The sequence below is a fragment of the Syngnathus typhle genome, linkage group LG21 (genome assembly GCF_033458585.1).
Source record: "Syngnathus typhle isolate RoL2023-S1 ecotype Sweden linkage group LG21, RoL_Styp_1.0, whole genome shotgun sequence".
Lineage (NCBI taxonomy): Eukaryota > Metazoa > Chordata > Actinopteri > Syngnathiformes > Syngnathidae > Syngnathus > Syngnathus typhle.
Window position 1 is genome coordinate 4664838 of NC_083758.1, and position 257353 is coordinate 4922190.

Below are 257353 nucleotides of genomic sequence, written 5' to 3' on the forward strand. Positions count from 1 at the left end.
TTTTAATTACATTAAGTGAGATGCTCGAGCTGAAGCACTCAAACGTACAAAAAACGTTCGGCGGGAGGTAGATAATGGGGATTTCGTGTCAATAAACACTTGAGAGTTTTTATTCACTACAAGTGCCGTCATTCAGGGGTAAATTCAAGAGTTCTATTCACTTATTTATTTTAATGTGACTTTTTTTCTCTTTCTTTTAGAAGCAACTCATTTGATTGCTTTCACTCTGGCAACCTTTTTTCATATAACATCTTCTAATGCTAAGGTAGCCTCCCCCCCCCCCCCCTTAACTTGAATAATTCATGACCCAGAATCCAATAGTATTGGATTGGCTGAGGGTCGGTGTGGGGGGGGGGCTCAAAAAGTTGAATTACAAAACATCTTATTCTTTCATCTCCTGAAGTTTTTATGTGTGTGTGTTGTTTCGCAAAGTGCAGAGGTCAATTATCATCCCTCTGGCATGAATAAAACACCGAAGGGCTCCAAAACCTTAGGAGATTTCTTCCACTTGTGTAGATTATTGACACTTACTCCATCCGTGTAAGAAAAAGGACCCTTTGTCTGTGGTCTCCTGCGCTGTTAGTGTCTCAATCGCCTTAGGGTAAAAAAAGAAAAAAAAAAAGAGAGGCCTAATTTGCACTGGTCTGTTTTGGGGCCAATTATTATAATACCGCATGTGCTGGAAAGCACAATAAAATTGAAAACAATAAAGAAAAAGAGTGCTATCATGCATTATGATTTTCCGCTTGTTAAAGATCCATTTTATGTCTGTTTTTAAGTTGTAGTTTTGCTTTTTCCTCTTTAGATATTTGCCATAAGGAGAAATTACAAATATAAAAAGTCTACACACCCCTGTACAAATGCCAGATCTTTGTATATTTAAAAACGCTTTCTTCATGAATGTGACTCATAACCCTGACACCTCAATTTAAAAAAGAAAATCTATTCAAAAGGGAGTGGGAGGTGGTTGCATATGTGTGCACACCCTCTTGTAGTGGTTGTAGTGTGTTCAGAATGAATAAATAACATTCAAACTCGTCAGCACACGGCTGCTATTTATTTCTAATATAGCTTGAGAAATTAATAAAAAAAAAGTACAGAGACACACACTGGTGATAGTTTATTAAATCTTATGGATATTTGCCATCATAACTGTTTGATTGACATTCATTACAATGGATACTGATGTGTTGACCTGGTTAAATATGATCAACACAAGTCACACTAGCACGTTCCGGCCTTGGTTTCTACCAACACTAGATGTCAGTGTTTTCGCTGCACTGTGAACCTGCAGGTGATGTGAAGAACAAGCAGCCTGGGAAAGGCGCCTGCAATTGCATCCATTTTTTTTTCTCCACTCCACACTTGAAAGTACTCCGTCTTGCACGGATTTCACACTTTAGCCTTCTGCGTCACGACCCGATTACCGAGGGCATCACTTTTATCTCGTAATGAGCCGCAAACTGCTGAGCACTGTTTTCTTTCTCGAGCGGCAGTGCTGTGGACTGTATATCTTGTAACTTGTTGCCGGATAATTGGCATATTACAAAAAATATACTGTACATTGCAGAGGATGTCTGCAAAGCATTCAAAGACCAATTCAATCCTTGCATAATGTTCATTTTCCAGAATTAATTTTTAAAATGTGTTTATTGTTGTGTATTTATGTATGAATGCTGTGCTCAAGTGAATCAGTGAGTCACTCGCAAGCTTTTCAAAAACATTTTTTTTCATTCATATTTTATTGGCTGAACTTGTTTTTATATTCCCACCCAGCCCAACGGTGTTTAAACTTCAGGACAAATTTATTGTGTCTGAGTAACACGATCTGTGTTCATCGGGTTGCTGGGATTGTGGGAAAAAGGTGAATCATACAATAATCAGTATTGTATGTCACGGAACATTTGAGCAACAAGTTTTTTAAGCTCTTATGGACATTATTTTGTTATATTTTGGCCTATATTCAGATGGACATTCATAAGCAATTTTTTTTTTTAATTATACATGAATGGTTTAATTTTATTTTTAAAACAGCTTTTTTTTAAACACAAAAGTTTTAATTTTAATTTAATCACTTTGCTCTATAGTCGCTGCACTCGAGTTACGACATTCAGCAGGACGCTGTTACTATGGCAACAAAGAATGTGTACATAAGTATAAACGTGCTTATGTTATTAACCTATGCTAAAGTAGTAAAAGTCATAACTATAGTCAATATTAAAATGAATAACACGATCAAGGTACGTATTTTTATTGTGACGCGTGAAGACGCCGTTCGTAACTTGGAAACGTCTCGTAAAACGAGGACCAGCTGTAACGAGGCGGGGCTACAGATTTTGAAAGGGAGGGGGAAAGACTCGAATCTTCGCTGAACCAATCAGATTGCGCAACGTCATCAAAACCGGAACAGGGAATCTCAAACCGAAAAAGAGCGCCTGGATTTAAAGTAGAGACGTTAACCCGAGGTAAAATAACTTATAATACCAATTAATAATGATTTTATGCATATGTTTTAACATTCGGGAGGCACGATTAAATCTCTTAATCCTGAACTATACCCACAATGTACAAAAAAAACCGCTTTCTATTTTGTGCTGTCATGCTTTCTTTGTTTTGATCTACTCATACGAAATGCAAACTGTAATATTGGAGAAATCGGGCCCAAATTAATACCTTTTACACAAAAATGATTATTCAAGCATCTTAAAAAAGTGTGTCTAGTAGAAGTAGCTCTGTTTACATGTTTGAAAACTATTGGTCAACTGTCATGAAAGAGATAAAAGTGGTATTGATACTAGTGTGGAAAATGAGCATTGAAGAAACAATGTCAATATTCACTATTGATTGTTTTTTTTCCCCCTGACAACAGAGATGCTGTGATTATACATTGTGTTTCTGTGCAGATAAGCATATCATTAAATCAGCACATTACATGGCCATTTAGAAAATGTCTATTGTTTATTCGGATTCATATATTTACCATTTGAAAATGTGTGCAAGCATATGCAGCAGGATATAAATCTCCTCTTGTACGTGCCCAGGATAATCCTTGACGCCACGACCATGAGTTTCTGTCCAAGTCCACCTGATGCCCTCATTGGCAACATCATCCAGCAGCAGAGGGACCGCTGGGAGAGGAAACGGAGCCGGGTCGCCAGAGAATTGGTGCTGTCGGAGCAGCGGTACTGCCAACAGCTGGAACTAGTCACCACTGTATGTTAAATATTTTAAAAAAGAAGAAAAAAAAATACAGCACTGCCTCAACTCACACTTTTTTTTCAAGCTCTTTATTTTCAATCCAGTTTGAGTTGTAAATATAACTTTCGAAAGCCCTGCTAGCATAATGCTAACACACAAAGCAAAACTAGCATCAATGTTGCTTTGGTTTGAACAGTGTAGCGACACACGGACAAAAAAATACATATATAACCACAGCAATTTTAGTCCATTACTTGTGAAACTCTTCATTGTGCATTTTACGTGACTGTACCACACTGCCCCCTGTTGGCCAAGATGCACACCAGTGAAGAAACTTAACTTAATATCAATGGGCATTGAAGCATGAAATCATTTTATTATTCACTTTATTTTTTATCCTCGAGTCAGTTCTTAAGATGTGTCTTCACCTTAGCAAATTCAAGATTTTATTTATTTTCCACAAACAATGTAAAACCTTGGTAGTCATTTTCATTCAGCGTCATAAAGGTTACTGCATAGTGAAAAGCAGCCTGCTGAAGGTAGCAGTCATTGTACCCTTCACTTCCTGCGGGGACAACAGACTTTACCACCCACCAGTGTTGCCTAATTTCTACTCAATTACTCTCCCTCCGCCCGTATACTCCAATTAGGAGTCATTTTAAGCCTTGTGCTCGTTCAATTTGCTAATCCCATTTCCACCGCAAATGACTTGAGACCAACGCAGCTGCCACTTTAGTCGGACGGCATTTTTCTACCCTCGGAACAACCTTCATTCATATCCGCCTACTGACTATAATGCCTCTTACTTTTTTTTTTTGTCGTTTCACTAACGTAAACAAAACAACTCGTGAAAAGTTTCACCAATCACTGCTTAGCTGTTTTCCTTATTTTTTTCCAGTACTTTGTGGAGATTTTGAAGGCCAAAGGAACCCTGAGGCAGGACATTAGAGAAAGCATCTTCAGTTCAATTAAAGCCATTCACTCAGTAAACCAGTAAGTATCCCTTTGCATAATTTACGAATATCAGCGCTTTAAGGGCAAGGAGAGACTGTGTAAAGTGATTGGGAAAGCAGTTGCTCCCCTGTGTAGAAATGCACTCATGATAAACTCCAGGTTTATTAAAGTATCGGCCTTATCTTCACCATTAGTCCTAGTCGATACTCTGTAAGGGTAGAAATGTTCAAGCCGACACCCCCCTTGAGGACATTGTTATAATTTGAGAAGATAAAGCGTAAAATGGAAATGATCGATATAATGGGAAAATATGAGTTGTAATTGAAGCTTTGAACAAATTCTAAAAAAACTATTCATATATTTCAAAGCGCAGTAAAAATATGGCGTAATTTTCTTTAATTAGGAAAAAATAAATACATTTAAATTTATATTACATTCAATTTTATATATTTTTTCTAAAATTGATTCATTTATTTCTCTTCATTTTTAAATCACATTATCCTCCTGCACAATGCAATCTAGTTGAAAATGAATCAACAGTGCCTCTGCTGTCTTCAGCCAAATAATGCACGCCACATTCCCTCAATTCCTTTAAGACGCCATTCACCAACAATCAATTCAACACAATCAAACCAATTTTCCATTAATTAATTCTAGTGCTCATCTATTTGTCTGCCAGGTCGAAATGGGGAGGGGGAAAAAAAGTAGGGTAGCGTAAGGCATGTGCTCCAATGAAGACTGAAGTATGAATTACACACTGTGACGTACGGGATAAATGGTTCTGCACTTCCCATACATCTTCATTATGGACCGCGCTTATTGAATTAGTGGTTTAAAAGCAACGGCAAGTAGTAAGTACTCCATTTAAAAACATTCCATTGAGAGACAGTGCATTAGACAGATTTATCAGCGCTAAGTGATAGATTAGATTTTCCCATATTCTCTTCCCCCACTCTGACTTTCTGCGACGTAATAATTGTCCGGTGAAGTCATTTGGATTCATACGTGATGAATATTCCAAGTGCGTGATATGCAATATGTTTATTTGGTGAAACGGTGAGTAACAAGTGTCTGGATTATTAAAGGCTATCGGACGATGTCAAACGTTTCATACCCGCACAATAGAATTAACTTTCCATGCGTCATTAAAAAAAAAAGCATTGAAACCCATTAAAAAAAATTGTGAAATTAAATTTCACAATAAAAGCATTAAATACAATACCTGGAGGTATTAATTAAATTAAAACATTATTAGTACGCTACCTGTTTGCAATTAGCATAACGCTAGCTTGCGTCAGATCTCAAAGCGGCATCAGTGTAAAATTTAAGTAAATAAAAGTCACTATAATATCATTTACAAGAATAATATGATAAATATTTGTGGGGAGTTATTGTAAATTACAATAAATAAAAAAAATTGCTCCTTCACTCATGTTCCTGTCACCAACATTCAACACAAATCTGACCCAAAGTTTTACACTCCCTTTAACTGCATAGCAGATCTTTAGAACTAATCCAGTCGACCCCAGTCCGGCACAGTTCAAGTGTCCAAGCGTGCAAACGCCCTGAGGCTTGTTGCTAAACATGATTATGCCCCCCCAACACACACACACACACTTCCACGGAGTAGTCATTGTTAGATTTGAATTCCACCCAAGTGTAAAGTGTATATGTATATTCATCTGATGTCCCTGTGTTTGTTTACTTGCCCGCAGAGTGCAGTGGATAAAGTTAATAAATTCCACCATTTTTTTTTTTAAAAGCTATATTAAAAAAAAAAAAGGGAGACATGTGAATATATATTGATATGCCGTGCCATTCATTTCTGCCGCAGACTGTTTATTGAGAAGCGGCAGCAAAGGCAGCCATCCAATTATCCCTAGCTTCGAACATGCCAAAACAGGAATAAGACTTGAAAGGCCTGTCAGCGGATCAGGTATGAAGAATAGCCACAGTGGATTTAAAAATGGGAAGCTGGTGGGTGGGGGGTGTCATGATGATAATAATAGGTAGAACACGAAAGGTAGATAAGACAAGACCCGTGCTGTGATCAACAAAATTCCACGCTATTGTTTGTGCTATAACAGCGAATTGACTTAATGTTTATTTATTAGTCATGTCAATGGTGCCCTAACAATTGATATTCATGCCACCCCTAGATGAAGGCGACTCGCTGGGAATTGCAGTTGAGGTCATATCCGGCCCAGATGTCGCAACTGCTTGGAATTAATGCAGATTAACTCGACATGCGCCGAATACTAATCCCGCCCTGCCGCTAATGGCAGCTAATTTAATTGCTGTAAAAAAAAAAAAAAAAGTAAAAGAAAAGGTACCCTTTAATTTCATATTTATCATAATAGCCTATGGCAGTAAGCAGGATGATGGGGGGAATCGGAAACACTCCATTTCCCGCCCTTTGCCCTCGTTAGAACTCTCTCGGCTTCTCCCGCATCTCCTGATTATGAACAGAGGCTACCTAGGCGTGCAACTTCATTAAAATCTATTTAAATCAACTTCAACTGCCTCCTTCCAGCGTGTGCGAACAGAAGTCTCTGGGAACATCATTAGAGAGTGGGAATGTGTGTATGGATGTGTGTGTGTGTGCGGTACTTCCTCTAAGTTTGGATAACAAGCTCCTTCACCAGTGTCAACACCCCCAACCAATTGCGTCCGTGTTGCTATAATGTGCCTGACAGCCTGACGACTGTTTTGCCTTGATTCACTTGTTTTGCTCCAGAGTTCAGTCGGCATGTTCTCACTACAAAGTGGCCCAGGGTGCCCTGAAGGTAAGACCTACCTGGTCCTGGTAAATACACCGAGGCCTTCAAAACGACACTACAGAGCGTGAGGAACAGTCCTAAACTTTGCTCAACCTCCGCAGTTTCTCTAAACGTTTTTGCTATGAAACGATACTTCAGATGCCATCGCGCCTCATTTGAGATCACACCGATACGGAACGGCGGTGTATTCCCAGGCGCTAACTCAAAGTCCAAAGCGTTCTGACTGCAGGCTAAATGCGCGCTGGAGGAAGCGCTTGGAAATTAATGTGTCAGAGGTGTTTGACACACTAAATACATGCGGCGTAAATTTTGGTAGGGTTGCAAAGATATTCCGATTGATTGTTCATTTAAATCTCGAAAAGTCAGATGGGTGAGGCTCCAGCCCACCCAAGGCCCGCCGAATACCGAGCGACGCGACTGGACAATTGTGAACGGTCTATGCCACAGGTGTCAAACTCAAGGCCCAGGGGCCAGATAGGGCCCACCACATCATTTTATGTGGCCCGCAAAGACAAATTGTTCATCAGATTCGTGTCAAATTGCAAATTGTCTTCACTTTTATTATTATTCTTATTTTCTTTAATATTTGACCAGTTTTTACTTGATTTGAAAACAAGTTATTTGTCAGTTTGTTTTGTAGCTTTTACTGTATATAATATGAAGTGCTCATATATTTCTTTGGGTTGACAGTCATAATAGCCCTCCGAAATAAGCTATGCGGCCCGTGAAAAAAACGAGTTTGACACCCCTCGTCCATGCTAATTCCTTGTTAGCGCGTCGATTGGATTTTACATTGACTTTAGCATTAGCGTCGGAGATGTTTTTGAAGCAAGATTTAAAAATACACTGTGTTTGGCAATTTGTTTGCGCCAAAACGGGACGATTAAATTTCTTGTATATTTAGGAGCTAACGCTAACCCTTCGATATTTGTGTTTTGCAGATCTTTGCTAGTACACCTGGAAAACGGCTACTTTGCAAGAGGCCTTGAAGAGTTTTGCACTCAACTGCATCACTACAACATCTTCGTGGACAACATTTACAATGCCCAAAAAGTGCTTTGGGTAAGTTAGGCTGCTTATTCTGAAGCTATTGCTAGCATACGCCAACTTCCCATCACAGCTTTAGCTACACTCACCAAGGCAGGTTTATTGTCATGACTGACATGAATGACAAGTTTAGGGCATCATGTCACCCAAATGTTGACACATACTCATGCTGACATGATGTGCAGATGCATATTTAATGACATCACCGGCACCCCACAAGCCAACACCTTGTCCAAGCCCCGCAGCCCAGACATAATGAGTAACAAGAATGGGGGGATTCTCCAGTTTGTTAGCGGGACTATGACATGGGTTTTCAGGGGTCGTCATTGTTATGTCCATCATCGGGTGCGCAAGCTGAATGTAAATACGACTTTGTGGGAAGAAAATGGGATATGTACTCGCTCGATCGGTTTCTTTGCGTCTTGTCATAAGCGATATGTGGTGCATGTTTCTTTCAGTCATTTTGTCAAAGGATGGTTTGTACGACAAATTTGACGTGTCATGTATTGTTTGGAGGATTTTTTTTTTTTTTTTTTTTTATGAAAAGATGATGTGCTACCGTGTCCCTAGTTTGGTTCAAGGAAAGCCGAATAAAAACTTGCTCAATATCAAATAGTGAGCAGCCTTGGAAGCAATGGTTCCACTTTGTTCCAGCTGTGTCTGATTTTTTTTTATGATAAATTGTGTCTCTTTGTCGATCCAGATGCAGCTGAAGCAAAATAAGGCCTTCAGACGGTTTAAGAAACTTCAGGAAGGTCGGCCAGAGTTCAACAACCGCAAGCTGGAGGACTTGCTTCAACTTCCTATCGAGCGGATTGATCAGTGAGTTGAGTAAATGCTTGGTGTTTTTAGTCATTCATTCAGTCACAGTACTGAATTTCTTTCTTTCTTTCTTTCTTTCTTTCTTTCTTTCTTTCTTTCTTTCTTTCTTTCTTTCTTTCTTTCTTTCTTTCTTTCTTTCTTTCTTTCTTTCTTTATTTATTTATTTATTTATTTATTTATTTATATTTTTATTCATTTATGTATTCATTTATTTATGTATTCATTTATTTATTTATTTATTTATTTATTTATTTAATAATCAAATTACTATAATAATTATTTTGTATTTTTATACTTTATATAACGTATTTATTTATATTATCCGTATTTATTTATATTATCCGTTTTTGGTCATTCAGTCACAGTACCATATTTTTTACTTTATTTATTTATCTATTTTATAATTAAATCACTATATTAATTATTTTCTATTTTTTATACTTTATATAATGCATTTATTTATATGTATTTATCATTTAGTTATTTATTCTTACTTTTATTTTTACCGAACTATAAGGCATTCTTAAAATCCTTTTAATTTCTGCAAAAACTTTTAACTAAATCCCTTTAACAAAAAGTTTCATTCTATTAATCTTTTCGAATGATGCCGTTCTGTTAACCCCCAACAATAAGCAAGATCCACAAAGGAAAAAAAGCCGATGGTGTCAAAAAAATATCCTGAAATGATACTTGCATAATAAGCAGTAATTGTAACTATTATTATAAATCGGAACAACAGGCCCTCCCTATTTCCCCTCTCTGCTTACACTCGGAAAAAAAATAAAAAATTCTCCATTATTTAAAATACATCAGTGCTTTCTCAAGGGTATTCATTCCCCAATACACCGGGAATAAACACTACATCCCTAACATATTATTTTTACAGCAAACATTGCAAAATGCTTCCAAACATCTCAGTCTTTGTTTATTTTTTTATAAATCTGTTCCCTACCAACTAATGAAATGTGCTCAGGTCGCATTCCACCGCTTCCTTAACATGTCACCGATTTCACGCACGAGTTGCCGTTTGATTGTTTTCCTTTCACGAGTCTTTTGCCGCGTTCATTACACAATCTATCGTCTGGCTGACAGATATAATTATTATCATTTGATGTAGTGCCCACGTCTCACGCGCTATCCGTCCGGAAACTGTCAAAATCTGGTTTGTTAAGTACCGCTTTTGTGTTGGCTGTAATTTCACGCGGTCCTGATCTCACTTGTTAATTAGCGGAACAAGAAAAGAAATCATCTGAAACGTGCTTTCCAACGCGTCGCGTTTCGTGACACTGGTTGATCAAGCCGCTTGTTTGCATCCTAATTACGTATCTTCCACGCTCGTCGACGTACAATCAAACCTTTGACATGTTGCATCCAACTAACTTGCCGGTGAGTTTGACATGAGAGTTTGTTTTACTGGGTTAGGTTGGTTATTTGAATCTCCTTACGGTGTTTGTGTTTTATGAAATACTGGGGGGGGGGGGGGGAATCTGGATGTCATGGTCCTTATGATATACAATTATCCATGACTCTGACATCTAATCAGTCTTGCCCGGGGTTTCCTTGTCCACTTCCCGTCATTACCATCGATTCATCTGTCACTCTCCGCAAAACCCAGGAGACTTGAGGGATGTGTCTAATTTTGTGATGATTTTAAGCGGCGTCGAGATAATCATCACCACCCCCCCCCCTCTCTCGACTAGCAACTTACCTCGGTTGGGAACGGCAAGAAAATTGTTGTCCCGTATCGCCGTTTAAGAATGATGGATGGCGAGCGAAGCCCCGGGGTGCGGCTACTTATGTTGCTGCTAGGGGGACGCCTAAAATAATTGCCTTTATTAAGTGGCGCTTCACAAGAGCCCGACTTGGTGTAGTCATCTGTCTCTTCTACCGCTGAGTTCACCATTATGACAGTGGTGGGGTCTCGAATTGATTGCGACAACCCCTCTCCGCCCGTACTATGTCAATAATGGAGTTTTAGCTCTTATAAAGATGGCAGCAGGCCTTGGATTATGTGTGCTCTAAACCAAGCGTAATTTAGCGTAACAAGGCTTTGACCTAGCTTGCTTCAGAGGATCTTCTGTGTAAAAAGACATACAAAACCCAAAGGTCTTTCGGGTCATTGTCATTCCTGCTCACCATTGTGAAGCACCGAGTTGGGCGTTGTACATGGCTGCCGTACTTGAATTCATCTTTCATTCGACAAGGTGGGCTTTCAAATTAGCTGCTTTTGTGTGCTCGGGCATTTATTCTGTCATCCGCTACAGCCTGGCACTGTAAGGCTACTCCAGACAAGGACGAACTTTTGATTAATTTCTTTTGAAATGTTTTCTGAAAGACGTGGTCTGCAGGTACATCGCTGTTATTTTTTTCACCCACCGCCCCCCCCCCCCCCCACTCTTAGTAATTTGTTATATATTGTCCGTCTGACCCTGTGCTTCATTGTCAGTATTGAAGCAAGGCTGGCAATGAAACCAATTGCTTTATTGAGGTAGATCCGTTTATAACCAATAAAAAAAAGATGCCAGGAAAAGTTCAAGATGATTGAGGCTTGGTACGATCAAGATCCGTTTATAACCAATAAAAAAAATATGCCAGGAAAAGTTCTAGATGATTGAGGCTTGGTACGATCAGATAATTAGGCAGACATTTGCTATCAACACAAAGCGTCATGGATGGGGATTGTCTCAAGTTGAATTTTATCGTCCGGCTCCTTTCAGCTGCCATTGACGCCCGGGAACTGAAAATTACCATATTTTATGTTACCGTATTTTTCAGACGATAAGGCGCACCGGATTATAATGTGCAGTCTCAGAAAATAGGCTTATTTTTGGAAATGATCGTATAAGGGGATCAAATCTATTTTTTGAAATATATATACATACAATATAGGCGAGCCGGGTTAAAAGATGTATTACTGCACATTAAGGTAAACAAATCAGTTCAGCAAATGAGTCAAACGATTCAATTTAAATCCGACATCCATATTTAAGCCTTAGAACATCATTAGAGAGTGGGAATGTGTGTATGGATGTGTGTGTGTGTGCGGTACTTCCTCTAAGTTTGGATAACAAGCTCCTTCACCAGTGTCAACACCCCCAACCAATTGCGTCCGTGTTGCTATAATGTGCCTGACAGCCTGACGACTGTTTTGCCTTGATTCACTTGTTTTGCTCCAGAGTTCAGTCGGCATGTTCTCACTACAAAGTGGCCCAGGGTGCCCTGAAGGTAAGACCTACCTGGTCCTGGTAAATACACCGAGGCCTTCAAAACGACACTACAGAGCGTGAGGAACAGTCCTAAACTTTGCTCAACCTCCGCAGTTTCTCTAAACGTTTTTGCTATGAAACGATACTTCAGATGCCATCGCGCCTCATTTGAGATCACACCGATACGGAACGGCGGTGTATTCCCAGGCGCTAACTCAAAGTCCAAAGCGTTCTGACTGCAGGCTAAATGCGCGCTGGAGGAAGCGCTTGGAAATTAATGTGTCAGAGGTGTTTGACACACTAAATACATGCGGCGTAAATTTTGGTAGGGTTGCAAAGATATTCCGATTGATTGTTCATTTAAATCTCGAAAAGTCAGATGGGTGAGGCTCCAGCCCACCCAAGGCCCGCCGAATACCGAGCGACGCGACTGGACAATTGTGAACGGTCTATGCCACAGGTGTCAAACTCAAGGCCCAGGGGCCAGATAGGGCCCACCACATCATTTTATGTGGCCCGCAAAGACAAATTGTTCATCAGATTCGTGTCAAATTGCAAATTGTCTTCACTTTTATTATTATTCTTATTTTCTTTAATATTTGACCAGTTTTTACTTGATTTGAAAACAAGTTATTTGTCAGTTTGTTTTGTAGCTTTTACTGTATATAATATGAAGTGCTCATATATTTCTTTGGGTTGACAGTCATAATAGCCCTCCGAAATAAGCTATGCGGCCCGTGAAAAAAACGAGTTTGACACCCCTCGTCCATGCTAATTCCTTGTTAGCGCGTCGATTGGATTTTACATTGACTTTAGCATTAGCGTCGGAGATGTTTTTGAAGCAAGATTTAAAAATACACTGTGTTTGGCAATTTGTTTGCGCCAAAACGGGACGATTAAATTTCTTGTATATTTAGGAGCTAACGCTAACCCTTCGATATTTGTGTTTTGCAGATCTTTGCTAGTACACCTGGAAAACGGCTACTTTGCAAGAGGCCTTGAAGAGTTTTGCACTCAACTGCATCACTACAACATCTTCGTGGACAACATTTACAATGCCCAAAAAGTGCTTTGGGTAAGTTAGGCTGCTTATTCTGAAGCTATTGCTAGCATACGCCAACTTCCCCATCACAGCTTTAGCTACACTCACCAAGGCAGGTTTATTGTCATGACTGTCATGAATGACAAGTTTAGGGCATCATGTCACCCAAATGTTGACACATACTCATGCTGACATGATGTGCAGATGCATATTTAATGACATCACCGGCACCCCACAACCCAACACCTTGTCCAAGCCCCGCAGCCCAGACATAATGAGTAACAAGAATGGGGGGATTCTCCAGTTTGTTAGCGGGACTATGACATGGGTTTTCAGGGGTCGTCATTGTTATGTCCGTCATCGGGTGTGCAAGCTGAATGTAAATACGACTTTGTGGGAAGAAAGTGGGATATGTACTCGCTCGATCTGTTTCTTTGCGTCTTGTCATAAGCGATATGTGGTGCATGTTTCTTTCAGTCATTTTGTCAAAGGATGGTTTGTACGACAAATTTGACGTGTCATGTATTGTTTGGAGGATTTTTTTTTTTTTTTTATGAAAAGATGATGTGCTACCGTGTCCCTAGTTTGATTCAAGGAAAGCCGAATAAAAACTTGCTCAATATCAAATAGTGAGCAGCCTTGGAAGCAATGGTTCCACTTTGTTGCAGCTGTGTCTGATTTTTTTTATGATAAATTGTGTCTCTTTGTCGATCCAGATGCAGCTGAAGCAAAATAAGGCCTTCAGACGGTTTAAGAAACTTCAGGAAGGTCGGCCAGAGTTCAACAACCGCAAGCTGGAGGACTTGCTTCAACTTCCTATCGAGCGGATTGATCAGTGAGTTGAGTAAATGCTCGGTGTTTTTAGTCATTCATTCAGTCACAGTACTGAATTTCTTTCTTTTTCTTTCTTTCTTTCTTTCTTTCTTTCTTTCTTTCTTTCTTTCTTTCTTTCTTTCTTTCTTTCTTTCTTTCTTTCTTTCTTTCTTTCTTTCTTTCTTTCTTTCTTTCTTTCTTTCTTTCTTTCTTTCTTTCTTTCTTTCTTTCTTTCTTTCTTTCTTTCTTTCTTTCTATATTCATTCATTTATGCATTCATTTATGTATGTATTCAGTTATTCATTTATTTAATAATCAAATTACTATATTCATTATTTTGTATTTTTATACTTTATATAACGTATTTATTTATACTATCCGTATTTATTTATATTATCCGTTTTTGGTCATTCAGTCACGGTACCATATTTTCTACTTTATTTATTTATCTATTTTATAATTAAATCACTATAGTAATCATTTTATATTTTTTATACTTTATATAATGCATTTATTTATATGTATTTATCATTTATTTATTTATTTTTACTTTTATTTTTACCGAACTATAAGGCATTCTTAAAATCCTTTTAATTTCTGCAAAAACTTTTAACTAAATCCCTTTAACAAAAAGTTTTATTCTATTAATCTTTTCGAATGATGCCGTTCTGTTAACCCCCAACAATAAGCAAGATCCACAAAGGAAAAAAAGCCGATGGTGTCAAAAAAATATCCTGAAATGATACTTGCATAATAAGCAGTAATTGTAACTATTATTATAAATCGGAACAACAGGCCCTCCCTATTTCCCCTCTCTGCTTACACTCGGAAAAAAAAAAAAATTTTCTCCATTATTTAAAATACATCAGTGCTTTCTCAAGGGTATTCATTCCCCAATACACCGGGAATAAACACTACATCCCTAACATATTATTTTTACAGCAAACATTGCAAAATGCTTCCAAACATCTCAGTCTTTGTTTATTTATTTATTTATTTTTTATAAATCTGTTCCCTACCAACTAATGAAATGTGCTCAGGTCGCATTCCACCGCTTCCTTAACATGTCACCGATTTCACGCACGAGTTGCCGTTTGATTGTTTTCCTTTCACGAGTCTTTTGCCGCGTTCATTACACAATCTATCGTCTGGCTGACAGATATAATTATTATCATTTGATGTAGTGCCCACGTCTCACGCGCTATCCGTCCGGAAACTGTCAAAATCTGGTTTGTTAAGTACCGCTTTTGTGTTGGCTGTAATTTCACGCGGTCCTGATCTCACTTGTTAATTAGCGGAACAAGAAAAGAAATCATCTGAAACGTGCTTTCCAACGCGTCGCGTTTTGTGACACTGGTTGATCAAGCCGCTTGTTTGCATCCTAATTACGTATCTTCCACGCTCGTCGACGTACAATCAAACCTTTGACATGTTGCATCCAACTAACTTGCCGGTGAGTTTGACATGAGAGTTTGTTTTACTGGGTTAGGTTGGTTATTTGAATCTCCTTACGGTGTTTGTGTTTTATGAAATACTGGGGGGGGGGGGGGGGGGAAATCTGGATGTCATGGTCCTTATGATATACAATTATCCATGACTCTGACATCTAATCAGTCTTGCTCGGGGTTTCCTTGTCCACTTCCCGTCATTACCATCGATTCATCTGTCACTCTCCGCAAAACCCTTGAGACTTGAGGGATGTGTCTAATTTTGTGATGATTTTAAGCGGCGTCGAGATAATCATCACCACCCCCCCCCCCTCTCTCGACTAGCAACTTACCTCGGTTGGGAACGGCAAGAAAATGGTTGTCCCGTATCGCCGTTTAAGAATGATGGATGGCGAGCGAAGCCCCGGGGTGCGGCTACTTATGTTGCTGCTAGGGGGACGCCAAAAATAATTGCCTTTATTAAGTGGCGCTTCACAAGAGCCCGACTTGGTGTAGTCATCTGTCTCTTCTATCGCTGAGTTCACCATTATGACAGTGGTGGGGTCTCGAATTGATTGCGACAACCCCTCTCCGCCCGTACTATGTCAATAATGGAGTTTTAGCTCTTATAAAGATGGCAGCAGGCCTTGGATTATGTGTGCTCTAAACCAAGCGTAATTTAGCGTAACAAGGCTTTGACCTAGCTTGCTTCAGAGGATCTTCTGTGTAAAAAGGCATACAAAACCCAAAGGTCTTTCGGGTCATTGTCATTCCTGCTCAGCATTGTGAAGCACCGAGTTGGGCGTTGTACATGGCTGCCGTACTTGAATTCATCTTTCATTCGACAAGGTGGGCTTTCAAATGAGCTGCTTTTGTGTGCTCGGGCATTTATTCTGTCATCCGCTACAGCCTGGCACTGTAAGGCTACTCCAGACAAGGACGAACTTTTGATTAATTTCTTTTGAAATGTTTTCTGAAAGACGTGGTCTGCAGGTACATCGCTGTTATTTTTTTCACCCCCCCCCCCTCTTAGTAATTTGTTATATATTGTCCGTCTGACCCTGTGCTTCATTGTCAGTATTGAAGCAAGGCTGGCAATGAAACCAATTGCTTTATTGAGGTAGATCCGTTTATAACCAATAAAAAAAATATGCCAGGAAAAGTTCAAGATGATTGAGGCTTGGTACGATCAAGATCCGTTTATAACCAATAAAAAAAATATGCCAGGAAAAGTTCTAGATGATTGAGGCTTGGTACGATCAGATAATTAGGCAGACATTTGCTATCACCACAAAGCGTCATGGATGGGGATTGTCTCAAGTTGAATTTTAGCGTCCGGTTCCTTTCAGCTGCCATTGACGCCCGGGAACTGAAAATTACCATATTTTATGTTACCGTATTTTTCAGACGATAAGGCGCACCGGATTATAATGTGCAGTCTCAGAAAAAAGGCCTATTTTTGGAAATGATCGTATATAGGGATCAAATCTATTTTTTGAAATATATATACATATAATATAGGCGAGCCGGGTTAAAAGATGTATTACTGCACATTAAGGTAAACAAATCAGTTCAGCAAATGAGTCAAACGATTCAATTTAAATCCGACATCCATATTTAAGCCTCTCTGTCTATTTTTTGAGAAAATTCAAATATTTCAAGTGCGCCTTATACTGTAAAAAATACGGTACACGATCCAGATGCGTTGTTCGGATACTCTTGTTTACAAATTGGAACATCTCGGAAATTAATTGTAACGTGTTTTCCTGGCGGTAGGTGCGTCAAACCACCAACTCTTACGTTCCATAGAAAATATACAAGCTGTTGGGAATATCTTATTGTCTCATTATCTTTCTTTGCTGTGGTGCTAATGAGTGGGACAGGGCAGCTTAATAAGTGAGTGTCATTTACATTATTTGAAATCAGCTATAATAATGCTCATTAGAGTGGTTCTTTTGTTACGCTGCCGCTGTAATTAGAATTTCATCTCAACTCCTTGGAAGAGAGAAAAAAAAACGAGGGCACCCATTGCTAATAATGTCTGTAATGCATTTGTTACTACAAGACGATACAAGGGGAGAAGGAACTGGGTATTTTTTTTTTTCCTTCTTTTTAAGTGTCCCTTAATTGATGTCGGCTTAATTAGAGCTTGTTAGGCATTCATTTCATTTTTAATCAGTAAACTGAGTACATGCACAATGCGCTCCTCCACCCACAGCGTGATAGCTCGCCGCTAAGACCCAAGAAAATGTTTTTTTTAATTTTTTTTGCTCACGAGCGACTTATTGCAACAAATTGACGGTGTGTTAAGCAGGTGGCTTTTTTAGACCTCACCCAGTGGCACCAATATGTCTCGGCAGCCAGACTACACAAAGACGGCACAACAAAAAAAATCAATCAGTGTCTTCCAAGGTTAAATCGTTTCAACGGGGAAATAAAAGAATATAAATAATTGTTCAATTTTATGCGGATCCTTTTTTGAAATGTTTTTTTTTTCATTACCACATAACAGATGATCTCTATATTTATTTAAAGAATATCTGTTTTCTTAGGTATAAACGTTTACTGCAAGAGATGACTGCAAATACCATTCCAGATAACCCCGAGTTCCAACAGCTTTCACGTAAGTGCCTTTCGCAATTGTGCTCCCGTCTCAGTAATCCTTTTTTTCCCCCCCTACTGCGAGTCAAGGTCAATATATATATATTTTTATATTGTTAAGCAATGAATACCACACTCTCCATCTTGTCCCTCAAGTGGTTGATGCGCCCACATGTTTTCATGTCATTTCAGGATTCAGTCGATGTTTGTGTTGATCCAGGTCGTCAAAACCGATGGACAGAATGAGTCAGTCAGTCAGTTTGCCTGGTAGTTTTTTCATTTTAGTAAAAAAAGACCTTTCAAATATTTTTGGTTGAGTTTTAAATGATCCAACCTCTACTTTGGTTCCAGCGTCAGTCAAGCCGAGAAAAACTCAGTGGAAACTTTTCATTGTAAAAAGCCCGTCACCAGACAGTCATTCCAAAAGAAAGCCCTCATTAGTTTAATTTGGCGAACAAAGACCGCGTTAGCATTCCCTTTCATTCCCCATTTGCCGTTATTGTCGCAGCGGCGCTTCGGCCAGCGGAGAAATGAAAGCCAAGTAAAAGCTCAACGCGAGTGCAAGTTCTGGTTTGATGTGGATTTTGACATAATTAATTGGGAGTGGATCAGAGGCTATTAAGCTAGCGCGATATTAATAAATAAAGTCCTCCGACATCAACACAAATCTCGATAATGACTCATTTCGGTCGTCAAATAAACAGCGAAGTCGACTGAAGTGCGAATATACACAAGGAATTATTTATGGCTATCAATTAAAATCTCATTGCTGATGTGCTGCCTTTGCTTACAAATTAAAACAGCCCGTGACTCTAAGATGAAGGTACATATCTGAAAGTGCTCCACCATCGTCTCTTCCTCTTCTCATTAGCGATCTGTTTTTAAACTCCGTTTTTTTTTTTGTTTTTTTTTAATGGGGGTTGGGTGTTTTTTTTTCCCGTCGTCAGCCCCAATTGTATTGCAAAGGGAATTATTTTTAAAAGATATTTCTGACAAATCACGTATCTGATTAAGGAAACGAGCTCATGCGGGTACGGTGGGAAATAAAACTTTGTTGTTGTTGTTGTTTTCTCTCGTGTTGCTCCGTGTCGTTTTCCCCCTGAAGCTTCTGTTTTCTGCCTTGCTTTGCATTCTCGCTCGATTTAATTGTTATAATTGCGGCACTTTGGGAATTTTTTTTTTTTTGCCCGCTTACAGTACGACACAACTCGAGCACGAAAACAATGTAGGACCCGATAAATGATGCTGAGACTTTGTTGTAAAAGTTCTTCCCGCTTTTGTTTCATTGTCAAACAGTCTAAATAGTAAATAAGTGGAATAAAGTGTCCAAGAATTGGAAGAGTTCTTCAGCATGTCTAATAGGCGAGATGTATTATTAATGCCTCGGCCAGATCTCATGTCAAGAAGGCGGTAATTAGAAGTTGTTGTTTTTCCGAGGCAGTAAAAATATTCCGAGCACGCATAACAAAGGGGGAAAAGTCTACACGGATGCCTTGTTTGGTTTACATTGTAATTGTTGTGGAATTAAGCGAGCTAATTAGGCGGCGATTATTTTAGTAGAGACACGTCGCCGAGAGGCTCGTGTTCGTCTCGATTTTCATTCCTCGGAAACCAAAGTTGAAAAGTTGCGCTTGAAATTCAGCCACGCGTCGTGACATCGAATGTGTTAATGATGTAGCTGGAAATGTTTACAGCTATTATCGGGGATGCGTTGCAGTAATGTATTTTTTTTTTCCGGTGGTAAGGTTTTGTTGCAAAGAGTTTCTTGCAATAATTGATACATGGCGCCAAACGGGACGATTAAATTTCTTGTATATTTAGGAGCTAACGCTAACCCTTCGATATTTGTGTTTTGCAGATCTTTGCTAGTACACCTGGAAAACGGCTACTTTGCAAGAGGCCTTGAAGAGTTTTGCACTCAACTGCATCACTACAACATCTTCGTGGACAACATTTACAATGCCCAAAAAGTGCTTTGGGTAAGTTAGGCTGCTTATTCTGAAGCTATTGCTAGCATACGCCAACTTCCCATCACAGCTTTAGCTACACTCACCAAGGCAGGTTTATTGTCATGACTGACATGAATGACAAGTTTAGGGCATCATGTCACCCAAATGTTGACACATACTCATGCTGACATGATGTGCAGATGCATATTTAATGACATCACCGGCACCCCACAAGCCAACACCTTGTCCAAGCCCCGCAGCCCAGACATAATGAGTAACAAGAATGGGGGGATTCTCCAGTTTGTTAGCGGGACTATGACATGGGTTTTCAGGGGTCGTCATTGTTATGTCCATCATCGGGTGCGCAAGCTGAATGTAAATACGACTTTGTGGGAAGAAAATGGGATATGTACTCGCTCGATCGGTTTCTTTGCGTCTTGTCATAAGCGATATGTGGTGCATGTTTCTTTCAGTCATTTTGTCAAAGGATGGTTTGTACGACAAATTTGACGTGTCATGTATTGTTTGGAGGATTTTTTTTTTTTTTTTTTTTTATGAAAAGATGATGTGCTACCGTGTCCCTAGTTTGGTTCAAGGAAAGCCGAATAAAAACTTGCTCAATATCAAATAGTGAGCAGCCTTGGAAGCAATGGTTCCACTTTGTTCCAGCTGTGTCTGATTTTTTTTTATGATAAATTGTGTCTCTTTGTCGATCCAGATGCAGCTGAAGCAAAATAAGGCCTTCAGACGGTTTAAGAAACTTCAGGAAGGTCGGCCAGAGTTCAACAACCGCAAGCTGGAGGACTTGCTTCAACTTCCTATCGAGCGGATTGATCAGTGAGTTGAGTAAATGCTTGGTGTTTTTAGTCATTCATTCAGTCACAGTACTGAATTTCTTTCTTTCTTTCTTTCTTTCTTTCTTTCTTTCTTTCTTTCTTTCTTTCTTTCTTTATTTCTTTATTTATTTATTTATTTATTTATTTATATTTTTATTCATTTATGTATTCATTTATTTATGTATTCATTTATTTATTTATTTATTTATTTATTTATTTAATAATCAAATTACTATAATAATTATTTTGTATTTTTATACTTTATATAACGTATTTATTTATATTATCCGTATTTATTTATATTATCCGTTTTTGGTCATTCAGTCACAGTACCATATTTTTTACTTTATTTATTTATCTATTTTATAATTAAATCACTATATTAATTATTTTCTATTTTTTATACTTTATATAATGCATTTATTTATATGTATTTATCATTTAGTTATTTATTCTTACTTTTATTTTTACCGAACTATAAGGCATTCTTAAAATCCTTTTAATTTCTGCAAAAACTTTTAACTAAATCCCTTTAACAAAAAGTTTCATTCTATTAATCTTTTCGAATGATGCCGTTCTGTTAACCCCCAACAATAAGCAAGATCCACAAAGGAAAAAAAGCCGATGGTGTCAAAAAAATATCCTGAAATGATACTTGCATAATAAGCAGTAATTGTAACTATTATTATAAATCGGAACAACAGGCCCTCCCTATTTCCCCTCTCTGCTTACACTCGGAAAAAAAATAAAAAATTCTCCATTATTTAAAATACATCAGTGCTTTCTCAAGGGTATTCATTCCCCAATACACCGGGAATAAACACTACATCCCTAACATATTATTTTTACAGCAAACATTGCAAAATGCTTCCAAACATCTCAGTCTTTGTTTATTTTTTTATAAATCTGTTCCCTACCAACTAATGAAATGTGCTCAGGTCGCATTCCACCGCTTCCTTAACATGTCACCGATTTCACGCACGAGTTGCCGTTTGATTGTTTTCCTTTCACGAGTCTTTTGCCGCGTTCATTACACAATCTATCGTCTGGCTGACAGATATAATTATTATCATTTGATGTAGTGCCCACGTCTCACGCGCTATCCGTCCGGAAACTGTCAAAATCTGGTTTGTTAAGTACCGCTTTTGTGTTGGCTGTAATTTCACGCGGTCCTGATCTCACTTGTTAATTAGCGGAACAAGAAAAGAAATCATCTGAAACGTGCTTTCCAACGCGTCGCGTTTTGTGACACTGGTTGATCAAGCCGCTTGTTTGCATCCTAATTACGTATCTTCCACGCTCGTCGACGTACAATCAAACCTTTGACATGTTGCATCCAACTAACTTGCCGGTGAGTTTGACATGAGAGTTTGTTTTACTGGGTTAGGTTGGTTATCCTGCAATAAACCCACCCAGTCCCACCAGGCCGACTTCAGAGCAGACGCGGCCTCACCCCGACCCATTTGGCTTCCCGTCGCACCAGCATCGCCATCTCAGGCCCCTCAAACATATTAAGTAGGGATGTGATTTGCCGTAGGGGCGGGGCTAGCCACTGTGAGATACAAAACCCCGAATCAATGGGACATCGATACAGCAGAAAAACGGCCCGTTTCCCGTGGTGACTCCCGATTTATGTCTGCCTCCAGGTCCCTTCAATTTAAGATATTTCACTTTTTTTTATCTCTGGTGACCTTTGACCTGGTCTTGCAATTTACACTGGATTTGGTTGTATTAAAATTCACTGTCAAAATTCAGTTTGAAATCGTATTCTGATCATTTGATCAAAGTCACCGCATGGAAAAATAAGCATAGTGTCATTTTCTTCAAAAGCAGTCGGGAACTTTTATTTTTTTAAGAACTTGTTAACCTTACTTAGGTAAAATATATGCCCTGTTAAGGCCAAATCTTACCTGTCCTCATTCTGTCACATCTCTACAGTACAGAGGAACAGGACCCCTTTGTAGATCCAACCTTTTATTTCCTGACCCACCTTCTCTCAGCCCCCCTACCACGGCCTTGCCCAAAAGACTTTGTAGTGGGAGCCGAGGTGCTCTTTGACAAGGAACATTGAAAAAAAAAAAACTTTACGTGGAGAGGAGTGCTCGGCACCTCCTGCTTTTTGAACCTGCCGCCTCAAAGCCCCCGCGGATGGTCAGATGCTGGCAGGGAGTCTGAGAAGTACCTGGATTTTTCTTCTTGGCACTGTTGCTAACTTCTCAGAACCTTGTCAACATTTTCTGTCAAGGTAAAGCTGATTTAGAAAAAAAAAAAAAAGTTTGTTCCGGCGTTGATTTGAATACACGGAATTTAACTTGACGTCTTTGAAGTGCATCCGTTTCAGTACGCTGGACAGCGGCGGCTTTCCGACGCTCGAGCAAACATACTTTGCCGCTCGAGCGTGAATTAGAAGCGAAGGCATGTTCCGCTATTACATTACGACGCCTCCACTTGATTTATTACAAAAACTTTACGGAAGAAACGGCACCTGCCGACAGTCCTTTACAAATCACTGATGTGGAACTTTGCAATTATACCATTATGGTCATAAATGAAGTTTAATACTTTGTTTCAATTCATTCAAGCTTTTTTTTTTTCTTCAATCATTTGTAACATTTAGTTGGATAGTTTGAAACAGTTCAGGCAACGGACAATCCGCTATCTCCAGACTATTTTTCCATGTGACACCCATGGCATTTTAAAAGCAATTTGACCCCTTGCACTTCATCTCAACAAACTCATCCCAAGCGGAAAATGTCTACGGTGAGCCCGAAAGGCATGTCTCGGACCTAGTCGTAATCACAGGCGTGGTAATTACAAAAAAAAAAAAATACCCCGGACCTATGTTTGAATGTTCATCTTTATCTATCCAAATGTCAGGCTGTTGCTTATTAGCGGCGGTCACGGCGCTGCCAATCAAAGAGCCGAGCAGGAGCTATACATTTATCGGCTTGTACCTCCCAGTCTTTACATTTCATGTCAGCCTCTTTTGTTTTTTTCATGTCAGCTTGACCTACACGACTAATTAATTTAGTTGTCGTTTCATCCAGAACACCCCAATTACAGCATCTCTCCATCACGTAAAGAAAAACAATTTGTTTCTTCTTCTACAGGAAGGTGGTACATCCGTGAAGGCTGGCTGAAGGTGGTCCCGTCCAAAGGATCAGGGGTCAAACCCAGGATGTTTTTCCTGTTTTCCGACATTCTTCTGCAGGCTAAGCGCTGTAGCTACCTGCATCCCACTGACAGCGAGAAATTTGCCGGGCAGCAAGCGTATCCGCTGGAAGAGTGCGTCGTGAAAAAGATTTTCGGCGACACCACGGGCGAAGGAGGCCTGCTAAGCGTGAGTTTCGATGTCAAAATGATTCCGACGCATGAGGCAATTGACCCTAACCACCCAATTAATTCATTTACTGAACTTTACAGAGACTCTCCACACTTCGCTTTTTATTCACCAGTCTGTATGGAATCGTACATACCGTAATTTTCGGACTATAAGTCGCACCGGAGTATAAGTCGCACCAGCCATAAAATGCCCAAAAAAGTGAAGAAAAACATATATATGTATATAAGTCGCTCCTGAGTATAAGTCGCCCCCCCACCCAAACTATGAAGAAAAACGCGACTTATTGTCCGGAAATTACGGTATATGGTTTCTAATGAATGCAATAGTAAGGATGTTACAGCAGGTGTCGAGACATCTGCTTATTGACGTGAGGCGTTATTCCCTTTTCGACGCACGTCGCATGTTTGATTCTTACCTCAAGTCCTTGACAGTCGCGGCGTGACGTGAAGTTCGCCAGACGTTTTGAGTGTCACTTCCTCCTCATTTAGCCCCCCCCCCAAAAAAAGTTCAACTTTTAATGTTCCTCCCGCTTTGGTCTGATCCGTCTCGCAGGTCTCAGTGCAGCTGCCGGCTGACAAATTACGTCTAAATGATGTAGTCGCTGTCATGAAACATTCAACGGAACGAGTCGCGCGTCATTGAGCAAGCAACCAAAGCGTTTATGCGGCAAGTGTTTACTGCCAATGCTGCCGCCGTATCAATATTCATTTCGGCTGATACGCTGTCTCGGGAAGCACTTTATGTTCTGCTGCTAATGTGCGGCGCTCTGATACATAAGCAGCCTGGCCGTGCTTTGATTGCGCAACTTGCGGTATTCAATTCTTTTTCATGTGGATTCGCAGAGGAGCTAAGCATGCAGTAGTCCAAAAGTTAAGTGGAGAGTAATTTAAGCAAAAATAAAAACAAAAATTAAAGTTGAGTTCTTTATTCTGGGGAGAAAAAATATTTTTGAAGTGGAAAAAGATTTCAATTGAATATTTTCAGGAAAATAATTTTTAAAAAAAGATATTTAAATGGAATATTTTCAAGAAATTATTTTAAGATTCTTTATTTTGGGGAGAAAAAATATTTTTGAAGTGGAAAAAGATTTAAATTAAATATTTTCAAGGAAATAATTAAAAAAAAGATTTAAATAGAATATTTTCAAGAAAATAATTTAAAATTCTTTATTTTGGGAAGAAAATATATTTTTGAAATAGAAAAAGATTTAAATTGACTATTTTCAAGAAAATATTTCCCCCTAAAAAAATGTCAATAATATTTAAAAAAAATTCATGTTAAAGTTTTTTGTTTTGAGAATTAATCATATTTTAGTGGAGACAAACATTTTCAAAATTAAATCAGAATGAGGAAAAGCATTTGTGGGTCTGATTTCAAACATCTTTCTTATTGATCAGGACTTATCCAGTCAGGTGAAACATTTTAATTTGAAAAAAAACACAAATTCATTTCGCCTTCCAAATTGTTAAATAAAAAAAAATTAGCACGGGCATTCGTCGGCGTGCGTCAACAGCCAAGCAATGCAGTGATGCCAGTCGCCTTGCGAGATAATCTCTCAATTGTTGGATCAGATTAGGGGCCAGATCCATCTCTTCCGGGCCCTCCAGTAAATACATCTTCCTCAAGCCTTGTCGCCGCCTTCCGCCAGCCGGCCCGCGCGTTATCTAATGGCAGAAATGGCATTTCATTAGCCTCTTATCCCGCCGAGGCCCGAATGCATACTCAATAGCATTACCCGTAATTTCTCATAAGGACACATTATTGATCCCGGCTACTACCTGAGCTCAAGAAAAAAAGGTCTGTCAGCACTCCGGGGCCTTCCTCATCCTGTGCCATGAAGAATTAAAGCTAAATTAAATTTGACAGCTGTAAATGCCATGGCAATCTATATGCAAAGTTTGTGAGCCCCCCTAAAAAAAAAACAAAAAAAAAAACACTTTTATTAAAATTTATTGTTTGTTTTGTCTCACCCTTACCTCCCCCCCCTCTCTCATTCAACTTCCTTTTTTCTCTCCGCGCCGCTGGAATATTTTCCCACATCCCCGACAGATTCTCTTTGATGTATAAATAATCAAGCGAAATTATGTGCGCCCGCGCTCTGTCGTCCTTATTATACAAAGTAATTTCTACCTAAGAGGGTCAGATTTCCTGACAAATCCCTAATTACGCCACAGCGAAAAGAAACGCAAGCTACTTATGCGTGAATCGAGTGCCTCATCTCACGTACCACTCAATTCAGCCTCTTTAATTAGATAATACGTTTGACGAATAATTTTTTCGGATCTATTTAATGTATAATAAGAGAGGGGGACAAAAAATTTCGTCTGAGCTTCTAAGTTCCTTCCCGATCAATATCTCACTACCAAACAAACTAGTTCCTACGTCTGAAAATTCCGCAGCTTAAATGTAAAAGGTCATTTAATATAGCAAAGGGCTAATTTTGAAGCCTTTCGAAAAAGGTTTGCGCTTAAAGTCTTGAAGGTCTGTTTGGCTCTCGTGCCTGTTTTTAGCAATGCATTGATCAACTCAATATTAAATAATGATAAATAATTGATGGAGTTTGACTATATGGTCAGCATACAAGGGGAGATATTTACTGTGATGGCCTGCCTTCTACTGTTTGAATACGGGTATTACAGTTCTAAAGAGATTTCAGGAAAAGTGCGTGAAGCTATGAAAAAATCATGACCGTTGACTATACATCAGTTTTTGTTATTTATGGTATTCGATGGAGTCAGATTTAACATTTGTTGTTCCGTTTTCTCCTCCAGCTGACTTTTCCTAAAGCCAAACTCCTGCTCATGTCAAACAACGTGGAGGATTTTAATGATTGGTACCAAAGGTTGTCCTCAGCAGTTAGGTGAGTAGACTTGTGTTTATGTTTGAGTTTCATTCAGAAGTCCAAAAAAAAAGACTAAAAAATATTTGAAATTTTGATTATTGCACTTGCAAAGCCTATTTTTAGCTTGGATAAATTGAAATAGTTTTTTTTTTATTGCATTATGACATATTTTCAAATGGAAAATAAATTAATTTAATTATTTTTATGTTCAAACAATTTTTAAAAAAAATTGTTAAAGATGTTTCAAGCATGTAGGAGGTGTATCACCCAGAACTTGTCAAATCTCAGACTAGGACTGACCTGGCCCGTCGTCACCGGTGGAAGGTCCTCGAAACAAGCAAAGGCCAGATATAGTGTAGGAAGGGGGTCCCCCCCCCCCAACCCAACCGGCTAATTAGTTTATCCCGTTGTCAGGGATGCTGTCAAGGGGAGGCTGTCAAAGCAATCGGACCACCCGGTGGACGAGCCGGTCTACAGGTTCTAAACTCCGGGGAGCTTAATTAGCCGTAGCGTAGGACCATGTAAAAGGACAGGCCGAGAGGAGCAGAGGTCAGCGGCGCTCACACCAGGTCCGTCGGGTGTGCGTGCGTGTCCACACACGGCTAAATTATTGATTTCCGGAAGACTTCACAATGCTTGACTGACATTTTTTTTCCCGTACTCTATTCTTTTTAATGACAAAATTACCCATTCACAGTCCTCTTTATTAACCAACCACTATTTTTTTTTCTTAATAAATACACACTTTTCACACCGCAACTAGTAGACAGGGGACTTAATTAGTGACTAGATCAATGCCCGGTGGCACTAAATGAAGAATGAGCTATGTTAAGGCCCGACCGCCGGGGATGTGCTGGATGCTAAACACCATTGAACCCTTACTTACCTTTTCATTTGCAGCTATAAGCCCTTTCCCGCTTATCGGGTCGCTCTCCTGTGTGTGTTCCATATTTTGTTTGCATTAAAAAAAAAAAAAATCAACAAACTGCGTTTGCAGGAAACTGCAGTCCAAGTCGACGGTTGTCCTTCAGCGAGAGGATTTGAACCAGGAACCTCTCGGCTCGGCCGCTGAGAGACGCAATTTACAAAGCAGCAATGCCAATAGGAAGAGGAACGTGGTAAATAAACAGTTAGAAAAAATAAAATAGTAACACCCTCCAGTTTTGTGTTAACGCAGTTTTGTGCAACTAGCTTGTACACAACAATGAATCTATGCAATATAAATTATTGTATTGTGAAATGATTTAGTACAAAGGAACCGGTTCTGAGATTTCTACCCGTTTATGCAGGTGAGCAACGAGCCTGGTGAGCTTGCTCAAAAAGCGGCCGTTGAGTGGGAGAGCAGCGCCCCCAAACGGATGAAACAGTCCACTACAGAGCAAAGGTCCTTTCATTCGTTCATAGTTTCAACCAAGCAAGCCATCAAGCCTTTTTTTGTTGCTCCATTTAAGTTTTGTTTTTTTGCATCCAACAGCTCAGTGTCCACGTCAAGCTGCGTTCTCCTCTGAGAGATTTCTTTCCTAAATGCAGAAAAAAATCGACGTGACAACACCGGTGACGGTCTGAGAGTTTCACTTCAGACTTCTACACTCACTCCAAGGCCTCTTCATTATTTGACTCATTACGACATTTCCTTTTCTTGTGCAATACAGACTATTTTATTACTGCCTATATACCAAAAATGTGATATTAACGTTGCTGCTTTTGTCACTCGCTTACACTTGATTTTAAAAGGAAGCAATTGGGTCAATTGCATTCCATTGTGTGCGTGTGATATTGGTACATTTACACCCAAAGCCAGTTTTGTTTATCTATATTATAATTTTATGATTTTATATATAAGTGTGCATTCTATTCTATCCTTTTATTAGCAAATATGCACTTCTGTTTGATTCAGAAAATGATAATTTGGGAGATTTTAAGATGAATCGATTCATATCGTAGCGATCCTAATACTATTACGATTGTAATGACGATCACAAATCACATCTAGCAATGGAAATCATTTGCCAATAAAACTCCAATAACAGACGTTGTTGCCCTTTTGACACTGCAGTAATCAAATAAGTCCGCCAGAGGGAGACAAATCCACGGATATGGATCTAGTTTAATATGTGAGGATAAATAGAAGGTGCCTGCAAAAATAAAATAAATTCATTTATTAGGTGGGTACACTGAAAGTTAATTTGTTAATAGTAAAGCCACATTTCCTGACTACATTTGTTCTATTATAAAAAAAATAGCATGTGATTTAAAAATTTTAATTCTGCCTAGCAACAGGTGATAGGGGTAGGAAAATAAATAACAGTGTAGGAAGCAGGGATGAAATTGAACCCTGGTCTGCACTGTAGGTTTCAAATTATTTATATCGGCATTGATTTCTGTTGTTTTTAAAAAATGAACGACCACAAATGACCCCGCCCCTCCATTAGCAACTCAGCTGAATCCCCCCTTTGCCCCGCCTCTCTTTCTCCTCCACCCATCCGACGTCTCCCCCGGTGCTCCCCTTGTCCAGTCCACTCATCTCTCGAGCGGGCTTCAACTCCTCTTGTTCTTCACCCCTCATTTCCTCATGCATGCTTTTCATTCCTGGAGCTTTATTTGAGGAGAACATGAGCGACATCAAGATTGCAGTGCTTGGGAGTGAAGGAGTTGGAAAATCAGGTAAGAGCATTTCAATTCAAGCATGTCATAATTCATATGAAAAAAAACTCTTAGGATCCTAATGTGAGGAAAATAGTTGACATTTATGAGCATAAAAATGGACTGACAACCCCTAAAAATTATGTAACCTTTGTTTTTCAGCCCTCATCGTCCGCTTCTTCACTAAACGATTCATTGGAGAATATGCATCATCTTCAGGTAATTAAAAAAAAAAAAATCTGATTTCTGGACCACATCTTTCTAAATTAATTTGGATTGAAATGTCCGAAATGTTAAAGTTAAATATAACTGAACTGTAATCGACCTGTGATTCTTTTGTATACCACTAGAGGGAGTCGGAATACAACCACAGTGTGACAATTGCTAATTTTCTTTGGACAGAATACAGATACCAAAAGCGTCTGACTCTGGATGGAAGGCAGATGAATCTGGAGCTGTACGAGCCATCCTCCCAGGTCAGAACATTGTTATAAAAAAAAAAAAAGTTCTGCAAAGACTAAATTGTGTGTATTTCTCAGTCCTTTCAGGGTAAATTAAGTCTTAGCGACCAGATTCACTGGGCCGACGGTTTCATCGTGGTCTACGACATTAGCGACCGCTCGTCCTTTCTTGCCGCCAGAAGCGTAGTGAAGTTCATCAGAGAGCATCGCTCCAAATCCAACAAAAGGTATATCTCATAAAAATATTCTGGAAAACTAATTAACGGACATATCTATCGTATCCTATCAGGGATGGCGAATCGCTCGTATTTTTGGTGGGCAACAAACACGACCTCTGCCACATGCGAGAAGTACGCTACGAAGAAGGCCAACGCCTGGCGACCGAATTCCGCTGTCAGTTCCACGAGCTATCGGCGGCCGAGCACTACCAGGAAGTGGCGCTCATATTCTCCAAGGCGGTGCAGGGCGCCGGCGGCAAAGCCAAGGAGCGCAGAAGACGCCCGAGCGGTTCCAAATCCGTCGCCAGGCTCATCAACAACGTTTTCGGCAAGAGGAGGAAATCGGTGTGAGCCGGAAAATAATTTGATGTATAAACTATGAACACCTATAAAATCTACTTAACAATTTTTTTTCTACTTTCTTACTTCCCTCCTGATATTTGACATCTGTGTTACTGTAAACAACAAGTGGACCCTCTGCCATCCATTCAGAACATATCTCCATTCGAATCTACATTCCTCTCATGCCTTCCCTGCACAGGTGTCTCCACGCCGCTATACAAAGTAATAAGACGGGAAAGAGAAAGAAACACTGTTCGGGGGCCTCTCGGGACACCTAGCCTATGAAAGGCGCTGTTATCTCAATGTGATCGGCGGGCCCAGCTGTTTGTGGCAGCCATCGCATGTGGTCCTCAGGTGGGATGAACCCCTCACGTATTATTTTTAGCCATTATTACAGTCTGCCTTGTTTTCGTACAAATGATCGGCCGGAGCATCGTCATATTTGTCGTTTCTAGTCAGGCTCAAGCTGCAGCAAGATCTACTTAGCCTTTATCTTAAAATTTCATTGCTTCACGCCCCAAGGGGATTTTCCGGGAAGCAGCTTGATTTAGTTAACTTGTTTGACCTTGAACATGAACCCATGCAACTGGTGTTTTGCTATCCTGAAGGGAATAATAATGCAAAAAAAAAAAAGTATATTCTTAAATTAAGAATAGAAAAATGTTCTGCACAATGTAAGCAAGATGTTCTGCACAGTGCATTACCATCTAAGGTTTTTGGATCCGAACCTGAACCAACCAGGAAGCAAGTTTATTTATACAGGAGCCTACTCAAACAATCCGATAACATGTCTCCAGTGCCTTGTATTAAATGTTATTTCAATTGAAAAACATGTTAAGATAACAGTTATGTAACCGTCCTAGGCTTCAATCCTTAAAATAGCAGCGGCTTGCAGACCAAGTAATTTCCCTGCATCTTGGTCCATTTGAACAAAAGAGGAGAAACATTGATTTATTGTATAGATTATTTCTAAAAACGCATTCTTCTATATTATCATGGGATAGAAGACAGAATAAGGCCAAGAGCTTTTTTTAGGGATGGATGGAAGCAGAATTTAAAGTCTGGTCCTACACAAAAAAAAATAAAAAATGAAGAGAAAACACAAACATGACTGAGAATAATGTCAGAGCGCCCTCTGCTGCATAATCTGTTATCATGCACCATCGGTCTTCATCATGTAGTAATAATTTTATTACAAACTATTAAAATTATTTGAAAAGTATGAGTGAGTCAAATTAAGAAAATAATTGGAGTCGTGAAACAAACAAACTGACCATGCCATCAATATTATTTTATGGAAAATGTGTCCCACAATAATTAATGCCTAATTGTCAATTTATTAATATCAGAGAAGCGATGAATATTTTTTGTTTATAAATTTAAATGGACCACCACTGTGAGAATATATTTGCCCTTTTACATACCATGTATCAACAGAAAGGTTATCATTATTGAATTCTTAAAACCATCAAACTATTATATTACACGGGAACGTCTCCCTTATTCTACGCCTGTAAATTCCCAGGTTACATGAAGGCATCATGATCAACAGCAAGCCGGTTACATTTTAACACCAAGCCGGAAGTTTTTTTCATTAATCAACAGTAACTTTCGCTTGATAAACGCTTGTTTTGTGAGGCTAACATTTCCTCTAATGGCAAAGTTTAGATATATCCTTAGGTGACGTAGTTACGGTCATATTATTTGGAAAATGAGGCTTTATGGGGGTGTCTTGGCGTTACTGTGCGTGTCGCTGTCGTCCGCGTTGAGGACTTTGAAGTCCGCGCAATTGAACTGCTCTCAGCAGGTAAGTTTTGTACAAAAGTACTTTTTGTTCCCTTCTAGTTTCATGTTCATACGCATTTTATGCATATAAGGCTGAAATTCAGCAGCTAATTGATAATATTGTTAACATTGACGTCAAAATATGACAAAAGTACTGGCAACTAATATCGACACCAGGGGCGTAGCTTGTTATTTTGAGTCCAGTAACGGGGCCCCCCCTCATGTTAATGACTGACAAAAGTTTTCTTTTAAAGTCTTTCAAAATTAGCTGAAAGGTTGCCTATCAGGAATAAAATGTCAAATAAATAGCCACTCTTGCCACAACACATATGTAACAGTTTCTTGTTGTCTTTTTTAACCTAGGGCCTGAAGTGCGCAGTCAGTTTCAGTGAGTAAAAAAAAAATAGTGTGAAAATTACTTTGAATCCCGTTTCAGAATGAAAAGATTAAAAGTTACATGGTTACGCAGGTAACTGCCTCATCGATAGCGGATGGCTGATAGTGAGAAACTACACTCCAAGTGGTCCACAGGGATTGCGGGTGTCCATAACAACAATTCAGGATGAGGCAGGACATCTTCAGCCTGTCCTGCTCGCTAACTGGACCTTAAAGGATGACGGTAAGTCCGGATCAATGCTTTTATTCATTTTCCGAATTCTCTTCACTAAAAAAACTCTGCCGATAAAACGATCCAAATTTAAGGAGATTTAGTGAAAAGGTCGACTGCTGTGTTTTTCGACAGGCAGCATCAGTTATTTGAAAGCCACTGAGCTTCACGTCATGGTGATGAGCACCAATCAGCACCTCTGTGTGAGATATTCATTTGAAGGCAAACTCCCAATGAGGAATCCACATGACGACATGGTGGGCTTTTCAAATAATTAAAGTTTATTTATTTGTTTGTTTATTTGCTGAACACAATGTTTTTGTTAGTGGTCGTTCTCGGCAAATATGCTGGTGTTGGACCCGGGACACACGTATCGAGTTTCTGTCTTCAACATCCCCAAACCAGAATTGGGCCACAGCGACTATGACGTCAGCAAGACTATTGACGTCCCAGGTGAGTTCAAACCGGAGGACATAATGGGAAACATATTTTATAATAACTGTAAGCTGTCTCTAACATTTTTTGGCATAACATGTTCTGTCCCTTTTGAACTGACTCTGATTCTGTTTTGAATCAGATTGTCGAGACTCGGGGATGATCATGACCCAGTTTTGTATCGAGAGAGGTGAGTGACTCGCTGTTATTTTTGTGAAACAGTGGGTGTACCCTTAGCTAATAAGATGTTTATTTTTTTTTACTGTATTATAGGAAGTCTTTGGCAGTCCAACATCAGCCTAGCTCTGACAGCCAAACCAAGACAGGCACTGACGGTCAGCTTCAGTCCTGACCCGCTGTGCCAAGACTACATGATCATTGTGAACTGTGCCTCCGTCCAACATATTGACCGTGTACACAAGGTAAGCTCAGTGCTGTTGTTTTTTTTTTGTGACCGCATTTCTTGCAGCACTCTGTCTCTCAGACACATTTCCTTCTGAGAAAATTGACCTAGAATATTCAGGTGGGTGCTCATTACAGCATCCTGTGCCGTGTGGCCTAGATTTCTAACTCGGATTTTCAAACAGTAAACTCGTATGTCCTATTTTCTAGAATATGATTTTGCCGCTAATGATGACTTAAGCCCATCAGATAAAAGGCAAAAACCATTTTCAAGTCTTTTGGTTTTCGTTCCTCCTTGCTTACTGAATTGCTTTGTGATGCCCAATGTTATGTGCATGACTTTTCTCCAGGTCAACCACACACGTCTGAACGTGACCTTCGGCCTCAGTAAATGGCCAAGATCCTGCTGCCAATTTGACATCTCGGTAAAGATAACATCTCCGTTGTCCTTATTTGACGACATCGTGACCAAGTACACGAGTCAATGACTTCTTATCTTCTTTTCAGATAAAACCAATGTTCCAAAAATGCGGTGGAGACTGCACCCGTCATAAGAAAACACTGGACATTTGTTCAGGTAAGGCAGATTTCTATTCAATTTTTCCGAGAGAATCCATAACACAAACATTGCCGTCAAATGCTGTCGAGAGATATTTAAAAGGATCACAAACCACTGCAGCAATACTTAGAACTTCTTTTGAAAACAAATTGTTTTTGGATTCTTGATCAAGAATGTCTAATTGTGTAGAAAAAAACTCCCAAAATGTCTGAGGGATTATGATGGCTTGTATTATTAGATTTATTTCATACACAAAATCAGCGCTGAAAATCCCACATCACCCATTGTTATCGGTCACAAGGAACGAATGACCCCAAAGTGTTTTTTTGGGTGGCCTTAACATCTTAAGTGTGGTTTCTTTGAAATCTGCAGGTGAGTTTCAAAAATTCTTAACTGCCATGTAAATGCCAAAAGAAGTCCATGTGAACTGTAAAGCCCCCTATCCTGACAGGGGGCGAACATTTGCAACTCTTGCGAATGCGCGTTCACGTTTTTTCCAAAGTCTCAAACGTTCGCCAGACATTCACCAAGATTTTTCATTTCTCAAGGAAATTTGGAGAAATTTGCAGGCAAACGTTGGTACCGTCTAATTTCCGGCGAATTTGTTTGTTGGAGTATGACCAAAATAAAAGGAAAAAAAAAATCAAACGTTGTGCATAGGTGATCCTCACTAAACTCTGTCCTACTTCAATCGTAATATACCAGGATAGGTTCAATTCATTTATTTCATTCCCTAATCAACAGAAGGGCTGCTAATAAATGAATTGTAATTTGACTCTTAACAGCCGAGCCCACTGATCCTCCAGACACTCCTCAGTACACACCTGTCATTGTGAGCGTGGTTCTCCTATGTGTGGGGATTTTTGCCATTTTTATGTTCATCCTGTGCAGGAAGCCAGGTTAGTCCCACAAACCCCATTTACAACCCCCCCCCCCCCCCCTTTGCGTCCGTTCAAAAGTCACGTTCGTTTTTAATAACTTCAGGCAAACCAGGCGAGGACTCGGTTGCAGTCGGGGACGAGAAACCAAAACAGCAGCAGGAAATTCAACAAACCCCCAAAGTTCTGGTGATCTACTCCCAAGACCACCGCCTCTACAGGGACATAGTGTTGAAGCTCTGTGCCTTTCTGCGGATAAAATGTGGCGCCGAGGTGTTGATAGACATGCTCGACACTACGTCAGTGGGGATGGTCGGACGTGTCTGCTGGCTGGAGTGGCAACGGCGACAGCTGACGAGTCCCACCGACAAGGTCTTGGTGCTCTGCTCGCGAGGGGTTCAGGCCAAGTGGCGAGCCATGTGCGGTCACCGCCGCGTAATACTGAAGGAAGACCTCCTGTCGCCGACGGATGACATGCTCACCCCCTTTCTCAACCTCTTCCTGCCCGACATGCAGCAAGCGCGCAAGCACGGCAAGTACATGGTGGCTTACTTCAGCGACGTCAGCAGCGAGCGGGACGTGCCGTCGGTTTTTGACATTGCCGTGAAGTACACGCTGATGAAGCACTTTGAGGAGCTTTACTTCGGCCTGCTGGACATTGAGAAGTACCAACCAGGTCAGGTCAAACATATCGAGGGCATCGGTAAGGATGAATACTTCAACTGTCCCTCAGGTCAAGCTCTGAAGAATGCCATCGAAACCTTTCAGGCGTACCAGATAGAAAATCCGGACTGGTTCGAGAAGGAGTGCGTGGATAGTGAGGAAGATCTTCTGATTGAGTCGGGTCCTTTTGTTTACCCCCAGGTGGGTTCGCCGGTTCTAGAGTGTCTTCCTCTCATCAAAGACGGACTTCCCGTCTATTCGTGTGAAGCGGACATAAGAGAGAACGCAAGCAGCGTTCAAGTCTTAACCCCTGAGCTGAACCCTGAGAGCCAGTGCTCATCAGTGGCAGAACTTGTGCCACTCGTGAACCCCGTCTACAGTCCCCGGCAACAGTCAGTCCCGTTTCAACTCTGCCCTCCAAACAGTCCTGTCCGATCTGTTTTTGTCAGTGATCCAGTTACATCTGGAATGCACGGTCCATCTGCTGAGGGGAGGCACATAAGTCAGATTCCAGAGGAGGATGAGGAAGAATGGCTCAGCGGCACCTCAGTCCTGAACTCCCGGGGATCAAACTCGCAAGGCTTACCTCTTCCAAGCATGAATAACCCGCCTCAGAACCAAATCAGCCAACCTGTGGAAATGCACGAAGCCGAGCCCAGTGGGAAGGGTTCCAACAGTGGATCTGATCAAGGCTATATCTCGAAAATGCCTTCCCCGCTAGGAACTCCCTACATGGAGGATGCACTGGTGGCTCTGGCAAAGCTCCAAGAGGAACTCTTTCTACAAACTCTTGATAGCTCAGAGTTTGGGGTGTAGAGAAATGTGGATGATTCCCACCTGACAAGGGTTTTTCTTTACCTCCTGGTTCTGTTTCAAGAGGGTGTATGAAAATTGGCTTCATTTCCAAAATGTCCTTCCCACTTTGACCTCTCTTTATGGAGCAACCATTTTGCAAGGCTACAGGAGGGACGGTGTCTGCAACCTCCGGATAGCTCAGTTTCATCTGGAGAAAAATTGAAAGCTACCTCCAGCCTATCCATCCTGCTTCTTGTTGGGTTTCTGGAGAGAGTAGAAAAAGTGACTCCACCTGCAAATTCAGGATACTTTGGACCTGAGAGGCTTTGAGAAGTGGTGTCACAGGGTTTTTTTTTTTTAGGTCCAATGAATTTGTAACCTTTTCCTGGAGAAGGTTCAACAGTGGATACCAACGTGTATTTCAGGGCGGATCCACTGGCAACTCTGGCAAGGCTACAAGAGGAAGTGTTTTAGCAAAACCTGAAAAGGCTACAAGAGGAAGTGTCTTAGCAAAATCGGGATAGCTCTGACTTTAGTCCGTCGACAAATTCCACAACTATACATCACTTCCCCAATGACCTGTAGACAAGATTCAACGAGAAATCGTACATTTTGGACAAATTCCACGGATCTTACTTTGATAAAAACCTACTTGGTAATTTGCCAGAGTGCCATTTGGAACCGGGATTTCTCGTCAAACAGTTAAAGCTACATTGTAAAACAATTATTGTCTTTTCCACTGTTCTAATCTGTAATCATGATCTTCAAAGAAGTCAATGTTTTTTTTCCAATAAAAGATGATTTATTTAATCTTGACCACACAACACTCTTGTTTTTAACACCTACGGTACATCCAGTAGATTGGGGATATAGTGGTACAGATATACAGCACATGACTTAACCACGTGTAGGTAGTACTAGTATCTGTAAACAACAGCAAAGATTCCCTGTAAACGTGTTGGAAGAAAGAGGAAAAAAGTCAATAAAATATCAAATGAGTCGGCTTCCGATGTTTGGAATTGTTCAATTTGAGTCCGTGAGCAAGGCTGAAGTCCATTTAAGTGTCCTTTGGTAGTTTGAATGGAAGCCAGCTGGCTCATGCAGGATACATTAAATTACAATGTGCCATTTTTTTTTTTTTTTTTAGCATGACAAAAATCGTGGAAAGCCATCTGAAATATACAGTTAGAAACACTTTGGTGTGATATGATATGCGACTAATGGGAAGCCGTTGTAGAGCGAATATGTTACGCAAGAGTCATAAAGCTTTATTCGCCTTTTCCACAGTTTGAAATGAATCTCATGAGTCAGGTCTTGTGACCTACTTAGGGGGGATACATTAGGTGATAAACAGGAAGCCTGCGGTTCACGACATCAAGCTAGACGACAATTGTCAGTCACACATTTGCCAACGTGATATCAAATAGCTGAAGGGGTCTGGCAGCACTGGTTCCTATGGCAACAGCTATCTGCCTCCATCTGTGAGCTCTCATAGACAACCCCGCCTTCCATGATTTTTTTTTTTTTTAACTCAAACATGTTTCACGGCCAGTCCAGGATCAACCCAAACCAACTCACCGCCGCCCCCTAATGAGTTTAAGCACTATCGGGGGGGAAATGATAGCAGGACCTTGCACATAAACTAAGGCACAAGTCAGTTTAAGCGCTGACCAGCCTACTTGGGGAGCAAATCAATTGTGCAGAATGCAAAAGCTAAGAGGCACTAAATGCGGACTTCTGCGCATATATGTACTGTAGATCACAAACTATAATACCTCAATCCGAAGTCAAGGTACCATTGTGTGAATACTCTCTCTATATTTTGACCTCATGAAGGAAAGGCCGTGCAATGGAGCGAGACTAAAAAAATAGTGTTTGTGCCATTCAATAAAGTGACTCAAGCCTAATAATGCACAAGCAAAAAAAAAAAAGATTGTCTACAACAATGCAACATGAATTTTGCGCATGTTAGCCTAGCTTAGCAAAGTAAAAACAGCGTGAATTGGCTGATTAGTCCCACACTGATTTAACCACTTTGTTACCAATACATTCTGGACTAATCTTCAAACTTCAACCCACCATATTTTTGGAAAAGTGCAGGCACTTGCATGGAGATCAGCCTTAACCATTTTCGGCCTCGACTGTTTTCCGAGCAGGTTGGGGAGGAACAAAAAATCGATTTGAACCCACCTAAAATCCCAACCCACGAAATTGCCACAACCCGAACATTCTGTTTTTCACATTCTAAATCCTTTGTTATTTGTTGCCCAGTTCTGATAACTCGTGTCGTTGAATAGACTCGACTTGTGACATCCAGCTACTGCTAGCTAAACTGTCTTTCGCTACATGTACATCAAACTAGCTAACATCGACGGTTACAATGGTTGACGTGAAATGGCTAAAAGTGGCGGACTGTATAGCGAACTAACTAGAACACATTTTTGATGACTTTTCATTGAGCAAATTCTGTCCGACATCATAGAAGACACCAAATGTGCATGGGACGGGGTGAACGGACTTCAAATTGCACTTTACAACCCACAAAGACATGTTGTAATAATACAATTCTTACACGGAACATTAACAAAAAAAAGAAAGTCCGACCTTATTTAAGATACAGACATACTTGCCATTGAGGATATCCAGTTACATTATAAAGTCATACAATTAAATATTGTGTTATTTTCCATTAATTCTGACCACAAAAGAAAAAGTGATTGAGCTGGTTGTGAACTCATTCTAAACGTTGGTCCGGTACTACGAAAAAAGTAATAAAGCACTGTTGTTAGCTAAAGGCCATGAGGGTCTTGTTTGGTGATAAAGCACATGTGTGTGTGTGTGTGTGTCACTGTAGAAATTACAAAGGCTTGTGTACATCTTGTTTTGAAAGTAACAAAAGTAGCCCAGGATCTATTTTAAATATTGATTGTTGTTATCCTCATGTGCTATGTACCCCCCCTCACTTTTTATTATAGTGGCAGCATTTTTTTTTCTTTTTTTGTGATAGTTTTCTTTTCAGTCAGTTAAATTGATCGTTAAAATGTGGAATAATGTGAAAATATATTTGAAAAGTCCATTTCGTGGTCCATTCATTAACCGAATTGTGACCTATTTAATCCTTTATCGAATAAATACTCTATGATTGATTTCATAAATGAATGGCCAATTTAAATACATGTCCATAAATGTCTGGACTAATTTGGCTTCGTAGTTATTACATTTGGGTAGTTGGTACATCCAGGTGACTAGGACTGTGCGACTGCCAGCGTGTTGACGTACCCGTGCGGACACATGTCATTCTCGGACACGCCGTGCGAGAAGTGGGCCTGGTGGTGGCTCCCCCCGGACAGCCTCCGGCGGATGCCGCGCACGGCCACGCACTGCTCGGCCAGCTCGAGCACCTTGCACGCCAGGAAAAAGACGTTCTTAAACATAAATATCGATACGGGGCCCCCGTAGACGTACACCTGGAAGCAGCGGACCACAAGCAGCGGCGCGTTGACCAGCAGGCCCGCCGAGAAGAAGCGAGCCCACAACCACCGGAACCGGAGCTCCGACGCGGTCAGCTCGCACAACCATAAGACGGGAGCGGACAGCGCCACAAAGTATGCCGAAATGACTGTATACTTGAGGTACGGTGCGGGGATCTCGCTCCGGAGCAGCGCCTCCACCAGGGAGAAGCTGTCGATGAGATCCAAGCAGGTGGAGGTGAAGCAGCTCTGGGAGTGGTGCCGGGTGGCCCCGTTAAGATCCTCGATGATGGCGTTGATGAGGCAGAAGAGCAGCGGTGCTGAGAGCAGGGTGACAATCTTGAATCCCGTGAGCCCGCACGGCACCTTAGTGGCGACTAGATCGAGGATGGAGGTCTCCAGGATCAGCGTCACCTTGGGGGTACATGCAATGACGTGCACGAGCCACGCTAAGTAGGCGTAGGTGAACTCGCCCAGGTTGCAGCCGCCGTGCGCGGAGCCCTTCTGGTGGAAGCCGCAGGCTCGCTCCCGCTTGCCGCGCGCGTTCTTCACAAAGAAAATCGCCCAGCCGGAGACCACCACCAGATCCGTGGCAATCCACGAGCACCAGTACAGATCGGTGAATGCGATGAGGTAGAAGTCCAGCACCCCACCCTGCAGGATGAGGAGCAGGAAGCATAGGATTTTGTAGAGGAGGCTCCGCGTAGAACGGGAGGCCAGCAGAGGAGCGCCGGAGTGAGCGAAGTCCGCCGATGTCATGATGCGGCCGCCGGACACCAGCGGCCGGATGCTGCCACCGCTCTCCTCCGGATGGATGCAGCCGCCGCCGCTGCTGCTGCCGCCGCCGGTCGTGCGCGTGTCCCGCCTCCTGCTCAGCAGCCGGCCGGCTTCCGGGGAGGACGAAGAGGAGACGGGGGAATCTGAGCCCAAAGTCGCGACGGATTGGAGGAATGCCTTGGAATTGTCTTTTGGAATTTCTGCGATCATTGTATTACAGAGGTCGCATCAGCTTCCCCCCGTTTTTTTCCTCCTTGATGTTTTTTTTTTTGTTTTGTTTTTTTTAAGGTGGAAGCAAGAGTTGCTTAGAAAGAAAGGCATGGATTTTGTGGAATGGACTACAGCTAACAATATACAGTTTTTATGGGGTTGCATTATTTAAATCATGATTTGTAATATCTTAAAAGTATATCGAGATGAAAAATTAAATCTGAGAATATCTGAAAAGGAATACCCCAAAAAATTACATTTGTTAATATATGTTAAAAATACCTTTGGAAATAATAGACAACTGTTAATATATATGTCAGCAATGTAAAAATACAAAATTTGAAAATTAAAAATGAATTCAATTAGAAACCATATCAATAGGCACATTTTAAAATAGAAAAAAATATTCCATGTAAAAGATTATGGTTGTGCTGAAAATCCCAAAACTGTTCAATATACAATACTATAACTTGAAATCATTTTTTACAGTATACAACTTACTCAGAGTGACTACCAGCCAATTGCAATGCACATATTAGCAACCATCCACATTCTATCCGAACAAAAACGAGACTCCCACAGCACGTATTGATAAACTTTTAATTTCAAGTTAAGATGGATGGCCGTGGAACATAGAAAACACACATTTCAGTATAAACATCTGCATTCCAACAGAGTTGGACAGGTTGAAACCAGTTTTCGTGGGGGGGGGGGGAGCGGAGAAACATTTCACGAGTACAGTTCAAACGTGTAGAATAAAAATACGGCCAATAAAGCCGACATGTGGCCCCTATTCCCATCCCTCCCCCCCGATGTACTTTGTAGCCTGGATTTTTTCCCCCAAACATTTAAAGTCAGTAGATAGTAGAATATTGCACTTCATGAAATGAAAGGGTCTGGTAGGGTTGGGGGATTTGAAAGTTCATATCGCTTGTGAGCTGCTCAGTGATTTAAGGTGCAAATGAATCGGGAAGGGCTTTTAAGCATTGTGATCGGACACGCCTATTGATCGTTGATGGAACAAAACAAAGTCATGGTGGGCCAGTAAAATACTGAATGCACCAGCAACGTGGCTATGATTAATAGTTAGCACAATATTTAAGCTATTAACAGCTTCAATAAAGGTGAAAGGGGTCAAATCTAACATAGCCGTCGCAATCGGAATACAAGTCCATCTAGTGGCAGACTATGTACAAACACGGGTAGGCGATCATGTGAAACCAGTGGCCACAAATGAAACTTGAGCTTCCGATAATTTTAGTTAGTTCATTTTTGCTTAGATAACGAGGGGGGGCAAGTCTCAGGGACTTGGATTTTCTTTTTTTTTTTTTTTTTTAATAGCACAAATGCACTTTTTTTTCTTTTTAAGTTCATTTATTAATGGCCTGCTTAAAGGCACTGCCACAATACAAGAGGTTTGGGAGAAAGGGGGCGGAGCTACAGTCCATCACTCGCACGAGACAGTTCATTCTAGGGTTAAATATATATATTTGTGTGTGTTTGTGTATATATATATATATTTGGGAGTGGGCGATATGCGAGTATGTAAGGGAAGGCGGGAAATCGGGGTGTGCAGCTATAGGTAAATTTCGTAAAAATCATCCAATTCCTCGTGAAACAAGTCCCACTCGTCCTCCGAGTCGGTCACTTCGTCGTCGGTGCCGGCGGCGAGCAACATGAGGAGCATCTCGCTCAGCTCGAACGTGACCATCTCCTCGTCGTCGTTGTCGAACAAGTCGCTACTTTCTCGCTCGTCCAGGATGTCCCAGAGGCGCGTGTGTCGTGACGTCTGACGAGACAAAGGCGGCTCAGTTATGTAATATACCACATACAATATTTCTTGCGCTTGCCATTTTTAATTGGACTCTTGACAAAACAAAAGATTCATATTTCAATATACCGCGCCTATGGTAATTTGCTTTTATGCCGGTAGCGTCGCAAACCCAGAATCCTTTATATTTTATCACGTCTGGGTCCCAATTAGGGAGTTCTCCACTGGGATTTCTTTTTTTCTTGTAAACCTGACCAGCAGATGGTGCTACAGGCTAGGTGAATTATTACCACCCATGTCCTCTACCGCTTATCCCTTTCCGCAGTACCGTTTTTGACCAATATGATAAGACGTTGTACCCGGTTTCTGCTGTTGGACCCGGTCTGCCGCCGCGGAGGCTGAGCCTCCTCCAGACGCCCGTCAGGAAAAGCGTGTTTGTAGAAGCAGTTGGAGCCGAAAGGACACGTTCCGCGGCCCTCGTCAAAGTATCGACACGGTTTACCCCTGGGGAGCACAATGAAGAGACGGAAGGATTCATATTTAAATCGCTTAAAGGCGGGGGGGGGGATACTATGGGTTATTTTTTTTTTAGTTGGTGGTATACAAATACAGGATTCCCAAAAGGGATCTTCCGCTTTGGCAGTGAGAATTAAATAAAAAATGCGATCCAGCCCTCGGAGTCGCCTTGACGGTGAGGAGCGGACGACGGAGCCCTCGGTCCCACGCCCAGTTCTCGTTCCGATTTGGTTTCATATGCAGCCACGCTTGTCAGAGTTTTTTTGATCTCCTATAAAGAGCGTAGCTATCCACGTACCCCATGCCTTCCTTGTACGTTTGGATGAGTTTCTTCTTTTCCTCCTTATCCTCTACCCAGAATTCGCTTGGGATGACAAAGTTGGATGTGATTCGACATTCTGGGCAAGATCTGTAGAGGAAAGGAAATTAGGGACACTAGAAACACAACATAGAATATTTCAACCATTGAGGTGAAATTATCGTGTCAAACCGATTATCAAATTCGTCGCCTCTCATTTTAACATGTAATGCACTATAATCGATAATCACTTCTAATAGAAACGACAGAAATTGTTTCGAATCCATGGAATCTTTTTTTCCATCTAATTTAAAATGTATTATTCTTTCACATCTCCGTCCACAAAGCTGAAATGCAACAGCTTGTCCTTCGCTGCCTGAGCATGACTCACTTGATGATTCTGCTCTCGAACTGCCGGGCGCTTCGCCACCTACGGATGCACTTTAGACAGTAGCAGTGGCTGCAGTTGGAGAGAATGCCGAAGCGGCGCTCGCTCGGGTTGGTTTTCTCAAACACCACCTCCATGCACACGCCGCACATCATGTCCTTGCTGCGTTGGATGGCGAACGAGATCTCCATGTCTTTCTCGTGGGCCTCGATGCACGCCTTCGAGAAGAGGACAAAATAAATAAAAAAATGACGCACTGTCGGCCAGGCCCTGAATTTCCCGCTTAATTATTTGCTACCTTGATGTGGTCCGAGCGCTGGTTGTTGTCGGTGGGGTGGAGCACCTGCAGGCCGCACATGTCGCAAACGTCGCCGTGGAGGTAGACGCAGTTGAGGCCGTAACGGCACTCGCCGACGGCGGCGTACGGGCACAGCTGCTTCCTCAGCTCTTTGTTGTCGCCCGCCGCGTCGCTGTCGAACTCCTCGATGAGGGGGACAGAGCTCTGCGTGTTGGCCGACTCGGCTGGAAGGGATAACGTCCACGTAAAATTTTCATGTATATATGTATATATATTTTTTTTTACATAGCCGGTAACTACTATTCACCGACACCCACGTCACTCACCGGACTTTTTAACTCATTCACTGCCATTGACAACTATAGATTAATTTGAACAGAGCTGGAACGTGAACATTTTGTTGCTCAATGATGCAAAATCAATTTGTATTCAATTACCTAATTGAATCAATTTTTTTAATAGCTGCCCTTGTTGAAATCGATTCCGTCACTACAATACTTGGGGACAGATTTAAACTCTGGTAAGACAGCACTATCCAGCCGGCTGGTCTCCAACATTTCATTGGTTGGCCCGACATACCATCTGTTGTTTTAAACGAGATAAACGCCGTTCCCCACATGACGAGAATAGCAACGGCATCTTATCAGCCAAGCCGTTCTCCTTGAATCTAAAGTCAAAGGAGGTCAAGGTCACACAATGAATCAATCGCTCACCACGTCCACAATATGGCTGCCCTGGTACAAACTCGGCCGCGTTGACCCAATCTTGTGCCCCTAGGCCGGGTGTCGGCCCACTGAGCTCCAAATCGGGCGGGCTTGCTCGGGAGGTGGAAGGCAACGGCTCAGGCGTCGACAGCTCGTCTTGTGATGGACTGAGATGTTCAAACCTGGTCAAGCAGATTAATATTAGACACTGGAGGGCTTTTTCATACATTGGAATTAAACCATGCAGAGTGATTCTACAGAAACCCCCACCTCCCCGAACGGACAGGCTTTTAACATACTAAGCTTGGTAAACAGATGGACACGGAAAAAAAAAAAAAGTTTGTAATCGCATTCAGCTTCCAAAAATTGTCCAAGCCTGATATTAAATTGTAGCAACTTTCCATCTCTAATTGCAACATTAAAAAGTAGCAAAGAAAAAATAATTTTCCCATCAATATTCATGCACAGGGTTAAGTTTTAGGAAATTAAAAAAAAAAATGTTCCCAGACTCATTTCATGCGTGTCTGGCTCCGCAAATCTGTCCTTGTAGATAAAGCTTGAACAAAACACCTCTTTAGTTTCAGCAGATGTGGATAACCTTGATAGATAAAACGGACATTGCCCATCACTGTTTTCCAAAACAAAGAAGCAATCGTTAACATGATTGTTGCTTTTTTTTTTTTTTTTTTTAAGCCTTGTGGCAGGCAGAGTACTCCACAAAAGCTTCTCTATGGTTTAATGTTGATACAATTGGGGGATGGGTTAGGGATTAGGGGGTGAACATGGCAAAGAATCCCAAACTGCAGATACCCGTTACGCCGCACAAATATAATAACTTGCGGCAAAGCAATACAAATATTTATTTTGAAAAAAATGGACAGCAGTGTTGCCCGACAGGTCGTTTGAGTTTACCGTCAAGCCTCAACGTGAAAGGGCTCCTTTTCCAGAAGCAGGTTTGTGCTGCTAATATTTACAAAACAATGTGCTATTACTCCAGAAAAAAAAAAAAAACCAGACTCGTCCTTGAACAATAATTGACTGTGCGTTCGGGGCAACTTGTAAGAACAGGTAAGCGGACAGCCTGCATTTTTTTACTTCCGTCATTGCATAACACACATTTTCATAAATAGAAACACTTGGCTGTGGACGGCTGCAACGATTTTCTGTTCCGTCGCATTTTTAATACACAAGAAGCTCCGACACTGACACCCCGTGTCAATGTCAACATGACTTAACATGCCATAGCAGCCAACACATTGGGCAATTTGGAAAAAAAAAAAAGGGCCCCTGGTCCACTCAGTGTTAACCAGTCTGTTCCCAGAAAGCCACTCCAGTGTGATATGAGGACGCGACGGTGGGGGCTTGGGAAGGAGGAGGAGGAGGGGGGGGTGTCTGCATAAATAAGGAGGCCGCTGCAGATGAGTGAACCTGGGGAACCCAGCAACAGCAGAAAGAGAGCGTTATGCAATTGCTATGCAGGATGCAGTGCACTCTGTCTGCCCCCCTTCAAAAAATGGGGTTGGGGGGGGGGGGGGTTATTGAGTCTATCACAATGGGGAAACAAGCCATAAGCAACCCCCATGTTGGCCGCCTTTTCTTAACCAATGGAATCCCCCAACATAGCAAGGATGGAGGAATGTGATTTAAATGAATCAGAATCTCGACTAGAAGGGGGGGGGGGGGTTGCCAGAAGCTGCCTCTGTAACTATGGGGATGCTCCCCCTTGGAGCCAGACACTGTCTGGGGCACACTCAAAAGCGAGAGCGTAATCCGCCTCTCAAAAGCAGACAGCCCACATTTCAAGTTCCACGCGTGTTATCGAGCGGCGATACGTACGATCTTTTTCAAACAAAAAAGGGAAAGTGTTGGATTTAACACCAAGCCAAACAGTTTGACACTTGAGGCTACTCTCCAATTTGAACTTCAAAGCATATTATTATATCATATGAAGGAAGACAGCTGCAGTGCCGTGGACTGGACATGCTGAAGGTGTCAAGTGTCCTTGAAACTCCTCGCCAGCACCGTCCGTCACTTTCGGATCGACTGACGGCAGAACCCGACTCACCCCGGGGCTCTGATGTTTTTGCAAGAAGATCCATTATATAACAGCCAAAGCACTCACCTGCACCGGTCCCCAAATGCACAGTTTCCCTTCTGGTAGAACTTGCAAAGCATGGCGCCGGCCGGCTTGCTGTTGGTCAGATCGTGCGAATATCGGCAGTTGTCGCCTTCTTTGCATAAGCCGTGCAAAAAATACCTGCAAATAGAAAGTGCCATTAATAGTTCATCACTAGTTCGTTGCATTAGAAAGCTTGGCCGCTCTGCCACTATGCATTGACTCCAATCCAACCATTATTCAAGGTGGCAAACCACCACTTGCTTTTTATCGGCGTTGATTAATCAAAAATGATCGCACTTACAAATCGGTAGTTCTTTACATATGCATCAGTTCGACTCAAAACAAGGCCGTTATCCGTGACGCCACCGCGTCTCGGGGCTTTGTGTCGTCACAGCCGTGTCTTTAAAACGACGTCGTCGCCAGGAGGACCAAGACAAATCGAACAAAAACAGCCGTTGTCAAGCTCAGTGAACGCGTAAGCAAGGCAACAACAGCAGCGCGCTCGCGTCGTTAAACCGCCTTTGACAACCGGTCGGCACTCGGCGGAATGCTCCGATTTTCAGGCGGAAAGTCCCGCAATGGCTCCCTCGTCGATATTCAAAGAGGAGTACTTCAGATCTTACCTGCAGGTTACGTGTTTGGTCCAACCTCCTGGGATCGCTGGGGCCGCTGTGGACGATGCAGCTGCTTCCGCCATTGCTGTTTATGTTTAAGCTGCCGGATGTTCCGGACAGCGCCGCTTCTCGTTCGGCCTTTTTCGGCAATCTTCGGCTCGCGTCGGAGTTTGCCGAAAGTCGAAAGTCTCGCGTCGCGTGTCGGACAGTTTGAGTCATTGCAGCAAGGAAAGAAATGAAAAGAAATATTCTAAAATTATACTTTGATGTCATCGTAATGCACAACAGAAATTTTCATAAGGAAAACAACACAACAGCGATTTTTTTTTTGTCTTGTTTATAGTTGATTGAGGAATGACAAGTTTGCTCAAATTAAATCATTTCAAACAAATTAAGCATACGTGTTGATATTTGACATTTGACACATTGATTCGGTTTTAAAATGTCTTCTGACTTCCTGCTGATACATGAACAGCTTTGTTGTCAAATAATACAAATTACTTCAACAACAATAGAAACAGTTAGGGAGGACATAGTTGGTCTGCAATGAACAAAAAAAAAAATCCTCTTTTTTATGCTTCAGTGAACTGCCTCATAAACAAATCAAATTTCACTTCTCTTTATAACAGCTAACTGTCTTTCAAAGTTGAGATTTCTGGAAATATAACTATGTGACCTTACTTCCACTTTCATCTTGGTTCCGTTTTAAGTCAACAGTGACCAAATTGAACCGTCGCAAATATGACATTGTGGTCGTATAAGTTTGAGAAAATTTTCAGTATGTCAAATACTGACAATAAAAAAAGTTTTAGTACACAATATCAGAGTGCCCATAACTTTGCTGTTCCTTAGTTACGTTTGTTTTTTTTGTGTGCATGTGGTTTTTGTTTAGCTTCTCTTCCTCAGCGTGACCAAAACATTGCCGAAATGAAACCACATCAAAACTTTGATATTATGACATGACAAAAACATCTTAGCCATGTCAGTTTGTGCAAGCAAAACTGTTAACAGTGCTGTTAGCACCGATGCTAAAGCTAAAGAGGGGTACCCACATATGGATTTTAAACCTCTTTACTAAATGTGACGAGGGCAAATGCTACGCTAACCTACGCTAGGCTGACTGTCCCTACGTTATCCATAATTACAAAACCCTTCATTAGCGCTGTTGCGAGTGAAACAAAAAAGCAGAAATAAAAAAAATGCCATTATACTAAACGAAAGAGGAAGAAAGAATGCAGTGAAGTGCCAGCATGAGCAGAGATTGAATCACATCAACTTGACCCGTTGACCGTTACCGTTCTCCCGAAGCTATGTCGTTCCAAGGGTAAGACGATTTCATTCTTTCAGGCATCTTTCCCTGATATTTTGCGGCTGACACAAAAAAATAAAACCCTCGAAAAATGATTTGTGGTTTTTCAGGACTGCGGTTGTGGTGCTGTTGATTACTTCCCTGGTCTGCGTGGCAGCAGGGACAGATGACGACCCGTTCAAAACGTGCGTTACTTCGAGAAAAAGAGTGGCGGATCTCTCCGATAAAAATCTGACATCCTTCCCTCCATTTCTACCCAACACCACGGAATACTTGGACATTTCTCACAACCCTCTCCAAAGTATCACCACCGAGTCTTTCCCTCAACTGCCTCTGCTGTGTTTCCTGAAGGCAACTTTTTGCGGCCTCCGGGATATTTCTCCCGGTGTGTTTCAACGCATTCCTGCGCTTCAAATTCTCAATATATCCTTCAATGAATTCAAAGTCATTCCCGCCATTTCACTACCCCGCCTGACATTTTTGGATTTGACGGATAATCTCTACGAAAGCTACCAACTGCCGGAGTGTTTCCAGAACTTGACAAATCTGCAAGAGCTGTTATTAGGAAGCAAATCTGCTGTGTCCGTGCATTTAAATGACTTCAAACCTGTGACTAACATCTCCTTGGAACATTTGGTTTTGGGTGCGGGAGTACCCTGGCAAATTTACGAATCAGGCGCCCTCGCCATGTTATCTCTGAAGAAATTATCCCTATATGTTAACTTCTGCGAGCACTTCAACATAGTCAACAACCTTCTGGTGGATTTGAATGCATCACGGGTGAGCGCCTTGAGATTCGTCACCGTGTTTTCCGACGACTGCAACGTCACCAGCGACCCCTTCCTGAACCTGCGAGCCATGCCGTACGTACGGAACGTAAGCGTGGAAAACACTTGGATCAACAGCTCGTTTCTGGAGATCTTCTTAAAGACACTTCTGCTGTCTTCTATCGAGAACTTCTCCTTTATCAACTTCACGTACAGTGAAGATAAACCAGATGGGTTCCAGTTTCACTTTCACCCCGTCAATCATACCATTAGTCTCCGTGCTGTTACTTTTGATACGGTGATACATTATCAATACAGATATCCCGTATTTAACATGAGTTTTGAGGATGCGTTAAATTTGCAATACCTCAGGTTTTCCGGGAGCGGTATGAACATTTTACCCTGTAAAATCATCTCCACCCTGCCTACGCTGGAGACCCTGGACTTGTCCGACAACCTCCTGTCAGATTTGGGCTTCTGGTGGCCTTCGTGTTCTTACACTTCGGTCTTCCCAAGCCTCAAGCATCTGTTGATGAGCAAAAACCGGTTTTCCAGTTTGTCGTTTATCTCGACACAGACGCATCAAATGAAACAGCTAGAGTCCCTGGATTTGAGTTTCAACTCCATCGACTTGGACCAAAGTTGCAACTGGCCCGCTCACTTGATTGAAATCAATCTTGGAAATAACAATCTGGGCAATAGTGTTTTTGAGAACTTGTCACCAAATTTTGAGAGGATTTACCTGTCCAAAACGGGAATCACCGCCATCACGCAAGAAGTCCTGTCTCAGTTTCCAAAGCTGACACACCTCCAGCTCAGTTCCAACAGCATTCAAGTCCTCCCGGACGAACTCTACGCCCCGAATCTCATCAGTCTCTACGTGGACCAAAACGCAATCACAACTCTTTCCCAGCAAGTCTTAGAGGGACTTCCCAAACTTCAAATCCTCAAAGCTGGCAACAATCCCTTCATATGCTCCTGTGACCTACACTGGTTCCTCACAGGTTTAAACAAGTCCTTCCTCTTGGACTGGCCTTTGGATTACCTATGCAGCACGCCGGTAAAATCGAAAGGACTTCCTCTTTCCGAATACAAAACCAGCGCGATCGCCTGCGAAACGTGGCTCCAAATGACAGTTGCTTTCTCCGTCTTGTTCTTTGTAGCAACAACTTTGGGCCTGCTTTTCTATAAACTCGATGGGGTTTGGTACACGAAAATGTTATGGGTGTGGATTCGGGTGAAGAGAAGAGGCAAGAAACAATCTCACTTGTTGAAAAAGGTGTCATTCGCTTACCACGCCTTCATCTCCTACAGTCACCGGGATGGCGATTTTGTGAACGGTGACCTGGTACCGTCCTTGGAGAACGCCGGGTTTTCGTTGTGCATTCACGAACGTGATTTCGTACCGGGTGATTGGATCATCGACAACATCATCAACTGCGTCGAGTACAGCTACAAAACACTCTTCGTCCTCTCGAAACATTTCGTCCAGAGCGAATGGTGCAACTACGAGCTCTTCTTTGCCCAACACCGAGCTATCAACATCCAAGAGGATTCTTTGGTTTTTATCTTGTTAGAACCCATTCCCACAGATTGTCTGCCGAAAAAGTTCTTGAGACTGAGAAGTTTGCTCCGGCAGCAGACGTATCTCGAGTGGCCTAAGGATGAGAGGAAGCAGCAAGTGTTTTGGGCGAGTCTTAAATCCATGCTGCAGACGGCAGACAAATCTGTAATTTTGAAACATGTGGCTCAGGATCTCGCTGATACAGCAACATTACTCACTAACGCGTCCTAAGATGGGTTCGTTCAATAAATGACCACCATTGTGTAAAAATCTTAACGTCTGCTCACAATATTTTGACGAGACCTGTTTTTAATTTTACAAAATAAATCCACTTTACAATTGATGATTTGTAAATGATTGTTAACCTTGTCACATGACTGAATCTTTTTTTTATTCCATTAAAATCTTTATTAAATGTTTTCACTGACATGATTTCACTGGACATTTTTACCGATCTAAACAAAGTCTCTCGCTCTCTCTCTCGTCTATTAACCACATGGTGGCAGCAAATATTCACTCTAGCTTTCCTCCAAAAGGTTCATGGCAATTCCGTTGGGTTGTAATTTAGGGAATTATGCCAATAAATACAACAACAAACTATATTTGGAAAAAAAATCGTCCAGAATTCAGCAGAATCACTTTCAACCCAAAAGAATTTCAAAGATCCAACTTAGCTCAGACCATTCTAAGACTTAGCTTGTATACCATCAATATCAATGAGGAGCGGTTCGAATGCAATTTATAGTTCTGCATTTTCTCTCCGACTCAGCAGAACTTGCTGCTAATTTAATCTAACTCAGTCTAGCGGCCACTCCATCTTGATACGAGCCCCCACTCACCCTTCCCATGCAGCCCACCTCCATTTTATCATCCAGAGAACGTGACAATGATCCGCCGGGGGTGACGCGGACAAATGAACAAAAAGATAATATTTTTAGTGATAGGAATCCGATAGATGATGTAATAATCCTAAAATTCTGGTCATGTTTAATTTGCCGCTTCAGAAGCTCGCTTATATTCCAAGCGGCAATCTAGCGAGGCCGGGCTCTCTGATTCCAATCATGACATTTCAAAACAGTCCTCGCAATTTTTCCTTCGCCCTTTTATAGGAAACCGACGACCGTGGAGATTAGTGAGTCAACCAGCCATCATGCTGTCAATTGGTATTTATTATTCATAGAGCCATGGTAACAGGAAAAGCTGTGGTCCTCGTGAGGCCCAGCTTCTCGCCGGAACCTCATTAGGCCCGACGCATAATGACAACCGATTAATTTGGTGGCGTGGGTCTTCGAGTCCGTCTCTCCGTTGGTCAACAACCATTGTATTTTTTATTTGTCCTATTAAAACTGAATCCTAGCTGAAACTCTTTCCAAACTGCGTCTTGCTTAACACCAGAAGCATATGTGCTTGCAAAAATGTAATTTTAGCAGTTCGGAATCGGATATTGTTCAATCGTATTCTTCATATGTAGTCGGTGGTTGGAAGGAAGTGTGGGATGACTTCCTCCTCCGTTTCTGTCTTAAAACTTGTGGGTGTAGCATAACGGCTTGATTTCACTTCTCCCGCTCCAAATATGAAGAACTCAATCACATCAATACAGAAATAAACATTTTGTTTAGGTTGTGTGCTCACTGACGTGGCTGTTTTTGAGCCAAATGGCCAAACAAGCTCACGGGAGATTCATATTTCCTGCTCTGTTACTTCCTGCGAATGCATTTGAAAGGACGGTCCCCAAATGGTTTCGGCGTGAGCCAATTAACTTGTCGAGATCTTACAGCGGAGGCTGCAGACGGCGTCAGGAGAGAGAATTAAGTTCCTTCTCCTGTGGCCCCGGCATGCTATGCTTGCTAATGACTTTGAATCAAATCAGGATATGAAATTACATTTGGCAGATTGATCTTTCACCAAAATGACAGACGACAGTATTAGTAAACACACCGATGAGATTTATTCTGTTGTGATTTTACATTCCACAGTTGAACATTTTCTCTCTTTTTTTCTCTTTTTTTTTTTTTTTGCCCAAATCTTATTTTTATGTTCACTCAACAGACACGTTACTGATGTTAAAGATTGATAGATCATGTTTGATTCAGTCCAGAATGGGAGTTGCAGTATCACTGTCCAAAAAAGAAAAAAAAAATTCAGGGCCTTCTATTGTGTAACAAACTGACTATGTGCTTCTCAAAAATGACTCAATCAATTCAAAATGTGTGTGAAGATTTTATCTTTGGCAAGGTCTGCATTTGACTAGTTTTACGATTTGCCGGCACAAGAGACATAGATGTAAATTACGATGCATTCATAATGCCCTTAAATGTGTGCTTTATTTTTTCTTGTACCATTATTTATGTATGTATTTATTTCTTTTATCTATTGACTGCCATCCCTTTTTCACCGTCGATGAAAATTTGAAACGGCCTGAGCCCTTGATGTCCGACTCGGGGTTAAAGTAATTTCATGCTCAGTTGCCTCAGGCGCAGATCCAAGAAGTCAACCCCCCCCCCCACCCCCCATCCCAAATGAAAGTTGAGAATATTCCAACATAGCGATTTATATGAAATTCCATCGTAACTGAATCATACTGACTTGTTTTAATCGGTGTGGCCAAATATGATCAATATCGACAATAAGGAAGTTCATGTCTTGGCTAATGTTTTTCGTGGCACACTAATCAGGGTTGCTTTTGTCGGTAAATCTTTTACGACTGATTCTAATGACGTTGAAAGAGAACAGCAAGAAAAAACATTTTTGCCCTTTTAAAACGTGCTAAATAATGCTAACCGCTAAACGGTGCTTCGTGAAAATGTGACCCTTGTTATCCGATGAAGTTGAAAGGGGAATGTGTGTTGTTTTTTTTAACAGTCTCAAAAATACCTAAAAAATGGACAGGCACACCTTTTGTACAATGTCCTTCACCAAAATGCTAACGTTAAAATGCTAACCGCGTACGCATGGTTCCAAATATTCTCGAGGGCCTTTGTGTTTTGTTTTTGCTTTTTTTTTTTGTGCTTTTCATCTTCCCACTTTTCCCACCAGATTTTAAAATTAAAATTTCCCACCATTCCACTTAACATTTTAGTCGTGACGTGAATCAGTTAAACAGGATACTGCATCTCTCCATTATCCAAACACCATTTTGTGATTATGATCATTTTGACACCACTCCCTCCCCAATCACACACACACAAACACACTTCATACGTACATTTACTTCTAACGACTAGAATGGGAAAAAAGCTCACATTTTCTCAGTTTGTTCACGGCTTTGTTAAAAAGGAAATCGATGTAAAAAATGGTAGCTATCGTCGTATGCACCTAGAGGGGGATGATGGAATGACACGTCCTGGTTGTCACCTGGCATATTCTGTACAGTATGATACAACGGCGTAGGTCCATAAATCCCAAGGTAACTTCGGCAGTTTCAGTACCACTCGTTTGTTTATTCCATCAGGTCCCAAAAGATCCCAAAAGGCCAAACCCAGAAGAAACGTCCAAGTCATCGCTTTGTTTGAATTTTGGGGAATTGGATTCCCTCCATAGTCACAGTTCAGGGAACTTCTTCTTTAAGTCCTTTTCAGACGCAATAGCAGCTCCACAACAATTAAACACGCACAACTTGGTATTTTGTGATAATATTTCTGTCATTTTTTTTCATCTCGATTTTTTTTTCTTTTCAGTATGGCAGATCTTCAAACACCCATTTTTTAAACACAGAAATAAAAACCCCAAAACAAACAGTAACCAGGAGAGAGCGGCGATCAGTCGATGGATGGACAAATGGTTATTTTTTTCTGCGTCGAGGGGGTGGGGAAGCGTTTAGCACACGGTGCCGTTCTCCTGTCGGGATTTAGGGCAGGTGGATCTCGGTATCGGCTGCACGGAGGGCGCCAGCGTGCAGAAGAATCCGGCGATGAGGGTGAGGCCCAGACCTCCCCACGCGCAGAACATGGACCAGCCGTAGCCGTGGCCGATGTCGTCGGGCAGGCCGTACAGGTAGCGCGGGTAGCGCGAGAGCTCAAAGTTGATACCGGCGACGCAGGTGCACAGGGAGATGATGCAGAAGGTACCTGCCAAAAATAAAAAAACAAATGGGGCATGATGTGAACAGCCAAGCCTGCCACTAGCAAACCTGACTCATACTGTGCCAAGTCACCAACCGTGCAGCTTTTTAAAAAAAAAAAAAAAAAAAAAAAAAAATCCCCAGACAAACAGGAAAATCGAAGAATGCAAAGGTCGCTTTGAAACCTTTTAACAAAATGAGTATTTTGTTTATATATATTAGAGTTAATTTGAAAAGAAAATTCTATCATAAAATGTGACACGGCAAATGGATTTTCAAAATACTGGGGTGGCCAGGCCCTGTATCCAATTAGAATAGAGCTGCCCCTGGACTAAGCATCAGCCATCTTTATATCACGAAATTTAAAATGACATAAAATGAATGGTAAATTCCTATTCTTCTACTTCCTGATTGTAAAACGGCCACAAGAGGGCGGCCATTGCAAATACCGATCCCCTGAAATAAGGCTGGTCAACATCGGTATTCACTCATTCCTAATTAAATCGTATCTAGAAAAGCTCTAAAATGTGATGAAGCAAATCTTTCTCAAAACACTCCATCATCTTCTGTCATTTGTTACGCGCAGCCTAATTACTAAGACACCACAACGGCGTTTTATTTTGGCCTTTTTATTCAAGGCAGCCGCTTCTAAATTGGGCCTCATTTGGAACGCTACATTACCTTACGGCTGGGCCGTCTCTTTGGGATTCTGCCTCTGCGGTCTGGTCTAGCCTTGTCTTGTGCCTTCTAATTGCCTGTTCAATATACGACCGTCGGGCAGCGCATTAATCCTCGCCGGGCTCTCCGGCACTTCTAAGTGTGTTCTCGTTCATTGACCTAAATCACAATTAAAATCGCCAAGAAAGCCCGTTTGCTCCCTGGTGGTAAACTGTTGGATGTATGCATGATGAGCCATTATTTGTTTTCTGTTTTTTATACATCACAGCTCTTAAAAATGTTTTTTTTTAAACCATTTTTGACCCCAAAAGTGACTTGTGCGACTTACCTCCCATCAGGAACAGCAGGCCGGCCACATACTGCATGAGTCCTCGGTCCCAGCAGCAACCCAGCACGCCGATGATCCAGCCGAACAAGATGATGGCCACCGCCATTCCCATGAACCCTGCCGTCATTCGACGTAAATCTAAGCACACACACGGACGGAGAGTCCGGTTAAAGCCAGGTACGTTTTTAATTTCAACATTTTACATTTGGGTTGGAAATGTGTTGGTGATAGTAACGCGGGATTGAAGATTATCAAACGTCGAACAAATCAAGATGAGAAAGATGCTTGTGGCTGAAGTTTAGGGATTAAGAGCTCAGAGTTTGGAGAATCTAGTCGGGAAATCGGCTTAAACTGCGCAGGCGGGCACGACCCACCGACTTTTTGATGTGTCAAATTATTCTAATTGTCGATTCGACAGCAGAAAATACTTCTTCATTTACTCGTCGGGTAAATAAAAATAGGTAACTGTAAGGACGCGATTTAAACTCCACCGTCAAGTCTTTTGCTAACCAAAACAGCAGCAGTGGTCCATGTATTGAGTCCCTGGTAAATTAATTTGAAGACCAAACAACGTCTTGGGTGAATGTGATCTTAATTTGACCTCCCACCCCCTGGGAATTTATTTACAGATGGAGGTCAGGGGTCGTCAGTTTACGACTTCAATATTCATTCCACCAGCACGTTTATAAAAGTAGTCCATATTGCGGCGATCACACGGCGAGGGCAAACAAAAAAAAGAACAAGGACAGCAGCGTGCGCACCAGGGGGGTAATAACAGGGCTTGAACTACGAAGTCGAAGAATGCTCGGAGCTTCCGACCCCCTCCTTCTTCAAGTAGATTAGAATGTCACGGGTGAGCAAGTCTGCCAGGAGGTGTGTGTGGGTGGGGAAGGGTTGTTGTTGTCGGAGGAAAGGCTGAAAAAGGTCAAAACATTTGCCCTGAGAGCATACATAAATGAAGAACACGGGAAGACACGCCTCCACTGGGTGTACTACACCATGTTCATGACCCCGCAGCCTCCGAGCACTTTATGTACCCTTGCACTCCAACGACCAATATTACGTCTCAGCTGCCGTGAATATTAAAAAGAAAAAAGGATATTTGGCAATCTTAACTGTCCCCATACACCAGACATTTATCAAAATGAAAAGTTCTGTATTGTGCCGGTAAAGGGAAGCATTATACAAAGAACCGACGCTGACAATAATTGCGTAAGCAGCCTCTTGGGAAAGAGTGTAAAAGAAGCGTGATGTGTTAAATGATGGCACCCTGCAGTGAGCATGAAAAGAGGAAAATCTGCCTTCCCACCAGCGATGGATTAGCCGCGTGAGACCGACTTGAAGTTGCGTATTGACATGGCGCTGTGAAAAGTAATGGGAAAGGAAAAGCGGCAGCAGATAAGAGTCCGATTATCTATTTTCTCTCGCCGTGGTGCTCATTAGCGAGAGATGCAGCATATCTGTGTTGCCACTGGGCGAGAAAGCACGGCATGACATGTGGGATCCCTCAAGGGTCAACCCTCGAGCCTTTTTTGTTCATCTTAAATATGCTACCACTGGGTCAAATTCTTAATATATGAAATAAAATAAAATCTTATAAAATCATATAGAATAATAAAATAATGTAATGACATGTGGGATCCCCCAAGGGTCAATACTCGACCTATTTTAGACGTCTATTTTTGGTTTAAAAATCAACCTATTTTAGACGTCTATTTTTGGTCTAAAAATCAACCTATTTAGACGTCTATGTTTGGTTTAAAAAACAACCTATTTTAGACGTCTATATTTGGTCTAAAAATCAACCTATTTTAGACGTCTATTTTTGGTTGAAAAATCAACCTATTTTAGATGTCTATTTTTGGTTGAAAAATCAACCTATTTTAGACGTCTATTTTTGGTTGAAAAATCAACCTATTCAGCTTGTATATGCTACCCCCTGGGTCAAAATAAAATAATGTTGAGAGCGTTTCTTGGCAGCGCCATAAAGGTCATATTGCAATTCATGTATTTGTTCACATCTATTTCACATTGTGCTTTCTGTGAGGTTTGCAAATCTGTCGGCACAAAAGCTTCAAGAAACAAACCACGAGCTGCGTGATTGTTCATTTTCAAAATGTCAATAAAGCTGCCAGTTTGGAAAGAAACGCCGGCCCCCCAAAAAGTAGTTCAGAGACGGGAACAATACATCATACTCAGCATGTTCGCTGACAAGTGGCGGCAAAAGGAAAAGCCTTGTGTTCTTTGTCAGGTCGGAACAAAAGCGCCGATACAGCACATCAATTGTCGTTTGCTGTTTCTTCGATGCGAGTCGGGACAAAGAGTTTGTTGTGCCAACGATGTTTCACTGCTATGCAAAATGAAAGTGCTGTTGAGGAAAGTTCAATACATTAGCATTTAAGTATTTTCGGAGAACCACTGCATTAGGTCAAGAGATGCTGTCACTCATATCCTGTAACCATGGTGACCTCTGAACCTGCAGAGAAGCATGGCAGAAGCTGTCTGACAACGTGCTGACTAAGCAATCTCTTCCCGAATCACATTTACACACAATTCCGAGCGACCTTTACTTCTGGGTGGCGAAAAACTCCGATCGGACCGTTTGTGATCAAAACCTTACATGTCGTTTGACCGAAGGCAGGGGCAAGGGAGAAAATTTTGACGGCAACATTATGCGGCAACGAACGTGATGTACATGGCAAATCTTCCCGTGAGTGGCTGCAGGTATAAACAGAGCCGATGAAACGCCGGGGGATTAAAAAGGGATACAAGTCTCCTGGCGCCCGTGTCAGCACTTTTGCTGACGTGACGAGTCGCCGAATTGCAAATCGGGGAAAAGGACAGAATGACAGGACCACCGGCTGAGTTGTCAGTCACCGAGAGAGAAATCCAGTGGTGGACGCAACGTGTGGGTAAACACGATTAGTGCCAGCTTAATTTTTCGCTGAGGTGGAGCACTTCTGATTGGACGGGAAAGCAATATATTAGAATTTCCTACGCTTGCAGGAATAAAACCCCGAGTTATATATATTGTTGTGAAATTGCACACTTTAAGCTTTTCAGAACATGGCGTGATGGCAATCAGGTCGATTGTTACCGCTCACAATCAATGCCACCCACTTGTCTCGGGACCAAGCGCTCGGAAAGTAATTAAGACCTTTGAGAGCGTTTCCAACGTCCCCCGGCGAGAATGAAATTCTGAAAATATGCGGTATTTTACCGGCCTTGAGCTAGCGAGCACAAATATGTTGCATTCTACTTTCTCGTTCCCCTTGGGTTGTCCATTTCGCAGACTCGAGAGCAGCTCAGGAATTCTAAGGAGGCCTGAAGTCAGGCATTTCTGCAATATTATATTCTTGTGTTGAAAGGAAGACCAGACGGGAAAACATAAAGCAAAAGCAGAATCGTGTGAGAGTTGCGAGGTAGACCCGCAGCACAATGCGAAGATAAGGTGAGTCACGCTGAATAATCGTTCCGTTTCCAGTTCTCCGCTGAGATGGTGTTCACGCTCGCTGCTTTCATTTATTCAACTTTTTTTTTTTTGCTCGAAACGCGTCAGATGCTTGCACGGTTTCTCGTTGATTCACAAAACGAATATAGAAATTGTTGGAACGTATTTACTGAGCAGTGGCAAACTAGAACAAAATACAAGGCCGTATTTGAAGATGGCGACTATTTAGAACTGATTAGAATTAGGCCCTTAGGATAATGCAAATAACCTGAAAGTCACAGAATCAGGAAATATGACACCGGATATGACGTTGTTTTAATTTCAAAATGGTCGCCCCCTAATAATACGCGCTTTGATCGTGATTAATGACGGTTGGATTCCTTGGATTCATCCATCCATCTTCTTCCGGTTATCCGGCGTCGGGTCGCGGGGGCAGCAGCTTTAGGAGGGACCCCCAGACTTCCCTCTCCCCAGCCACTTCCTCCAGCTCATCCCGGGGGATCCCAAGGCGTTCCCAGGCCAGCTGAGAGACATAGTCTCTCCAGCGCGTCCGGGGTGGTCCCCGGGGTCTCCTACCGGTGGGACATGCCCGGAACACCTCCCCAGGGAGGCGTCCAGGAGGCATCCTGATGAGATGACCTCATCTGGCTCCTCTCAACGTGGAGGAGTAGCGACTCTACTCCGAGTCTCTCCCGGATGACCGAGCTTCTCACCCTATCTCTAAGGGAGAGCGCGGACATCCTGCGGAGAAAACTCATTTCGGTGGATGTATTTGTATCGGGGATCTCGTTCTTTCGGTCACGACCCATAGCTCGTGACCATAGGTGAGGGTAGGAGCGTAAGACTTGGATTCAATTGGTTCTAATTTGCATGGGTATACTTGTCCGCCACAAAAACTCAAAACTAGAAATGAACTTCAAATCTATTATATGAAAGCGTAATTGTAGCATGACCTCTTCAGCAAACATCCTAACGCGCCGCATACTGTGACTCGGAGCCCCGTGACTTCGCCACTGACAAATGAGCACACGAGATGACTCATTTATTCGCGCTACATTAGGCCTTGCCTTTTTTTTTTTGAGGACATACACAAAAATCAAAAAGAAAAATCTAATCTCTTTCCCCAACCGCCATCTCACATCTGCTCTGACGCACCGTTGCAGTCAGGTTCAATTCGGTAGATAGCCATGGAAACAAATGTTATATATAGTAAAAGCCGAGTTTCCTCGAACGAGTGCAAAAGATGCAAAGAAGTCTTCTTAGACTGGAACGGAAGGTCGTCTCACATTTTAAAATCCGATAAACATTCGCTATATGAATTGTTTACGATATCAGCGTACAACAGACCGCCGTCATTTTTTCCGCTGCGTAATAGCTTCTATTGTTCAACCCGCCGCTGCTGCTTTTCCATTTAATTACAGATTACAAAATATTCTTAAAAAAAATGAATCTGTGCTGTGCCGGTATTATTTTCTTAATTAGATATAAAAAAAAAAAGGAAAATGTCCGACTGTTGTAGATGACTGACTGAGCAAGCCATCTGTTAAAACAAAAGGAGTACTGGCTAAAACTGCCAAAATTCTACAATAAGCCGCCGAGTTGTAGAGCTGCTCTCATTCACTCGTGCGAGAATCCATTATTTCATTTTGGTCCCTATTAGGGGAAAAAGAAAATATGTGTTGAGAGGAATTTATTTTCTCTCATTATAGCGTGAATGTTTTTAGCTTATCCATAACTCCTCTCAAAACCTGCCACTTGGCTTTTACATCACTTCTGTTAATTAATACACTTTTATACTTGTAACAATGCGAGTATTTATTCAAAACTGCCGAGTTTGTGTTGTTATGCAGACCGGGACGTTTTTATACCTTGGCAGAGGTCTGCGCTCGTTTTCGTTCCCGTGCGTGTCATAGAAGCCAATGACTCGTCGATTGAGGCAACAACTGGCAGCCTCTTAAAAAGTGACAAAATAACTGTTGTGGAAGCACAATTCACGTTCGTTAACTTCCCCCGGTGGCCAAATCCTCCACAAAGCTCTAACAAGAGTACTTGGTGGAGCATGAGACCGCCTCCAAGGAACATTATCCTGAAGATATAGATGACATCCACTCCAGGAAAAAAAATCTTTGGGGATTCTAGTCTTGGAACTTTTCTGGCACACCTTAAAAATGTCCACTGTTATGGTCCTGGATCGTCCTGTTTTTTTTTTTCATTAGTTCTATTGAACCCAAAGGATAGTCTGGCTTCTCAACGCTCGACGTACAAGTAGGTCGGTCGAGAGCCAGCAAAGGTGTCGAAGGGGGAAACAAATCGGTATCGTTTGCGGATGCCTTGTCACAGCATCTGCAACTCCTCGGGGGTGGGGTGGGGGATAGAGCTTAATTTCATTACCCATGTCGACTGCCACCGGGAACAAAACAATAGAGTGGGAAAACCAAATTACAGAAGATAGCAGGGGGGCGAGGGAGATGGCCGGCGAGTCAATGCCGTCGACATCCGCAAACAGTCGCGCTATTTGCCCATTCGCAAATTGGCCCTTGGGTTGAAACGACCATATGGATGATTGCATGTCAGCACCGGCCCCAAAGGTTGAATCGAGGACTTGGCCTAGCTGACCAATCCCTGACGGAGTTTTCCTAGAATGACACGGGAAGGCTGTTATCGGAAATCCCGCAGAACTGTCAGTCAGTGTTGATGCTTAGACGAGAGGCGAGGTGACACCCGGGTTCTCCGGGCCCAACCGGAGGTCTAGGTTTGATCTAGCTGCTGTCAGTCCTCACTATCTAGGAGGGATGTACTCAACATTGATGGAAACTGAATGGCTTGTAAATGAAGTCATTCTGCTTCATTGATTTCGAGACAGGAAAGTTATGTAACCAAGGCTACACATTCAAACGTCCAGTCTTGTTAAATAGCACATAAAGCAGTCCATAAAAAGGCTTTTAGATCATTAAATGGCATTAATCACGTTTCGTGTGGTACTTAGTAATGTCATATGTTCGGTGACATCATATATGCTGCTGCAGTCATTTTGAGCCAACTTCGTTAAGTGTTGCGCAAGGATTCCATTTTTTTGCCCATGTGCTAGAATAGTCGGTAGTTTTTAGACACAATCTGGAGGAATGTTTGAATTCCAAACATTTGCTCAAATCTAAGCATTCTTGACAACCCCCCGTCCATTCAGACCCTGGAAACCGTTGCTACACCAGATGGACCAACACCATCGCCCTCCACAGCAAACACTGCATATGATGAATATTCTTCGCAACATTACGGGATCTTATCATCATGAAGTTCTAAAAAAAAAATAATCATTTCACCCGCTGTAAAGAAATTGCATTAGCAGGGGAATGAATATGATGAATGAAGGTTAATGACTACAATCAAAGAGGATAAAAATCAGCCGTCTCGGCAAGATTAATTCATGTCCCTGCTTGCAAATGCAAAAGAAAAATTGCCCAATATGGAGCCTCTGGAAGTTTCTCTTCCCTGCCAAGCAGGATGACATATTTCTCTGCTAACACACAGTTTACTGCTCTTTGGAAATTGCTGTACGGCTTAGTGAGGACATGCAAACTGCAGAAGCTCTGACAGCCAGTCACTGCACAGCATTATTACAACATTGCTTAGCATTGGGCTCTGTCTTAATGGTGGCATTTATTTATTTATTTTTCTGGAGGGGGGGAGAGAGAGAGAGAGGATTTTCTTAATCTTTCCAGGGCTGACGCCAAGTTGCTGAGCGAGCGACACTGGTGCATGCCAGCCACCCAAATCCACCTCCCCTCCCAAAAGCTGTTTGACTGATTCAAAAGCAGAACAGGAAGCATTAGCTAAGGGAAGGCCGTGAAAGGGAGTGCTGGAGCTGAGAGATACTCAAAGCTCTTAGCCACTAATAACTGCAGCTCGAGATGCTTTATGCATGGGATATGAAGTGCCCGGGTTCCAGACTCCCAAGTATTTCCAAGCTAATGTTACCGACCTTGGTCACACCAAGGTAGCGCTAATAGTGCTAATAGTTTGAATTAGCGTGTAGCCTTATGTTATAGCAGCTGGAGGGCTCCCTTTGGAGTATCCATTCCCACTGGTAGTAGCCCTCTGAGTCGTACCAGAGATTTTAGTCTAGACCCCATCTGTGCTGCATGTGTTTTTTGCCCAAAGTGCCGCTGCTTCTGAGTTTTAGTTTACTGTAGTTTCCGGACTATAAAGTGCACCAAATTCCTAAATTTAAACTGGCCCGAAGAATTGTGTCATGAAATCAATCATAAGTGGCCCGCTGAAGACTATGAATCATGAATCAAAAAGACTATGGATCAGTATTTTGTGATTACAAAGTAATTTGTTGCGTCTGAAGTTGAAATAAAAAAGATAAAATGGAGAATGATTTGATTTGGATTAAAAATCTGACATGATGCATTAATGGTGCGCCTTATAGTCCAGTGCGCCTTATATAAGGACAAAGTTTTAAAATGGGCCATTCATTGAAGGTGCACCTTATAGTCCGGTACGCTTTATAGTCCGGAAAATACGGTAGCTCCTGCGAATAATTTTCGCAAATATGCCAAATGGTGTCTACAAAACATCTCAAACCCCTACATTAGTATCTTCAACCAGTCTCTGTTTGATTTACGTGCAGCAGTTACACCCCAAAAAAAAAAAAAGTCATCTTTCCAACCATCTGTTGTTTCTTCACAGTCTGTTGAGCCAGCATGTTGCTGCTCACGTCGTTTGAAAAGTACTCTCGCATGGTCAAGTAGCTCATCTTCTCTTAGTTCAGAACTCCCCTCACTTCACCAAAGCCGAGTGCCGCGCAGCTTTATATAATTCCGTTATAATCCCCTCCTCGACATGTTCAAACTCTCACTTGTCATCTTTAGCTTGGGTGTGATGTTCACTACTTGGAGTAGGTTTGCTCGTTTTTGCGATTCGAAAAGCTCCTGATCTTTGAGGAAGGTTTCGGATGTCTACTCGTGAAATCATTTTTGATCGTAAAAGAGCTTTGGGAAGATTTGTAAAACACCCAATGATAAATCGGTCTTGGCATTCTCGGGAGAAAATAAACCAAATGGTCTTGAGCCTTAAATGAAGTCTGCAAACCGAAGAACTACTCAGAATAGAAGGGATGCCGGTCCATTCGGGGCTTAAGTGCTTCCATCTCTGCTGCGCTTGGCCATCCGCTCGCTGAAAGACGACAGGAATATTTCCGTGATCTTATCACGGCGCTAACAGGGGCGAGACGAGAAACGGCAGCTGGACGCATGAGGGATAAAAGTCAAAGTGATAAATTATGAGTGTTGAATTGAAGAGACACAGGGCCCCAAAAAAAAAAAAAAAATGGAGTCCATCCCAAAGTGACGAATGTTAACCGTTGTCATACCTGCGACGCTTTGAACACGATTTATTCACTTTTCGTTATCTCCGTTTAACGTCGCAAATACGGCGAAATAAGCACTTAGCCAAATCGCTTCTACACACGAGGTTATTTGGAATGCATAGAAGACGGGGGTCGGTGGGGGCTCGGTCGCATGCTAATTCTCACTAATATATTCATATTCTACCTCAAAAAGAAATTTACATAAAGCCTATTTCATTGCTGTGTAACAGTATGCACGCTAAACACGCTTTACGAGCGCAATCTCACCTATTTGCAAGTCTGGCTGATATCATCTGCTCCCCCCCCCCCCCCCCCCCCGATTTATGCTCCCAACCTCCCACAGTCACGGTGTTTTATCCGAGACTCTGTGTCAGGAGGATTTAAGCTCAAAGTCAAGCCGCAACTGCTTCTGAAATCTACCAAGAGAGCAAGTTGTCGTCTTTTCAGAAAGCAGAGGGAGGGAGAGTCGCGGTAAAAAGAAGAAAAGTGATTGACATTCATTGGATGGTTTCCATTTGAAAATGATTCAACAGACTTCCAGAGAATATATATTTTTTAAAATCATTTTGGTGGGTGTCTGCGGAACGTCTTGTAAGTGGAGACAGTAACTTGTCATTTTTTGTTATGAGCCTGGTGATGGAGTTGATTGTTAGCGTTGTTGCTAGCAGGTGATATAGCTAAAATATGTTTTTGGAGAGATTTCACAATCCTCTGGCAAATATACACCAACTGAACCCAGTTGAGCTGTAAAAATAATTTTCATGCTTTCAGTCGAACGACCGTCTGGAACTGCTTTGCTCTTTCAGGACCTGGACGATGAATTCTGCTGTCTGTCTAATCCGTCTATAAATTGTTGCCCTGAAACTCAAACTTTCTTGGGTTATTCAAACAACCCCAAAAACATTCTGATTGAGATGTGGTCGGTAGTGTGAAGGAGCCTATAGACAAACATGGACATGAATATAAATAGGAAGCCCTCTAAGTTGCCGACATCAAAATAGAAAAAAAAAGCTTGTTGGCTGCAGACACATGCCTGGGCGTCTGAGGATTATTCTCATGGGACGAACATCGAGAGTGAAGCAAGTTGGAGGCGGGAGGGTTGGCTTTGACCTTGGCGTCTGAAGGCTGCAGAGTGGCGCTGCCGCACGAGTGCGGGGAGAAGATAAGAGACGGAGAGTTGACTTGACAAAGCCTGACTCCACGCGTCGCCACAGCCGGACACATTGTCTCTCCAGCGTCGAGATTATGTATCCGCTGGGGACCGGCTCGTGTGACGTGTCCATCTGTGCACCCACGCACACACCGCCGTCCGTCTCTTATCAGACTCATTTTAATCATCCTTAATTACAGCGGCAAAATAATGGAGCTTAAAATAGAAACGTGACAGCGGAGGTATTGGAACATCTTGTGCCCACCTGTCAATCTCGAGAATTGTGCTACCTTGAGTTTAATTGGTTCCTGGACTATGTTCTTAACGGAAATCACTCCAAAACAAATTTCAGATTTAATTGAAGAGCAAGCGCCAAGTTCTCAGTAAGGTTGAGGTCATGACGGTTCCTCGGGTAAAATAATCACAGTAAGCATGAGGAATCTTAGTCCACTGTGAAATCCTGTGTGGCAGTTGATCGAAGTCAACTTAAGCTCTCTGTCTCCCCCTTTTTTCCCCTCAGTCAGCCCTAAATAACTGGAGGATTTCTCAGCTGGTGGACACAGAAGCTCTGTGATGTTCCTAACCGGATTAACAGTTTGACAGAAACACCCAGTGCAGAATAAAATGCCTACGATATAATCATGCAATAAGAGTAAATGTCTTTATTGCTCGAAAAAGAAGTCTCGAAAAATCTTCCAAAGGTGCAACTGGGCGTATTTTCCGCAACGAAATATCTTTTGGAAAGGAACAGACTTACTCCATAAAAGTGTCTCCTTTTTGCTATGACTCAGACAGATAGTGAATATGAATCATACACAGATGTCACTTCAAGGCTGCGATGTTTCCCTGCAGCTTTTTTTATTTTCACGTTGCTCACCTTTTCCTAAAAAAATCCGCCAGCTATTTGCTACTGCCACAGTCGAGTCGCTCCCACTAATTCAGTCTAGGCTACTTCTAACGCTGACATGATCGACAATGATTTTATAATCATAATAAGAAGAACTGAAGTACGAATGAGTAAAACATAATGCTAGTTTTGTAGAATATTACAAGGTAGATTTTAATCTTACAGACGACCGGAGAGAAATCTATCTCGCTAGCTATTATAGCTATTTTTTCTAGCTAGCTAGGTTTGTATCTACTTTATCACATCCATCGCTAGCTAGCTAGCTATTGTATCTACTTTATCACATGTACATATCGCGAGCTCACTAGCTACTCTATCTATCGTGTCTTGGAAAATAATTTGAGGTGTTTCAATATGAGCCAGGTCGCAATAGCGTATACTGCAAGTTATGTTCCTCCATTGTAGCCTTCGCAGTCACTACCGCTCCAAAGTCTTTCTCCCCCTCTTCTTGGCGACCGTGAAACAGAAAAGGCGGGAATTACGTTACGCATTTCCAGATAGCGATGCTATCAATAAATCTGTCTTCGGTGTATTAGCGAGTGACGCATAGTGACAAACAGCCACGGAGGCCAAACTGCAGATTGAAATGAAGTCTGTATATGCACTAGAGCTCAGAGAGGATAGATTGATCGCAATGATCGACTTTCCAAATGTAAATGAACTGTTAATCTTTGCAAGGGTAATTGGACAGGGCGCTATTTGCGTAATCAGTTGTCAAGCGGTGTTAGTTTTGAAAGCTTAGAAGTCGCGGGATGTTTTGTTTGCTTTTGGTCCGATCAAAAGACGGTTCAGAACCAGTTGCGATGTTTAGATGGCGGGTGGTCGTGCTTCAGGTGAAATTTTGAAAAATCTTGTCGCTGGCCCTGCAGAAATACGTAGGTACAATATGCAATGCGTTATTTATAGAACATACATACGAATTCCCTTTGTCTGTTTCAGTGCGATAATTAACCAATGTTTATCGCGCTAAGCCTCGAATTGCGCAACCTCGTTTCCGCCGTCTGACTAACATGCCGCTGCGGGGACTTTCTCGAGTGATGCATCATGGAGAGGCTCAAAGAGGAAGTGTTGTCAGTCATTTACATAGTGCATAATAGAATCAGAAAGTCGAATCAATCATTTCACGCTTGAATTCAATAGGCCTTCTGATATGCACGTCTTGGCCGCTAGGGGGCAAATGAATAGCTGTAGATACAAGATACTTTAGTCCTGACGAACAAAATCGGTCCCGATGTGCAGCACAAAAGTGACTTCACCAGTTCAGATCTTCCCACCTTTTCAAACACGTGAGCTCGAGTAAGATTGGCTTTTGCCGACAAATCCCGCTAAACCCGAAGCTGGATCCAGGGGCTACTGTGACTCACAGACTCTCAACTGAGCACGCATGAGACACGGCACAATTTCTTTTCCGGCTCTCCCACGAAGAATGGAAATGGGGATAGGAATGGGGGGGGGGGGGGCTATTTTCAGTAGGCTCATATGCAAAAAAAAGAGGATTATCGACATGGATAAATATACACGAGATTAGGAGAACAGTTTGATTTGAAACGGGCCACTTCAAATACGGCATTTTTTTTTCAAGTTTTTTTTTTTTATCCCATCACACCTCAAATGGACTTCCTCAACTAGGTTATTAGAATGATCGCCTGTAGGTAGTGTTAGATTTAAAAAAAATCTTCAGAATTCATGATGTCGATAAAATGGCAAGAACACGAGTTGCTAGGAGCCAAACTTTTAGGTGTGTATTAATTGTCCCACTTTTTGGGATGTTCCATAAAATCATGCACTTTTTACCGCTTCCAAATCTGCTGTTCTATGCAACTATACAATTATAAACGGTTTGGTAGTTTATGTTCGGAGCCAAACGTTTGGGTATAACGCAGGACTGTGGACTCGGTCGGATTTTTGCTCCGAGTCCGAGTCCGAGTCTGGCCTCTTGACCATGAGTCCGAGTCCGAGTCCGTTATACTATAACGTTAAAATTTAGTGTCCCATTTTGGGGGTTGTAAAAAAAACCAAGTCTAAATAATAAATCAATTTTATTTGTAAAAATGTTACACTAATTTTCCATTTCTGATTTTCCGGACCATTCACAATACCGCCACGTACCACTAGAGGGCCGCGATCCACCTGCTTTAAACCACAGGAGCACTATATACACACACACATCGGTGCACATTTTCTCAACCGTGATTTTTCTCGCCATGAATATGAATTCTCTCAACTCCCCATCTAGCTTTTTAACGACGTCGTAATCTCCGATTGCCGCCAGCGACAAGGAAACTTTGCATACTACCCACCACCAACTCAATTTTTCTATCCACTGATCTGAGCCAGATTTTGTTGACCAAATCATCAGGAAAATTAAAACCAAATACAGTATGTGCTCGACTCTCCATGTCGGTCTGAGAGTATCACTGGAGAGTAGCCTGACCTGGCAGTGTCGCGTTTTTAGCCAAGGGCGTCCCGATGCTCACGCTCAAGCGCATCTCATCACGCGACATGAGCCGGCACAATGAGTCAGGTTGGCACGATAGTGAACACGGTGAGCTAACCTGGCAAGTCTCATCACGGCTGAGCTGTTAACGGAACATACGCTACCGTCCTGGTTGGGCATCAATTTGCTTTAAGGAGATCGTTATTTTCGATGGAATCAATTGAATACGAAGCTACTCAACCGTAGGGTAAATTTGACTCGTCCCATCTGCGATGAGGCGGAAGGGAACAGGGAAGCAATTGCACAGCAGGGATCTAATTTTACACATGCAAATGATCCGTAGATCTTACAGGAAATCAATGTGCGTTGATGTGACCCACTCTTGACCCTTGTCACATTTTTGGATTTGACATAAAATATATTGAAAATTCGGATTCTGCATTTATGTGAGTGACTAAGCTCAATCAAAAAAAAAAAATCCTTCCTCCATGTCTAATTACGGAAACAGTTTTCATTATTGGATGGATATTTGCCTGCTGGTTAGCATAATTGCTTTGATGGCAGATCTGGTGTCAGATGCTAAACTTAGATGGATATCAGATATCATTAAGTGGTAAGATTCCAAAACTGCGCGGGTAAGTGCATGTGCATGTGTGTTGCACTGTCTTTCATCATGTCTAAAAATAATATTTCACTGTTGGCATTGCACACTATGAGCTGATAAGCTAATGGTGATTTGGCTTGTTTTAATTGATATATTAGTCAAGTGAAAAAAACAGCAATATATACAAACATAACTGGCAAATTTCCCTCTATGGCCTTATTATGGTTCTAGACAGGAGTTTAGCAAGAGCATAATATGCCCAATATCACATTTAATATGCTTTCAGGGCACCTAAGCGCACATCTCTAATTATCTCTCCCGTCTTAAAGAGGACATATTGTCGAAAATGTACTTTCTAATTGTTTGTATACAACCACCAAATGAATTTTTAGTCTGCCACGGCGTAATTTGAACCTTAGTGTGCTGCGCTGCCAATGTGCAAAAAAAATAAAAAAAAAAACATCGACTTTAATATATATTAAAGATATACTGCAAGTACTTCCAAGCAATATGTAGCTTTTAGGTCGTAAAACTGACGGAGCAGTCATTGAAAATATATCAAGATATGTAGGATGGAGTGGTATCATGCCACGGATATGCGTAGGAAAACCCACAGTCGGCGGCCTTTGCTGACTCAGTGAGTCATTAGTGAAGTTGAGACGCAAGTCAAGCTGTTATATGGTTATGTAAATACTCTCGAGTCGGTGGGTACTCCTTTGGGTAGAACGATATCTTCGTTGGAGCCTGTTAGATTTCAAAAGTAGCTTCGCAAAATGGCTAAATGTTTAAAATCCTCCAATGCTAATGGCTAGCTACTAGCAATGTCACTTTGAAGTCTCCTGTGGGTAGAACGATATTTTCGTTGAAGCCTGTTAGATGTCAAAACGAGCTTGGCTAAATGTTTAAAATCCTCCAATGCTAATGGCTAGCTACCATCAATGTCACTTTGAAGTCTCCTGCGGGTCGAACGATATTTTCGTTGGAGCTTGTTAGATTTCAAAAGTAGTTTCACACAATGACTAAATGTTTAAAATCCTTGAATGCTAATGGATAGCTACCAGCAATGTCGCTTCTACGTCTTTGGGTAGAACAATATTTTCTTTGGAGCCTGTTAGATTTCCAAAGTAGCTTCACAAAATGACTAAATGTTTGAAGTCCTTGAATGCTAATGCTAGCTACTAGCAATTGAAGTGGTTTCGCCGGTGAAAGAGCACGTAAAGCCTTCGCAAAGCAGACACTAAGCATCCGCGATCAATGAAAAGCTTCGGGTTTTATCAGCTTGACGGCATGAAAGCCGAGAACCTGGGCTACAAAGAATCGATGCCGTTCAATGAGTTAAACCCCTGTCAGCTTCACACCAGGGAAATCGAGTGGGTGTGGCCACAGCCTATTCCGTCGCAACCTTTTTGGGATTATACGTCGTCGCTTCCGGAGTGAGCTTTAACGTTTCTTTTGAAGTCACCAAATCCCTAAGATGCGGCGTTGGAAAAATGCATATGCGACAGACAATCGTGTCTGTTTCTCTGATGTTCTGCGGTAATCGAAAAAAAAAGTATTTTAGTTCCTGATTTAGCGCCGCGTCCAAACTCTTTCTTTATTTCTTTGTTGACTGACAGAAGCAAATGAGTATCATGTTCATCTCCTAGCGACGCCGGCGGCCTCGTTGTCAACCCCCCCCCCCCCCCACACACACTGTTTCTGTAAATGTGTGTCGGGCGTGCCCGAGTTCAATTTCACACACTTCATGAAAAGCCTGAGCAGGTTGTCATTCTTACTTAATCCATACAAGGCTGGGTGGCGTGGGCGGATTTGATCGTCTCTGGAGTTCAACAACAAAACTATTTATCTGCTGACCAAAGAGGGCTTCAAAGTCCGCCTCGGTTTAATCGTAATTTACGAAAATTCTAAGAATCAATGACATTTTACAAAACGTGGTTAATGACTGACCAGAATTTGACGATTTTATTGACATTCGACTTGAATAAATACGGTTGACCGTGACTTGTATTTGCCCCGGCGTCGACTCCAAACCGATTCAACGATAAATCTCAACGGGTCAATCGAGTCACGAGCGCAACCTCTTCGTCATCGAACGGAGATTTGTTTACTCGGCCTTTTGCTATTTACATTTGTGGCTTTCACGCCGGAGAGACGGACCATCGGTTCAAGAGCGTCGAGAGTTATCTCGCTTTGACATCCTGCGTGGGTAGACGCAGTAATAAGGACATTAAACATCTCCAGACTGCACAGAGGTGACCTTCTTGTCGCAAATATGAGTTATCTGTTTTTGGGAGCCGGCCAAGATATAGCAGAGATGAAAAGATCGCGCGTGGATAAAAAGCCACATCATAAAATAAAAAAATAGATTAAGTAAGGTGAGTGCTTCCTTTTAAATCGGCAGCTGAACTTCAATCCAGGAGACTCTTTGTGTCCTTCAGTGGAGATGAAAAGATGGTTTGTTCAAAACCGAGCACCAACCGCTGAGACTTTATCCATTTATCACACTTCCAAAACATCAAATCTGTATTGTGTTAGCGTTATAAATTTCATTTGTGGAATTAGTAAACATCCAAAACATTCAGATCCAGCGTGATCCCCAATCACATTACTTTGATTCCATCAGCCCGTAAAGCAGCAGGGGGCGGAGCTTGTTGGATTATATCAACACTGGGTCAGAGGGATATACTGTACAAGTCCAGTTTTCTGAGGACACCTGATATGCTCCGCCGATTCCTTCAGGGGCCTTTTGTGTATCTCGCCGGTCGACAGGCCAAGTGGAAACACGCGTTGACCTCATACTGTCACTGTTGCCGTCTGACTAGTCACTTGCTGTCAGGTGCCGGGGAATGAGAATAGCAACTTCTCTTTGTTGCCATCCTCGGCGGGCCCAGCTGTCTGTCTTTCATTTTTCGCACCAATTTAAAGCACGGTTTGTATTTTTTATATTTTATATTACATATCATTGGGAAATACATAAAAAAAAGCCTCCACGGTTGTGGACGCCATCTTTTTTAGCATCTATGAAATAGTTCAACTGCCATTATACAGTTTTTCAATAGTCGCCATTAGTGTCACAAGTACCGTATTTTCCGCACCATAAGGCGCACCGGATTATAAGGCGCACCTTCAATAAATAAAACTTTGTCCATATATAAGCCGCACTGGATTATAAGGCGCATAGAATAAATAACTCAACGTTGCTCAAAGATTAATGCAATCACAATATAGTAACACTCGAAATAGTGAAAACAATATATCAATAACTTAACGTTGCTCAAACGTTAATGCCACACAACACACAAAATAAACCCGTAAATCTTATTTTGATAAGTTAGTCATCATCCACGAATCCATATTGGTCCATATATAAGGCGCACTGTCGGCTTTTGAGAAAACTGGAGGTTTTTAGGTGCGCCTTATAGTGCGGAAAATACGGTATTAAAGCTAAAAGAACCGAGTTCCCTCAGGACTAGCTGGACCCAAAATATCACTAATATCAATTTTATGCCATGGGACTCTCCAGACCCGATTTCACAATTTTAGAACAAAATACAGGAAGATACTTACGGAGGGAGTGCCACTCATCCTGCCTTATTGTCTTGGTGATGTTATACGAGAGGTTTTTGGGTATTGTGCCCGAGGAGTAGTGGTACTTGATGAAGGAGCATCTCCCAATAGAACCTGCAAAGGAAAAACATTGAGTTGAAATATAGGCCCAATTCCCAATGCGGAAACCGGGAAGACGGACGGATTCGAGTATAGGCGCCTTCGCTGACTCATCGGTTGCATAAGCTCCATTGATGAAACGCAGCAGAAGCAGCCACTTGCAAGTGTCCATTTTCAACTTGGACACCATTAACTTGCTCATCCAAAATAAATGTTTATTCCCAGATTCTAATTTAATGGCTGCTACTTTTCTGTGGACACCATGACAGCATCTCCACTCTAATTATCTCTGGTCCAAGTCGCCAAGCTTACTGAACGCTATATTATCTGAGTCGGGGGAGATTTGAACTGCGCAAATGGAGATCATGAGGATATCGGGCCGCAACCCCCCCCCCCCCCCCCTCACCCTGCAGTCATGCATACAGCAAGAAGATCGCAATATCTGATAATGATAATTAGCCTTTCATGGCTGTCAACACCACAGTCAGCTCCCATTCTCCCATAAAATAAACAAATAAATAAAATACAGTAAATTAAATTAATATGCATCTCAATCTGCTACAGGAACAAAAGGTGGACAAAATCAAAACCGGTCCACATTGTAAAAAAAAAAAAAAAAAACACATGGAACACGTTCATCAGCAATTAATCAACTCTGCGTCATCCGCTATCTCAGAACCGCGTCTTCTCTACCTAGTGTTTGAACCATTTTCTTTTCTCTTACTCCGTGTGATCCTGGCAGCTTTGGACGACCGGGCTGATGTCACGTTGCGAAAAGGGAAAAAAAAATCAAAAGACAGACGACCTTAGGAAGTCAGAGGCCTGCAGTGTTAGGGAGCTCAAATGGATTTTGCTCTGGAAACCACAAAGTGATGAAGGGATTTGAAATGGGCCAATAAAGCCCAACCGTTTGCAGCTCTCCAATAACCAATGAACCCGTTTGTAGATACATACATGAAGGAACCCATTAGAAGTGATAATGCAGTAGAATAAAACCGACATCAACATTGCTTGGGCAACACTGAATCCAAGATGGCAGACACAATCCCGAAATATATTCAGCTTCTCCGTTCCACTTTGATGGATGACTAAGCATAAAACTGAAAGATGGACTGGAGATTTCTCTATCACTTGGGTATTCTCCGTGACATTCATCTCAAGACGCCAAACGGAGCGCTGAGTAAATCTTTTTGCTATCCCACCCGCACGGCGTAAAAAGCACGGTAATTAACCGAGCACCTTCGGTTCCTCATGGACAAGCCGTGACAAACTTCTTTTTCCCATGACGGTTTCCACTTTTTAAATTAAACACTCCACAAATCCAACCATGTGTGACATCACGGTTTTCTCTCCCTCGAGGGACAACAAAACCCTCCGCCCCGCCCCGCCCCTTAACGAGTGTCAAGTAACACGTACGACTTGTCAAGAGGTTTTATCAATACAATATGTGACCAGCAAATTACTGGGGAGTAGAAATCAGATAAGTAATTTTCATATTGATCAGGCAATTTGCAGGGACATCCAGTCTTTAGTGATAGAGTGAGGGTCTCATATCTTGAAACATTTGAATTCTACCAAAATGGACGAGAAACGGCAACGATGTAATCCCGATTCGTTCAATATCCTGCCGCGTCAATCCGTTCACGTTTTCATTTCCGTCTCTCCCTGGGAGTGCGACATTCACCTCCATCGCTACTGGACACAAGCTTTATCTTTTTTTAGCTTATTTGGTCTTGTTTTTTGGGGGGGGGGGGGGGGCATTTTGTAGCCAGTAGACACGTTACATTACACAAGATTACACCCCTTCACGGAGAAGCACTGTCACGACAGCGGCTGCATATTGCTTCCGCTCTCCCGAAATGGATTTCCAACTCAGTCATTTTAGCTAAATTGCCCTTCAGCCCTTCTGCAAACATCTCGGAGACAGACGCAATTTCCATTCTCGTAAGTGGAGAGCCTGACTGTTCTGGAGGAGTGGAAAGGGTGCAGAGGGGAACAATTTGCACTGGCCTCCACTGCTATTTCCCCCCAAAAATTGGTTCTGGAATTAGCATTGACCATAACAGCCGAAACTGATAACTGCAAATATAATCCCGATTCAATACGGATCTTTTTCAAAATGTCTGACATTTCACTAGTGCAGGGGTGTCAAACTCGTTTTTTTCGCGGGCCGCATTGTAGTCATAGCTTCTTTCTGACTGTCAACCCAAATAAATGTATGAGCACCTCATATTATATACAATAAAAGCTACAAAACAAACTGACAAATAACTCATTTTCAAATCAGACGAATAAAAACCGGTCAAATATTTAAAAATAAAAAAGATATTAAAAGTGAAGACAATTTGCAATTCTAGTAATGACACGAATTTGATGCACAATTTGTCTTCGCGGGCCACATAAAATGATGTGGCGGGCCGGATCTGGGCCCCCGGGCCTTGAGTTTGACACCTGTGCACTAGTGTGTCTCCGAGGTGTCATTTTTCCTTGCTAAATTTGGTGGAGCAGGTGTCGGAACACCTTTGACAGCTGGGTAGCGCACAAAAAAAAAGTCAAGAAACGCAGATCCAGTGACACTTAGTTAGGTTGTTGAACATCTATTCAAATTTTATGAGCATTCCAAAAGAAGCATATTAATGGTTTCGAGGGCTAGCGCCTCGCCCAACGGCAACACAAGGCCAACTCCGTTTGTCATCGCCGCTCGTGGCAGATGGGAGCTCGCCGACGCCGCCGCTGCTGCTGCTGCTACAGTTCAAGCTCGGCATGGCCTCATTTTGGTGTGACCCACTTCAATGCTCACTCGCCCCGCCCGCCCCGTAGCCAGGCCCGCGGGATTAGCATGGAAAAGCTCGGGCCGGGGATGCTGTCCGTCCTGCTTGAAGGATGGGCAGATGTGGGGGGGGGGTGCTTGGCGTCGGCGGGGCTTAGCCGGTTGAAGGGAGGAGAAAAGTGGTGGGGGTGAAAGTGGACCACCCTGGAGTCGCTAATAGCAGCTGCCTTTTAATGTAGCCTTACAAACAACCTAACACATTCTGTCTGTGTGTGTGTGTGTGTGTGTGTGTGTGTGTGTGTGTGTGTACTGTGACTCGAGTGAGCATCCAGGGAATAGCGCAAATCCAGTTGGCCAAGCAATTTTTTGAAGCATATGTCTTTTGGAGGCCCTGAACCTGATTAAATATGACTCCAGATATCTGAAGTAAGATATTACTGCCATATTTTTTCCAACTACTGTCATCTCCCATGCGGCAACGACTTGGCCCCTCTCCCACATGAATAGTGGAAAATCACGAGTGATCCATGACTTAAAATATTCCACTCACTATAATCCCAAAGCACAAACATTGGCCTCCATAAATAAATGCTCGGAGATGATAGCGGGATATTCGAACACAAACGGTTCGCAACACATGTTGATGGACAATATAACAATAATATAACTTTGACAGAAACTCGAACTTCAATTAACTGAGTCAGTTGTGAAACTCTTCTTTGTGTGTTCCTATGTCTTTGTTAGACTCCCCCCTAGTGGCCGAGTTGTTCACAACAGAAGGAGCTGTGCAATGTCGCTTTGTTTTGAAGCAAAAAAAAAAATCTGCAAAAATTATTTCCACTGTTTAATTATATCAATACTTAATGGCTGTGTTTGCTTGAGAAATATTCTTAATCCGGAACCGTGTTGGCAGTTGGCAAGTGTTCAAATGATCTTATTTGAAGGTAGACATATCCATCACAGCGTGGTGTCGTGACTATTCTGCCGGGTTCATTCTATTTCACACTGTGATGTCAGACCTGCTTCTTTGGTATCCACCAATTAAAAGCGTTTCATCTCCGTTTAAACCCCTGGAAAGCAAATTTATCTTCGAAGCGTGTTCATCTACCAAATAAGCGAGTAATGCCTTGAGCACATAATCATTTGAGAGGCAACTTAAAAAAAAAAAAGAAAATAATGGCACCGTAATGCTGGCAATCCTTTCTTCATATTTTTTTTAAACAACCCATTTGGGAGCTCCCGAAACAGCAGAATTTAGTCATAAAAAAAAACATAAATATTCCTGACATCAGCTTTTTTACTTCAGTCTAGGATTATGCTTTTGATTCCAGGTTTTTTTTTTAGGCTTTATGCAATAATCTTCCGCTCAAAACAAGTTCCTTTCAATATTTCTCTTTTCCGTCCGCTATTTTGTTCTCATCCAAGCTCCTTTATTATTATTCTTAGCATGTAATCACTACAAACTGACAGCAAGTCTCCTGCTTTCGCGGAGGCAAATTACTCATTAAACACAGCATGTTTCATTAAATTTGGAGGAGTAGAGATTCTGGCGACTTTGCAGAAGGCCATGTGTCCGGCAGAAATAATTAGCAGGAATCTGACAGATCGGACACATGATATGAATTTCTTCCGAACAGAATTTCACGAAAAATAAAGATAATTTATGGAGACGAATCCAGCCAGGTGCTGTGTCCAACTGGATTTTTTTTTTTATTGGAATATCAGAAGCTTCGGAGAGGAAATGTCAACACTAGCCCTCAGGTAGGGCTAACCTTTACGGTTTGGGCAACCATGACACAGATATAAATGTCCACACTGTGCAAAGTCTATTAAAGGCATTTTTGTTGTTGTAATAGCATCTCAAAATATTTTGTGTGCGTTATTTATGATTGCATTTTTTATATATTTCTATATATATTATCCATCATATATATATTTTACATTATATATATTATATTTTTTAAATGTAAGATTAAATAACAAGTTGCAAAATGACTTCAGCTTGCAGTAGTTGGTGTAACTCTTCTTCGTTTGCGTTTGCATGTTTGCGTCGTACTGCCCCCTGGTGGTCAAGTCACACACGCCAGTCTCATAACTTGCTTAACCCAAGTCGTGGCTTGATTCATAATTAGGGATAGAAGCACAACCCACAGCACAAAAATGAGGCAGCAGATGTTTTTTTGATCATTTTTGCAATCAAATAAATTGCGTGAGACCAGCTTCCACGTGTCCCCCAGACCTGAATTTTGTATGTCGACAGCTGGCGTGAGCTAACATCATACGACATGTTGGCCTACATGCAAGACTGCCTCGGGTTCCTTTTGGACCCTCGCTGGGCGTGTTACCTCCACGCCAGGCTGTGGATGACAGAGTGGGTCAAGGCCAGTTTAATCTGTCTCCTTAATCGGATCCCGTTCTCTTTGAATGAGTCTTAGCGTACCGGACAATTAAATGGGAGCATCTGGAGGGGCTGTAACCATGCACACCAGCGCTAATGCCGACATGGCTTCCTTCCACCTGCCACTTCTTAATTATGTGAATGCCGTGTTTTTTTTAGGAATACAGTACAGTCAAACTCCTAATTAGAATTGTTTGTTAGTAAAAGGTAAGCAGAGCTGCATCATTAGGATCAGCTTTGGATATGCTAACTCGTGAGATTTACGGTTAGTGATGTCATTTTGAATCTGTGAGTGTAACGTATTTTCCAAACTATAAGGCGCACCCAAAGACCTAAAATTTTCCCAAAAGCCGACAGTGCGCCTTATAGTCCGGTGCGCCTTATATATGGACCATCATTGTGTCATGAAATCAATCATAAACTGAAGACTATGAACCATGAATCAAAAAGACTATGGATCATTATTGTGTGATTATAAAGTAATTTGTTGCGTACGAAGTTTAAATAAAAAAGATAAAATGGAGAATTATTTGATTTGCATAAAAAATCTGACATGATGCATTAATGGTGCGCCTTATAGTCCAGTGCGCCAAAGTTTTAAAATGGGCCATTCATTGAAGGTGCGCCTTATAGTCTGGTGCGCCTTATAGTCCGGAAAATACGGTAGCTCTTCTTTGTTTTTAACTTTAGTGAAGCTGAATGATAATAAAATGTTTAGCTCACAATACAAAGCAGAAAACAATAAACTTCTCCAAACTTGAAACACATTATGAGTTTTATAATGAGGACATAATAATGGAAAGAATCCATTCCAAATTGCCAGAACGCATTGTCTGAATTTCAATTCCGGTCTACTATTATCATTATTGCGGCATATTATGCGCATTTCTAAACTTCCTTGAAAGGCTATAATTGAGCTTGTTGTATGGGCTGCCATTCAGACGGCATAATAGCGAGCAGTAACGACAGGACGGTGGATATTCTCCACCTCAGCGAAATGACGGGGGGGCTGTTTCACATATTGATGGAATTGATTCTCAAGCCTCAATGGCCAAGTCCAATTATTGTGCCCTTCGGCGTGGGTGGGTGGGGGGTGGGGGGGATCAGCATTCTGTGAGGGAAGCAAAGGGAAAAAGACAATTCATCAGCCCAAATGTTGTCCCAGAGAAGACCCAATCTGTGTTGTTATCACTCTGCATTAGATCCGGACGCCTTTTGCTTACTTCCAGAACTCGTCGTCCTTCGTCTCATCTGATTCTGCATTTCGAGCGGACCGCCGAATCAGATGGACGTATAAAATTAGCATGATATTAGAATAATGATGGCAGCGTTCCCCCTTGCGTGTCGCTGCCGGCTGCGCTCGGCACTTTTTTTCCCTCCCCGTCCTTGTGCGTCGTGTTCCATTAATTCCTCTCTTGTCTGCACATTTCCCCGTTTAACTTGTGAACACAGTTTGATGCGTATGGAAGAGGATTTGAAAGGAGACGATATAGTTCCCTGGTGTCTTAATATTGTCAGTGACTTTGCTTTGGTCGACATTCCTCAAGGATTTAGAATTACACCAGAAAAGGAGCCTAAAGTGTGGAAGAATGAATAAAAGCCTTTTTTTTTAAGGTAACAAAAGTGTGTAGTGCAGATTTACATACCTTGTGCAAAACCACCATTGTAAAATTGAATAATGGACAAAATGGCTTCCATGCTAAATCACCTAACATATTTCGATTTTCACGAAACTCGGTAGAATTGTTGATAGTGAAGGGACGGCAGTAAATTCCAAATTTTAGGCCAAGCGGAGAAATGGTCTTGGCGCTACGGCCCAACAATATTCAACCATATTCAACAATAGTTAATGAGGGTATGACTCATCATTCTAAACAATAAGTAAATAAATAAATCAATAAATAACAAAATAACAATAAATAAATACAAATAAAACTTAAATAAACTTAAATTAAATATGTATATAAATAAATAAATAATATATTATATATATAGAAAATAAGCAGGCGGCTCAGTGACGCTTTGGGTAGCACGTCCGCCTCACAGTTAGGAGGGTGCGGGTTCGATTCCACCTCCGGCCCTCCCTGTGTGGAGTTTGCATGTTCTCACTGGGGTGGGTTTTCTCCGGGCACTCCGGTTTCCTCCCACATCCAACATGCTTGGTAGGCCGATTGAAGACTCCAAATTGTCCCTAGGTGTGAGTGCGAGTGCAAATGGTTGTTTGTCTCTGTGTGCCCTGCGATTGGCTGGCAACCGGTTCAGGGTAGCCCCCGCCGACTGCCCGATGACGGCTGGGATAGGCTCCAGCACTCCCGCGACCCCCGTGGGGACTAAGCGGTTCAGAAAATGGATGGATAGAAAAGCAAATAAATAGTTATGGTCACTTGATCCATAAATTCGCACAATAGAAAAGCTGGGCATATAGTCAGTAGCCCTTATAAATGCACTGCGTCTGGTCGAGATCAGCCAATTTCTAACAAGTGCTGTCATGTCTTTTCATTGAATTTCATGACAAATAAGCCGGCATGTCATCTCAAAGCTCCAGACAGTCTCTCGTTCCCCACGGCCACCCAGACCGACGGACGCTATTCAATTAGCCACGTCACTCTGGCGGCTAAAGAGCAACTCCTCCGGATCACTGCCATGGATTGCAATCACCTGGCAAATGTCCTCAGATGACTTGAAATGCATTCTGACTGTGTATGTTTGCATGATGTTACGCTTTGGTAAGGTTGGCAGCTGTTGCCATGGCAATAACGGTGCCTTTCACACAGAATATATGGAAATATACTCGTCAAGGAAGGGGCAGTTGAGGATAAATTCGGGGGCTTCCATCACAATCCTGACAATGCATCATATTTTTTTTACTCATTCACACTTCTATCACTTAACTTTTTTTCCCCAAGGTTTGGGCTCAAAACACACACACACACACACTCAGTGCATTTAATTAACAGCGGCAATAACCTAGTTACCGTGCCTCCATCTGTACAATTCCTCCGGGGCATGCGATGAAAGACAGAGAGAGATCGTGATATATAGCCTCTTGCTCCTTTTCTGGATCTTGCAATTTTCATTTATCACCTTGTTTGTTCCCAAAAAAAATTGTATGTGGATCTTGTCGCGAAATAGATTGGTGGTAAAGTGCAGTTAGGGCAGGGGTGTCAAATTTGTTTTTTTCGCGGGCCGCATTGTAGTCATAGCTTCTTTCGGACTGTCAACCCAAATAGGTGTATGGACACCTCATATTATATCCAGTAAAAGCTACAAAACAAACTGACAAATAACTCGTTTTCAAATCAGACAAGTAAAAACTGGTCAAATATTTAAAGAAATATATATATTATTAAAAGTAAAGACAATTTGCAATTCTAGTAATGACACACGAATTTGATGCACAATTCGCGGGCCACATAAAATGATGTGGCGGGCCGGATCTGGCCCCCGGGCCTTGAGTTTGACACCTGTGAGTTAGGGTCACAACAGGAACTCCTTGGAGGCAGGGCCTTAATGTGCGTGAAGGATGCTATTAATTTTCTTTTTTTGTCAATAAATAACATTCAGATTAAGGTCATGACATCCTAGATGCTATTTATTTGTTGTTTTTTAAATGTAGACGATATGGTAATTTGGCAAGTATGAGTGTAGACACAGAATTTAATTCGAAATGATTTCCATAAGGATTACCGTCCATCTCCAACACAATAACAGACTAAAATCGGACAACATCCGCTAGCATCAATACGCAATATCAGGAAGTAGCCATCGTCAAACTCCGCCCCCAGGGCCTCATGCCAGACAAGCCTGAGTTATCGATCCCCATTTGTGATACCGGAGCCCAAACGCAGCCACCTGGCTACACTCGGGCGCGTGACGTCAAAGAGCTGCAGCTGCTCTTTTGTGCTTCCCTCCACGCCTGCCGTTTGAAATTCCCATCCACGCGCGTAGCGTGCAGGGAACTGCCGACAAAAAAAAAAAAGGTGAGGTAGAGAATGGCTGTGAATGTCAGCCGCTCTAATTACCGACGTGACGAGCAAATCAGGTAATACCAAGTGACTAATCACTTGAGAGAAAAACTGATACAAGCTTGCGTGTGTTCAAAAACACTAAAAAGAAAAATTACGACAAGCCTAGATGTATTTTAAGCCCCCCCCCCCCCCCCCCCCGCACACTGATTGAGAAAACGTTCTCATGCGTGCATCAGGGAACAACCTCGAGCCCCCAATTCTTTGATTTTCCAGCAAATTAAGGTCGAGAAATTGTGATTAAACTGTGCGACTTGGGCTCCATCTCGAAAACTGGCCAGTGGCCACTCCATCTCCAGTGGTGCATTTTTGTGTCGCACAAGAATTAACCGGGGTCTAGCTAAGCCTTCTGGGGCGGATTAAATCGGCAGTGGAGTGTGCGGTCTATCTATAGCGCGGGTGAATTCAGGAACATGATTTACGGAACATTATAGAAAAAAAATGAAATCTCTCCACTATTTATGACATAAGTCCGAAATTCAAAATAATATTTTCACTTCGAGCGGAGTTGGGTGCGATAATTCACCCTGATTATTTTCGTCTGGCCAGATCCTGTTTCGGAATTCAATTAGTGGAGCGGAAAGGCAGAACGGCGCTGACCAAATGGCAGCGCAGGTTAGTCGAGGTAATGAGGGGAAGCAGGCCTTTCGGAAATGAAATCCTCAACCCGTTTTAAAAACCAAAAGGAGAATTAAATCAGGTCTGGAACTTTCAATGGAACTTTAGGCAGCCAGTCAATTTATGAAATATTGTGAAGCGGGAAGGACGGGGTCATGTGGAATTTTCAGTTGTCACAGCAGCAGGAGGAAGCCGCCGCCGCCGCGATGGCCGCGGGGTATTGAGGTGTTTGTAACAAGACCCTCGAGCCAACCTGACACCGAGACACCGACACCACTTGGCGCAAGACCAACCCCCACTGGAACACACGTGGGATGAGGAATATTCTCATAGTGGCGGATTGTTAGTTTATGACGGAAATATGCTACGATCGGCTGGAGCTGAGGTGTCTCTACAGAGCCCCGATAGTAAAAGTTATTTGCAGAGTTGTGAGGCCGCATTTCATTTTGCGAGTGCATCAGTAGACCTGTGAATAAAGAAATCTCAGAGTGCACATTAAGATCCCAGCATAATTTCACACACCCTTTTACGGCGTATCTAGGACACCGTTCGCCTTTGTTTTTCCCGGGGATGGAATGGATTTTTTTCCGACAATCAGCCGATTAATCGTTTAGCGTAATTCCAACGTGGCGGAAAAGGTCACCGTGTTTTCTCGCTGGTTTCAAAAGGGAATCCTGACTTGGTCTGAACTTGGAAGTCAAGGTAGCGTCGTGCAAACCATCCCAAGTACGTTTTATGATCAGCGGTTGTGAAAGTTCACGGGCGGGTCACGGTCTTCCGTCAGCAGCCTGTCTCAGAGTTAAGATGAGGACACAGTCGAGGACGCTCCCGTGAGTCTGCCATCAAAAGGTCGACGATACGAGGTTGTGACAGACAGCCTGTCAGCGGCACCACCAAGTAAATAAACACCGCGAATACACTTAACGATAAAATGCAGTTGCGCAATAGTCACTTGGTGTTGATCTCGAGGTCGTCGCCGGGTCACTTTTGCGACAAAGACGAACAGAAAAAAAACTCCACTCAATTCTATTTTCTGTTCTTCGGTGTTCCGGTTTCCTTAAATCATCAGACAGCGCCAACTGTGAACTCTTTAAACACCTCCAAATCCCTTAAACTCAAACAGAATGTCAGTAACCCACATCAGTGCGAGAGGATCTAAAATTTGGGGATGAAGGACTTTAACGACATTTTTGTCATCAATTAACTCAAAACGGCACATTTTTGACCCTTTTTGACCACCGTACTCAGCGGGAAATAATTCTTCCCCGCGTCGTGCACCTGCTTTTATCCGACACACCTCACCCCTGCAAGGCAACGGGCATCTGCAACCATCAAAAGATCGTAAAGCCGAATCTCCCCGGAAAACTTTATGATCCAACTTCCTTAATAAATTGTCACATAAATCGTGACAGTAAAGAGGCCACAAAAAAAAAAAGTCCTGATTATGGAAAGACAGAAAGGCAAACGATGTGAAGATGCTTCTTAGTTCCCAGGCGTCTTGGTAACATGTTTGCGTCATGCTATCATCAAATTACTTCTGATTAAAAATTATAGCCCAATTAGTGCGCCGTTTTCCTCCGGTTGAGCGCACTCTCGTTATAGACAAAAATAGAACATGGTGAAGAGGTGAATTAAGCTCACGAAGGGACTGCGAGCCAATGAGCCGACGTAATGGGCATATTTTGGGTGAAATTTCAAAGTCACTACCCCTTGAAATTGAATTACCTCCAGCGTAAAAACGGGACTCGTACGTATGGCTATTTATAGGAACGTTAAGCTTTGCGAAAAAATATTTTTCTTGTGTAAATGATTTTTTTTCCTGAATTTGATTCCTCAATTAATAAGTTTGACTTTTTGTATGATTTGCTTTTTATTAATTATAACTACATTTATTGGAATACAAATAATAAATCAACAGTTTACTAAAATGTAATATTTTACACACAATAAAAATATATTTTTTCTAAAATCAGCTAATCCTAAATATGTACAAAAATATTTTGCTCTAGAGGTACTTCAAAAAAGTTATTCACTCTCGGTTTGACCAGTGTGCTTTGCCAGATGTCATTTCGCACTTGCTTGCATTTCCTAACGCATTTATTTCCCGCAGGAAAGGAACGATGTGTTATTCCGTGAAGTTTACCTTTTAACCCGGCCGACTCAATGTTCTCCTACGAACAGATAATTGTCATAAAACTGCCAAAGCTAATGCGTATTAATATATTTGCTGCTCGTACAGCTAAACAGTGAAAGCGTTTCTTGACCTCGGGTGTCCTCAATGCCGTTCATCAAAACGATATCATTAGAGCGCAACGTCGTTTCAATCGCGCAACTCATTGCCTGATGGAATTTGAGCAATTCCGACACCTCAGCCATCTTCTTTTGTAGTCGCTCCTGTTAAATTAGATCCTACGCACTCATCATCCCACCTCGGTCTCCTATCATTCGGCGTTCTGTAATTATGAACTCGGTGCACGTTAAGAATTGAAACGGAAATGAGGGAGGTACGGCCGAGACGATCCATTTTGTCTGAAGAACATGTCACCTAATCACAGAAGGTTGCCATGGCAACAGAGACAAGGCCATAAAGGCTTATCTTCCTGCTCGCAATTAGTACCCCTGCTCCAGAAAGTTCTGCGGCATCTCGGCGGTCTGCTCTGCACCCAAAGAAGCATTGCTTTATTTATTTTTTTTCTCCCTTCTCCCAACTGGACAGAATTCCTGCATTGTCCCGCAGTCCTGAGCCATTAAAAAGACCTTTCTTGTGACGAAAGGGGGGAGGCAGCTGGAGCCACAGAGCGACCCCTTCATCTGCTCTCCTTCCTCTCCAAGTCTTTGGACAGGCAGAATAAGGATCTGATTGATGCGGGCTCTTGTAGGAGGCCCACGGAGCTCTCTTGACTTGATAAGCCTTTGATTAAACGGGGCCAAAGGAAAGACGTGCAGCCAGAAAGAGAGAGAGAGAGAGAGAGAGAATGGAAATGTCCACTGATGTAAAATCAAACATGTTTTTCCATCCAGCAGGCAAGCCTCCGCAGTGTGTTTTGGACCTGACCGGCCCGTATTGTGTGCGCCCGTATCGGGGAACGTTTCATCAAGCCCCCCTCCCACATGTACTATTATTATTGCATGTAAGCATCTTTTTTTTTTTTATTCATGACCTGAACTAAAATAAGCTTCGAGCACAGAATTGAAGGTGGCTAAATGTGAGCTTTGCTGGCAGCATCCAGTCTAATTGGATCCCAAAGTGTATTTCAAATCGTTCAGGTGTCAAACTTATTTTTGTCACGGGCCGCATCATGGCTTCCCTCGATGGGCCATAATGGCTGTCAACCCAAATAAATACCTCATGCTATATACAGTAGAGGCTACATAACAAACTAGTTTTAAAATCACAGAGTAGTAAAAACTGCTCAAATATTTTGAAAAATATATAAATGGCAATATTTCTATATTTTAAAAGTGAAGACATTATGTAATTCCAGTATTAACATGTGAAGTCAACAATTTGCGGGCCACATAAAATGAGGTGATGGGCTGTATCTGGCCCTCGGGCTTTAAGTTTGACAAAGTGTCGCCAAATGTTTTCCCTTTTTTTTTTGCTATTCACCATCCAAAGTTAGAATCAACGCTCTGGTTAAGGTTCAGTCCACAAAGCCCGTCTGACCTTGTACACATCAGCCCGACTCCATTTATTCATTATCGACATCATATATATTCCGCAGGGTCACATTTGCCCGGTGCCAATCCCAGCTGACATTGAGCGAGAGGCGGGACGTTCGCCGGACGTGTTGCAAGTCAATCAAGTAAGTAAGAGGCCAGCGGCACCCTTGGGAACACGCCGTCGCCACTTGAGTCACATGCTAAGTCCCGCTTAATGTCCGGATGAGAGTCTTAATGAAAATGAGGGTCCTGGCGCCAATTGGCAGTTGATGACACTTCAGTCGCCATGGAGACGTCATGGAAAAAAAAAAAACAACCTTTGGACTTTACTTTTTTCCATCCCTCCTCAAAGGAAAAACCGCAACGAATCATCAGCATCAATCTGCGCCTCATCTAAAAAGCACTTTGTTTTGTCAAGAGAGAGAACATCATTCATTATTAACGACGGACAAATCGTTTTTTTTTTTTTCTGCGGGTCCGCGCCGTGCGACGAATGGAAAACAAAGTGCTCGCTTTTTCCATAGATCTATGATGTCATCAGATGTTGACGGAGGAAAATTCAATTAAAACCCAACACAACAAAATTTTGATATTTTGAATTTGCCAATTTGCTAAAAATCAGTTAAACATTCCCCAGATTTTTTTTTCTTTCCACTTTATGTGTGATATCTAACTGACCCTGAGAAATATGAACACGCCTTTGATTGACAGGCCGTTATAATGAGCGCGAACATTTCCAGTGTTGCAATCAACACTGTAAGAAAATCCAGACAAGTGACTAATTTATCCTCGAGACAAGTACATATAATTATGAGAGTCTACAGATGGAATCCAGGGTTGCCATGGTAACGGATCAATGTCATAAAAGTATCTCCCCTGTAAACCATGTTTGATAAGATTACTTTGCAAAACGGCCAAAGTACGCATATACGTTGCTCTCTGCGTGACTCTTAGCGTTTCATTCATCCGACGACACGTCGCGCAGAAGCAGCCGGCAGGCGGCCTGGCCCGGGCTCGGCGTGTCACCGGCGCGCAGCGGGACCGCTAACGAGCGCGGGGGTGTTCGCGCATGTACCTAAATTATTGAAGACGAGAGAACTCCTGGTGGCAACAAACCCTCTGCCGTGTAAATAAACGTTTGACGTCAGAAGAGGCGAGCCAGGTTTTGCATCCAAATCACGCGTCAATGATTTGAATACGGCTTTTGGGAATACATTTTGTGGTGTGGTGAATTCTGGCATAATGCAGCATGGGAGTTTATTCATAAGGTTTTATTGTGTCGTGCAGGGGTGTCAAACTCATTTTTTTTCGCGGGCCGCATTGTAGTCATAGCTTCTTTCGGAGAGCCATTGTGACTGTCAACCCAAATAAATGTATGAGCACCTCATATTATATACAATAAAAGCTACAAAACAAATTTTCATTTCATTGTCAAATCAGACGAGTAAAAACTGGTCAAATATTAAAAAAAAAAGATATTAAAAGTAAAGACAATTTGCAATTCGAGTAATGACACACGAATCTGATGCACAATTTGTCTTCGCGGGCCACATAAAATGATGTGGCGGGCCGGATCTGGGCCCCCGGGCCTTGAGTTTGACACCATCGGGACAAAAGTGGTATCTGATTAGCAAATATTTCTGAATGTTTGATTTTTTTAAAGGCCTCAGTCATTCCCTGGATATCCGACAGGAGCCAGAACAAACGTCGATGTTTTCATTTCTGAAGTGGCAGCTTTCCATGACTAGCAACAGTTTGTGTGTGCAGCAAGAACGTTGTCACTTTGTCTTGCCGTAATGGCCTCAATTCATCATTCTTTGGGATCAGCCCATATTTGGTCGTTGACGGGAAAAACGCGGCGGTCATCCACTTTGGAAATATGTCGGCTAACCCTCGATCCATCCATTCCAGCACACGCCATTACGTTCTTAATGCGACCTGCGAAGACTCTTGTAAAAAAAAGAAAAAGGCAAGGTTTTAGTGTTTTATGTTGACCCATTACCGTCCGCCTCTCGCCGCCGCTTCCATAAATCTACATAACGACGCATCCGGAAGGTTCGGGCCTAGACGCCACAGACGCGCGGAGACAAATGGATGCCGTCGATCCGGCCCGGAGACAAACAGATGAGGCGTCGCGGCAAATGGATGGGCGCGCCAATCGTCAACATAGTTAAAGAATGAGGCGAATCGGAATTGATTGGCACGCAGCGATGTGATAAGCGCAACCGGGTTATGATTCATACCTGACAGATAGCAGATGGAATTGTGTAAAATGTGACGATATCAACTAAATAGGGCGTGACTCATTAGCGTGGGACGAGAAATTGAAATTGAATACAAGCGTCTGGAAGGTAACCGTATTTTTCGGACCATAAAGCCCACTTTAATTTTCTTCAAAATTAACAGTGTGCCTCATAAAATCCAAATGTAGGATCATTTCAGGCTTAAAAAAGAAACTAAATGACAACATACCACATCAGCAAGGTATGAATGTTAGCTAATTAAAATTAGCCTACCACTGCTAGCTAGTTTAGCAATAGCTAGCTAGCCCTGCATCATCACTGCACATAAGGTGTTCAGGCCCGTTGACCCTTCCGAATAAAGTTATTGTCACAAATTATCCCAATTGTTTTCCCAAGCTGATGTCGCCGGTGTAGAGAAGCATTCATGTGATCTCTGCGTTTACACTCTGACTGGCCATTACTGCAGATGGCGGGCGGCGGAGGCCAGCCAGGCGTGCTGGCATAAAGGCACAGCTGCAGCGCAATTCAGATTCTCCGCGCTCTTTTCACGCTTGGATTTATTCCAGCAACATCTAGCAGGAAAAAAAACCCACAGAGCTGCTTCCTGTCCTCTTAACAACACACACAGGCTGCCTCTGTAGCATTAGCAACCGCAGGGAGATTTCGACATTTGTTTTGGCTCGGCTTTAGGAAAGGGTCCAAAAAAAATCCAACATCTTCACCGACAGGAATCGTAAATGAATAATCAATGCGACTCATCGTGATTCACTAGCATTCCTTCAAACACAGACTGCACTAGATTCATTCGGAATAGCACGGACGTCTGCCAAGGTCTTGATTTGGAGTGGTATCAGAAGGTTGTTATTAAAATTCAAGCATTGCTCACTGTAAAGTTCAGAAAAACTGTTGAAAAAAAACTAAATATCGCAAAAGTTTCAAAAAAATTGTGTATGTTTACCCAACATATTTGCCAATTATTACTACTGCTTCCTAAATCAGATGTGAAACACTTTTTTGTGTGTTTTTTTAGGAAAATGGTTTAACTCTTAACATTCAAGGTGATGATGTCATTGCTGTATGTACGATCTAACATAATTTCATGGACCCTCGGTGGTCCACACGCCCTATTCTGCTGGAAACTCTACTATAATTAATGCTTGGACTTTTACGACAGTGGCATAATACTGTTTTGAGAAATTTGTAATATAGCTCCTTGGGGAAGTTAAGTAGCATTCAAGTCATGGATGTCCTAATGGTGGACTTGTCTGCACCAGAAAATAGCAATTGAGACCCATTAAGAAAAGTGCTGCCATTTCCACACTTTTTTACAGCAACGCTGAGTGGTGGAGCTGGCAGGCACCCTGACGTGATTATGTCATTATTTGCAGTTGAAAGGTCGGGCGAGCAGCATTTAAACTACAACTTGAGCTATGGAGGACAGCTGGGGGGCAAAAAATAAATAGCATGCCAACAAACAGGCTGTATCATGGCGAGACAATAAATGTACCCTTTGGTTGAATTAACCGGTGGTTATCAACTAAGCTGTTCAACTATCAATGCAAGTAATGTATAGTGATAGTGTTAGCCTGTCTATGGTGTTTTACACTGTTTGTTAGCATTGGGCTAACTTTATAACAATCCTATGTGGTTGTTTTAGACACATAATATTGTGATTTTGTTTTTGCTTATTATGGTTGTAAACTTCAGAGGGAGTGACAGTAAACAATTAGCCTCTACATATATTTATTGATCTTTATTATTTTTTGCTGTGGCTGAATTTAGATTTTTTACAGTAATGAAAATAACATGCCGGTGTTTTTCATTTGTGTGTTTATTTGGTCGTGAAAGGCGAGGGCGCCTTTTAAGTTCGTACCGCCACTGCTTCACTCAATAAAGATCGGGAAAGAGCGAAATAAACAATCAGGCACGCATGCAGGGGTAATTGATTCGCCCCTTCATTAATTAATGTCAGCACGTTGCCACAGGGCCACACAGCCCGGCATTAGTGCAACTTTCAATTCGGATTTCTACCTTTCCGGATGAGATCTTCGATTCCCTGGTCGAACCCCAGCCGGTGGCATTTCCTCCACAGCCCCATGTTGGTGGAGTTGTACTGCCTGTTGCACTCGTCCGCGGCGCTCATGGCGAACAGCTGCCGCCGGTTACGGGCCAGGAGCAGCTTCTCCTCCCAGCGGGTCGCGGCGCTCCGACCGGCCCGCAGAGGCAGGCTGTTGTTGGGGATGTAGATGAAGCCCGGGTCCTTGCGGCGGCTCGAGAAACTCTGGCAGCGCTCCTTGTAGCGCCTTGCGTCGGTCTCGTACCAGTGGTCGGAGCACATCGCCACTGCCAGCATGCCCAGGGCGCATAAAGACAGAGCGAGCCCGGCGTAGAGCAGCAACTTCCCGGCAGCCATGCTCGCCTCACAGCCGCATCAGCACCACGACCGTTGGACAGCTCCTCTGCGGATTCCACCCTCGTCTCGCTTGGGTCCGGCTCACATCACCTCTGCAGATCGGAATCCACGATTTATTTATTTTTTAATTTAAATGGGGAGGCGGGGGGTGCAGCAGCCCAAAAAAAAAAATCAAAAATGAATAATCCTTTAAATCCGGTGTCTTCTCCAACCCTCCGCTCTTGCGTCCTTTTTCTCCTGCAGCACGAAGAAGACGCTTATCTCATCTGAGCAGCAGCAGCAGCAGGATCTGCAGCATGCATCTGTCTCGGCAACATACCATTCACACCATTAGAAAACGTCATTAACACCCATTAAGGACAAAGGGTGCAGAAGAATGCAAATGCTCAGACCTGATGTGGCCGAGTAGCGGCGGGGGGAGGGGGGGCATAGGTCCGTGGAAATGTGGAGGGGATCAGCCCGTTGAGTCAGCAAAGCGTCCTCCCCCCCAAGCACGTCTGATGACGGGATGACGGCAGATGCTCCAGAGCGGACCCGTACGCCCGCCTGGCCGACCAATCAAATCTGTCTACACGAGCATGTTGGCTAACTACTGTACAGGGCTCGGACCGACCATTTGAAAATACCACAGATCACCAAATACTTTATTAGCCCTTACATGCTGTTTATTTACTTTGAACACAAATAAATACTCAGTTGTATCAATTTACGAGTTGCCGATCTTTTCAGATCCTTCTTTAACATTAATAAAGTGATTATCATTCCTGAATATATAAGTAATGGATAGACAAATATATTTTTTAATGCACAGTGTAACTTATGTCACCTGATGTTGTGCTGCACTCTGGTGGCCGAAAACAACACTGCAGTAAACCTTTGATTATTAGAAAAACGCAATTGGTACGACTAGAGCTTATTCCCATTTTGAAAAAAATGTCCACTAAATTATGATAACACTAAATATTTTGTATGAGTGGTAGTTTTTCGCCTCTACAGGCTCCGGGTTCGCTAAATGTTACCTGAAGATGTTTTCTGCTTGTCTTTTAGTGACCTCTAGCGGTCAGAATGAGATTCACATTTCAGGTACGCTTTAGAGCGGACTCAAAATCCATACGCTTTAAAAGTGAAAAATACCAATTTGAGGCCAGCAAAACATTTTATACGCTTAAACTTAAACAGACTTTGTATATTTTCTTCAGCCCATATTATGTATGCAGTGTAAAGTTTAGCGACAGACTTCCTTTTGACACAAAATACAATAAAATGTTCTTTACTACATTAATATATGCACTTTTACTTATAACGTATGATTCTGTCTTTTTTTGTATGAAATAAGGTATCAATGTAAATTAAAACAAACATTGGAGGAGGCATAAATGCGAAAAAACTAATTTATTATGTACCCGGAAGTAAAAGCTACCATCCAATCACTGCTCAGAACCAGACGGAATGCGGAAGTGTCGCTCGTCTGGTGAAGGTTACACACAATTGCAGCACATTTTTGGCCTGTTTGCTCCATAAAAAGACATTTCTAGGTTTCTTATGATGCTTTATTTGCGGCTACAAGCCTAAATGTTGTTGATCTTTTCAACACTCCCTTGAGATTAAGGTAAGAATGACGATCCACTTCATTTTGCGTGTGCATATGACCATCTCGCCAATGTTTTCATCCAGGAAGTATCAAATGAAAAAAATTGATTAAGATAATAGTATCGGCACATTGCGTAATATTTTTATTAAATGTGCAATGCAATTAAAATGTATTGTTATTGTTATTTTATTATCATCTTTTATGAATATCGTAAAATACATAACATTTCATTTTCCTCCTTACTAAGCAGCTATGGCCACCATGTCCAACTATGCACTGCGCATGGCCAGACTGAGCGCTCAAATCTTCGGGAATGTCGTACGTACGACGGACTCCAAGTCGATGAAGGTGGTGCGCCTTTTCCAGGAACCTCCCATGGCCAAGCAGAAGGAGGTGTACGACTGGTACCCACAGCACAAGATCTACTATTCCATGACCCAGAAGCTCAGGTTCATGGGACTTTTCAGGTAATTTTTGACACGTGCCAGGAGCTAAAATTTTTTTAATGAGTTTGTACACCCTGGACTGTCTTTAAGTTAGCATGTTTAATTGTTCTTTAATATTTGTTCGCAGGGATGAGCACGAGGATTTCAAGGAGGAGATGCGTCGCTTGAGGAAGCTGAGAGGAAAAGGCCCGCCGAAGAAAGGAGAAGGGAAGAGAGCAACCAAGAAGAAGTGAGCTGTATCACTTCAAAACTGGGACAATTGAGAGACTTTAACGATCGATCGGCCAAAACATTCTTTGCAATGAACGATGCTTACGGGATGTGTTAAAAATTCAGGATTATGTTTGTGTCATTTAAATTTGATGTGTGAAAAGATTTTTGTTGACTGCAGATGCAATGTTGCTCACTGTTGAAAGTATTAAAGAGAGACAAAAAAATAATACTATTCCATCCGTCCATTTTTTTTAGTCCTTATTCTCTGTATTGGTAATGTGTGTACGCTTGTGTTAAAAGTGTATGTTCAGTTTATCCTATTTTTTTTTTGTAAAAAAGAAATGACCAGAGGAAAAAAAATCAGTAAACAATAATAAACAGATATTGCATTTCTTTGTGGATGTTGCGCGTGTGTGCCAGTTTCGTGCGTCTAATGTTTGCAGCCTGCTCAAGTTTGTTTTTGTCACCCCCTAGGTCCGCAGCGTCGCCACTGCGCTTGTCTCTCTTATTTTCCACTCACTTTCTCACACTTTAAAATGGCGGCGTTGAGCAGCGCCGAGTCCCTACCGCCCGTCTTTAACGGAGACACCTCAGAGCGGCAGCCGGGCGGGGAGCAGGGCCTCGAGGAACTTGGCGCCGCGCTGGAGCCCTCAAGCCCGGCGGGGATCCCCGAAGGTCCGCAAGACGAGGAGGTAGGCGCTTTACGGCAGCGGTGCGATGGTGGCGGCGGAGGGGGTGGGAGGGAGCAAAGTGGGCACGGGGAACGGGGCTCCGTGCGGGGCTAATTGGATGGAAATGTTCAGGAGACACCGGCTGCTCCGGGGACGGCGGGGGATGCGGCACAACGGGCAACGACTAGAACCGTATAACGGGAAGGATTTTCCGTTCGCGCTAGGCGGGAACGTGCAGCAGCTGGACGGGGAGCTTTTATTCGAGGGGTCGGTGTTTACTCGGGGCCTTGCTCGCTTTATTCCTTCGGCTCTCACTGCAGCGCCGCCACGGCACGCAACGCAATGCACGCCGCTGTTGACACAACAAAGACGGGCAATTAGCGGCGCTTTTGCCTGTGGGGTGCACCGCTGTGTGGACGCGGTGGAGAGACCCACTCGGGGTTGATAGTGGATGCTAGCTCGAGTCGTGTTGACGTATTATGCAGCTGCACAGGTTACTTTTGTACGAAAAAAAAATAAATATGCACACACTTGACCATGCAGGCCTCTGCACATCTATCCGCCTAGTTTTCATTCATTCACAGCTAAATCTATTTTATTTCCAATAGTGATCAGCACACCTAATGAAGCTCAGTGCAGCTCTGCTTACCTGTTCCCTTTAATGACTTTTATTCAGTTATTCATTTTTCAGATCTGCTATTCATATTGAAATTTGAGCTACATCCATGCGGACCTGTATAATTTAAACTACTGAAAGTAGTAAAATCCTATATTGGAGAATAAAAGCCAAGGTAAATGTCTACATTACCAGAATTACACACATTTTAACAATATTTATTTTTTTTCCCTCTGATGATTACTATAAGTTTGTTCATCTTTGAGGTTTCCTTTAAACGGACGAACTAGCGATGGAAATAGCCATCGTCTGATACAGTTCCTGAAAGTCGGGAGGATAAGAGCAATATCAGGAAATAGCCGTCTTTTCAACATCCCATTGAGTCATCATGAGTTCACCCTTCAGCCCTTTTTAAGTGTGAAACATTGTCATGTGCTAACTCTGCAAGTGATACACTTGCTGTCTCTATTTAGATTTGTATGTGCAGTATTGATTTACGTAAATTTTGGCCCCGTTTCTTAATGAAGACTTAAGGCTTTGTGTTGTTTAAAGTTACTTTTCACGAAACAAACTGTTTAGCTATTTGAACACAAATAAATATATATTTAAAAAAAATTTGTCCAACGTAGCTCAAGCCAAAATAATTGCTTAGGCTGCTGGTACCAAGCAACTTTGTTGAAGTAATAAGAGGAGCTTCATTTAGTTAGGCGTGAAAGTGAAAAGTGCTCTACTGCCACCTTGTGGCAACTTTAGGCAATTACAAATTTTTCAATTGCTCCCTGAGTTTATGCGTTCTGTGCAAACTTGTAGAAGGGGAATGGAGTGAAGTTCCCGAAGCTGGAAAAATGTGCGCTGCTGCTTCAGTCTTATGAATAGGTCTAATTCATTCAGGCAAAAGGGAAGCCTGAAAACTGATGAGCTTGCATGATGTCATATTCTCTCGAGTGAATGAGTGGAGAGATGGGTTGCGGGTGATGTCATTCTCATGAATGAATATCGGTTTTGATATCTGATTACCGTCGGTCAGCGAGAAGCTTTTTATTCACAAAAGTGACGCACGCCAGACAGAAGATCTAATTTCAAAGTCAGCAAAACTGAATAGAATTTAATGAATCACAAAATTCTTTTCTTTCTCGAAAACAGATCTGGAACATCAAACAGATGATCAAGTTGACACAAGAACACTTAGAGGCTCTTCTGGACAAGTTTGGAGGAGAACATAATCCTCCCTCCATATATCTTGAGGTGAGAGTGGTTTGCTTTCACGGCATGGAAGCTCGATCATTTAAGACTCCGCCCCCAACTCAACAGGCCTATGAGGAGTACACCAGCAAGCTGGACGCCCTGCAGCAGAGGGAGCAGCAGCTGCTGGAGGCCACCGGCAACGGCACCGACTTCTGCTCGCCGAGTCCCGTGCCGGTGCTTGTGGAGGTCAAGACGGGATGCGGCGGGGGAGGCGCTCAAGCTTTCCCCTCGGCGCCCAACACCCTGGCCGTCCTCCAGAAACCCACCGATGCCAGCCGCAGCAACCCGCGCTCGCCGCAGAAGCCCATCGTCCGGGTCTTTCTGCCCAATAAACAGAGAACAGTGGTACGTTCTCAAAATAATGACTGAGATCCTGTCACTCATTAGGCCACGCCCCCTACAGAGGCCTATTTTATTTATAGCCATTATGTTCAATTTATTTATTTCAAATGGAGCCATCACAGGAAAATACGGTACATGTAAGGAAACAAAACTAACGGTGAGATGTTTCAGGTCCCCGCCCGCTGTGGGATGACCGTGCGAGACTCGCTCAAGAAGGCCCTCATGATGCGAGGACTCATCCCGGAGTGCTGCGGCGTCTACAGGATACAAGACGGGTGAGTGTGATGCAAACGCACCAAAATTAGGAAAGAAAAACATTGTGCTGATTTTGTATTTTATTTTCAATCAGAGAGAAGAAGCCTATCGGTTGGGATACGGATATTTCCTGGCTCACGGGGGAAGAGTTGCACGTGGAAGTCTTAGAGAATGTGCCGCTCACCACGCACAACTTTGTGAGTATATGTTAAAAGTCATGTCAAAAATGCAAAATGTGGTTTATTGGAACGGGTTTGTCGATTCCAGGTGAGGAAGACCTTCTTCACGCTGGCCTTCTGCGACTTCTGCCGGAAGCTTCTTTTCCAGGGCTTCCGCTGTCAGACGTGCGGCTATAAGTTCCACCAGCGCTGCAGCACCGAGGTCCCCCTCATGTGCGTCAACTACGACCAGCTCGAGTAAGTGCCACGTGAGAAGTAGCCTGTCACTTTCACGGCTGCGTGCCGATGATGACGCAATTCTGTGCCGCGCAGTTTGCTGCTGGTGTCCAAGTTCTTCGAGCATCACCCTTTCACCCAAGAGGAGGTCTCCTCCGAGGGGACCACCCCCGTCTCCGAAGTCTGTCCGTCGCTCCCGCCGTCCGACTCCACCGGGTAAGCCTCCTTTGCACTCTGACCTTTCCGATAAGCCTGCTGACAGGCCCACGCGGTCTCGACAGGTCCATGTGCCACGCCGCCTTGTCCCCGTCCAAGTCCATCCCCATCCCGCCGAGTTTCCGGCCCACTGAGGAGGAACACCGCAACCAGTTCGGCCAGCGGGATCGCTCGTCCTCAGCTCCCAACGTTCATATCAACACCATCGAGGCCGTCAACATTGATGTGAGGGATGAATTCGGTTTCATGCTTTGGACTTTTTACAGTTGCGTAAGAGTCAGCATAATAATGGTTTTCTTTTTTTTCTTTTTTCAGGACCTGATCCGAGATCAGGGACTAGTGAGGTCTGATGGAGGTAAGGATCGTGCCTCCATTTTTTTTCTTTTTCCCACCATCCCGCGTGTCTGCGTGCACTCTGGTCTTCTGTGTGAGTGTGTGTATGTTTGTATATACGTGCACGTGAAGACCCTAGAAACTTTAGACTCGGTGCTCGTTTTCCTACAACCTGACACGACAGTGTAATTCATGTTAGTCGTCATTAGCTTTTTTTTTTTTTTTCCCCTCGTTGCTGGAACTAACGTTTTCAATTAATTTATAAATTAAAAACCTTTTTGTTGATGTTTATAAACAAGATGTGATGTGTTTTTACATGAAATTATTTACTATTAATGAAAAAAAATTAAAAGTAACTTTAAAACAATATTAATTTATTTATGTGTTACAGGAGCCCCTTAATATAATACACAATATTTTTAAAGTTGAATTAATTTCTTTAAAAAAAAAAAAAAAACGCGAATAAATGTTAATCAAGGCCCAACCGAAGCTTGATGTGATATGCTTTGGAGCTTGTTGGGCACGCTTAGCTTGAGCGGCGAGGGGCAGGGTGAGTGAATAGCAGTGATGGTCTGTCTGTCTCTCTTTGCCCTGCAGCCCCCCCGACCCACCCTGCCCGCTGCTTGAGGAAGCACCGAACACGGACCTCAAGCCCCCTCCTATACTCCTACCCCAATGACATAGTGTTTGATTTTGAGCCCGAGCCCGTGTTCCGAGGTAGTCAGGCCCTTCTGTGTGTTCTCGTGCCCCCCCCTTCCCCTTCATCCTGCTTTCACCACCACCGCCTCCCCGCATTCGCAAACACCAGGTCCGTCTCATTCGCTGTGTGACCCCCGCCCCACCATCTTTCACCACCACTGTCAGTAGTTAACCGGGCCAGATTTATTAAAACTGAATTGTCATTTCAAATAGATTTTTGTCATGTTGACTCTTCCTCCATTATTGAGCAATTTATTTCAAAACATCTTATGGTCCCCGGCGTTATTAAGTTAAGCACTCCGAAAGTGTGGAGGTTAAGTTGCCGCGTCAAAACATGGCGGGAAATACTGAAATGAAACTCCTCATCTCACCTCAACATACCTCCTTGACACCAAGGTGCCACCAGATAGCGCCAAAAGGGGGGCTTGACTCTAACGCCATCCAATCAAGCGCCCCCCTCACCTTTCCCCTGCATGTCGACAAATACTAGATTCCAACTCCCCGTCGTTCGGAATTAGTTACCTTTCCACCTACCTGTCTTTCCCTCTTTTCTCCCCCTCCCTCCCCCTTCCCACCCTTCAGGGTCAACCACCGGATTGTCGGCCACACCCCCCGCCTCGCTCCCCGGCTCCCTGACCAACGTCAAGGTGCCCCAGAAGTCGCCGTGCCCGCAGAGGGAGCGCAAGTCGTCGTCCTCGTCTGAGGACCGCAACAAGATGGTGGGTCCCGTCGATAACGGGGACGTCCCGTCTCCATCGAAAGAATCTCACGGGTGTCGTGTGCGACAGAAAACGCTGGGGAGGCGGGACTCCAGTGACGACTGGGAAATCCCCGAAGGGCAGATTACGCTCGGGCAGAGGATAGGCTCCGGCTCCTTTGGAACTGTCTTCAAAGGAAAATGGCACGGTAGGACGATTGCATCTCTGCTTATCTTGCTCACCAACTATTAAAAAAAAATCTATTAATTAAAAAAATGACTCCTTTAAGGTGATGTGGCGGTGAAGATGTTGAACGTGACCGCTCCGACACCTCAGCAGCTTCAGGCCTTCAAGAACGAAGTGGGCGTCCTCAGGTAACCTCAAACCCGACAGCGTCCCCCGCTTAGAACATGGCCGACATTCTTCAACGTTCCAGGAAAACACGTCACGTCAACATCCTGCTGTTCATGGGCTACACCACCAAGCCTCAGCTGGCCATCGTGACGCAGTGGTGCGAAGGCTCCAGCCTCTACCACCACCTGCACATCATCGAGACCAAGTTTGAAATGATCAAGCTCATCGACATCGCCAGGCAGACCGCTCAGGGGATGGAGTGAGCACACCCCAAAATTCAACAATTGACTGCATCGATAGACTTGTAATTTTTTTTTTTTTTTGCTTCCTTAGTTACCTGCACGCAAAGTCCATCATCCACCGCGATCTGAAGAGCAACAGTATCTTGGATTTGAAGCGGCAATAGAACAAGCGTCTAAATCTAATGACAGGTGCAGCGAGACGGTTTTCCTTAACCGCATCTTGCTCAGATATTTTCCTCCATGAGGATTTGACGGTGAAGATAGGCGACTTTGGCCTGGCCACAGTCAAGTCCCGCTGGAGCGGCTCCCACCAGTTTGAACAGCTGTCCGGCTCCATTCTGTGGATGGTGAGTGCTTTCAAACGGACAGCCGCGTCATTTGAAGTAACCCCCTTATGTACCAAAGGCTCCGGAAGTGATCCGACTGCAGGACAAGAATCCTTACAGCTTCCAGTCCGACGTTTACGCCTTTGGCATTGTGCTGTATGAACTCATGTCAGGAGCGCTGCCCTACTCCAACATCAACAACAGAGATCAGGTAAGATGATGTTGTTCGAAAGACTTTCAAAAAAAAATCTGTTATAACTGTGTTCCGCTAATCATGCGCAGATCATATTCATGGTTGGCCGAGGTTACCTGTCCCCCGACCTCAGCAAGGTGCGGAGCAACTGCCCGAAGGCTATGAAGAGGCTAATGGCCGACTGCTTGAAGAAGAAGAGAGAGGAGCGACCCCTCTTCCCTCAGGTTACTACTCATATTATTATTATTATGAGTTAAGAACCACTTATTCGTGACGGGACAACAATTGGGAATGTTTTCAGATCTTGGCGTCCATCGAGCTGCTGGCTCGCTCGTTACCCAAAATCCACCGCAGCGCCTCGGAGCCTTCGTTAAACCGCGCCGGCTTTCAGACGGAGGACTTCAGCTTATACGCCTGCGCCTCGCCCAAAACTCCCATCCAAGCGGGCGGCTATGGTAGGTCCCATAAGTCTTGGATTTCTCTTCCATTTCAGCATTTATGTATTTATTTATTTAAATTAATTTATTTTCCCACCAGGGGAGTTTTCAGCATTCAAGTAAGTGCTGTGCATCTCACCAGCCCTTCCCTCGTCACTGCTCCAAAGTCCTTCCGTCCTTGCCGTGGATTAATTCATCACTGGAAAACAAAACAAAACTGAAATGTAGTCTTAAACGAATGTGCCGTTTTCTTCCTCTACAAATGATGAGATTCCTTCCAGCTTCAAAGCTGTCCGTTGGGCAACCAGCCAAAGCGACAGCAAATTGAATCGGGGGGCAAAAAAAAAAATCCAATTTAAGAAAAATACACCACAAAAAAAAATCACAAACGGAAAAGAAAACCAAGCACGAATATATCCATACCAAAACCATTTGGAGGCGGGGCAAACTTCCCAGGTGGACTAGCCCGCCTAAGAAAATGGCGACGGGATGCGACACGGCGAGGAAAAGGCCGAGCGGCTCCGGCTGCACTTTGGAAGGCGGCCTACAGGGGGCGGCCCTCTGGCGGGCTCGCTGAGATGAGCTGAGAAGCGGGAGGACTTCTTCCCCAACTGTGACTTGAAAGCAACTTTTTCTATATATAGCTCAAAGTTTGTCATGCTACGACTTTAACTAGCGCTAGCTAGAGGTTTGGGGGTTTTGGAGAAAACTTTCCGTCTAGCAGCAAGCTTGTTGCTTTTTACCTTCGCCCTATTCCTGACTTGACCCTTGTCCAAAAAAAAAAAAAAAAATGAAGACTGTTTTGGCAGGTACAAAGGCACCGTTTAATGAGACGTTAGCAACCAAAATTCGCTTTTTTTTTGCCGAGTTTTTGTGGGTGATAGAAGCTCTTTATTTTGCCATATGGATTTTTGGGGACGACAGAAACGATAATCTATTGACGATAGAAACAACAAAACGTATTTGACAGTTGACATGACCAAAAAAAAATAATAATAAAAGCAACAACATTTGGCGATAGAAGCATGAATTTCAATATTTTTATTCGTAAAAAGATTTTGGACAACAAAAATTTTTTTTTGCGATAGGACAGTAGAAGACTTTTTTTGCCTTAGAAACAAAACTTTTTTGCTCCAACAAAAGCGACGTTTTGGGTGAGGCAATGGAAGCTACGCAACTTTTCTTGGCCATAAAAGCAACACATCTCTTTTTGGTGATAGAAGCAACAAAAAAAATTTGGTGCCCATGGAATGACTACTTTTTTTGTGGGTGGGGCAGGTGATAGAAGTGGGATCTACATTCCATTTTTAAAGCACTGAACAGTTTACGTGGAAGTTGTGTGAGTATCTTAAGATTTTAGGAAGAGGGGCTTTTTTTTTTGGGTGGGGGGGGGGTTACTGAAGTCGAGGAGCACATTTTGTGCATGTCATTGTTTCTGTTCCCTTTTTTTGGTGCGTTATGTTGCTTTAGTATTGCACTCTGGTCCGGATCCCATTTCTTGAAGCAGCCTGACTAAACGGTGTCACTAAATGAAACGCTCAGATGAATCGAATGAGTTCATTCCAGAATGTGCAGTTTTGTTGATTTTTTTTTTTTTTCTGTACAGACCAGCAGTATTTATTTGTTGTTTATGTTTTACAAGCTAATTTTTGGAATTCTTTTGACGCTTTCTTGCCAAGTCTGTGACTTCTAGACGTTTGCACTTTGTAGAAATGATTTGAAGCAAATGAGCGACTTGCCTTTTTTTGTGTTATTATTGACATTATTATTATTTTTGTCCCAATTTGGCAAAGCACACGGTATCCGAAGTCGGTGGCCTCACTAGTTTGGCATCTGCAGGACCCGATGCTAAGATTTTGCCGTCAGCTTGCTTTTTTTTGTTCGTAATATGTATCCACTCCCAAAATGAAGAGAGCTGAGCTCACCATTTTAGTTGTTTTGGGCTTTGAAGCATATAGTTGCCATCGTAAGCGGTCATGAAAGATTACGCTTTGCTTTTCACTTCCTGGCAGCTCCTTTTACAATAGTTATTTATGTCGGATATAGTCGTCCATGTTTTACGTTAACTTTGAAAGTGACGGAGGGGTGACAAACCAAACTGCACAGCTCTGTTGAAAAGTGTTTTTGCCAAACGTTTCAATTATTCCGATTATTTGTATTTGTAACGTTTCAATTATGATATTTGTGCTGGTTTCGGGGATTTGTTCAAACGGAAATACACGCTATAAATTTTAAGTGCAAGAAACAAAAATGAATTTACATTTATTAAAGAGAAAAAATGGAACCGTTTGACTTGGCTTCAAATGAAAAGCATGAATCACTAAATTCTGTATTATTATTGTTTGTTTTTAAAGGCACAAAACAACAATAATCAGAAGGTACATGCTTTTTATTTTGACGCTTTGTCACTTGTTACCAAATCTCTTTAAGCATTATAAAAGTGACAACTACATTTCCATTATTGTTTCATGACTGCAATTCTACTATGACGGCTTGACTTTTGTATTATTTTTCTTTAATCCCATTTCAAAAGCATTGACTGAAAAGTGGGCTTCTGTGTCATCTTTTTCTGTCATTCCCTCCCGTCCCCAACACTTAAACCTACTCCATAGTCACACTATAATGTTAATTTAGGGATAAGAGCGCCTATAAATTGCCTAAAAGTGACCTCCATTGTCTAAGTTGGTGTATTTTTTTTAATGTTCCTCCTTTTGTCTTTGCTGCCTGCACCTTTAAAAAAAAACACCGCCTAATTCTGTCCAGCAGAACTATCATGTCTTTAAAACTGTTTGCTTGTTTTGTTCATTCCCCTCTTCTCCATCTGTAAATAATGTACAAAGAAAATCTTGTCAATTTGCTAGGAAAGCATGGAGAGATCTACACATGTAACAAACTTTAAAATGTCCAAAGACATTTTCAAAAATGGTTGCGTGTACAAGAAAAAAAAACTATTTAAGGCTGTATCATAAGGAGAAAGAGCTTAATGTATTTGTTGTGAATATGAGAAACTGATATATTAAAGAAGTGCATGAAAATCAAGTGATGTGGTTGTTGTGCTGCTTTTTGTCCACGCGAGGGCAGCATTGGACTGTTACCAGCTACAACAGTAAAGTGACAAACAGCAGACGGACAGCAGCATGTCGTCCAAAATGTTTTAATAAGAAAAGGCAAGGAGTCTGATAAGTATTGAAAAGTCTTTATTTGCAAAGTGACTGGCTGCACTTTTTACACCAACGTGTCATTTTGGAGTCTTGCTAGCTCATATTTGTGCTGATTGACGTCAGTCTAAGACGACTGCAGAATTTGCTTCTTTTTTTTTTCTTCTTACTTGCATGGTGAGGAATAAATGCGGCCAACAAAACAATTATTCTAATTTTCATAATTATTATTCCATCCAGTAACTGGACTGCAGCGCCATTTTGAAGGTGATCCCTTGTGTGTACGTATTTTCTCAATTAAACTTTAGCAATTAAGCAAATTTCTTTGCATGTTAATAATCACATTTATTTTTGCAGGTTTGCACTTTGAAAATGTACAGTCTAGTGACCGACTTTGTGTGTTGCGATACAAATTCATAATTAAACCGTATGAGCCGAGTACCGTATTAGGTTTTGGGCATCTTGAATCACGTGACCCAGCAACCGATATTATGGATAAAATTGATGTAGGGTAAAGACGTTTGAAATTCCCTTTCAGCAGTATCTATTGCTGACTTTTGCCAAAGTACTTCATCTTTTCATCTATGTACAGAAAATGTTCACATGTTCTTCGTGCTCTAATCCACCAGGGGGCGCTGAGGGACCTCCGTGCAACATTGGCCCTACTCCTGACATCCCATCATCGGAATTAGGTTTGTGACAATCAGCCTTATTGTCGCGTGACGTTATCTGTGCCTTCCGGCAGTTTTTCCGCTGTGCCTGAAATATGATAATGGACAACGACTGAACATATTTAGTGCTGGCTATAAAAATCCCTCATCACCTTGTCTCCCTTTTATCACCATAATGTAGATATCTGTGTTTTGGTAATAGTTCTAAGGTAATCCTCATGGTCAGAAGAAACTGTTAGGAGAGGAGAAAACAAAGAATAGCGTTTTTTGCTCAGGCAGTTTACTTGGACGCCCAACCAGTCGGCGGGCCTGTTTTTCACTCCAAGTGTGAAGGACAGCAGGGAGCAACAACTCACTCACTGGAGAGATAAAACGTTTTTGTGCAGTTTAGAATTCTTGTGGCTGCTTTATTCGCGACTTGCATCGGTTGACCTTTGTTGAAATCATGTTTGTAAATGCAGTCGCACAATAAGTGCAGTTCTTAGGAAGAGTTACCATGGTAACCAAGTTAAGATATTGCATAGATACAAATTGGATTTTTATAGTCCTATTTATTTGTAATTTGTTTTTAAAATTCGATTTGGTACTAGGGCAGTTTCTGCTGTAAGTTCAATGAACACGTTGCTTCTATTTCCATTTCATTCGCCGAGCTCGCCAATTATCCGTCACATCAGTCCTTCGGTGTCAGATTCTCGCCTGCCCAGCATCTCGGGGGCTGTCTCATCTCTATGAGATGTTTGTCACTAGCTCTGAGTCTATTTAGGTCCTCCGCTTCTGTTCCATCTCCTTGTACTTGACATTTGTTCTTTGCCTGTCAATTTCAACTTTCTCTTATTTAAAATCAAAAGAAATGTCAGTACTCTGCTTGCAGTTTTCATTTGTTTGGAGGTGTCAACGCGCCATAACATGACCGAATATTTGAAATAGAAGTCTCAAAAATACTGTTTGGATGTTATCGAAGATATAAACTTTCATCATTTTACATTTCCACTTGTGATTACCCGCCTACTCTTCATGCAGCAGCCAGATCATCTGTCGTGTCCTCATCAAATATTCCACTCACCATGTGCGCTTTGCAACCCCTGGCCCTGCGGTGGTTGCCTCTCCTGAGTGATTAATTGTCTTCCCAGGCTTCTCCCAAAGCGCTCCAACTCTTCCATCTAACGATACTTGCCCGTCCCTACTGACAATGTGATGAGAGGTGAATTCCGCAGTGACTTTGGAAATCAGATTTCATATAATGAATTGGTAGAAGCGGCATACTCATTTTGTACTTGAGTAGAAAGACTCCTGTAAAAGTTTTTAAAAATATTAAATTTGCCGCAAGGAACTTTATTGACCTTCATTTAGTCTCATAGAATTAATTTGCTGCCCTCTTGTGGCAGTTACAGGCATTTACATTTTTTTTTCGTGGCCACTAACTACTTTTGAAGCAGTGTTCGGTCTACTATATTTCATGATTACGGTAATTTTTGCATTTCCACGTCGCTGATGCTGGATTTGAACCAAAAGAGGTGTTATTTATTACAGGCCCGTCAAGGCGGTATGTGCAGTTTATTTCTCATTCACCCCCCCACCTAAAAAAAAAAGTGAGTGAAAAATAACCCGTCATACATTCGAGACGGGAAATCCCCAGCTGAGTCATTTGCAACTGTGGCTGAAGGGTCCACAGTTACAGCATTTGACCCAAGGTGGGACTAATGGTGCGTTTGGCAAGAAAAAAAAAAAGATGAAGTTTGGATACATTTGTGCTGCTCGCACAGCATTTAAATCAGTTTGTAATAGGAAGGGGGGGGGGAAAATCCCAGGCTGTCAGAAAGTAATTTTAAAAGTTTCTAAATTGCTTTTACAGACTACAATATTGCTTTGATGTAAAAATGAACGCCTAAGATGATTTTCTTACTTAAAAGCAACAATCCAGAGAATAAAAACGGACCCCCAACTCCTTTTCAGGGAATGCGACATAGCTGGAGACCAAAGTGAAGAAACGCGAGCGCAGCCAGCACTTAGCTTAATGGCTGTGCTGCAAGCTAAATAACAATCCATTTTGTTCAATTATCTTTTCTGTTGGAGTGACGCTGTGAAAACAAAACACAGACAAGATTGCTGCCTTAATTGAGGGAAGGAAATGGAGCTGGGAAAGAAAACCTTTGAGGGGGGGAAAAGGCATTGGTGGATATAACATAGGTGCGGTTTAGATGTTTCTTTTATGAACCATTTGTCTCCATGTTTTCTATTTCTCCACTAGATTTATACGCAGAAAAATAAAGATTGTGAATCAGGGTTTAATGCACACTTCAACCCAAACTAAACTTTTTGCTAAGCTTCACTTCACCCAAATCCCAAAGTAAATCCTTGTTTTCATGTTCCGCAAAGCCCGTGTCAGTCCTCCCATCGCTTGTCACAACAAACAGAGCGTTAAATGACAACCAAACACCATTTCAATGTGTTCGGCTCTTCTTTGTAGCAGTAAATCAAATAGTTCCCGGCCTCCGAGGGTATTCCATGCTTTGTCCACGTTGGTGCTTGGCAGCCGACGCTCTAATTCGTAATCACGGTGTCCACGAATGGCAGCGGCAGACAGAAAACGCACTCATAGTAGAACTGATGTGGCTATTTATCTCTGTTATCTCATTCAAACAACACATCCACACCATTAGGAGAGAATGTTAAAGCAGTGGCAATTTGTTTTTGCGTCTTAGAAGCTTTCATTGAGTTTCAGTGTGTTTGCATCGATCATAGCATGAAAATGTTTGATTTTTGTGATTACTCCTGACAAAATTGATCATTTTATTATCAAATAGTAGCAGAATGTTCAACAAAGATGCTTTATTCACTGAGTGTATTTGCTGGGGAAGACAATACAGGACACAATCTGTCTTCTAATGCTATCATCATGGCGTTGCTTCACACAATTAGCTTCAAACATAAACAGCTTCTATTACTATTAAAGGACAAATTAAATAAATTGTTGTCCAAAATAAATCTTAAATAAATAAATAAATAAATAAATAAATAAATAAATAAATAAATAAATAAATAAATAAATAAATAAATAAATAAATAAATAAATAAATAAATAAATAAATAAATAAATAAATAAATAAATAAATAAATAAATAAATTGTAATAAGTTGTCCAAAAAACTATTTTTATATTAGGTTTTAAACATCTTAAGAGGAAACTTCCCCGTCTAGTGGCCAAAGTGAAGGAAGCAGTGCGGACATGACACCGGAAATGACGAATTTCTCCGACATCCTGCATTGTATTTTTATTTTTTAAGTAAATTATTTTGGCATCTAGTATTTTATTTGACGATTTTATTTGATTTCATCGTGTTTGTTTTATTCATATAATTACTTTTAATCAGCAATTAGCAGTGAATGCTACGTTGGTTCGCTCGTGCTGCGCAGGTGTGTGTAATCAATTACCCGGCTGTCGACATTGTTAACAGCGTTAAAACGCAAGAGGTAAGAACGATGTGTAATAAGTTAGCGACTACCAACAGTCGTAATAATACGGTCAATGTAATGATACACAACTTTATTAAATGATACTATAAACTATTGTAGTACTAATATTGGTAGTATTGTAGTAATTGTACTCGTTAGCGCTTAGCTTAGCGCTAATTTAGCATTCGGGCCAACACGACGTAGGTTTAGCCTAGCCTACCATACTTCACGATTTCTTTTTTTTTTTTTTATAAACCGCTTTACAAATGTATGGAAATGGTTTGTCCTGCTCCTAAATGTAGAAAAGTCTAAAGGGATGTCTCGTGAAAAAATGTGTTTATCTCGTCTATTTGAAAATATGATGTCCAATGTTGCCTCGTTTTCAATTGGTTGATTTTCACACCGTATTTCGGTGTTTTTGACCGCCCAAAAATGTTGATAACCAGCTGGAATATTTATATTGCCATATTGTGGCCGAGGTCGAGAGGTTTAGAGAAGGAATATTAATCCTAATATCACATTGTTATGTTGTCGTATCCTTCTGTTTTAATACTACAACTCGTTTTAATTACAGCAATATACCTTCATAAAATCCTTTCTTTTTTACTTCCTTCATCGAATTGTGCATCAGTAATGAAGATTAACTTGTGAAAACATTCTCGATTGTTAGTTAAGAGACCTTGAGGTACATTTGGGCCCTATTTTATCTCTGTGTTGTCCCATATTGATACCACTGCAGTGGGGGACATCAGCATTGGCATTGATATATCGTTTGGTCCTCTTCCATTAAAGCAACCCTGACAGGTAAATTCCCAGGAGGAGATGTTCAATTAAGAAGCCAAGGGGAGAGGGACTGTCTCTTGACGTTCTCAATAGTTTCAAGAGTTTTCCGGTGGCACATAGTCGTACTCGCAGGCACTATTGCTGCTCATTGATGTATGTTAAGGTGACATTTCAAATCTAAATTCTTTCTGTGAATTTGTCTTATTTATTCCCTAGTCTATTGGAGTGGCTGCCTATTGAAGATGCAATGGGGATGACCTACACCCACTACACATTGAAATGGTACAATATACTCACTACATTTATTTCATAACTTATTCCCCCAAAATTATATTTTAAAATGGTTTTCTTTGCAAGTAAATCTTTTCTCGCTCTTTCCAGGGCTTCATTTCTGGATCGTTCCTCCTTTGTTGCATCTCCATTGATGGACCCCACCGGTATGTTATCATGAGTGGTTCATAACAGCAAAAAGTCACATCATGTTATCGTTTTATCCACTACAGGTGAGTTCTTTTTGATTATGGGAGGATTTTTATGTTAAAAATGTTTTAGGCTTTTAGCTACTGTTCACATACAACTGTCTCCATTTGTTCCCAGTTTATTTGAGTAACTCATTTAATTAAACTAAACATGTTTGCCAAACATTATTTAATCTATTCTCATATAAATCCTCCATCATTTGTAATCTAAATCAAATTTAACCATTTGAGGGATCAAGGTCTTAAATAATCACAGCGGGCCGTCACATAGTTAACGTACTAGTTTGGATTCCTGACCACGTTTTCCACCAAATCTATCTGAGGGCTCAGTACTGTATATTATCAAACTCATTCGGGGGGGCCTCAAAGTTCATCCGCTAACGATAGACAAAATGAATGCTGCGTTCACGTCCATGCAAATTTCCTCGACCGAGCCGTCTCTTCCCCTTTAGAAATCAATATAGCCATTTGTTCTCAGATGTCTTCATCGTGACGCGTCTTTGCATACTTAATGAACTTGCACTGTTCACTGTCCAAAGCTGTATTGATCTTTAAAAATGTCTCGTATTCAGCAGAGATTTCCACTCTGTCTAAGCAGAGCTAAGGCAGATACTTCCATACATCAAGCAGACAGACAGGGCACTTTATTCTCCCCGCTTTTTTTCTTTTCTAGCTTTTCCCAAGCCCAATTCGCCCAGTCACTTTTTTTAGCCGTTCACATCTTGTGAATCTTAATCTAATTAAATGTGGGAATGTTGCCGGAGATGCGTCCCATCGGTTGATCTCGCTCCCAAGGACCGCAGTCACATGACGACACCCAGATTCAGTGCACTGACTTTGCTACTCTTGTAACATCCAAACTGTGTTGGGTTACAGCAATGCATGTAAATACCACAGTTGCGGTAGTCACATTTCTAAATAAAATTGGAGCTCTTATTCCACGGTTAAGTGAGCATAATGGGATGTTTTTTTCTTTTTTTTTTTTCCAATTCATTTTCCCCAAGCAATTCTCATATTTAATTGAATTTTTTTACTCTAAGTGAATAAGTAAATGGCATTTTTTAAAATTAAATTTTAATGTACCCATTGATACTCCCACCGGATGTTTTAAAAGGCAAACTTCCTAAATGGGTGTATTTGACTATTTCAACATTCAGGCCCTAATGAAAGTGGAAAAAGCAAAGTCTTTGCGGGTGTTGAATTAAGCAAAGCCGGATTGCCGGTGTGAAATTAGTTTGACCTGTAATTATACTCCGCGGGCACTCACTCGGCGACGTCTGTATTTCTTCGGTGCCGTCATATGCGTTAATTGCATAGTCAACAATGGGACGGCGGTAGTCACCGTAGAGCGCGATGCATATAATCAATTTACTTGCTGCTCTCAGACCTTCATTCAGGGAGTCCATCTGTAATTGTTTTTCCAAGCTCTCGGTCCGATAACGAGCGCAGACAGCCGTGAGGAGTGACTCAGTCTCACGATAATGAGCCTCTTCAATGCAAACGCCGTCCAAGACGGTGCACTCGCCCCGCATGCGGCGCAAACGCTCTGGACGACAGCCAGCGCCGGTCGGATGAGGGTCATCGGGCCGTGTCATTGAATAGAGAGATAGCTGTCACTCTGTTGGAGGGACAGCCAATTTCGTCCCCCCCGAAAATACATCCAGACAGAACTGGCACGTCTCAAACTCATACGTTACGAGGAACTTATCATTTTTTTGCAGCTTGCTTCCGAAGGAGCTTCATCCAGAACAGGTTGAGCTTGTTGATAAAGGATGTTGCGCTTGTGCTGCAGTCACTCAAGCAGGTGCGCATGGCAAACAGTAAACCAGCCCAAGTTGATTCTGTTTGTTGGTGGTGCCCATGCTGCCTGCGATACTAACGCTAGTTAGCATACCGGTAATTGAATCAATGCAAATTTACCAGAATTGGCGGACATGCGGGGCTTGGTGAAGCAGCAAACGATCAATATAATCAACATTCTCTTCTTTCGGGTAGACCAGTTCACATTTGAGTGCCTTTCGAGATTTGACCCTCTGAGATATTTTGAACCACTCTCCTTTATTCGCTTCCCAATTGACTGACAGCTTCCATTACAGTAAAATATTTACAGCACAACTGTGGTCAATACTGAGATGAAATATGAAATCGCTATTTATTTATGGACTCGTCTAACAGTGTCAGGAGGGAAAAGAAAAGAAAATGGTGTTGCGTGCAAGTACTGATGATTAGTGCACGTCTCTAAATGTAGCTTAATTGCAATGTGTGTCCTGTTCTGTCGAGGACCAGCAGTGCGCCAAAAGCAATCATGTAAATGATGGGAGTTGAGTTTAAATAATGGATTCGGCAAAAGGAAAGTAGAAGGAGTCGTTTGTTTGCGGCCGCCGCGTTCGACCCCAACTGTCTTCTGTCTCGTCATCAGTCTGCGGCTTGTTTGGACAGATATAGGACAGGCTTGACGTGACGAATGAAGCTCGGCGGGCTTCGGCTTCCTGTGGGCCAACAAAGCGCTGGTGGATCACAAACGAGCGGGGTTATTTTGCCAAAAAGGTTACCGCTGTTGGGTTGACAGCTGAGCTTTGCGAGGACATAATCGACTTGGCAAATGATCCAGTTTTGTTAATATTTTTAAAGTTCATCAGGCAGCAGATGTCAACATGATTTTACTAATGACGACTGTGAGTTGACATGGCATCCATTTAGCGGCTAATATCATAAGCGAGTGAGCCGCGCTGATGAATAAGTTGTGAATCATGCTACAGATGTGGAACAGATTTTAGACCTCCTTCAAGGCTCCCGCAAATTTAAAATAGTGCCTCGGCAACATGGGGCCGCATTAGTTAGCGTCAGGCTAGCGCACTTTTGTGAGGCAAATTTATGTGGTTTGCTAAAATTAAGTGGCTATGGAGTTTTCGGCTTCACAAATGTAATTGGCTAGGTTGATTGTTTATTTAATCTCCCCTGAGTCATTCACCTTACTGAACTGCCCATTATGTCATTAAATGCCTTTTCTGATTAAAAAAAATCTGTTTAAATTTAAAAAAATGAAGAGAAATGTAGTAAAATAGTCATTTTATTTCATTTCTACTGGGCACCGGGACACCATTTGTCACTCCATTCTCCCAAATTCTGCCCACATTTCAATTCTGGCCGCATCCTGTAGGTGGGCCTCGATATTTGACAGTGTCAATTTAAAACCCTGGCTCGCTTGGAAATATATCAAGTTGGCTATGTTGGTTTTGTTCTACCCTCATCCATTTTGGCGTTTTTCTCCAGGCCATCTAAGATGAATCACTGTCCGACTAAATGACGCGGTGTGTGCATATATTTTGCTGGGTTTTATAAAAAAACCTCTTACCTGTTCTTTTCTTGTTTGACTACTTCCAAATAACCAACCAAATGTATAGTTACGATCTTGTCTACTGCATTGGACACCGTCCCGCCTGGGGTTTCATGTTTGTGACAATATTGCAGAAAATACCGCAACAAAAAAAATATTTTTATGACCAGCAGCTTTTTTTATGTGGTGCAGGAAAAAGGCATCCGTGGCACAAATGAGTTTATTACACGGGTGCACTCGGTTGGCATGTGACCTTTTTAATATAAATGGGTTGAGAAAAGTCATCATTATGCTGATAAATGGCTAAATGACAGTTTGCATGGCTCTGTCTGGAACGGGCGTCCAAGCAGAAGCTCTCCTCCGTCTGGTTAAATATTTAATGTGCATAATCTAAAAGTCACACTTATATTTGTCAAAGCCTAACGTTGGCTGACATCTTCTCCCTGCAAGAAGTTCAAACACTGAAATGGTATATTTAAAGTCACTGACTCAAAGCAACAATATTTAATAATTTGAATTAATTTCTGTGGTTTGGCATCTCAGTGGTCATCATGGTAACAGATGCTTCAACCTTGATTGGAATGGTAAGAAATCAATGTTAGGTGCGCAATCAGTATTTACTATAATATTTAATAAGAATACACACTCGTTGGGGGGGATGTCAGATGGTTGGGGTTGTCATAATTGCTGGCGCAAAAACAATCTGGTTTTAATTTTACAGGCATATTGGCTCTGCTGAATGGATTAAGCTTTATTTGCCAGAGGGTATTTATTTTACAACTGTTATTGTCGTCCTTTTTATTAGCTTCAAATCGTAAAGGTACATAAAAATAGAATATATATATATATATATATATATATATATTTTTTTTTGCATTTTCAAATTATATATACAATGTAAACTCCTGTGTAAACTCTTCCAATTAATGCTTGGAAAAGAAATTCTAATGCATTATTCAAAGCTCAATGAAATGTCAGTAAAATGTCTCCAGCCCACTCCTGGGGAAAGTGAGATAATTCTTTTAAAGCCAGCAATGACAAGGTGACTTTGCTTGGGTCCAAACCATATCAGGCACCTCAATGTGGATAAGAGTTGAAAAGCACAACTTCTGATCACATCGGCCATGGCGTAATTTGCACAGAGTGCGAGCGCGAGTCCCTCCGTTGTTCTCCTCGTCTTTGGTCATTCGCTGGAATGAAAATCCAAAGAGATTCTCGGGAGACTTAATGTCACTTGCAATCACATTTTCTCAACCTGACGTGGTCACAGTTGCGTATTCCGCACGCACGCGGCTAATCGGCGTGTAATTGCTGCCAACCTGCTTCGAACAAGCGGTATTTTTCACTTAATTCTGTACCAGATGGCATAAAATGATGAGGAATAAAGCATAATTATAAATGAGACCACCTTTCTTTCCAGTCTGTTTTGCGATATTCAACACCATAACACCATTTGCATAAATGCGTATAAAGCAGTTGTTACGTTACCTTTATTATGATTGCATACATAATTACCAGAGAGTGAATAATTCTTCAAAAAGTATTTGTTTATTGACACTAAAATATCTTGAGGTGAACAGCAAACCGGTAAGTTATTGTCAGTCATTTACAAAGGTCACACTTAACGGCAAGTATTTTAGCATCTCCCGGGTGTTTTAGTTTTGTTTACACTCCACCAGGAACGCAAACTATTCACCAAAGGAGCACCCTGATTGCGCCGTATTCATGAGCCGTTAAATTGCCTTGCATGAAAAGTGAAATTGTCTGTGTAATGCGATCAATTTAAGAGATGGGCTTTAGTCTGCACCCTCGACGGGGTCCTCGAGGGTACATGGAAGTTGGGCCAACAGGTCGCAAACAAACATACAAACAGATGACGACAGATTCGACGAAGGCAGAGGAAATGTAACTTTTCCCAAGGCTTCTTAGCGGCCTCCTCAAAGCGAATCTTCCTCGCAAGGTGACACCTTGTCACAGTCACTCGTGACAGTTCCACCCACGTTCCTACCTAACCTGATTAAAATCCTCTCCGCCGTTGTTGAATATCAGCTTCAGAGAGGGTGGGCGGGGGGCGGTCGGGACTCCGGGGCGGCCGTGAGCAGATGGCGGGCTGATTGAAAGGATTAGTTCAAATTAGCAAGAGGGCCGTTTCCTACAAATGCGTGAGGATTCATCAAGCACAGAGGTCGCGGGTGAAAGTCGCAGGTAATGTGGAAGCTGCGAGTGTAAACGTTAATGCGGGTCGCCAGAGAGCAGATGACTCATTGGTTAAAATGGGATTTTTTTTTTTTTCCCTTTCTTTCTTGTTGTTGCCCCGACTGGGCACAAACGCACTTTGGAAGATGTGAAAACACCGTATGCCTGGCTCATGTCTTAGCCCCTCAATTTATTTTGGTGGCTGCGAACCACCCAATACAGATTTGACAGTATGTACAGAAAATGTGATGAATGTGAAGGTTGGTTAGCTTGATGCTAACGCATTATGGAAAACACCATCGACAGACTAACACAACTAGCATCAGTCTTTTGTTCGTGGCTATGTTATGTGCCTGCACCTGGTTGAAACTGCCTACCTGCCTGACCTGCCCTGCGCCTACGCTTGGAGGAAGCTATTACTGCCTGCCTGCCTGCCTGCCTGCCTGCGCCTGGATAAAGCTATGACTGCCTGCCTGGTCTGCCCCTCGCTGAAGCTATGACTGCCTGGCTATCCGGCCTATATGTGGATGGAGTCATGACAGCCTGCCTACCTGCGGCTGGATGAAGTTATGACTGCCTGCCTGCCTGCCTTGTGCATGGATGATGCCATGACTGCCTGCTTACCTGGCCTGCACCTGGATGAAGCCATGACTGCCTGAGTTGCCTGTGCCTGGAAGAGGCCATGACCGCCTGCCTCACCTGCCTTGGCCTGGATGAAGCCATGATTGTCTGCCTGCCCTGGCCATGACTCTCTCTCTCCCTGCCTGCCTGCCTCCTTGCCCGCCTGCCTGCCTGGCCTACACCTGGACTAAGTCATGTCTGCCTGCCTGCCTGCCTGCCTGGCTTACGCCTGGATGAAGCCATGATTGACTGCCTGCCTAGCCTGCGCCTGGATGAAGCCGTGACTGCCTGCCTGGCCTGCACCTGGATGAAAACAACTGCCTGCCTGGCCTGTGCCTGGATGAAGCCATGACTGCCTGACCTGTGCCTAGGTGAAGCCATGACTCTCTCCCTGCCTGCCTGCCTACCTGCGGCTGGATGAAGTTATGACTGCCTGCCTGCCTTGTGCATGGATGAAGCCATGACTGCCTGCCTACCTGGCCTGCACCTGGATGAAGCCATGACTGCCTGAGTTGCCTGTGCCTGGAAGAAGCCATGACCGCCTGCCTCACCTGCCTTGGCCTGAATGAAACCCTGCCCTGGCCTGGCCTGGCCTGCGCCTGCGCCTGGATGAAACCATGACTCTCTTCCTGCCTGGCTGCCTCCCTGCATGCCTGCCTGCCTGGCCTACACCTGGATGAAGCCATGTCTGACTGCCTGCCTGCCTGGCCTACGCCCAGATGAAGCCATGATTGACTGCCTGCCTATCCTGCCCCTGGATGAAGCTGTGACTGCCTGCCTGGCCTGCACCTGGATGAAAACAACTGCCTGCCTGGCCTGTGCCTGGATGAAGCCATGCCTGCCTGACCTGTGCCTAGATCAGTGCTTCTCAAATAGTGGGGCGCGCCCCCCCTTGGGGGGCGCCGTGCTATACCTGGGGGGGCGCGTGTGACCCTGGGGAACAGGCTTTTTTTTTGCAGTACTAGAATAAAGTGTAATTGCGCATCTTCCCAGCAGGGGGCAGTGGCGCTCTCATTGTTACTTATGTGACGTTTGCGACAGTGCAACATTTTACGACTTACAAGACAAGTTAGGATAGTCACGGTGGGGAGGGGGGGGGCGCGAATAGTTTTCTTCTTGCTAGGGGGGGGCGTAACAGAAAATAATTGAGAAGCACTGGCCTAGATGAAGCCATGACTCTCTCCCTGCCTGCCCTGGCCTGCCCTGGCCTGCCCTGGCCTGGCCTGCCCTGGCCTGCCCTGCCCTGCCCTGCCCTGCCCTGCCCTGCCCTGCCCTTCCCTGCCTGACTGGGGTCCGCAATTCACCTTCTGGGCAGAATTCTTCCGCCTCTTGGTCGTCCCGCTCGTCACTGACATGCTAAGATAGGTATTATTCATTAGAAATGTTTGTTCGTATCCCTGCTGCACATAGTTCAGTCCCTCACTCTCCTTGGTGGTTTTGTATACTGCGGTTTATTAAACTTCTGCCCCATCACCCAAAAATACGAATGACTGACACTTTGTGAGTGGCGCCGCGAGTAAATCCCATAGCCCGACAAGCAAACAATGAGCTGAAACTCATTGTGAAACCCGATTAAAAGCCAGAGGAGCTGCTCACTAATTTTAACACAACAAGCCACCCCTTTGCTCAGCTGCAAGGTAAGGTCTTTTCAATGTACCATCTGTCATTTAAAAAGTGAGACTAGTTGTCTCAACCAGTTGGAAAGTACTGCTTAGTATTTGTAGACTAGATAAGCAAAGTGTAACAGTTAAAAATGGAAACTCATTTGTGTTAAATTGGAAGAATGCTAAACCTAACTTACCGTAGCTTGTCGTCAACACATTGCTAGCAGAAACCCAATGTGTGTCTTAAGTCGGAAAAGGGTCCGTCAAGTGGTCCAATCGAGGTTACTATAATTTGTATAACGTCTCCACACAGTGACCCCACTCATGACTTGACAATGTGTCATTCGCAAGCAAAGGCGTAATTCCTGCTGCTGTACGACAAGACACATCAGCGTATCAAAGCTAAAAAGGTAAGCAAAGATGCAGTGTCAGCATTTTCTGAGCTAACAGCAGTAATATCATGATAACTGAATACATTCCATCCTCCCAGCACACTCACCTTTTTAATTCTTGACACAAAATACTTTAATTCAACTGACCAGCTTGGTAAAGAAAGCACGTTGACAACAGGGTAGGAAATCTACAAAATAAAAATCTCTCTAAATGAGTCATGCCAAAAGAGAATTAGATCAATCAATTGTGTATCTGCGCGCGCCAGCTTATTATTTCCCCCTCATAAAGCAAAATCAATGGATAATGGAATCACTTGACACTAATAGGAAGCAAAACGGCAACAGCACGTCTTTCTCGGCATCGTCGAAATTGCGTTGAGGCTTTTCCAACTGTTAATTGAAATGCATCAAGTTCCAGAATTGTCCGCACACGAAGGTTGTATATTATCTACTTCCATTTGCTGTCAGTCAAATTGTGCCAAAAGTGGAGTGAGGCTTTCAACGACAGTTTAAGACCACTCGGGCCCGCACGCTTGCAATAATAAGTGAACGCTTCAAAAAGCCTCTTTCGGACTGCAATTAGCAAAGGGTTCGTTCAAGCACACTGGCCTCCAACTTGGCCTCACTATCAGCATTGCCAAAGAAATCAGAAAATATCAAGTCATTTGGGTGTGTGTATTGCCACGCTCACTTTGGGTTCGAGCAGGAATGAAGAATCAATAACTCATTGAATCGCCGTCAATGTTCTATTTTTCTTTTCAGAAAGCTAGCACGGCATGGGACAGAAGGTCCCAGAATTACTCTATTAAACGATCCAGCGCAGGACTCATGATAGCAATTGGACTCCTGGTCACCTCCATTAAATGCGCCCCAGCCACTAACTAACGTAATTTTTTGACAATATGTTTTTGTAGTATTTGTGTGGCAATAATTTCTATATTACTGTATTTACTTTACTCGCGTGAAAGGAGCGATTGTATTGACTGCAGGGTCCGGCGTTAAAGAAGGGTTTCAAAAAATTGTACTGGTAGTTCAATAAATCAATAAATAAGTTCAATTATATTGTACATGTAGAAACTGAACTGATTGACTTTACTAATTTAGAATGTGAACCTTGATTATTACCTAAAAACAACCAGTTTGTAAAGGGTAAATGCAAGAATGTGTATTGAACTTAAAAGTTAAATACATTTAAATTGTATTTGGACAGCGGTCCTTTCAGTAATTTGTTTTTTGTGTGTTGTATTTTGATTAGTACATTTACAACTTAAATGACCGAGGAGAGTCCTGACTCGAAACAACAACAAAAATCTATTAGTCGGAATTACAGCTTTGATGAAACCAGAGTAATATTTTTGAGATGGAGGAGGGGGGCATGCTATTATGCTTTAGCTAGTAAATGGAGCACAAGAAGACATGAACCTGCATGACACGAGCGGGTGTGATCATAATTGAAATAAATGATGCGTGCGCAAGCTCGCCGCTGTTGATGAATGGAGCTGATCAGTGGAGACCAAGGCAAATAATGCGCTTTCTGATTCCTCCAGCCTGGATGTGACACTGAAATAATGTGAACTCCATCAGCGTAATGAGGTGGCCCAACCTTCTCCAAAACCCCCCACGCCCCCTCCCGCTGTCACCTCTACGCACACTGGAGCGGGTTTCATCTGTCTCCATTGCGTTTCCCTTTCACCATACCCGGCAAACGTCCCCGGGGTAATATTTCTTATTTAAAACTTGTGATAGTTATTTTGTAAGGCCGTCAACGTGCAGTTGCACATTTGTCACAACTTGACACAACTTGGCCCGATTTATCTGCCTTGCGTGCATTCTGCTTTTTATTGTCAATCCCCGGATCAAATCTAATCCAAGGTGATCTGTTAAAACTAACGGCCAAGGGCTTTGGCGGGCGTGAATGAGAGTGAGGGAAGCAAAACAAGGCTTTTAAAGGTCAGTGCTTTCTCTGTCCAATCTATTGCCACAAGTGGCACAAGTGTTTTCTAGACCTGCTGCTTCTGACATCTGCTACAAGCGTTTCTGTCTTCCATCTGCTAGTTTTGCACTCATAATAACGGTAAGACTGTGGAGGCTTAGCGGTGCCTCGTGCTTCGTGTTCTTGGCAAGCAGGGGGTAACAAGTGTGCCAGCCCACTCAGCGTAGATTCGCAGAGGACCAAACAAGCGAGACTCGCTGTCAATCTCAGCGTGGATTATCAGAAGCGGGGAAACAAACGGTGTTCAGGGCACACTTGGAAGCTGGTTTGACATGTCGATTATTGAACTACAGCGATTTGACATGGTGCTGATTGAACTGTTAGTTTTCTATCTATTTTCTACGTTCTCTGTTTTATTTGCTAGTATAGTTGTGATACGTTTGTTGTTTTGGCAGTTGTTGAAGGTTCTGATACCCCAAGAGCCGTAAAACTGTTGCTTTGGCTTCATCCACTCAGTCAGCGTCAAATAGAATAGCAGAAGTGGGAGGAGTAAGGCATGAGTGCGAGTTATAAATCTAAACTTTCAAGTTTCAATTAAGACACAATTTAATAAATCAAATGCTAAATCAAGCATTTATCTCTACAGATTAAGACGGTGTTAAACCTTCGAGACAATTGTTAGCATTAGCTTCAATGCTACCGCAATGCTTCTTAAAGACCCTTTTACAGTCTTTATCTAGGCTAACATAAGAGCGATTCCAACATTTGACTGTAATAGTAATATTTTTGCTCTGTCACATATCATTAACTTCTCGTAAGCACGCGGTGTTACAACTCCAGAACAATTCCCGTCATCTCGGGTGAGACTACCGAAGAAGTTGGGAAAACTTCCAAGTCAGCTTCAAACTCTCCTTCTGGAAAATGTCGTCTTTTACCAACGGCGTACAAGGGGCAGTCAACTGCTTTCTCCCTGCAACTACCTCGTTTTGATGCGGTCTGGCAGAATAGGTCAACTGGAAAAGCCCCACTGTTTAACAAACTGAAAGAGGGCATATTGCCAGAGGTGGACCAGTACAATGAGAGACATCTGATTAGCCAGTCAATTCCCTGCTGGTCCACCTGTGTGTGGTCATCCGCGTCCTGTTCTCTCTGTGTTCCAGCCAATCGGCTGCCTGTCCACCTGTGTCTTGTACCCCCATTAGTCGCGAGTCTAATTAGTTCCATTGTTTTTCCCCTCATATCTCATGAGAGCAATGCTGCTTTAACCTCCACTCTGTGAGTACTTTTTTTTTTTGTTGGCTCTCGTTTGTGTTTAATCCTTAAGCTCCAGGATGTTCTTCCTGGCATCTCATAGTCTTGGTGCCTCTTGTTTTTCCTGCTTTGTTTATGGTTACCAGAGTGTCACATGTTGGGATTTAGAAAAGAATAATTGTCATTCTTTGTAACGACAAATCGAGACTTTATAATTGGCATACAGCTCTGGGGAAAAATAGGAGGAATCAAGTTGGACAGAAAAACTTTGTATTTGTCCTTTTCATTGGAGCAAGATGGAAGAGCCTGCAGATTCCTGAAAATGTCAAATGCAAATTGAGGGGTTCACGTTCTCATCGAGGCACCCAGAAAGCTCTTAGCGGGAAAGCTGTCACTTTCTCCGCTCTGCCGCGAGCAACTCTCCAGATCTCATTTGTGGAGCCGGTGACATGCCTTGAACCTCCCTCGCCCTCCTCCTACTCACCTTCACTTTGACCGGTTACACTGCCGAGTCCCTCCACGCAAAACCCTGACAGCCTTTTAATCAAAACTCAATAAGACGACCCAGTAGGCTGCATCCTATCCATTTATTTTAATAAATATAGTACGTAAGACTGGAGGCTGTTTGATTGTATCAGTATGTGATGTGACAGGAGAACTGGCACACATGCAAATTAAGGTTACGCTAATCTGTGCTCCACGCTATGTGTGACTCAAAAAGGGCAATTATTTTAATGAGTAAATCTAATAAATTTGAACATCCCTCCGTCAATTTAAATTACAATGTAAACATCTAACAAACATCCGTTCAGTTGTGTACGACGTAAAAGGCAATATATGGGTGCATTTTTAAGTTTCAGATGTTGACTTTTGGTTTTCTTAACTTCCAGTAAACCTAAGAAAATTGCATCAAGAACACTTGTCTCCTCTTATGTGGAGCGCAACGCTGATGAAGAAGTAAAAAGTACTTCAGTGAGGATATAGTATGTAGTTTTCAAAGCAAATGTCAATATTCTTTGCTCTTTTGACCAACTGGTTCCCTGTCAGAAGCCTAGCCAGCTACCGTTGCGATTCAACACTGGCAAGCCGACTCCCGACTGTATGAAATTAAACAGGACTGGCCGTGTAATTGCTTCTGCGGGGACTGCACCAGCTTCAGTAATACACTTTGTGATTGGGTGTGCAACGCGGCTGCCCTCACACTCAAGGCAGAATAAACAACAAAAAGGAAAAGAATCTATTCTGGTCTGTAGCCATGCGCACGACAACACCTCAGGGAGACAAGCGGCCATATGTGGCCTCTGTTGGCTATGACTGCACACACGTTATTTCGCTCTCAACTATCCACACCTTCCTGTCGGAGGCTGTTGCCGGGATAGCACAACAGACATTATGGGATGTGACAGCTGGTGCCGGGTCAATCGTTGCACACCTCCGGTTGAGCATGAGAAGTCTTCCCTGCTTCAGAATTTCTCGTGGTATCTTATCCTAAAAGACATGCGATATAAAAAAATCCATTTGATCATTTTAAAGTCGACGTCATGCATTTGTTTCACAGTGTGTACTGACAGGAGTTAAAACATGCTTGATTAATTGTGAACACATCCCAATCCTCAACTCTGATTCTTTTCTTCTCAGGTTCTTCTTCTCTTAACACCACTTGTTGAGTCTCACAAGAAATGAATGCAAAAGGAAATGAGATGCTCCAAATTAAAGCCCAAACCAGGTAAGGTGATGTCTACGATGGTAGAGGTGGCCAAACATGTTTGATCTGATGATCTGAGTAATTGACAACCTGCTAAATGAAAGACCCCCTAGGAAGGAGCCTTGGGATACTTCGCTTGTAATTTTAATCTGCTCCGATTGAAAGTGCTGTTTTGATGCTATAACTGAAAGATGATTACCAATAAAGAACTGTGCCATTTTCAGAAATGGATTGCTAAAGGTGCTAAAGATCTCATATTCTTGCTGCTTATCAGCGAGTAAGATTTGACCGATCTGATGATTCATCCCCATCCGCTCCTGAGACAGCCCTAACTACCATTTTGCACTTGTGCTTGATGAACTCAGTTATTCATCCATTTGCCACTTTTATGAGTCACGCCAAACCCATTTGGATCCTCCCCCCCCCCCATTCAAGGGCTTCCTGTGCTCTCCGAAGCTATGTTTTAAAAAAAGAAAAACGTGTACACGCTGCAATATTGTGGTTTGACAAGTAATTATGACTGTTAGCGTAATAATTATTGCGGCAACATCGTCTCTCCCCTTTCTGCATAAATCACACCTGCAGGCACGATAACATCCAAAAGTAATACAATTCGGAGCAAAAATGACATATTTCAAGTAAAATCAAATTAAACTCCGCTGACATGTATTACGACGGCAATTTAAATGGAGATAAAACTAACGTTACAAGTCATAAGGCCTTATTTAACAGTCACTTCACTTTTGACAGCGGCATGTTTGAATCCCCCCTCCCCTGAGCTGCTTTACACCTTTTCTTTTTTTTTTTCTTCTTCTTAAACTGCTGAGTCGGGATTCCATCAGCCGTCATCGCTGTGCATTTTCGCTGACTGATCCGCGTCCCAGTGGGATTTGGACCTGTCAAGGCAGGAGTCAGATGAACAGCAGTCCTGTTAAATTGTTTTTGTCTTTGGCATGCACCCTTGATAATTGACAAGTCGCAAATTAGCTGCGTCCCGTGCTATCATCTGTCAGCCCTTCTCGACAGATTGCAACTTCTATTTAGTCATTAGCTTGCGGGAACAGACAGTGAAAACTGTAGTTCTATCACAAAGGAGCTTTCTTGGGTTTTCCACCCTGGCTGCTATTTGATGGAATTAAGTCTTCGATTGGCTGGTGACTCTTGGCCAAATTAAACTGGGATAGGCTCCAGCTCATCCATAACACAACCAACTACAGAAAAAGAATGGACTACTATCTTGTAGGGATTTATTGTTTCTTCAAGATATAGATATACAGTTGGGAAATACTTAACACTCGGTTTCGTCACTGTTTTCTGTTTTGTAGAACAACTTAAGTTATGGTGCAATTTGCATAAAGTGTCAAGAGGCACAAACATATTTTTCAGATCGCAGTTCAAAGGCGTTAAGCGAGCTGAACACAAGGCAGATTGAGTTGGAATTTCTCTTTGGTGGTGATAAAGTAGCACTTGCATAAAATGATTACAATCCAAAACCACCCCTCTGCACAACACCGTGTATTCCTCATTAAAAGTTAAATTAAAATTGTACCGTGATTAAATCTATAAAACCAATTATTTTCGAGAAGATTAAATACTCATATATTTTACTTAAATATAACCAAACTCTTGGGCAGTGATTCTTTTTGAATAATTTGCATAAGTTTGGTCATTTGCTACTGTCCCCTAAAATAATCACCATCCATCTGAATACTATTATGGTTTACTTCAGACAGGATTAGAAGCCAAATGGCGTCCGAAACCTGCACTTTGTTTGATTTATTGTCACTTTGACACTTCATAAACAAGTTCAGGTGGAATAGCATTTCATAAAAGCACAACTTGTATCTATATAGTAAGTGTGGGAGTGTTATCACAAAAAGCAACGTGACAAGCGTCGGCGGCAGAGTAGAGGAGCGTTAGCTGCAGATTGATGAGCCGGCCCGTTTGATGGATGGGACTTCAGCGCTTGGCTATCAGCCTTTCTGTCAGCGTCTGAGCGGCGGCACATCAGCGCACACAAACGCACATATACATGCAGCGCTATCATTTCATTCAACCAACACCAGTCATGTTCACTGATGAGATAAAACGGGACCGAGCCTAAAAACAGCGGGCGTGATTGTATCTCCAGATCATTTCGAAATGATAGCAGAGAGGCTTCACCAAACTATTTTCATATTTGTTATTCATGAGTTGAGTAGAAAGCTAATGTTAAAGATTCAACAAGAGCTATAGAGAGGTACACATAAACATATATTCTTTATCCTCTGGGAAGAATGGGGGGGGAGGGTATAGAAACGTAAACAATGCATTCCTCTTTTTGTCCGCTCACAATTAATTTCCACATCAAGGAAACAATTAGCAAAATTTGCTCTACTGTTTATCCGGGAATACTTCTCATGCCACTCAGCAAGTCCCGCTAAAGAGGGCCCAAAGTGAGCATCACTGATCAAGAATACGTGATCCGAAAAAAATCCATACATGCAATTGAACTTGGTCTGGCCTCTGCTTCGCCATCCCCCTGATGCCTGGCCTGCTTTTTCCCCCCTTCATGTTTTTGAAATCAAGTGTGGCATATTTATGATTCACTCATACATTATTTCCTTGGCAAGCATGGTGACTCGTGGCTTGTGCGCCTGCCTCACAAGTTACAGTGCGTGCCCAGTGATTGGCTAGTGAGCAGTCCAACAGCCAACTCGAACACTTCGCCCCATCTGCTGTCAACTAAAACAACATAAAACACAACACAATTAAATAAGTTCCTTGTTTTCATCTTTTGCCTCAAATTAAGAATCAGACAATTTCATTAATTGAATTGCTTCAAAGGTATTGATCGACCACATACGTATAGCAGAAATTTAAAATGAATTGCCTCGCATTGTAATTATTTTGGCGTAGCTTAAATGCCATAATTTGCATAATTTACATGTCACAGAATGCCAGTAAGAAACTATTATGTTGTCGATAATTAATTACAATATAATCATGTTTAGATTTAAAAACAAAACTGACGGGACCTAATTCGTTGTGTGAAGGCGATGGCCTTGTTATTCTACTCCATTCACTTTAATTATATTTTATTCCCGTCACTTTTTTGTCCCGCTTCTTCTTCCACATAATTCATCCGATTCACTCCATTCCACTTTTGACGTATTCCAAATATTCACGTGATGAGCGCTTCCATTTTTCTCGTTCCGTTTCTCGTTTTCTTTTTCTGTTATATATAATAAAATTCGGATTAGTTTTATGACTTGTCTGTTGTTTTTATTGCTTTATGTATTAACGGGTCAATACAATTCATGCAATTTTATGTCACTATATTTCATTTTGACGTATCCACACTTTTGATATTCATTAGGAATATAAAACTATTTTCAGAATGTCATAAAATATCGTCACGATATCACATTTTTCTCCATCTATTCAGGAAAAGCTCCCAATAAAGCTGGAGGCTGGCAACACGAAAGAAGTAAACGGGCAAAAGTCTCAAAAATGGTGCGCCGCTACCTCGCAATAAAAGATTCCAAGTGGAAACTCTTTCTCTCATCAAACTAATGACGCACAAGCTGGAAACAGATGGAGGTAAGCTCCTGAGAAGTAAAAATGGCAGATTGAATGCCAAAATGGGCAAAGGTTCATGGAAACAAATACGTAATGGAGTCAGCTGCCAGCCTGTCTTGTGCTTATGATGACCAATGAGAGAACAAAATACTGCTAACCCAAGCATCTTGTCTGAGAGCGACAGAGAACAACAAATCCATAGTTTCAGAAATGAAAGTTCAGAACATTTATTCGCTTCCTGTCTCAACTCACTTTCTTATGAACCAGTCCTGTAGTAGAATTGAAGTTCTATACAGAATGGATGAATAGAATTTTTTTTTTTATTGTATTGTTAAAGCTCTGTCCACATATTGTCTTCTCTCAGAAGATACCTTAGGCACCTTTTCCCTGTCTATAAAACCATCCTGGGATCTCTCCAGTCGACTGCGAACCTTTTGGAAGGATTTTAATGAGTGAACATGAATTGTACCTATGATGCCATTACAGTCACAAATGCCGGCAAAAGCTGCAGCAGATGTTCTTCTCTCACGGTAATTGGAGCAGGCAGGGAAGGAGGAAGTGAGTCAGCAGAGTGTGCCAAGCACATCGCAGATAGAGCTAGGAGCTGAATGAAAAGTAACATTAAAGCTCGCCGAAATCCGCCCAAATCTCCCGATGGGAATTTTTATTAGTCATGCACCGAGAAACACCGAAGATCGAAAGGATTACTTGCTCGACCAATATTAGATAGCATAAAATCTTGGAGGTGTGGGGTTTCCTCTTTCTCTCAAGCATTTACTAATATATACATTATGAGTGTACATACTGGCTTCTGTTGCTAACCAAAACAGAAGCACCAGAGTGTTCTCTTAGATCAGCCAACCAGATCTTTTGTGTGTAAAATTTGGGCAATCCTCAATTGGTTAATCCTGGACTGGCTTAATTCCCCAACGATGTCATAAATATGATCTAATTGTCTGACTATATGTCCGTCACTGTTTTTACTTGTAACAGTTTTAGAAACCTTTGCAGAAGTTAAAAGACAAACGGTGACAACAGAAGACAGCACAATCCCCTTGAATCACAAGTTCAACTACTGAACCGTTCAAATTCAAAAAGGCCCACTGCGGTTGAATAAAAAAAAAAAAAAAAAAAATCTAACAAACCGGTCAAAACCACTCTGGGGGGAAATGCTGACATCTGGAAGTTAACCTACAAATAAGGCAGTCAAGCAAACAGGAGCAGGCAACAGCAGGTATATTTGCACTTGGAAACACCAAACATGACATGGATGGGCTGACCGGTTGTGACAATTAACAACACGCGCCCTAGTTTTTCTCACTTATAAGCAGCAGCCATTGGTGTTGACCCCCGTCTGAACCCTCCGCTTTTATTAAGAAGGCCTTATCTCTGTCTAGTAGTGCCTCATCCACTTACTCAACCCTCTCTCACCGCTGCACCATTGAAGTGCATTGGGAGCATGATTTATTCTTTTAAATTAAAAATGATTTGAGCTTCAAGTGGCAGGTTCATTTCTCCAAAAATATGTGCTCGAGAGGGGCTCCTTGAATATAAGATCCCCTCAAAGCTACCACTTAAACCTGGGCTTATTTGACTCAGTCTTGTTTTTTATAGATTTTTCTCAAGATCAAGCACGGTATATCTGTAATACACCTCAGCTTTTTCAACATACTTTCAATAAAGACGGTGTGACCCATGAAACCTTACTGTACTGAATTATAATGCCACTAGCTACATGCTAGGACACCCTGGTTAGTTCCTGTTCCTCCGTGCGTGGGTGACGCCAGGTTTTTGTGACAGCCTGTAGTGAGGCTGGTGGGGAGGGGCTGTATGTACATATATTGGATGCTTCCTGGTTGTCAGGATCTGAGCAGGCCGGGAAGAAAGCTTTTCATTCTTGCGCGTTACCATGGGATACATAGCGGGTCACAGAGGCACTCACAACGACTCCACGCTGCGTTGCTTGCGCACGGACGTACGCACTGTTCAAGGGGGGGGGGGGGGAATTATATTGAGGTGATTTAAGCATTTGCGCCAGAAAAGTGCTCAGTTTTGTTCATTTAATTTCATGTTAATGTCTGAATAAACAATGTGGATCATCGCAGGCGGTGAGAAAATGGAATCACTGACGTCTTGGGGTGTTATAAGTAATTTAAAAACAAAGCAATGCAGTTTTGGTGATTGCACTGATAATCTATCTGGTAGATTAAGGCGAGCTCAAGGTGTGTCTGAGTGGAAAGATTACAAAGTTGGGATCTTGTTTGTCACAGCCTGTGAAACAAGGTGCTTATGACGCTAATCCTCGTTGTCATCAAGTAAATAATCTCCACTTTGTCTTTTTTCAATTGAATGGGGGTTTATGGTTTATCCAGTTATTGATTCGATCCATACATTAGGTGCAATCATCAGTTGAATAGGCAGCACACTCTAGTTATGTCATGTGCTTTACCAAGATAGAGTTAATGTGCAAAACAAATGCATCCCCAAAAACTTGAAACCTGCTTCAGTATTGCAGTTTTGTTTAGCAACAGTGACAAAAACTTGATGGGGAGTTAGAAATCAATATTAGCGTTGTAATAATAAGGGAATTCACAAAACTGATAGTATCATAAGAATAAATACCACATTCATTTTAATTTCTAGGAATGTGACTTTTTAAGAGAGACAATTATTTTTGCCAGCATGGAAAAGTATTTGAAGACGCCTGGACTTTTATAATCCCTCCACTTGTAGCCAAGGATTTTGAATCTCCTTCCCAAGCCTGTATTAGTTTTACTTCCCACTGAGGCCGTAGTGTGTGCAGCGTGTCATTAGCCATTCAGTGAGATATACAATGCGAGTCATTTCCTGTTATACATCTTTGGCTGTGTGGAATGAGCTGTATCCCGCCGCACGCTGCATTCGGGCCCACCCATTATTTATCACAGCTGTCCTCGAGGTGAGTGTAGTGAATCTATTACGGTGTGTTTTGTACCCTTCTGTAAGCCCGCTGAGTTTTGTCACCCATGTCAGCGAAGGTAAGCTGCAAGTGATTGAAATAGGGCAAGGTTTCAACACTGCATGTGGTGCCGACGCCGAGATGTGGTCACACTCAAGTGGGTCGGTAGGAGTGTTGTTTATGCGTTTTCTTTTTGATAGACAGCACAACTGAGGCAAAAGAGAAACCTGCTGGAGGAAAATCGTACAAATCATTCTTGAAATAATCACGTTGAAAGAATGTTCGTTGAATCATTATGCGTAGCGGGTTAGTGGTTAGGGTTAGCTAACCTGTTCTTCGCTGCTTAATTGTTTTATGTAATAGTCAATAGAGACTTAGCCAGCTAGTTTGAAATAATATTATGCTCAACACTTTGTTCAATTTGTTAAATACTAACTTTGTGTAACAAACGCAAGGCGTAGTCACTGTCCATGGTGCTAGGGAATTTAGCAACCATTGCATTGTTATTTTTTTTCCCCCTTTTCATTAGATGTAATAGAAACCTGGCCACCATTACAGGAATAGTGATTTCTCGTTAAATTTCATTAAATTCTTATTTATTTGTTACACGACCAATCACACTCAAAATCTAAATTTCATTATTTGCCGTTGTTTTGACTCATTGGGAAAACCGGTGTTGAGGTGAGAAATGTGTGAAAGCAAACAAAAAAAATCACGGCACAATATAAAAGCAAGAAAAACAGTTCCAGTATGTCCACGAAATCCAGCGCCCTCATAATCAAAATAATCACTAATTACGAAACTTAATACCTCCTTGCTTTATTGGTTCCCTTAAACTTTGCACTTGTGTGCACTGTTTCCTTGGCATATTTAGTGCTTCATTTATTACCACCTCATTTGCATGCATATTCATGAGTGCAAATGAGGAAGCCGGTGTTTCAAAGCGATCCCCCTTCCGTCCACTTATTACCAAACCAATATGCCATTTAAGCAATCTGAGACAGGTGGTTTAAAGTATGGCTGGATATACTGTAGACCCACTTCATTTGAATTGAGTGAACAAAGCAAAAAGGCTGCCATTTAGGTCCAAATTGCTTAGTGGTGTGTGCTGCTTGAAGAATATAAACGTTAGACAATCATATGGTTACCTTGTTTTGGTTTTAAATTGAGCACACAACATATACATCTACAATTAAATTAAAAACTACAAAAAAATAAAAACCAAAGATTTGTTTTTAAAAAAAAAAGAATGCACTACTAATTAGAAAACATTAAATTTATTTGATAAAATCTGATGTTTCTATGTAAACAAACTCATAGTGGTTTTCTGTTTTGTGCAGGTAGAGAGCCAGATTAAAAAAAAATCAAGAATGGACAGTTTTTCCTGAAACAAAAGTGCCAAATGATGGTGAGTAACATGCTTTTGAGTTACTATGTTAAAAAAGATTAGTCGTACTGTTTGTGTTGAAGCCTATGTCATATGGCTTCATGACTGTGTACATGCTAGATGCATCATGTTGGTGCTTGATTTCAATTTCAATTCTCTCACAAAACACAAAATGTGGAGTCGGAAAGGTAGGTCTTCAAAGCCATTTGGTGGTTTGTTTGATTTTATTGTGAGGCGCAAAAATTCTTTCATATTTCATGATGATTCAAAACGTATTTTGGTGGACTGCTGGTTTCAATTCTCTCACAAAACACAAAATGTGGAGTCGAAAAGGTAGGTCTTGAAAGTTTTTTTGTTTTTTTTATTTTTGATTGTGAGGTGCAAAAAATCCTTTCATTTTTTCGTGATGATTCAAAACATATTTCGGCGGACTGCTTGGCTGCTACAATTTACTTGCATCTGGGCCAAGCAGCACACTGGCAAAACAAGACTAGTCTCAAAAGGTCATCTCTTTCCCTGAGATTTGTTTCTTAAAGTGTAACATTTAAATGACATATTTCATATTTTACTTGACTTCTTGTGAATTTCAAGGTTATTTTCAACAAAACTAAAGTGCATGTGCAGGCCTAGGGGACTTTTTTTTTTTTTTTCTTCTTTTTACCAAGTGTCAAGAAACTGTCAACATAAGCATAGTCAGTGCAAAAAGATGTATTTTTTTTTGTCTTTAAATAATAAACGGGCGGTGTGTTTATACCAGAGGGGGCATGTCAAGAATGTTATTCGGCTGCCGCTTGTCTTAAGAGGAAAGAGGCTTAAGGGGGTTATTAATGGGAGCGCACGGGAAATTAAACTACTAATGTAATCAGTGTGCTCTTGTCGTATATCTACAGTATTTCTGGACAGAACAAATCAAGTTAAGTTTTGTCACTTTCAAATTAGCTTGTCTAATCCCCTAGAAATCAGACCGTTAGCCAACTTCCCTTGAGACAAAAGAGAAAATATCTGGATCGAGACCTTCAGTGTGTCCATTTTAGTGTGGTGTTGATCATTGATGGTTTTCTATGCTATTAATCAATGTATTTGAGAGGCCCAACTATTGTTTTCCTTATGGCTGCATGAACTACTTATTTCTATATTTAGTCAGGCGCTCCATGGGCAGCACTCAGTCTGCTTTGGAAGTACTCGAACCCGTTCACCCTTATTATTGAGAATTCATCTCTAAGGTTTCACAGCACAGGTTGTTGTGCAGTTTGGTCTCACGTTAAGTGCTTTTCGCTTGAGTGGGAAAGTTACTACATTTGTTTTCCCTCACACCAGCACGAAGAAGCATTTTGGGCATCTTAAAAGCACGGGAGCAGACAGATAATAAATCCCAAATCTTATCTATTTGCTCTTTATAACGATAACTGGGTATTTTTGGTGTGCTTTTCATGCCCCTATTTCTGCCGACCTTGGAATTCAATCAACTTGGAATTCAACCTCAAACCCATGACTTCATCTTAAACGGAGCACTACGAGGCAAATTAGCTTGGCGTCGGCTTATCTCTTCGACTCATTTGCGGCTCTATTTTGCACTTGACTTGGCTTTCGGAATGACATTGGTGATCAATTAGGCTGGTGCGTGCTTCCAAGCCACAAAGACTTTGCCACTTCGCTTCACCTGTCCAACTGTACATGGGAAAAGGTAGCTGGAGGAAATTAGTAACATTAGTCTATTGATATATATAAAAATTGTTTATATTTATGTTTATATTCACGTTTCCCTACAGTGAACCATATAATTCTATATCATATGGCAAAGAAACAATATGTATTTGTATGAAAGTAGACATGGATTCATTTGTCTCTATGAAACCCGATTCCTGCCTGTGGGGAGGTTAGCAAAAGATGTTTTATGCATGTCGGGGTGTGCGGCCTTATGTCAAGAGGCAAATGAGCTTCCTAAAATACGTTCTTCCTTCAAATATTTAGCCGTAGCCTTATTCTGTTAAGTAAGCCTCACCTCACACCTCTAAGAAATGCGAAATGATCATTTTCCAAATGGGTCGCCACGGAGACTGGCTTGATCACGTTAAGTTAATTAGGATGAAACCTGAGGCAAAAGCAATATTAGAGGAGGATTATTATGGTCTTCGCAGTTGGGTGCTTGGAAGGAAAAGACTTGTGAAATAAGAACTTTAGGTCCCCCCCCCCAAAAAAAGAAAACGTGGCTTTCCTAAGTCGTCTTAGCAGCGGGTGTTTTGAGTTAGGAGCTGAGAGCAATGCCTCGGGATGATTCTGTCATGCATAGCAAATAGAATCAGTAAAGAAAACCATTTGCAAGCATTCTAATTTACTCTTTGCTCGATGCCACACTGAGATGAAGAGCAAGTGTAAACTCGCTGAAGTTCTCTGTAGGTTTCTCCCCACCCGCTCAACATGTGAAGTAATGTCGAATTATATATTTTTTTAATCCACACAACGTGGGAGATTTCTCGAATTTGCGAATCAAATCAAGTAGAGTGCCAACGCGACAAAGCGATCCAACCGTATCACCAGTATATTTAATTCCGTGCATATAGCTTGGCTTTAGCCAATATTCAAGTGTTAAATTGCCGCACCATCTGTTGCCTTGGAAAATTATCTTTTTTATTTCAAGACTTTCATTTACAAGAATGTAGTATTTCCCTCTTGTGCAGTTCACACTTTCGGACCATAGCCGAGTCGTAACAACAATTCAGTATTACACAATTTCTCCATCTTATCAATCATTAAAAAAAGAAAATTGCAGTTCCATTCTGCCATCTTTTCTTGTAATGTCGAAAATGATGCTCCCAGAAGCCCCGAATTGCACTTTTGCCTTTTCATTTAACATCATTTTCTCTGGGCTCTGTTCCCTTTTGCCTCTTTGCCCTTTGGCGCGTGGCATTTTGAGAACCCCATTTGTTAACTCATCAATATTAATTCTTCAAAATAATCTACTCCCATTCGTCTCTGGTATTCTCCCATGCCACGCGCTGACCGCCACACACTTTGGTTAAACAGCATGCTGCTGCACATTTTATATTTGCCCTTTATTGCATCCTCATTGCCGTGCAGATTGTCATTTGTTTTGGTAAATTGCGGTATCCCTCCATCTGTCTTCTTTAGCACTTGCCCTCATTAGGGTCAAGCTGAGCACACAATCTGATAGTAATAACATGTTTTATTACAAAAGAGAGGATTGGAGGAGGGATAAGATCATGAGCATGACGACAGCCATTTCAATAGTAACAGTCCCATGATTAAAATACAATAAAACAATAAACGCAATATGTGACCATGCATGGACAACATTTCAACAGATTCATAAACATAACAAACATAGAAAACAAAAAAGAAAGGCTTGCTATTTATTGGAAAGACAAATAGCCTAGCAGAAAATATTTCAAATGGGGCTATGTTTGAGATTAATCACCATGCGAGCATTTGAAGAGTGCCGCTAAATTATTGATAAAGGCCATATATAAGCAAGTAAGTGTGCGTTAAATAATACATGAAAATGCATGACAGCCACTCTTGTCACATTATGCCGCACTGCGAATTACATTCAACGTAAACGTGCGCTAAAGACGATCACAAAACGCTGCCCTAGCTGCCATATGTCAGGTGACTTCATAAAAAGATGGCGTGCCGATGTAAAAACTCTTCATATCATGCCATCAAAATGCAATTACACTGGAATGTTTCGTCATTTATTCACTGTAAGTGGAAGGGCCTACCTTTTATTGGCAGATAAGTATGCAAATAAGCAAAATCTTTCAGTCTTCCCCTCGTGAGCCTACCAATTAGAGCAGGTGTGTCAAATATAAGGCCCCTAGAGCATTAACCGGCTCACTAGGGGTTTTTAATTTAACACGCAGAATGAAATAGATATAAATAAATTCCATCGAGACCCTACAGTTACAGCGGATAGAAAGTCTACACACCCTTGTTAAATTACATACTGAAATTATGCCCAAAAGGTTCAATCCGCAGGAAGCAAATGGAATAGTCCATAGCATGATAAGCAAAGAGGGGGATTTTGTATTGATATTTTATAGCACGTTAATCATAAAATGGGAGAAAACTTTGTGAATCCATTTGCGGACCCCCTATTAGTCTCCAGGTCTCGGGCAATCAATCACCTCTGTTTGCCTAATAATAAGTCTGCCCCTGCTCTGAACTACGGGCTTGACAACCTTAAATTAGTGTCTGTTGTGTAATCGCCACAGCATATCATTAGCTGCCGGCGGTTAACATTCACCGCTCGCTTTCCCTTGTTTCCGTGATCACCCTTCCTCTGCTGGAACCGTGTACTGTGGATTGTGGAGGTGAACCCGCAGCATACGCGCCCAGCGAGAATCTTCGCACGCTCGTTCATTAGCATCTGTGCAATTGGCCCGCGCACAGCTGTAAAGAGGTTTAGTGCGCGTAAAAAAAAAATTTGGCCATTACCACGAGTGGCGAACTGCAGCCAAAGGGCATTACAGTAGGCTGTTTTTGGAGCGCCGCCACTTACCTGCGGCTGACAGAATATGGCCCACCTTGAAGATAAACGCAGCAACCTTTTACTTTTACAGCTTTGACTCTGCAATGGTGGTCTGCAAAAGGGTATTAACTCCACACAAATACAAATAAATTCTTAATAGGCTTTTTCAAACAGAGTTTGCTTGGATGGAAATGTGAAATGAGCAGAGGTGGCAATTGTACTCGCACTGTACGATACTTAGGTAAAAGGAGAACGTTTACTTTCTATCTGTTCTAACCCAGATCGATATCTCCTTTTTTATGTATTTGACGGCAAACTGTTGATAGGGTATCAACACACGGCTTAGTGTTTGTCTATGCTGCTATCAGCATTAGCATCAGCGCAGAAGTCCATTCATTATTTGCCATTCTTTCACCCAGTGTGATCCCTGCGGGAGTCACTTTGGACCCTCTATTTTTCTTTTTGTTCCAACAAATTGATCTTTCTGTTGCAGAATTCATTAAGCAAAGACTAGTTGCCATAGTTATTTTTACCATTTGAGAGCAAATAGCCTAAAACAAAGCCCTTTGAATGCTTGTGCCATATACAGTGGATGGTATTCAATGTTATACAAGAAATGACACCAATTGTTTCAAAACCTTTCCCGCCAATAATGGCATTTCGAACATGTAGAAAAATATTTTTTCAAATATATCATATATATCATGGGTGTGGAGAATTTTACATCCATTAAATTTTCAAATTAGAGATGCAATGGCCACACTGTCTCGTCCTTGCCTCAAGTGGGTGTTTCCAGTATAATTTATATCTCTGCAATCAAGTAATGTGACCTTTTTTCATGAAATATATTGCATTTAGGTAATTGTCTTGAATGTTACCCATCTGTTATCTATGCTGCCGGTTCTTTTTGAGCATGAAATAGCGAGAGAGAGAGCTATCAAAGCTGCCATCACTTTCATTTTTTGTAACGGTGGCAATGCCAAATTAGACAACAAGCGTTAATGAACAGAATGACTGAACGGCCAATGAGAGCAAATGATTAAAGGTGTTATCTTTCATCCGAAACGAAGTAAAACTACCACGAATTGTGCAGATTAAAAGATTTCGACATCCGTGCTTCAATAAGCGCAAAATGACGGGCTGTTCCACATTCAAACAGGCTTAAAGCAACCTTGTCTTTCACTGTACGTCGATAAATCCCCGAAAAAAAAAAAAAAGAAGTCAATTCAACGGCTGAGTGAACATGAATGATTTCTATGTCTTTATATCAGGCAGAGACAAGCAGACATCCACGCTGTGCAGTCAGCTTGCGATGTTCCTGGAGAATTAGTGCCGGGTACATTAGGGAGGACTGCTGAGCTAAAGGCTCTGCTGCATTATTCAATAAAGAACAGTGCGCCGCACGTTCGCCAGAGATACCCCGGTCCACTTTTGTCAGTTTCACTCCAGTGAAATACAGACAGCCAAGGGGACGCTGATAAATCTACATTGGCACAATGCATTCATATTCCGCAGGTTAACCAGAAGAACCACCTAATATTACGATACTTTGTCACTCGTTAAACCGAAGTTTCCTCAAATGGAGAATTGTATTTGTGTATTATCTTTGAATTTTTATTTTTTATTCAGTGTATCAATAGCAAAGTGTCCTCCATAGATCCATTACACCGGTAACAGCTGATTCCCAATGCGGGCCATCCGTCTCTCGCCCTGACCGAGATAATGGTCTAGGTACTTTTCTCTGTTAGTGGTTGATAATGCCGCGGGTGCTTTCAGCAAGCGATGCCATTGATCGTAGCTAACTGCAAGGGCTCTTGGGTAGTTGCTTGCGGGCATTTGAGGTTGTGACCTACCCTCCCTAAATTGATCCATATTTTGTCCACTTTATATCTTTTTTGCTGCCTAAATGGGCTGCTGTCTAAACTCATTGTATGTTTTCTCAGGAGCAGGTGTTTTGAGCTAGCTTGTGGATAACTGGGCTACCTTTTAGGTGCGCAGTTAATTGTGGCCACACTAAAAGGGTTGCCACAAAAATTCAATTTAAATTCGGTCCCTTCATTTGTGTTTTCAGCCCAGACTGAATCTCACCGGGGCACATTTAATTGACATTTAATTTTGGCCCTCCATGTTTGCTGCCTGTATTGACTTTTGTCACAATTTAGTTTTACATATAAAGACAAATGATAAAGACCTCATTTTGTCGCTTTTTGATGTAACTGACCTCTTTTAGGGAGTAAACGCCTCCAGTGAAGATTTTCATGACCTACGGATCAATGCACCCAAAAAACAACAAATCAAGTTAATTAGCCATGCTGAGGAAAAGGAAAACGGTTTAAAGGAGACATGACACAATTCATTGTGCATTTAATTACCGTTGGTCATTTCCACCAAAATGCAGCTTTTGGTACTCCCCCCTGCACAAGTAAGATAAGAATTGTATTGATTTCTCTCACTCTTAACCTTCTTATCTAACAATAACTATTTCACTTGGCATGCCTTAAAAACACAGGATTAACTCAGTGTTACCGCTCTCTGGAATCGGTCTACAGAAACTGTCTGACTTTTTTTTGGCAATGCGGCGATAATTTTAGTTTATAACTTCATTTTAATCTTTAATAGATGTTTGGCTGCAGAAGGCTTATTTTACTATCGACATTGAGTCATAGCTTTCATCACCCAAAGTTTTAGGGAGTGAGGCAGATGATTGCAAAGATAGAATTTTCCCTCAGTGCAAAAGCCTTTTTTCCCATTTGCTTTTTTATAAGTTAGAGCCACTGTATTCATTGTGACAAACTTGCAAAATTTTAAATCATAATGTCATACCTCTTTTCTGCAAATGTAATCGTACATATGTATATACATATTTCCTTGTAACTAAGAGTTAAACATTCCTCCAAGCAGAAATCTCAAAAGTTCATAGCTTTACTGCAATCATTCATTTTCTCCGCATGTAAGCAAATCAAAGTAGTCTGGCGTGTTCATTTTCTGCCGATTTTGCTTTTTTGCCCTATGAAGATTAATGTGCCTCCGTTTTCCCCCTGTAATTTATACCTTTACATGATAAATTAACGCCTTTGCCAGAGTCTCGCACGATTAATTTCGCCGCGTTGCTCACGACATGCTGACAACGACAGTGACGCTCCCTCGCGACTGCTGAAACATCACGTTAAAAAGGGTGAAAGAGGAATTAGAATGCAACAATGAAAAGTACAGCCCAAACTGTAAATGTGACAAGGATACAAAGGCAAGATTACTTTACAGTGGGACCTTAGGTTTCATGATTAATTCATTCCAGAAAGTCTGACTGTAAGCAAATTGTACAAAAACTAAAGCAATATGTCCCAATTGAAATAGTATAATCAAATTAATCCGTTTCAAACACCCAAATAACCATCACTAAAATATAATTCACAAAATACTTTTCAGTGACGCAGATGAAATAAAGGGTAATTAAAGGCTGGAGATTAATTAAAAAGAAAATAGAACCCTCAGTGGATAGGTTAGCAGAGTTGACTGGAGAGTGCTGCGGTTAATTCACTTCTTAGCAAAAGCAAATAATGAGTGTGTGCCCCCCCCCCCCCCCCCCCCTTGTGGAACACATTCCGTAACTTCACTGTTTACGTGACATTTACTGAATACCATCCACAACTAGTAAAATTTCAGCACTTTTGCAAAGTATGTACACTTGCGAGAATGAGTCAATGATGGACACATTGGAATAGGGCTGACATTTAAACTCTGCAGTCGGATACGCGGACACGCACAACTCATGCGCGGCGCACTGCGAGTTGTTGGCATTTCCGTGCTAACTGGAGAAAGACCATTTTACAGACGTAAAGTTCGGATTGGGAATGGTCTGTAGCTAATGAGTGTCTTAATGAGAGCATGATCTTGAGGGTAGTAAAATGCATGACGCCAAATCACTTTGTCAAGCTCGGTCACGAGTGACATAAAATGTTGCTCATATTTCCCTAAATCAAACACTGAATGAACCCGAATGGATTTTAATGTTCTAAATTAATGTAGTCGAGAGGAGGAAAAACATTCTCTTTTTGCAGCCTTCGGGTAGAAGCATCCTGTTTTCCTTTGAGCCTAAATAAACCGTCTAAATTCCACTAGGGGAGATATCCATCCTAGTTACGCAGAGATAGAAGTCCCTATCGGAAGCTTCATGAGATTCCCGTCCAAAGCAGGGCACCATTACTCAAGTGTTGTCAGTGCTGATCTTAGTCTCCGCACAGGCGAGCGACGAGAACCAAATCACGGCAAAATACACACAGCGACTCGGCTGCCTCATCGGGCTACTGATAGGGCCGCTGCAAAGTCAGACATTTGTTTTTGATTTGAGATTTGGTGCAGTCCAAAGAAAAACACTTCAGTCTCTAAAGCACAGAATCATCATTCCGCTTTATTCTTTCTTGTGCGGCCCGATACCAAATGATCCACGGACCAGTACCGGTTCAGACGTTGGGGACCACTGCTATTTTTCATTTATTCTTAAAATACAAATATAGTTTTTTGGCATTGCTCATTTTAATGGGAAGATCATTTGACATATAAATTGTGAGCATGGGCACAGGAGAATTAAACTCAAGGATTCACTCCAGTGTACCTGCTTTTGCTGATACAGCATTTTCTTCCAACTGCAATTTTAATTTGCCTGAGATGGCCACTTGGAAAAAAGAACTTTCCAGAAGCGAGACATAAATTGTGGTCCTCTCTCCACAAAAATGTCTCGGATGAAACCGATTGACATTATCGTCAATTTTCTAAGCGGGGCAATTTCGACTTAAGAGACAAAATGAGTCATTTTGAGAAATGACCGACGGGCTGATTTCCCTTCATAGATACTGGTGATAAAATTGCCGTGATCAAAGGGTTTGGTGTAATGTTCTCTGGACGTATGACGGACAAAAAGGAGTGAATAGGTCTGGCAAGATCTTGAAGGGAATTGAACTTTGATGAGTTTCTCACCGGAAGGCCCAGGACAATCGTTGTTAAGGGACACATTGAGGTATTCCGAAGCAGCCATACTGTAATTGGGTTCTTGCGGACTGAATGGAAGTCGTTTTTCCGGTTGATTTTAAACATGCAGAGCTACAATTTGTCCAGTTTACCACCAATGCCTCAAAATGGCAACAAATTTGATGTAGGTCACTTTTAAAAGCAATTTGAACAGCGAGGGGGGAAAAACTCTCAAACAGAGACTGCCAGACTGAACTTGGCCAAAATCCGCTTTAATGTCATCTGGGCTAAAGGGCAGGATGCTGGATCTCCTGGGAGACACACTGGATTGGAAAACCATGAAAGATGAGTCCGGTGTTATGACTCGGGGCATCATGGGAGTGGAGCTGAATTGGGTTCCCCGAGCAAATGTGCTATAGATTATTTGCGCATATACTATAGATCATCCGAGCGGCAGTTTGCGGGATAATAATTTCCTTCAAAGTCCTTATGTCATGGCAAAAGGGAGGAATCTGATGATTTCGTAAGCTGTATGTACTTGTTTCTTCATGTTGCATGTGAATTTTCCTTTGGTAGTAAAAATAACTCAGTACCGGCATTTAGTCTGGTTGAGAAAATCAAAAGACACAACTAGATTTCATTGAAGATCCCTTGTCAGCGCGCTAGTGCAAACCCAGCAAGTCAAATTACAAGCATTTTAGCCTTTAATCATAAATTGTATTTACTGTGACTATGTATTACTTGTCTGACAAGCTATCTGATCTAAGGAAAAAATAATTAGGACTGAAAAAACTCATCAGCCAGTCTTGGGTTATGATTTGTTTACTTCTTCCCTACGTGTACAGTTTAAAGGCTTGCAAATCATTTGAGCATTCATAGTTTTCCATTCCATGTCAAACTACGGTGAGCTTTTCCTCACTTAAGGGCATATGTTTGCCTTCTGGCTATTTCATTTTAACGGCAAAAGCTGTTTTATGAGAACGTCACTGTGGAATTCATTCACTCGTAGTCTGGTCTTTCGTAGTAAAATAAATAAATCAGAGAAGTCAAATGTGCGTCGGTTTGCTCTCCCGTTCATGTAGCGGCTGCTTGGTGAGGAGGCGCGGTACAACAAATGGAAGTATTTGCCCGCCATACACGGCGAAGCGACAGAACGTGACTGAGCTGTCATGTCAGTGTCTTGTCATGAGAAGGCGACAGTCTAGTTATGCTGCCGTTGAAATTTGAATTGTAGATGAACAGGAGACAAGACCAATACAGTAGTGCTATATGGTGTTTAACAATAACACTTAATCATTTCAAATAGACCTGTTGCTAAAAAGCGAAGTATGGGGAGTCTCTTGTCAACCAACTACACTATCAATGAATGGCTATTCAATTGCATTGGTTGTGTGCAAGCGTCGATCGTTCACTTCTGTTACATTCGGCAATATCCCTCGGTGGGTGGCGGGCCCGAGACATTGGTTTTCACGTTTGATCAAATAATCGCATCCTGGAGACAGGTCAGACAGGCCGATATTGTATTTCATAATGATTGAATTCCTGATAATGCGCAAGCAACACGGGATTACTGCCTTGTTATTGCACAGGGTTAATCAATATAAGTAAAGCATAGTCTTTTAATTAAAGGCTGTTCTCTTGTTTTGCTGAAGGGGGTATTAGATGTTCAACCAGCCCAACCTTGAGCAAGCCTTTTGTTACTGGCTTGTGTTTCGTTGTTCTAACGTGGAGGTGCGGCGACTTAATAATCGCGCCTCTCTCTATCCACAGAGACTAGGGCTTCAGACATCCCCATAATAACTTTTTACCAAATAGGCCTCAAGCAACACACGCACTCCAAAAGGGGAGAAGCTTCACTGGACAGACTCAAGGGAATACTTTGACATGGCTCGGCCTGTTCTCGATACAATTGAATGTAATGGTCTGCTGAAATCCTCTCTGAACTTGTTGGGTTTTCCTTACAGATTTTTGACTGGTGGGTCGATCCAGTGCTTACTGTCAAATGAATTCTTTTTTTATCCTGGCAAAGACGACTGCTTGCAGTCAATCATGATCACGAATGAGAAATGAATCGGGCTGGGCCTTAGTAAGACACTCTAGAGTGGATTCATTGATCGTTCCTCACGTGTCGTCAAATTCAGTCGGGACTGGCTTGACGTCATCAAACAATTTTAGCTTCGAAAACAATATATATGTATATAGTATGATTCCTTTTCCTGCCCACTGATGCGAACGAATGCGCCTGGGTCATTAAAGTTGTGAAAGGACACATTTAATATTGACGTATTTAAACTCATTCGCCACATTGTTTATGAACACCTCTGAATGGTGCTACAAGCACACACACAATTATTGACCTTGTGTTTCTAATGATTACCTTATTCTTTCCACATGACCAAGCACGAAAGCAGCACTCTAGAAAATTGATGTTCATTTATTCATTTTATTTGGTTTTCAAATTATTACTTATAAACAAACACAATCAATAATTTCAGGGAAGCTACATCCTTAATTATTTTACGTGACCTCCCTGTCTTACACACACAAACTTATAGGTTTCGGTTCTGGGCTTATTAACCTTGACCCATTCTTTTACTAGCTACGGCGGCAGATGTTCTCAACTGGCCCAACTTGGGCTGACCTGAATAAGCAGGTCATGTCTGTTTTTATACTAGATGCTCCGCGGTTAGCATGGGGGCGACTCAGCGACTTGGGATAGCCGCTGAAGACGGGCCAAAATGCAGGACAGCTGCTCTAAAAGGAATCCACTGAGAGCCGAGATAAAAGAAAGATAAAATCGCATCTACCGTTGTGTCGACCTCAGACGCCCGCCATTACAAATTCATGCGCTCACAACGACATACCAACGGCTTCGTGGCGAGAACAGTCATAACCGCACAGATGTTCGATCGCATTGTCTCATCGGATGCGCTAGCGCATAAAAGCAAAACGAGCGATGGCGGTTCGCTGCACAGGCGATACGGTCTTCTCCCAGTTGAATATTAAAACGGAATGAATTGTTTATCTATTCTGCCCGTGAGCTGTGCTTCCGACTTTAGTGCAATTTTTGGGGGTATGGACCCTACAGTGAACACTTAAAAGTCAAAGGTCACCCCCTTCAGGAGATTGTTCAACCAGATCTTTAATTGAAACAGTGGACACCGTGGCTGTTTATTTAAAAGCATATTTCTAGAATAATGTTGGCGAATAGATTTTGTTGAAGGTCCGTGTTCTCTTGAGGTTTTTTTTTCCTTCTAGTCCTAAAAGCCCAAACGCGTTCATCAAACCATTGCAGTGACTGACAATCCAAATGAGCCAATGAGAGGCGACTTTTTTTTTAGTGATCTAAGTGGCAACCAGTTTTTTTTGGACGGGCAAGTAGAATCCAATTACAGCGCAATTCAACACTTTTCAAAGTGGGAGACCACCGAGTGTGATAGATTGCTCGGCGTGAAGTAAAACACATGGTCGCACGCTCACACGTTTTTGGGTTGCGGCACCATGTTGGTCTTCACGCTTGAGCTCGTTCCAGCATGTACAGCAAGTCGACAGCATGTCTTGTGAAATGTCTCTTTTTTAGCATGTTTATATTTACGCTTAAATATTACTGAATCGTTTGTTAACGGGGACAATTCCAGCACCCTGCAATTGAATTCCAAAGCTGAATATGCCATTTTGTACCTGAATCTATCCGATAGAGATTGGTAGACAATTTGGGAGCCTATATCAGAGACGAGAGTTATCAGACTGAATTTATGAATGACTGACAGTATGCAAATGACAAATGTAAAAATGAATCGTTACAATTGCACATTTGGGCGCGTAGAACTCCATCAAGGTCTGACAATCCTTAACATGTTTGTCAGATGTGATTACTCAGAAATGACGTTCCAACTTGCACATGAAGTAATTTTTTTTTTACGTCCATTGCAGTGTACATTAAAATGGTCCGATGAATAATTTGTAATCCAAAGACACCCGTGTCATTTGGAGTCTGGAGCTAAAAAGAGCAGGCCTAATTCACGCTCTGATTCATTCTCACCATCTGATCCAAAACGACAGAGCCATCCTCTAACAACACCTTAGCATGAGCACAATAATGCATTCAACATGGCTGCATGAATGACTCCGGCATGCCTCGCACCGACATGGCCCGAGTCAAAGGAAACATGTAATTGCCGAATTCACACTGTATCAAATTCTTAAAACCAGTATCTAGTTTAAATCTCAATATTTGAAGATGAGACACAGTTTTAAACTGGTGTTGACAAAAAATCGAGAGGCTTGCTGGATGAAATAAGATGAGAGAGTTCAGAAGGCAAGAAAGAATAACGATAATACTTCAGGAGGAGACATACAACACTGCTAGAAACAGCTTGAACAAGCACACGTGTACATTCAGTATATTGTGTTACTCCATTCAGTGGTGTCTCCTACGACCTCTGTACAATAAGGATCACAGAAAGTCAATGTGTTTACCTTCGCTGCACTGGGAGTAGAACTTCATATTTCTGCTGTGTGTGTGCAGAATCAAAAGGAGGTGAGCTAGGACATCATATACTCGCAAAAATTTGAAAGACATCTTTTGTAAAACTGTGACACGGCTCCCCCATTCAACCCCTATTGTGAATCTTGCCATTCCGCCCCTTGTTTGAGAACTGCAAAGTTGTGCAAGAACTACCGGAACATTGAACAATTTCGTCATTTGAGGGTTTTTCGGTCAAACTAAGTTCAACCTGAAAGGTTAGACTTAGTGCATTTTCGGTTCTTCCTGAAATTTGACCCGTTAAAACGTTTGAAATTTGCAAACCAGCGACCTGCAATCGACATGCAGATTCCCACCAGAACATAAAATGGCAGCTTTTGATTCATCTTACCTTCAAGCACTTTTAAGTGTGCTTCGCATTTAACCTCTAACCGCTTCCAGATTAGCTTTTTTGCACTTTGCATTGAGACTCTTAACACGCAATGACGCAATATAAATACAAACTTACTCCAATTGCGATTAATTATCCGTGGAGCCGGTGCAAGAGGCGTTACCTGGCGTAACCCTTCTTTTTCAGTAAGATAAAATACAAGGAGATCGGGAGAGGAGTTGTGGTGCTGTTAGTTTCTTCTGCGAGAGATAAGAGATGCTCTAAAGATAGAGTGGGACGCTCCCGATACCCTTGAGGGATGCCTGTGATAGCATTTGTATTAGGGCAGCACAAATGGAAACAATCTGGACCGGGACCTTGCGTCAACACATCACCAGGCTGAGATGTTTGCTGGCAGTGATACACGTGTAATAACCAGGTTAGGGAGCATAGACCGTATTCAGTGAATTGTTTTTGGATGGCTTTTTACCGTTACAGGGAAAGGATGGCCTTTTGTGAAATGTTATTAGTCCAACCTCAGTTCAGTCATTCCCTTGTGCTGTGATCCGATCACTTTCTTAGTTATCTTTTGTCATTTTATTTTAACATCTGTGTGGACGTATGACTAGTTAAATAAATGTGATGCAGACCTTTCGCACAGACAAACCTATTTGGGAATATTCAAAGAGGCCTGTATGATCTTGAGCAAGTTAATTAACTGTCAAACAACTATTCCAAATAAAAGATGAAACCCCGGAGCCTGGCTAGCCGCTGCTCTCTCCGACTGCTTGTTGGCTTGGAGTGTGATTGGCAGGTGATTTATGACTAATCTGACTGGGCATTAGTGAGGTTGTCTCCCTCATCAGTTGGAGGATATTAAAAATGATGAAAGTGAACAGGCTGAAAGTGGGAGACTAGTGACAAACAACAGTGTGAGGCAATGTGTTGTGACGCAATGGAAGTCTCTCAATCGGTCGCTGGGTTTTGTGCATTTGGTCCAGACACAGTTGTATATTTTCTATATTATTCTAATAAACAGTGTGGCACTCCAAGAGCGGTCGTTCTAGTTTATTTCTTGCAAAGAGCGATTGTACCGAGCAGACAAATTCAGGATACAAACCATTAGACATCAAATGAACACCTCAAAATAATTCAATGTGTTGCTTTGATGGTATACCAGGCGTTGATGAAATATTATTTTTTAACGTGCAAATTATTTATTAATCATCAATGTTGTTTTCCTGTCGAGACAATTCATTAAATGACAGCCTCTCTGAAGTGGAACAATTACTGACATCAAAATGTATCAAAGGAAGGAGGGGGTGCAATCACGACTGATATTCTGATTTGTCACTTGGCAATCACACATAACATTGAATTCCTTTTGAACATGATGTCTTTTGTCATTTGCGAATAGCGCTGATATTTTCGGTTTTGCATTCAGATGAATGCTGGAGACTCAATTGACACACCGTGGATATTGAAAGTCTACACACCCCTATTCAAAAACAAGTGTTTTATGATCCAAAACATGAGACAAGATAAAACATTACATCAGATTAGATCAGATTGGAATGTGTCGGTGTACCTAATAGACTGTCCACTCAGAGTACGTTATCAAGACAGCCATCTCTCGCGTGCGTTATTATGAAGATCCATATTTAATATCCCGAGTCAAGTCGAGCTGCACTTAACAGTTGAGTGTATATGAAGCCAAACACTTGAAAAGAAAGATAGACATCATCTGCTCTATTTTGCGACCGTCCAGGCGAGCCGAACCAGCTGCAGGAAATTGCTTGGAGCTGTCCAATTCTGCGCCTATGGAGTCAACTTGTTGTATTATCCGTTGTCCCAATTCCACAGCGTGTGGGTACCCGGTTGAGATTGGATCGACCGCCACTCACTTTTTTCCCATCACCCCAATTTACCACAAACTCAACTGCTCTCAGAAACTCCTCCAACCCCCCCAACGTGAAAGATGGAGCCACATAATTGAGTGTTCATAATACCACATTGTGAGACCCAATTTATGATGACCGTATAGTGAAGCCTTGACAATCCTAATCCAAATCATTTACAGTACTTTTATCTACCATGTTGCTCTCCATGGCGGTTGAAAAATGGAATAACCTGATTTAAGCGGATCCTGGCTGACACCTAATGCAAATCTACTTAAATAGTGTCATGTAATATTTTTACTTTATTTCCCGCCACCCCAGGAACTTCAGTAGGCGATCCCCTACTCTATCTTATATTTTGGATCTCATTAGACTGAGGGCAGGCAGAGTTCTTTCCAGAACTATTCCCTTGTGAAGTCTCATAGTGGAACAGCCCAAAACTGGCTTGTCAGTCCACTGCTACCTTTTGTGTTATTAACCAGGCTTCATCCAGGCAGGACTCACTGTGTCAGTCGTCTCTCATTTTTGCTGACGTTCGTGAACCATCCGACTGATCGAAACATTCTGACACCGCTGAGACATTTATTGACATCTAATTGACATGTTAAAAGGGGTCAGAGGTTGCCCAAGTATCAATGTTTAGACTGAAGGCTCCATGCGGTGCGAATCACTGGGTTAAACTAGCTATGACATGCAGGGAGTGAAGAACTGTGATGTTCTATCCTTCCATCCCCCCGCCGCTGTCGGATGCACTTACAGCAAGCTCGCAGGCTGTCATCTGTCATGCTGATACTCCCCCGGGTGTGCCTCGATTTAGAGGCATGGCCAGACCTCCCAGCCTGGAAGAAGTAAGCACACAGTAAATGACCAGACTGTATGAATCCCAAGTGACCCTTTGGAAATAAACCCAAGTGACCCGACTGTTAGATGGACTCTGACTAGAGCACAATACTCTTATGGTGTAATGCATGGTGTACTGCAGTGCAGCAATTCAATTTTGGAAAGTGGATGTAAATTGGACGGGCGGATGCCCATCACTCTCCTGCCTGCTTAAGGTAATATTTTTAATACGTGCTCACTGCAATCATTGCCGGAGTATGAATCCACTGTGCCGACAACATCAAGGGCCAGTGCGCTGGCCCCGTGAGGATGAATTTGAAATTTGATGATTTGAAGAAACCGAAATAAATTGTTGCTTCATTCTAGTGTCGTCACCAGAGGCGGGGGGAAAAAATATGGAGAGCTCCCAAAGTTTGATGGGGTGCTTCTTCAGCAAGACTAATAGCGCTTTTATAAACAATGCCTCTCCGAGGTACCTCGCTAGTATTCTGCAGGGCACAATGCCCAGCGGCCGTAAGCTGCTGCAGTCCACACAAGCGTTGGGTTCTGTGTGCTGCAAGACTGCAGTGGAGCGAGTGATTTATTCCACCTGTCAGCACAGCAGATGCTCCAGACGGATGCTTGAGTGTTTTCCGGCTCAGGCAGATGCCTCCTTTCATATAGGGTGGCTCTCGTGCACAGCCAGAGGCCCAAATCAAATCAAATCGTTACCAACTCCAATTGAAATCAAGTCCCAACAAGGAAATGCCTCTTTTCGGAGACGTCAGATTGCACTCGAGTTTGTCTTTAGCGCGTGCCTCAACTGTACGTGACATACTACTAATTGACCGGACGTCGTTCGGGACATATATCACATCCCCAGATACAAATTGCCTCGTTTAAAGAAATGCTCGTCCGTCTCGCGCACAATTCATCTGAATCACGGTGACATACAACACACGCGAGGACAGTGCAGCTTCGTTTTGGACTCGTGAGCAGATAGTGTCTTTTACGACAAATGGAAATCATTTGTATTTGTGCTCGGACTGTCATGAAGCTTTTAACTTACACGTCTCCAGTTGGACAGAGACACATTTTGTGACATTGTATATTCTAAAACCATCAAAGTATATTGTAGGAAAAGTCTCTCCGTTCGTCACCGCGCCTCATTTGCCCAATTCCATTTAGCTACATTCCTGCTGGCTTCTGTAGATGGAGACTGTGGATGTTTTCATAATTCAGTGAAAATTGGGTAAGATCTAAAACATGCTCTGTTTATTAAAAAATCAATCTTCACTGTTATGCCAAAGGCGCTCCAATTGTAAGCAAACTCAAAACTCAATTATTTATAATATTTATGAATGCCATTCAAAGCCGAATGGTAGCCTCTGCTTTTGTTTCATACTTCACTTATAATTGGTCCTTTCTTTATTCACTACATTAATCTCCACACGAGCCACACTTGGTACAGTGAGTGAGATTTATATTCCATCCAAATGCCCTCCAAATTGCTGATTTAATGTTCAAGTTCAAAATTTGATGTAGTTATAATGTTCATATACTGTTTCTGTACATATTTCCCCAAAACAATGTGTGGACGAATGTTCCTTAACATAAAACAATTTCCACATTCACTACCGCTGCTACAGATGGTTCAATTTCTTCAATAATGGAATGCAATAATGTTATCAAGACTAATATAGGCAGACCGGCTAAGTGCTTTTGAGAGTAATTAGCTGTGATTGACTGCTCTGAAATGTACCTCTTATAGCCGAGCAGGGGGGGGTGGGGAATGTGACTTTAATTGATAAGGTGACACCATGAAACATTGGCATCTCTGAACCGTAATCGCTATATAGATATTCCCATTATTTCAGGAGCTGAGACAGATATTAAGCGTCAGTGCTGACCTATGCCGGGTATCAATTTGTGACTCCCAACAGTAACAAATCCAACACGGCTTTCATTACCACAGGCAGTCAACAGAGAATGACAACAACAGTTGTCATTTTATGGCCGAGGCCGTCTGCTACGTTATTCATAAAGTCAATGTATAAAGAGGTATTAGGGGATAAAATGACACTGCTGTAGCGGTGGGTATGGATCAATAAACTAGCTTTACCTGTCACGATTGGAGTAAGTAATCGATATTTTGGATAAACAAAATCGAGTGAGCGATGGCTCCTTAATTTAAAAAAAAAAAACAGTGGAATTTGTGCTGCTTCTTGGTTCCCGTTATGTGCTAGCATTAGGCTAGTAGATTTTCGGCTTACTTACGTGTTTTTTTAGAATATGCAAACCCCTGTTCTTCTACGTACGCTTGTATCTCCTCTCTCGACAACAGTTGAGAGCCGACATCGCTCTTGTGCCGAGGGGAGGCTCACCTTCAGAGGTGGCGATGCCAAAAATGACCGATGTGGAAAGCCACCCCTGATCAATACTGGTAATAGAAGCTATAAGACTCCTTACCTTCCCCCTGTACGGTCTCACACAAACCGAACCGGATCGATGCTCTTATCTAGCGGCCGCCATTGTACGTACATTTTGACGCAGGTCACAAATGAAAACTAGGCGCAATAGACTCTTGCTGTGTGGGGTTGACTGACAGATGATGCGAACCCCAAAACTCGGAGGTGTCGGTCTTAGTACGACTTAAGTCAGAAAATGAGCAATTTGAAGTCTTCAGATGCATAACAATTGTGCGAAATTCTTTCCATGTTGGGTGTTAGCCCAAAAAATAGATTTTTGTAATTCTTGATGTTGAGGATACTTTGACGGTACAGGTATACTTTTTTTTATATTTATTTTTCAAGTGAAGACCGCACTCTGCAGAAGTCTCATCCTGGATTTTATAAGGAATTATATCGTTCCATAAAGGGACAATAGAGAGGGGTTTTTTTGCCTCAGGCTCCCTGAAATGGATTTCGTTTTTAAAGCGCTTTGGAAAGTGCTTTTACTATATTACTTCATTCACACAATGATGGTGGTGTATACAGTGTTAAAAAAATGCTTGCGAAATCACTGGACAATCATTGGATAATTTTGACTCTATTTTAGAGGGCATCAGGGTTTTTTTGTTTTGTTTTTTAGTTGAAGAAAATGTGCTCATTGCCATATTTATTGAAAAATGACCCATGAATGAGGACAGCAGAAAGAGCGCAAACAAGCAATTTGCACTGTGTAAATACTTCATTGCCATAGGGGAGGTAAATGTAAGGTTGTGCAAATATAAGCAGATAGTGTGACAAATATGTCTTGGTGTCCCATTTTTCTTTTAGTTAGCATTTTTGCTCAAGGGGTAATACATTCTGACTGTATATGGGAGACATTGATAGAAGCGTCTCAGAAATATCTGAAGACTATTTTTCAACTAGTTACATCCACTGATACTTTGAAAAGAATGACCTCTGCAAAATATGTAGCGTTTCAAATTGACACTGTCCTGCCGTAGTGTGTAACAGACTAAAATCCAAATGACTTCAGACTTCTCGATTGCATTTTTCATCTTTTGCCGCTGGGAATAACCCCGTGGCAATAAGCACCTTGTGACGGATTACTTTGCTCATGCAGAATTATGTGAGGAATAATAAATGGAATGTTTACTACACTTAGGTTTGATTTTGCGTTATTATGCCAAATAAAATGAAAGTGAAAGTGACTTTAGGTGAGTGTAAAATCACCCTCTGGGGAGATTTACTATTCCAACAATTAATGACTTGAGGTGAGGATAAATCCTCTTCTATGTATTTACTATTTGAGGATTTAACAATAAATCTCAGCAAGGATGCCTCAAGTGAGGTATCCATTTGGCAAAAGCATCTGCCTCCTCCAACCCTCACCGAAGCTCCTTAGCATTTCACGCCATGCCTCAGAGGCCATTAATTCATCCTCTTCTTGCCGCCATCTTTGCATTGTCTTTGAAGCCTTTGCCTCATTAGCATATTTCAAATCAACCGCAGGCTCATTGTGTGCGCGGGAGCCCAAGAGAGGCATTTGTTTTGGAAAACAGGTGCAAATCCATGTCCACTTTAGCGCCATCAAATTATATTGTCCACATTTGCGTGTTTTTTTCCCCCTGAGCTTTATGATCACCAAATTAATGAAGCGTAACCACGTAAGTGATGTAGCTATCCATACACCCAGAATGACATTTATTTAGTGCAGGTTAGTTGTTTTTAACTTTTAACACAGCCTTTTTCCGACGTGCAATTTCAAGTGCGTATGTCATCGATATCGAACTAATTACTGGAGCTAGCATCTGCCGTAATGAACCGCTATCATTATGTGCTTGTGCTTAGGCGAAAATGTTGTCTATGTGTCGAAGCCGTATAAGCGCAGGCAAGCGTCCAACATTCCACATCTGCTCCCTCACGCTCACTCATCCATTGCCTTGCCACTGCCTTTTTCCCCTCCGATGCTTTGTGCCTCGCCTCCGCCTCAATTTATTCCCATCACACACCCAGCAGGTGGATGAGTCATACCGCAATGACCTTTTGACAAGATAATGGTCAATGAGAGGCGGAGGTTGTGCCTCACTGCCGCGCCGGTTGCGGTCCACCTTTTGAAAGCTGTCCGTCACAAACAACTGACTTGAGAGCAAGCGGCGTGTGTGTGTCTTGTGTGTTTTGTATGAGTGTGCGCGCTATTGCCGTTGCGTAAGCCATCCATGGAAAATGGGATCACACGGTGTCCTTGCTCAATACTTAATTAATCTCAGCCATTCCTTGAGAGCAATAATTGTGAGTGCTTTATTTAAAAAAGGGGGATATATTTTGCTTTTTTTTAAAGATTTAAACAGTTTCCAGGTAGAAGTATAAAACAAAGGATAGAAATCTGACACAAAACGATGGTCATTATTGTAGTTTTTTACTCTGCAACTTTCTGCGTGTCAATTTTCTGAACAACTAACTCCGAGGCTCAATGTTTTTAAGAGCCTGCAATTTCTGGTGTCGAATATCATGATCGGTCTCTCCTGATGGGACATTGTTTGTACGGAGCACAGCGCCGCGAATGTAGCCTGGCACTATCATTAGCGGCGATAATGGACAGGATGTGCTTCCTGATCGACTGACAGCACAGGAAAAAAAATAGAATAGAAAAATCCATTCAAGCACAGCCGAAGTAGACATGGGGTGTGTTGAGCCGGAGCATTTGGCTGAGTCATCGCTATAGTAAATAGAATGCTAGGTTTTCTGCAAAAATGTAGCGGTAAATATACAATTTTCTCTGAAATGTTATCAGTTCTTGATTAAAACTCTTGAACAATATGTCAGGGATAAAAAAAAAAAGAAAAGAAATGAAAAAAAGCAATGCAAAGGCATAAATCTGATATAGTGGAAGAATTAAGAATCGTTTCCTGACTCAAGTGTAACCTTATTATTCTTATCACCGAGCTGCATTAAAGAGAAAGTCATTTCCTCGGACTGCGCGCCTCATTGAGAATCAGGCGAGTATAAAAGCGTCCCTCGCCTTTGTCCTGTTTTGTTACATCAACAATAATGCACTCAAACGAGGCCTGACTGAGAAAAGGACTTCAGCCAAATCAGTAAAACCAAACTTGCGGCGAGAGAAATCTGCCTTACACCTTCCGCCTCATTTCATTGTTCTCGATTAGGATGGAAAAACACGACTCAGTGTGGATTAACATTTTTTTCTTTTCCACTTAAATGACTACTGGTTAGTCGCTGCTTTTAGAGCAACATTAGCCTCATAATGAGGTGTCCTCTTGACTAAAAATAACATTTACCTATCACACACAACAAAAAACTAAAAGATTGCTCACACTCACCAAAACGAACTGCCAAGAATTCTCAACAATGAACATAGCAAAAACAATAGACGCAACATCTCACATTAACAAAGTAAAATTATTATAGAGACCTTAGAAGTGTTTGAAGTATTGAAAAGAAAATAACATATCGTAACTTCGGCCTGGAGTCGCACACGGTGAGTTATTCAAATTAATTACCACTGATCACGGTTGTAGTCCTCGTTTATTAAATCGGCAGTTTTGATCTTTGAGGTTAAGTAGCGATCGTCCGCTCACTTCTTTCACATCTGAAGAAGCTTTGTGTTATTATTGACCTCGCATTGTCATCACCTCCATCACACATCATTTCTTCTAGAAGGCGCCCGCCCTCGAGCGCTCATTAATCATCCTCACAGCCTTCATTAAAGGTGCCACCGATGCGCTCACTTTCCTTTGGCACATCCACTGCCCCCCCTCCCCCCCTTCACTTAGTTTCATTTATTTTCGCCACGCCATTCTGCTTACCTCCACTTTATTTACCGCTGAACACCATTTTGTTTGCGCGTCTTGGCCTTTCGGGCAAATTTAGTGGCGTTTCCACAGGGGAACGAGATAGGAAAGCCTGATGTCCTCCTTACTCATCACATTCAGCGTAATATACTCATTAAATTTCTGCAAACAGTGTTTCCTCGCTGCCCGAATGCCAGAAATCACACAGAGGAGAGATTTGTTCTAGGGAGCCTTATCGAACCTTTGTTTTTAGAGTTCTACCTCCTCCAGCAACCACTCTGCATATGTTGCTTTATCTTCTGCTTAGTACCCCCCCAAAAAAGGTTTTTCTTTTCAACAAAGGGAAAATAGATGTTAAGGATATTTGTTCTTGGCGGAGGTCTACATTCTTTTTAGTACCATTCTACCCGGTGACGTGATATTTCTAAATTGTATTGCCAGTGGAACATTCACCTGTTGCTCAAACCAATTCTTTCCTCAGCGGTGGCCCAGTGAACTTCACAATCCTAGTGGCGTTTACTGTCCCAGAAATCCAGAAACACTCCCCCCCCCCCCCCCCCCCCCCACACACACACACCTGCTTTCAATTTCAGCCCTGCGCCACTCTTTTCACAGCCATTTTCGGAACTGATTAATCCCCGTGGACTGGTCTCCACAATATATTCCATCTCGTGAGTTCCTGTGCAGAGCGTCTCATCAAAAACGCCTCAACCCGAAATAGAAAGTAATCCGGCGTTCTTCATATTAATTTTAATACACAGGACATACTTGAATGGCTTTTCACAGCCTTTATCACGTATGACTTTTGGTTCTATGGCCCAGTTTTTACCTCGCTTATAGAAACTGACCTCCTCAGGACTCCACTCTTAAATGTTCAAGTTTCAACCTTGAATATTCTGGAAAATTTTAGTTGTAAGAAAAATTAAAATTGGTGATTGAGGGGTATATTGATCAGATGACTACATTTTGTAATGGGCCACAAGTAAAACTGGACTGTTGCCAAGATGAAGTTGCCAAGCAACCACTCAAGTGTGCACGGAAAACCCACCCCCCCACCCCATCACTTCAATATACAAAGACTTGATGGATGTTTCAAACTTGAATCAGACCAGATTGCCAAAGTTCGAGAAGCAGAACAAGAGAGCCTTTCGCAATTGATGCAATTACGGAAATAATAGCTCTCGCTCCTGGCTATTGACGACTGCAAGATTTTGAAAAGAAAACCCAACCTATACTATAATACAAAGAATTCAGCGTGAATGGCACCAATATTCCCGACTGAGGCATGACTGACTCTAAGCCGACTGCCCCTCTCACAGAGGGGGAGCGGAGCCGAGGTCGTAGAGCTCCACTGAGATGTGGACAATTACAGGCTGCCGATGGGTTGGCCTCGAATGAGACCGCCTTTTCCTCTCACACATCATCACATGCTCTTAAGCGAAGAACGCCGGGAATGTGTAGGAGAGCGCAGAAGAGCTGCCCTTATGCCCCTCCGCAGGGAACATGGATGGACAAATTAGCGCTGTTCAGGTTTTCTTTGATTGCTCGTCCACAAATGAGGATCCACTAGTTGCTGTGCTATCTTTATTTTGCCTTGCACTGATGCGTGTTCGAGTTTGACCCCTGTGGTTCGAGGGGCTTAGAATGCCGTAAAGACGTGCGACTTTTTCATAATACATTTTCAAAGTTTTTTGTGACATCTCAGTCGGTGTTAACTAGGGATGAATACGTCATTGTTTGCATCATGATACTTCCTTTTGCAATTCAATTATTTAATTTACATTGTTGTTAAAATGAGAAAATCTGCTACGAATTTGTAGCAATTACAAAAAAAATACAATACAAAGTTTTTTTTTTGTAGTTGTTAATTTTCAGCAGTCCTTAAATGAACGGACTACACACGTCTACACATCAGTTGTTTTATGGTTAGTCGACCCTGAATGTCTCATCATAGAGTAGAAGCGCAATTTCCTTCACCGGAACTTCATTCTAATAACTTCAATTACTCTTCAACCTCCTAAATCTCTCACAGTCATATTTTGGCGGTTTGTTTTCCACATGCCCTTGCCTGAAGGTTGCAGGATCTTTTTTTTTTGTTCTCTCTGAATGAGGTCTATGAAGCGAACCAACACATCCTTACATTTTTAATAATCTCCACTGCCACTATTAATACCCCATCTGTCCTTGTATTTAGTCACAAACATTAGCCACTCAATGTTTATTTAATTAGTGCGGCACTTAGGCGCTCATGTTTTTGTGTTTCATATAAACCAAAGCAAGTGTTTCTCTTGCACAGAGACCTTGGAACACTGTATGTGGGCATTTCCTTGTGAGGCAGACTTGCAAAACTGTCGTTCTGGATTAAACCCACGCAGGGAAATTGTCAGTACCGTCTGCTGAATGTACACGAGGATAGCATTTATATGATAACATACTGTATCAACATGCATTTTGATTATTTGGCTCCCAGTGGGATGTTCCACGCTCATTGAGCTAATTGTTCATTCATCTCACGGTAAAATTGCATTACAGTCTGTCTCAGTGTAGCAGCAAATCCTTTTTTTATACATTTTCCTTTGCTTTTATTACATATCCCTTCCTTAATGACACTGGCAGTGATTAAAACACGCTGGCAAGCAGAAGCATTCTACTCCGCAAGTGCCCCTTTGATTAGTTTCTCCTCTTCTTCCCTGGGTGTACGTATTACATTATTTGATCGTTTTCCGATACACTTTAAAAGTACCATTTGAGATTCTCAGATCGGATCTCGCGAGGGTAATTTCGACCTTGTGTGAACTCGCGAGATGTTTATTGTCTGCCTCCGCTGTGGATATCTCATTTCAATCTAAATTTAAACGTGACAATGACAGTGTAAGTAGCAAGGAAGGAAAGTGCTGCGATATGCGTATCAATGCAAAAAGATTCCGAACAGACCTTCATTATTCTTTTGGGAGTAGAAATATCTTAATTTAGATACAGGAGATGATATAGAGACTTAAGTGGGGGGGTATGGAATAGATTATACCATTTCAGAAAAAAGTGTGACGTCCACTTTGGAATCAACTAAAGAACCTAAGACACTGTAGCCTGTTTTTTTTTTCCCCCTGCCTTCCCACCTTACTCTGTGTCTCGTGCGTAAGCCACCAACAAAGAATTCGACCCAGGAATTTAATTGCAAATACCAACCTTTGAGTTGAACTCAATTAGTTACATAAGTTGAATTATCTTAATAGGGCAAGATGTGAGCGCTAACTAACAAGCCCACCAAAGTCACTGTTAAGCACTTCACATGAGCTCTTGACTCATTTTTTTTAGCATACCTGAAAATGAAACAACAAAGTTCCAGCAGTGGACGTTTATTCATTTCTTATGTCAGAAAAGCTAGAGGTTGCAAAAGAGGACCGACTTGTCAAGAGCAGCCAAGGCAGGCAAGGGACAATAAATCATGCAGAAGAAGCACTGCCCGAGGGCCCGGACTACTGTGGATGGAATTTTCTAGCGAGGGGAGGGAGAAGGTGAACGGGGGGCTGCCTTTGAGTACACAACCCAGATAAAGAGAGGTGTGTTGGGCATAAATAAAGGAGGGGAAGGTAAGATGTGAGAAGGTGTACATGACAAAAGGGGGCAGAGCGTGGAGGGGGAATTTGAAGCAGCAGGTACAGTTCAGGTTGGGATCAAAACACGTTTTCACGTTAATAAATGGAGGCGCTAGGAGTTAGCCAAATGGACTTTATTGGGTGTTACGTTTTGACGATTGGGGAAAAAATGGGCGCAGTACTACCTCGAATCTTTGCTGACCGCTTTTGGGCAATGCATAAGTTGCTGCGATAAATATGTTTTAGATTGTCATTGCTGCCGTAATAATGACATTGATGTAACCCGATTATCATTGACACCAAAATGCTCATATTTGGAATCAGGCCCCTCAAGCAAGCATTGTGGCAGCTTGCAGGATTAAGATCAATCCGGGGAAAGTGAGCGCTGGGTCATAAAGGATTTTGGTTTTAAGCACCGACTATAAACGTCATTGTCTCGCAGAGGCTAATCGCCTCATTGCACCATTTACCTGTCTGTTACAAACACGACCGCTTCACTACCAAGAACCAGACCGAGGTGCGAAGCGGTGACGCGTGATGTCATTACGCCGCCCTCGTTAAAATCTTCCCTCAGTGTGTCATCTACCGTGTGATATACGCTATATAAGTAATTGGTGATGTTAGCGACATCAGCCCGTACACTGCTTTTACGTGAAAGCAGAGGTGGGAGTAAGTCACAAATCGTTAGCCTAATAGCATAAATCCCGTATTCTTTAATATTTATTATTGTGTGTAAATTTCGTCATTCATTTTTAACCACATTCTTTTGCCACACTCTCCAGACTAATCTATTTTTCAGGGCGAGAGAGAACAACGTGATTATTAATTGCCCCACTCGAGGTAAACATCAAATGTCCAATTGCAGCAGTCGCCGCAACATTTCTGCTTAGGCGGTGAATTGTAATGGCTTCCTAACAGGATCAAGAGAAGGCAGCACGGCCGGCGTGCAACTTTAAGTTGATTTTCTCATTTATGAACTTGAGCGTAGCCACTGCATCACAGCTTGTACACAAAACCTGTGATGATGTCGTGCTTAGGCTGACTCACCGCGGCTCTTCTCGAAAGCAGCTAAGGCTGTGGCAGTCAATTATCACAGAATACCCAGAAGAAGAAAAAAAAATGTGGGTCTTTCCACAGCGAGTCATTTGAATTGCTTACATTAGCATATTAAATAACACGTAAATCTGATTTGTGGGTTCTGAAGCACGATTATTAATGATTGTAGCTGTATATGAGTACAGCGGGTTTGCTTTAACGCGACTGTGCCCTTCATTGAAGATTCTGCCTCGGCTAACTATATTTTGTTTGGTGGTTATACACAAGTCACGAAAAAGTGTTTGCATACATCAAAGTGGTGCTTGTATGATTCCCCCATCGAAAATGTAGCATTGTATGCATTTAAATGAGACCGCTAGCGGTAAGCTGCTGAGTTATTAAACCCTTTAACGTCCGTGACAATCAGGGAACTCACTTTTGCAAATGTGCATGGAACGCCATATTCGGTGTTCGGACTGAAACATAAAGAAGGAAACCGCTGTTGATAATGTTAGAAGCATCAAAAGCATTTCAGCTAGGCTTCTTTAGCACTTTTATAGACAATAAGACAATGCTAACGTGTTGTTGGATGCCTGCAAAAACCAAAAAGTGTTGCGTAAGGGATTCTGCTTGATTCATTCAGTGCATCATAGAGAGCCGGCAGACGAGATAAACTACCCCCGCATTATTTTGGCAAGACACCCCGCTGCAGCCGGCCAGTGGAATTTCTATTCAATCAGGATCCCCTAATAAATCCACGACTGCTACTTGAACTCCTTCCGATTGATTACTAAGCTCCATAAACAAGCCAGACATTATGAGCATTATTTTTGTGCCTATTGTAAAGTATATGTTTGTCTTGTTTTATGTACGTAGCCAAACAAGGCCACGCTTGTCAAACATTTTATTTTTTCAACTCAAACATGGTTCGAATGGAGCAAGGCAGACAATTATTGTTGTATTGATTTTCTCCTTTAATGTACTATAATACACTTTGTGCATCCCTGCCACGTGAGTTAGTCACTTCCCATATCGAACAAGCCTACACAGTACATTTAACAATGTACAGAACCAACTCCACCCACGTAGCTAAATATAGTCACTGATGCCAAACTAAACCACTCTTCCGTTTAAGCGTTGATAAGGTCAAAGCAAAATGTGTGTGGGCATTTTTTTTTTTTAAACAAATATTTATTATACGATGGCGGACAGCTTTAGAGGAGCTGCTCGCACCCGTGCCGAGTGCAATAAGACCTCACGGCAGTAAAGCCTTTATCTAACGCAAGCACAGAGGGCAGAGTAGGCCTATTTCTTTTCTCTTTTGGGCTCTTTTTCAAAGCAAAAACAACAGGAGAGGACTGAGGAGCACTGGTGCTTGAAAACAGCAGCTCTTCCCAGTACACCTTTTGATGCACTTGGATCAAGGCTCTATCCATCAACATCCCGTATACAATGAACTCCCATTTCTCAAACTGAACATATTCAACAACAAGATATAATTACCGTAATTTTCGGACTATAAGTCGCGTTTTGTTTTTTGTTTTTTTCAAAATTTGGGTGGGAGGGCGACTTATACTCAGGAGCGACTTATATACATATATATGGTTTTTTTTCTCACTTTTTTGGGCATTTTATGGCTGGTGCGACTTATACTCCGGTGCGACTTATAGTCAGAAAATTACGGTATAATATAATTATAAACCTTCGAGTGACATGCACACACCAGCAACAGACACATGGCACAAAGAGTGAAGGTGTGCCACAATACATTTTTATATAACTGGGGGGGGGTGAAATGATCGCAAAAAGGCGCTAAAAATGAAATGTGATTTTTGCGGGGTGGGGGGGGGGGCTCACTGTACAGTACACACCAGTCATCATCTACAGGGCCGCCTAGCCGAGCTGACATCAAGTACGAGGCGGCGTACACCCTCGGGCTGATCAATCATTGTGATGTATTGTGACAGACAACGTTTCACAAGACCTTTCACAGCGATTTAGATTTAAAGCCCTTGTTTAACCGTATCAAACATGTTTAAATTGTAGTGAGAAATTGGAAGACATACCAAGGTCTATGAACGGCGTTTAAACATTGATTTCATATCCTTGGTATTCAAATGAAAGTTATCACTGAAAGGAATGTAAAAATCAATGCCCCCACCCCCACCCCCCAAAAAAAATGTTCCAGGAATAATGTCAGAAGGAAGTCAGTGAATTAGGGTTGCTTTACAAAAAAGAAAAACAAAAGATCCCCCTTTTCCTTAGGGTTCCCTACACAAATGTGGTGTCCTGCTAAGCTAGGATAAACACCAGCTGTGGAGCATTACAACAACCTGGAAACAGACTAAGGAGCAGCCGGGGAGATTAATGTTAAATTGTATGGCTGTGTGCAATGGCCCAGGAGGACAAATTGCAAGCTTTACAAAGCGCTTTTTCTTCAATATTGCTTGTTTGTCAGAGGATGCTTGCATATGAATGGCTGGAAGTACTTTGTTAATGCTGTTAGGGAAATTAAATAATAGCAGTTGTTGTCCCAATTGGGGAATTCAGTCATTTGCATTTTAATTGTTGCTTTATTTGTGCGGCTTTAAATGTCAAAGTTGTGAGTTTTTTCAAATTTGTTCTGTTTCTTCTTACGTGCTGTGGTAAAAAAAAAAGGAGTAGAAAGTATCTTATGTAAATATTGTCAGAAAAATAAAAACACTGCTGTCGTGGGGAATACCATACATTCAAAACCACTTTTTTCAGAAAATAAAAAAAAATCTTGCTTGAGTTACCAAACAGTGAATCGTTAAAATATGTAGTAAACCTTATAATGGAATAGAATAGAATTTTTTGTCCTTACATGTCATAATTACAGAGCAACCATCTCAGTTACAACCTGTCCAAGAGACAAAAGACTGCAAGAATCTTGTGGAAAAAAAAAAGATTAAATTGACATGGATGAATGGATATTTGAAAATATGATGTTTCATTCTGACAGTGAAGAATAATAGAATGTACAGTACCATAGCATTTCAACACTTGGACAAAATAGTACACAGAGTTGCTCATGAAAATAACCACAACAGTCTTCCCTGTTTGTAATCCGCTGGGACTCTGTGTCTTCGAACACAATGAGGAATTCCCTGCCGCCGCAAGCTGCATTAGTATTTATGCCGAGCACAGCCAAGTCCTCTGCTGATGCCGTGACCCTCAACCGCTGTCAGGTACGGGAGATACCCACATCTATTCAAGAAGCCACGGGAAGCTCGGAGGAGAGCTCCCAGTCAAAAAGGTGCTTCCTCATTGTCTCGCTGCATTACGGGCTCCGGCACACACACCACCGCTGTATCCCACACACACTCTTTCAAGATCACCATCACTTCATCAGCAAGTTCATTTCCATTCGAGGCGCCATGCGCTGGCGAGTCAAAGCGTTGATTGTGTGGAGAGCTGATGGAGTCCCAAACTAGTACTTCCCAGTGCTTATAGAATAGTTGTGGGCGTCCTTCTCTTACATCACATCCTTCCATGCTGACATAAATGTTTCCCAACAGCCTTTTAATCAATGGCATTTAGGTAAAGAGCTGGTGAAGTCGGGAAATAGCGTGGAGGGACCGAGGGAGGGAGTTTGGATTAGATGCCAATTCAGCAGGCTGGATAGAGCCCTATATATATTCCAAGGCAATTCTATTTGACCAATGACTCAATTGATACTTTAATACAGCCTCGCTAGCAGCTTTACTTCCTGTATTTGAGTGGCCCAAATCACTTGCCTGTGCCAAAATAACCACTGCCTTTCCTTGAATTAGAAAGAAATTACTTCTCATTTGATAGACTTTGGAGCTTTATTGCTAACCAAAACAGCAGCACATCTCATCAAGAATAAAATGCTTTAATAATCATCATATGACACAGAGGATAAAGAATATATGCATGCCAACTCTGGCAGATTTTCATTATTTTCATTAATAGCGGTGGTGGCTCACATTCTTGATATGCCTTCGTAAACACAGTGACATGCTTCAACACACATGTACTGTTAATAGACAAATTTGAACTGGTCATGTCGGCCTCCAGTGTGAATCTGGCCTTTTGTTTTTTTTCCCCCAGTCTTGAGATTAGAAGCGAGGCCTGAGCAAAATAAAGGCAATACAGAGTGACAAGCATCAGTGAGTCGCTCACATGCATCTAATACGAGTGTTATTGGAGCCTGGGCGGCATATATCACGAATATTACCAGCACAGGTTGGGAGGTAGCGGAGCTGGGAGGGATTTGATATATTAATACGAAGCTCTGTGTGCCGGAGTAGAACAGTATTCGCGACAACATTTTCAATTCAATTCCACGGCGTGCTTTAATATGACAAGAATATACGGGCGTCATATGTTAATAGAGAAATGAAAAGGGGCCCTACAGTTGTTTGCAAAGTGCACTCAGTGCCATATTAGTAGCAAGATTTACAGCGTATGGGTCGGAGTTAATGAGCATATACAAGACGGGCACACGTTAATAATGTTCATCATGAGCTGTGGGGTCCCGCATCCGCCGTGGCGGTCTTTGCCAATCTTTGTTGAGTACATATTTGACTTTGGGGGGGCACTTCCAAACAAAAATGGTGACAAAAGTGAGTACAACCCTAAATGTCCAAATATTTGCTAATTTGGCTAAGCTAAAATAGGCTTTTTCAAGCTCGGGTAGATGAAGTCACAGGTATCTTGGCAAATTGTCATTTCTGTTTTATAGGCTGTACATTCGACCTGGCTTTGTTTGTTTGGCATCATAAGGGCACAGAAGGTTCCAGGCAGTGGTGAAATATCAACAAGCAGAACAGGGGATGTTCGAATTGATCTGTTCGCCGGTCGGGGGTTTTTGTGTGAATGTCACCGCTTGTGCATGCGGCGCCGCGTCGGACCATCCATCTTCTACTGAGCTCTTGTTCCCCTTGCTTGGCTTCCTAAGGCGCCGCGACTATCGGAGGGCCAGATGATGCAAGATAATTGATTTTGTGACACCGCAATAATGTGAAAGCCGTAGCGGCGACGAGGGGATACCGAGAGCTCTCGGCCGTGCGTCAGTTGTCTTTATTCTACAGAAACTATGATTTTTATCCTCCAATGTGCAAGATTCCGTGCGATTGCATCACTTGTTCGGAACTACTTTTCACTGTCTTGCACGTACAAAAAAAAGACAAATAACTGGACAGTTGGTCGATGTATTCATAAAACCCCGAGTGACTTCAAGCACTTCATATACCACACTGTGGCTATGTGGCACCTTAAAAGTTGACTAAAGCTTTACAAGCATTGTTAAAAGCTTGTCAAGGTTACATAAGATCCATTTCTAACTCCACTTCCACTCCAGAATGCAAATGCTCAGCCAAGATATCGCTAATTTATACAAATCTTCTTTAAATGACAGTTTACGGAGGACGACGCAAAGTCTTATGTAAACAAATCCAAATTTGGCCAGCCGAGGCCGCCTGTGCGTCTCGCCATCCCTCCCGAATTGATTTTCAGTCTGGACTTAAGAGGGTCACAGTAAATGTAAATTAAATCAAGCTATTTAGAAAACTTGTAAAATGAAGACGGGTAAAACGCGGCTAATGACCACGCCCGCCCTCCCCGCGAGAACACGGCGAGCCTTTATGTCATTGCAAAGTCTGACACAAACAATAGCAGCGCTGTTTGACAGCCGCCAGAGAACATGCAGTCAGGTGGGCGAGTGAAATTCCTGAATAAGAAAAAGAACCAAAGCCAAACATGAAAGCAGTGTTGCACTGCACACAAAGCGAAGAAGCAAACATTATGTAACTTAGAAGAAATACAAAGATATCAAACAAAATCCCCATGATAAAATAATATCATATAGCCTCTATGCTACAAAATTTTGCATCACGGCCTGTTTTAATGAGGCGCATGAAAGCACGCGTATTGCAAAAATGTCTACCGTTTTTTTCCGTGTATAGTGCGCCCCCATGTATAGTACGCACCCCTAACAATGGCATGCTGATGCTGGAAAAAAGCTTGTACCCATGTATAATACGCACCCAATTTTTATGAATTTTTTTTAATTTTTTTTTTAATTTTTTTATTTATTTATTTTTTTTTTTAAGTCCCAAAGATCGTCACACACGCAGGGAGGCAATGGGTCCCATTTTTAAAGTCTTTGGTATGGTCTTAACTAGGCTGGATGTCATTTTTTTTGTTGGCGTTGATTTCTCCGACTGCCCCTAAACGCACCACCGCGCTCCGTGCGCACACGGCGGCTCTGTATGGGAGAGACGTTGAAGAGGAATAAAAACACCCTTGGAAACCAAAACTTGCCCCTCGTCGTGACTCGGAGCCGCAACAAATGTTTCGGATTTGTGTAGGGTACATTGTGACAGACGGCAAACTAGCAGGTGATCGAGCGAGCGTCTGATACAAGAGCATTGCGGTCGTATGGAGCGTGTTTGAAATGAACAGCAGAGACGAAAGGAACAAGGCAAAGTGTTGTGAAATAAAATATTACCTGTAATACGCATTTTGTTATTTGCTGATTGAAACTGCTAATTAAACTGTGAATTGAAACTAATAGGTGGAGAACTGAACTCTCGCTCTTTATATAGCTGACGTGTCTTGCGCAACCGTTCTGCGCATCTGTAATGGCGGCCTCCGTATGACGTCCGGTCCGCGATGGAGATTAAAAAACAAACAATATTTGACAATAACACACCATCGAGGATTGCACCATCGCATCAAACGATGTGTCGTCAATTATGAATTTTACTAAGTGTGTTGGGCAGGATGGCTGAATGCGATGCGCGATTGACAACAAACAAGAAGAAAGGTGAGTTTTATTTCGGGGGAGATTTGTCATGTCTCGTCCCCAGTTTTGCTATGTGTCTAGGTTGCCATAGTTTCTGTTCGTGTCACCCCGCTCTTCCTGTGTCACCTCAATCGATGTAACGTGTTTTGTATTTAAGTCCTGTCTGCCCCTCGCTCACCGTTGGATCATTGCATGTGTTACTGTCATTCTGTTCCTGTCTTTGGTAATGTCACCCTGTCTTTTTGTTCCACGACTTTGTCGGTCAGTCCTGTTGTTGGTTTTGTTGTACCATGACTTTATTTAAGAAAAAAAAAAAAAAAATTTTTTTTAAAAAAAATTTAATTTTTTTTTTCTTTGTACCCATGTATAATACGCACCCCAGATTTTAGGACAATAAATTAGTAAAATATTGCGCACTATACACGGAAAAAAACGGTATTATCCGCCATCCTCTATCATCTTCAATGAGAGCCTACGCGGTCTGCGTGCTAGCTGACAATCAGTCAACAAACACTCTTTTGCGCCGTGTATTTATAGCTCGCCCAGGCAAGGTGACTTTGTGAAGATTATTACCACGAACGGAAGCATCTCCGTTTCATCGGGCGCCGGATGTTTATTTCGCTTGTCACCGACGAGGAAGACATCTAAAACAAATCAATGTCCAAATGACATCACCGAAATAAAATACGTCCCCCCTCTGTCTCGTTAGGCAGCCCGTCGCATCAACAAAAGACGGATTTGAGTCGGTCTTACCTTCGTACGATCGGATGGGAAGATTTGAAAGTTGACTATGTAAGGGGAATACAAATTCACCGAGAAATGTTGCGTTAAATAAATCAGCCGGTGGCTTCATTGCATTCTTGCCGCAAGACATGAATGAGGTTTCGGAGGCACAGGTGGATAATGAGAGCACAGTGGAATGACATGAGCAAAGATAAATCGTGTTTTCAAAAATATGTTGCTCATTATTAATAATTCAGAACTGCCAAAAAAAAAATAGGATCAAAGAAAAGTACAGGTTCATAAATTCTGAAAAATAGCAACTTGTGTTTTGGTCCTGTCACCGGTGATTGAAGTAGAAAACTCGAGAAATAATCAGTACACTTAAGCGCCCAACTAAACCAAATCATTAAATGCGTTGTTCATAGGTGAATTAAAAACAAATCCCTTCCAATTATCAGGCACAGTTTGAATTTCATTGCAGGTAAACCAACTGTAAACTTCACATTCTCAAAAAGCTCAATTGGTCATTAAAGCATTTTTTTTTTCCTTCGCAGCAGGGCAAAAGCTGCCACCTGCTTTGAATTTAAAAGAAAGGAAAATAGACTAATGCACATTAAGAAGAGATTGTATATGTATAATAGGCCTCTTGAGTAAATGAGGTGCAGTGGAGGGCAAGCAAAGGTGAGATTGGGTGGGGAGCGTATCTGTGAGTGTCAGTTTCAAAGGTTAGATGTTGTATAGTTCTTGTCACACGCTTATCTTAAAACACTGTGTACAGCTGTTGCTCATACCCTTTTGAAGGTGGAGGTAGAATGTCCAAATGGAGGCAAGCAGGCATGCAGGCCGAGGTAGAGAGGCGATGGCAGGCAGGCAAAGGTGGTAGGCCAAGCAAGGATAGGGGGGAGAGGGAATGGCAGGCAGGCAAACAGGTGGCACACAGGTACAAATCCAAATCGTTTGTAAATCAACTAAGGTTTCAACATAAAGGGTTCAAAGAAGTAAACTAAAGTTTGGTTCCTAAATTCCAAGAGCTACAAGCCTGGGGCAAACTTGAAGTAGCTTGAAGCGGGCTTTTTAGCGGTAAAAAACTATGTCACTACTGTCTTCCTTCCTTGTCTAACTGAGACCAACTACCAAGTGGGAGCAGCCTATTTATTTCCCTGATCAGGTGACTGATCAGGTGACCAAATGCTTTGTCAAATAACGGTCCATGGCCCAAGGCCAGCGAATCTTAAACAAAAGTAAGAATTTAATCTAAGGTAACTAAATTGGCTCCAACATATCCGGCCCCTTATAGCTACCACGTGTGGCTATAACAAAATATTCACAATGGGGGCAATTTTCAAAAAATAAACAATGTTAATTTCTTAATTCTAATTTTAAATTTTACGTCCACTTATACTACAAATGTGTGCAAGTATCAGTGTATGAATGTGATGCAAATGTAAGCACATGCGCAGTCTTTGTTCAATGTTGGTTGTTGGCTTTTACCAACAGGTAGATCTTGCTGATGGGCCGTAAGAGCTGGTTGGTTCTTGTTTGCAGTCTCACAGAACGAACAAGGCCCTTGTAATCTGCTATGGCTTCGATTACTCTTCCGATCACCCATGAGCCTCGCGGTGCTGTAGGATCAGCTATCACAACAATGTCTCCCACACCAAAGTTGGGCCTGATGCGGGACCATTTGGATCGTTCTTGCATGAGTGGAACATATTCCCGTATCCACCGTGTCCAGAAAAGATCTGCGATATACTGTGTTTGCCGCCATCGCCTTCGGGCGTACAAGTCTTCCTGTTTGAATGTTCCTGGTGGAAGCACGGGCTGGACCTTTAGCTGCAGTAGGTGATTAGGCGTCAGTGGTTCCAAGTCATTAGGGTCACTGGAAACGGTTGTCAAAGGACGGCTGTTCAGGATGGATTCAACCTCGCACATTACTGTTACTAAACCTTCATCATCCAAAGACTGCTGGTTTGTGATGGAGGATAATATCCTTTTCACCATTCTTATTATGCGCTCCCAGATGCCTCCATGGTGTGCACCAGCTGGAGGATTGAACGTCCACTTGACACCTTTCTGGATAAGACTACGCTCAATTTGATCCATGTTCCATCGTTTCAGTGCTTCCCGTAGCTCCTTTTCAGCAGAGATCAAGTTAGTTCCATTGTCCGACCTTAATTCTTTCACTTGGCCTCTTCTGGCTATGAAGCGCCTAAACGCATTCACGCAAGAGTCTGTATCCAATGAGTGTGCTACTTCCAAATGGACTGCTCTAGTAGTCAGGCAAGTAAATAGCACGCCATAACGTTTTGCCATGCCACGCCCTCTTCTCACCTCTATTGGTCCAAAGTAATCCACTCCAACATGTGAGAATGGAGGGAGGTCAGGGGTCAAACGATCAATTGGCAGATCGGCCATCTTTTGTTCACCTGCACGTGCAAAGTTCCGCCTGCAGGGGACACAATTGTTCACAATTTCCCTTGCAAGAGAATTTGCACAAGGAATCCAATATTTTTGCCTTAAACTTGCCAAGATGTGATTTCTGCCACAATGGCCAACTTGCTGATGAATGTGTTGAAGCAAAAGCTCAGAAACGTGATGCCTTTTAGGCAAGATAGCTGGATGTTTCGGTACCTCTGGCATAGCCATCCTGCTCAGGCGACCACCAACCCTCAATAAGCCATGGTCAAGGACTGGGTCCAGTCTGAAGATGGAGCTTTTCCGGTTGACATTCCTTCCGTTGTGCAAGCATGCCATCTCCTGTGGAAATCCTTGATTTTGGCAGAATTTCACAATGGCTTCTTCTGCCTCTTCCAGGTCTTGAACAGAGAGTGTCTTAGGGCCAGCCATGTCTGCCTTTGAGGCCCCCTTTCTTTTGAGAACACATTGTGTGAGCAAACTCCTCAGCTTCAGGAACCAGGCAACGGCTCTTCTGAGTTTATTCCAAGTGGAGAAGTAATTCAGCAACACACTAGTTGGATCATGGGTACTGGCTAACGTGGCATGTACTTGAACTTCTCTTCTCAATTCTGAGTCATCTGGAGGAATAGCAAGGTCGACAGGTACGTTGGGCCAGTGCTGGGTTAAGTCTTTCAGGAATTTGGGACCATTGATCCAGTTGTTGCCTTTCAGAAAGTCTGCAGTGTTTAATCCGCGGGATGCATAGTCTGCTGGGTTCAATTTTCCAGGAATGTGTTTCCACTGTAATACATCAGACCTGCTTCTGATTGTATTTACACGATTTGCAACAAATGTGTGAAATCGTCTATTGTCATTCTTTATGTATTTCAACACTGTCGTACTGTCTGTCCAAAACACGGCTGGTTCCAAGTCCATTTTTAATTCCTCTACGAGCATCCCTTCTACACGAACTGCCAGCACTGCAGCAGTCAGCTCCAGACGTGGGATTGTCATAAATTTCAACGGTGCCACTCTTGATTTCCCTATCACAAACTTCACATGTACCTGCTCCTTACTGCTGACCAACCTCAGATACGTCACCATGCCATATCCTACTTCACTTGCATCGCAAAAGTGGTGCAATTGTGCATGTTCAACTTTTCCAAAGTTCTTTGGTTTGAAACTGCGGGTGATGTTGAAGGCTGTAAGAGTCCGAAGGCTATGCAGCCAACGTTTCCAGGATTGTGCATGAGTGTTCGGTATGTCTTCGTCCCAGGTAAGGTTCAGCTTGCAAAGTTCCTGCAACAGATGTTTTGCTGGGAAAGTCACTGGGGCAAGAAATCCTAGCGGGTCATAGATTGAACTAACCGTGGACAGGATGCCTCGCCTGGTGCATGGTTGCTCTTTGAGAGCCACGTGGAATTTGAAGACATCATCTTCTGCACTCCAGTGCACACCAAGGGTCCTTTCTAGTGGCAGGTCGTCCAGGTCTAGGTCCAAGTCCTTCACTCCCTTAGCCCTTTCACATTCAGGAATGTGGACCAAGACGTTTCGGCTGTTACTGGACCACTTGGTGAGATTGAAACCTCCTGCTGCACACAGAGCTTTCAACTCCTTGCACAGTTGAATGGCATCGGTCTCTGTATCCACAGACTTCAGCAAATCATCAACATAGAAGTTGTTGAGGACTGTGTTCACTGCTTCAGCTGAAAAGCTTCCTTTGTTATCCTCAGCTGTCCAACTGGCTGATGATGTTGCGCCAAAGATGTGCACTGTCATCCTGTATTGCATGAGAGGCTGAGACGTGTTGCCATCCTCCCACCACAAGAAGCGCAAAAAGTCAACATGCTCTGGTGGTATCTTTACCTGATGATACATCTTCTCCACATCTGCCAGTATGGCTACATTCCCGTGGCAGAAACGTAGCAGGACACCAATTAAGGAGTTTGCAAGATTTGGGCCCTTCAAGAGTTCATTGTTGAGAGATGTTCCTTGGTAAGATGCGGAGCAATCAAAAACCACTCGCAAGTTTCCTTTTTTGGGATGACGTACTCCATGGTGGGGTATGTACCAGCCTTTGCCATTCTGTGGCTCTTCCTGGTTTGGGACGAGTTCAGCATGTCCACATTTCACCATGGTGTTCATGAACAATGTGTATTCTTCCCAAAAAATGGTGTTCCTTCCAAACTTGCGCCTCAAAGGCTCAGCCCTCTGTGCTGCCATCATACGGTTGTTGGGCATTCTGGGATGTCCTTTAAATGGCAGCGGCAATTGGTAGTGTCCATCTTGTACTTTGACTGAGGTGTTCATTATGTTTAGAAATCTCAGATCCTCTTGAGACACTTCTTCCTTTTCATATGTACTCTCCGGAAAGTCATGGTTGAGTTGCTGCACCAGAAGGTCACGTACAATTTCCACAGAAATCCTATTGGTGTAAACATATGTCTTGCCTTGCTTACTCAGACTTGTGTGCTCATCATGGAGGAGACCACTGACAACCCAGCCCAGCAGGGTTTTGGTTGCAAAAGGTCCATTGCCGTTACTATTAATCACCCTCCATGGCTCCATGAGTTTGGGCACATTTGTTCCAATCAAGAGATCGATGTCAGCATCAATGGTAGGCAGAAATACATCCTTCAAGTGTGGCCATTTCTTCACATCCTTCTGCTTTGGTATGTGGCCTTTGCTGACTGGGATTTCTTTCTGTGTGTAAACATCAGGCAGTCCATAGAACAATTTCCCTTCCAGACTGCTTACTTCTAAGCCGCTGACGACGATGCTGTCGGTGGGTTTCTCTTGACCCATAGTTCGCAAAAGGATCCTGTGATTTCTTCCTCTTGCATTTAGACGTCGTCGGAGACTCTCAGTGCAAAATGTGGCGGAGCTGCCTGGATCAAGGAATGCATACGTCTGGACAACATGGTTGGACTTACTCAGCTTCACTTGAACGGGTACAATAGCTAAGGTGCAGTGATCGTCACTGGATCCAATGTTTCCATTTTCCAGTGAGACCAATCCACTATTTATTGCCATCTCAGATCCACTGGGGTTCCCCTTGTGGTCTGTGATTCCATCAGCTGTCCTTTGAATATGCAGTATGTCTGGATGCCTTTTAGAACACACAGAACAAGTAAGGCGCCGTTTACAATCTTTGCTCAAGTGGCCCTTTACCAAACAGCCAAAACAGACACCTTTTCTCTTCAAAATATCAACAGGCTCTTCATGTGTCTTAGAGAGCAACTCTTTACATGAAGTCAATGAATGCGTTTCATTACAAATCGCACAACTGCTTGTAACAGGAGACTTGTTATTAGCAGATTGTTGCTTGGGGACATCATTTTTGGCCGAGGCGGAAGTATTTGCCACAGCAGTTACAAAACTACCTTTGGTTTTAAATGGAAGCTTTGAATCTGACGTAGGTTTAGGTTGCAGGAACTTCTTTGTAGAAAGTGACTGTTGGATGTCACCAAAGAGAGGATCTTGCATGATCCTGGCGTGTCTTTCAATAAAGGTAACCAGGTCAGAAAAGGTAGCCTTGGTTTGTCTCTGCTCCATGATGTCAAATGCTCTTGACCGCCATCTTTCCCTCAACTTAATAGGAAGCTTTGAGACAAGAAGCCTCAGGTTAGAGGGTAGACTAAGCTCCTCCATATCCTGCAGACTTCGAGACAGGTTGCAGCATGCTCGAAGGAAGAGTGCATAACTGTACAATGCCTTTCCGTCTTCTGCCTTAATGGTGCTCCAGTTCATGGCTTTCTCCATGTATGCATTAGTAAGCTTTATCTTGTCGCCGTAATGGTACTCCAGCAATCGTTTAGCCTCTGCATACCCATCACCTGCACTCATATGCAAACAGCTTCTCACCAGTTCCTTTGATTGGCCAGAAGTGTATTGCTCCAGGTAATACAAGCGGTCTTGATTACTTATAGCCTTATTTTCAATTCCATGCACGAACGCTAGCATAAAAGGCCTAAAGTTCAAAGGTTCCCCATCAAAAACAGGTATATCCCTAGTGGGAAGCAAAGATAACCGCTGTTGCTGCATAAAGAGGTTTGCAATGTCACTTAAACCGCTATTCGTAATTGGCTGTGCAGAGTGTGAGGTTAGACTTGCTGCTGCTGTCGTGGGGGCAGGGGTGGCTACTACCACAGTGGGAGCAGAGGTAGCTGCTACCGTATTGGGAGTGGAAGCAGCAGCCGTAGGAATGGAAGGGGCTGCTACACCGGCTGTTATGGAGGTGGCAGCTATAGTCTGAGGTTGCTTAGAAGGTAATTGATAGGGGAATTGGGTTCGTCTTTGTGCTGTAAGCATTTGAAGAGGAGTCTTGGGGACAGTGTGTATATTTGCATATTCAATTGAAATCTCCGGTTCTATATAAGTTTCCTTTCCATGCGCCTCCAGGTAAGAATTCATGCTATCCGTGGGTTCTGATCGACAAACAGAGCCTCCTTTTATTTCTATTTGTTTTTCGTAATTCTCCAAAACCTTCACTTTTGCATTTGCTGCAGCAATGTCAATTTCTATGGCGCTCTGTTCTATTTCACCTTGGAGTTGCATCCTTTGCAGCTCAAGAGCGTGCTTTTTCTTTAGCCCAGCAGCACGTTCCAGAAGAGCTGCCTTTTCTGCTTCAATCTTTACACGAGCTAATGACAGTGATGATGCCCCTGACTTAGAAGAACTCCCTGACTTTCTGGATGTGTTAGAAGCACTGTCCATAGGGGTGATAACAGGTAATGGCTGAGACAGACTGCCTTTGAATGTCTGTGCATTTTCAAGAAAATATAAGAAAGACTTCTTTTTTGGTTCATACCATTGGGCATGATCTTCTTGCCTTTCGTAACCAGCCAACATGTCTTGCACCAACACATGAGCTTTGTCAAATTCATCCAGTGCATCAATAAGATCTTTAATGCCTTTGTCTATATCAGCAACGCTGGCATTATCCATAAATTGCTTTAACTCATTTTGTTTTCTTGTGCAAAAACTCAGTTTTCCCTTTCGGGTTGCAATGTGCTGCCTCAACAGCTGTTCAGCCATGATTTGCACATTAACATCCTCTGTGTGAGAACGAGCAACTTCAACTTCAGGTGACCCAGACCGAGACATCTTCCAACAATTTCAATTGAAGTGATGATAACACCGGAAATTCCACTTAAATGCAAGGATGTGTTCCAAAATCCAGTATGTCCAAGTGTGTGGCTACACACAATTCAAATAAATCCACATCCCATTGTCAAACAAATCCTATTTCAAGTTGGGTTTCCATGTTTTAAGCACTTCATGAAAGTTTTTTACTTATTTGTGAGTGTCAGTTTCAAAGGTTAGATGTTGTATAGTTCTTGTCACACGCTTATCTTAAAACACTGTGTACAGCTGTTGCTCATACCCTTTTGAAGGTGGAGGTAGAATGTCCAAATGGAGGCAAGCAGGCATGCAGGCCGAGGTAGAGAGGCGATGGCAGGCAGGCAAAGGTGGTAGGCCAAGCAAGGATAGGGGGGAGAGGGAATGGCAGGCAGGCAAACAGGTGGCACACAGGTACAAATCCAAATCGTTTGTAAATCAACTAAGGTTTCAACATAAAGGGTTCAAAGAAGTAAACTAAAGTTTGGTTCCTAAATTCCAAGAGCTACAAGCCTGGGGCAAACTTGAAGTAGCTTGAAGCGGGCTTTTTAGCGGTAAAAAACTATGTCACTACTGTCTTCCTTCCTTGTCTAACTGAGACCAACTACCAAGTGGGAGCAGCCTATTTATTTCCCTGATCAGGTGACTGATCAGGTGACCAAATGCTTTGTCAAATAACGGTCCATGGCCCAAGGCCAGCGAATCTTAAACAAAAGTAAGAATTTAATCTAAGGTAACTAAATTGGCTCCAACAGTATCTACTGAACTGGACCAAAACTTTCTCAATCTCCATGAGCCTAAATTGCCGATTATCCACAGGGCTGAAGATATAAAAACTTTATTTGATGACTCTCTCGTTCATTATTACTGACAATGATCGATTGCATTTTCAGGTTCCTAACTCAAATTATAAATAAAGCCTCGGGTGCCTTTTTGCTCTTTTCTCCGACTGTGCGGTGTCTGTCTCAGCTTTTATGTTAGAAAGTCTTAAAAGTCTCCCTAATATTCACTTTATGTCCTCGGTGATACTCAGCGTTATCTTCCAAAGACAAGCTGGTATAAAATAGCCTAAAAGGGGACGTATTGTGGAAAATTGACTTTTTAAGTGCTTGTGTACAAATAGTAGTTTCTCTGAAGTAGCTGCCCACCAAAGTGGGAAATCAAACAACCACGTAAATCTTTGATCTGCCTGTTTTGGAAAAATGTGTTTGCGAGTGAGTCGTTCTGCGCCCCCCGCGCAGGATTCGGTGCCACTTTCAAGCAATTAGCGTCCAAAGTGAGATCATTCAAAGGCACGAGTGAAAATGTTCTACTTGCTCCGCCCCTTATTGTCATGGTAGCAAATGCTTGAGCCGCCCCCTTATTGCATATTTTAAACAAAGTATCTTGTGTTTTAATTAAACGCTCAGATAATTGTAGCCAATAAAACTGCTGCCAAGTCATCCATTTAGTGTTATGCCTCGGTAACCTGCGGTGAGTTTGTAATGATCACCATGCCGGCCTTTGAACTCCAGAGAAAATCTTGTTCATCAGCACTGCTAGAAACATTTGCATAATAATTCATGTGAATGCTAATGTTTGAGATCGCTTTTGAATCCTTGTTTAAAAAAAACATTAGCAAAAATAACAACAAGCAGTGTAAGCCCTCTTCCCAAAAAAAAATACAAATTGTGCAAGAGTGCCTCTCTTGAGGTCTCATTAGGGCTAATTGATTTTTTATTTTTTTTGCCGAACCGTCTGCACTCTAGCTTCGAGCGCACCAGTCTTCCATTGGATTCCTTTCCCATTCTTTTAACACAGTATTAATGTTTTCTAATCTGATGCAAGGTACTATTTTATTTACACCATATGAGAGCAGAAGTTAATGCACCAGTCGGCCTGAGCGGTTGTCCTGCAGGGCCGTTCGGTGCAACCCCCCCTCCCATGCCCCCGCGCCCCTCTGGAGACGGGTGAAACGGAGCGTGCTCAGTGGGGAGGGAAACAAGCATCTGTTTTCATCATCCGGAGAACACCCGAGCAAACTCTTCCTTCGCTTGCTATGAAGCCCGATGGGGATTTCACAGTTTGGCACATTTTATTTGCTTTAATATGAGGCAAACAGGAGCGTGAGTGTGGGTTTCCCTCACAAGGGGGCTCCCTGCTGTTTAAGAAGTTAGATGGAACATGGTGAAATTAATTCACATAAACTTTTAAATAGTATTTTAAAAAAACATTCTGTGTGGGTGGTAGCAAATTTAGCATTTTGGTATAATTACCGTATTTTCCGCACTATAAGGCGCACCGGATTATAAGGCACACCTTCAATGAATGGCCCACTTTAAAACTTTGTCCATATATAAGATATATACATTTGGCCCGGGGGCCGGACTTTGGACACACCTGCTGTAGTGGCTCAATATTGGTCCATCGGCTTTTGAGAAAATTGGAGGTTTTTAGGTGCGCCTTATAGTGCGGAAAATACGGCATGTGTGTATGTACACACACATACATATTCCCTTAAAATTCCCGTTACTATTAATGTAAGATTTTTTTAAATACGCGTGAGATCCCGCATGCATGTCAACACATCCAAGAGCAAGACAACAAAGATCGTATCGCATGATGTGCTTTCTTGACAGCAGCTCCGTCTTAGTTATTTTTGCATAACACCTGCCATTCGTCATACTCTGACATTGTTATTCAAGCCCTCTTATTTGCCAACGAATGATATGAATCATTTCACTTCTGCTTGTGCGGAAAAAAAAGTCAATATATTGGTTTGGTTGTATTCACCTGTGCTAGCCTTACCGGCTTTTCGATTTCTAACAGAAAAGTATAATGGATGATGTATCATTCATATCACGCCAAACAGACCCGTTGAGGCTTTCCACACCCAAGAAAACCTCAAGTACTCTACTGGACACACTTCTAATAATCTGGCAACCAGTACTGCTATTTGGTGGACCGTCTCTCGTCTTTTACGACCCTGAGACGAACATTGGCTAATAAATTTGTGGGTGCACTCGGGATCAAGATGAAACCCTCCCATCGCGCCGACCCCGCCGACCCTTGTACTCTTTGCCCTCAATTACCAACGACACTTTTTTGGCATTCACACTTCGGGTAAATGATCATCACTTTCTCCTCATCAACTTTTCGACAACTTTGGCCCAGAGGCTAAAGAGCAAAACAGTCACTGAGTTCAAAATTGAGTTCACTTCAACAGCGTGGTCATTAGATCACATTTGTTCAAGAGACATATGCTTAAGCAACAGTCAGCATTGTTATAGCGCCGCACTTCTCGCTTGTTACCCGATGGCCGTTTCGTCCTCCCACTCGTTGTCAACAACATCTGGAAAATGCAGTCCTAATAGCTTTTGCATTTATTCATTCAAGACAGAAAATTGTACATTCGTTCCTTGTCGGAGTAATTTGCATATCCTCACATTCAAATGTATGAAATGATGGGGAAAAAATACATTGATTGTGTTTGAGCCATCCAAAATAATTAAATGTAATTAAATAAACTAGTTTTATAATAATGTAATCACTGAACAAGAACTGTCATTATGACTTTCCACTTGATTTCCTGTTCACTACCGTTAAAATATTCCAGTCAAGAAAACACTAGCAGAATCGCTGCTAGCTGATAACAGGCCTAGTTGCGAGTAGCCCTTGCAGTCTCTCCATCACCGGCAAAATCAACAATCCAGGCTCAGCGAGCACCAAAATAAACGAAACTCACGGAGGACCCTTGCTATACATCTGTTCATCGACATCCAACGCTTTGCGCGGGCTCTCAGTGGAGCCTCCGCACACAAGTGCTCGATGATTCAAACTCCCACACTTTTGTATAAATAAACTGCAATGTACAAACATACGGCAAAATATGTGCATGGTCAAAGTATTCCAGATAACAAGACCTGCACCAAGAACGACAGAAAACTGTTTTCTTTTTTGCAAAAAAATCAGTTTAGGGCACACTTAAGTTAGGATACGCTTGAGTCAACACATAAGAACCATTTTGTGTTTATACATTAGTGTTATGTCGTTCTCACACAGTTTGCCTTTTATAGACGCAATATAAATGTACAGGCTGTTCCGACATTGATTGATATCAGGCAATTCAACTAGTAGTTCTCTGGTGTAACGTCAATACGAGAGGCCATTGTCCCCCGGTTCTATTTTAAGGTTGGTTGCTTCAGAGACATTGGTCGCAGACATACCATGACAACTGACACGGAGTGCGAGCCAAGACACTGTCGCAGCGTCCTTCCATCCCTGCGGCGCTGGCATGGCACTGCGTTAGCCCACTTGACAAAGGCTCGCCTCTTAAGTAGCCTCGTCTCGGCTTTAGAGGCAGAGCATGCTGAGAACTGTGAGGAGCCCCGCGTGTACTCCTGGGATTTAAGTGGGCTCTATCGTAGGCACCTTTGTCCTCGTTGACTTCTGATAGGTCAGAGGGAGTCTTTAAAAAGAGCATATATGCGTCACTGCAGCATCGACTTAGTTGATTTATAGCAAAATAACCACAGAAGAATATTTTCTTCCTAATGAACATCAGTCATAATACAGCAGCTGCTTTCATATTAAATACTAAGCCCGATGCATTCCAGTAAACACTGAGAAGACTTCCCATCCTTGAGTGTTCATAGATGTCCTTTATTGCATTCTTTAACCCTCGAAAATCTTCTGTCCATTCCAAAACATCTCCAACATTTTCAACACCTTGACAGCATAGGGACCTTCAGTACCCAAGAACCCACTAAGATCCTAGTGGTCATCCTCTCCTCATCTGACAGTGGATTATCAGATTCCTGATGGACAGACATTTTAGGAGCACCCCAGACATAATCTTTCTGTCAAAATCCATACTTTGCTAGATGATCCCACTTGATTGCGACTTTTCCATGACCAATACTGCCACCCACCCACTCTGTGTCATATCTGGGTAGTCTTTTTTCATTTCGGGGAATCTCTCTCCCAGCTCCCAGCACTTTCTTCATCCCAAGGAAGAGCTGATGATACAATTCTACGATCATCCATCACAGTCTGTTTTACTCCCACAAAACCTGCCCTGCTTCCTCCTGACAGTCTGCCATCACTTATCATCCCGCAGCACCTTCACTCCAAAACAATGCCAGCTTGTTCAGTCAACCCCCTCTGGTATGATCTGGCACGTTATCACTTCCCTCTTCTAGCTTTACCTTATACCTCCTCTTCATCGCTCTCTGGCATTGCTTCAGCTTGTTTATCTTTACCATCCATCGGTCCATATGAATCCCTCTTTTTTTTCTAATTCCAGAGTAATCTCTTTCCCTAAACTCCCTATACTTCAGGATCAGGTTTTTATTTCGGCCTACGAGCCAGCAAACTTGGGTGGATGGCATTTAGAATTCTAGCAAGAGCCAGCCTTAGCGTTACACTCAGCTCCACCGTGTGTGTCTTGTACTTGCAGTGCTCGTCGCCGACTGTGTGAAGGAAATAAAAAAAAAAAGTATTAGCTGCTTGAGCATGTGCAGCAACCTCTTCGTAGCCGGCTACAGAACAGATCTGTCTTATTACTTTCCTCACAAGGTATACATTTTTCAACCTTTGTGCTACTTTTCTAGGCTACTTTATCTTTTGATCCATATCCTTGACCCAAAAACTTGTCACGTTTTTTTCTTCGTCTTTGTTCTCATAATCAATGCAGCGATCCAGCAATGCTTCATTAGTTGACTGTAATATCTCACCTGTGTCCCCCCACTCAGTGTTCCCTGATAATGAACACTAATAGAATTAGCTTCTATCACGCCATCTCATTCTGCGCATCCCTCAGCTCTGTGCTACAGCTGCAAATTTGTCCAGTGTGCATATCTTTGTCCTAAAAAGATCTGTTGTATATGTATGTAGAAACGATTATTCTGCTTGTCGACTATTGTCTAACAGTAGTCTCGATTCGACGACTAATCGGATCGTATTTGAATCGCAGCTTTTATGACCATTGGATTTTTTTAACGTATGTACAGATGACTAATAAAGACAATTAAGATGATAGTGCACTCAAATTATATTCATTTGAAACGACTTGTTTCTAATGATGGCGCAAATGAAATTGAAGGTGATATTGTGGCCTTTAAATTTGGAGCTAATAGATAAGCGACATCGGCTCCTGGTATGTTAGCAAAAAGAAAAGACGCTCACCTTACACACTGTGGGCCAAACATTCAGTAATTACTTAATATTTTTTTTTCCCCAAGTCCAATTACCCGTGGCATATTCTTTTTGAGCAAATGTATTTTTCGGGAGGGCAAAAAAAAAAAAAAAGTCTAATTATCCCTCAGTGCCTTTAGCAGAACTGATGACAGAATGCGATGATGAAAGTATAAAAGAAGACTCATCAGTGTCTTAACACTGGGGGTCAAATTTCATCGTGCTTTGTGTGTTAGCTAATTACGAGCGCGGCGCCGTAATCGTGTTTCCGATACATTTGGCCGGAATGTCACTCATCACCCCTCCTTTTTATCCTCTCAAGTCGTATCACTAAATGTGACCATTATTAGGTGAGAAGAGACGCAACAAAGAAAAAATTCCAGTACGTTTGAATTAGTAACTGGAAATTTAGCACGCTGCCGCACTACAATGAATTGCCTCATTGGTCTTGACACGGATAATTAATATCGCTGCAAGACCGTCCGACGAATTCATCTCACTGTCATCGAATATACAAAAAGAGAAAATATGAGGGAGAATCGTAAACATCGATACGCAATTTCAAAGTCCACATTTAAAACCTGTAGAGGTTTCTTGCAAGAAGGTGGTTTAATATCCAAGTGGAAACCTTCAAGGTTTTCACAGGCGTTTTTACAATGCTGCCTCCTCATTTATTTATGCATTAACACATTTATAATAGTGTATGGGCTGCCATGGAAACCAATACAGGTTTTATTTATTCACTGAAGGTGCAGCATGAGGAATCACTTGAGGTTTCGGTGTCTTACTCAAGCGTTTTCCATTACACAATGATTGCGGGGATCAGACTTTCCAGTTCCGAGATGCTGACTCCATGACTCCTGGGGTTTTTGTATCATAACAATTGGGCGATATTCCAAATAGATTTCCAGCCATGGGAAATTGAATCAATATGTACTTGTATGTTATCTTTTTTTGCAGAGTGGCGCTATTGGACTCGATTAGTATTATCGTGGTTCGATATTCGCCTCGGCAGATATAACAGATAAATGTAAAGTGATGTTGCCACTTTTTATTTTCATGCCCTGCAATCTTAGCAGATTGCGAATGCCCTTATTCCAAGAAACTACACAATTGTATTTGTTGTCACAAGGCCGCACCTGCTCTATTTAATTCTCTATGCAAAATATTTTCTCATGGGGAGGGGCTGCCCCATTACCCCCCCCCCCCCCCTCTGCACACCCCTGCTTGGTGTAATATTACCATTATTGTTTTATTACGCAGCACTGCAATGGATGGATGATGCACAAGATCGATAAACTTGCATTACTGGACTTTATGTCAATATTTTCGGATTAGACCTACCTATGAGCAATTTCTATATGTGTCCTATGTCCAAATAATGCACCACCTATTTGTACTTGGAGTGAGGATGGTGTACAGTAGAGACAGAGACGTCAAGTGCCCCAAGATGAGCAACAGCTCCCGGTCGGTCCCCTGCGTGCACACTCCGATCCTTCAAATCCACTCCTGCAATTCTCGCCCTCCCCCCTGCCGACGCCGCTCTGTGATTGGCTGCTGGCTCTGTGTCAGGAAGAAAGAGCTGCTGTGTTGAGGCCGAAAACTCGGGCACAATCTGGAGGGGGAGACGACAACAAAATACCTCCGTGGAACATTACATGTAGGGACAGTCAACAGGAGACGTCAAAGGGATTTTGTTTTGTTTTTGCACATGGAGTTCGTTGTGCTTTTGCAAGCTCCGGCTACGGCCGTGATTGCGCGTGTGTCGCTGTAATCAAGTCCCGCTACTCTTAATGAGACTGAATGTGCCGTTTTGAGATTTCAATCTTTCCATGGAGGAGATCTAGCTGCTCCGCTTTTTGCTCTCTGACGCTGGCCGGTTGTCACTGGCGCAACATCCCGCAAAAAACTCTTCCACTGCAAGAACTGTGATGAAGGAACCGTAGATATTTGCGTGGCAGAAGCAGCGTGGGATTTTTTCTTTTTTTTTTTACGCTTTTGAATTTTGTATTAATTTCCGTTTCGAGATCCGAAGGCTCTTCGACGGTTCTGCATCAGGTGAGTTTAAATCCGCAGTTTTTCTCGAGCCATTAGCTCGGTGACCTTACCTCACCAGCCCCCTTTTTAAAACGCTCACCCTGCGTTATTTTGGGCTGTGCTTCGTTCCACTTCTTGAGTCATGTTGTCGAGGCGCAGGAGGGGGAAAAAAAAAAAAACCACACATGCATGTCCATTTTCTGGGCTTTATGTTAACCAAACCGCTACAAACCAGTAAATAGAACAGACTGGGGATTAACCACACATGGGCTTAGCCAGCTGTCCCATTCCGAATGCATTCATTCATCCAACCTGCACGTCAATGGATCGCGTTTAAATAGTATGCTGTACAATAAATCTGATGTCCCGTGCTTTTTTTTATTAACCAGCTGACGTAAGACATGTAGCTAACAAGTGGCACAACGATAAAGAATTAAAAAAAAAAATCTCAATATTTAGTCAGTATAAAACGTCAATATTGATATAATAGTTATTAACGCCACATTTAATCATAATTAGTTGTGTGGATAGTTATGCTGTCACTTGTGTGAAGTTTTGTTTCTCATTCTCGTGGAATTATAGAAAATATACAAAATGATGTCATACATACTGAAAAATCTCAGATGTAAAAACTCGTGGAGTCTGCCCATACCAACCACTGATAACTTAAGACAATTAGCAAATCTGACATTAAGTCCTCCTTAGCAGTGGATTGTATATGTATATATAGTGCTGTGCACGAATCAGTGGTAAATCAATTTGAGTCCCTATTTGGCCATAAAAACAAAATTTGAATTATCAATGCATAGGATCGAGTCAAAGTATGTGCATCGGAAAGTAGTGTCTTTACATTTTTTTACGATTTTTTTTCATCGTGTTAAATTAAAAAAATAAATTCAAAAGCGCTAGGTTTGATATTTTTCAGTGTCTGTGACGACTAAACTGGTATTGTTCTGGAAAAAAAGTGGTATTGAAGATCCCTTGGCGGGATCTGTTGAGACAGAAAGGAAGAGTTTCACAGCTAAAAGAATCATTAAGCTGCAGTTAAAGTATTAATCATTTTTGCATAGCATCAAGAATTTACCATATGCCAGCAAGTATGTTTGTTTACATGTCCTCTGGCACGGTCTGTGCACAAATGTCTGTCGCCTAATTTGTTATAAGACTGTGACATCAGTGTCATCTTTTCTAAAGCGTTTTGCATCGTGTGTTCGCATCAATCTTTTCTCATATTACTCGTTTGTATTGATTTTAATATTCGTAATGGGAGCTCGCACCTCATTGTTATGAGGTGGGGAGCCACAACCTGCAAATGACGATAATAATAAAAATGTCAAATTCATTATCTACGGTTATAGTCGCAAGTTGTTTTGATACCAACAGTGCATGTTAATTTAGCTCCGATTAAGTGGCTGCTGTAGATTACTGTAAATTTGTACCATTTCTTGGCAGTATCAAGTAGTCTTGCAATTTTTGGCTATAAAGGAAAACTATTGGTTTACTGTGTCGTGCTGATGAATGTGCCTCGCTTGAAATTAATAATCTTTCCTGCAACGCCACCTCATTCTTTTGACTGACCTGGGGAGCAACTGGAAAACACATTTCATAATTAAAACGATAATCACCGGTTATTGTTTCAACAGTCACGTGATTTATCGAGTAAAACGATTACACTGTAGGGCTCCAATTAATGATTAAAAGTGATTGTATTTTCTCACTTAGGCGCCGCTCACTAGTTTGGAGTTAGTCATCATGGAAAAATGTGACTATTGACCACCAGGTCATTTTTGTGTTTACAGTCAGCACATTCCATATTGATTTGAAGAACATAATTGCTTTTGTAATATAGGACATAAAGGACTTGTATAATTTAGTTTTGTTGGTGGAAAAATGTGTCATTATTTGCCCAAGAAGGTTTCTGACTTGAATGTTTCAGTATTACTACTTAGAACCTTGAACATGGTGCCATTTTTTTTTCTTGCATTATTAAAAAAAATATATATATCTAATCACAGACTAGATAGCGTTTTAAAAGTTTTTGTACCTAGCCTTTTATAACATATGGGGAGTTTGACTTTTAAGGTCCTTTTTTATGCTAAAACATTAAAACAGTCTTTAAACACTCTCTTAACTTTAATGGTGAAAGTTGCTTTGCAAATAAATAAAACGACTTTATGCTTGGTAGCTAACCAATCGGAAACTTGCTCTGTGCAGTTTTGTCAGACTTGAATTATTAATACAGTTTTAATAGATAATTGATTCGATTTCAGGGTATTTTTGCGTTTGACTTCTGGCTCTTTAAAATAGTAAGGCTTGATTGTTGTTGGAGTTGTACTTAGTAATTGTAATTGTTTGGTTTGATTTTGTATTTTAACCACACTAAAAACTACCTGAGTCCTCTGTGAGAAGTTCAAAGTAAATAAAAATGACTATTACATTGCAACATTTTGTAACACGTGGCAGTCGGTCTGCTAGCCTTTCGCTGGCTAGCTAGCTAGGTTTCTGAATAAATTTAGAAAATAATATATTTTTTTGAAATATTTTTTAAAGACATTTGTTGCGATCAACTTTTGAGGTCCATCCAATAATGTAGTCTTTCTCAATCCCTTAGCTATTTGGTGGCCAGCTAGCTAGCTAATTTTAATTTAGCGATATCCTAGATTGCACTGGACATCATATATCACAGCCATCACATTCGACATGTCGAAAACTGGTTTTGCCTTTTAAGACAGGCTGGTGAAATGAAACTAGCTATTAACTATGTATAGTGTTCGACTATATTGTAAACACAATGACGTTTTCCCCAACTTCAGTAAATGATTGCTTGCTCAGAAGGGGTTGGTCACCTTCACATAATCAGGAGCGACCTCTGTGTCGTCTGGCTATATTACTTGTCCATATTATTTCTGTTTGTCTTCATTAATGAGAGCGTATAGCAGCTCTCGTGGGGATGTATGGGCGAAAAGCAAACAAGCTTGTTCTGTCCACTGCTTCATTGATTTCCCTGTTCATGCCCGGCGGCCTTAAACAGGCACATTTCAAGCGATGCACTCATCACCATGTAATCACCGTGGATGGCTCGCAACTTAATGCGGGCCCCGCTGAAGTCGCATCTGAAAATGTAGCTGACGGAGCCCCCCTGAACGCCACGTCACCGCTACATTAGTCATTTAGTGCTAATTATTGTCACTTTCTGATGCTAAGTTTGGACTCGAGGTATTATTCCCCGCAGGTCTGACATTTTGTTGCGTAACTTTGGAACTATCACCAGTGTAAAATATGCAAAACATTGTCATCCCTCACCGCGTTGTCCTTCCAACTGTTTGCTGGTTCAGTGCGTCTGCAGTAAGCGTTGAGATAAACAAGTCATTTACCAGAGTTAATTGGAACTGCATGCTAGCATGTCCCTCATTGGATTTATCGCACCTACTAGATTTCTATCAATATCATGAGACTCCGCCAGGGCGTACAGAAAGTATAACGCCGTTTGCATCCAAGCGTATTTTTGCATATCTTACGAGACAATGTTATTGCCACATGCCTAGCTGTCCACATCAAAGTTCACAGATCCGTACGACGTTATCTGTCAGGACAACCAGACGAATCTAATTTAAACGGATCGCGTTGTCTGATAGAAGAAGGATTTGGAATACATTCCACAGCCCAGAGCAAGCCACATCCGATTGGGAACACATCTCATCATCACTGCAATATTATACGCAAAGGACCTATATCCCTCTGAGCAAACTCATCACGTTGCAAGATAAAAAAAAAAAAGAAGTCATTACGATGCAGTAATTCGAGTAGAGATGGAATAAAATATCGCTTTTATAGTTGCTTAATGACTAATTATGTTAATATTGGTTACTGAATGCCCTATGAGTAAAGACTGATATATGCACACCAGGTCCACTGTATTTTTTTTTAGGGGGGTGAGCTGTGAAAAAATTGACAATGGTGGGATGGTGTAATCTCCCTGAACTCCTGCTTTGTTGCTCGTTAGCGCTTGTGCAATTTCAAAGGTCTTTGTGCGGTTGTTGCATTTAGCAAAATCAATTCCACCATTACAGGAGTAATCAACAATCAATTCCCCACAATTGACAGAATTCCTGATCAATTCTTTGGCTAATGGACGATTATGCTCATCTGTTGAGGTCAGGCCCAGGTCTTTGCGTGGCCTTATTTGCCATGTAGTTGGAGCACGACTGGGTTTATTTAGCATAAATAAAGGGAGGGGTCAAAATACTTCATAAACTTTGCAATGTATTTGTAATGAGAGTTGCTAGCATTAATTTTTAATTTTTTTTTTTTTTTTTAATGGCTTACAAGCTGCTTTAACCGTGACAACTTTGTCACACAATTGCACTTTTGTATTGTATGCAGTGTTGATACACCAAAGGTCGATTGAAATCAAGCCACGACTTTGAATGCCAGTATGCATGCGGCATTTCTTGGAGCCGAGCATCGGTACATAAAACGGGCTATAGAACGCTACGCTAAATGCACGCGGACTGAGAGCATTGCAGTCAGTTTAATGATTGGTGCGTGCATCACAGTAACTATCCCGGCCGGTATTATTTCTGCTATCCTCTATTGTGGCAGCTTTCCAATTAACCTTTGACTTTGAGTCTATGATCCTGAGATTATCTCGCCTGTGTCCATAGCCAAATGTGGAATTAGACAAATGTGTCAAAATGCTCGGTTGGGAACCTTGTCCAGATTCACATTTAGCTGTGATAGGGAAGATCTGATTTTGATTAATGGGTGAGCTCGGTCTGTTCTTGCAATTTGTCATCGCAATGCAAGTCAATGTCGAGTAATATCTGGTGACTGATTTACGTTTCCTGAATCGTTTGTTACCTCAATTATCCCGTTTTGATATTTTGCAAAGCTACTGTGGTGCTGCTAAAATAATAACTTGTTCTGTCGTCATTCTGTGCTGTTGTCATGCAAGAGTCATTCAGCAACTGGTTACCAGGCTGGTTTTGGCTTACGTGTTCCTCTCTCATAAGACCAGCTGTCTATGAATCAGCTCACAAATGTCCAGGGCCTGTTAATTTTAGTTAGTACAGGCTGTGTTCCTGTTCTTATGACTTCCTAGAGCGAGAGACCAGTCACAACTCTCCCGTCAGTCTTGGATGATTAGCATTGAGCTGATTAGCAGTCCTAACTAGCCTCTTTCAACCGGTCAGCTTATGTGTGTTATTACCTCTGTCAACTAGAAAGGTGAGGCGCAGATTGAGGAATTTATTTTTAAATTTCTGGCTGTTACAATCTGTTCGCCTTGGGGCCGAGTAGAAGAGTGACCCACTTGATCCAGCACCTGATGCTATGTGAAAAACAAATGCTTGGATCCGGCTTTGTCATATGAATTTGCTTGGAGCAACTTGTTTACCTCGGTCTCAAATAGATGTTCGTATACTGCGCGCTCATCTATTCGCGGCGCCAGTGATCCAATATGTCAGCACAGCGAGACTGCCAAGTATAAAGGATCTCATCAAAATGTTGCACTTTTTTAGAAAGCAAATTAAGTTGAGCTCGTGGCAGAAATTGTTTCCCAGGCGGCTCCAGCAAAAACTGCCGTCTGTTGATGAAGGCCGATATTTTAGCAATGTGATGAATGCGGTTTGAAGGCAAAATGAAATGAAGTTTGTCAGAGAGCAAGCTGCTCTTAGATCAGAGGGTCAGCACACCACATGGTAGATAAACAAATGAGCTCATTTTAAATTTGGACAGAAGCGTAATCGGCAGTCGTACTGCAAACAATAATTGTGTTGCCAGGTCCGGAGTCATCTGAGAGTTCATGAGCTGTTTTGAAAATGGTTTGTGATGATTAAAGCGAAGCTTGTACAAAAACTTTTTAACAACCTTTGCATCATTGGGATGGTTTTTAAATGCAAATTGTGAACTCTTGTATATGACAATTGTTGTGCAGCCTCAGGGTCACAACCACCAGACATAGGCAGACTCGACACCCCCAAAAAAATTTAGAACTAAAAAAGCCCTTTGGATGCTATGTGAAGCGTCTTCAACAAACAATTTGCCATGATAGAACCTTTGAGGACCCCGTAGAGCAGTTTGTGTGGTCAAGTGCGAACCTAGTAATCAAACGATTGGGCACCAGATCAAAAAGTCTGGTCCAACTCCAAAACAAAATAGATTTGAAAAAATGTGATATAGTGCTCTCCCACCAGTCCAAATGGAAAATGAAGAGAAAAAAAAAAAAACTTGAATCAAGTTTACTTCACCGTGTAAGAAAAGTTGTGTAAACACACTCTTTTTAATAACTGGCCATGGATTACAGTTGTTGAAGGCACTCTGAAAAGATTGCGAAATACAAGGTTAACACATCGAGATAGAAAAACATCCACCCACACATTCCCCATCTACAGGCAAGTTTGAGTCTACAATTACTTAGCGTGCAACCCATACGTATTTCTGCCCATATAAAAGTGCAAAGGGAAGGTTACAGCTCCGAGATCTTCTTGCTTTAATGTGAACCACTCATACTATTTTGCATCTTAGTGGAAAAACAATATATGCTACGCTATTATTCCATCCTCTCAGCGCCGCGAGCAAGTTGCAAATGTATGTTTGTTGCCAAAGGCCTCAACGTGACATTTGCATCCCTTGGTAATGAGTAAGACTTTTAACAAATGATTCAAATCATCACAAAGTGAAGTTGTCCGTAACTCCCCCACCACCTAATCCGGGCCACAACACTTTAGCACAAGGGGTAAAGTAGGGCAAGAGACTAAAAACAGAAATGTTGTTGTTGGTGTCTTAGTGAAGAGTGACAGTTACAACACCAGATGCCGCATCCAAAGTAAAAAAAAAAAAAAATGAACACATTGATTCTTTGCTGTCTAGATGCTGTTCTCATCTAGACAAGGCCCAACAAACAAACATCAATCATTATATGAACCTTAACGCGAGCAGCGATGCTCTTATCTCAGAGTGTAGCGTATCCTCTGTTAAACTGCCGGATGCAACCATTAACAAAATGATTTTCCTGACAGCCAACGATGGGGGGCGGGACAACCATCTTTTATTTCTCATGGGAGGACGAGAGGGGGGGGGGGGGATGTTCAATCTATGCCTTGTAGTTTTTTAATGACATACAATTAGAAACATGAACAATCGGATCATGTGATAGGCAATTAGCGAGGGATAGAGTGAGAGGGATGTGCGAATGGTGTCACGCCCAGGAGGAATTCGCCAGGAAGCAACCTGACGAGATCCAATTTCCATATTTTCGGCACTCGAATGTTTGATTCGCAGCTGGCGTTCAACCTGCGACTCTCCCAAACCAGGTTCTGATTGTTGCACGCCAATGTCGTACAATTTACGACTTGTTTGCGTACCCCAAAGCTTAGGTTGCCAAGGTTGCTCAATGAGATAAGATCATAACAGCAAAGTAAAAATGGGATAGCATAGGAAATACAGAAATCCTCTCGGAAACGTGCCATGCTATCTAAAGTGAGAGAGAAAAAATGAGATAAAGTGACTATGATTTAAACTGAATCTTACCTCTGAAGACTGTCGGTTTACATCAGCGCGGCGCAGACCACATATCGCCTCGCATTTTCCTCATACAACTGTGGCCTTTTGCACTTGGAGTCTGTTTCATTCCATTTCGTGCACTCAACTACTGTGATTGGATGGTAGGCTCTGAGTGCTGTCCAAATGGCGTGCGCTGATTTCACCCTCGCATCGGAACACGCCGGTGACTAAGTCGTCTTCCGCTGCTATTTTGCGATGTCGTAACTTGCATTCACAGATATTTGGAAAACGAACCCAAAGGAAAATAATGGAAGTTGAGTTCATTCCGGGTTCAAAAAGATCATAAAAGCAATATTTATTGCACAGGCAAGAAACGGACTCTCGTTCTTGTCTTAAGGCAGCAGAGAAATAAGATGAATAGTAGTTAGCCTTGTTAGCTCAGCGCTAGTCTAAAAATATTCACACCACGGGACCGCTAGCACCAAATTGTGTCGAACTGAATACTAACATTAAAATTCGCGTCAACATTTTTGACTGACACCATGATTTGAGAGCCCCAAACTTTTTTTGATAAATACTCGCCTACCTTTCCTAATAACGAAGCACCGCTTTGATTAGAATAATGACTTTTGCCCAACAGTCACTGATATCCTTCCATATTCGACCTTAATGAAGACATTTAAAATGCAGACCATACTCCTTCCCGCCCACTCTGATCCCAGTTTTAAATGCACTCCTGAGAGAGGCCATCCTGTCTATTATGCTCGCAGACACAGTCGGTCAAGCCTTGGTCACCTTGGTCTTTTTGAGTTGAGCGTGTGTGTGCATATTTCACACCTCTCCTGCTGCATGTAAGTGAATCGCAATCCTCTCCCGTGGTGGAGCATAACACCTGCAAGCTGCCTCTTAAAATGGAACTCGTACCTAAATGACGACAATTTGGCCTAGCTACAATTACAAACAATACAGAGGGGAAGGGAAACTTGGAAAGGAGAACTGCAGCTGAGGGATGCGGACCGCCTACTTTAAGGTTACAACTCTAATTACGTGCAAACTCATGAGACACACCTTGAGGGAACGCGAGCTGCATACAGATGCGGCTGGCGGTGGTCGTTTTGAGTCCAGCGTCGCCGCTGACATAGTGAAGGATGGGAAGTACATTCTCCATCCTTGGCAAACGATCAAGGAGGTTTTAAATAGTGTAATTAAACCATAAAACCTGGCACGGAACCCCTTTCGATTAGTTATTTTACAACAGCATTTCAATTACAACTTTTCCAACGTGACCTGAATATTTGGACTTGGAACACCGACTAATTAGTTTTTTTGCGACATTCGAATAATTAACACCCCTCATGTCACAGACCAGAACAAGGCTGTTGAAATGAAACTTGTCAGAGGACTGAGTCATCCTTTGAATATCCTTCTAAAAACAGTTCGAGGCGCCACAAACACCAATCGGGCTGAATGACACTTGATTGAAAATGGCATTGAGAAGACGGGAAATCGTATTAGCGGCGCCTCGGTCGTCGCCCTCCTCGGCACGGGAAGCTGATTTGCGTTGCCCCTCTCTTGGCCACGGAAGATTTGTGTGCATTTTCACCTCCAAATGCCTTTCTGCACTTCCCCGGCTCCAGTGACATCCATAATGTTAGAGCTGCCTTTGTATGGGAGCGCACACGTCCCTCCCTACCATAACAGAATACTAATGAGTATACAAGCTTAATGAAATGAGGACAGCCCCGCCTGCTCAATCAATATATTTTTCTCCACTGTCAGTGTGGCAGAAGTCATTTAGTCCACACGATGCTCCGTACTCCTTTCCGCAGAGTGTTGATTGTTTTGACCCGTGGCCGCTCTTGATTATCATGTTGCGAGAGAGAGTCTCGTTTTTTTTGGCTCCTGCAGAAGAGAAACAGCTCACCGTTGTACTCCTGCCTGGGTAGGCGGCAGCCATCGACTCTCTTTTGCCTTCAATATGCATCCTGGATTGTGGGTGGGCTTTCTGCTCGATTCCGTTCGGCAAATGAAAAGCTATTCATGTTGCTTCTTCTCTCGAGTCACTCGGCTATTCTGCGTCTTATGACACAGCTACGGTTCAGTAAGATACTTAAAACCACGTACAGAGAAAATGTCCTCCGCATTTTCTGTTCTCCACCAGGTAGGGGATGACTCAAGATCAGGTGATCTTGATCGAGAGTTCGATGGAAAACTCGAAGAAAACGATATGAAAATGCCCCAAAGTCAAGTGTTGAAAGCAGAAGGGTATGCTCTTGAATAATGCCATCAACTTTGTTTTATTCATAAACGCATCTGAGCGATAGACAGGCTGCCTGTCCCCGAGAACTTTTCAGGATTTTTTTTGTCTCTGCCGCAATAGGCAGCGCCAAAAGCCTTCCATTTATGCTAATGTGAGATTCAAACCGTGATATCTTCTTTAACCAAACTCTAAACGGAATTGTTAATATTTCCGCTCATTTGATTGGTTTCAAAAGCCCCCCTGTTGTATTAAATTGCAGTTGATCTGCACCTTCACATCTAAAGGAATAAAAGTGTTCCTTTTTGGGTGTAAAACAGGGTGTCACCTTGAGCTCTCAGATCTGTCGGTCGTTTAATTTTAACTGTGACAGCACAAAAAAAGAATGTCGGGGCAAAAAATGCGAAGCCTCTTCATCAGTCTTTCATCTGGGTAATTTGAGGCGTTATCTGCAAATCGTCACTTGGCCGTACACGTTTCTTTGTCTCAAACTTGCTGTTGTCTCAACTCTTCCATTTCCTGTAGTCTCTGATCAGCTTTGAGTGCTACCTGGAAAGTGTCGTAACACTGTCGAGCTGCTTGTTATTCATATTAACTGCTAATACCCCCACTCAAGAGTCCCTGATCAAATCACTTCAAGGCGTCACAGCACTAAATTATGCTCTACTGTCAACTTAAGTCTAAAGTGCCATTTTGAAAACCCGTGCATCTTTCAAGCCGATACGCCGTGTAAATGTTCCAAATCGGATATTACGAATTTAACGTCAAGTAGCCAACACTCTGGGAGAAGAGTGTCTTTACGGTATAACATTGATTGCAGTCCCCTGATCCAGTAGTTGAGACTGAAAGTTTTTCAGTTTGTGTAAACGTGAACAGAAAAAAAAATCTTAAAAATACCAACTCGGCATCCATCTCTCTGACACTGTTTATGGCACTAATCATCTGACAGCAACCACCGGGGAAATGACCTGTTGTACATTTTGTCAGCCCGCAGCGGACTGTTTATTGAAAAACTAGCCGGTAATCTCTCCAACCGGATCAAATATACTGGAGCTGAATTCTGATGGAAGGCCGGCCGCCTATGAACTGAGCCAAGCGAAAGAAAACTGCCATCCAAAATAGCACCAAGTGATGAACTCGGTCAACTGCCTGATGTATTGTGCAGTCAAACAACACTCCCTTACAATTATGCAGGATGGAAACTCAATGTACTCGGTCATTCGGGACACTTTGGCCCACCGGGGTACAGTTAGCTTCAGTAAACCCTGACGTTGCTTCCAAATCACTCGTCATCTGGATGTGTTGTAAACGCCGAGACCGGCCTGAACGATTTTTGACAGTGGAAAGGCAAAAGAAGCGCCTTGCTGCTTTACAGTTGTGTTGACTTAAGTTAGAGTGCCCTCCAGCCACTGGAGGATTATGTAAAACTTGCCACTCAACACACAAGTTGAGAGGAAAAGCTTTCATAATATTGTGACTTCCCGACTTAGTAAAACTTTGACCCTCTCGCCCTTCGAGAGACTCGACTACGTTGTGTTTTTGCAAAAGGCTGCATGGCAGCTGACATTGATGCAGAGCTTCTGTACCGCAATGGCGTTTTGGGCAGGGATGATCCGCTAGTTGCAAACAAAGCTGTAGCGACATGACAGCCAGCCCTTTTCATGTTCGCCGAACTTCCAGATCTGTTTGAAGAGACCATTACCTTTTCAGTTCCATTTAGTCTGTCATTACTGAAAGGTTTGTCGAAGCAAAATATTCAAATAAGATATGAAGAATAAATAATTTGGGGTATCTTTCTGTCGAATTTCCTCTCGAAATACAATCCCAACATTTTCTTTTTTTAATTATATGTCGTGAGCCTTTGAGGTCTTAGATCCGACTTTTCAACGACCTCCTTTTCAGTGGAGCCTTGACAATATTGTCATGTCCAGACTGTGTCCCGTTGCCAAATGGCAGGGCTTTTATTTCTGACACCACATACATAAATACATACGTTCTCAACAGACAAGGACCCTGACACATAATGCAGACAGTCCGGACCTCCAGAGTCTATAAAATCGCTGAAGCCGTCTCGACTGTCTGCGAAACCCTTTATATTGCATAACTTGAGAGCGCGATACTAATCTGAATGCTAAACCATGCCACAGGGGTCATTGTCTTGTTTTGATACCTCATAGCGTCCTTTCAAGGGTTTCAGAACAAACACTGTGTACGTACGTAGTTCACTTTCCAGACCTGCAGCTCCGTCCTGTTGGAGTTTATTAAAAGTCATATTTTGTCCTCTTTGCGTGATGTCACAGCAGAGCCGCCTACCTGCAAACAGTCAGCATGCAGGCATTATAGATGCACTGCTCTCTGGAAGCCAAACACAACAAACAGTAATTCCCCTACCTGAGTGCATTCCTTCACTCTTCTCTCATTGTTACTTCTCCCTCATCCATTTTATAAATGATTAAAGACAACCGCTATGTAAAAACCCAGTAGATAATTGAAACACGCTTTAGCTTTCAGAAGCCATTATTGCTTTGAATTTAAATGGAGTCAAATTGAACTGAGATGGAACGGAAAGTTTGCACGTCACCGTTTTTAACAAGGCCTCGCGTTTTCAAAAGTTTGCAGCATCTCTGGAGGACGTGATGTTTCGTACCCGAGTCATTAAAGTTTGACTGAGGAATGAGATTAAGGTAAATTACATGGCGCATGTTGTCTTGCCTCTTTCTGTTCTTTGACTACAGAGATGAGAGGTTTGAATAAATTAAAAAATTGGAAAACAGCATGTTATCTTTCCTTTTGGGCTTTTGTTCCAGTGCTGTAGGAAATGCTTTCAATACTTTTCATCTCAGCCATCAGGCTGATATGCAAAAGTTGCATCAATAAGAAACTGAAAAGGAACTCGGTAGAGCACAGGCTAGATGGAAAGATAACAGTTTGTATATCAACACAAATAGAAATCAGTATAACATTGGGAGACAAAAGTAATGTTGAAGGTGCTTTGTGCTTTGCAAAGTCTCAAGTGTGTGTCTGTGTTGGCGGGGGTGGATGAAATAAACACACCAAAAGAACAGACAGTAAGGTAAAAAATAAATTCATACGCAAGCTACCGATAGCTTAATCGCTCATACATTCACCAGTTAACGCTAGCCAAACTCAACATTCTAATTAAACGACACCCACGTCACTCGCCAGGTCAAGACCCGCCTTTTAAAATCGTACTCACTCCAAATTACAGCTAGAATGTGAGGCTGGTTAACCCCAAGTGAGCTAAAAACAATAATTCCATTCCGCACACGCTTGCTATTGTGCTTAATATGCTAAATTAAATTTTAGCGTACTATGTGATTAATTGATGGCTTTGCTCTCAGTGTATCATCCCCATTGATGTCTGTGGGCAGGCACTTTGTCTCGCGTATGATAATGAAAGTCTTCAGTGTTACGATTGCCATGTAAATCAGAGCATCCACCCGAGCGCTCATATCACACGGGGGGGTTAAAGGTCAAGGCGCTACCAAAATGATTAATAGTTGGCCTATGAAAGAAACGTTTGTCTTACTTGACGGACTTGTTTAATCTCCTTCGACCTCTTTTAACCTCCAGTCGAGTTTTTACCGTGCACACTGGGCACTATAAAAGAAGTTTGTCAAGGACAGAGGGGGTGGGGGTGGGGGGGACTACTGGAAATTCTTCCTCCTGCATTTTTGGGCTTCACCGGGTGACATGATGCTTATTAGATTAGATGCTTATTAGAAAATTCCATCTGGGGTATTATGGCTAACTCCTTTCTTAATTGAGGATTACCAGTTATCAGCAAAGTTGTTTAAAAAAAAAAAACTGACCTTGTGGAGTTAAGTTTGGTATTTTGTCATGGGTCGTGTTGCCTTGGTCTGCCCACACACAACAACAAAAAAAAAAAAAACTCGAATTGCCATTTCCCATCTGTCTAGTATATGGGCCTCAAATTTGGGAGTAATCAGACAAAATCTCCCCTGGAAATGACCAAAATGACCATAAAGTGGCCACTTTAAACCAAAATGTTCGACTTCCTGTGTCTTTTCGAGCAAGGATTTTTCAGACCTTTTATATGCCTCTATTCCTCACGGACATGCCTTCTCAATCTCATGTCAAGTGAAACTTAGTAACAGCCAAGCCAAGATTTGTTTTGTTTTGTAAAGCGCAAAATACTGATGCATAATTTACGATACTGCTGTTTTTCTTAAAACCACATGCATATGCAATTCACCGACACATCATTCAGACGAGACCGCTTGTAGGAACAATGTGGCGTGACGTTGGTAAATGTGCTGAAAATGTAATAGAGAAAAAAGACATCATCCCCACGCCATTAAAATGTCATAAAATGGACGGCAATGACAGCATTGTCAAACCGGCGCTTTGTACTCTAACCCAGTTTATCTCTCCTCTCACCTATTTTAGTGCCATGAATCATCGTGGGCAACAGCTGCTACCCACATAGAGGTCACCCCACCTCTCTTTCCATTCGATTCGGTCCAGAGGATGCTGGGAATGTGTCGCGGACGCAGGAAGTTCCTGGCGGCCTCCCTCGCCCTGCTCTTCATCCCAGCACTCACTTGGCTCTACCTGTCGGTCGGCAGCTTTCAAGGTAAATCCTTCGGGGGCGGATGATGATCGCAACCGATAAAATGTTACCAGGTCAGAGCCAAAAGGCAGTAAATAAGTCATCATAATCGGCGAATCCAATTTTTCATTCGAGAGAAAACTGTCGAGGCAATAAAGGCGACGATTGCAAAATGCATCTTTATTATCAGGAAAAAAGCAACAATAAAATCAAAATTATTTGAAGAGTTTTGAATAAAAAAGTAATAATACAAGAACAAAGATTTCTTAGTTCTTTGGGTCAAAACAGACACTTTTGAAGGAAAGTCTTAATTTTGAAAACGTTCTCGAAATATTCTTAAATTTAAGTGATTTTCCCCTCAATTGTTTCGTCAGACAACAGCATCGCCTGTGTAGTTTTTTAACACTTGCGGCTCTACACACCTTCAGGCATTAGTGTATATTTGGATGGAAATTGTTGCTTGAGTCACCAGTATAGTGATTGCTTTTATCGCTTGAGGCTTTTTCCAAGCGTTTGCACCTCTCGCATGATGTCGGCCTATCTATGTAATGCACGAAACAGAAATGCTGATGCCATCTTCTTTGCACTTTTAAATTGTGTCACCTTACAACAAGCATGCTTGGCGCCAACTTCAGGAAAATACTTAACAGAATCAATCTGAAGGAACTATGGTCTAAAATAAGTTGATAGTTTCAGTATGATTATATATGATTCTTTTCTTTCGTTCTTTTTTTTCATTTCGACTCAGAAAAGCTTGTACAATACAGATTTGATCTTGTTCTTTGTATTCAGGCATTTCGAGGCAATTTATTCATTCGTGATTCCAAGAAAGCCTCCTCACCATCTGGTGCTCGATGCCTTAATGACAATGAAATATGCACCAATAGATGGATGATGGCATCAGTCTCTTTCCATTACTTCTTGTTCAAGAAAATGGATTCCAGATTTCCCGTTCAAGTTCCTCGCGGTGCAGTGCAACAACTGCTTCCCGATTCTCTTTCAGCAACTTTTGTCTCCATAGCCATTAAAAGTGCAGCATTTGTTTGCTCGCTGGTCTTTTATAGGATCGGTGCCAGGTCTCGTTCGCTTCAAATAACCTCCCAGAGGCTCGGCGCGATAAGATCGAGAGAGCCCGTCTCCCCAAAGGCTCCCGTTGAGTCCACCTTTGCGATGAACATGACCGACAGGGACTCGGTTGATGAATCAGACACGGCTATCGATCGTATTTGTCTTCTTTTTGTTTTGCCTGGAAACATCCAGATGAGATCATCCAATTACACAAGTCCGCACACATTTTTTTTTTTGGCGTGTTGTTCTTCATACCCGGACAAGCTGCTATTTTAGATGTCAATCTTCAATTTGCTTTAACATACACACGTCCCACAGGAATGGCCGGAAAGTACAATGACTAAGCAGAATCGCCAAGCGGCCCAATAGCAAAGTGAATCCGCAATCTACAGAAACAAATTTCCTGTCGGCCAAGTCCCCTGTTCTTCCTATTTTTTTCCTCGGTGGGGGGGTGGGGGTTGCGTTAATGAACCACCGAAGCCTGTCCAAAGTTGATTACCTCGTGTCAACGAAGCAGGGCCGAGGCAAGTTCCTGAAGCCATTTAATGACTACGCCTCACCGGATTGAAATATTGCGCTAGTGCCATTATTAATTATGATTAAAATGACAATTTTCACTCAGAGTTCCATTCACGAGAGAATTATGCGAATATGCTCCAATAATGCAGCCTTTGCCACGGTTCGCAAAGTCATTACTAGATTTATTTCAAATATCTGCCAGCTCGGGGAAGTTGTAAAAAGGACGCGGCGCCAGGTCAGCTCGAGGTAGGGCGTCAATGTGCCAATTAAGACCGTTGCGCTTTCCTTTTCACACCAGTCTCCATTGTTTTCCTTTGTCTGTCTTGCCTCTGTTTTTTCGTCTTAGAGAGTTAGAGGGATTGCGTCTTCCTATGCACTTTGGTAGAATTGTTTCACATTTCAACAAGATTCACATTGTACTCGTTAGCCCGTCATGCTCGTGTTTGTCAGCATCCGCTCAGCGAAATGAATTTGTTGACGTAATCCATATATAATGAAATGCCCGTATTGTTCTGAGCAGCCAAATGCTTTTCCTCTTGGCAATCGCTGGTTGTAATGGTCCCCCGAAAAAGCAAACCACTTGTAGAGTTAATCCTTTAGCTGGTCAGTGAGCTATAGTCTCATTTGCTGACAGCTCCCCTCGTGATTTACATTTCTGTTTGGAGCGCTGTCTTGTTAACGGAGTCGTTTACTTGGTTATCCTATCTGCAGGTTGCCGAAGAAACATATCATTTGGGCACACGTAAACACTGTTATCTTGAATTTCTGAGATGCGAGCCTGTCCTTTTGTTCCCGTCACTGTATAGTCGCCGTTGAAATGCTTTTTAATTGACCTGTCAATCATTTTATTCTTGCGTGATGGTCGTGTATCATTATAGTCACTTCTCCGGCGTACTGAAAATAGATCATTTCCATGTTTATTGGCATCACTGGAAGGATCTGATAGGTGGGTGTGAAAAGTGGTTTTGTTAGGTAATCCGCACTGTTTATCTTGTTGCGCCGTAAAAGTAACGCGGGCTGCTCTGCGCGGTCGGAGTGAGGCGAACGTTTCTTCGTCTCTCGCAAATCATTTCTGTTCGGGCATCGTCTGAGAACACATTCATCAGGCAGCTACACTGATTTGTAATTAAGTTTAATTAGCAATAGTTAATACAATCTGCCCCCAGAGATGTTTACCATTCGAGACCGCAAACCTGGAGGCTAGTCGGAGCTAATGAAAGGCCCGCTACTATTACCTTATTGATCAATTTATGCTCCCTTATTAATAGGAAGACGAATGATTTGGCGTGAGGCTTTTTGGAGCTCAACGCTAATTAAAGCGCCAAAACTAACAAATACAAAGGTGAAATGAAGGCGATTCAAAGCTGCGAGATATTGATTTTTGCGTTTGCTGTGTAGCGAAATTATCTCAAAATTGAGGTCGACTGTTGGATAATACGAAACCATCCAGCGGAAAGGGAAACTAGAGTGCAACGGTGTCACGCTCACTTATTCTGAAATAATCCACATAATTTGAGAAAAAAAATAAGAATTTCTTTCCCTTTTATAGGTTTTAACGCAGAATTGTTTGACGCCAATCGAAAACAAAGATGGTACCAGAAAAGCTGGTATTTATTTGGGAACACTTTCAACTAATGATAATAATCATCTTGGAAAAGCCTGTTAATTACTTCTTTGTTTGACCTTTTTGGCAAAACTAATTTACTCTAAGCACCCTTTTGAAATGAACCTTACGAGGGCTATTTTTTTCCAGACGGACAATAGCATTACAAAAATGATGCCGACTCAAAGAAACCTATTTAAGGCTAATGTGCTACTCTGGCTCCTCAGAAATGGAAATTAGTGTCGGTCGGTCTTTCAAATGACCAAAGATCTATAGAAAGTCAACCATAATAATCATTAATAATCAAGCAAATGATGTCTTGGATAGCTGGGTAATATTCTTGCTTATGGTTACAAGGCTCATTTAAATGCTAATATCCTTTAAGACATAATGCTGTGTCAAAAAAACACGGCGTGATGCTTTGTGGCCTTGTGATAGCCTTTGAAAATAATCGTATAATCGAAAACATCAACAAACAACCATTACTAATGTACGCCCCTGAATATTTTCTTTTTTAAAGATTGGTAGTGTGTTCTCAATTTACTTTACAATCTATGTTCCTACTCTTACATGTGTGTCAGAAAAGTTCCAGGACTTGGGTGACAGAGTTTTATTTCTAAACTATGAACTCCAATGTTTTCCCTTGGAAGTAATTCCCCTAACACGTTTTCCCAAGGGTTTCTGACACACTTTCAAGTGCTCCTCACTTTCATGTACAAATCGTCTTAATATCGTCCACGTCTTCAAAATGGGCCTACTTTAATGACCCTCTTTAGCTTGGGAATGAGCGAGGGAAAAAAATTGCATTAAGCCAGGTCAGGGGATTTACTTTGAAGGTGAAAACTGGTAGCTTTGAAATAAAGCTTAGGTTACTCCAGTCCTGAACCTTTTCTGACACATCTTCTATAGTCAAGACCTTTGGGACCGACTTGCTGTGCCTGGTGTCTATAATTGCATATATTACGTAACCCCCCCTGGGTGAGATGTTCTGAGCATGGAGGTCTTGGAGATCCACCGTAGGGATTGTATCTCAGAGCTAGATTGGCGTCCCTCTGATGTAACTCCAGAAGGGTGTCCAAGGACTGGGAGGTCTGAGTTGCCATGCTTAACCTGCTTCCCACAGGACCATGAGTGGAGTGGCTGTGACCCAATTCAGGGGATGAAACCATCTTAGGGCACAGCCTAAGCAACTCAAAGCGATTTCAATCCTTCTGAAGCGGGCCAGCCAAGACTTTGGGAGATTTGGGATGCCTGGCCGTTACTTCCCATGAGACATTGTAACTACAATATCGAAGTCTCATAACTAAGTTTACTACTTTCTATTTCAGTCCCATCCGAATACAATCATATCTCGCCTTGTCCTAGTTCGCCCATAATTTAATCACCATGTCGGAAGGTGTAGCGCACTCCACAGCGCCGCAATTTGACTCGTACAGAACATGACAGTTTCGGGTCCCTGAAACTTGATTTAGCGCTGTGTCATCTTTGAGATATGTTGCTCTCTGCTTTACTGCAAGATTCCTGCTTTGAGCATCTCGTATGCGAATTAACCATCGTAGTATTCACCGGGAATCACCTTACCTGAACTCTTCAAATAATTCGAGTATATTCCCTTTTTACGCTTACCAAACCAAACTAGACCTCATTCCACAGGAGCTACACAGTCTTTGTTAGAAATATGTGAAGGCTAAATTAGACAAGGGATATGAGAATAGAATCATTCCTTTGAATAAGCTCACAAGAGGACCAGAACATTCATTCCTTTGTCAAAGCAATGTGTGTGAAAGAATATCTCGGGTTATTTTGCTTTCCAATTTAATTTTTTTTTACACACAACGGCAAGCAAGACCCACCCCCCCAAACAGCTGTCCACGATTTTCATCCTTCCATTCGTACGACAACAATGGATCCTTTCACCGTGACCCGTTATGACATTTAATTTCAGTCAACACAGGTATAATTGATAACATTAATTACATCCCTGTTTCCTTTTAGATAAGCCAGGGTGTGCATATTGGATCAATTGAACGGTTGTTAGACGCTGACTAGATTGTGAGCTATCATTAAATAACCATTATTGAAAACCCTGGAGCAACAATATTCGCTCTTGGGTGAATTCTTTTGTGAAATATATTGCGTCTTGATGGAGAGAGTAAATAATCACCGGTGGTATGCTAACATATTTTTTTGCCTCGGGAAACGTGTTTGAAAGTTGAGCATCATGAATTTGGTTGTTTGTTGCATGTCCAAAAGTGAATCATCTGAACATTTCACCAGCAATCTCGGGGCACCATATATGAATCGTCATTGAGGGTTTCTTCTACGAGTATCCATTGTGCCAATTATGTGGATGCAACTGAACCCAAATTGAGTTTTGGTTCTCCAGAAGAAGGCTTAGCCTCCTTCGGTTACCGGCTGCTTTGATATCTTGCAGCCATAGGAGACTATAAATCACCAGAGGGGTGCAGGGGAAATAGATTCCATTATCAACAACAAACAAGCGACCGGCCAGGAATTTTTCATTCCGCTGATTCATTTAAAGTAGATACATACAGAAAAATGTCAACTTTCAAATGGACTTGATTAGCATATTCCCCAGTCGTGTATTCACGACCACCTTCATTTATCTAACAGCCAGAGAAAAATGGGGACCATGGCCACCCCAATAAAAGCAGCTGGTTACCCACTGAAAATACAGATGGATTCGTACCACAGATTCCCCAACACAGATCAATACAGTCAACTCTAAATTCCTTGCTCTTTTGTAAAACAGTATGTGAAGCTTACCAGAGCCTTTTACCCAGGTGAGACATCAGAATGGAAAAAAAAACTATTGTATTATTTAATAAACTTCAACCTGAGCCTGTCACTCCCCTCAGGGGACCTTCAGTTTCAAAAGATATACCGAAGCTTGAAGTTCATCCCTCAAAAAAAAAGCATCGTCTTTGACTATTCCGAGCGACTCGCTTCTATTTGATCATTTCAAAGAGAAGGGTGAGGAATTGTCACTGACTTGGATTGAAAACATATTGGAGGGTCTTACCTAACAGGAAAGGAAGACATCTGCATTCCTATGTCTTCGAACGATGTTGTTTTTGAAGATTCTCATGTCACTTTCTTGCGCATTGGGATTAACCTATATGCCTGTCTGTCTTGTGTAACATGGTGGAAAACATTGATTCCAATCAGTCACAAGGCTTTTCACATGTAAGTCAAGCCGTAGCTTTACTGGCGGTTTTGTGATTTTATTGATTTATTGCCCTGAGCGAAATGTCATACTGTGAAAAACACTTAAGATTGCTTCTGTTGGTTTGAACTCCACAGTGAAGCCACTCCCCCTGTCACCGTTGGAGACCCAGTCGTCCACGCCCGCCGGAGGTGCGGGCGAGCGGCAAGCGTTGGAGTCGCGGGTGCGGGCGGTGGAGGAGGAGAATCGGGCGCTCCGCCGCGAGCTCAGCCGACCACCCCGGAGCCCCTCGTCGCGCCTTCCGTACGGCGGTCACCATGGCAACCAAAGCAGAACCCATTCAGAGGAGGGCACCGGTGATAATGAGGGCCAGAAAGCTGCTGCAGTGGGGAACAGCTCAGACTGTGTCCAGCAGCCAGTCGTGGACAAGTGTGAGGTGAGGCGTTTCGACTTAACGGTGGAATTTAAAGCGCTGACTTTTGAGACGAGGTTTAGATTTTGGATTCTCTCATAAGTCTGATCTCTGACGCCGGGATTGGGGTCAGACGGCTGGTATCGTGTGAGAAGTGCGGCATTGCCATGCTGTGATCTGATAGTGCTCCCGCAGCGGCGCAGCGCATTTTAGCTCAGTGGGAGGATGACCAGAATGAAGATAGCGTATCTTAACACTAGCTCAATAAAAACTCCAAAGCGTTTGGGGAGTCAACTGACAGTCAGAAATAAGTCCAAAGGCTTTTCGTTTTTACAACTTGACACATCTAGGGAGACCATCCGATCGGACTGTCCTGTAATGTTTGGATTAGAAAAGGAATGTACAGTGTATATAGTATTTTCCTCATGTACTTTATATAAACAAACACAGAGGGGACAAGATTCAATGACGTCACCACGCCAGATCGTTTAGATTAATTATGAGATTTCATTGCTCGTCCCGCCAAATGTTTTTTTTTTCTTCTTCCAAGGTGAAAATATGGTGACTGTCACCATGCTAGCGCTAGCATTAGTGCCCGCCATTTTTTGTATACGTAAGAGGAAAAACTAGCCAAGTTATTAAATAAATACATACACAAATAAATGCATAAATAAATAACATTATGAAATTAATTAATCAATAAAATGGCAGGCTTGTAGTAGTACTGATCTTAATTTACCATGTGGTATATTTTTCTGTGAAAGCACACATGATAGAGAATAATAAGCATGTGTAATGGAAAGTAGAAGCGGCAAAATAATTTCAAGGTGTCTCTTTTGCCGACTGAAGGTTTAGCTGATTTGTCTCCTCGGCATTTTCAAGGAGTTGCACTTCTTGTACTTTCTCACTCGTGGGTGGATGTAGTGTCCTTAGATGTTGTCTTATCACCATCGCAGCCTACTTTCACACCAGAGCTTGTCAGTCATGCGTAATTTTTTTTGGGGGGGGGGGCTGAGTATTTTTCGTATGCAAACGAAATACAGAGAAGGCAGAACAGCTTGTGGGCTGGAAGTAACAAAATCAAAAGAGGGCCAGTCTGACTCGGGCACCAGTCCGGCAGTGCGTGCACACGACCGCTTGCTCACTTGGAGGGTTAGCCAGGCTGCCCTGACCCTTGAGGGGAGATTACAGTGGAAGCTTGGAGGGTGGAAACGAAAATGCGCACTAAGTTTTGACGTGTCAAGATGTCATTCGGAGCTAAAATTGGAGCCCTTTCCCGGGGCAGTGAGGGAGAAATCTTGCAAAATAAGTTAAAGCAAGTGACTCTTCTTTCACTACCCCTCTAAATGTTTAACACGTCATTGCAAAAATGCAAAGGTGACTAATTCCAGACTCGTATAATGCGAAATAAGAAAACCTTCAGCACATTTGTGATTTGGAAACTAAAACAGACAACAATAGTGGTATTTAGAATAAGAATAAGTCAGGGGTGTCAATCTTGTTGTTTTTGCGGGCTGCATTGTAGTCATAGCTTCTTTCGGAGGGCCATTATGACTGTCAACCCAAATAAATGTATGAGCACCTCATATTATATACAGTAAAAGCTACAAAACAAACTGACAAATAACTCATTTTCAAATCAGACAAATAAAACCCAATGAAATATTTAAAAAAAAAAGATATTAAAAGTGAAGACAATTTGCAATTCTAGTCATGAGACACGAATTTGATTCACAATTTGTCTTCACGGGCCACATAAAATGATGTGGCGGGCCGTATCAGGCCCCCGGGCCTTGAGTTTGACACCTGTGGAATAAGTGAATAAAGTTCAAATCCATACAATAGCTTTCGTTTCACTTCACATTCAAAGTCTAAACAGAAGGGGGGGAAAAAAAGCATGTTCTATTCCTTTAAAGGAGCGCATTGAAGATAAATTGCACAGTGACACACTTTAAACTCGTGGCAAAAGGATCATACCGACAAAGGACACGAAAAACAACATTAAGATGAAGTTTCACGGGCCAACAAGGAAATGACTCCAAAACTCCCACCAAAGAGAAAATGAAAGGTTTATTTCTACACGGGCAGGTTTATAAAATGCTCATCCTGATAACAAATCTACGCCTGTCAGTTTTTCTATTCCAACTCTGCTCTGACACATTGCAGATTTCACACAATACTCTTAACCCACTTCTTCACACGTCAAATCTGACTTAGCATAAACAACATTTTTGCGATTCCCGGGCTGATTAAAAAGTCCAGGCAAATCCTCTCCCTGTCTGGCTGCTTGCTATCACGGTGACAGATGGACAAAATACAACCCTGCGAGCAAGCCCCCACTGACCCGTATAATGGAGATCTAACCCGGCCCGTTCTGTGGCCTTGACGGACAGCGAAGAGCTCACGTTATTATGATCATCCAAACGTGTACATCACGTTTGGCACTGAGCAAAAAGCTATTCGAGCAAATGCCCAAACACCTTCTGTCGGCACACGATGACAAAGAATTGAGTTTATCTTTTTTCATAACGTCATTCAACCCAAAGCAATCTCGCCACATTCGAGACATCAATTCCCCCAAGATAGAGTTGCATTATTGTTACTTTGGCGAGGGAACACTTTAGCTGCTGTCAGCAATCACATTTCACCGCAACATCTATATGTACAATACATTTTACAGCAAATAATGAGATGTGTTCATTTTGTGGTTTGTAACGCTTGAAAATTCCGACTTGAATTCAATTTTCCGGTGGGAATGGCGTTTTTATAGCATCTCTGGGGGTTGGTATGTTTTTCAGCAAATTTCGCAAAGCTGTTGTTGCCCTCTGTTGTCACTCACGGATCTTTATATTTTTCTTCTTTCCACAGACCATCCATGTTGCCATCGTTTGCGCTGGTTACAATGCGAGCCGAGATGTGGTGACCCTGGTTAAATCCGTCCTTTTCCACAGGTACGTTGTTTTTGTTTGTGATAGGTTTTGATCAGTAAGGAATTAGTTATTGATTCTAGCAACAGGTGTTTGTGGCATAAAGAAAAACAACCACATTTAGGCAATTGGACTTCATTTGCACAATAACACACTGGGTTGGGAACAGAATTTCAAAAGCTTCAGTTATCCTATCTCAAAAAAGAGAAATTCAAATGTAATCAGTTAAATTCGTGCAATGCTACATTCCACCAGATCCTGGTGCGGCGTGCAAGGGTTAGTACTGCTTCTCAGAAATGCACGTACGGTACGCTTCTGAAATAATGGATGGAGTATCTTTGGTTCATTGAATTTCTATTCGCAATTAATGCTCTCACTGCCGGATGGAGTGCATTATGGTCTACCACTCAGGGGTTGTTTTAGTGCGAAAATGGCCACTCAGGTGTGGCCAAAGCACAGAGAGGTTGACTAGGCAGGGTTGGGGGGCAAGGGGGGGGTCTCTTCGGCACACATTTCAGTAATTGGGTCGAGCACTTTTCATAATCAGAGCAAATGTCCTCGGCATTTCTTTCCATTAGTCTTTTGATTAATTCACTCCTTAAAGCCAACAGTTGCTATGACCACAGTGGGTGGGCTGATTTATTTCAACAGAGCATCCAGGGTTGAGCGAGTCTTCCAAACAACCATAAAGGTTTGTTCCACCTCATAACCACGTTTCCGTAACACTCTTAACCAAACGGGGAGCGAGAATGGATTTTTTTTATGGACGTTCGGTTGCCTGACTGAAGGTGCTCTCTGTACATTGAATTAACCGAGGCAAGGTCGCAACAGATTGTTCTTGATGCCGAGCTTTGGACACGTTGATATGATTTAGATCTTAAAAAAAGGGTATGCCGACTTGAAGTTAATTGGAGGTGACTTTGGCAGGACAAACACAACTATCCTACGCTCAAAGCAGATGATGAGCTTGGCTGTGTACAGGAATGACCTTTTTTTTTTTTAAGCTACGGAGCGGTCACCAATCGAGCGACTAATATTCCAACCCCCCCCCCCCGAGGCAATGTTGAATCAAACGAGGGCTTTAAATGTTGACTCACTGTTGTTTTGCCACTGAGTGACAAGCATTCGAGTCGACAGCACCCTGCGAGATCAGCCATGTTGGCCCGTCCTCTCATAGAGGGCTTGCTGAAATTGAACGGATTGGATCAGCTGGGCCATTGATTGCCAAACACCACGGGACCCTGTCATGACACGACCTGCGGTATTTAGCAAATCGGCTCTCGTCCCGTACTGCCTCAATTATCGTCAATATCTGATGATATCCAAAAATGGAATCACTTCCCCTGTTGCAGTTTTGTTAGTTTACTCTCTTGTCAACTAGTTTCCTGACCTGTATCGCCGGCCTCACATCTTCAACAAAAGTGATTAGACTGGGCACACAAACAGGAGAGCTTTTGGTCGATATTGCTTTCACTCATTGTTCTCTAGTGTCATTGTCTTAATGATTTAATGGGCCACCTTTTAGTGTTGCTTACAGCACAGGTCTGATGTGCTTAAAGGAGGCGAATAAAATTGACTTTTTAATTGCTTGTATACAAATAGTTAGGTCTCCGGACTGGCTGTCTACCCACCCGTCAGGTGTGAAATTAAACAACCTTCGCAATCCCATCTCGTATTTGAGGAGAGATTTTATAGTGATGGGGAGTTCAGGATTTTTGGGCTCAAGTAACTCGTCCCAGCCACCATCTGACTGGGAACTGCTCTCTTGCTTAATTCGGCCCTCGGCTGATATCTAACTGTGTCCTTCCATTCCCCGAGTCCCACTTGCACTGAGCCACTCCCGCCCTTGATTCCACTGCCAAATCTAAATGGGGTTAAGGTCTCCAGGCAAGTCGATGTATTAAAATGGTATCTCCTGCTTCAGCCCAGTATATCCTGACACCTTAATTTGTGCTGAAGTGAGATCACGCACCTTTGCTCCAGATTCCAGACTGCTCTGTTTTTGGGCCATGGCATTTGGTTTTCCTGACATTTGTGCAGTCCCAATCCATTGAGCACCTCATAGCATCTTTCATGGTTTCACCAACAGTGTGGACCATTCTTAGCCCAATTGTCCTTGCCTTTATTTGTTTGCGTCATGTCTTTACGACAAGCAGGGAACATGTCTTACCACAATTTATTCCCAGCTGAAACATGCAGATCCTTTTAAAGAGCAGCCAACGGAAAGCTGCTACATATTTACAAGCGGTGATCATTCAGGAGAGAAACGACTAAATTGCTTCATTAGCCTCGACAGATTTCTTTACCGCTACATTTCTGAATGCAAGGTGACTGTGATGGTTAATGCTGTCATGGAAACGGCTGGCATTGAAATCCTCCATGTGAAGGTGAAGGTTCACGCTTTAGAATATCCTTTCTCGATTCACTCCTAGCCGACAAATAAATCGGCGTCTCCGTGGGAGAGCATGGCGGAAGGCGTGACCCTGATTATCAGTTTCTGCTTGACGCATTTAGTTTTTTTTTTTTTTTTTTTAGCACAAGCCCCCAGTAAAATGAATGGTTATTTGTCCAAAAGAATGTCGGGGCATGATTTACTTGCATGGAGTCGACGCTGCATCTCTCTTGTGCACCTCGCAGACTCCTCCAGCGAGTGCAGCTGACACATTGATTCCCAAACTCATTCAGCCTATGTTGTCCCATGGCGCTCACTTCCCCCTGTTAACTTTCTCTAAATCTTGACCTGGTTTAGATTCCCGAATACCTACTAAGTGCGTCCACCCTTTTCTGACAAGCACACCAGCCAGTGTTTGGTGAAATGCATTTAGCAGCATAAATCCCTTTAAGCTGTCTCATCTAATTTCAAAGGAGTCCCAGGATAAAAGATGCAGTTCCTCCTGGGTCAGACTTTATTGTCTCTTCTGTATAAAGCCTTGGCCGTCCTGTCTGATGAATCATCTCCTTCATGGCGTTGTGTCTCCCCGAGGCCGGCACGCTGCGCTTCGTTCAAACGATATTTAAATTAGCAAAAACAATCTCCGCTAATGGTCGACAGAGTTGCTTGCTCGGGTGGTTTCGTGCAGATCGCGCAGTCTTCATCAGCAGATGTAGTTTTGCCGAGGAAGACTGTTAAGTGTACAGGACTGGTTCGGGTTAGTTAGTCGATTAATTTGATTGACGTTATTGCGAAAACGATTTAGCTAGCGCTATTATTGCGACACAAGTTCAATGATGTATTGAGAATATCATGCCACAACATGGCATGAGATTTTTTAAGCAAAACGTATGCCTCGAAACTTTGTCGATCGTTTCTCATTCGTCAAAGGAGGACAATCTGTGTAAGAAACTGCGGTTTGACGATGCATTTCAATTTCTCATTGAGGCATTATTTGAAGTTATAGAATGCTTTGAAGCTTTCCCGTGAAAGTGCATAAAATATATTTAAGCCTCGCCCCGTGTATGTGAATGCGTGTCCACAGGCGGAACCCTCTCCATTTCCATTTCATCACCGACTCCATAGCTCAGCAAATCCTGTCGTCTCTGTTCCACACCTGGATGGTTCCTGCTGTCCGGGTCGACTTCTATGACGCAGATGAGCTGAAGGTGAGAAATACCTGCTCCCGTTTGCTTCTGTGACTCGGCGCTTCGCCTCCCGTCATGCAACCTGTCCCTTTTATAATTACTGCACTTTTAATACACTTCACACTACAAAGCCTTCCGATCAGGAAAAAAAAAAAAAAAAAACTCATTGCCCACTAAAAAGTTTGGAAAGAAATTACATAGCGTAGAGATCAAGTGCGTTTAGCATTAGCAACTAGATGATACTGCAGCATGTTAGTTTTGCAGCAACGGAACGAGGGCCCCGGGTGTGATGGATGTCAAGTTAACTCTATTTAAAGAGTTTTATGCAAACAGCATCCTTTTCCCACCGACAGCGGAGAGCAAGCAGTGCCGCTCGCGCCTTAGCGACAGGCAACTGTCCTAGGGATGACGCTCAGTGAAAATAAGCGCTTAGATGTGTATTCGGGGCACTTTATTTTTTCCCCCCAGACTACTTGTCAAAACGCATAAATTTCTGGAAGCAAAATGCCCAAAAGTGCCCTGTTTTAATATCCGACTTGTCTAAGTTTAGCAAGCAAAGTGAAGCCATATTTTAAGATAGTTTGCCTTCCAGATAAAGTTTGAGTTTTGAATAATGTCGACGGGGTATCACCAATTCTCATATATTGTAGAAGACCAGCGGCTCCTTATTTAGTTTGAGATAAAGTTAAAAAAAAAGAATTATAAATGCTCCATTTTTCCATATACAGTGGAATGATATATATATATATATTTTTTTTTTTAAACAAAATACAAATAATCTACCTCCATCTACTAACACCCACGTCACTCACCAAGTTAGGCCCCATTTTTTTAAAACCATATATACTAAATGTCAGAGCTAAAACAGTTGTAAAACAAATTTTTATCTCATCAATCAATGCAGGATACTCGTAAGAATATTTGCATAATTGCCTCCAGTCCCTGTTAAAACACTGACAGATTGTGTTTGTTGTCTCATCGCGCTAATGATGCAGTCTGAGGTGTCATGGATCCCCAACAAGCATTACTCTGGAATCTACGGTCTGATGAAGCTGGTGCTCACCAAGACGCTTCCGCCAGATCTCCAAAAAGTCATCGTCCTGGACACAGACATCACGTTTGCCACGGACATCGCCGAGCTATGGGCGGTCTTCCACAAATTCAAAGGTAGCACTTTGGGAATTTGACCAATTTTCTGACTCGAAGAACAGCAACTGTGAATTCACAATCAATCCATTTTTTTTTTTACATTTTTAAAGAATTAGTCAAATAATATCTATTGACATGAGATCGATAATCAATGCATTTTTACATTAGTATTAATATTTAAGTCCCTAAAATGGTATGGTCACTATAAATCAAAATACTTTTCAAATACTTTGCAAAACACTAACTTAATTGAAAAGTAAGTTGTTACACAGAGTTCCAGACAGTTCACGTAATGACCGAAAACCCAATTAGCACCTTTTCTCGAGTTAAAGGATGCCCGGGCAGCGTTAAAGACATAAAAGGCAGCGTGTGTCACGGGGGCACAAAGTCCTGCGGGCAAATCCATTGGCGAAAGTTAAGGTTGCAGGAAGTCACGTAGGCGCAGGGATGTCAGCGAATCACTTAAAAGATTTATCGGAGCTGCTGTCCTATAGAGTGGCGCAGCCGGCAGCGCTTTGGATCAATCTTCATTAACAGTTGACTCCAATGCACCACCTCTGCCACCCGCTCCTCGCCCAGTCGGGCTCAGTCGTTTGTTCCCATTATGTTTAAAAGCAAAAGTAGGCCCCAGCATTCACTCAGAGAAAAGCGATACTTCAAAAGGAGAAACTTTTTACATTTTCTTAGTTAGCCTTTTTTGCAAAAGATTAAAAAAAAAAAAATCTGTCCGTGTGCTGCTCCACCGTTTGTTTTTAAATACCCATTTATGGTTTTAGTTGATTGTTGCCACTTGTTGTGAAATGTTTTTTCAATTTTGTCAAAAATCAAAGCATAAAATTTAACAAGTTGTATCTTAAGGTATATATGAGGTATAATATAATCTCAAGTAACAACAGGTTGTGTACAACATTTGTCACCTGTGATTTTTTTTTTTTTTTTTTTTTAAAGTACTCACGGCCTTCCATTTGGAACATTTCAGTTTGAATGAGTCATCTAATAAGCTTCCGCTGCCAGCCCGGTAATCTTACACATGAACGAAGGGATGGATTGTAAACCAGGAGGTGTGGAGTTGTTTTCAACCCTCAGCGAGTCGAGGAAGCTATTTTGAGGTGTTATCTGTAAAGCAAATAATAGATGGAACTCGAAATGACCAAAAGTCCTGCTCACCCCAGCGATGCATTACATCTCATTTGGGTGCACTATTTGCACAACCTCCATTTTGGGGACTCTTAAGTGAGTTTTTCTGTCATTTTTTAACATTAACTGATAAAAGCTGCAAGGTTTGGACTGTAATTACGTTTCTACTAATGCATTCCGGGGTTTTTTTACATTGCGTTCAATGCCTTCTTTGGTCACTTTTACCACCCCCGGTGTTATTTGCCGAGCGTCCTAAAGTGCTGGATTCTACTAATCGATAACCCCAAATGATATGCGACAGTATGAGCTCCGCTTTTAAACCAAGCATGTTTATGGGGCCTCAGTGCATAATGACTGTCTGCCATGCTCTCAAAATGTTTCTTTCGGTGTTGTCTTCATCGATCTGGCTGCTCCCTGCTTGTATTGCTTAGCGGCACTCCAAATGGGCTCTGAAGGGTATTTTCATCCCGTCGAGCAGAGCTGCAGATGCACCGGACCCCGTCTTTCCTGTCAGCTCGAAAGCTGTGGCCATCAGTGGATGTAATTTTACCCGGTGGTCTTTTCTCCCTGCATCAATTTGTGTTTTGCCGTACAATTATGGCAACACGGTGTGGTGTCCATCCCCCCCTCCCAACCCCCTTAAATGCTGACTTGCTGATGGGTTCTAAAACCGCAAGAGTGATGTACATCGTTTATCCATCCAGTGTCAGAAATCCCTGCCGGTTTCCTGGAACCCCCCCCTCAATTCTAATCAGTTGATAATATAAGGTCGGGTAAGAGCTCTAGAGAAATTAAAAGTTGCACTCCAGACCCCATATTTCATTTTACCTTCATTCCCAGTTCGCATGGCCTCCAGAAAGCGTAGTCCCTGACCCTTGCCACTTGGACAAATTTGAGAGGCGTGCAATGGTGTGTATCAAGCGGCGGAGGGCAGGCAGGTTGAGGTCAGGTGTTTAATGTCGAGGTGTGCGGGGGGGGGGGGGGGGGGGGATTGAGCAGTGTGTTGTAATGCCTTTGAACTCATTAATTCTTCATCTCTCAGGAGTGCTGTGGAGTCTCTTCAATAGATGTGCTCTGACTCCCCATTTATGAACATGATGTACAGTGCATGTCCCAGAGATGTTAATAGATTCCTTTCCTGTTGCCATATTCCACCTTTTTCTGAATCTTCTGTGCTGCAGCCAGAGGCATGTATCGCATGATCATGCCAGTAGGAAATATGACTCGAAATTAAGTGGATGCTAATGGTCATTAAAATTTGACAGGATTGAAAAGTTAAATATAACTGAATTGCTGCAATAAGCTGGTGATTCTTCGAGAATTAATTTGGAGCACCAATCTTAAAATTCCTTCACTGCCAGCAAAGGTCAAATTAATTTTTTTATGTCTATAGGTGTCAATAGCAGTGAATGAGTTAAGCGAGTCCTCAAAACTATTTTTAGCATAGTTTTAGGAGAATTTTACAGAAAGACAGATTTTTAAGTTTTGACTTGCCTCTTCTTGATATTTCTTCAAGGCAACAAACTCCTGTGTAGGTAGCAATTCTGTGCTCTCCCTCCATTTTAAAATAACACCCAAATCACCCACTTGTGCTCCGATACACTCAAGTCGTAAAATAACAGCTATTTTGAAAAACACTTTAAATTCCTCACCTAAAACTGGTTTGTCAAACAACTGTTATAAGCAATGGAGGCTTTTTTTTTTTTTTTTGCTATCGACCTAAAATTTGTTACTGAGATTATTGTTGGTTAGTTAAATTGGCGAAGGCAACATAATAGTGATCGATTTTCTTTCTGATTCACAAGGTGAATAATGATAATAACCAAAATTCAATTCTCCACTGAAGATTGGCTTTAAAAAAGAGGCCTTTGTTTTATTTTCCTCAATGGCCTCCACTTAACCGCTCACTTTTCTTCCATTGTCCACGTCACTCCATGACTTGCTTCTTCATTGTTCAAAAGGTCAGCAAAACATGGCAGCTCTCATTGAATGGAATCAATACATCACAAGACACGGGATTGTGACCATTGGGAAAAAAACCTCTCCTCATTTCCACTCCTCATTCCGTTGCTCATTGGAGCGTGATGCCTCTCATCACCACGGAGCACTGAAGTAAAAGCCCGCCAGTCGCCCCTGTTGTCAAATGTAATCACACAGTCCCGTAAACATCGATCATACACACTTTTCTGACATTTTCTCTCCAAAATCTCACTAAATAGTCAAAAATGCCATTTTAGCAAAACACCGCTAATTAGCTGCCATCAGAAGCTCATTTTCTCCACCATGTTAGAACAACCAAACTAATTGCAGGTGATGCTTGGGCAGTGTTACCTAGCCAAGTACCTGCCCTTGAATTAGCGGCACTTAGCGTATTGCCGTGACACATCGTTTTTTTTCCTCATTGGCCACTTCAAACCTTGTGCGTCAAAAAGGCTTTTTAGCTGATCAGTTGGCGTTCAAGGGCAGCGGGACAAAGATGATGTGCCGGTGACAATCAATTGCCGCGCCCCGCCGGCTCGCAATTTAACGCTGTGTTTTGCTACACGTTATTTGTCTCCGTGCCGTCGGTTGCGATAAAAATCGCCTCGGTGGGCGTCCCATTTCTTCCGCGTGCTCCTTTCCACAACATCCCCTCCCTTTTTCGTCTGCCCACTTTGCTGCATTGCAGTAATACGAGTAAATATTCAACATTTATTAGCTCCAACTCCATCTGTTCATCTTCAGCTGGGACTGTTTGAAGTGCACAAAGAAACACAGCGGAAACGTTGCCAGGGCAATTGTGGCGTAATACACAGTACTGTGCTCTCAACACAACTTGTTGTTTACTGCCCACGTTTGTTGGAGCCAATGCTTTGCCCGACTCTTGCGTCCTCTACTTTGTAATAAGACTGCCAAAAGAAAGAAAAAAAAAAAATCCATGTACCGTAATTTCCGCACTATAAGGTGCACCGGATTATAAGGCGCACCTTCAGTGAATGGCCCATTTGAAAACTTTGTCCATCTATAAGGCGCACCGGATTATAAGGCGCATCTTCAATGAATGGCCCATTTTGAAACTTTGTCCACATATGAGTCCATATATTTGGACATGCCTGCCGTAGTGGCTCAATATTGGTCCATATATAAGGCGCACCGGATTATAAGGCACACTGTCGGCTTTTGAGAAAATTGGAGGTTTTTAGGTGTGCCTTATAGTGCGGAAAATACGGTATCCTTTTTTTCTTTTCTTTTCAATTCATTTGCCTTTTCTCATGCACTTGGGATGCTAGTCGTCATTTCTGGGTCAACTTCCAATTTGGTCTCTGTCGTGAAAACCGCAGACAAAGGTTTTTGAATGACTTTGGAATGACACTAGGTGGCGCCATCACTGCGTAGCAATCAACTCGCGTTACAAATAGTTGTATTTTGTTGTTAAATCATTCATAGGATAGCATGCTAGCCTAAGTATATATGCATACACATTCGTACTATGTATGCATGTATAAATATGACGAATTAATATATAGCTTGTTATGCTTTTGTTTGGTTACTTGTGTGTGTGTGTGCATGTATATGTAGGTGTATGTGTGTATGTATATGTGTATATATATGTAGGTGTGTGTGTGTGTGTGTATGTATATATATGTATGTAGGTGTATGTGTGTGTGTATATGTGTATATGGGTATGTATGTATGTATATGGGTATGTATGTATATGTATGTATATGTGTATATGTATGTATATATATATATATATGTGTATTTTTTTTTTTAAAACACTTGAATGACATTTGACAACACAGCACTTTGTTTGCTTTGTTTGTTTTTGCACTTTGTTTGTACTGGAGTGGAGCTCTTTACAAGCCCTAGGCTTCGTCTCCCTCCTTGCACTGTTATTGTTATAATAATATGTGCTAAACAATAAACTAACTAAACTAAACTAAGTAGCCTTATCCTCTCACGAGCGCTCTTCCGTTTTGCTGCTTTTCTGTAATGCCAAGCTTTTTCAGTCAGCTTGCTTCGACAAAAGGCGCTCGCATTGTGTGAAAGCCCGTTTTGTTTTATAGTCCTATCACTTTAACGGCAACAGTTAGCCAACCATTAAAGCTCTCTGTTAGCGGCCATTTTAACAAGCCTCACCTCACTCACCACCTCTATTGTAGATGAGCCAAGGTTTAATGTGCGGGCTACACCTCCAATTAATTATTACATGCAACTAATCACATGGTAAGCTACGTATTGACCGAGATTCCAAATAGGGGCTCGGAAAGCTTTTGCTGATTTACAAAATCAATCTCATTTAAAACGAATAATGCGCATTTTTCTGCTTTGAAGATTGAAGAAATAAAATCGCTGATTCAGTGGCTGACACCTGAGCGCTTTGTTTGAATCCAGATGGTAATGAGAGCTATTTGCTTTCCTGGCGTTTATTTCTTTGATGAATTTATTTCGAAAAAGGTGTCTGTGTCCTTGGGTCCTTGTTTTATTTGTTAAGTCTTTTTTGTTTCCTTGACAGGCAGCGAAAGCTTCCAGCCCTGCTGTTTTTTCCAATTAAAAGTATTTAATTGTCTTCTAATTTAACAAGGTCACCGTGTTAATGTTTTGTTTTTTACTTTCAATCCCTTCAGTCATTTTTTCCTCTCAGATGGTTCCTCGGAAAAACAGCGAGAAGCTGAGCAATTTGAAAGACTCCGTAATTAACAGTTTTCGACTAAGAAGGAATTAATCCGCAAACAAATTTGTGCAGTACCTATTGCGGCAATAAACATGATTGACGACGCGCTAGTTAACTTTAAGCATCTACATTAAAGCCGTTTGCTCTTTTTTTTTTCCCCCCCCATTCCGCTTTTTTATATTCGCTTTGCTTAAACACAGTTTGTAATGTAAATAAATCTTCTAACAGCGGCTGATATTATTGAGTCATGTTTACCATTCTATATCAAATCAAGAACTCTATTGATGTTTTTAGGATTTTATTGTCGTCCATAAATCTCTCAATGACTTTTTTTACTCAAACCAAAGCTTTATCTTTGCATGCCAGAATAGCACAGCCCTTTTTTTTAAATCTCTCGCAACAGCGTTCGATGTTTGTTGGACACTCCCCATCGCAGTCATTTAAACAAGGCATGATGATAATGAATATTTTAACACCTAACACCGCTTGAATAAACATCGGGGATTACCTTTTTGCTTCTAATCATTTCTCTCAGTCATCACGGCTGCCTGCTCAAACAATCTCCTGATTATCCTCCTTTATTGGCGCTTCCTCCCCTACCTCCACGTCGGCTGTCCGTCTCCTTGACCTTTACATCCGTCTGGCTTGTCTCCTTGCAAATCCTTCGCCCTTAAGCCCACATCCTTCCCTCTTTTGGCTTAACTGCTGGGCCGTTATTACGTTCCGCCTCCTTCTGCTGTTTCTAACATTCATAGACATAAACGTTTTGACTCACGTGAGCTAATTACGGAACTCCCTGAGTGACTTTTGTCATGGTAGTGTCGAGTAGCAGTTAAGGCCCCTCCCACCTACAGTTTGCCGTTGACTCAGATATAAAAGGCAGCTTTATGAGGGGATTAAGGTGCCCCTCAAGTCTTTGGTCGCTGATCCCCCCCATCTTCTCTAAGAAAAGCACATTATTGTTTGTTCCCAACAGAGTGATAATGTAATGCTTTGACGCCATCCTGTGGCCAAGGAACTATGTTGAAGTGAGATGAGGAGCTTCTCAGAAAATGAGTTGAAAGCACTTGAAAATCCATTGCGATGTATATATTTTTCTGAACTGTTCTGTTCATTCAACAACCAGCCACTGGTAGCTTCAAAAGTCTGAGTGTTGTGAATAAAATCAAAACTGCGAGGAGTTCTCAACATCCCCTCAGGGCAAAATGGTCAGCGTACTCTCTGATTTACAGTTTAAAACAAATCAAAGCATCAGGACCAAAGGTATTGCATTGAAACATTTCTACCAGTAGGGGCTGCCACTGAGTCTTTTCAGGATACGCTGCAGCTCCCGGTGGAATGAACTTAATAAAGGTTGATATTTGTACTTGTTTCAGGCCAGCAAGTTCTTGGTCTGGTGGAGAACCAGAGTGACTGGTATCTTGGAAATTTATGGAAGAACCACCGACCATGGCCTGCCCTGGGTCGAGGCTTCAACACTGGTGAGTTTTTAAAAAGCGCCATAAAAGCGAGCTGCAGAAAATTATTCTATAAAGGGCACTAAGTGGAACAGCACAAGAAAAGCGTTTGTTTGCGGCAGCTTTGTAAATAAAAATAGCATCTACCAGGACTGATGGCATGTTTTTAAAATAAAATAAAAATGACTCCTCTAATTATAGAGTTAGTACCATGATAGTATTTGTAGGTGTCATTTTTGGTGACGCTACGTGACGGAATAAAGCAACGGATATCTGCGGATCACAACTAATCTATTTCCCTCTTTATCTCTGGAGTCCAAGATTAGCATTTGAAAAATGCCGCAATGCATTCACGTCAAATATACAGCGGTGAGAAGCGGTGGAGGAGCTTCTATTAGTCCGGCAAAGAAGCTTTTTTGAAAAAGAAAAAAAAAAGGGTAAAGTTAAGCACTACTTTCTAGTATGTTTCGAGAGCTCCTTGTGCGAATACAAAAACCCCACAGAGTGCGAAAATGATGAGTCATGCTGCAACACGCTTCACAAAAGCTTGCATTGAAAATGTCATTTCAAAGCCCTTCCAAGGTTGCACCAAGGGTACGTTATTTATTTAAAAATACAAATCTTCTCACGTCATATATATGTTTTTAAATATACAGTTAAGTTTGGGTATTCTTTTTGAGTTGAATTTTTATTTGGTGGTTCTTTGTTAGTTGGAGATGATAGTGGCAAAATAAAACTGTCGCAAAGTTCTGGATCCAAAAGAATTCGTGTCCTTGACGAATGCTCGCTCGCGTCTTTTTATACAAAGTACCACCACAAAAAAAAAATTCAACTTTCTAAAACAGCTCGTAGACATTAAACGCATTTAATAAATAAAAACAATCGCCCTTTATCTCAAAGTTTGCATATTTCATTTATCCTGGCCCTGTTCATTGGAGGTCTTCATGACTGGCTAATCTTCCCATTAACCTTTTGAGTTGTTCCACTTCGGGCGAGCCGAGCGGCTGTTTGCAAAGCGGAGAAAAGCGACTCGAAAAAGTGTCCAGTCCAGCTGCGGTCGCTCTGCTGCGCGGCGGCATAGCAACAGATGGAGCACAGCCGGATGTGAAGAATGCTCTGGTTGCTCCAATCTTTCCCCCTTGAAAATAGGACGCCTAATTTTATTTGTAGCTGCCAGTAAGATTTATTTTATTAGCAGTGGAAGTGAGAAGTTCTCCCCTCCTCCTTGTGTCGCCTATTTTTTTGGGGGTACAATTCACATAGCTGCATTTTAGCATCTATTGCCGGTCTGTTTGCAGGCTTCTCGCCCGCAGCTTTATCTCGGTAAACACACGGCGGGCGATTCGGAGTCTCGTGAATGAGACTTTATCACCTAAAGCGGCGGGGGAGTCGCGGCGATATGAATCTCTCTTGTTTCTTAAGATGTCATATCAAGGCTTGTGTACTTTTTGCAGGAGTGATTTTGCTGCTCCTCGATCGACTCCGAAAGCTGCGATGGGAGCAGATGTGGAGGCTGACGGCCGAGCGGGAGTTAATGAGCATGTTGTCGACTTCCTTGGCGGATCAGGTACGAAACCAAACGTTTTATATTTTTGGTGTGGCGTCTTCCGAGTTCAAATTTTGAATGACAGCGGTCACATTAAACTCAACTTAGGGTGTGTGTGAAAATGTGTGAATTAGTTTTAAGTTTTGGAATCCACAATTTATCAGAATAAAATAGGCTTGAGCATTTCCTCCAAGTAATATTATTCTGCTGCTCGTCCGCCTCCTTTGTACGCGCCCCGCTCCAAGACAGCTTTCCTTTACAGCACATGAAGAAAGATGAACACAAAAAAGCCTTTTTGTGTTGTGACATTTGGTTGAGAAAAGCTCGGCTCCGCCAGGCGGGATTTACATTTCATTTATTAACAGCTGAACAGTGGAAGACGCGCTCCGTACGGACGGCCGCTGGAGCACGGCCAAAACGTTGCCGGCCGGCCGGCGCCTTTGCGACAACTGCGGCGACATCTGGCCAAGCGTAGCGACGTGTTGCTCGTGCTTTTGACAACTCCCCCACTTGCCACTCTCCGACAATCCTGTCAGCGCCGCAGCGTGATTCACAATAGTCGACCCTGATCGAGCTGAAAAGGCTGTGTGGGCGGGAAACGGTGTGACATCGTACAAGCGGGGGACACAATGCTAGCAGACAAGAAATCCCACAAAGAGGAACTATCGAGTCTTGAGTGGGGGGGGGGGGGCGTTCGGCACCAAAAATGACACAGCGCTTTTATTCCTCAAAAGTAGATTTCGTTTCTTTGTAAAGCTCTGTAATGTTCTGTTTGAACATTTAAGCCTGCTGCACACAGGAGCTACTGTCCGCTAAGCAGGAAAAATCATTCGAGACGGTTTGCTCAGCAGGTAGCTCGCTGCGCGCGAGTAATTGGCGCCGTTTTTTTTTTTTTGTTTTTTTTTTTGCCTCACGAGGCCTTGAGAGGAATATCTAACGTTTGATATGTTTGGCCACGCGGGGTGAAAATCTCACCGAGTGCCGTGCTACTTGAGCTACGTGCGGGGGGGAGAAATTCTGGTGGTCAATCAAATTGAACCTTCACGTGGAGGCCACCGACAAAGTTCTTTCAAGGAAAAAAATTGTCACTATTGTAGTGGATGAAATAAAAAAATAGAAATGAGTGTAACCGTTTTAACATTCATTAATAAATTAGATACCACAGTCAAAATGTATTAAATCACTTTGTGACGCTTTCTTCTAAACCAAGAATTGTCAACAGGTGGTCCCACTAGTCGTCCATTGTGGTATTACAGGTGGTCCACGAAATTAAAAATGGAAAATAATTGCCACGTTTAAGAACAATTATTTATCATTTAGATTTGATTACTTTTCCAATTTTGTGACTCATTTACCCATCCAAATTATGTCAAATGAAGCTGAGATTCCCAAAATTGACATACAGATGTAAATAAATAGCCTGTATAGTTCTTCAGTGCAAAATAAAAAATTATTCCGCCAAAGCAGTGATCAACAACTTGCTTCTTGGTTATAATGGACAAAACCAGTTAATCTGAAACGAGGCAACACCGTCATGGTAAACTCGCCCTATTTAGCAATTATGGCTTTTTCGTTTTCACTGGCCAGCCTGCAGCGACGCAGCGCCGTCCCACGATGCAAATATTGTCAGGGCATTTCACCGAGACCTTGGTGAACGATCCCCCCCTCCCCCCTCTCCCCCCATTATCCGCGAGCTATCCACCCCTCATCTCGATGAGCGGTACGTTTATGAGATTTTAATTAAACCTTCATTAAGTAAAGTCCCGCAAGGTATGCAGTTTGGAAAATGAACGGGGGTAGCTTCCGGAATCATTTCAGCATTCCATCTGCCTTCCGCCCGATGAGCTACTCCAAAGGTCTGTCAAGATCTCTTTATCGCGCCGTTTATTACGAGGTTATTGAGCTTTTATGTCTCCCATTAGACGGTTGTGGTGGCTGTCACCGACTGTTGCCATGTGAGTCGGAAGATCTTGAGCATTCATCTGAACTTGTTTTTAAATTAGGCTTCATTTGAGAACGTGGTCACATTATTTGGACTCACAAAAAAAGCACCATTTTGAGTCTTGTAATTCTTTCTATATCCAAAAAGAAAGTTCACAACACCAGTTCGATATGTGATATTATTATTCTGTACTATTAAAAGTGAAAGCAGGGAGCAACGTATGAACTCGACACCCACTACACGAGACGTGGCTAAATTATTCACACATGCTGGAATTGAAAAATGCTTTGTAAATCTTCTGAGACGGAATTTAATAAATATTTGAGCCTGGGGCTTAACTCGAATAATTCTATATGTGCTCTTTCATCATATGTGAGGTCCTTCCTCTCAGTCACAGATTCATTTTCCCTAATTTATTATCCAGGGAAATAAATAACTAATGGGAATTTTATCAATATTGGCGCTAGATTGTGGCAAAATAAAGCATCAAGAATGATTTAACATGGGAGCTTGCGCCTTGTTAACATGTTTTATATTAACAGTATTTAAACTGTCAACATTTACTATTTAATGGGACGCCTCTCCAAATTGGACTGGGGCTCCCCCTGGTGGAATTTCCATTTTGTGATGACAATTGAGCCCAAAAAGACAACACAGTCCATTTATGAAAGAAAAAAAAAAATTTGTGTGTGCGCAGGATATCTTCAATGCTGTGATCAAGCAAAACCCGTTCCTGGTTCACCAGCTCCCGTGCTTCTGGAACGTTCAGCTTTCCGACCACACCCGCTCAGAGAAGTGCTACAAAGACGTGTCGGACCTCAAGGTGAGAAAGCTGGACCGCAGCGTGGGCGATCGCTCCACGTCTCATATTTTCCTCATTATGAAGCACAGATCGAACTTCATTTAAGATCGAATGTGCCCTCGGTGCGGTGCAAAATGTTAATAATGCCTTGAGGCACGAAGGAGGTCAAACTCTAAATGAGTCAATAGTTGTATGAAAGCACTTTCTGATGGATTGGTCGGGGTTGCCCAAGTTGGCGTACTAGCACATTACTGTATTTTTCAGATTATAAAATGCGCTGAGAATTCCATTTATAATTGGGTGCGCCGGATCGAAGTTGAATAACATTTGACTTAATTGACCTTGTGAGTTTTAATTATCGCCTTACAAACAAAATGAAATTCCTTCTCCCTTTCTTACCAGGTCATCCACTGGAACTCCCCAAAGAAACTAAGAGTCAAGAACAAGCACGTGGAGTTCTTTCGCAATCTCTACCTAACCTTCCTGGAGTACGACGGCAACCTCCTGCGCCGGGAGCTGTTCGGCTGTCCCAGCGAGGCCGATCACAACAGCGAGAATGTGAGTATCCCGTAGATTCCCCAAATTTACACGGGAGAGTCTTACTTGTATTGTTGCAAAGAAAAATCACGTGTTAATAATGCACGCATGGTCCTCCCTTCATAGCTCCAGAAGACGCTGTCCGAGCTGGACGAAGATGACCCCTGCTATGAGTTCCGCCGCGAACGATTCACCGTCCACCGAACGCACCTCTACTTCCTCCACTACGAGTACGAAGTCACGCCCGACAATGCGGACGTCACGTTAGTGGCGCAGCTCTCCATGGACAGGTGCGGTTTCACATGGTCACTTCCTGTAAATCTGTGATGCACTCGATTTTAAAAGAAAAGAACTTAATAACACTTAGCTGTCGCCCTCTAGTGGTGGGTGAAAGAATCATTGTCCCCAAAAAAGTCTTATTCTACGAGAAAGTTTGAAGAACACGATCACAAATTTGTTTTAATTTGTTTTTTTGGTTGATTAGTTGAGGAACACATTGATGGAAAACAAACAATTGCAGGAGAAGGAAACACAATGTCAGAATATAAATTGTCGGCTCACTCAAGCAGGAAGCATATGCGGGCAACTGGGAGAAGACAGATAGACACGTTTGGTTGAACAAATTTTGAATTGACAATGCTGAAATACAAATGAGAGGGAAAGTTTTCACAAAGCTTTTTTTTTTTCTTTTTTTTTTGGGAAAACAAGAAGGACAAAATATTGTGATTGTTTAGTGTGTCCTGTGCTACTTAGACTTCAGATGCTGGAGGCCATCTGCAAGCATTGGGAAGGCCCCATCAGCTTGGCCCTCTACCTGTCCGACGCAGAGGCCCAGCAGTTCCTGCGCTACGCTCAGGGCTCCGAGGTGCTCATGAGCCGAGGCAACGTAGGTTACCATGTGGTCTACAAAGAAGGACAGTTCTACCCGGTCAACCTGCTCCGAAACGTCGCCATGCGGCACGTCAACACACCTTACATGTTCCTGTCCGACATCGATTTCTTGCCCATGTATGGCCTCTACGAATATCTCAGGTAAGAGGAACGTTTTGCGAGTGTACCCGTTGGATTTGTTTGCCGATCACGTCGTGCGTATTTACAGGAAGTCGGTTGTGCAACTCGACATGGCCAACAGCAAGAAAGCACTCGTGGTGCCGGCGTTTGAAACGCTGCGCTATCGCCTCTCCTACCCAAAATCGAAAGCCGAGCTGCTTTCTCAGCTGGACATGGGAACGCTTTTTACCTTCAGGTAGGTAACAGTTAACTTGCGTACATTGAGTCTTCAAATTTATGTAAAGAAGGAACTGCAACGTTATCATTTTGCTTGCCACAGGTACCACGTGTGGACCAAAGGCCACGCGCCCACCAACTTTGCCAAATGGCGGACGGCCACCACGCCCTACAGGGTGGAGTGGGAGGCCGACTTTGAGCCGTACGTCATGGTGAGACGGGACAGCCCCGAGTACGACCGCCGCTTTGTAGGCTTTGGCTGGAACAAGGTGGCGCACATCATGGAGCTGGATGCGCAGGTAAAACATGCTAGTAGCTAGCTAGCTGCTTCAATTGCTAGCTTACTTTGCATATTGGACATTTAGGGTGAACAGCTTGTGTTTTGGAGTCTTTTGGGCTCTGCAGTTACATCACTTTACGACTTTTTTTTTTATTATTTATCTATGGGCATCTGCTAATTCATGCTTCACCTATAGCTACAAACTATGTCAAATGCTAATATGTCCTCCTTGTCTGTTGAGTGGCCACCTTTGTTCAACCGCTATAGACATTAAAAAAAAAAATAGGTTAAGGTGTAGCCACAGTTCAACCCCCATGAATCATAATGGCAAGACGCCAACACCCATCCGTCCTTTTCGACAGGCACCAGGAAGTAGCCTGCCACGCTCTAAACACAAATACAACAATCTAGGATTTACTGTCTTTCTTTGTTAGCAGTTTGGTCTCGGGAGAGGTCTCCTTCCTGTTGAGTAACATACACCTTATATAATCGTTTGAAAATGATGACTTCTTCGCAGAGCTATGTGGTGTATTTTTAGAAGGTTTTCATGGATATCAATTTGGGTAATTTGAAAATAAACTAGAAAATGCCATTTCTGGAGAAGGCGAAGACCATGAATGGAAATGTTAAAAGAAATTGCGCCATATTTTTTTAAAAATCAACTTTTTTTAGACGTTTATTTTTGGTTTAGAAATCAACCTATTTAAGACGTCTATTTTTGGTTTAAAAATCAACCTATTTAAGACTTATTTTTTTAGTTTAAAAACCAACCTTTTTTAAACGTCTGTTTTTGGTCTGAAAATCAACCTATTTAAGACGCCTATTTTTGGTTTAAAAATCAACCTGTTTAAGACGTCTATTTTTGGTTTAAAAATCAACCTTGTTTAAACGTCTATTTTTGGTTTAAAAATCAACCTTTTATAACGGCTATTTTTGGTCTGAAAATCAACTTAATTTGATCTTTATCAGTGGTACAGGAATAACCAATTCACATGTACGGATTAATATGCTTGTTAAACCCAAACAACTTCTGTGCATTATTTATACAACTTACAGCTTGTTCAGACTTCAAAATTCCAAAATATGATCATATTTAATGTTTTTAATTTAGACGTCTAGTAAATTGAGCCAAGATCAAGATTTTGCAAATTAATAAGGTTTGGGAAACTTTGTTGAATGACCCTACCTCGACAGTTTGGTTTCGACTATTTTAGGTCTATAAATCAACCTATTTTAGGTCTATAAATCAACCTATTTTAGATCTATAAATAAACCTATTTTAAACGTCTACTTTAGGTCTATAAATCAACCTATTTTAGATCTATAAATAAACCTATTTTAAACGTCTACTTTAGGTCTATAAATCAACCTAATTTAGATCTAAAATCAACCTTTTTCAGATGTCTATTTTCTGCTTAAAAATCAACCTATTTTAGACATCTATTTTTGGTCAAAATCAACCTATTTTAGACGTCTATTTTTGGTTTAAAAATCAACCTATTTTAGACGTCTATTTTTGGTTTAAAAATCAACCTATTATAGACGTCTATTTTTGGCTTAAAAATCAACCTTTTTCAGACGTCTATTTTTGGTTTAAAAATCAACCTTTTTCAGACGTCTATTTTTGGTTTAAAAAATCAACCTATTTCAGACGTCTATTTTTGGTCTAAAAATCAACCTATTTTAGACGTCAGCAACTGATTGGCAAAATTACTTGTATTGTTTTTTTCTTTTCGCTGTATTAATAATATTTTGTTATCCCCCCCCCCCCCCCCTCTCTCTCTCCCCACAGGAGTACGAATTTGTGGTCCTGCCCAATGCGTACATGATCCACATGCCGCACGCGCCCAGCTTCGACATCACCAAGTTCCGATCCAACAAGCAGTACCGGGTCTGCCTCAAGACCCTGAAAGAGGAATTCCAGCAGAACATGTCGCGGCGCTACGGCTTTGCCGCCCTTAAGTACATGACCGCCGAGAACAACAGCTAGCCACCGCGGGCCCTCGCCGCCCCTAGGCCGCGAGTGACTGTACTGACTTGGTAAGCGTGGGGGGGCGCGAGGGTACATGGACCCGACTCGGACCTTCCTCAAAAACTTTGACCTTAAGTGTGACGCGTATGGACCGCAGCTTTCAAAGCGGGATCCGGGAAATTGTCACCTCCGCTCGGATTGTGGAATTATTGACGTATGCATGTGGGCGAATGTACACACAGGTGTGTGCGTGCCAGTCAAGGGAGTGACAGCCTTGCGTCCATTCACTTTTGCACACCGCGGACACCGTCCAATTGCCGTGACCACTCGTCAAAAGCATTTTTTTTTTTTCCTCTAACCGGACGGACATCATCATGATCGCGGCGGCGAGACAAATCGGTAAGGATGGAGGGGAGCGACGCGAGCAATCACAATCCATCCTCCTCATTTAAATAGGCAAGGAAAATGGTCGCCAAGTGTAGCGTACTCCCTTGTCCTGCGTGTGTGAGTCTTTTCAATCAAAACCTCTGTGTTCACGACAAACTATGATCTACTCCGTTTCACCTTTGCCTCCAGTCTGATGACATTTTTTTTTTGGTATTCTCCTTTCAATTGATGTTTGTTTGCAGGTTGCTAAAGATGAAGTCAGAAGGGCAGGAAAACAAGCTTGAATATTTCTAAAGTCTTTACATTTGGCCGAGTTCCAAAGAGTCTGCCTCGAGATAGATTGTGGTCAGTTTTCATTAGTTTCAATATTAATTTAATTTAATAATGTGTTTATTCTTGTGTTTGTTTTTGACATGATCTGATCTTGCTTTAAATCCTTTTTTTTTTTATGTTTATTTTATTTTCACTGTTGTTGAATTTGAGGCCAGTGGCCCGCCTTCTTTTTCTCTCATTCACCCGAGAAGAAAGACGCAGAAGGGCCGTCATGCAGGTTTGAATGTGTGTGTGAGATTTTGGAAGTGTGTGACGCGGAGTGGATGGCTGACTGATGCTGCTACCTGAAATAAAAGTAAAAGTGTCAAACGCTTGCTTGCCTTGGACTATTCCTCACCGTTGTCATGGAAACGCTCTTCTCAAGTTAAATATTTGAATCTCTCCTCTTTATACTTGGACCCTTTTTCCCCCCCATTTGTGTGCTAATTTCACTGTTTCCTTTTACACAGAATCTTCAAAAGTCACAAATTAAAGTTCAACAATTGTATGTTCATCCTGAAGATCATCTTGTAAGGCCGGGCCACGTGTTTTTTCCACAGCAACATCCTGCTTTTCAAAATATTAAGAAGTGTGTCTCAGTCCTTTTAGTGTTATCACCAGGAAAATCCACAACTGAGAAAAAACAAAAAAAGCGTGGACCACAAGTAAGTAATAATTCATGTCTCCATTCACTATCTTCCTACACTGTTTTAAAGATCGTCTTGTAACACACTACAAAAGACAGCACCGCGTCCATCACATCTCCAAACTAAAGCCACGTCTGCTCAGATGTTTAATGCGGCGGTCTCTGGTGCCTCCCGTCGTCTCCGCCTCAGGCCAGCTACGGTTTGAAGTCGCTCATCAAACGCTAATCATTGCGAATTTCATTAGCTTTCTTCAGGGGGAACCGACTTTGGTTAATTCGCCCCCGACGCTACTACGGCCGCCGATCCTTGAAATCGCACACTTTCACTCATTTAGAGCAAAATAAGAAGAAGCAAGCAAATCTTTGATTCAGGTTTATTTTTGGGTTCTTACTGACACCTCGTGTTTCATTAGCTATAGCATCTGTTGCAGAACATAAAAACTGACAGCTCCTGAAATAGGAGGAGACATTTATTGTAACATGAGCTGGCTGACCTTTCCAAATCAGTGACATTTTAAGGGCTACTAATATTTAAAAAAAATAAAATAAATTCCGAACGTATTAATCATCTGTGGAACATGCAGGCGTAACCATTCTTGTATCTGTTAATTATCTTTATCAGGCCACTAAATGTTATCTTTCGAAGCAGACACTCGTCATTTTCTCCATGGTGCGATTTATTGCACCAATTAATTGCTGGAAAAACAGTCACGTGTCAGTCAAATGAATGGGTGAAAGTTTGAAGCAGTAGTCGTGATTTGTGAGGTTCTGTTTATTTTTGTCAGTGTCGAAATAGGCTCGTCACACTGCGCCGTCCGCTCCGATAACGTTGCATCATTGCGCCATCCGTGCGTCACTGAACGTCATGATTCGGGGAAAAAAATGCTCTATCATATTCCATCTTCAGCATCCCATAAACCTTGATCGACCCGTCATTAAGTGCAACTCTATTGTGATCCAATAAAAAAAAGACGAACATTATTTACTGCCTGTAAGTCTTTATCGCTTTTCATGACATAACAATTCTCCTCTTAGTATGCTGCACGTGTAAACATGTTGTCCTGCATGTTTTTTATTTGAAAAAAATATATATTGCAAAATGAGGTGGACATTTTTTAATTCAACACACTAATCTAAATCTTTTTAGACGGGGGGAAAAAAAAGGAAGCAATCCACAGCAATAATTATAACATTAAAGATTATTGTTTTAATTGTAACTTGTGGCGTTCCTAGAATAAAATGCTCAGCCAACTTCTGTCGTCCACTTGAAAGATAACAAATGTGCGGCGGGTTAGAAAAATGTTGGCCTTGGTGAAGTCAAACGGGAGAATCGTGCCAGCGTTTATCAGATGTGAGTCACGGCGCTGTCATTTAATGGAGATCAAAAGCTGGACCAAACTTCCAAAACCTTCACTTTGCCTCGTGTTTTTTCATTAATTTTTTTTTCTTTTTTTTTTTTTTAGTTCAACGTGGAGTTAGAAATACCAGTAAAAAGATGCTGAATGTTTTCTTCTGCCCACTGTACTTGACATACAGTACTGTAAAAATAAAAAATCCGATAACATATCAGAAGCAATTTGAAATCTGGCCATTAATCAACACCAAACTGTTTTTGCAAATCATACACAAATCATTGGAGTGAACTGCTTTCATTCCAAGCAGACATTTCAGTAAGGTCATTCGCACAATTACTGTGCTTGTTTGCATTCCAGCTCAATTTCACTGAAACTCGTGCACAGCACCAACCCACACAGGTTGACCACAACATTGCAATAAATCCTGGTTCATCCGGTTTTAGCAAATTTAGAAATTATATATAAATTCTAGCGTTATAAATGATCTGTTTTAAGGTTTTTATTGTCTGTTTAATATTGAATAATGAAGTCCCTCAAGGCTCTGTCCTCAGTACGTTATTAATTTTACAATTGGTGACACAGAGTTTTAATTTATCACAAATGTCTGCATTTTTTTTCTTTTGACAATGCGTTATACTGTAGCTGCCATCTGATCAATGTTTTGAAGTGTCTTTCTGACCTGTTTCCATTAACCTCCTAAAATATCCAAACACGGTGTTGTTGTTGACCTTTGGCAACACCCCCACCCCGCTTATTAAGCTCCTTGCTTTCCTTCTAACAATGGCCTGTCCTGTCCCGTCCCTCCTCCAGGGGTGGAAAAGCCGTCACCGCCGAAAAGTTTCGAAGACAGATATCAGTGAGAACAATGGTCAAGGATAAGGCAGGCATCCAAACGCAAGGCATCCCTTCGTCATTACTGTTAATAATTACAGCCGACAGTCGCAACTGCTGCATACTTTATTGATGGCTGAACAGCGGGACATCGCAGTTGCGCTCCAAATGCTGGAGGAGGCGGAAAGGCCAGTGGAAAGTTGGAATTGGTAGCACTATCAGGTAGGTGGCAACACGGTAGGATTCATTGTGGCCTATTATAAAATTGGTGGATATTTTCAGCACTTTTTTGAGAAATTCACAAATTATTTTTTTGTCTTCATAAAAAAAAATGAATATATATATATATATAAAATTAATAGCACATTTTTTATGAGATTTTATTTGTCATATAGTTTCTGTTTGGTGATCCTAAAAAATGCCTATTTCAAAGATAGTACTGAATAAATCCTTTACAATTTTAAATAAAGTTAATAAAATAGTAATACAATTATTTTAATATCAATTTAATTTTACAGTGACCGGGTTGCATGTTTGTGTTTTTATTCAAAGTATTACTATTTGTATGGGTCAAGGCAAACTCATCATCTTGCAAGATTTCACAAACATGTTGAGAAATACAACTTTCGAACATTATTACAACAATTTAAAACACATCTGATAAAATTCTGTTGACTAGACAAAAGCAAGTTCAAACCTGATCTAAAGATAATTTCAGAATGACTTTCTATCTGACAACAAATGTAATTACCTCAAGTTGTTCTTTTGAAATTTCATTTTGGAGAGACTGAACTTGTCCAATTCTGGAATGATCCACATCATCTTAAGGGGGTGTTCTATTGTAGGTCTAAGGGAAGTGGTTCATTGAAAGCAACACTGTCTGGCATTGCTCTCTATTTATCAAATCTGACAAGTGATCCAGACCTCAAGCGCTTTCCCATCTGGACCTTTGTTTTTAGCGGCGTCAAAGGTGATCTCATGTTTAAATGTGCTTAAATGGATCTCGGCAGAAGCAGCAGCAGGTCCTCGGACGGACCGCAGGTTCTCGGGATGCAAGCAACGGGCGACCAGTACCTGGTGGCGCGCTCCCTGTACTCGGAGGAGTCGTTTGCCGAAGAGCACAAGAAGGTCTACAGGCACCGCAAGACCGCGCTAGACCACGTCAAGCAGTACTTCACGTGAGACATCACACGCACTTGAGTACACTTTGTTGGTAGATAACAAGTCAAGTCTTATCTACTTTCCAGGTTCAAACTCGTGCTAGTGTAAAAAAAAGAAAAATCGTCATCGATCGGGCCAATTTTTGGAAAGCCTTTCAATACGCTTAACGTCATTCAAGTGATGATTCATGGTGGTTCTGACCCTGAACTTTTTCACCGATAGTTTAAAAATGTATTCTGTATCTTACTTGTATTAACTCGTATTAGATTTGCCTTTTTTAAAAAATATTCTATTGTCATTGTAGGTGTGATACCAGACGTGCCAAAAATGCCGTTTTGTCTCTGCTTCCCGTCATCGGCTGGATTAAGATCTACAGGATTAAAGAGTGGTTGCTGAGTGATATTGTGTCGGGAGTCAGTACTGGACTTGTTGCCGTACTACAAGGTTTGGATCGACCGTTGATTATTTTGTTTTGTAAGTGTCGCTTCAATTAACTGCTTGAAGCAAGCACCCTGTGCCTCTTCAGAGAAATTAGTAAACGGGACTTTTATATATATTTTTAGTCTGATTCCAGTTTGATGTGTTCGTTTAGGTTTGGCCTACTGTCTCCTGGCGTCCCTTCCACCCTGGTACGGGCTCTTTTCTGCTTTCTTCCCAGTTGTCATCTATTTTTTCCTCGGAACCTCCAGACACATCTCAGTGGGTAAGGCCGTTCTTTTTTTACGGCCACGTCTTCCTTTGAGTCTCATGGTCTCCTTTTCTGAAGGTCCATTCCCGGTGTTGTGTCTGATGATGGGCTCGGTGGTCACCAGGCTGGTACCGGACGAAGGCCCATTAGTTAACATTACGGGTTTTGAAGGTCTCACCATGAATGAGCAGCGAGTTCTGGTGGCCTCCTCTGTGACCTTCCTTGTGGGAATCATGCAGGTGAATCTGCTTTGCTATTGAAATTATTTTGGGGGTTGTCCAACCCAAAGAAATTCACCTAAAATTCTCAAGAACCCATACGTGAAAAGACATCCTGAAATTCCTTTCATGTAAAAATCAGGCTTTCTTCTTGGCTTCCAGTCGTACCTTAAAGTCCTTCTCACCCGCCCCTTGCCCAATCACTACCGGTGTGCCCCGGGGCTCTGTCTTTACACCCCTGCTCTTCCGTTGTCACAGCAAACATCTCATTCGGCTTTGCCACCATCGTGTGGCACATTTTTGAAGACACAAATGATGACGTTTTCCCACATTTTTATGTGTGTCTGGTAGTTGGCGATGGGCGTCCTGCAAGTGGGTTTTGTGGTGATGTACCTGTCCGACACTCTGGTCTCCGGCTTCACCACAGCGGCCGCCATTCACATCCTGGTGTCCCAGCTGAAGTTTGTGCTGGGCCTGCAAGTCCCTGGAATGAGTGGTCCGCTCTCCATTATTTACGTAAGCTAATAAAAAGCTTAGGTTTTATCTTAGTGTGTGATTCTTATGTTGTTGTTTTTCTTGACAGACTTTGGAGGTCATCTTCTCCAAGATCGAGTCCACCAACGTTTGCGACGTGGTTATCTCCTTGGTGATCATGGTGGTGGTGTTCATTGTGAAGGAGCTGAATGACCGATTCAAAGCCAAGTTGCCTGTTCCCATCCCCATCGAGGTTATCATGGTGAGGGGCTCGATCATTACACGCTAATCTCTATTGTGATTGATTTCTGATTTCTGTCTAGCTTTAATGTTCAGGACTTTTACAAAAACGAATGTGTTCCCCAGACTGTCATCGCTTGTGGTGTTTCTTACGCGTTCGACTTCAGGACCAAGTATAAAATTGACGTTGTGGGTCATATTCCAAAAGGGTAGAGTACTAACCTCAGCCACCGACAACATCAATCGGAAGAATCCATCCCGATTGTTGATGTTCCTTTTCAGGTACGAGCCTCCGATGGCCCCAAACCTGCACATCTTCCAAGAGACGGCCGTGGAAGCCTTCCCGATGGCCATCGTAGGTTTTGCTGTGGCCTTCTCTGTGGCTAAAGTCTATTCAGTGAAGCACGACTACACCATCGATGGAAACCAGGTGCACAAAACAGAATTTTTTTTTAATAACCACATAGAGTTAAAAAAGCAATTTTAATATTTCTCTCCAGGAGCTGATTGCTTTTGGGGTCAGCAACATTTTTGGCGCGTCCTTCAAATCATTTGCAGCTAGTACAGCTCTGTCTCGAAGTGCAGTGCAAGAAAGTACTGGTGGAAAAACACAGGTAACCTGGTTTACTTTATTTATTTATTTCAATACATTCAATTTGATTCTCATATCTTCAGATCGCCGGTTTGCTCTCAGCCATCATCGTGATGATCGTCACCTTAGCCATCGGATTTCTCCTGGACCCACTGCCAAAGGTTGGCTCCGCCCCCATCCCCTTTTGCTTTTTTGTTTACACTTCCCTTAACCCGTGTTCCCGACAGTCCGTGCTGGGCGCGGTGGTCATCGTAAACCTGAAAGGAATGCTGATGCAGTTTCGAGAGGTCCCGTATTTGTGGAGGCGGGACAAGTCGGACTGTGTAAGTGGATTGATATTGATGTTGAATAAATTTGTATTTCACTTGGTGGGTTTTTTTTTGTTTTAATATACAGATTGTATGGCTGGGCACGTGTATTGCGGCCATTTTACTTGGATTGGATCTTGGTCTGGCCGCAGGTCTCGGTGTGGAACTACTTAGTGTCGTCCTCAGAGCTCAGTTGTGAGTCTCTAATCAAATCTTCTGCTTGTATCAGTTGGTGGAAGAGTAGCGACATTATATTCCTTCTTGTCACTTGTTGCTAGGCAGATTTCATATTCCCCATTTTGAGCTAGATTGGGCTAACTAGATTTTTGGGTTTTTTTGCAATTTAATATGTTATGACTGCAATAAAAAAACTTCTCTTGCCACCTTTTTATTATTATTTTTTTTTTTACTACAGAAATTGCTTTTTGAATTTTATTTCTTCTACTGTCACTCAGCCCCCGCTGCAGCGTGCTAGCCAACATTTACGGCACCGATCTCTACAAAGACCGAAAGGACTATGTTGATGTAAGCTGGCGATGGCACAAGTGGACTGACTATTTTAAAAACTATCTGACTCAAATCCAAATGTATTCCTCCTCCAGATATACGAGCCAGAAGGAGTGAAAATCTTCCGTATCCCGTCGCCGATCTTCTTCGCCAATATCGAGTTTTTCAGAAGCAAACTGGTGGAAGCTGTGCGTCTGTCGTTTTGTTTGTTTGTTTATCTTTTTAATTTCATTTGTGTCTTATCATTTTTTTCAAATGTGCAACACAGGTTGGATTCAATCCACTGAGAGTCCTCAGGAAGCGAAATAAAGCACTGCACTTGATCCGGAAACTTCTTAAGAAAGGTTATCTCCAGTGGACATCGGTAAGTGATAACCTCGTAAATAGAAATAAAAAAATGTACGTGTTGAGTGTAACAATAACATAGTACTTTTCCACAATACACATGCAGTCGAAAGTCATAAATACTACAACACATAACTGTTTACGGCGACAAAGATTAGATAATAGTTTGAGATTCGCCAGACTCAGCACTCGTGTACAATCCACATTGTGTCATGTTCTTGGGTACTTTAAAATTTAAACAATAGCAACATTTTCCCCGTCCAAAGCCAGAACATTCGGAAAAGTGGCTTGAGGTAGTAATATTTCCTATTCCAGAACGGCTTCCTGAACACCTCATGCGGCCCCATCAACGAGTCGGTTGAGTTTGAAAGCAACACGGAGGAACTGGACCTGCCTGCCAACTTCAAGGACCTGCCCGCCCGCGTGGACTGGAACGCCGAGCTTCCCGCTAACATTGTTGTCCCTCGCGTGGACCTGCACAGTCTGGTGCTGGACTTTGCGGCCGTCTCCTTCCTGGACATCTCCGCTCTTAAGGGTCTCAAAGCGGTCAGTTCATTTTCCAGCATGACTTTTGAATGTCTCCTCATTGTGTGATCCTCTCTTGCAGGCTCTCAAAGAATTTATCCGCGTTGAAGTGGACGTCTACATTGTCGCTTGTGATCGTAAATATCAATTTCTGCGTTTTGATTTTCCGAAATACACAGCACAATAATTCCCCAAAAATGCTAAATTGGAGGCAATTATTCCATCAATTTTTTTTTGTTTTTTTTAGCGTACATCCTGGATAAATTGCACCAGTGCAGCTTCTTTGATGACGAAGTGCAGCCGTCCATATTCTTCCTGACGCTGCACGACGCCGTGCTGCACATCCTGAACAAACATCCCGAGTGCTCCCAAAACAAATCCCGCTACGACAAGGTAGTGGGAAGCCCCCCGGTTACTTTCAATAAGAACTTTATTGCATTTCTCAATCATTGTGTATGTTGCATTGATCATTTCATTTGCAGATTCCAACAATGGTGACGGTCCACCATCCTGCGGGGAGTCTCAGGAACAGAGATAAGAATGTAAGCATTACAAATACTCTTGTTAAAATCATTCTTGACGTTCAGAATACAAAATGAATGAGTGAAAATCTCGATTCAGAGATTTTTGTTGGATGGTGACAAAGATGACACTCATTATTTTATCCACAGGCAGCAGATCCAGAAACCAAGTTCTAACTTCTGCGTGATTCCCTTTTTTTTATTGTTATTAAATCTCCAACACCGAAGGGAAAGTTAGTTTTAATTTCCAGATCAGCTATTTAGAGCACAGCGCACTTATACCGCATGTAATGCTTTTGCCTTGACTCGACAATCTGTATGTAAGCCTTTGAAATGTACGCAAAGTGCTAATTTGGTGTGTTTGTACTTTGCATAGCAATTTGTGGATGTGTTGAAATTGATTTTTATATACTTTATAGTTGTGTATTTTCAGGATGATGAGAACAAATTACGTTTTGGGAACCTCTTGTTTTGAAACATTTGATACTTGAATAAATGTGTGACAAAAAAATGTTTTTAAAAGATGAATTTCATGTGTACTGTGTTCTGATTCATTTAAATTAATTTTTGAAGTGTACAGTAATTGGGTGAGTATCAAAACGTGAATGGGCCGAGCCTCATCAGATAGCAAACGATCAATGTATCATAAAAGTATCTTCTTTTGTCAATGATTATAAGTGGCGCATCAGAAAAGGTGATGTGGAGATTCTAGATTAGATACACGGAGGGCAAAGGTGCAACACTTTCATCGAGGAGACATGAAGTTGACTTCGAGGAAACCCTACACGGTCACCAGGCCGACGTATTCCGAGGACAGCTTTGCGGAAGACCACCAAAAAATCCCACGCTTGCACAAAACCCCATCGAGCCACGTTAAAGACTACCTGACGTAAGTCACCGCCGCGTCTTCCTCTTCTTTGACTTCTTGACTTGTTTTGTTTATCCCACACCAGATGCGACGCAAAGAGAGCCAAAAATGTGGCGCTCTCCCTTCTCCCCATTGTCGGCTGGATGAAAGCGTACCGAATCCGAGAGTGGCTGCCGGGGGATCTTCTGTCCGGGGTCAGCACGGGCATGGTGGCAGTCATGCAAGGTGAAAAGCGGAAAAATCCATCTGCATCGCTTTGTTGTGTTCCACTAAGAGGATCTTGTGGTCTCCTTCAGGACTGGCCTTTTCTTTGCTGGCCTCGCTTCCTCCCAGTTATGGCCTCTACACCGCTTTCTTCCCCATGCTCACCTACTTCTTCCTCGGAACGTCCAGGCACATATCTGTCGGTAAATCCTTCTTTGTATCTCTTCAAACATTTCGGAAAATATTCATTCTGCTTCATTTAACAAGGTGGTTAAATATGAAGAAAATGTTTGACAGTATCAGCGTGATTAGACTTTTAAAGATGGTCCTTGACTTCCCACAGGCTCGTTCCCGGTGCTCAGTTTGATGGTGGGTGCCGTGGTGACCCGCCTGGTCCCGGAAGACGGACCACCCGCCAACATCACAGACTTTGAAGGGTTGACGCCGGACCACCAGAGGGTGCTGGTTGCCTCCTCTGTGACTTTTCTCATGGGGCTCTTCCAGGTAATGTTATGAACAATATCAATCAATCAATTATTGTTATTTATTTATTTCATTATTATCACAATTACCTGTGATTATTTTGCTCACCGCTAGAGGGAGCCTACACCAATTCTTTATTTTCCACGCAGCTGGCCATGGGGGTTCTCCAGGCCGGCTTTGTGGTGGTGTACCTGTCAGACACGTTGGTGTCCGGGTTCACCACAGCGGCTGCCGTCCACATCGTGGTGTCCCAGCTCAAGTTCGTGTTGGGCCTGACCGTGCCAGGCATCAACGGGCCGCTCTCCATCATTTATGTGCGTACAATTCATCATGGATCCCAAAGTTGGTGGTAGTCAATTTTGAGCTGTGGCCTGTTGCGTGCAGACCCTGGAGAAGATCTTTGTCCAGATCACGTCCAGCAATGTGTGCGACCTGATGATGTCAGTGGTCATCATGCTAGTGGTGTTCATCGTCAAGGAGCTGAATGAACGTTACAAAGCCAAGCTGCCTGTGCCTATTCCCATTGAAGTCATTATGGTAAATACTTTTATTACCAAAATAATAATAAAATTTAAACACTTTTTTAAGAAGTGAATCTGATTTCCCCAGAAATAACATGCTTAAAGCAGCCCCAAAAAATTGCCACATAATTTTTTTTTTTTTTTAATTCTCTCTCTGCCCAGACCATTATAGCGTGCGGAGTGTCGTACGGCTTCACCTTCGAGACCAGATATGGAGTCGACGTTGTGGGCAAAATGCTAAGTGGGTGAGTAGCGCCAAGATCAGTCTACATTTCTATGACGAGCCACCAAGAGATGGATGGCACTTCTTTAGCGTTCCTTTTGGCTCATCTTCAGGTATGAGTCTCCGATTGCCCCCAGCGTGGAAGTCTTCCAGGAGAGCGTCGTGGAGGCTTTTCCCATCGCCATCGTGGGCTTTGCGGTGGCCTTTTCCGTGGCCAAAGTTTACGCCATCAAACATGATTACACCATTGACGGCAACCAGGTCAGTCGCTGATATTTAAAAATAATAATAATTAAATGTGACTCTTGTGAAAAAGAAATTGTGCAATTAGGAGCTGATTGCGTTCGGCGTGAGCAACATATTCGGCGCCAGCTTCCGCTCATTTGCCGCCAGCACGGCTCTCTCCAGGACGGCCGTGCAGGAGAGCTCGGGAGGCCGAACGCAGGTTGCCGCTCCTTTTCCCGCCCGCTGCTACCCTCTGATGACAATAACTTTTTTTTATGTCCACAAATTCAGATCGCAGGGCTCATATCAGCCATGATTGCCATGATCGTGACTGTGGCGCTTGGCTTTCTACTGGAGCCACTTCCCAAGGTAACACGTGGCATTGCCTCTATTATATCTTTGAATTAATATTTATTTCTTATCCAGTCGGTCCTGGGGGCGTTGGTGCTGGTGAACCTAAAGGGCATGTTGATGCAATTCCGAGACATCCCCTACCTGTGGCGGAGAGATAAACATGAATGTGTGAGTACAGCGATGACATTCCAACCCCCCACCCCCGCCATTTTGCCCGCAAGCGAGCCTCAAACGTGACGCGTGTGCGTACAGGTGGTGTGGGTGGGCACGTGTACCAGCTCCATCCTGCTGGGACTGGATCTCGGACTGGCAGTCGGCTTGGGGGTGGAGCTTCTCACGGTGGTCTTCAGGACTCAATTGTAAGAAATCAGAAGGGAAACAACAACTGGAGATCTCAATCTTGCTTCAAATGTCTCTTCAGTCCACGCTGCGCCATCTTGGCAAACATCCCCGGAACCGACATCTACAGGGATCGTAAAGACTACCTACACGTAAGTACTCACGTGATAATGTTTTTTTTTTTTTTTGACAATCATTGTTTTGTTTGTTCTTGTGAAGATACTTGAACCCAAAGGAGTGAAAATCTTCCGAATCCCCGCTCCCATCTTCTTTGCCAATATTGACTTTTTGCGGGACAAGCTTATAGAGGCCGTACGTATTCTTCTGACGTACTTTTGACATGACCAGTCAACTCTCTGCTTTCATCCAATCAACACTTTGTTGTTCTAGGTTGGCTTTAACCCTCTGAGGGTTCTGCGGAAGAGGACCAAGGCTTTGAAAAAAATGAGGAAGCAGGAAGAGCCGATGAAGGAGGTCATACCTCAAGCGTAACGCGTCGTATTCAAAACGAGCTGGTTCCTGAAAACGTTTCCTGTTCCATGTGACCCAGAAAGCCGGGAAGGATTTGGAATTTTGCAAGCCGCCGTGCGCCCCACAGCTTTATCCGTTGGATCTCCACAGCCTCATCCTGGACTTCTCTGCCGTCTCCTTCCTGGATATCTCTGCTCTCAAGGGGCTCAAAACAGTATGGTGCTGATTTTAACATGGCAAGATCCAAATATGTCTATTTTTGAATGCGTGTTTCCCCTCTGCTTCTCAAAAGGCTCTCAAAGAGTTCATACGAGTTGACGTGGCTGTTTACATAGCGTCATGTGATGGTGAGATTCATCTGTCACTCACTTTTTTGTACTTGTGCCATTCTTTCACACCATTCATGTTAGAGTGGTTCTCACTCTAACTTATTTTTGCAAGAACCACACGGGAGGCAGTATGCCCTTTTAAACACCTGCAGGTGGAGAGTCATTCGTCGCTGTGCGTACAGCGATGATCGAACGAGGTCTGACTCCGGCCTCTTGCATTTTTATTGCGAGAAACAGGGTGGGGGTGAGAGTGGGCAGGATGGGGTTGAAGCCCCTGGCCTGCTGATCAAAGCATAGCAGGGGGTCTTTTACAACGTTGTGTAAACAAAACAACTTTGATTGCTTCCTCTGCAGCTGGTCAATCAGTTCAAAAGATCTTCGCACTTTGTTCTACTACTTTTGTTAAGACAGGACAAGCTAGATGATTTATTACAGGTTACATTCCAACATAATCATACGATCAAGATAATCTGTAAACCATAACAATTCATGTGTTGATAGTGTGCATACTGGAAAAACTCCAGAGCTGCATGTTCTTTGACGATGACCTTCAGACGTCTATGTTCTTCCCGAGCATCCATGACGCCATGATGCACGTGCAGGACAAACACAAGTTGGACACTGTAGAAAACTGCTTGGTAAGATAAATCAAAGTGAATGTAACTGTTGTCATGCTTTGTTTAGGTTTTGACTGTTTGTCTTTTCTTGTTTCAGCCACTAGAAACCAAAATGTAGAAGTCCTCAACATTCATGGTCATCCTTTTTAAAAAAAAAGAGATATTCTGAAAAAAATGCACGTCACAATAAAATCGGATCCTCTTCATTGTGTCAGAAAATGTCTTATTCACACAAATGTGTATGCGCTTCCCTGCATTTTTTGCATGTCCCCATCATGATGCAAACGCCAAATTTAGACATCCACTTTGTTTCACCAGTAAGACCTACTTTAACAGCAGGTAGGTAACACCAAATCAAGTAATACTGCATTTTTATTTTAAATGACAGCAGTGGACTGGAAAAGAACGACACAACCTCAGTGAGATCTTGCATTAGGTAGTATTGCCCCCTAGCGGCTGTATAACATTAGTACAGGAACAAAATGACAGCTTGATGTCTTCACAGGCAGACTGGGTGGCAAACAGTTTCACAGTTCTTGGACCTTTGGTGTAGGAAAAACATACATACACACTTTGATGTTTAGCCTGGTCTAACTTTACACTCCCTTCAGATGACATTTAAAGTCTGAACATTGTGGGCTTCTCCTGATGTGCATAAGCTGCGTGCCAGTCTTTTGTGGTGCAAAGTTTGGACGCATTCGATGCATTCAACACAATTCTTGAGCACAACAATCTTCTCTACAGAAAAGAACAGGTTTGTAAGGATTTTTTTTGTTTGTTTAACGTCCTTTGGAGGGGGGCAGGGGGGGTCACCGGTTTTCATTTGGAACACTGAAAGTGGCTACGGCTGCTGTAACAAATTGATTTATTACATGCATGTCCAAATAAACAGCTCTACAACCCCATCAAATGTACAGTATTTCTGCTCTTCTGTTAATGCAAGTTAATATGTTTATTACCAGGTTTCTCCGTGTATCAATTTAACTTCTGTAGAAATTAGCATCAAATGAGAATGTTTTACTACATTGGCAGGACACATTACGTAGCATTTTTGAAGTGGCCTGTCATTAGATACACCTTACGGTTAATCTGTACCTAAGGAAGTGTCCGTGCGTGACGTCACAAATCAACCAGCCAATCAGGAGGTGGACCACTTTTCAGTTCCCAGTTAAGTTTTGACCCTGCTTTTTCCCTAATGAGGTGGCCCTATTATGAAGATACACATGAAAGTAGTGGTGTACCTAAAGGAGTGTCCGTGTGTGACGTCACAGAGGAACCAGCCAATCAGGGGGTTCACCTTTCAGTTTCAGTTAAGCTTTGACCATGATTATTCCCTAATGAAGTGGCCTGATATTAGGTACGCCTGAAAGTGGTGGTGTACCTAATGAAGTGTCTGTGAGTGACGTCACAGATCAACCAGCATATCAGGAGGTGGGGGTGAGGGCGGGCGGGGCACTTTTCACTTTCAGTTAACCTTTGACCCTGATCATTCCCTAATACAGTGTTTCCCAACCACTGTGCCACGGGACACTGGTGTGCCGTGAGAGATGTTCAGCTGTGCCGTGGGATTGTTCAATATAAATTACGGAGCGCATTGTAAACAGGATTGCCAAACCGTTGGTCAGTTCGAGCAAGGCCTGGTCAGGCACTTGCTAATCATGCATGCGTGGAGAATCTGAGAATCTTGAGATTTCATTTTGTGTTGGTCTGATTGTATTGCAATCAGGAAGTGGCCTGCACTTAGGTAGGCATAGTTCCTAACGAAGTGTCCATTACCGACGTCACAAAGAAACCAGCCAATCACGAGGTGAGGGCGGGTGTGGCCCTTTTCACTTTCACTTCCATGATTTTTCCCTAACGAAGTGGCCTATTATTAGGTGCGCCTAAAATGGTGGCGTACACAATGGGATGTCCGAGTAACGTCGCAGATCAAACGGCCAAGGGCGGGCGTGTCACATTTCACTTGGGCCATGATTTTTCGCTAAGGAAGTGCCCTGTCACGTGGTACGCGTGTGCCAAGCGCCGTTGGACGAGCAGGCAAGGACGATTTGCATCGGCGGATGTGACGTCATGAAATGGGGAAAGGCGCGCTCAAGGGAAGTTGTCAAATACAAGTGCATCCGCCCGCGAGCTAGCATGCTAGTAAATGTTTGTCGTTCATCGGCGTTCCTCACGACGGAGGCCTTGTTTGTTTGTTGCAGGATTCAAGGCGAGTTCTCAAATGCAGGCGCCACCGACCGCGTGGCGGTTTTATTCGGGTAAGCGAGCAAATGTTTGTCGTTTCTTCTCACGACGGACGCCTTGTTAGTTTGTTGCAGGATTCAAGGGGAGTTTTCGGATACCGGCGCCAGCGACCGTGTGGCGGTTTCTTGGGTAAGCTAATATGCTATCAAATGTTTGTCGTTTATTGCCGTTTCTCACGACGGACGTCTAGTTTGTTCGATTCAAGAGTTTCACACTCGTCTCGGCCACCGCGACTGTCGTTTTGCCGCTAGAGTATTTCAAATGTCTTTGGCGTATTGTTTCATCAAATTAACATTGTTGCATTACATATAGTGTGCTATTTCCGTGTTATGCAAACTGATGACTGTGACAATCTGTTACGTCATGTTCAAATCTAGTCCAAGATGGCGCCCGCCCGGGTTCCGTTACGCAACAAACATTTCGATTTTTCTCCCGTTTTGGACGACTGCTCGATTCATGGCGCCATTTTTGAGTGAGTTGATGGATGATCAAACTAAAATATTATAATTTGGATACTTTTGTCATTATTATAACTCATTACAATATACTGATAATTGTATACATATTTTAAATCTAAAACTCTAGTTATGTATAGTTGTTGCAAAAATATTATGCCATTGCCACTCTACTCACTGTCTACAATTGTTGCAATAATTTGTGTTTGTGTTTTGTAGCGCTCAAAGGCCTCCCAGCCAGCACCCTTCTATACAAAGCAAGCAGGAGGCTCCTGAGCCCTCTCAGTGATGTTGAGGATGCTGAGTAGTCCCAAATCAGGTGAAAGCCCGTTGGTGTAAAGGTTCAGCTGACTGTAAATGTGATCACTTTTACCAATTGCACCATTTGTACTTTTCAAGGTTTTTTTGTATGAAACCAGTGACGCCGGTGAGAAGTCACACCATCGAACTCCCTGACGCAGAGCTGTGCTTTACCATTAGCCAGACCAGGCAACTGCCTGGGGCAAGGCCACTAAGGGGCTCTCTTATTTATCCATTTTTACATTTGGCACTTGTCCCTTGTATTCTTGCTCGTACGCTGCTGTGACAAGTAAATTTCCCTGTTGTGGAATAAAGTTCCATCAATCAATTGTTTGTATTGTAGTGTTTGTATTGTATGGTATGATATTGTATGGTATTGTATGGTATTGTACGTATGGTAGGGTATCCATCCATCCATCATCCATCCATCCATCCATCCATCCATCCATCCATCCTCTTCCGCATCGCGGCGGCAGCAGCTTTAGGAGGGACTCCCAGATTTCCCTCTCTTGAGCCACTTCATACAGCTCATCGCAGGTGATCCCAAGACGTTCCCAGGCCAGCTGAGACATAGACATGTATTGTTTGTATTGTATGTATTGTACTGTATGTATGGTATTTTTTGTATTGTATTGTTTGCGTTGTATGTATTGTATTGTTTGTATGTATTTAGGTTATTTGTATTGTATTGTTTGTACTGTATTGTATCTATTCATGTGCAGTCTTGCTTGTACTGCATTTATGTACTGTCTTGCTTGTACTGCATTTATGTACTGTCTTGCTTGTACTGCATTTATGTACTGTCTTGCTTGTACTGCATTTATGTACTGTCTTGCTTGTACTGTCTTGCTTGTACTGTCTTGCTTGTACTGCCTTGCTTGTACTGCCTTGCTTGTACTGCCTTGCTTGTACTGCCTTGCTTGTACTGCCTTGCTTGTACTGCCTTGCTTGTACTGCCTTGCGTGTACTGCCTTGCGTGTACTGCCTTGCGTGTACTGCCTTGCGTGTACTGCCTTGCGTGTACTGCCTTGCGTGTACTGCCTTGCGTGTACTGCCTTGCGTGTACTGTATTCGTGTACTGTATTCGTGTACTGTCTTGCTTGTACTGTATTTGTGTACTGTCTTGCATGTACTGTCTTGCTTGTACTGTATTTGTGTACTGTCTTGCATGTACTGTATTTGTGTACTGTCTTGCATGTACTGTCTTGCTTGTACTGCATTCGTGTACTGTCTTGCTTGTACTGCATTCGTGTACTGTATTTGTGTACTGTATTCATGTACTGTATTTGTGTACTGTATTCATGTACTGTCTTGCTTGTACTGTATTTGTGTACTGTCTTGCATGTACTGTCTTGCTTGTACTGTATTTGTGTACTGTCTTGCATGTACTGTATTTGTGTACTGTCTTGCATGTACTGTCTTGCTTGTACTGTCTTGCTTGTACTGCATTCGTGTACTGTCTTGCTTGTACTGCATTCGTGTACTGTATTTGTGTACTGTATTCATGTACTGTATTTGTGTACTGTATTCATGTACTGTCTTGCTTGTACTGTATTTGTGTACTGTCTTGCATGTACTGTCTTGCTTGTACTGTATTTGTGTACTGTCTTGCTTGTACTGTATTTGTGTACTGTCTTGCATGTACTGTCTTGCTTGTACTGTATTTGTGTACTGTCTTGCATGTACTGTCTTGCTTGTACTGCATTTATGTACTGTCTTGCATGTACTGTCTTGCTTGTACTGTCTTGCATTACTGTCTTGCTTGTACTGTATTCGTGTACTGTCTTGCTTGTACTGCATTCGTGTACTGTCTTGCTTGTACTGCATTCGTGTACTGTCTTGCTTGTACTGCATTCGTGTACTGTCTTGCTTGTACTGCATTCGTGTACTGTCTTGCTTTTACTGCATTCGTGTACTGTCTTGCTTTTACTGCATTCGTGTACTGTCTTGCTTTTACTGTCTTGCTTGTACTGTATTCATGTACTGTATTCATGTACTGTCTTGCCTGTACCGTCTTGCTTGTACTGTATTCCTGTACCGTCTTGCTTGTACTGTATTCCTGTACCGTCTTGCTTGTACTGTACTCCTGTACCGTCTTGCTTGTACTGTACTCATGTACCGTCTTGCTTGTACTGTACTCATGTACCGTCTTGCTTGTACTGTATTCATGTACCGTCTTGCTTGTACTGTATTCATGTACCGTCTTGCTTGTACTGTATTCATGTACCGTCTTGCTTGTACTGTATTCATGTACCGTCTTGCTTGTACTGTATTCATGTACCGTCTTGCTTGTACTGTATTCATGTACCGTCTTGCTTGTACTGTATTCATGTACCGTCTTGCTTGTACTGTATTCATGTACCGTCTTGCTTGTACTGTATTCATGTACCGTCTTGCTTGTACTGTCTTGCTTGTACTGTCTTGCTTGTACTGTCTTGCTTGTACTGTCTTGCTTGTACTGTCTTGCTTGTACTGTATTTGTGTACTGTCTTGCATGTACCGTCTTGCATGTACCGTCTTGCTTGTACAGTCTTGCTTGTACCGTCTTGCTTGTACCGTCTTGCTTGTACCGTCTTGCTTGTACCGTCTTGCTTGTACCGTCTTGCTTGTACCGTCTTGCTTGTACCGTCTTGCTTGTACCGTCTTGCTTGTACCGTCTTGCTTGTACCGTCTTGCTTGTACTGTCTTGCTTGTACCGTCTCGCATGTACCGTCTTGCATGTACCGTCTCTCATGTACCGTCTTGCATGCACCGTCTTGCATGTACCGTCTTGCATGTACCGTCTTGCATGTACCGTCTTGCATGTACCGTCTTGCTTGTACCGTCTTGCTTGTACCGTCGTGCTTGTTCCGTCATGCTTGTACCGTCTTGCTTGTACCGTCTTGCTTGTACCGTCTTGCTTGTACCGTCTTGCTTGTACCGTCTTGCTTGTACCGTCTTGCTTGTACTGTCTTCATGTACTGTATTCATGTACTGTCTTGCTTGTACTGTCTTCATGTACTGTATTCATGTACTGTATTCATGTACTGTCTTGCTTGTACTGTATTTATGTACTGTCTTGCTTGTACTGTCTTCATGTACTGTATTCATGTACTGTCTTGCTTGTACTGTCTTGCTTGTACTGTCTTCATGTACTGTCTTGCTTGTAATGTCTTCATGTACTGTCTTCCTTGTACTGTATTTATGTACTGTCTTGCTTGTACTGTATTTATGTACTGTCTTGCTTGTACCGTCTTGCTTGTACCGTCTTGCTTGTACTGTATTCATGTACTGTCTTGCTTGTACTGTCTTGCTTGTACTGTATGCATGTACTGTCTTGCTTGTACTGTATTTGTGTACTATCTTGCTTGTACTGTATTCATGTACTGTCTTGCTTGTACTGTCTTGCTTGTACTGTATGCATGTACTGTCTTGCTTGTACTGTATTTATGTACTATCTTGCTTGTACTGTATTTATGTACTGTCTTGCTTGTACTGTCTTGCTTGTACTGTCTCGCTTGTACCGTCTTGCTTGTACTGTATTTACTATGTACCGTCTTGCTTGTACCGTCTTGCTTGTACCGTCTCGCTTGTATCGTCTCGCTTGTACCGTCTCGCTTGTATCGTCTCGCTTGTACCGTATTTACTATGTACCGTATTTACTATGTACCGTATTTACTATGTACTGTCTTGCTTGTACCGTCTTGCTTGTACTGTATTCCTGTACCGTCTTGCTTGTACTGTATTCCTGTACCGTCTTGCTTGTACTGTCTTGCCTGTACTGTCTTGCTTGTACTGTCTTGCCTGTACTGCATTTATGTACTGTCTTGCTTGTACTGCATTTATGTACTGTCTTGCTTTTACTGTATTCATGCTTGTACTGTCTTGTTTGTACTGTCTTGCTTGTACTGTCTTCATGTACCGTCTTGCTTGTACTGTATTTATGTCCCGTCTTGCTTGTACTATATTTATGTGCCGTCTTGCTTGTACTGTATTCATGTACCGTCTTACTTGTACTGTATTCATGTACCGTCTTGCTTGTACCGTATTCATGTACCGTCTTGCTTGTACAGTCTTGCTTGTACCGTCATGCTTGTACCGTCTTGCATATACCGTCTTGCTTGTACCGTCTCGCATGTACCGTCTTGCATGTACCGTCTCTCATGTACCGTCTTGCATGCACCGTCTTGCATGTACCGTCTTGCATGTACCGTCTTGCATGTACCGTCTTGCACAAGGGTGTCAAACTCCTTTCCTCGGGGCCGAATTCCTACATGTTTTCCAAGTTTCCCTCGTTAAACACACTTGATTCAATTAATCAGGCTCCTGCTGAAAGTGAAGACTAACTGGTCAGTTGAATCAGGTGTGTTTAACAAGGGAAACTTGGAAAACATGTAGGGATTCGGCCCCCAAGGAAAGGAGTTTGACACCCCTGGGCATGTACCGTCTTGCATGTACCGTCTTGCTTGTACCGTCTTGCTTGTACCGTCTTGCTTGTACCGTCTTGCTTGTACCGTCTTGCTTGTACCGTCTTGCTTGTTCCGTCATGCTTGTACCGTCTTGCTTGTACCGTCTTGCTTGTACCGTCTTGCTTGTACCGTCTTGCTTGTACCGTCTTGCTTGTACTGTCTTCATGTACTGTATTCATGTACTGTATTCATGTACTGTCTTGCTTGTACTGTCTTGCTTGTACTGTCTTCATGTACTGCATTCATGTACTGTCTTGCTTGTACTGTATTTATGTACTGTCTTGCTTGTACTGTCTTGCTTGTACTGTCTTCATGTACTGTCTTCATGTACTGTCTTGCTTGTACTGTCTTCATGTACTGTCTTGCTTGTACTGTCTTGCTTGTACCGTCTTGCTTGTACTGTATTTACTATGTACCGTATTGCTTGTACTGTATTTACTATGTACCGCCGTCTTGCTTGTACCGTCTTGCTTGTACCGTCTCGCTTGTACCGTCTCGCTGGTACCGTCTCGCTTGTACCGTATTTACTATGTACCGTATTTACTATGTACTGTATTCATGTACTGTCTTGCTTGTACTGTCTTGCTTGTACTGTATTCGTGTACTGTATTCATGTACTGTCTTGCTTGTACTTTATTCACGTACTGTGTAGCTTGGTTGGTTGCGTGTGTGTGTTGCTAGTGTGTGTTGCTTGTGTGTGTTGCTTGGTTGTGTGTGTTGCTTGGTTGCGTTGCTTCGTTGGTTGCTTGTGTGTGTTGTATGTGTTATTTGTGTGTGTTGTTTGTGTTGTGTTGTTTGTGTGTGTTGTTTGTATGTGTTGTGTGTTGTTTGTGTGTGTTGTTTGTGTGTGATGTATGTGTTGTTTGTGTGTGTTTGTATGTGTTGTGTGTTGTTTGTGTGTGATGTTTGTGTTGTTTGTGTTGTGTTGTATGTGTGTGTTGTTTGTGTTGTGTTGTATGTGTGTGTTGTTTGTGTTGTGTTGTATGTGTTGTTTCTGTGTGTTGTTTGTGTGTGTTGTATGTGTTGTTTCTGTGTGTTGTTTGTATGTGTTGTATGTGTTGTTTGTGTGTTGTTTGTGTGTGTGTTAGTATGTGTTGTATGTGTTGTATGTGTTGTATGTGTGTGTTGTTTGTATGTGTTGTGTTGTTTGTATGTGTTGTGTGTTGTTTGTGTGTGATGTTTGTGTTGTTTGTATGTGTTGTATGTGTTGTTTCTGTGTGTTGTTTGTATGTGTTGTTTGTGTGTGTGTTTGTGTGTTGTTTGTGTGTGATGTTAGTATGTGTTGTGTGTTGTTTGTGTGTGTGTTGTATGTGTTGTTTGTATGTGTTGTGTTGTTTGTGTGTGATGTTTGTATGTGTTGTTTGTGTGTGTTGTATGTGTTGTTTCTGTGTGTTGTTTGTATGTGTTGTGTGTGTTGTTTGTATGTGTTGTGTGTTGTTTGTGTGTGATGTTTGTATGTGTTGTTTGTGTGTGTTGTATGTGTTGTTTCTGTGTGTTTGTATGTGTTGTATGTGTTGTTTGTGTGTTGTTTGTATGTGTTGTGTGTGTTGTTTGTATGTGTTGTTTGTGTGTGATGTTTGTATGTGTTGTTTGTGTGTTGTATGTGTTGTTTCTGTGTGTTGTTTGTATGTGTTGTATGTGTTGTTTGTGTGTTGTTTGTGTGTGTGTTAGTATGTGTTGTATGTGTTGTTTGTGTGTGTTGTTTGTATGTGTTTGTGTGTGTTGTTTGTATGTGTTGTGTGTTGTTTGTGTGTGTTGTATGTGTTGTTTGTGTGTGTTGTGTGTGTTGTATGTGTGTGTTGTATGTGCAGTTTGTTCGTAGTTTGTTCCGCGCGCTCCGTAGTTTGTTCGTTTCGCGCACTCCGTAGTTTGTTCGTAGTTTGTTGGTAGTTTGTTTCTTGCGTGCCGTAGTTTGCTTGGTAGTTTGTTCGTAGTTTGTTCCGCGCGCTCCGTAGTTTGTTCGTTTCGCGCACTCCGTAGTTTGTTCGTAGTTTGTTGGTAGTTTGTTTCTTGCGTGCCGTAGTTTGCTTGGTAGTTTGTTCGTAGTTTGTTCCGCGCGCTCCGTAGTTTGTTCGTAGTTTGTTGGTAGTTTGCTTCGTGCGTGCCGTAGTTTGTTGGTAGTTTGTTCGTTGTTTGTTTGTTTCGCGCGCATCGTAGTTTTTCGGTAGTTTGTTTCCCTTTCCCAACAAACTACCAAACAAACTACAGAGCGCGCGGAACAAACTACGAACAAACTACCAAGCAAACTACGGCACGCAAGAAACAAACTACCAACAAACTACGAACAAACTACGGAGTGCGCGAAACGAACAAACTACGGAGCGCGCGGAACAAACTACGAACAAACTACCAAGCAAACTACGGCACGCAAGAAACAAACTACCAACAAACTACGAACAAACTACGGAGTGCGCGAAACGAACAAACTACGGAGCGCGCGGAACAAACTACGAACAAACTGCACATACAACACACACATACAACACACACAACACACACAAACAACACATACAACACACACAAACAACACACAACACATACAAACAACACACACAAACACATACAAACAACACACACAAACAACACATACAACACATACTAACACACACACAAACAACACACAAACAACACATACAACACATACAAACAACACACAGAAACAACACATACAACACACAAACAACACATACAAACATCACACACAAACAACACATACAAACAACACACACAACACATACAAACAACACACAAACAACACATACAACACATACAAACACACAGAAACAACACATACAACACACACAAACAACACATACAAACATCACACACAAACAACACACAACACATACAAACAACACACACAACACATACAAACAACACACAGAAACAACACATACAACACACACAAACAACACATACAAACATCACACACAAACAACACAACACATACAAACAACACATACAACACACACACAAACAACACACAACACATACTAACATCACACACAAACAACACACAAACACACACACAAACAACACATACAAACAACACACAGAAACAACACATACAACACATACAAACAACACAAACATCACACACAAACAACACACAACACATACAAACAACACAACACATACAAACAACACACACATACAACACATACAACACATACAACACATACTAACACACACACAAACAACACACAAACAACACATACAACACATACAAACAACACACAGAAACAACACATACAACACACACAAACAACACACAGAAACAACACATACAACACAACACAAACAACACACACATACAACACAACACAAACAACACACACATACAACACAACACAAACAACACAAACATCACACACAAACAACACACAACACATACAAACACACACAAACAACACATACATCACACACAAACAACACACACAAACAACACACAACACATACAAACAACACACACAAACAACACAACACAAACAACACACACAAATAACACATACAACACACACAAGCAACCAACGAAGCAACGCAACCAAGCAACACACACAACCAAGCAACACACACAAGCAACACACACTAGCAACACACACACGCAACCAACCAAGCTACACAGTACGTGAATAAAGTACAAGCAAGACAGTACATGAATACAGTACACGAATACAGTACAAGCAAGACAGTACAAGCAAGACAGTACATGAATACAGTACATAGTAAATACGGTACATAGTAAATACGGTACAAGCGAGACGGTACCAGCGAGACGGTACAAGCGAGACGGTACAAGCAAGACGGTACAAGCAAGACGGCGGTACATAGTAAATACAGTACAAGCAATACGGTACATAGTAAATACAGTACAAGCAAGACGGTACAAGCAAGACAGTACAAGCAAGACAGTACATGAAGACAGTACAAGCAAGACAGTACATGAAGACAGTACATGAAGACAGTACAAGCAAGACAGTACAAGCAAGACAGTACATAAATACAGTACAAGCAAGACAGTACATGAATGCAGTACATGAAGACAGTACAAGCAAGACAGTACAAGCAAGACAGTACATGAATACAGTACATGAATACAGTACATGAAGACAGTACAAGCAAGACGGTACAAGCAAGACGGTACAAGCAAGACGGTACAAGCAAGACGGTACAAGCAAGACGGTACAAGCATGACGGAACAAGCAAGACGGTACAAGCAAGACGGTACAAGCAAGACGGTACAAGCAAGACGGTACAAGCAAGACGGTACAAGCAAGACGGTACATGCAAGACGGTACATGCCCAGGGGTGTCAAACTCCTTTCCTTGGGGGCCGAATCCCTACATGTTTTCCAAGTTTCCCTTGTTAAACACACCTGATTCAACTGACCAGTTAGTCTTCACTTTCAGCAGGAGCCTGATTAATTGAATCAAGTGTGTTTAACGAGGGAAACTTGGAAAACATGTAGGAATTCGGCCCCCGAGGAAAGGAGTTTGACACCCTTGTGCAAGACGGTACATGCAAGACGGTACATGCAAGACGGTACATGCAAGACGGTGCATGCAAGACGGTACATGAGAGACGGTACATGCAAGACGGTACATGCGAGACGGTACAAGCAAGACGGTATATGCAAGACGGTACAAGCATGACGGTACAAGCAAGACTGTACAAGCAAGACGGTACATGAATACGGTACAAGCAAGACGGTACATGAATACAGTACAAGTAAGACGGTACATGAATACAGTACAAGCAAGACGGCACATAAATATAGTACAAGCAAGACGGGACATAAATACAGTACAAGCAAGACGGTACATGAAGACAGTACAAGCAAGACAGTACAAACAAGACAGTACAAGCATGAATACAGTAAAAGCAAGACAGTACATAAATGCAGTACAAGCAAGACAGTACATAAATGCAGTACAGGCAAGACAGTACAAGCAAGACAGTACAGGCAAGACAGTACAAGCAAGACGGTACAGGAATACAGTACAAGCAAGACGGTACAGGAATACAGTACAAGCAAGACGGTACAAGCAAGACAGTACATAGTAAATACGGTACATAGTAAATACGGTACATAGTAAATACGGTACAAGCGAGACGATACAAGCGAGACGGTACAAGCGAGACGATACAAGCGAGACGGTACAAGCAAGACGGTACAAGCAAGACGGTACATAGTAAATACAGTACAAGCAAGACGGTACAAGCGAGACAGTACAAGCAAGACAGTACAAGCAAGACAGTACATAAATACAGTACAAGCAAGATAGTACATAAATACAGTACAAGCAAGACAGTACATGCATACAGTACAAGCAAGACAGTACAAGCAAGACAGTACATGAATACAGTACAAGCAAGATAGTACACAAATACAGTACAAGCAAGACAGTACATGCATACAGTACAAGCAAGACAGTACAAGCAAGACAGTACATGAATACAGTACAAGCAAGACGGTACAAGCAAGACAGTACATGAAGACAGTACATGAATACAGTAAAAGCAAGACAGTACATAAATGCAGTACAGGCAAGACAGTACAAGCAAGACAGTACAGGCAAGACGGTACAAGCAAGACAGTACAAGCAAGACGGTACATGAATACAGTACAAGCAAGACGGTACATGAATACAGTACAAGCAAGACGGTACATGAATACAGTACAAGCAAGACGGTACATGAATACAGTACAAGCAAGACGGTACATGAATACAGTACAAGCAAGACGGTACATGAATACAGTACAAGCAAGACGGTACATGAATACAGTACAAGCAAGACGGTACATGAGTACAGTACAAGCAAGACGGTACATGAGTACAGTACAAGCAAGACGGTACATGAGTACAGTACAAGCAAGACGGTACAGGAGTACAGTACAAGCAAGACGGTACAGGAATACAGTACAAGCAAGACGGTACAGGAATACAGTACAAGCAAGACGGTACAAGCAAGACAGTACATGAATACAGTACATGAATACAGTACAAGCAAGACAGTAAAAGCAAGACAGTACACGAATGCAGTAAAAGCAAGACAGTACACGAATGCAGTAAAAGCAAGACAGTACACGAATGCAGTACAAGCAAGACAGTACACGAATGCAGTACAAGCAAGACAGTACACGAATGCAGTACAAGCAAGACAGTACACGAATGCAGTACAAGCAAGACAGTACACGAATACAGTACAAGCAAGACAGTAATGCAAGACAGTACAAGCAAGACAGTACATGCAAGACAGTACATAAATGCAGTACAAGCAAGACAGTACATGCAAGACAGTACACAAATACAGTACAAGCAAGACAGTACATGCAAGACAGTACACAAATACAGTACAAGCAAGACAGTACATGCAAGACAGTACACAAATACAGTACAAGCAAGACAGTACATGCAAGACAGTACACAAATACAGTACAAGCAAGACAGTACATGAATACAGTACACAAATACAGTACATGAATACAGTACACAAATACAGTACACGAATGCAGTACAAGCAAGACAGTACACGAATGCAGTACAAGCAAGACAGTACAAGCAAGACAGTACATGCAAGACAGTACACAAATACAGTACATGCAAGACAGTACACAAATACAGTACAAGCAAGACAGTACATGCAAGACAGTACAAGCAAGACAGTACAAGCAAGACAGTACAAGCAAGACAGTACAAGCAAGACAGTACAAGCAAGACAGTACAAGCAAGACAGTACAAGCAAGACAGTACACGAATACAGTACACGAATGCAGTACACGAATGCAGTACACCAAGACAGTACAAGCAAGGCAGTACAAGCAAGGCAGTACAAGCAAGGCAGTACAAGCAAGGCAGTACAAGCAAGGCAGTACAAGCAAGGCAGTACAAGCAAGGCAGTACAAGCAAGGCAGTACAAGCAAGGCAGTACAAGCAAGGCAGTACAAGCAAGGCAGTACAAGCAAGGCAGTACAAGCAAGGCAGTACAAGCAAGGCAGTACAAGCAAGGCAGTACAAGCAAGGCAGTACAAGCAAGGCAGTACAAGCAAGGCAGTACAAGCAAGGCAGTACAAGCAAGGCAGTACAAGCAAGGCAGTACAAGCAAGACAGTACAAGCAAGACAGTACAAGCAAGACAGTACAAGCAAGACAGTACAAGCAAGACAGTACAAGCAAGACAGTACAAGCAAGACAGTACAAGCAAGACAGTACATAAATGCAGTACAAGCAAGACAGTACATAAATGCAGTACAAGCAAGACAGTACATAAATGCAGTACAAGCAAGACTGCACATGAATAGATACAATACAGTACAAACAATACAATACAAATAACCTAAATACATACAAACAATACAATACATACAATGCAAACAATACAATACAAAAAATACCATACATACAGTACAATACATACAATACAAACAATACATGTCTATGTCTCAGCTGGCCTGGGAACGTCTTGGGATCACCTGCGATGAGCTGTATGAAGTGGCTCAAGAGAGGGAAATCTGGGAGTCCCTCCTAAAGCTGCTGCCGCCGCGATGCGGAAGAGGATGGATGGATGGATGATGGATGGATGGATACCCTACCATACGTACAATACCATACAATACCATACAATACCATACAATATCATACCATACAATACAAACACTACAATACAAACAATTGATTGATGGAACTTTATTCCACAACAGGGAAATTTACTTGTCACAGCAGCGTACGAGCAAGAATACAAGGGACAAGTGCCAAATGTAAAAATGGATAAATAAGAGAGCCCCTTAGTGGCCTTGCCCCAGGCAGTTGCCTGGTCTGGCTAATGGTAAAGCACAGCTCTGCGTCAGGGAGTTCGATGGTGTGACTTCTCACCGGCGTCACTGGTTTCATACAAAAAAACCTTGAAAAGTACAAATGGTGCAATTGGTAAAAGTGATCACATTTACAGTCAGCTGAACCTTTACACCAACGGGCTTTCACCTGATTTGGGACTACTCAGCATCCTCAACATCACTGAGAGGGCTCAGGAGCCTCCTGCTTGCTTTGTATAGAAGGGTGCTGGCTGGGAGGCCTTTGAGCGCTACAAAACACAAACACAAATTATTGCAACAATTGTAGACAGTGAGTAGAGTGGCAATGGCATAATATTTTTGCAACAACTATACATAACTACAGTTTTAGATTTAAAATATGTATACAATTATCAGTATATTGTAATGAGTTATAATAATGACAAAAGTATCCAAATTATAATATTTTAGTTTGATCATCCATCAACTCACTCAAAAATGGCGCCATGAATCGAGTAGTCGTCCAAAACGGGAGAAAAATCAAAATGTTTGTTGCGTAACGGAACCCGGGCGGGCGCCATCTTGGACTAGATTTGAACATGACGTAACAGATTGTCACAGTCATCAGTTTGCATAACACGGAAATAGCACACTATATGTAATGCAACATTGTTAATTTGATGAAACAATACGCCAAAGACATTTGAAATACTCTAGCGGCAAAACGACAGTCGCGGTGGCCGAGACGAGTGTGAAACTTTTGAATCGAACAAACTAGACGTCCGTCGTGAGAAACGGCAATAAACGACAAACATTTGATAGCATATTAGCTTACCCGAGAAACCGCCACACCGTCGCTGGCGCCGGTATCCGAAAACTCCCCTTGAATCCTGCAACAAACAAACAAGGCGTCCGTCGTGAGAAGAAACGACAAACATTTGCTCGCTTACCCGAATAAAACCGCCACGCGGTCGGTGGCGCCTGCATTTGAGAACTCGCCTTGAATCCTGCAACAAACAAACAAGGCCTCCGTCGTGAGGAACGCCGATGAACGACAAACATTTACTAGCATGCTAGCTCGCGGGCGGATGCACTTGTATTTGACAACTTCCCTTGAGCGCGCCTTTCCCCATTTCATGACGTCACATCCGCCGATGCAAATCGTCCTTGCCTGCTCGTCCAATGGCGCTTGGCACACGCGTACCACGTGACAGGGCACTTCCTTAGCGAAAAACCATGGCCCAAGTGAAATGTGACACACCCGCCCTTGGCCGTTTGATCTGTGACGTTACTCGGACATCCCATTGTGTACGCCACCATTTTAGGCGCACCTAATAATAGGCCACTTCGTTAGGGAAAAATCATGGAAGTGAAAGTGAAAAGGGCCACACCCGCCCTCACCTCGTGATTGGCTGGTTTCTTTGTGACGTCGGTAATGGACACTTCGTTAGGAACTATGTCTACCTAAGTCAGTGCTTCTCAAATAGTGGGGCGCGCCCCCCTTGGGGGGCGCGGTGCTATTCCTGGGGGGGCGCGTGTGACCCTGGGGAACAGGCTTTTTTTTTGGCAGTACTAGAATAAAGTGTAATTGCGCGTTTACTACAGCAGGGGGCAGTGGCGCTCTCATTGTTACTTCTGTCACGTTTGCGACAGTGCAACATTTTACGACTTACAAGACAAGTTAGGATAGTCACGGTGGGGAGGGGGGGCGCGATTAGTTTTCTTCTTGCTAGGGGGGGGCGTAACAGAAAATAATTGAGAAGCACTGACCTAAGTGCAGGCCACTTCCTGATTGCAATACAATCAGACCAACACAAAATGAAATCTCAAGATTCTCAGATTCTCCACGCATGCACGATTAGCAAGTGCCTGACCAGGCCTT

General features: G+C 42.2%; 12 protein-coding genes across 18 annotated transcripts; 9 read left to right on the top strand and 3 right to left on the bottom strand.

Annotated features, from left to right (window-relative positions):
• The first annotated feature begins 2387 nt into the window (after nucleotides 1-2387).
• arhgef39 (Rho guanine nucleotide exchange factor (GEF) 39) lies at nucleotides 2388-24869 on the top strand. Its single transcript, XM_061269298.1, has 11 exons — nucleotides 2388-2465; nucleotides 3042-3213; nucleotides 4097-4191; nucleotides 7874-7994; nucleotides 8683-8801; nucleotides 12962-13082; nucleotides 13766-13884; nucleotides 19749-19869; nucleotides 20558-20676; nucleotides 23790-24015; nucleotides 24861-24869. Exons 2-11 carry the CDS (start codon nucleotides 3064-3066, stop codon nucleotides 24867-24869), a joined length of 1200 nt encoding a protein of 399 aa, XP_061125282.1. The 5' UTR covers nucleotides 2388-2465; nucleotides 3042-3063.
• A 1989-nt stretch (nucleotides 24870-26858) lies between these two features.
• On the top strand, nucleotides 26859-30590 carry rergla (RERG/RAS-like a). Its single transcript, XM_061269200.1, has 8 exons — nucleotides 26859-26878; nucleotides 27858-27978; nucleotides 28150-28244; nucleotides 28335-29524; nucleotides 29666-29722; nucleotides 29906-29979; nucleotides 30043-30191; nucleotides 30254-30590. Exons 4-8 carry the CDS (start codon nucleotides 29437-29439, stop codon nucleotides 30531-30533), a joined length of 648 nt encoding a protein of 215 aa, XP_061125184.1. The 5' UTR covers nucleotides 26859-26878; nucleotides 27858-27978; nucleotides 28150-28244; nucleotides 28335-29436; the 3' UTR covers nucleotides 30534-30590.
• A 1462-nt stretch (nucleotides 30591-32052) lies between these two features.
• Nucleotides 32053-37464, top strand: il17ra1a (interleukin 17 receptor A1a). Its single transcript, XM_061269317.1, has 11 exons — nucleotides 32053-32331; nucleotides 32673-32697; nucleotides 32779-32928; nucleotides 33052-33173; nucleotides 33243-33369; nucleotides 33494-33541; nucleotides 33625-33773; nucleotides 34104-34178; nucleotides 34261-34330; nucleotides 35098-35211; nucleotides 35297-37464. Exons 1-11 carry the CDS (start codon nucleotides 32236-32238, stop codon nucleotides 36667-36669), a joined length of 2349 nt encoding a protein of 782 aa, XP_061125301.1. The 5' UTR covers nucleotides 32053-32235; the 3' UTR covers nucleotides 36670-37464.
• An 88-nt stretch (nucleotides 37465-37552) lies between these two features.
• tmem121b (transmembrane protein 121B) lies at nucleotides 37553-41146 on the bottom strand. The gene has a single exon (XM_061269322.1). It carries the CDS (start codon nucleotides 41103-41105, stop codon nucleotides 39894-39896), a length of 1212 nt encoding a protein of 403 aa, XP_061125306.1. The 5' UTR covers nucleotides 41106-41146; the 3' UTR covers nucleotides 37553-39893.
• A 545-nt stretch (nucleotides 41147-41691) lies between these two features.
• mkrn1 (makorin, ring finger protein, 1) lies at nucleotides 41692-47981 on the bottom strand. Of its 3 annotated transcripts, XM_061269321.1 has the most exons (9): nucleotides 47823-47968; nucleotides 47501-47599; nucleotides 47203-47337; nucleotides 45090-45262; nucleotides 44377-44600; nucleotides 44082-44296; nucleotides 43691-43801; nucleotides 43236-43380; nucleotides 41692-42894 (listed from the first exon to the last, which is right to left on the bottom strand). In XM_061269321.1, exons 3-9 carry the CDS (start codon nucleotides 47253-47255, stop codon nucleotides 42682-42684), a joined length of 1134 nt encoding a protein of 377 aa, XP_061125305.1. In that variant the 5' UTR covers nucleotides 47256-47337; nucleotides 47501-47599; nucleotides 47823-47968; the 3' UTR covers nucleotides 41692-42681. The 3 variants fall into 3 exon arrangements, with proteins under 3 accessions (XP_061125305.1, XP_061125302.1, XP_061125303.1); XM_061269318.1 differs by lacking the exon at nucleotides 47501-47599 and having other exon boundaries at nucleotides 47823-47981; XM_061269319.1 differs by lacking the exon at nucleotides 47823-47968 and having other exon boundaries at nucleotides 47501-47816.
• A 571-nt stretch (nucleotides 47982-48552) lies between these two features.
• LOC133145665 (toll-like receptor 6) lies at nucleotides 48553-51880 on the top strand. Its single transcript, XM_061269316.1, has 2 exons — nucleotides 48553-49137; nucleotides 49233-51880. The coding sequence occupies exons 1-2, from the start codon at nucleotides 49124-49126 to the stop codon at nucleotides 51682-51684; spliced, it is 2466 nt and encodes an 821-aa protein (XP_061125300.1). The 5' UTR covers nucleotides 48553-49123; the 3' UTR covers nucleotides 51685-51880.
• A 2519-nt stretch (nucleotides 51881-54399) lies between these two features.
• Nucleotides 54400-92764, bottom strand: tmem178bb (transmembrane protein 178Bb). Its single transcript, XM_061269323.1, has 5 exons — nucleotides 92628-92764; nucleotides 91854-92537; nucleotides 74007-74120; nucleotides 56520-56657; nucleotides 54400-55520 (listed from the first exon to the last, which is right to left on the bottom strand). Exons 2-5 carry the CDS (start codon nucleotides 92233-92235, stop codon nucleotides 55270-55272), a joined length of 885 nt encoding a protein of 294 aa, XP_061125307.1. The 5' UTR covers nucleotides 92236-92537; nucleotides 92628-92764; the 3' UTR covers nucleotides 54400-55269.
• An 897-nt stretch (nucleotides 92765-93661) lies between these two features.
• On the top strand, nucleotides 93662-94712 carry mrps33 (mitochondrial ribosomal protein S33). 2 transcript variants are annotated; one of them, XM_061269325.1, is made up of 3 exons: nucleotides 93662-93844; nucleotides 94074-94293; nucleotides 94400-94712. In XM_061269325.1, exons 2-3 carry the CDS (start codon nucleotides 94079-94081, stop codon nucleotides 94503-94505), a joined length of 321 nt encoding a protein of 106 aa, XP_061125309.1. In that variant the 5' UTR covers nucleotides 93662-93844; nucleotides 94074-94078; the 3' UTR covers nucleotides 94506-94712. The 2 variants fall into 2 exon arrangements, with proteins under 2 accessions (XP_061125309.1, XP_061125308.1); XM_061269324.1 differs by having other exon boundaries at nucleotides 93664-93844; nucleotides 94077-94293.
• Nucleotides 94713-95010: 298 nt separating this feature from the next.
• braf (B-Raf proto-oncogene, serine/threonine kinase) lies at nucleotides 95011-104546 on the top strand. 3 transcript variants are annotated; one of them, XM_061268834.1, is made up of 20 exons: nucleotides 95011-95177; nucleotides 96916-97017; nucleotides 97084-97362; nucleotides 97531-97634; nucleotides 97709-97811; nucleotides 97882-98030; nucleotides 98106-98225; nucleotides 98291-98450; nucleotides 98541-98580; nucleotides 99156-99275; nucleotides 99840-99976; nucleotides 100046-100163; nucleotides 100245-100329; nucleotides 100392-100568; nucleotides 100643-100689; nucleotides 100780-100898; nucleotides 100957-101088; nucleotides 101160-101294; nucleotides 101372-101525; nucleotides 101608-104546. In XM_061268834.1, the coding sequence occupies exons 1-20, from the start codon at nucleotides 95022-95024 to the stop codon at nucleotides 101628-101630; spliced, it is 2460 nt and encodes an 819-aa protein (XP_061124818.1). In that variant the 5' UTR covers nucleotides 95011-95021; the 3' UTR covers nucleotides 101631-104546. The 3 variants fall into 3 exon arrangements, with proteins under 3 accessions (XP_061124818.1, XP_061124816.1, XP_061124817.1); XM_061268832.1 differs by lacking the exon at nucleotides 99156-99275; XM_061268833.1 differs by lacking the exons at nucleotides 95011-95177; nucleotides 99156-99275 and adding an exon at nucleotides 95288-95947.
• Nucleotides 104547-117529: 12983 nt separating this feature from the next.
• Nucleotides 117530-227523, top strand: large1 (LARGE xylosyl- and glucuronyltransferase 1). 2 transcript variants are annotated; one of them, XM_061269062.1, is made up of 19 exons: nucleotides 117530-117841; nucleotides 118122-118218; nucleotides 123023-123110; nucleotides 126517-126671; nucleotides 130929-130996; nucleotides 196329-196515; nucleotides 203006-203304; nucleotides 206149-206231; nucleotides 209684-209807; nucleotides 210782-210953; nucleotides 218103-218207; nucleotides 219638-219750; nucleotides 222369-222494; nucleotides 222876-223031; nucleotides 223137-223300; nucleotides 223764-224042; nucleotides 224110-224256; nucleotides 224341-224536; nucleotides 226310-227523. In XM_061269062.1, the coding sequence occupies exons 5-19, from the start codon at nucleotides 130991-130993 to the stop codon at nucleotides 226505-226507; spliced, it is 2355 nt and encodes a 784-aa protein (XP_061125046.1). In that variant the 5' UTR covers nucleotides 117530-117841; nucleotides 118122-118218; nucleotides 123023-123110; nucleotides 126517-126671; nucleotides 130929-130990; the 3' UTR covers nucleotides 226508-227523. The 2 variants fall into 2 exon arrangements, with proteins under 2 accessions (XP_061125046.1, XP_061125047.1); XM_061269063.1 differs by lacking the exons at nucleotides 117530-117841; nucleotides 118122-118218; nucleotides 123023-123110; nucleotides 126517-126671; nucleotides 130929-130996 and adding an exon at nucleotides 181662-182158.
• A 1903-nt stretch (nucleotides 227524-229426) lies between these two features.
• On the top strand, nucleotides 229427-236127 carry slc26a3.2 (solute carrier family 26 member 3, tandem duplicate 2). The gene is made up of 21 exons (XM_061268759.1): nucleotides 229427-230242; nucleotides 231031-231198; nucleotides 231486-231625; nucleotides 231774-231884; nucleotides 231948-232108; nucleotides 232439-232603; nucleotides 232671-232823; nucleotides 232928-233010; nucleotides 233084-233231; nucleotides 233302-233415; nucleotides 233477-233554; nucleotides 233621-233716; nucleotides 233790-233896; nucleotides 234157-234226; nucleotides 234304-234396; nucleotides 234477-234572; nucleotides 234869-235099; nucleotides 235161-235215; nucleotides 235326-235471; nucleotides 235561-235620; nucleotides 235750-236127. Exons 2-21 carry the CDS (start codon nucleotides 231071-231073, stop codon nucleotides 235774-235776), a joined length of 2262 nt encoding a protein of 753 aa, XP_061124743.1. The 5' UTR covers nucleotides 229427-230242; nucleotides 231031-231070; the 3' UTR covers nucleotides 235777-236127.
• A 230-nt stretch (nucleotides 236128-236357) lies between these two features.
• On the top strand, nucleotides 236358-240439 carry LOC133145653 (chloride anion exchanger-like). Its single transcript, XM_061269299.1, has 19 exons — nucleotides 236358-236488; nucleotides 236553-236692; nucleotides 236764-236874; nucleotides 237015-237175; nucleotides 237304-237468; nucleotides 237539-237691; nucleotides 237838-237920; nucleotides 238012-238159; nucleotides 238230-238343; nucleotides 238415-238492; nucleotides 238550-238645; nucleotides 238730-238836; nucleotides 238899-238968; nucleotides 239036-239128; nucleotides 239207-239290; nucleotides 239367-239501; nucleotides 239580-239634; nucleotides 240118-240254; nucleotides 240331-240439. The coding sequence occupies exons 1-19, from the start codon at nucleotides 236358-236360 to the stop codon at nucleotides 240349-240351; spliced, it is 2082 nt and encodes a 693-aa protein (XP_061125283.1). The 3' UTR covers nucleotides 240352-240439.
• The last annotated feature ends 16914 nt before the right edge of the window (nucleotides 240440-257353 follow it).

Bases quoted from the DNA above. Each gene is read 5' to 3' on its own strand.
- LOC133145653 (XM_061269299.1), top strand. From the start codon at position 236,358: ATGAAGTTGACTTCGAGGAAACCCTACACGGTCACCAGGCCGACGTAT. The intron at 236,489-236,552 runs GTAAGTCACCGC...ATCCCACACCAG, and splicing joins CACGTTAAAGACTACCTGAC to ATGCGACGCAAAGAGAGCCA. The intron at 238,344-238,414 runs GTTGCCGCTCCT...CCACAAATTCAG, and splicing joins GCTCGGGAGGCCGAACGCAG to ATCGCAGGGCTCATATCAGC.
- slc26a3.2 (XM_061268759.1), top strand. From the start codon at position 231,071: ATGCAAGCAACGGGCGACCAGTACCTGGTGGCGCGCTCCCTGTACTCG. The intron at 231,199-231,485 runs GTGAGACATCAC...TTGTCATTGTAG, and splicing joins CACGTCAAGCAGTACTTCAC to GTGTGATACCAGACGTGCCA. The intron at 233,555-233,620 runs GTTGGCTCCGCC...TGTTCCCGACAG, and splicing joins TCCTGGACCCACTGCCAAAG to TCCGTGCTGGGCGCGGTGGT.
- mkrn1 (XM_061269318.1), bottom strand. From the start codon at position 47,896: ATGGCGGAAGCAGCTGCATCGTCCACAGCGGCCCCAGCGATCCCAGGA. The intron at 45,263-47,202 runs GTGAGTGCTTTG...CTGCTTGACCAG, and splicing joins GCATTTGGGGACCGGTGCAG to GTTTGAACATCTCAGTCCAT. The intron at 44,601-45,089 runs GTGAGCGATTGA...TATCCCTTCCAG, and splicing joins GCAGCCATATTGTGGACGTG to CCGAGTCGGCCAACACGCAG.
- arhgef39 (XM_061269298.1), top strand. From the start codon at position 3,064: ATGAGTTTCTGTCCAAGTCCACCTGATGCCCTCATTGGCAACATCATC. The intron at 19,870-20,557 runs GTAAGTTAGGCT...TTGTCGATCCAG, and splicing joins ATGCCCAAAAAGTGCTTTGG to ATGCAGCTGAAGCAAAATAA. The intron at 20,677-23,789 runs GTGAGTTGAGTA...TTCTACAGGAAG, and splicing joins CCTATCGAGCGGATTGATCA to GTGGTACATCCGTGAAGGCT.
- tmem178bb (XM_061269323.1), bottom strand. From the start codon at position 92,235: ATGGCTGCCGGGAAGTTGCTGCTCTACGCCGGGCTCGCTCTGTCTTTA. The intron at 56,658-74,006 runs GTAAGTATCTTC...GTGTGTGCTTAG, and splicing joins GGATGAGTGGCACTCCCTCC to ATTTACGTCGAATGACGGCA. The intron at 55,521-56,519 runs GTAAGTCGCACA...TATTTTTGGCAG, and splicing joins CCTGCTGTTCCTGATGGGAG to GTACCTTCTGCATCATCTCC.
- tmem121b (XM_061269322.1), bottom strand. From the start codon at position 41,105: ATGATCGCAGAAATTCCAAAAGACAATTCCAAGGCATTCCTCCAATCC.
- rergla (XM_061269200.1), top strand. From the start codon at position 29,437: ATGCTTTTCATTCCTGGAGCTTTATTTGAGGAGAACATGAGCGACATC. The intron at 29,525-29,665 runs GTAAGAGCATTT...TTTGTTTTTCAG, and splicing joins TGAAGGAGTTGGAAAATCAG to CCCTCATCGTCCGCTTCTTC. The intron at 29,723-29,905 runs GTAATTAAAAAA...TTCTTTGGACAG, and splicing joins AGAATATGCATCATCTTCAG to AATACAGATACCAAAAGCGT.
- mrps33 (XM_061269325.1), top strand. From the start codon at position 94,079: ATGGCCACCATGTCCAACTATGCACTGCGCATGGCCAGACTGAGCGCT. The intron at 94,294-94,399 runs GTAATTTTTGAC...ATTTGTTCGCAG, and splicing joins AGGTTCATGGGACTTTTCAG to GGATGAGCACGAGGATTTCA.
- large1 (XM_061269062.1), top strand. The intron at 223,032-223,136 runs GTGAGTATCCCG...CTCCCTTCATAG, and splicing joins CCGATCACAACAGCGAGAAT to CTCCAGAAGACGCTGTCCGA. The intron at 223,301-223,763 runs GTGCGGTTTCAC...TGTGCTACTTAG, and splicing joins GCGCAGCTCTCCATGGACAG to ACTTCAGATGCTGGAGGCCA.
- braf (XM_061268834.1), top strand. From the start codon at position 95,022: ATGGCGGCGTTGAGCAGCGCCGAGTCCCTACCGCCCGTCTTTAACGGA. The intron at 97,363-97,530 runs GTACGTTCTCAA...GAGATGTTTCAG, and splicing joins CCAATAAACAGAGAACAGTG to GTCCCCGCCCGCTGTGGGAT. The intron at 97,812-97,881 runs GTGAGTATATGT...TGTCGATTCCAG, and splicing joins CGCTCACCACGCACAACTTT to GTGAGGAAGACCTTCTTCAC.
- il17ra1a (XM_061269317.1), top strand. From the start codon at position 32,236: ATGAGGCTTTATGGGGGTGTCTTGGCGTTACTGTGCGTGTCGCTGTCG. The intron at 32,698-32,778 runs GTGAGTAAAAAA...ATGGTTACGCAG, and splicing joins GAAGTGCGCAGTCAGTTTCA to GTAACTGCCTCATCGATAGC. The intron at 33,542-33,624 runs GTGAGTGACTCG...ACTGTATTATAG, and splicing joins CCAGTTTTGTATCGAGAGAG to GAAGTCTTTGGCAGTCCAAC.